The sequence below is a fragment of the Microcebus murinus genome, chromosome 22, assembly GCF_040939455.1.
Source record: "Microcebus murinus isolate Inina chromosome 22, M.murinus_Inina_mat1.0, whole genome shotgun sequence".
Lineage (NCBI taxonomy): Eukaryota > Metazoa > Chordata > Mammalia > Primates > Cheirogaleidae > Microcebus > Microcebus murinus.
In genome coordinates, this window is record NC_134125.1 from 25,391,420 (window position 1) to 25,635,212 (window position 243,793).

The following is a 243,793-nucleotide window of genomic DNA, read 5'->3' on the forward strand; positions in this document are numbered from 1 at the left end:
AGCCACCACGCCCGGCTGATATTTTAAATCAACTAAATATTTTTAAAATTTATCCTCTCTTCTCCCCTCCCCTCCCCTCCCCTCCCCTCCCCTCCCCTCCTCTCCCCTCCTCTCCCCTCCCCTCCCCTCCTCTCCCCTCCTCTCCCCTCCTTCTTTTCTTTTCTTTCTTTTTGTCTGGCTTTGTTGCCCAGGCTAGAGGTGTTGTCAGCCCAGCTCACAGCAACCTCAAACTCCTGGACTCAAGCGATCCTCCTGCCTCAGCCTCCCGAGTAGCTGGGACTACAGGCATGTGCCACCATGCCCGGCTAATTTTTTCTATATATATTAGTTGGCCAATTAATTTCTTTCTGTTTATAGTAGAGACGGGGTCTCGCTCTTGCTCAGGCTGGTTTTGAACTCCTGACCTCGAGCAATCCGCCCGCCACGGCCTCCCAGAGTGCTAGGATTACAGGCGTGAGCCACCGCGCCCGGCCTCTCTGTTTTTCTAATCTAGAGCAGTAACATATGCAGTAGTCCCCACTTATTTAAGGGGTGCCAAGACCCACAGTGGATGCCTGAAGCCACGGTAGTACTGAGCCAAACATGCACTGTTTCGTCTGTACGTACATCCCTGTTGAGGTTTAATTAATACATCAGGCACAATAAGAGATTAACAATGATAATAAAATGGAACAGTTACAACAATATACTGTAATAAAAGTTGTGTGAATGTGGTGTCTTTGTCTTAAAATATTTGCTCACCTGTCTTTGGACCATGATTGACTGGATAACTGAGGCAGAAGAAATGGGAAGCAGATTAAGGGTACTGCTGTCATCATGTAATAACATCAAATACAATAATACAGGGGACACATAAGCAAGCTTTTGGGAGTCCTAATTTTTAAAGCTGTAAACAACACTTTTTTAGAACAGGTGACAAGGGAGGGCTCTGGGCATTTCCAACTTCCACTGTGTGCCACCGTTCATAAACTGTTTCCCCTGTCTCTTCCCAGTGTTTGTTCTTTCTGACTAACGTTTGCTCACCTAACAAACACTTAGGAGCGCCCTGCCTGGTGCTCTGGCTGGGGACACAGGGTCCCTCACTTTGGGTGCTACTGGTGGGGTAAGCAGCTTGGCAGCTGGTCCTGTTCTGACATTGGGTGCTGTGCCGGGAGGCAGGGCCAGCTTCGAGAGGAGGGAGCCATGTAGGATAGATCTTCCCAGCAGAGGGACCTGCCTGCTGGGGCTCTTAGAAGTGTCTCTGTGGACGGGGAAGGGGGCCTGAGTAGAACTTTATCCCAAGCTTCGGGAATCCATTGAAAGCTTTAAGCAGGGGAGTGGCTCAGTGAGCTGGGTGTTAGAGAAAGATAACTAGGGTGATTGGACTCTGAAGGGAGGGGACAGGGACTGGCCAAGGACTTGGCTGGAGGGGCTCAAGAGGGCAATTGTGTTTGGGGCTTTGATGTTTTCGCTTAGAGTGGCTCTAACTCAGCCCTTCTTGTCCCTTCAGTGCTTGGGGGAGGGTTCCTAGGCTTCCCTCTCCTGGGCAACTCCTGTTGAGCTGGGCATGCTTGTTTTCCCAGGTGCAGAGGCCCTGGCTTCTGCTGCTTTGAATTTATGACGACAGGCTGACATTTTCTGGCTCATCTGCTATGAGAACTGAGTGCTCCAGAACCCTCATTTGTGCATTGTTGCCATAGTTTGCCCAACTCTGTGGCCCTGCTGCATTGCTAGACCTCTCGACCAGGTGACCTCTCAGGTGGTGTGAGAAGGCAGGTGCTTGAGCAACCCTCAACTTTAGCCTCACGGCCCCTTCCTGGATCAGAAAGTTCTCCTGCCCCTCCCCCTTTCTTTTGGCACTTTTGTGCAGAGCAGTCTCGGCTTTCTTGGTAAGCTTAGAGATTGTGCTCTAAGAGGTTATTTGCAAAGGTATTGACCAGAGGATGTAAATTGCATGTATAAACACACACACACACACATCTTAACATAGAGATAAATAGTGGAAAACCTATCATTTGATTAGCTGTGAACGCCGGACGAAGCGAGACAGCCCTGCTCCCCCAGTCTCTGTGGAAGAGGCAGCTTCTGCCTGCTCATCCCCGCCTCCCTCCAGAAGCCACCACTCCTCTGAGTTGCGGCTCCCCCGCTCCCTGGCTTTTCTTCATCAGTCCCGAGTTTGTCTGGATCCTTAAACAACTGCAGCTTGTTTTGGCGGAGTTGGCTTTCTGTGTACTCCTGACACTCCCTGGTAGCCACAGTTCCTTCATTCCCATCTCTCACTTCAAGTGTCCAAGGTGGTGCTGTTCCACACATTGTCACATGTCCTGCCGGCAGTGAACATTTGGGTGGTTTGCAGGTTTTTTGTTTCTGCTGCCTCCTAAGTAGCCCGCTTGTCAACCTTGAGCTTCTCTGCAGGTAGAGAACTGCCTGTTTATTTTGTTTTCTGTCCCTAAACCCAGTTCTTTCATGCCACACAATTCTTCCAGCACCCTGAGACTCAGTTTTAAAAGTACAGTGAAACTTGGTGAGTATTTTCCCCCCTAATTTGAATGGATCTGTCTGTCTGATTCCCTTTCTGAGTTCTTGGGCGTTCTCTGTTAGACCCTTTCAAGTCACCTGCTGGACAGGTGATATCACTTCTCTGTGAAGTGTCATACCTGGAGGCTTTTCAGGCATAGGGCCATAGATTGCAGTATTTTCCATAGCAGTTCCTTAATTTTATCATGAAAAATTGCATTTTAAAACTCCAGTGGAAGCTAGGCATGTTGGTGAACAGTCCCAGCTACTCAGAAGGCTGAGACAGGATCACTTGAGCCCAGAAGTTGGAGGCTGCAGTGAGCTACGATCACATCACTGTACTCCAGCCTGGCTGAGAGTGAAATCTTGTCTCCCCCCAAAATTTAAAAATACTAAGGTAAAGCTCCAGTGGAGGTCCAAGGTGTCTCTAGCTTGATTTTTTTGTTTCCTATTTGGAGTGAAACATGCCTGATCCTTGATCTTTGGCTCTAGCTCCTGGATTGTTTGTTTGAGGGAGGAGGCAGTCTGTGGCATTGATTATGCACACAGGAGCAAGTGGGCCATTTCTTTTTCCTCCCCAGCAGCTTCCTTCAACCCTAAATCCCTGAGGGCTTTGCCCTCCCCTCCCCCCTCCCATCCCCTCTTCTCTCCTCTCCTCTCTCCTTTCCTTTCCTTTTTTTTTTTTTTTGAGACAGAGTCTCACTCTGTTGCCTGGGCTAGAGTGCTGTGGCGTCAGCCTAGCTCACAGCAACCTCAAACTCCTGGGCTCAAGCGATCCTCCTGCCTCAGCCTCCCGAGTAGCTGGGACTACAGGCATGCACCACCATGCCCGGCTAATTTTTTCTATATATTTTTAGTTGGCCAATTAATTTCTTTCTATTTATAGTGGAGACGGGGTCTTGTTCTTGCTCAGGCTGGTTTTGAACTGACCTTGAGCCATCTTCCTGCCTCAGCCTCCCAGTATTACAGGTGTGAGCTACCGCTCCCGGCCTGCCGTTTTTCTTCTTGGCTTCCTCCCTTTGGTATGCATGGCTGGCTGCCACCGGCCCCTGCTGGAGGCCCTTGTTGGAAATTCTTTGGTGTCCAATTTGAACCTCGCCTGCACTACTCTGAATTTCCTATCTCTCCTTGGCTTGCCTTTCAGGATTTGAAGACCCCCTTTCCCTTGGATATGTCTGTTAGATCCTAGGACAATTAAAAAATATTATCAAGGCCGGGCGCAGTGGCTCACACCTGTAATCCCTAGCACTCTGGGAGGCCGAGGTGGGCGGATTGCTCAAGGTCAGGAGTTCAAAACCAGCCTGAGCAAGAGCAAGACCCGGTCTCTACTATAAATATAAACAAATTAATTGGCCAACTAATATATATAGAAAAAATTAGTCGGGCATGGTGGCGGATGCTTGTAGTCCCAGCTACTGGGGAGGCTAAGGCAGTAGGATTACTTGAGCCCAGGAGTTTGAGGTTGCTGTGAGCTAGGCTGACGCCACGGCACTCACTCTAGCCTGGACAACAAAGCAAGACTGTCTAAAAAAAAATATATATATATATATATATATATATATATATATATATATATATATAAAATCAAGTTGTTTTTAGATAGTGGACACAAATCTGCTCCTAATACAAAATTTTAAAGTAGTCTCTGGGTTTCCCCTGGCTGGCTTGTGTGAGTTGCCTCCTCCAGGATGGGCACTCTGTCATGGACTTTGAGGCTGCTCTGCCAATGTCCTGCTTCCCGGTTGTGATTGTTATTAGTTGGGGATTCCGGGAAGGTCACTGCCTGGACTGGGTCTTCTTCCAGATCAGGACCAGTCCCTCTCTGCTTCCCTTCCTGAACGTTTCTATGCCCTGTATTGAATGGAAGTAAATCTACTTGCGAGTTCTTCAAAAGTCAGAACGCTTGTGTAACCAGCATCCAGAATGAGAAACAGGGCCTGGTGTCCTGAAGTTTCCATTCATCCCCCCACCCCACCCCTGTGCTGGATTAGAGCCTAAGTGGGACATTTGCATAAACCTTACCCTGCTGGGTAGTCTCTTGGGCTCTGGCTATTTGCTCAGCGGTAGGTTTGGGAGACTCATCTGTGTTGTGTGTAAGTCATACCATGTGAAATTGTCAGCAGTGAACTGCTTTTGACCTCCAAAAGGCAAATTCATGTGGGTCATCCTAGGCGTTCAGTGCTGTTTGCCGCTGGGCCATAGTTCCGTTTAGTTGTCTCTTTGGGGAGTGGGCACCAGAGTTGCTTCCAGCATTGGGCCCTTGTGAGCAGGGCTGCCGAGAGCATGCCTGCCTGTGTTTTGGTGAGCTATGTGTGCATTCCTGTTGGCATATAGACCCACAGCTTTAGGAAGGTGCCATCTATGGGTTTTCTAAAGTGCATGAGACTTCAGTTGTCCTACTGCCTGGCCAACATTTGGTCTCGCCTGTCTTTTTCCTGATGGGGTTTTGAAGTTCTTACTCTTTCTGGAACAGTCCTGGTCTTATTTGAAAATGTCTCCTTTCTCTTTCACCCCTGGGAGATGTTCTTTTGGTTTTTGGCTAGGGTTTGGTGTTGTGTTTTTGTTTTTTCTGATTTCCCTTCAGCATGTTATCTCAGTCTCGTCCCAGCTGAGGGTCGTGTCATGCCGTGGGTAGGGCAGAGGCTCCTTAATGCCAGCTTGCCTTGGAGCTTTTGTCAGGCCAGGATGGCAGCATGGGTAGAGGACTGTTAGCCACGCTTACTTGGGAAGGTCTCTACTTGGAGAGGTGGTTCTTTCTGTTCTTTGGTCGTTGAAGTGTTTTCCTTTATGAAGTAATGATGATGGAAGATGATAGGGGTGTTTCTTTTTAAAATTCTTTTAGAGGCCGGGCACTGTGGCTCTCGACTGTAATCCTAGCACTCTGGGAGGTCAAGGTAGGCGGATTGCTCGAGGTTTGGAGTTCGAAACCAGCCTGAGCAAGAGCAAGACCCTACTATAAATAAAAAGAAATTAATTGGCCAACTAATATATATAGAAAAAATCAGCCAGGCATGGTGGTGCATGCCAGTAGTCCTAGCTACTCGGGAGGCTGAGGCAGGAGGATTGCTTGAGCCCAGGAGTTTGAGGTTGCTGTGAGCTAGGCTGACGCCACGGCACTCACTCTAGCCTGGGCAACAAAGCGAGACTCTGAGTCAAAAATAAAATAAAATAAAATTCTTTTAGAGTCTTGGCATAAGAAATTGTTAGCTGGAGGGTTGGTGTTGAAATTGTGAAGTTGGGGAGTCTCTCTCCCAGAGCCCTGGGCTGGGCAGCTGCATGCAGCTCTATGACTGAGCTATGAGGTGTGCCTCCCTTAGGGGCTCAGTTATCTCCTTTGAAGGTGTCCCTGGGCAAGTTAGATGATCATGATAGCCCCTTCCAGCTGGATGGCCCAGGCTTCCCGGGCCCTCTTGGCTCCTTGTGTGTGGAATTTCCACCTATTCACTGCTGTGCTGTTGCTGTGTGTCCTTCCTCCCTTCCCCGCCATGCTGCCACCTCTGACCAGGCCCATCTCAGAACCCAGCCAGACCATGCCAAGCTGGGCCCTCCTGTGTGCCAGCACTAACAGAGGACATCCAGTTGCAGGTCCCCAGGATCGCTCCTTTCTGGCTCCACAGCCAGGAGTGATGGGAGGAGGAGGGGACCAAGGTTATGCCTTCTGGGAAAGTCATTTGGGAGCTAGGGATCTGGTGTGGGGCAGCCCCTCCTGCCTGCTCCCCTGGCAGCTGTCTTTTCCAGCCTTTTCCTTATGCTGGTGTGTTACCCAGGAGCTTCCCCACCCCTCAGAAGGGAGAAGCACACATGCAGGTGGTCACAGGACCAGGCAGGGCTTGGCCCCGCTGTGGGCAGCAGCACAAGGTCTTCAGTAGGACCTGTGGACACTTGAGGAAGTCGTCAGGGCCTGGGTTGGGTGCCACTGTGGGCTGCAGGGCTGGCCCAAGGGTCAGAGAAGGAGGCGGCCAGCCCAGTTCCCCGTCGTAGCTTCACCAGCACGCTGAGTGGTACCCAGGTGTTTGTTCATAGAAGCTTTGCTGGAGAGAGGGCAGGCTCCTGGCATCTGTGGAGCCTGTTGCTTTCCAGGAGGACGGTCTGGGAGAAGAGCCAGGCACTGCTGGCCAGCATCCAGGTCTGGGCTGGATTACATGGCTGGGCTTGCCCAGAGCAGCGGGCCCCACCCACCACCAGCCCGTGCCTGAGGGACAGGGCAGGAGGTCATGGAGGACGGAGATGTTTCCAAAGGAGCAGCAGGCGCAGTAGCAGGCCCCAAAGCAGGCTGTGTGATGGGGGCCCCACCTCTTGCTGCTAGTGGAGGAGCTGGGCAGACCCTACGCCCGCACGCAGAGTTCAGGATGATGCAGCCCAGGTGAGGCCCAGCGGTGGACAGGCAGGTGGTGTGGGGGGCTGAGGGTGGACATGCCGCCCGAGGCTATCCTGGCACACTGGCTGCATGAGGGCAGCTGCTTGCACTGTCCGGACCGGCTCAGCAACTAGAGGCCGGGCAGGGGTGGCATCCCTGGCCGTGTGGAGCAGTGGGGTGGGGAAGACAGACCACAGCTCTGTAGTCTCACTCTCCTATCTACTTGCTCTTGTGCCCCTGGGCAAGTTGCTTAACCCCAAGAACTTTCACTGTTTTATCTGAAACTGGGTGGAGATAAGCTGCTCCAGGGCCCCTGGGAAGGTTCAGGGAGACCAGACCTGTTCAGTCCTCCCCTCGCGTGGGCTGTGGTGCCGGGCAGGAGGCAGCTGTGGCTGCATTGGGCCGTGCTTTATCCACTGAGTCTCCTTGGGGGATAGCTCAGGCCATGGGGACAGGATGGAGGGTGTCCTGGGCTTGTGGCTGTGTAGGGCTGGTTGGTGGGGCTGGGGGCTGTACCTTCGCATTCTTCTGGGTCCTGGGCTGCTTCCTAACTGGCTGCATCCTGCTTCCAGATGGTTTCTCTTGTGGATCAGGGGCCCTTCTTAGTGAGGCAGTGTTCACATGGGGCCACACCTGGAGCCTGAGGTGACTGTAGTGGGAGGCGGGTCTGGGACCAGGGCTAGTGCTGACCTCAGACTCAGGTTTAGGGGTAGCGGCAGCATGTCTGCCCTCTCTGACATTGGTCACATGTTTAACCCTTGGGTGTGGATATTGCCTGGTGGCCGTGCCCTGCCCAGCACAGCTGTCCCTCTTGCCTGGCAGTGGCACTCCGTGTGGGCCGTGGATGTCCCTGCTGGATGGTTCCCATTGCACTCCGTTACATCTGGCGAGGCATTCCTTTCTTGGTCAGGAGGCGGTTAAAGTGAAAGAAGCCATCTTCTGTTGGGTGCCTTGGGGCGGGCTGGGCAGGAGCTTCTCCCTGTCCCCAGCAGAGCTCCAGGCCTCCTGCAGGAAGCCCCTCCTGGGCAAGTGAGGGATGGCCGCCAGGGAGAGAGGTGGATGAGAAGGTTCTTAAGGCTGGCTGGGGAGGGCCCCCTTTGCTGGTCTTCACTTTTCTCTCTAGGCCTCTGTCTTGGCTGGGCCGGAAGGAGTTGCAGTCCAGTTGTAGTCCATGGTGGCGTGTAAGGAGGGCTGGTTCCTGCCCACAGGGGTCGGGAATGACATGTTGCCGGAAACCATGAGTTTGGCCTCCACCTGTGGGCCTGGGGGTGGGCATGGGCTGTGCTCCTGTCTGCTGGAGATAGGGCTGCCAGCCTGGCCCCAGAGGGAACCACACGGAGACCCAGTAACCACAACCTTTCTGAGTGCCCGGCCTCCTGGAGGCCAAGGCTCTGGGCAGCGTGGGTGTCCAGGCCAAGCTGGGCAGAGCCTGTCGGATGTCGGGTGTAGTTCTCGGCTTTCTGCCTCAGCGGAGATCACTTTCATCTTAAAACCTCCTCTCACGGCCTTCGAAAGATTCTGACCAAAGGTGCTCTCCTGCCCTTTGCATGGAGCTGGGAAGAGAGGCCTCGGTGACCCCGTCCCAGCTTTCCCCCATGAGCCCTCAAGTCTATGTGGGCTGACAAAGTGTTCACCCTGAGGCGAGTGGGGCTTCTGCACCCATGGCACCGTGGGCCAGTGGGCCCAGGGCGTCCTGCCCCAAGGTCAGGCAGCAGTGAGGGGTGCAATGGGTGCCATCCCCTTTGGCCATTTGGCGGGTGTGTGTTGGGGCCCACAGGTGGAGCGATTGAGGGTGCATGGGGAGGGGACCTGAAGGGAGTCCTTGGCCTGGGCTTTGACTACCCTCTGGAGATGTGCTCAGGGCCACCCCCCACGAGGAGGAGCAGGGAGAGTTGGGTTTGGTCTCACTGAGGCTGCTCTGCCCTTGGACTCAGTGCCAGCTGGGAAACTGAGGCTGAACCAGCACCCCTGGGTGATCTGTGGACCATCAGTGGGCAGGGGTTCCTGTGTCCACAGCCAAAGACGACTTCCCTCCACTCTTTGGGCCCCGGGTCTCCCTACCTTGAGGGGAAGTGGGGGTGAGTGCTGAGTAGAGGCTCAGCAATATTGTGTGAAGATGAGCACGTGGCTTCTGGGTGGTCCTGAGGGTCAAATGATGCAGCAAGGCCAGGCTCGAGTGGCTCACGCCTGGAATCCTAGCACTCTGGGAGGCTGAGGTGCGAGGATCGCTTGAGATCAGGAGTTTGAGACCGGCCTTAGCAAAAGCAAGACCCCATCTCTACTAAAAATAGAAAAAATTAGCAGGGTGTAGTGGTGTGCACCTATAGTCTCAGCTACTCAGGAGGCTGAGGCAAGAGGATCACTTTAGCCCTGGGGTTTGAGGTGGCGGTGAGCTCGGCTGACATCACGGTGATAGAGCTAACCCAGGTGACCGAGCAAGACTCTGTCTCAAAAAAAAAAAAAATGAGGCCGGGCGCGGTGGCTCACGCCTGTAATCCTAGCACTCTGGGAGGCCGAGGCGGGTGGATTGCTCAAGGTCAGGAGTTCAAAACCAGCCTGAGCGAGACCCCGTCTCTACCATAAAAATAGAAAGAAATTAATTGGCCAACTAATATATATATATATATAAATCAGCCGGGCATGGTGGCACATGCCTGTAGTCCCAGCTACTTGGGAGGCTGAGGCAGGAGGATTGCTTGAGCCCAGGTGCCACGGCACTCACTCTAGCCTTGGCAAGAAAGCTAGACTCTGTCTCAAAAAAAAAAAAAATGACAACGGGGCGTGGTGGCTAGGTGGTAGCTCACACCTGTAATTGTAGTACTCTGGGAGTCTGAGGAAAGTGGATCGCTCAAGGTCAGGAGTTGAAGACCAGCCTGAACAAGAATGAGACCCCGTCTTTACTAAAAATAGAAAAGAAATTAATTAGCCAACTAAAATTATATAGAAAAAATTAGCCGGGCATGGTGGCACATGCCTGTAGTCCCAGCTACTTGGGAGGCTGAGGCAGGAGGATTGCTTGAGCCCAGGAGTTTGAGGTTGCTGTGAGCTAGGCTGACGCCATGGCACTCACTCTATCTAGCCTGGGCAACGGAGTGAGACTCTGTCTCAAAAAAAATAAAAATAAAATTCTGAGTATTACAGAAATGAACCTACAGACATTGTGGTTTTCCTATAATCTCACCCCCACAAATAACCTCATTTAGCAGCTGAGTGTGCTGCCCCTGAGGAGTTTCTTTCCACAGGATGGACCTGCTGGGTTGGGAGGGGTCAGGGCTGCCTTGCGTTAGTGGCTAGTGGGATGTACAGGGAAGGTGAAGCTGGGTGTGGCGTGGGGCTCCGGCCAGCCCAGCTCTGGGGCCTGACCTTCCCGTGAAAGGCTGTGGTGTCTGAGTGCTGCTCCAGCCCTCGTCTGGCCTTGGGCCTGTCCTTAGTGGAGGGTGGGGGACATGCCTTTCTGGAACCAGGAGGGGCAAAAGGAAGGCAGGTGGGTGTTGACCATTCCGTAAACAAGGTTGTGTGTCTGAACGTCTCAGGCAGGGCCTGGGGAGGTAATCCAGAATCATCTTGTTCCTTCTGTCACATGTTATATATGCTGGCTATCCCCCCAGTGGCTGGTTCCTGCCTTACCCTTCTGGGGTCAACTGGTGGGAGCTCTCCCACCCACTGGGGAAGCCTGGGAAGCTGAGGGGTCCTAACTAGGGAGGCAGTTTCTGTGCCACCCTTCCTGTCCCTCCCCGAGCCCCTAAAGGCTCTGTCCCAGAGAGGGGCCAGGTCGCAGCCTTAGAGGAGGACCCAGATGGCCCTGCTAGCCCAGGACTGCTGCCCCACTGCCCCAGATCCTAGGCATCCTAGAAGCCAGCACTCTGGGCAGGGTAGGCCAGGGCCAGGCATGCTGTCCTTGGGGCTGATAGGCACGCCGCCTGGGCCTGTTGCCAGGGCCTGCTGGGTGCCAGGCAATGTCCTCATCCCAGCCTGCAATTAGCTCCTGCCAAGGCTGGGCACCAGCCCTTGGGCCCAGCTTTCTGGGCCAGCCCCAGAGCTATGTTTCTGGTTACTTGGCACTCCCCCAAGCTGGGGCCTCTCCAGGATAGGTGCTTGCTGTCCTGCCTGGCGGTGAGTGGGCAGTGCAGAGTTCTCTGATTGTCGTCATTTGGGTTGGGGAGAGAGAGCAGTGCTCCATAGGGGCCCTGCAGCAGGGTGGCGTGGGGACCCTCTCGAGGGGTGAGGATCCATCACCACTTGCAGACACAGTGGCAGCCCAGACTCAGCCCAGCCTGTGTGTGGCTGGCAGGCAGGGTTCAGGGAAGCCAGTCCTGTCCTGTTCTGCTGAATGTCACGTCTGACCCAACCTGGGACCCACCCCTCTTGGCTGGGAGACTTTGGTCCTCACCTGGGCTGGTGAAGTACCTGGCAGGGCTAGGCAGTGGGTACCCACAGAAGGTGTTCCCAGCCCTGTGGTGCTCAGGTGCCCCAGAGTTCTGCCACCTACTCCTTGCACTGTGTCCAGTGGCTGGCCTGACCTCTTGGACAGGGGCAGGTGACCCTCTGGCAGGTGCTCTGAGAGGCTCTGGTTGAAGAGTGGGTGGGGTGGCACAGGGCTTCATGGTGGGCGTCTGGTTAGTTCCAGTGTGCTGTGCCACTGTGACTTCCTGGCCAGTCTTCTGGCTGCTCTTACAAGTGTTTCAGTAGCCTCTGCTCCCCTTCTAAAGCTGACAGCCGTCCCTGGCCACAGTCTGACTTTACAGACCCGAGCGAGGGGCCTAGGCCCAGCCCGCACTAATGTGGACGCTCTTAGGCTTCTGTACCTACAGAGCTGGTTCTGCTGCCCTCTGGGCCTTTGGTGGGGTCCTGGGCCAACTGTCTGCCCCTCCCCTCGGTCCCCCCTAAGAGGCAAGCTGCTCTAGGGGCTGGAGAGACAGCTGGCAGGCTGAAGCTGAAGCCTGTGAGGCCTCCCAGCCACAGGCCACACCGGGTCTGGTCACATTCCTGAGGGACCTGCTGAGCCTCCCTGGCCCTGGGGTAGGGGGTGGGGTGGGGGAAGGGCAGGCAGGAATGGGCTCCCTGCTGCTACAGGCCCCTTCTGCACCCCTGGCTCCATTCCAGGGGAGCTCAGGCTGGCCCACGTTGGGTGCAGGGACCCCCATCCTGCAGGGCCCACGGCTGTGGGAGAGAAGGAGCCCGCCCTCATCTGGAGGCAGCTGCCAGTGGCTTTGGTGGGTTGGTACTGGAAGGCCAAGCCTGCAGCTTGGGCGATCCCTTAGGCAGTGAAACCTCCAGAGAGGGGAGGCCACGTGGTCAGGCCAGGGCTGGGCTGGAGGGGGCTGGGCACTCTAGGGTGGGAGAGGCCAGGGCAGATCCTAGAGGGACAGGGGCCGGGGAGCTAGAAGCGGTTGAGACTAGTTCTTATAAATAGCCCTTGCACAAGTGGCTCCAATTTTGACCTTTTGTTATGTAAATTTGGCAAGCCTGGGAAGGGCCTTGCCCAGGCCTCCTGCCTCCGCCTGCCTGCCAGGAATTGTGTGCCTGCCACTAGCGCCCCCAGGCATAGGTGGCCCCTAGGGTGTCCTAAATATCCTGTGTGTGTGTGTGTTGAGGGGGGAGGTTTAGTGCCCACCAAGTTCCCCAGAGCCGTTCCTGGGGTCCTCACTCTTCTTTCCCTTCCATCTCTGGGGCACTGTAGTCACTGTCTCTGCAGGGCTGTGCCTGGGTGTTCGGCCTTTCTGGGAATGAGGGCCCTAGGTCTTCCCCTGCCGTCCCTCGCCGAGGCCCGTCTGGGTGACCACGTCTGTCTTCTCCTCCTCAGGTGATCAGGCATTGATGCACCCCCAGGAAGGCCACGCGCTCAAGGAGGCCGCCCCCGCTGGCTGCTGCTCACATGGTGTCTGGGCCCCTGGCACTCCGGTAGGCCCAGGGGGAGGTGTGGGGGAGGGGGAACTGCCATCTGCGCCTTCTTCCCTGGGCTTCCTACGTGGTGCACACAGCCCCACTGCCCTTGTTCTGGCCTGTGGTCTTTTGTGTGCGCACTGCGCTGGGTGGTGTGGGGAGAGCCACTGCCCTTTGCCCGTCCCCTTGCCAGGCTCTGAGCACCAGGCGTACTGGGCTCTGGCAGAGCCGGCACTGGCATTTCCCTGGGGCTGGATGTCTGGAGCCCACTGTGGAAGCCACGCCTTAGACTCTTTGTCCCTGCCAGCCTGGCTATTGCAGGGGAGGGAGTGGAAGAAGATTGGTGCCCAAAGTCTCCAGCCTCTGAGCACCCCCACAGGTACAGAGAGCTTGCGTCCACAACCACGTGGCACCCTCATGTGTTCACAGTGAGCTCTGAAACCCTTGGGGTGCCTGTGGTCATTAGGGTTTCCCTCTGTCTTTGCAAGTGGAGGCAGGTGTGGTGCTGGGGAGAGTATTTCTGTCCTGGGAAGAGAGGGCAGGGTGGGTCCCCATGGGAGGCAGGGCTCGCTGCCCTGGGAGGGGCAGGAGACTCTGGTGGTGATGAGGCAAAGGGCAGCTGAGCTATTTACAGAGACCCTGAACTGTGTGGGGCAGAGCTGCCTGTGGTTCCCTCCTGCTTAGCGGCTGGCAGCCATGAGTCAGTGAAGATAGTTCCTGTCTCCACTGGTCTCCTGCCCTGTGGAATCCTGTGGGGCCAGACTAGGCACAGGTGGCCACCTGAACACCACCTGCTTTCCCTAGCCCTGGACTCAGTGCCCTCCCCTGCTGAGCCATTCTCTGAGGCTCTGGCAAGGGTGCAGGTGGAGGTGGATACTGTTTCCTGTGGGGAGCTAGGCTTGGCGCTGAGGCGGCTCTGGGCACCGCTGGCCACTGTCCTTGTCTTCCCTTGTGTTTCCCTCCTCCCCTGGGGTCCATCGGGCTGCCCTGCCCTTGCTCTCCCCACTGAGAATGAGGTTGCCCTGGTACTTGGCACGGGCTGCTGCTCAGTGGGGGTGTGGAGTTTGGTCAGGAGGAGCCAGCCCTTGGAGCCCACGTGCACTCTGTCGTGCCAGTGGGCTTGTAGGGCTCCTGCGGAGCCCAGCGCATTTGTGTGCTTATTACTTAATGACCTCAGTCAGTGTCTGTGCCAGTTGGTCTGGCAAGGCCAGCTGGCCATCTTTCCCAGGTGCAGGAAGGACGGTGTTGTCCTTCCTTGAAAGGACATAGGGCCCAGCTGGTGTCAGGGGCTTGGCCAGGCCACCTTCCCTGCTGGCACCTGGAGGCCCAGGCTAGAGAGGTGCTCAGTGCCGGCCCAAAGGTGGAGCCCTTGGGTTTGGGTGGGCATCGGTGAGGAGCAGGTGTGGGCAGGCGGCAGGCAGGCTGTGGAGTCTGCGAAGCAGCACAACTTCTAGAAAATGCTGAAGCTTAGGCAGCCCCTCAGGTTGTCTGTGCAGCCTGCCACCGCAGAGCAGAGGCTTGCAGATGTGATAGTTAGATTTGGGCCACACAGTGTTTTAAACAGGAGCCTTCATTTAGCTTTGGAGATTTCACATGGAAGTCTAGATTTCCAGCTTGTCTTGAGAGCTGGGGAGATTGGCCCTGTGGGGCTGTGCACCAGGCAGGAGTGGTCAGCTCACCGAGGGAGCTCCTGCTCCCTGGATTTTATAACCACCTATTGGTCATTTTTGGGTTCCCTGCTGGTCCCTGTGGGTGTGTGATCAATTTCCTTTAGTGTGAGACAGCAGCCTGGGCTGTGAGGTCAAGTGCAAATCCCAGTCTCTCTCCTTGGCGCCTTCCTGTCCTGGCCTCCGTCTTCTCATGAGCACGAGTGGGGCGCGAGGGCAGCTCGAGCCCTGGCGAGGTGAGGCACGCATCTGCGCACGGCGGGCAGTTTGGGTCCTCCCTGTGCGCCGTGCTGAGGGGGAGCTGTGTGAGGGTCAGGGCCGGGTCAGTGCGGAGGCCCCTCTGAGTGCCACGTTGAGCCCCATTGTGCTCGGTCATCTAATATGTGTGTGCCTGTTTGCCCACAGGTGGTGCGCGTGGGCAGGGCGCGGGGACATGGGGCCTGACATGGAGCTGCCCAGCCACTCGAAGCAGCTCCTGCTGCAGCTGAACCAGCAGAGGACCAAGGGCTTCCTGTGTGACGTCATCATCATGGTGGAAAACTCCATCTTCCGGGCCCACAAGAACGTCCTGGCCGCCAGCAGCATCTACTTCAAGTCCCTGGTCCTGCATGACAACCTCATCAACCTGGATACAGACATGGTCAGCTCCACGGTGTTCCAGCAGATCCTGGACTTCATCTACACGGGCAAGCTGCTGCCCAGCGACCAGCCGACCGAGCCCAACTTCAGCACCCTCCTCACTGCTGCCAGCTACCTCCAGCTGCCCGAGTTGGCAGCCCTCTGCCGCCGCAAACTCAAGCGGGCCGGTAAGCCCTTCGGCTCTGGGCGGGTCGGGGCCGCTGGCATGGGGCGGCCTCCCCGCAGCCAGCGGCTATCCACGGCCTCTGTCATCCAGGCTCGGTATCCCAGGCTCGTGGACGGGCGCAAGGGGGCCCACGCCTCCCAGGAGCTCCCCCAGGCCAAAGGTTCAGATGAGGAGTTCTTCCTGGGTGGCTCTAACCAGGAGAGCATGCACGGCCTGGGCCTGGCTGTCTGCCCAGCTGGCGGGGAAGCAGGCCTCGGGGGCTGCAGCAGCAGCACTAACGGGAGCAGTGGGGGCTGTGAGCAGGAGCTGGGCCTGGACCTGTCCAAGAAAAGCCCACCTCTGCCTCCCGCCACCCCTGGGCCCCACCTCACCCCTGATGACCTGGCCCAGCTGAGCGACAGTCAGCACAGCTCGCCCCCCTCAGCCTCTGCCCCTCCCGCTGCCAACAGTGCCTCTTATGCCGAGCTGGGGGGCACCCCCGATGAGCCCGTGGATCTGGAGGGGGCTGAGGACAGCCACCTCAGCCTGCCGGAGGGTCCTGGTGGGCAGCCTCGGAAGAGTCTCTGGCACTCGGCCCCCAAGAAGGAGTGGAGCAAGAAGGAGCCTGCGGCTGGCTCCCCCTTTGAGAGGAGAGAAGCGGGGCCCATGGGCCCCTGCCCAGGGGAGGAGGGTGAGGGGCTCGGGGACAGGGTTCCCAATGGCATCCTGGCCAGCGGGGGTGGCCCCAGTGGGCCCTATGGGGAGCCCCCATACCCCTGCAAGGAGGAGGAGGAGAACGGCAAGGATGGCAGCGAGGACAGTGGGCAGAGCGGGAACGAGGGAGGCAGCGGCCATGCTGGCGCCCACTACCTCTTCTGGCAGGAGGGCTACGAGACAGTGCCCTACGGGGACAACCTGTATGTCTGCATCCCCTGCGCCAAGGGCTTCCCTAGCTCTGAGCAGCTCAACGCGCACGTGGAGACGCACACGGAGGAGGAGCTGTTCATCAAGGAGGAGGGCGCCTACGAGACTGGCAGCGGGGGTGCCGAGGAGGAGGCGGAGGACCTGTCGGCACCCAGCGCGGCCGAGCCCCGGCCCTTCAAGTGCTCGGTCTGCGAGAAGACCTACAAGGACCCGGCCACGATGCGGCAGCACGAGAAGACACACTGGCTGATGCGGCCCTTCCCCTGCAACATCTGCGGCAAGATGTTCACGCAGCGAGGCACCATGACGCGCCACATGCGGAGCCACCTGGACCTGAAGCCCTTCGCCTGCGACGAGTGCGGCATGCGCTTCACACGACAGTACCGCCTCACCGAGCACATGCGTGTGCACTCGGGCGAGAAGCCCTATGAGTGCCACCTCTGCGGGGGCAAGTTCACCCAGCAGCGCAACCTCATCAGCCACCTGCGCATGCATACCTCCCCCTCCTAGAAGCCAAAGACCCGCGGCGCCCTCTGCAGACTCGTCCTCGGGAGCCCACGCACGGAGGCGCACGGAGGCGTGGCGCCAGGGGCCAGATGCCTGGGGCCAGCAGGGGCTTGCGGCCGCCCCTGTGGCCCGGCCTGCCCACACCCAGAGCTTTAATCGACAGTCTGTACCAAGTGAAGCCAAGAGGAGGGAAGCCAGCGGCCCGGCCGACTACCTCCCCATCCCACCCAGGGCCCCACCCCCTCGAGGGCAGCCGCAGGGCCCGGGGCGTGGGTCATGTGGGTCTCTGGGACCTGGTCCCTTTGCTGCAGGCCGGCTTGGAGAAGGCGTAGCGGGGCCGTCCGAGCTAGCTAGGGGCAGGGCTGCCCATGGCCGGGGCAGTGTCTGTGTGCGTGTGCGTGTGTTGTGTCTGTGTGCGGGCGTGTGTGACCCTGGCTTTGCGGGGAGCAGGTGCTGGGGGGCAAATCCTGCCCCCCTTGAGCCAGGGTGGCGCTGCTCACTGGCGCTGGGACAGTCAGGGTGACCCCACCGCCTACCTCTCTACAACTAAAGAGCCCTCCGGGCCTGTGTTGCTGTTATTCCTACTGATCTGTTCCTTTCTTTTATTTTTGATTTTTGTTTTTAAACCAAAACAAACAATAGTTTATTTTCTTTCCGGCTCCCCTGGGGCTGAGCCTGGGTCTGCAGACTGAATGTAGCGGGGGCGCCGTGCCTCCTGCCGGTCCTGGTGCCGCGGGGCACCCGGGAACTGCCTCTCCAGGCCCAGAGGCCCCTCTTGCCCAAAGGCCTCCCCGGTCCCCAGCCCTGCCTTGGCGCCTCAGGAGAAAGAGTGCTTTTCCTGTAGTTTCCAAGGAATATTCTTTGTTTAGAGGTACTTGTTTTTTATTAAGAGAAAAGCCAGTGCAACGTTTCTGTGACTGTGGGGGAGGCTGGCTCGGGCCCAGGGCCGAGGGTGCTGCCGGTTCCTTTCCGCGCGCGCACGCGCCGAGCGCACGGACAGATGTCTCGCTTCCCTCCTTCCTCACCCAACAAGGTGGAGAGACGCCTGACCTTTTTGCTACCTCTTGAATTCGTGACAACAATACATTGGTGACTGGCAGGTTTCCTCCCGTCCGCCTGCCCAGGAAGCCGGGCAGGGAGCGGGCCGGGCTCGGGCTGGCCCGGGTGGCCCCAGCACCCTGACGGGCTCCTGCAGCTCACATGGCCGCTTTCCCTGTGAGCGTCTGGGCACAGGTGAGGGGGGTGAGCCCCCGACGGGCAAGGTGCCAGGCATTGAGGACAGGGAGGGGGCAGCTGTTTGTTGCTCCCTGCCAGAGCCAGGATGAGGCGGAAGTGAGCCCCCCCCATCCTGCCCACCCCCCCATGCCTGCAAGAGGTTGAGCTTGGGAGGGCATCAGCCCCAGCCTGGCCAGTGAGAGGTGGGGAAGAGCCACCCAGGGCCACATACCATCTGGCGAACAGGGTTGGCACCTCTCTGAGCAGTCCTGACCTTTGCCCAGTCTGGCGAGAGGCTGGGCACCCCCTGTGGGCTCAGGGTCCCAGCCCTCGCGCCTCGCCTTGCACTCTCAGCCAGCCTCTCTCACCTCTGTGGGCCCTGATCCAGGCTCACCAGGCCAGACCCAAGTTGCCGTGCTCGGTCCTGCTGTTCTTGGCCAACTGGAGCCCCAGGGCTGGGCCAGCAGGCTGTGTCCTCTTCATTTTGCTTCATGTTTTGTTTTGTTTTTCATTCTATTTTAAGTTTAGACCAAAAAATTCCAGAGTCATCCCCTAAGAGACCCCTCCAAAAGACCCTCCAGCTGAAAACAGAGCCTGAGTTCAGGGACTCGAGTGGTGAGCGGCGTGTTTTGGGAGGGAGCTCAGGCCACACTAGGGCTCCTGGCTGAGCCCCCCCATGTGGTGACCCCAGCCCCGAGGTGGCCCCTCTTCCCTTTTGGTAGGAAACGGAGAGCTGGACCCTGGGTCTTGAGTTCCAGCAAGTCAGGCTGGCAACCTGGTGGAGGACACCCCGGGGCTGCACCCCCTCAGTGAGGGGGCAGGGTGCTCCAGGCCCCTGCTGTCCTGACCCCACCCCACTCCGTCAGCACTTAAGCCCACGACACAAAGTCTGTACCGCACGGGAACTGTACACACACCTGGCTGCATGCGTGGCCTCCCGGCCATGGGCAGCTGCATCCGTAAGGTGACTTGTGAAAGTAGGTGATTCCTTTGCAGAACTTCAGGGACTGGGAGCAAAGGCCCCCTCATTCAGCGACGTCTGTGCGACATAGTATTGTACCCACCTTAGTATTGTATCGAGCCTTTTCTGTATTTTAATGAGAAAGCAAAACACTAGTTTCTTATTTAAGATTTTAAGGGTTTGTGGGGTGGGGTAGGGTTAACACAACACTTCGTTTTGTTTTCTTTTCCTTTGATTCCATGTCAAGCGTGTGCTTGCGAGTGTGTGTGTGTGATGTTAAGAGCCTCACGAGAAAATTGGGCCCTCAGAGTCCAAGGCGGCTTACAGTTCTCTGCTTTAGTCACTTAATTCCTGAATGTTTCGGAGAAACAGGAAACAGAAAATAGCAGATGTCATGTAGGAAAGAGGATAAACAAAGAAAGAAAAAGAAAAAAAAGCTCATACCCAAATTCACAAAACCTATTTTTTAAACCAAAGCACATTTTGAATGAGTATGGAACCTCAGTGGGCTCAGAAAAAGATACTAATATATTTATCTCATTGTTTACATAAACTTTTACAGTCTCAGACCTCAGCAGCTGTGAGGCCAGTTCCAGGGAAGCCTCGCCTTCCGCCGGGCGCCCTTCCCCGCCACCCTGGAGCGGCTCTCGGCAGAGGCAGCCCTGGGGGCCAGGAAGGGGCTGGAAGCCTCCCTGGGTTCACCTGAGCCCTTGTCCCCATTCCCAGGGCCTCTCCAAGCCCAGCTGGCACCAAAGAGCGTGGGCCTGTGCTGACCAGCCACCAAGGCCTCCTGGCCGGACCGTGGAAGTCCTGGCCAGCTGGCGTTCCGGAGGTGGCCGTCAGTTCTGGCCACAGGACCTGAGTCTGGGCTTGGGTCCCCTGCTGCTCTGCCCATGACCCTCGGGGTGGGTTGATGTGAGGGTCCCACTCAAGCCAAAAAGCCGGGACCTTTGCACAGCTCAGGCAACTCTGGTGGGTCCCCACCCCCAGGGGACCCCCCATCCCAGACCCCACCCCAGGCAGCGGAAGGGGCTGACTGGGCCTGGTTCTTACCAACTCAGACGGTGCAAACACTCTTAACAGTGTTGTTTTTGTATCAATACGTTTGTGCAGTGATGAATGTATTTATTTCTCAGACTTGGGGCGGGCGAGCGAGCGGCAGGCCGGGCTCCGCCACCGCACGCTCCCACCCGACCGAGCCCTGGCAAGGGCTCCTCCAGGATTGCAAAAAAGGAAAAAAGAAAAGAACATTTAAACAAATAAGAATCTCAGAGACTCACAGCATAGCCATACACCTCAGCCTGTGAAAGGAACAATCCAGACCCACGCTGACCTCCCCGGCCTCACACAGCCGTGTGTGTTTCCCGTTCATCACCACTTGGGGGCGCCGGGGTACCCGCCTGCTCCCCCACCTGTCAGTATTCACTGGTCCCCCGCAGTGCAGGAGTGCAATCCAGGCTGGGCTGTGGGCAGGCAGACCCCACCTGCCCCCGCCCCACCCTGGGTGGGGTGGGGCCTGGGCAGCCTTGGGGCAGGGCTCAGGGAGTCGGGGCTGCATCCGTCCAGCCCCCAGCCTTGGGGGACAAAAGCCAAAGGTGCCAGGCCTTAGAAGAGTAGACAAGGGCTCTCTCTGCCATGCCATGCCCCCCAAAGGGACCAGGGTCCCCCTATTCCCCAGAATCATGTTGGGGAGAACTTGACCTGTGAAAAAGATGCCGGCAGTTAGGGGATGGGGGAACTTAACTGGAGCCTCAGTCTGACATTCCAAGCTGGGGGTGGGTGTGTGGGAATTGAGGCCACCCTGACCCCCTTCCTCGGAAGCCCCAGCTTCAGTTATCCCACTTTGATTTTATACTGGGAACCCCTCCCCCTACCTCACCTTGTTATTTATTGCTGTAATTCACTGACCTCAAAAATGCTGCATAACAGACCTCACTTGGGGCAGGGAGGATCCCCAGGGCTCCCCCCTCCACTTGGCGGGACCCCGTGGGGCCAGGTGCTGAAGGGAACCTCTCTGTCCCCAACCCACACTTGCTTCTCCCGCTCCCGGGGGCCCAGGCTGGGCACTGGCTCATTCTTGCAAATACCTCGAGGGGGAGGGGAGGGAGGGGTTATAACTGTTTTGTTTAATTGGAACTGGAAGAGGGATCATGTCCTATTTTATGCCCTTCCCAGAAAGAGGGAGGGATAGCAGGATCGCACTCCTGCACTGGCCACCGCCGCTGTCACTTGTCACACTGAGTTCACCTCCCTCGAGAGTTTGGGTAAATTCAGATCAGAGCTGCAGGCACACAGCCATCCAGTGTCAGAAAAGCGATTCACCAGTGACCGATCTCTCCATTCAGAAGCGTGCAGTCTTAATGTACAGTGATGAGAAACTGTTATTTTATGATCTTTTCATTAAAAGCTTGGTTGAAAACTATCAAGGCCTCAGTGTTCTGCTTCTGCTTTTCTCTAGCAAAGTGATAAATGGCTTCCAGGTCGTAGGAGGGTGGGACCCAGGTGGGGCACTTGGCTGCTATCTCCAAGCTGTGCTTGGTGGTAGTAGGTCCCAGGCCAGAAAGCCAGCACTTTGGTGTCAGCATCCTCTTGGGCAACAACCTGAGTTAGCTGAGGCCATCCAGGGAGCAATGATCTGTGGGCAGTCACGGTGGGCAAGGACTTGGTGACTGGGATGTTGGGGCGTCTGCCCGGTGCCCGCGACCCCTGTTGGAGCGGCAGGGCTGGGGCTGAGCAAAGGCTGGGCAAGGCAAGGGCCCACTGCTGCTTCCTGCTGCCTGGCCTGCTGGGGGACGGCCGGGGATGGGGTGACCTTGGGACTGCACATGTCCACAGTGGCTCCCAGGCAGCAGCAAGCCAGCCTGTGACCCTAGACTTGGGCATTGCTGCTCTAGTGGTGCATTCTACTGGATTTGTTTAAAAATTTTTTTTTTAATTTTGTGACTTTTATAATCTGATGACTTATGTAGTAAGAGCAGCTACTATCCAAATCAACTTTAGTGTCATAAGAATTGTTATACGAGGTTAAAACCCATTATCTGCAGAGTTCCTAATTCTTTTTCCACCTTACAACTATTCTCTAATACCTTACAACAATGCATTTGTAATGTCACCATAATTGTTTAAATTTCTGAATTACAAAATGTGTGAATACTCCCCCATCCCAACTTCTAGTTTTTGAGAATGACATTTCTCTTTCTGAAGATTACCTGGGTTGGCTTATCTTATATATGCGATTAGATACACTGAAAAGTACCTCAGGCTCAAATTTAAATCATTTTGTATTTAAATACTGATTTTATAAAATGTAGCATATAAAGGTGAACTCAATTTACAACTTAATTTGTTTAAGCAAATTGCCTTTCACAATACATTGCAGCTAAGATGTGTACAAGATTTTACATGCATTTGGGGAGAAATCACACAGAAGCAGCTGCTTTTTCAATAAACTTGGCCAACTTCACATCTTTTTTGGTCAATCCACCAAAGTCATGCGAGGTAAGAGTTATCTGGACCTTGTTGTACACATTGGACCATTCTGGGTGATGATTCATCTTCTCTGCTTGTAGGGCAACTCGGGATATAAAGCCAAATGCCTGATTAAAATTTTTGAAGGGGCTGGGCGCGGTGTCTCACGCCTGTAATCCTAGCTCTCTGGGAGGCCGAGGCGGGCGGATTGCTCGAGGTCAGGAGTTCAAAACCAGCCTGAGCAAGAGCGAGACCCCGTCTCTACTATAAATAGAAAGAAATTAATTGGCCAACTAATATATACAAAAAATTAGCCAGGCATGGTGGCGAATGCCTGTAGTCCCAGCTACTTGGGAGGCTGAGGCAGGAGGATTGCTTGAGCCAAGAGTTTGAGGTTGCTGTGAGCGAGGCTGACGCCACGGCACTCACTCTAGCCTGGGCAACAAAGTGAGACTCTGTCTCAAAAAAAAAAAAAAAAATTTTTTTTTGAAGGAGAACTCTTTGTGGAGGGCATCTCTCTCACTTGCTACTAACCACCCTGCTGCTTTGAGGTGGTCGTGTATAATCTGCTTCAGCTCCTCTGGTGTCAACTAGTGAACATCTGCCACCGTGGCCGCGAATGTTGGCCCGACAAGAAGCCCCGCGTCGCCCGGTGCGCCCAGACCGCCGCTGCCGTGGCCGCCCAAGGAGGGCTTAAAAAATTTTTTTTTTAAATTTTTTTTTTGAGACAGAGTCTCGCTTTGTTGCCCAGGCTAGAGCGAGTGCCATGGCATCAGCCTAGCTCACAGCAACCTCAAACTCTTAGGCTCAAGCGATCCTCCTGCCTCAGCCTCCCGAGTAGCTGGGACTACAGGCATGTGCCACCATGCCCGGCTAATTTTTTCTATATATATCTTAGTTGGCCAATTAATTTCTTTCTATTTATAGTAGAGACGGGGTCTCACTCTTGCTCAGGCTGGTTTCGAACTCCTGACCTTGAGCAATCCTCCCGCCTCGGCCTTCCAGAGAGCTAGGATTACAGGCGTGAGCCACCGCGCCTGGCCGCCCCATTATAGATCTCAATGCCACCAGCTATGTCCTCAAGCAGGTAGGCCTAATCAATTTGGACATCAACATCATTTTTAGCAGCAATTTTGTACATAGGGATCGCCTTTTGCACTGCACCCTTTACCAGAGGTAAATCTTGTTTCCTGCAACGAACAATCATTTGGAGTTCCAGCAACTGGTACAAACCCTGGAGGACCAGTCCATCCAGCAGCACCTGGTACCTTTTGTGTCTTTTACCACCTTGTTGAGTCTCTGTTTTGCTTCATCTAGTAGGTCTGTGATAAGGTCATCTCTTGCTTTGAGGACTCTGAGCCTTGCTTGATTCACCAAATTGAACATTTTCTTCTGCTGCTCAATCTGCTTCTCTTTCTTCTCATAGTATTCCATAATCTTCAGTCTTTGGGTTTGCACAAGCCGACCTTTCTCAATGGTGAATTCTTCTGCCTTTGCATCTATTTTTCTACTTTTTCACTGGCTTCTTGTTCAATGAAAGCCATCATATGCTTAATCTGCTTTTGCACATCAGCATCGCTGAGGGCCATGGTGAGAGCAATGCTAGACCGGTGGGCAACAGGATCGAGTAGAGGTTGAAGAGATCGGTGGGAGGGTTGAGAAGAAGAAAACTCCAGATGTAGCTCTTTTTAAGGAAATACTTTTTGGCATCTTCTTCTGTTCCTTGCACAATATCTACAGTAGTTCCCTTTTAGATCCCTCTTTTCAGTTTGCTTTTATCTTTTTCTATAACTTTAAAGTCTTTTCTTAAACACTGGGTGGTGGTGGCAAATTGTTCATATTTACGATCGAGACCCTACAAAGCTGCTCAGAACCAGACCAACGGCACCCAAGACGCGCCGTCCATCACACTTGTCCTTGCGCGGCCGAGAGGCGCGAGGCTTCCTCCGCGAGAGCAGCGCCTGCGCCCGCTCCTGGCCCGCCTGGCTGAGGGAGCGGGCGAGGGCGGCCCGCCTGGCACGCCCGGCTGAGGGAGCGGGCGAGGGCGGCCCGCCAGGCACAGGGAGCGGGCGAGGGCGGCCCGCCAGGCTGAGGGAGCGGGCGAGGGCGGCCCGCCAGGCTGAGGGAGCGGGCGAGGGCGGCCCGCCAGGCTGAGGGAGCGGGCGAGGGCGGCCCGCCCGGCTGAGGGAGCGGGCGAGGGCGGCCCGCCAGGCACAGGGAGCGGGCGAGGGCGGCCCGCCTGGCACAGGGAGCGGGCGAGGGCGGCCCGCCTGGCTGAGGGAGCGGGCGAGGGCGGCCCGCCTGGCTGAGGGAGCGGGCGAGGGCGGCCCGCCTGGCACAGGGAGCGGGCGAGGGCGGCCCGCCAGGCTGAGGGAGCGGGCGAGGGCGGCCCGCCTGGCTGAGGGAGCGGGCGAGGGCGGCCCGCCAGGCTGAGGGAGCGGGCGAGGGCGGCCCGCCTGGCACGCCAGGCCGAGGGAGCGGGCGAGGGCGGCCCGCCAGGCTGAGGGAGCGGGCGAGGGCGGCCCGCCAGGCTGAGGGAGCGGGCGAGGGCAGGCCTGGCCGGGCGGGGAAGGCGGCACCGCCTCGAGCCGCGTCCCGTGTCCCCCAAGAGGCGGTGTCGCTCCGTCGGCTGGCTCGGACAGGCCCTGCCCAGCCGGCGCCCGCTCCCAGCCGCGGGCGCTGCGGGTGGCCCGTGCCCTCCCGCCCGGCGACAGGAGAGCCCGCCTCCGAGACAAAACCGCCTCTCCCAGAGCCGCGGGAGGGCGTACGCCGCGGGCGTCTGCGTCTTGCGCGGGGCGCCGGCGTTCGAGGACTTCCGGCAGGGCCTGCGGAGGGCGGAGGGCGCCGCCGAGCGGCGGGCGTGTGCAAGGACGCCTTCCCCGCGGCCCTGGCCCAGCCCGACCGAGCCGTCGACGGTCCTAGGCGTTGTGCTGTGGGGCGTCGCTGCGGTGACTGCGGCCCGCGGAGGGGGCAGCGCCCGGCGCCTGCGCGGTCGCCTCTCTAGGAGCTGGATGGCTGTGGGCAGCGCGAGCCCTGGGTGCGTGGCCCTGCGGCCTCCGGCCTGGGCCTCCCCCAGCACAGGCGGCCCCTGGCCTTTCCGCGGATGTCACCGTGGGGAGGGCTGGTGGGTCCAGGGCTGGGAAGGCACAGGCAGGCGGGGCTGCAGGCTCCTGGGCAGGCAACAGCTGGGCCAGGGCGGCGGCCGGGGGCCTGTCCCTGCCACTCTGCTTTTCCAACTGAGACCCACAGGTGGGGAGGGGAGGTGTTTTTTTTGAGACAGAGTCTCGCTTTGTTGCCCAGGCTAGAGTGAGTGCCGTGGCGTCAGCCTCGCTCACAGCAACCTCACACTCCTGGGCTCAAGCAATCCTCCTGCCTCAGCCTCCCAAGTAGCTGGGACTACAGGCATGCGCCACCATGCCTGGCTAATTTTTTATATATATTTTAGTTGGCCAATTAATTTCTTTCTATTTTTTTATAGTAGAGACGGGGTCTCGCTCTTGCTCGGGCTGGTTTCGACTCCTGACCTCGAGCAATCCGCCCGTCACATCCCTAGCATCCCAGAGTGCCAGGGTGACAGGTGTGAGCCACCGCGCCCAGCTGGGAGGGGAGGTCTTGGCGCCAGGAGGCCCACCCACCCTCGGGGACTCACTGAGCAGCACCTCCCTCTGCTCCGGGTGGGTGGCCTCGGAGGGGACCTCACCCGTCCCCTGTGCCTGGCTGCCTGGTGGTACCTCCTGCTGTCGCTGAGCAGTGGGTCTAGGAAAATGCCTGCCGCCCGCCATTTGAGGATGAGCCTGTTTCATGTTCAGCTGATCTTGGCCACAGGTAACAGCCAGTCCCCACCTGCTGGCGTCCCCAGGGTGAGGCTGGAGCAGCATTCAGGGGATGGCATCGTTGGCTTCTGCCGGTCCACGAGTCCAGGTCCTCTGGAAGGAGCCCGGCATTCGAGTGAGTGCTGCGTGCGGAGCCCTGGGCTGCTTGGTGGAGGAAAACGGGGTGAGCCATGGTCCTGACCTCTGGGATGCTAGCGTGCTGCGGGAGAGACAGCAGATAACACTGACAACAGTGGTGACAAACAGCAGCAGCTGACATCGAGCCTTCCCACAGCCAGGCCGGGTTCCAGACTTGGCAGCCTCCGGCCTCCTTCCTCCCACGGTTGGGTCAGTGCTGCCTGGGGGTGGGCTCAGCGGCTGCTCGTCCCTGTCCCCAAGGCACTGGTGTGCAGGGATGGGCGGGGACAGTCTGGCCTGTTGGTGACACTGGGCACCTGGCCTGTGGTTGGAGAGGAGGGCTGGACCAGGCTCCAGCCACATCAGAGAGCTCGGCCTGAGCCCAGGGGAGCAGGCCGGATTTGCCGGCAGTGGGGGCGGCCAGGGCTGGGGCTGCCATGACAAAGTGCCACAGACTGGGCGGCTGGAGCCACAGAGTCCGTGGGCTCACAGCTCTGGGGCCCGAAGTCCCAGATCAGGCCTGAGCAGGCCCGACTCCCGAGGCCTCCCTCCTGGGCTCGCCCACGGCCCTCTCCTCCCCGAGTCCTCACTGCCTGTCTGCGTCCTCATCGCCTCTTACAAGGACACCAGTCCTTGTGGATCACGGCCCACCGCATGGCCTCATTTTACCTTATCCGCCTTTAAAGACCCTACATTCAAACACGGTCACACTGTGAGGTGCCGGGGTCAGGGCTTCCACATGGGCATTTGGGGGACACAGCCGGAAGGGGTGCACAGAGCAGCGTGCCACGTGCAGCCGCCGGTGCCTGCAGGGGTCCCGGCAGCCCTGTCCCGGGTCTGATGACTCGCCTGCAGCTGGCCTCGGCGGCACCCTCGTCCTGCCGTCCTTTAGCGCAGGCCGCGCTGTCCGCAGGTGCCGCCGGCAGATGCTGCCACGACAGCTTCCCCTCTCGTGCCACAGGCCACGGCAAAGGCACGTGGGGGCGCGTCACGCGTGGCTACCAGGAGCCTGCGGTGGCTGCTTCCATCCCAGGCGGCTGGAGACCCCAGGAGCCAGTGGGGGCCGGTCCCCAGAAGCACCACGTTGGGATGCCAGCGGCAGCGTGCTCAGCCTGGCGCGTGGCCTCTGGGAAGCCCGCCAGCGAGCCTCGACCGCCGCCCGTCCTGGCTCATGCCAGTGGACTGTCTGCTAAGCCCCCGTGACCTCACTTCCACGTGTCCCCACGGCCGTGGCTGCGGTGGGGCTTGCAGGGCCCAGCACCACAGAGCATCGAGGGAGGTGGCCCCGCCCCTCCTGTCCCCTGGGCAGGTGGAGGGAGGGGCCGCCCGGCCTGAGGAGCAGCCCATCCCAGGGGGAAGGCCATGGCCTTCACGCATGTCGGGCACAGGGGTCCAAGTGTGTCCCTGCCGGGCTGGGGCGGCCAGGGGCTGGGCTGGGGTGTGTGCTGAGAGGCTGAGGGCTGCCTGTGCGTGGGGCCCCGGTCCTGCTGGCAGTGGCCCGTGCCCTTGGCCGAGACGCCACGTCTCTGCAGCGGAGACAGGCTGTCCCTCCGTTAGCCCCACGCCCCACTGTGTGCCAGGTGCCATGCTGTGAGCTCTGTCCCAGCAGGGCAGGCAGGAAAGAAAGGCAGCAGGAAAACGCATGGCAGGGGGTGCCCAGCGAGTGGGTGCAGGGAGACAGCGCCAGGGGGACCAAGTTGCTGTTGGGAATCAGGGACCAGGTGACCAGAGAAGGCTTCCCCCAGAAGCTGGTCTTAGGGTGAGGAAGTGAAGGAGGGGACAGGTGGTGGGAGGAGCTGGTGCAAAGGCCCTGTGGCAGCAGGTGGGTCTGTCCAGGCTGCTGTGGGGAGAATGGTCAGCAGGCAGCTACCGCATAGGTTCTGGAACAATCCAGCCCAGAGGCATGCGCTGCAGGTGCTAAGAAGAGGTCAGAACAGGCCGGGTGCAGTGGTTCACGCCTGTCATCCTAGCACTCTGGGAGGCCGAGGTGGGTGGATTGCTCGAGGTCAGGAGTTCGATACCAGCCTGAGCAAGAGTGAGACCCCGTCTCTACTAAAAAAAATAGAAAGAAATTAATTGGCCAAGTAATATATATAGAAAAATATTAGCCGGGCATGGTGGCACATGCCTGTAGTCCCAGCTACTCGGGAGGCTGAGGCGGGAGGATCGCTTGAGCCCAGGAGTTTGAGGTTGCTGTGAGCTAGGCTGACGCCACGGCACTCACTCTAGCCTGGACAACAGAGTGAGACTCTGTCTCAAAAAAAAAAAAAAAAAAAAAAAAGGTCAGAACTGGGAGGCTGGGTTTTATTTGAACTTACTTAACAAGCACTTGCGTGTCGCCAACGCGACCAGCAATGGTCTGAGTGCTTTGCAGACATCAGCTCAATTAGGCAACCACTGCACTCACAGGTGGGCCAGCAGTCTGTGACAGAGGAGCCCTCAGGACTAGCGGACAGGTTGGAGGAAGGGCGTGTGACGGGGCGGGGCTGGGAGGAGCAGGGGGAGGCTGGAGGGGACCGTGCCAGGAGAGCCAGTCGCCTGGCGCGGTGTGGCGAGTGGGCCGGGGAGGCTGACAACTGGCCACTTCCCTGGGGGCTTCCATGAAGGGACATTGGTCTCCTCCCTCCTTCCCTCAGAGCGTAGAGACTGACCAGGTTCTAGGTGCCCAGTGCCGAGAGCAGCCGTGTCACGCGCAGGAAGCTCCTGTCTGCTTTTCTTGCCTTACAGTATCTCACATGTGTTGTGCGTGTGTCCGCCACACACACGGCTGGCTGTGGAAGGATGGGATGTAAACATAAATATAAATAGAACTGACCATTCTGGCAATTTCTTTTCTTTTTTTTTTTTTTTTTTGAGACAGAGTCTCGCTTTGTTGCCCAGGCTAGAGTGAGTGCCATGGCGTCAGCCTCGCTCACAGCAACCTCAAACTCCTGGGCTCAAGCAATCCTCCCGCCTCAGCCTCCCAAGTAGCTGGGACTACAGGCATGTGCCACCATGCCCGGCTAATTTTTTCTATATGTATTAGTTGGCCAATTGATTTCTTTCTATTTATAGTAAAGACGGGGGTCTCGCTCTTGCTCAGGCTGGTTTCGAACTCCTGACTTCAAGCAATCCACCCGCCTCGGCCTCCCAGAGTGCTAGGGTTAGAGGTGTGAGCCACCACGCCCGGCCAAATATTTAACAATTAAAGTAGGGGCCTTCAGGGTGTGGCAGCTCACCTGCAGTCGCTGCAGCTACGTGGAGGCTGAGATGGGAGGGTCGCTTGAGGCCAGGCCAAGCGTTCCAGACCAGCCTGAGCGACATACCGAGACCTCATGTCTATAAAGGTTTTAAAAATAGAATAATAGGGCCCTGTGTGGATAGGAAGGAATCATAGGAATTGGTCAGATAGTGGCACAGAAACCAGGGGGAGCGAGAAAGGCCTCACCGAAGAGGTGGCGGTCCGCGGTGCGGGTACAGGGCAGCACTGGACAAGAACCGAGGTGTGAAGCCGTGCTGGGTGTGGGCGCAGGCTGGGGTCGCCTCGCCTGCGGTGGGGGCGAGTGGCCCGGAGACCGCAGGACACCGCGAGTCCTGGGAAAGGGCTTGGGGTTTTGAATTTATTTTATCTTTCCTCCCACCAGACAGGTAACAAGGTTTGCAGGAGGCACAGCCAGGCCAGGACGCCTGCTCATCATGCTTTTGAGCCACAAAGGGATGTGGATTTGATTCTTTAAGAAGTTAATGTTTGGACTGGGCGCAGTGACTCACGCCTGTAATCCTAGCTCTCTGGGAGGCCGAGGCGGGAGGATTGCTCAAGGTCAGGAGTTCGAAACCAGCCTGAGCAAGAGCGAGACCCCGTCTCTACGAAAAATAGGAAGAAATTAATTGGCCACTAATATATATAGAAAAAATTAGCCGGGCATGGTGGCGCATGCCTGTAGCCCCAGCTACTTGGGAGGCTGAGGCAGAAGGATTGCTTGAGCCCAGGAGTTTGAGGTTGCTGTGAGCTAGGCTGACGCCACGGCACTCACTCTGGCCTGGGCAACAAAGAGAGATTCTGTCTCAAAAAAAAACCAACTATGAACAAATTCCTATGCACACTGCACATATCTTAATTTGAAGTAAAATAACAAACAGGCAAAAACACCTGCATGTGGCCCACGGGCTGTAGCTTGAGGACACCTGCTCTAGGGCGTACGGGTGGTCGTGCAGGGCGCCCTGTCCCTTCCTTCTCTGTGCCCTAGGCAGGCTGGTGCGCGGGAGGGGCGGAGGCCGCTGCTGCGCGGGAGGCTGCTGGCTGCTGGCGAGAGGAGGGCGCTGAATCCAAGCCCGAGCCTGGAAGGAAGAGCAGAAATCCGCCTCGGCTGCGCCAGGGAAGGCAGGCGTGGGGCAGGCACAGGGGCCAGGAAGGCTGCGGGACTCAGACACAGTGGGGGGCCCAAGGTGGGGGAGAGGGATTTCCTGGGATTGGGGGGGGGGCGGCCTGGAGTCACTGAGGCTGGGAGGCTTTCCGTTCCCAAAGCTCCTGCGGCCCACGCCTCTCCCGACTTCGCGACAGGCTCAGTTCCCCCAAGAGGCAGAATCAGCTCCCAGCTCCCCACAGAGCTGCCCCTGCGCAGAAATGGGCCGTTGGGAAAGGAGGGGACACCCGGGAGGCCTTGTGACAGCCCTCCCCACCCTGCAGCCACCCCACCTAGGTCTGTCCCATTGGCAGCTGCAGAAAAGTGAGTCCAGAGCTTGAGCAAGTGTCACCTCGCCTTCCGTCTAGACGCTCCCTTCCAGCGTCCTCTTCTGTAACTCAGCTGGGGACAGGTGGGCACCTGTCATGCTAAGCCTCAGTTGGTTTTCCTGTCTGTAAAATGGGGTCAGTGTCACAATGCCTAGCCGGTTGGGGGTGATGGAGTCTTGGGGACACTCCAAGGCCAGGGAGGAGGGGCACAGGCTGGAGCATGGAAGAAGGGACCACGTGGGACTCCAGTGGCACACCGCCAGTCCCGCAAACACTGTCCCAGGCCTGCTGAATGTGCCCCGGGCTCTCTCTGTTTCCCCAGCTCTGTGCCCACCGCAGTCCCTCTCTTGGTCCAGTCTAGGAGAACTGGCCTTCTTGAAGCCACCGACCCCACTGCGAGCTTCCGCATGCAAAGCCTTGGAGATGGCCCAGCCCCTTCCTGCCAAGTGCACGCCATGGCGGTGGCCATGCCAGCCTGCCCCCGTTGCTCATCCAGGGCCTCCTGCACAAGCCACCCTCTGGACCCCTGGGGACTTGGAGCATCCTGCCACAAGACCCAAGCCCAGGCGGACCCTCCGTTCTTGCCTGCACCTGTGGAGAGGGAGCCCCACTGGACCGAGACAGAGCAGCCAGGCCCCCACAGACGCCGAGCCATGGCAAGGGGGACTGGGCTCCGGGGCTGCCGGACAGAGCCGCACAGACAACAGACATCTACTGTCTCAGTTCTGGAGGCTGGAAGTCCAAGGTCCTGGCTCAAGGGATCCTCTCACCTCAGCCTCCCAAAGTGCTGGGGTTGATTCCAAGCCTGAGCCGCGGCACCCAGCCTCGGCCCTTTGAACGTGCGGGCTTCACATCCAGGCTGCTCTGCAACCCTGCCCAGCCCCAGGCCCAGGGCTGCAAACGGCACCTCTACAACCTTTGGGTTTGAATCCACATGCCATCTGTGTCCCTCCTCTATATCAATTGAGGGCCTAAGTACCATCTCTTTGGGGTTGTAAGGATTGAACGAGGTCACAGGAATCTGTGTCTACTGAGGTGTGTGCTGAAACTCAGCAGCTCCTTTCTCCTATTCTGTCCTTGCCCCTACCCCCACCCCACCTTTGACCTCTAGGGGATGGGTTTCCAACATAGGAGATGCCAAGAATGAGCCATGTAAAGCCATCCCAGTCACCTGGCTGCTGCATAGTGTCATTCACATGAGCGCATCTAGTAACCAGTAAGTAACCCTTTGCTAGTAATCTGAACAGCTAGTAATTCTTTGCTACATAACAGACCACCCCCATAACTTAGTGGCTTGAAACAAAAGCCATTTTATTTGCTCTTGATTCTTGTGGGTCGGCGGTGCCAGCTGGGCTCAACTGGGCTCTGCTGGGCGGTTGTGCAGGCCTTGCCGGGGCGCTCTTGTGAGGCTGTGGTTTTCGTGGGCTGGGAGGTTGGAGGTGGCTTCACTTGCATGCCTGCTGGCTGGTGCTGGCTGTAGCCTCTTCCTGTGGGTCTCAGAGGGTGACAAGGGTAACCTGCAAGGGTGACTGCAAGGGTCCTGAGGCCCAGGTTCATGGGCCAACAGGTCATTCCTGCCTCATCCTTTTGGTCAGAGAAAGACACAACGGTGAGCCCAGATTCATGGGCTGGGGACACAGAAACTGCACACAATTTGCACTTGTTGTTAGTCTGCTGTAAGTAACCCAAAGTAACTTGAGTCTTTTTTTTTTTTAATTGAGACAGAGTCTCAGTCTGTTGCCTGGGCTAGAGTGCCATGGCATCAGCCTAGCTCACAGCAACCTCAAACTCCTGGGCTCAAGCAATCCTCCTGCCTCAGCCTCCCGAGTAGCTGGGACTACAGGCATGCACCACCATGCCTGGCTCATTTTTTCTATATATGTTTAGTTGGCCAATTAATTTCTTTCTACTTTTAGTAGAGACGGGGTCTCGCTCTTGCTCAGGCTGGTCTCAAACTCCTGACCTTGAGCAATCCACCCACCTTTGTCTCCCAGAGTGCTAGGATTACAGGCGTGAGCCACCGCGCCTGGCCAGTAACTTCAGTCTTGCTTATATTTCTCAACATTAGTGAAAGGAGACTCAGGGCTTGCTTCTGTCAGTTTCCTGCACTCTCCTCTGCACCTGCAGAGTTCTTACCTGCAGAGTGCCCCTTCCTGGGGGCATGCGGGACCCTCAACCGTTCCAGCCCTTCCCCCTTGGTCCGGATGCAGTCCTCCTTCCTGTCCTCCCCTACCCCTTGGACTCACCCCTATGTATTTAGCTTGTATAAATGTCATCATGGGGCACATGTAATTTTTTTTCACTGTCATCATTATTTTTGGGTATCTTCATGTTGATTTGTGTAGATCCCAGCTTATTTTAAGTCTCTATGGGATTCTTTTGTTTTCATATATCACATTCCACTGGTCAGTCTCTCTGTACATTGGTGGAGTATTTAGGGTGTCCCCACTCAGTGCTTTGGTCTTATAAATTTGTTTTTTTGTGAACATGTAAGAAGCCTCCTTGGGGCATGTGCCCACAGTGGACTGCAGGTCACGGAGGGTGGCCATGCCCAGTCGCTGTTGCAGCCACCTGCTCCCCAAGTGGCCTGTGGACGGTGATGGTAGCAGCGTGCCAGAATCCCTGACCCCGATCATTGCTGGTATTTGATGTCCCCCAACATCTTCTGGCTGCTCTGGTAGATGAAAAATGCATCCAACAGAGTGGCCCAAGGTGCCCTTACTCTGGCTGGGCATTACAGGTCTACTCTGGGGACTGTCCCTGCAGGCCCTTTGCCCTCCCTCCCTCCCTATGGTGTTTGGTTTTTGTCATGGTGGCTTCAGGATTTCCCATGTATTCAAGTGTTTTTTTTTTTTTTTGTCTTTTTTAGAGGTGGGATTTTGCTACGTTGCCCAGGCTGGTCTTGAACTCTTGGGCCCAAGCAAACCCTGCACCTGAGCCTGCTGAGTAAGGTGGGACAATAGGTGTAAGCCATGAGCCAGTTTTCCCAGCACTATTTGTCACATGGTCATGGGGTGCCTCTCCCAAATCCGTCTTGCCCCATACCTGTCTTGGTTCCCTTCTCATGTGCTGGTGGCTGAATAGGGAAAAAGCATGCGCCCTAGTTCTGGCCCTTGAGAGTTGGGGTAAACCTATAAGAGGCATCTCCCCCCCCCACACAAAAGACACACAAAATAGAGAAGATTGCTCTTTTAGATTCCTCTTGGTTACAAGGTGGCTACAGCAGGTCCAGGCATCACAGACAGACACCCCTTGTAGGCAGCAAAGAGAATGTCCCTCCCAGTGTTTCCTTTTGCAGGGAGGCAAACCTCCCAGAAGTGCCCAGCCAACTTCCCCTCGTGTTTCACAGGTAGGATCCTACAACAGGAGAGCAACACAGCCGCGGATGGCTTAGACCTGTCCCCTTACGCCTGGAGCCAAGAGAGGGCGGGCCCAGCTCCCCAGAACAGGATCCTTGCAAAGGAGTGAGCTGAGGAGCTTGTACCGGCAAGGAGGAAGAAGGGGCCTCTGTAAGAGACTGGTGGGAGCCAACTGTGCGTGCCTGCTTGACGCTGCCCTGCATGTCGCTTCCTCGCGGCCCCTGGCACCCTCTTGGCCCTCAGTGGGAGCGTCGCTCGTCTCCAAAAATCTTAGCGTACTTACTCTTGTGTTTAGCACACCTTTATCAGGTGACACAGTCCTTTCCTATCCCTCTTTCATAAGAGCTTTTTAAAATTATCAATAGATATTGAACCTGATCATCCTGTCTGTGCCCACCAAAGGGCGTCCTCGAGATGGTGGTGTTCCCGCCCCTCTTTGCCCACGTGGTGAACAGCACTGATTTTTCTGATCTTTTTTTTTTTAAGACTAGTCAAGTGCAGTAGTGAGGAGGGGGGAAAGAATTTTTCTGATCTTGAACAAGCACTGTTTGGTTTCCATGTATCTTTTTTTTTTTTCTTGGTACCTCTTTGGATTTGGTTAGCTGATAATTTACTTTGGAGTTCTGCATCCAAGTTTTTAATTGAAACTGGCCAAATAAAGGCAGATTTTGAAAGGAGAGATTTAGGTAGTCTTACTAAACAGTGAGACAGCTTGTCTTTCCCCTATTTGCTTTTCAGATCTCCCCATGCGCCTTACAGTGGTAGTTGGCGTAAATGCTAAATCATATTGCGCTTTCCACCAGACACTATAGCTCTATGCAGGCCACATAATATTCAAATACATCATTTTATTTATTTATTCATTGTTTGAGACAGAGTCTCACTCTGTTGCCCAGGCTAGAGTGAGTGCCATGGCGTCAGCCTAGCTCACAGCAACCTCAAACTCCTGGGCTCAAGCAATCCTCCTGCCTCAGCCTCCCAAGTAGCTGGGACTACAGGCATGTGCCACCATGCCCGGCTAATTTTTTTCTATATATATTAGTTGGCCAATTAATTTCTTTCTATTTATAGTAGAGACGGGGTCTCGCTCTTGCTCAGGCTGGTCTCGAACTCCTGACCTCGAGCCTCCCAGAGGGATTACAGGCGTGAGCCACCGCGCAGGCCCAAATGCTTCATTAAGTTATCACACTTGACTCCTTTTTGTGGTTACTGTGACCACTTCAACGAACCATTCAATGCGTAGGGGGTTTAAGACGTTTCTTTCCTTCCTGGGATAAATTCCTGGGAGTGGGACAATTGGGTCAAAAGACAAGAACGTGTTCAGGGATCCCGGTCTTATTCCGAGTCTTCTCCACACGCGGCAGCGGCCAGTGCGCAGGCGCGGCGGCGGCGGGCGGCGCGGGCGTTCCCTCGGCCCGGCCCCGCGCGGCCGCGGCTCTCGGCCAGCCCCGTCAGCGCCGCCGCCCGCCATTGTGACGCGCGGCGGCGGCGGGCGGCGGGCGGCGCGGGCGTTCCCTCGGCCCGGCCCGGCGCGGCCGCGGCTCTCGGCCAGCCCCGTCAGCGCCGCCGCCCGCCATTGTGACGCGCGGCGGCGGCGGGCGGCGGGCGGCGCGGGCGTTCCCTCGGCCGGGCCCGGCGCGGCCGCGGCTCTCGGCCAGCCCCGTCAGCGCCGCCGCCCGCCACTGTGACGCGCGGCGGCGGCGGGCGGCGCGGGCGTTCCCTCGGCCCGGCGCGGCCGCGGCTCTCGGCCAGCCCCGTCAGCGCCGCCGCCCGCCATTGTGACGCGCGGCGGCGGCGGGCGGCGGCGGGAGCCATGGCCGAGGCGCGGGAGCTGCTGCTGCAGCTGCAGAAGGACAACCGCGACGGCCGCCTGCGCAAGCAGGAGCTGGAGGAGCTGGTGCGCGGGCTCGAGGCCGAGAGCGAGAGCCTCACCGGGCGCCTGCACGACCTGCGCGAGCGCGAGCGCAGGTGCGCGGGCGCCCTGACGGGCGGCGGGGGCTTCGCGGGTGTGCGGCCGCCCGTCCGGCCCGGCGAGGCTCCCACGGCCCGACCCCGGGGCGGCGGCGGGTCCCTGCGGGACCGCGGAAGCCCGTGCGCCCACCGCCCCGGCCGCGGCTTCCCCTGCAGCCTGCAGCGGAGGCGGGGCCAGGCAGCGCGGACTCTGCGCGGGGAGGCGTGCGCGGCGGCGCGGGAGCGCGCGGAGCGGGCGCGCGGACTGCTGGAGGCGGCGGAGCGGCACAAGTTGGACCTGGTGGGGCGGCGCGGCGCGGCGCGCGGCGGAGGCGGAGGCGGGGCGGGGCGGGGCGGGGCGGGGCGGGGCGCGGCCCGGGTGAGGCGGGGCCCAGGCGGGGTGGGGCCCGGGCGAGGTGGGACCCAGACGGAGGCAAGGCGGGGCGGGGCGCGGCCCGGGCGAGGTGGGACCCAGTCGGGGTGGGGCGGGGCGCGGCCCGTGGGGGGCGTGGCCCTGCAAGGTGGGGGCGGGGTGGGGCGTGGCTGGGGCGGAGGCGGGGTGCAGTGGGGCCCAGGCGAGGTGGGGCCCAGGTGGGGTGTGGCCCGGGAGAGGTGGGGCTGGGCGGGGCGGAGGCGGGGCATGGGGTGGGGCGGGGCCCAGGCTAGGTGGGGCTGGGCGGGCGGAGGCGGGGCACGGGGTGGGGCGGGGCCCAGGAGAGGTGGGGCGGGGCGGAGGCGGGGCACGGGGTGGGGCGGGGCCCAGGAGAGGTGGGGCTGGGCGGGCGGAGGCGGGGCACGGGGTGGGGCGGGGCCCAGGAGAGGTGGGGCTGGGCGGGCGGAGGCGGGGCAGGGGGTGGGGCGGGGCCCAGGAGAGGTGGGGCTGGGCGGGCGGAGGCGGGGCAGGGGGTGGGGCGGGGCCCAGGAGAGGTGGGGCTGGGCGGGCGGAGGCGGGGCAGGGGGTGGGGCGGGGCCCAGGAGAGGTGGGGCTGGGCGGGGCGGAGGCGGGGCATGGGGTGGGCGGGGCCCAGGCTAGGTGAGGCTAGGTGGGGCGGGGCGGGGCGGGGTGGGGCCGGCGGAGAGCCCGGACGTCCCCCTCGACCCTGCCCGCAGGAGCGGCACAACCAGCAGCTGCAGGAGCAGTGGGAGGAATTGTCGAGTCAGGTACGCGCAGGCACCGCACGGTCTCCGTCTCTGGGCTCCTCTGGGAAGTCCCGCTCTGGGCCCTGTCCCTGTCCGCCAGGACCACCCCTTGCCCCGTCCCTAGAAGTCCTGTAAGCCCCGCCCTCACAAGCCCCGCCCCCAGCTCTTCTACTACGGAGGGGAACAGCCGAGCCAGCAGAGCGTGGAGCAGCAACTCGGGACGCAGCTGCTGGCGCTGCAGGTGCCCGAGCGGGGCCCCGGGGGCGGGGCGGGGTGGGGCGGGGCGTGCCCGCCTCCTGACAGTTCCCTGGATCCTTCCAAAGAAACAGCTGGAGCTGGTGGAGGCCAAGTGCGCCCTGCAGACCGAGAGCCTGCGGCAGGTGCGGGCAGAACCGAGGCAACAGGGGGAGGGTCGGCTTACGGTGTGGGTGGGGAGGGACGTGCCCCCTGAACCTGCCCGGTTCTTCCCGCCCCAGGGCAAGCAGCGGACCGAGGAGGCCTGGGCCAGCTTTCAGGAGCAGAGCGGAGTCCTGCAGGTGCGGGCCCTCCGCCCTGAGACCCCCCACTGGCGGCAGCCAGACTCCCGCCCTGACTCCTCACTCCCACCCGCTCCAGGAGCTGCAGGGGAAGGTGATGGAGGCGGCGGCTGCACTGGACGCCTCACGGGGCGGCCTGGAAACGTAAGTCAGCTGGGACAGCTGGGTGCGGGGGGCCGGGGGGCCGGGCAGATCGCCCACCTGCGTGCGCGCCCCGCAGGTGTGACTCGCGGCCTCGCCCGGTGCAGGACTGCGCGGGCTCGCTCATGGAGGAGGTGGCCAGGGCGGACTGTGTGAGCACGGGCCCGGGTGGGCGGGCTGGGGCCGCGACCCATCCCCCAGGGGACCTGCCCCCTCAGGAGACCCGCCCCCGCGAGGGGCCGACGCTCCAGGGGACCTGCCCCCCCCCCAACCCGGCCCCTGCAAGGAGCCAATGCTCCAAGGGACCCGCCACCCGGAACCCAGCCCCTGCGAGGGGCCGACGCTCCAGGGGACCTGTCCCCCGGAACCAGTGCTCCAGGGGAGCTGGCCCCGGGACTCCCGCCCGCGCCCCTGGCCTGGCGCAGGGCTGGACGCCGCTCCCTCTGCCCGCAGGAGAAGCGGCTGTTCGGCGGCGCGGGCGCCGGGGGCTTCAGGTGAACGGACGGCGGGCGCGGGCTGCGGCTTCCCCGGTGCCGGCCCGCCGCCCACCGTCCGTCTGTCCGTCCGCAGGCTGTGGGCGCGGGGTGCGCTGCGGGCGCTGTTGCTGCTCCCGCTCGGCTTCCTGGCGCTGGCGCTGGTCTGCGTGCTGCTGCGGCGCCCCGACGCCGTCCGCCGGGAGCTGGCGCGCCTGGGCTCGGACGCTGCGCTGCGCCGCCTGCGCTACACGCTGTCCCCGCTGCTCGAGCTGCGCGCGCGGGGGCTGCTGCCCGCCTGAGCATCACGCCGGCCACGGCCGCCTGCACTCTGTCTCCGTGTGGTTTCTGCGCGCCGCGGGGGCGGGCGGGGGCGGGCGGGCGCGCTCGTGTGCCCCTCGGTGCCCAGCGATCGGCCCTCGGGCGCAAGGCCACGTTGGGGGCCGACCCGGCCCGCGACCGCGCGGAGGCCGGTCAGCGTCGGACTGCTGAACTTCCTTTCCCGGCAGGGGCTGTTGGCGGGCGGGTTTCCTCCGTGGGGGCCTGTGGCTCCTGTGGGCCCGCAGCGTCCTGACCTCCCTTTGGGTGGGTCACCGTCCCGACGCGGGCCGGGGACGTTCCTCCCTGTGGTCCGCTTGACTCTCTGTGCAGCTGGGCGCCAGATGCTGACATGGTGCATTTTATTTATGTGAAAAGTTCTGCTTCATGTAAATGAATTTTGGACAAGACTGTAGTTTTCTCTGCTACAAATACTGCTCTGCTGATTCTTTTTTTTTTTTTTGAGACAGAGTCTCCCTTTGTTGCCCAGGCTAGAGTGAGTGCCGTGGCGTCAGCCTAGCTCACAGCAACCTCAAACTCCTGGGCTCAAGTGATCCTACTTCCTCAGCCTCCCAAGTAGCTGGGACTACAGGCATGTGCCACCATGCCCAGCTAATTTTTTCTATATATACTAGTTGGCCAATTAATTTTCTATTTATAGTAGAGACAGGGTCTCACTCTTGCTCAGGCTGGTTTTGAACTCCCGACCTAGAGCAATCCGCCCGCCTTGGCCTTCAGAGTGCTAGGATTACAGGCGTGAGCCACCGTGCCCGGCCTGCTGATTCTTTAAGTAGTGAAATTGCTGGGTGTATTTCCTCGTGCCCATATACATGGGATTGCTATGGCCTTGAAACAATTATTTTCTTACCGATTCCTAGGCATTCTTTAAGTTTTTTGGTCTGGTTAAAATTGCGTATGAAATCCTGTGTATAAAAATTTCATCAAATTTAAGAAATGTGCTTTGTGTCCTAAAAAATCCATTCTTGGTATAATCCTAGCACTCTGGGAGGCCAAAGTGGGCGGATTGTTTGAGCTCAGGAGTTTGAGATCAGCCTGAGCAAGATCAAGACCCCAATCTCTACTAAAAACAGAAAGAAATTAATTGGCCAACTAAAAATATATAGAATCCGGGCATGGTGGCACATGCCTGTAGTCCCAGTTACTCAACGATGGCTGAGGCAGGAGGATTACTTGAGCGCAGGAGTGTGAGGTTGCTGTGAGTTAGGCTGACTCCACAGCACTCTAGCCCCGGCAACAGAGTGACACTCTGTCTCAAAAAAAAAAAAAAATCCATTCTTGCTTGAAATCATAACAACATTCTCATATTTTCTTTTAAATACTTTTTTAAAAATTTCAGCATATTATGGGGGTACAGATTTTAAGGTTTCAATAAATGCCCATTTCCCTCCCTCCCCCCACAAGTCTGAGTCTCCAGCATGACCATCCCCCAGATGGTGCACATCTCACTCATTATATATGCATATACCCGCCCCCCTTTTAAATACTTTTAACTGGTGTATTTTAGACATTTGATGTTTAAAGTGATTATTGGCTATAGTTGGATTTTATCATATTTGTTACTGTTTTCTATTTTTGCTTTTGTTCTTTGTATTTTTGTCCTCCACTTTTTTCTGCCTTTCATTCTTTAAATTGAACATTTTATAGTATTCCATCTTCTTTCTTTAGCATATCAGTTATACTTTTTTTTTTTTTTTTTGAGACAGAGTCTCGCTTGTTGCCCAGGCTAGAGTGAGTGCCATGGCGTCAGCCTAGCTCACAGCAACCTCAAACTCCTGGGCTCAAGCAATCCTTCTGCCTCAGCCTCCTGAGTAGCTGGGACTACAGGCATGCACCACCATGCCCGGCTAATATTTTTTTTATATATATATATTAGTTGGCCAATTAATTTCTTTCTATTTATAGTAGAGACGGGGTCTTGCTCTTGCTTAGGCTGGTTTCGAACTCCTGACCTCGAGCAATCCGCCTGCCTCGGCCTCCCAGAGTGCTAGGATTACAGGCTTGAGCCACCGCGGCTGGCCTCAGTTATACTTTTTAAAACCACTTTAAGTGATTGCCCTTGAGTTTGCAATACACACAGTGAATTCAAGTCCACTTTCAAATGACACTAGACCGCTTCACGAGTGTCAGGTGTCTGATAAAATAATTCTACTCCCTTCCTCCTGTCCCTTGTATCATTGCTGTCATTCATTTCACTTACAATCTATGCTTGAATACATTGTTGCTATTACTATTTTGATCAAACTGTTTTAGATTATTTAATAAGAAAAAAGTTTTTATATTACCTTCACTCATTTTCTAATGTTCCTTTTTTAATTTTAATTCTTTTTTTTTTTTTGAGCCAGAGTCTCACTTTGTTGCCCAGGCTAGAGTGCCGTGGCGTCAGCCTAGCTCACAGCAACCTCAAACTCCTGGGCTTAAGCAATCCTTCTGCCTCAGCCTCCCGAGTAGCTGGGACTACAGGCATGTGCCAACATGCCCCAATAATTTTTTCTATATATTTTTAGTTGGCCAATTAATTTCTTTTTATTTATAGTAGAGACGGGGTCTCGCTCTTGCTTAGGCTGGTTTTGAACTCCTGACCTTGAGCAATCTGCCCGCCTTGGCCTAGGATTACGAGACGTAAGCCACCGTGCTCGCCCGTACAGTAATTTCTTGCTGGTTGTTCCATGAACTGCCCAGAGAGGGGCGTTAAAACCTCCAGCTATGATTGCTGAAGACTCATACACACACACAAAAAAAAAAAAAAGAAAGAAAAAAAATACACATGATTATGGATGGTAAGTCTCGTCTCATTTGTTTACTGTCAACTTTGTTTATATTTAAGGTGCATTGCTTATAGTCAGCACAGAATTGGGTCTTGCTCTTTTAATCCATGCTTGTAATCCTGACTTTTAGTTGGAGTGGCGAGTCCACTGTTTAACATAACACTGGCATGTGTGGACAGATGTCTGTAATTGCACCATTTCTTTGTTCCACCTGTTGTTCTCTGTCCCTCCTTTCCTGACGTCTTTGGGATTAATTTAATACTTTTATAAAAACTGTTAACTCACACATTGGCCTATTTATATTTTCATTTATATTGCTCAGGACTTCCCTGTGCTTCCTAAAGCTGTGTGTTTTGCCCACTCTGGAGATCTCGTTAGGAGTTAGCTGGAGCTCATTTAACGTTCCCTTTCTTTCTGCTCCATTTTTGGTGATTTCATTGTTGTCTTTCCCGTGATTGGTTCTCTTACCTGCTGTTTAACTGATCCTTTGCACTCTTTTCTTGTTTGGGGTCTGTGTGCCTTATCTGCTTACGATAATTAGAAGGCCTTGGTGTGGGGGAGTAGGTGGCTGCAGGGACTAGTCACACACAAGGATTTTGGAGTCCAGAGCACAGCACCTTGCCGTGACTGAGAGGAGCCCAGCACTGAAGAGACTGGAGCATAGGCAAGGCACTGAGGACAGCGGGCAGCCCCAGGGAGTCAGCTTTGGAGAGGGCAGCGCGATCAGGGGAGACAGTGCTATTTCTGGCGCAACCTGCACCATGGTGTTTGCATGTTAAGCCCTAATCCGTGTGCCTGGCCCCAGCCCACGAGTGCAGGTAACACTAGGCCCCTCTCCAGGGGCACAGCCAGAAACTGCCCCTCAGCTGGCCCTAAACTTGGACACTAAACCTGACAGTCAAATTCCAACACAGCACTGTTTGGGGTTTTTATTTTGTCTATGTTGGTTAAACCTTAGATTGAATATAATTTTTTTAATACACAAGAAAATACTTCACGTACCTAGGAAATAAGATAGGTTGGGAATGTGTCCAGTGCAAACAGAGGATTCACACCTGTGCATAGACAGCACCATCGATGATTGTCGTCTCAGTCTGTGGCATCACTAAAGCCACCCCAGCGTGTGCTGCACCTGAGGAAGGAGCAGCTGCCCGGCTCTGAGGCTGCAGTTCTTTTCTCCTATAGAACAACTCTGCTGGGTGGAGTGGTGGGGCGGGTGGGCACGTGGCTCTGTGATTGCAGAGTGACTCGAGGGCACATGGAGTGGAAGGCTAGTCTAGGCTTTGGGCTGCCCTCCTCAGTAGGGTATGTCATTCTGATAGTACTGGATCATGTCGTAGGTCCGGCTCCTGGAGGGTGAGGGTGAGGGAGGCTGTGAGGAGCCAGCCTGCTGGGTCTGGGTCCCTCCCCACTGGCTTATCCCCCACCATGGCTGCCCAGAGACCACATCTCCTGCTCCAACTCTGAGGCCTGCTCCAACTCACAGTCCTCAGCCAAACTCCTTCTGGCTGCGGGAGCTACCACTCTACCAGGTGCGCGGGAGCTACCACTCTACCAGGTGCCCCTCTGGCCCCTCGGCCTGTCACATGTAGACACCCAGAGGGGGTGTGTGCAGCCATCCTTCCTCTCCACACTCCAGGCCCCTTGCCCTCAGCACACCTCCGTGGACACCCTCCTCCTGCCCCCCAAGCCTTCCTGAAGCCTTGCGCTTCTCTGTCGTTTGCCTGGGCTCTCTGTGCCTGGCCTCGCGGTTCCTGCCCTTTCTTTCTCCCACTGCCCATTAGGTCGCTAGACGTTTTGGGCACCTGCAGTGGGTTCTTGGGCTTCCTCTCAGGCTCATCCACCCGTTCCCAGAGCAGGTGGCCATGCCCCTGGCCCCTCCTGGTATGGATGTAGCACAGCCTGGGCTGCCCCTGCCCCCAGGCCTTGCCCAGCCCCATGTCTTCAGGTGCCCCTACGTGGCGGCTTCCAGACTCTCAGAGCTGTTCCCTCATGCACCTACTGGAATTACCGCCTCCCGTTGTTCAGGCTGGAAACCTCAAAGCTGCCTCTTAACTCTCACAGCCCATGGGAGCCCGCAGGCCTGGGGCTCCGCCTTCAGACCCTGAACCAGCTCTTCTCAGTCTCCCGCCTCCACCCTCTCTCCCTACCACAGGGAGACTGACTGGCTGCCCCCGGTTGCCCCCCACACCCTGCCCACACAGCAGCCCCAGGAAGGCACAGGGAGGAGGGGCGGGACAACTTCCTAAGCCCTCCCAAGGGAGCTCCCATCCCGAGCTCGAGCTTGGGGTCAGTGGCGGCCTGTGTCCCACCTCTCTCAGCCCCAGGCAGGTGCGCTTTCTAGCTCCAAGCCTCTGCCAGGTGTTCCCCTCTAAACAAGCACTCACTGTTCCTCCAGAATTCCCACCAGAGCTCAAGTGACCAAGAGTCTCCCATGAGAGGAACAGTTGGGGATGGCAGCATCCTGGTGACCTGGTCGGGGCAGGGGGTAGGGAGACTCGCCTGTTGCTGAGGAAGCAGCTCTGGATGACCTTCATGATGAAGTTCGCAGCCTCACGCTCGGTCATGTTGGGGCTAAACCTGTGCCTGGAGAGAGGCTGTGTCAGGGCTACTGCCATTCCCTGCTAGGCCCGTGGTCCCGCCCGAGGCTGCCCCTGCCCAGCCTGGCGGTGGTCTGTGGACTGGACCACCTGTCCAGCAGAGGGCCACCCCCTGGAAATGTACCCCCAGGACAATGTGTCGGAAGACAGGGACAGCGCTGGGAAGGTCAAGTCTGGCTGCCGTGAGCCTGTCCTCTTCCCAGCATCACCTGGGCCTGAGTGCCCCATGGCTGGGGCCAGGCTAAGCACTGGGGAGCTAAGCTGCTGCAGCTCAGGGGTCAGGGCCTGGAGGCAGGGACTGCGAGGCACCCTTGAAAAACCAGAGGGTGCATCCTCAGCATGGCTGGCAGAAGCCAGGATGCCTCACAGACCTGGTCTGATAGGAGTCTCACCAGGAACCCTGTCTGCTCTGGGGTTCCGAGGAGATGACAATCACAGTTACAACTGCACAGAAAGTTCCTATCTTGGTGGTGCCTCAGCTAATGAACACCTGTACCCCAAGTGGCCTGTGTGTCTGCCAAGGAACCTACTTTAAGAGCTTGATTGTCTGGCCGCGGAAACAGGGCAGGCCCGTGTCCAACATGAGAGTGACCAGAGAGACAACTGCATCCATGTAGGGCCTGGGGAGAGATGGGAGGGTTGGTGGACAGAGGCCAGCCTGGGTGGGTAGCCCTGGGCACAGTCATGTGGCCTGGCTGCTGCCCAACAGCCTCATGCTTGGGTTCCCAGCCACCACCCAGCCACACCTTCCATGTTCCCCCATGGCAGCCCCCTTCACACCACCTGCTGCCCCCTAGCTTCTGCACCCCCCAGGCCAGGGTCACTCAGATGAACCCTGCATGGGCGGAGTGGTCCTGCGCTGGTCCCTCCCCACAAGGCCGCCAGCCGTGGTTTCTGCACCAGGGTGGGGAAGCACAGGTGCCCTGATCCTCCTTCTCCCACAGGGCAGTGGGGGCAGTGGGGACTGAAGGGGTGGGGACTGATCTGGGTCAAGCATCTAGGAATCACCACAATGGTGTGTGGCCTAGGCCAAGGGACACTGTATGTGAAACTAGGACAACGCCAGTCTCCAGCGTGCAGCCCTGGGGGTGGTGGGTGCTCAGGCTTTGATGAAAGGGTGGACAGGTGCCCAGAAGGGGCAGCCCATGGCTGAGGGTGTCAGCAGGATGAGGCCTGCAGCACGTGGTGGCTGGGCTCGGACTCCCAGGGCAAGAATTCGCAGGCACAGGTGGGCAGAGAGGGGCAACCAGAAGGCCAGGCCTAGGCCACTGGTACCTCCCAGCCCGCAGGCACCTCCCTCACTCTCTCTGAATCTGGTTCTTTTCATCCTAAAAGGAGCCAGAGAACACACTCCCACCCCTGCCCTGGCTCACCGCACGGCCAGGTAGCCACGGACACACATTTCCATGAACCACTTGAAGGGAGTGGCCTCCATCTTGCCTCCCATTATCATCACCATCTCATCTGTCAGCTTGATGTCTGGTTCCCAGCCCAGGTTGCCACCTGGCGAACTTTCAAACATGAAGCCAAAGTCTGCAAAACCGCAAAGAGTCATTTGAGGCTGGGCAGGAACCCGGCTGGGTGGTCTTGTCTTGAGCAGTAGAAAAGGACTAGTGACACCAGCATCCTCCACACCCCACAGACAGGTCGGGTATCCGTGGGGACAGCAAGCAGAGGAAGGGGAGGCGGGAGCCAGGCTGGAGCAGAGTGAGGCTGGTACCCAGCCTGGCTGAGCCCAGCTCTGCCCAGCTCCAGCTTTGGACCCACAGCCCTGGCTGGCACTCTAACCCCCAGCTTTCTGGAGTCAGGCACCCTCCACAGCAGGATGGCTTGGTGGGGACAAACTGGGCCTCAGAGCTCGACTCAGATGCTCCCACTGACATTCCTGGCTGGGCAGCCCCATGTCTGCTCCCCTCTGCAGGGTAGGGACCCCTATCTTCCCCTGCATGCTGGCGGAGAAGGGAGGGGAGGGTGGTGCTGAGGCTGGCTGACCGATGTGGATGATGTGGCCCTTCTTGTCCAGCATGATGTTGCCGTTGTGTCTGTCCTTGATCTGCAGCAGGAACAGCAGGAGGCTGTAGGCGGCCATGCTGCGGATGAAGTTGTAGCGTGCCTGTGCAGAGAGGGCCCTGAGCTCACAACGGCTCCAGGCCTGTGGGCGCTCTCCCTAGCTCTGTGTCGCCCTTGAAGGCACAGCCCAAGCCAGCTAGCTCAGCCAGCCAGACCTGGACAGCAGCAGTGACAGGGCTGCATCTGGGGCTGTGGGGGCAGCAGGCCCTTTCTCCCACCCTAGGACTTAGCTTTCTCCTGGGGAGCCCAGCTCTAGGTTCCTTTGACTCCATAAGCAGCTTACGGGTGGACCTGGTTTTCTCCTCTAGCAAGGGAGGACTCAGAAGACCAGGGAAGGGATGGAGTAGGAGTGGGACAGAGTGCATACAACCCTGGGGCTACCTGCTGGAAGGCCAGGGTGGACTCGTCCCCGTATTGGCGTGTGAAGTAGTCGTACATGCCGAAGTCTGTCTGGCGGCCCAGCTGATCTCGAGAGGTGCAGTCAGGGATGCACTCGATCACCCCGCACTAGGGAGGAAGGGTGAGTCCCAGGCCTGCCAGGGAGGCATGGAGGGGTTCCTAGCCAGGCTCCTGCTCAGGGAACTTACCCCAGGGGCAGTGGCCACCACGCGATAGGGAAAAACAAAGAGGTCCAGGCCGACCAGCTGGAAGATGTTCTTGAAGAGGTCAATGATCTGCAGGGCCAGCATGTCCTATGAACCAAGGGGGCACAGGATGGGGTTGGCCAGCCGCCTCGTGCCCCCGGCCCACCTGACTCCCAGCGGCTCACATGGGGTAGAAGCTGAATGGCTGGTGACAGAGTAAGACAGGGAGGCCACAACTGAGCGGGAGTCTGGAGGGCCTCACCTCACCGACCACCTGGGGCTGGGCTCAGGCCCTTGGGACCACCAGGCCCCGGGCTGGGCATGAGGCTGTGCTTGCTACCTGGTGGGATGTGAGACTGGGCTCCCCCAACCCCAGCAGTGCCCTGTGGCAACAGCAGAGGGAACCAGGAGAAGCCTCTGGGTTTTGCAGAAGCTCTTGTTTACTCTGTGGCATCTGAACGAAACGGGGGGAGGCAAAGATCTGTGTTTCTGCACGTGAGGTTGGACTCTAGTGTGCCTGCAGCCTTCTGGAGAGGTGAGCCTGCCCCCCAGCCTGCCCTGGGCTGGCCACACTACCTGCCGGCAGTCGTCTCCCACTTTGAAGATGGCAGCCTGCCAGGAGATCTTCTGGCAGTCAGCCTCCTGCGCGCCACAGTCATCCTCAGAGTCCGAGCGGCACCGCAGACCTGTGCAGGGGAGAGGCCACCTACAGCCCCAGGGCAGGGAGAAGCCCTCTGAGGATGCTGGGGGTGAGCCCTGCTCATGTGCCTGGAAGGAGCCTTGGGAATCGCAAAGCCCCAAGGATGCCAACGAGGGGCCCGCCCAGCAGGGCCCAAGAAACACCCTGGGGCAGCAGGTGGAACCCCAGGGCCAGGGGTTTTTCCATAGAACGTTTAAGCTTAAATGCAAATAAAAACAGAGCCCCACATCATCTGCAGTGGGGACCCAGGTGTACCAGGGTCAGGGCTGGGCACTGTGAACTGTGGGTGAGGATGTCTGTACGCTGGAGGGCCCGAGGGGCTCAGGGGCCAGCATGTGGGCACAGCCACAGAAGGCATGTCCCTGCACGGGCCAGCAGCTCATCTGTGCAGTTGGCTACATTCTCTGTTCTGTGTTGGAGAATGTCCCCTCAAAATTCATGCTCTCCCAAAGCCTAGATGTGACCTTATTTGGAAATAGGGTCTTTACAGGTATAATCAACTCAAGATGAGGTCATACTAGCATGGGCCCTAAGCCAATGATGGTGTCTTTCTAAGAGGGGAATGTGGACACAGACACACGGGGGCAGAGATAAGAGTGATGCACCTACAAGCTAAGAGTTGCAGCAACACCACTGGATACTAGAAGAGGCAAGGAAGGATGGACCCCAGAGCCATCTGAAGTAGCGTGGCCCTGATGACACCTTGATGTCACACTCCAGCTTCTAGAACTGTGAGATAATATAGGTCTGCTGTTTAAGCTTCCCCCATCTGTGGTCATTTGTATGGCAGCCCAAGCCACTGACACATCTTGCAGAGGCTTGAAGCCACTTGGCCTCAAGATGGGGCCTCCTCCTGGAAGAGCCAGCTGACTGGGGTGGATAGGTCTCAAGGGTGGCCCAATTGTCACTGCACTTGAGCTCCATGTGGTCCCTGAATGAGGGCTCAGACGGGGTGGGGGTGGGGGCGGACAGATAGATACCATCTTTTACGGGGAGCTGGTGATAAACTAAATTGCCAAAAGAAACCGACATCGGCAAGGAGAAAGCACTGAGATCCCAAATGTAATCAGAATTCTCCACTGACCTTCTTTTTCAAGTTCACTAACTCCACAGCGCTTCACCTTAAATTTAGCCAGATATGGGGCTTTTGCAGCACTGAAAAACAAAAACAATGTGGCACCTGGGATGCAGCCTGATAAAACCTTCAGGTAAGGAAGCTGTGGGGTTGGGACAGGTGGGGTCTCACCTTTGCATCGGTGTCCCTGACTTGTAGTCAATGTCCAGCACAATGGCCTCAGGGTTGCTGGGCAGGTAGCAGCCTGTGCAGGGATGGGCAGAGTCACAAGGGGCCCATGTGGCCACAGGTTCCCAACACAGATGCCACAGGCATAGTCCACCTTGCAGTCATGCTCTGCCCCTGCACAGGGCCCTCGGGCCCACCTGTGGCACCATTAACTAGTCTGTGGCTGCTCAGGTGCATCCCTCTTGACTCTGCGATCCTTCCACACATCTGACAAAGGAGCCACCACCTCCCAGGAGACCCCCTCCAAGAGGAAGTGCTGAGTCTCAGCCCTGCTGCTCCACAGGTGGGTGTGGGGGCCTGTGTCGCCCTCAGGAGCTCCCTGCCCTGCACACCTGGGACAGCCCATTCGTGGCCAGGAACTGTCAGTCTCCAGGGGGACGTGTGCTCCCTGTTGAAGTGGTAGAGCCTCCTGACCCCCCTGGGGTTGGGTTTACTTATTTATTTTCAGACGGAGTCTCACCACATTGCCCAGGCTGGTCTCGAGCCCCTGGCTCCAGGAGCTCTTCCCACCTTGGACTCCCAAAGTGCTGGGATTATAGGTGTGAGTCACTGTGCCTTGCTGAGGGGGGGTAGGTTTTGAGGAGGGGCCCAGAACAAAAGGCACATGGTCTCCTGGGGCACCAAGCTGGGCCCTGCTGTGGGTGCCAGACAACTGCTCCACGGGGAAGGGGGTAACACTGTTGTGTCCTCCTCCCTCCTGCCCTTGCCTTGCCAGCTCCAGGCCTGTCTCACACAATGACTACCTCTGTTCTGCTCTAGAGCCCTGCTGGCTCCCCAGGGCCCCTGGGGTAAGACTCAGCCATATAGTCTGGAAGCAGAGGCTGGGGGCTCTTGCAATATAACAGCTTCTGGTTCTTTCCACCCCTCCCTGGCAGCTATGGCATTCCCCATGAGGGGAAACGGAGGCCCTGGTGTCCAGCCTTTTCTGAGAAGCTGAGCTGTTGTATGAGCTTAACATGATGGGCCTGAGGAAATGCTTGACTCAAAGCCCCCCCACAGGCAATCTATGGCTGAGGCCCGATGGTGTGAACGTCTGCATGGGATGGCCAGGGCTTGAGAAGATAAGTCTGCAGCAACAGTTAGAAATGGAGAGTGGCCCAGTGAGGTCTGGATTCCATCTTTTCTTGAAAAAAAGCTTGGCTCTAACCATACTGGGCTTGAATACCTACATGGCAATGGTTGGCAGGTGCCAAGGAGCAGCTTCCCACTGGGCTGGGCACCCTGTCTGACAAGTCCCAGCACACCGGGGCCGCCACTGCCCTGCCTCACCCAACCACCCCTTTAGCTGTTCGACCTGCGCTGCTCCCGCATGCTGGAATCCAGGAACCCTTTTCTAGGATAAAGCTGTGGAGGACAGCGTCTTGGCCTCCAGAAAAGCTACAGGCAGCAAGGAAGATGAAGAGTGCCCTCGGAGGAGCAGCTCCTGCTCACCAGGGGTGGATTCTGGGCTGGGCTGGTGGGCAAGGGTGTGTGTGTGGCCAGTGGAGCCGTCGTCTCCACGCCCTGCCTACCCTTGGGAACACACTGACTGCAGCCTCCTGAGGCCGCCTGCTTACCTGGCTGCACCTTCACTTCAGACAGCGCCGACAGACAAGCCTTCTTTCTCTCGTCACCTTTAGGGTAGGGCCTGAGAAACGAGACGGGAATGCTTTGCTGTATCCTGGAGGAACTGAACTCTGGACACCCAGGGGCCTCCTGTCTGGATTACCCTCTGTCCCTCTCTTCCTGGTTCTAGCTACTCCAAAAGGCCCAACCAGACCCAATTCCTCTAGGAAGCCACTTGCAGCAATTCCTGCCCTGGTCCCACGTGGCCCCTGGGGGCTGAGGCAGAGCTGTGTTCTGGCTGGCTGTGCTCCTCACATGTGGGGGCAGGGCAGGATGTGCTGCTGTCAGAGGTGCTCAGAGGCACAGGTGGCTGTGGGGTCAAATGGTTCTGGGCTCAAAGGCTGGCTGTCATGTACTTGGCCCATGACCTTGGGCCAGCCTGAGACCCGGCCTTAGGCTGAGTCCTGCCCCCCAGGGATGCCCTGGACATGCTCCCCTCACCCTATTATCTTTGTGGGCTAGGAGCTGCCAGGAGCGCTGCTCTACAAGGCGCCTAGCCCAGGAAAGGGCCTCAGGAGGCCTGAGATGGGCCTCATGGTGACCAAGGTCAGAACAGCATGAGCATGAGACAGCACAGGGCCTGGTGGAGGTCATGCCCCATGTTCCCTGTCCTGGGCCTGCTCCCAGGCACACAGCCAATGTCAATGACTCCAGGGTCTCGTCCCATACAAAGGGGCAAGGCCATGGACGTACAAGGATGTCGTCAGAGCAACACGAGTGGAAGGCTCAGGAGAACAACCACAGGAGCTAGAGGAGTCTGGCTTTCCTGACACCATGAGGATCCTTCAGCACCTGGACAGAATGGAATGACCTCGAACCACTCATGCATGAAACTAAGATGCTATCTTGAAATCAGTGTGGCTATGCATCTTGCCATTCTCTCAGGAGCCCTGACTCCCCCGAGGGTGTCATAGTCAGCAGTGGGCCCACTGGAGACTCGTCCGTCTAGCCGTGGCCCAGGCCGGGTGGGTGTTTAAGGTTCCCAGGCCTGGAGGCAGCTTCTGAAGCCCTGCACTTACTTGATGATGGCAGACACATTGGTAATCTTGTTGAAGAAATCGAATTCCCGTTGGTAGAAGTCCTTGGCTGGGCCCGACAAGGAGCCTGTGATTTCCTCTACCAACTGCTCCAGGAGGTCGCCGATGTCAGCTGAGGAGAAACACAGAGCCTGAGCCCCTTGGGAAAAGCCGCCGCTGCTTCTGGCCCCCAGCAGTGGTGCCCAGAGTGTGCCGCAGGCTCGTGGAAGGCCACGCCACATCACACACCACTCTGCCCCTCCCTGTGCTGACGCCAGCAATAGAGGTCACTGGTTCCTCACTGCTACACACTCACTCTAAGAAAAGAGCCTGTGTCACTTAATGAATGTCCCTGGTGAAGCAGTAAAATTTAATTTTATTAAACTCTATCCTGAATACATGTCTTTTATTTTTTTGAGATAGGGTCTCGTCATGCTGCCAGGCTGGGCACAGGCTGCTCTGGCTGCGTCTGAGCCACGTCGCCCTGAGAAGCACCTGGCGTTTGTCTAGCTTTGGAGTTGAACTGACCTCTCTTTTCACAGACCTTTGTTTTTACTTCAAAGAATGCCTAACACACAAAATATAGTTATTCAGACTTGGGTATGTGGCAGATATTTTTTTGAAAATAAATAAAAAAATGAACACGTCACTTAAAACAACTAAAACAACTGAGTATTTTTTTGGAAAATTTGCATCTGCTACCGTGAGCCCAACAGCTTCCTGACACTTAGAAATCTTTCTCATAGGATTGGTGGGGTGTTGGCCGGGCGTGGTGGCTCACACCTGTAATCCTAGCACTCTGGGAGGCCAAGGCGAGCGGATTGCTCGAGGTTAAGAGTTCCAAACCAGCCTGAGCAAGATCCCGTCTCTATTATAAATAGAAAGAAATTAATTGGCCAACTAATATATATAGAAAAAAATTAGCCACGCATGGTGGCGCATGCCTGTAGTCCCAGCTACTCGGGAGGCTAAGGCAGTAGGATTGCTTGAGCCCAGGAGTTTGAGGTTGCTGTGAGCTAGGATGACACCATGGCACTCACTCTAGCCTGAGCAACAAAGCAAGACTCTTGTCTCAAAAAAAAAAAAGATTGATGGGGTGTTAACAAATGTGACTTTTCTTTTTGTTCCATGTCAGATGGGTAATGTGTGTTGTAACAAGGTTTGAGGGAGGCACGGCTCACGAACATGACCATGAAAACACAATCACCGTGTTCATGAACTGCAAGAGGATTGCAGATATGAATTTTCAATATGACAATGAAATGTGTCAACATTTAGAAGGTCTGCATCACTCACTGACCTATACTTGTAAGTGGCCACTGTTTGATGTTACAGAAGCCACATGGGTCCAGGTTCAAGCTAGACCAGCAGACTTGAATGCAACAGACCAGGAGAAGTTCACTGACAGGTTTCAGATGCCACATTGCAATTAACCTTTAAGAAACTACTGCTTGTCAAGTCTGGTGTGGGATCGGTCAAGAATATCCCCAGTGACCTGAAAGACTAAAATACTTCCCCCTTTCCAATTCCATGTCTGTGTGAGGCTAAATTTCCCACATTTACTTCAACCATAACAGCATATTGCAATAGATCAAATGCAGAAGCAGAAAGAGAATGAGAACTGTCTTCTACTAAGTCAGATAAAAATAAGTTGATAAAAATGTAAAGCAATGCCACTTTTCTTGCTCTTTTTATGTGTGTGTGTGGGGGTGAGGGTGGGGAGAAGGAAAGAGAAGTTTATTAATTTTCTGACAAATGAAGAGTTGGCAGACTCCTCTCTCAAAGTAGTAATGTCCTGCCTCTGAGCAGAAGTACAGAGCTTTTAACATTTTTTTTAGACAGAGTCTCTCTCACTCTGTTGCCCAGGCTAGAGTGCTGTGACATCAGCCTAGCTCACAGCAACCGCAAACTCCTGGGCTCATGAGGGCACTCCGTTTGGGAAGTGCTCCCTAGATTGGCCACCCTGTGCTCAGATGGGGTCATAGCCATGTGGAACAGGGGACTCTGATGGAGAAGCAGCTCCCAGAGCTGGAGCATCTCACATATGCCTGGGTAGCTGCAGGAGGGTGCCCAGATGGCAAGTTAGCAAGGGTGCCATGAAGAATAGGTCCTGCTCCTCTGCATGCTGACAGGTGAGAGTGCCTTGCCAAACAGAGGGAAGTGGAGGGGTCTATAGGCTGGGGCAGTGAGGCCAGGGAGGGCCCTGGAGGATGCGGAAGGCTCTGGGCAGTGCTAAAAGCACTGAAGATGAGGAGTGAGGCCTGTAGGAGAACAAGAAGATACTCACGGTCTTTCTGGTGGCCCTCTTCGTCTAGATAGATGTTAGTCTTCATGTTCCAGATGAACTGGTGTGCCAGAAGCTGGGATTTGGATGCTGCCCACAGAATATACTCCCGCACGTAACCCATCTGTAGGAGAGCAAGGGCCCTGTCAGCCAGGTTTGGAGGGCCCTCTCCCCCAGGAGAGACTCGTCTTAACCCAGGGCAGGCGCTGACTCTCAGCGCTTGGCAGACCTGCAAGAGTGAGGCTGAGGCCGGGCGTGGTGGCTCACGCTTGTAATCCTAGCACTCTGGGAGGCCGAGGCGGGCGGATTGCTCAAGGTCAGGAGTTCAAAACCAGCCTGAGCAAGACCCCGTCTCTACTATAAAAATAGAAAGAAATTAATTGGCCAACTAATATATATATATATATATAAAAATTAGCCGGGCATGGTGGCTCGTGCCTGTAGTCCCAGCTACTTGGGAGGCTGAGGCAGGAGGATCACTTGAGCCCAGGAGTTTGAGGTTGCTGTGAGCTAGGCTGACGCCACAGCACTCACTCTAGCCTAGGCAAGAAAGCGAGACTCTGTCTCAAAAAAAAAAAAAAACAAAAAGAGTGAGGCTGAGTGGTTTCTGGTGGTGTGGTGAGCTCTCCAGGTCAGCAATGAGTTCAGCCAGGGGCTGGGACCCAGCAGGTGGGGTACGTAATATAGGTGTGCATCAGCGTTTGTCTCCTTGGTTTCTTCCTCTGGATTTAAGAATCATGACTCTCAAACCAATTTCTGGGGTTGTCAAGTACAAGAAATGAGTAGGCTGGGTACTAAAAACTCATTTGTAAGCTGGTTGTTTAGAACAATGTTCCAAAGTGATGGACAGGGTTCCAGAAAACTCTATTTAATGCAAAAGTACCTCCCTTCATGAGTTGATGCATCTATGGTCACCATCCTAAGGACCTCTCCTCCTTTTCCTTCTTGGTCATTTTCTGCCACTCATATGAATAACTCCAGTTTTATTTTAATTTTTATTTTCTGAGACAGAGTCTCACTTTATTGCCTGGGCTAGAGTGCCATGGCGTTAGCCTAGCTCACAGCAACGTCACACTCCTGGGCTCAAGCAATCCTCCTGCCTCAGCCTCCCGAGTAGCTGGGACTACAGTTGCACACCATGTCGCCCAGCTAATTTTTTCAATATTTTGTAGAGAAGGGGTCTTACTTTTGCTCAGGCTGGTCTTGAACTCCTGGGCTCAAGCAATCATCTTGCCTCAGCCTCCCATACTGCTAGGATTACAGGTTTGAGCCACTAGACCCCGCCACGATGTATTTATTAAAATAAAAAACTTTAAGCTCTACTACCAGAAAGACCTAGAAACAATGACAAGTCAATGGCAATTAGCACTCTCAGCATTCAGATTAGGGTGTCTCAATACTATTTCCCAGTGAGATGAACCAGGGTTGTTTGGAAACTTGGTTGATCCCAGGTCTGAGGCAGGAATACAGGAAGAGCCTAGAAGATCCTGTCATTCTGTTAGGCAAGGAGGTTTCAAGGACTAAAGATCAAAGAACAGAGTAGACAACTTGAGTGGGTTTCTCAGCAATTGGAAAGACGGGCAAACAAAGTAACAGCAGTGGACTGGCACACATCAGATCTGTCCAGGCCGGGCTCAGTGGCTTACCCTGTAATCCTAGCACTCTGGGAGGCCGAGGCGGGTGGATTGCTCAAAACCAGCCTGAGCAAGAGCAAGACCCCTTCTCTACTATAAATAGAAAGAATTTAATTGGCCAACTAATATATATAGAAAAAATTAGCCGGGCATGGTGGTGCATGCCTGTAGTCCCAGCTACTCGGAAGGCTGAGGCAGGAGGATTGCTTGAGCCCAGGAGTTTGAGGTTGCTGTGAGCTAGGCTGAGGCCACAGCACACACTCTAGCCTGGGCAACAAAGCGAGACTCTATCTTAAAAAAAAAAGATCTGTCCAAATCCATGAGTTTATAATATTTAGGTAAAAAAAAAAAACACCCAAAATTCATTGGTCACTTTTGGGTAATTCTGAGGAGTTAACTCAAGTATTTAGAAAACCAGAAAATAAAGGAATAAAATAAAATAAATAATACAAAAAATTAAAGAGCAGCTTATATAAAATACCAGCCAAATAAAGAAACTAGCCTATTAGCATCCCCCGATGCTAACCATGGCCCCTACCTATGCCTTTACACCATGTGCCTTACACACGCTACATGCCTGGGTCTCTGTGTGCTAAGTGCAGCCCACTGAGCATAAGGCCCAGGAAGTGCAGGTCATTCTCTGGAGGCCACCACTGAGAGTCCACACGGACAGCCTGGGCACCTCTGGATTTGGTCCTTCTGCTATGCCCACATGAATGCTGAGAGCCAAGCAGTCAAGGGAGAAAAACATGGGAGGGAAGTAGAGAGGAAAGGGAAATGATTTCCTGGAGAGAAGGCACCTGTGACAGTCCCACAAGCGTGGGCTCCAGAGCTGAGGCCCCTCCTCAGTGAATGTAGCTTTACACAGGATCACCACTCAGACTCCGAGAGTTTGGCACTACCTAGGTAGAATAGCGAATTGTTCCACAGGACTCAATGTTTCAGAAGAGGTTGGCTGCTGTTCTAGAAGCACTTTGGTCCTCAGACTCTAGATGGAGCATCATGCCAATCTGAAGGGAAGAAGCCAGCTCCAGTGACAGCCAGCCACAGTGCTCACAGTTACTGCAGCTAATGGGAGCCCGAGAGCCAGGCCCTAGTAGCCAAGGCTTGGCCAGAACCTAAGAAGTCTGGTACCAGTGGCAGCTGTGAAAATAAGGCTGGCCCTTGGCTGGAGGACAGGGTAGATGTGTGGCTGTGCAGATACTGGGGGCACCGGCACGAGGCCATGGGAAGCTCTGCCTCCAGGCATGGGTAGTGTGAGCTCCTGGCTGCGCTCACTCCCAGGGTTTTTTTCTGTTCCACACTCTGTGCTGAGCACTTTATGTGCATGTACATTGTTAGGGGCTGAATGATGTCCCCCAAATTCATGTTAAAGTGCCTCAGAATGTGACTGTATTTGGAGATAGAGTCTTTAAAGAGTAATTAAGTTAGGATGAGGTCATTAGGGTGGTTCCTAAGCCAGTCTGAATGGTGTCCTTATAAGAAAAGGCGATTAGGATACATTACATACAGGATGACGACCACGTGAACACAAGGGAGAAGGTGGTCATCGACAAGCAAGGAGAGAGGCCTCACAAGGAACCAACCCTGCCCACACCTTGTTCTCAGACTTTTGACCTTTATGGCTGTGAGAAAATAAATTTCTATTGTGTAAGCCACTTCATCTGTGGTACTTTCCTGTGGCCAGCTAATAATACACACATTACCTTGTACAAGCCTCCTTGCCACTTCCCACTGAAGTGAGCCAGAGTCAAGGAGTTGAGGTGACCCACCAAGACCACACCCATCCAGTAAGACGGGGAGCCCAGCCTAGCCTGGCTGGCAACAGCCCAAGAGCCCACTCACGATGTAGAGCAGGCCTGGGCCTCAGGGAGGCAGTGGTGAGCAGGGTCAACCACGGGGGGTGGGGGGGGGTGGGGGGGGTGGAGCGGGGTGAGGGGAGCCTGAGGACTGCAGTCACAGCTGAGCAGCCCTGCTCCCAAGGAGGCTCCGCAGAGCCTGGCAGGGCTGCGGACAGCTGGGCAAGTGGGTGGGTGGCGTGCAGCTCTGGAGTGAAGAGGACAGCTGGTGTGGGCATACCCTTACCTTGTCATACCTGAGCGCTTGCACGATCTGGGGGATATAGAAGAGTATGGCGTCCTGTGGAGGAAGAGGAGAGGTGGCTATGACCAACTGATGCCCCAGGGCTCTGCCTGAGGCACAGTGAGGGACACTTGGACCACCCCTGCTTCTGCTGTGCCCACAGCACACTGTCCTCCCAGAGCACCACAGCAGGTTAAGGATGCCCAGAGGACAGCAAGCAAAGTGACCAATGGCTTGAAACACATGATTGATGAAAAGAGGTGAATGGAGCAAGGCTTCCACCTTTACAAGGGGAGACGAGGGCCCCTCTCAGTTCTCACTGGGGAGCCTGTCTTGGGAAGATGGGCTGCCGTGGGTCAGACTCTAGAAGACCTCACAGACCCTCCCCACCTGTCATTATGGCTGTCTCGTGGGCTCCCTGGATCCTGTGAGATCGATCGGGGTTCTAAGGCCCAGGTGTGCTGCTGGGTGGGCTCTGTTCACGGCCTGCTCGGGCTGGCCAACAAGCCACCTCCACAATCAAACTCAAGTAAGCTTTCTTTTTAACTCAAACAGCTAATTAAAGTTAAAAAGCAAATATAATTAGAAAATACATTTCAATCAGAACTAAATCCATCTTGTACAATCACTAGATCAAAAATGGGGACTGAAGATATGTTCTGAGATGGACTGATGTTTACTCAGGCGACGACCTCCAGGCTGATGATGGAGCCCTCCCTGTCTCTTGGCTCTCCACGCACCAGCCCCACAGTCCCACCCAAGGCCAGCTCGGCAGGACCCTGGCTCACCGGGGGGAAGGACCGCAGGACTTTCACCCCGTACTGCGCCGTGAGAGGGTGCGGCGGGTACATGCTGGAGAAATAGGAGAGGCCTGTGGGCGGGTCCGTGGGTGCCCAGCACAGCACGTGGCTGAGCTCCGGAGCGTCGGCGTCGATGGTGTGCCAAGTGACAAGGAACTAGGGAGAAAGTGGGGAGATGGCGTGCCTCGGGCAGTCTCTGGGTCCCTCTGGAAATACCTGGCCCATGGCCCACACCACAAAGATGGCCAGGAAAAGTTATGATTATAAGACATTTGTAATAATGTGAAAAATGCTTCTGATATGTTACATTAAAAGGCACAATTGAAATTAGGCTTAAGTACATTAAATTTTTTTCTACCGTAAACATAATAAATGTTCTATACTAGGAGTAGTGGAAAACACAGGAAACTGGAAAAATCATGAATACTCCTGAGGTTGCCAGGTCACCGTTTTTGTCTAGAGTCTAGTTATGACATTTTGGGACAGTTCTGTTTCTGTGCAGGGCTAACCCAGGCCCTCGTGTGTGGGTTATGCTACCTTGATGGCTTCAGGGACGTCGCTAACAGCTCCTGGGTCCAACCGAACCAGACGGGTCACTTCATTCCCGATGGCTTCTGTGTTCTTAAACCTATGGTGCATAGAGGATGTGGATGGGGCGGCCTCACCAGCAGACATGCTTTTTCCACCACCACAATGCTGACTGGAGGGATCTGGGTCAATACCAAGTGCCAGCTGAGTGTTCTACACCACTAATGCATTCGTAAGTCTCAATGCAAGTATTTAAAAAACAGCACTATGACTGGCTATGATGAAATGCCAGAACTTTCTCTAACAGGAATTATCCCACATTTACTGTTCAAAGGGCCTCCTTTCACAGTCCTTAGCACACCCCCCTTTTATTTCTTTTCCTCACCATAGCCCCTGCTCTGGCCCTGAACAGCCACCTGTCCAGCAAGTCAGCATCTCAGTCTATAGGAGAGGAGGACACAAAGTGCCTTGGCTATGAGGGTTTAAAGGTGCTACTGCCCCAGACTACTGCAAGGTAGACTTTCCATAAACACTGTGCTTTGGAACAACGCAGAACTAGCCCGTGGTCCTGCTCCAGGGGGACAAAGGAGGAGCAGGAGGAGGAAGCAGTAAGCAGGCAAGTTTGGGTTCACAGTGAAGAAACACCCACCCTGGATGCATTCATGGAAGGGTGGGGCTGTGCAGTGGGACTGCTACATGGGGGCCTCTGCGGTCCCTCTCAGCTACCATTAGTCTAAGGTTATGTCCCTGTCAGAGCTGCCATGAGAAACTTCACAGGGCACTCTGCTGCCAGCAGCAGCACATGCCTCCTGCTGCTGAAAGATGACACCTGGGACGAACCCAAACCCTCCCTCCCCAAGCTTGTTTTTGCAGCCCATTTTCTGGGAGTGACAGCCTTGCCGTGCTTTCTCTTCTCCATGAATCAGAGCATGGCCCTGGATTCACCCTGATACTACCTCCTTGGGCTCTGGGTGTACCCCAGGTTCAAGTCTGACAAGATCTCACGGGTCACTGTGTAACTTCTGCACAGAAAGGCTGGGGGAGTGTTCTGGGGCTCAAGGACTGTCCACTAGATGGCTTCCTGACTGTCCTCAGGAGGGACTGCATCTTGCTCCTGAGCGCTCATGACCCACCCAGCAGGCACCCTGCACTGGACCTCTGGCAAGGTTCTCATCGTGCCGGATGCTGGGCCCACCTGGCTGGCAGCTGCACGGCCAGGTAGGGAGAGATGCTCCAGGCGAGGTTCACGTTGTCTTTCCACTGCTTCTCGCTCAGGCTGATGTACTTGGACCTCCAGTTGGCCACGCTGTTCTCTCCAGCCTGGTCCAGCTCCAGCTCTGGGGCCGACAGTGGGTTGTACCATGTGATGAGACGCTCGATCTCAGTAGCCTGGCAAGAACAGACACAGCGCCCGCAGGCCTGCTGTGAGTACCCATGCATGGCTTCCGCCCCGGGTGCTGTGCTGGCAGGTGGTGTGTGGTTGGCACTGGCTGCACCCATGGCCTTACCAGGAGAGACAGCAACAGTGTCCTGCGCTTCATGTAGTACTTGTGCAGCTGGGAGCCCCGGTTGGTTTTCTTAGACATGCCTGGGGGAAAGACAAAGCACAGGTATAGTCCTCAGATGCCAACTGCCCACCCTGAGTTTCTAGAACCCAGATGAAGCTGTCTTTCAGCGCTCTGTTACGCTGTCTGACCAAGCATCCATTAGGCTGCCAGGACGGCAACTTGGCTGCGGTGCACACAGGAGCAAACCTCCCACCAACCTGACTTCTTGGAGATGGTGGACATGCCGCTGGACAGGGGGTAGGTGTTGATCCAGCCCTGCGTGGCCTGCTGCCGAGAGCCCACAGTTATGTCCAGGTTGCTCCGGGTGTCTTGGTTATCTGAGGGCCAACACATCTTTAATTCCAGAATCATGTGGCTCAAGACAAGGCATCACAAAAAGTAAACAACTTTCACCAGAAATAAGGCATTCAGTGGTGGAGCATGCCTCCCTGGGGCACTGGATCCGATTTGAGGAACAAACCCACCTGGATGGCAAGTTTTCCAAACACCCAAGAAGTTCTTTATTTTAATCATTCCAAGTAGAAAACTTTTTTTTTTTTTTGAGACAGAGTCTCGCTTTGTTGCCCAGGCTAGAGTGAGTGCCGTGGCGTCAGCCTAGCTCACAGCAACCTCAATCTCCTGGGCTCAAGCAATCCTGCTGCCTCAGCCTCCCGAGTAGCTGGGACTACAGGCATGCGCCACCATGCCCGGCTAATTTTTTCTATATGTATTAGTTGGCCAATTAATTTCTATTTATAGTACAGACGGGGTCTCGCTCTTGCTCAGGCTGGTTTAGAACTCCTGACCTCGAGCGATCCACCCGCCTCAGCCTCCCAGAAAGCTAGGATTATAGGCGTGAGCCACCGCGCCCGACCCTTTTTTTTGAGACAGGGTCTCACTCTGTTGCCTAGGCTGGAGCGCAGTGGCGTGATCATAGCTCACTGTAGCCTCAAACTCCCAAGCTCAAGGGATCCTTCTGTCTCAGCATCTCAAGTAGCTGGGATTACAGGTGTGTGCCATAATGCCTGGCTAATTTTTTTTTGAGACAGAGTCTCATTCTGTTGCCCGGGCTAGAGTGCCATGGCGTCAACCTAGCTCACAGCAACCTCAAACTCCTCTTGCTCAGTGCTAGGATTACAGGTGTGAGCCACCACGCCCGGTCGTAATTTTTTATATTTTTTGGAGAAGCGGGGTCTTGCTATTGCCCAGGCTGGTAAAGTTTACTATATCCTCCTAGCCTTTAAAATAGAATAAAACAAATGTCGCCATTTTCTTAATAAATTCTGGCAATTATCTGATCATCAGTGTTGTACTGTTTAATAGAGTTGTAACTCAAGGACCTGTGGGGGCAGATTATAAGGGCTCTCTGTCAGGTTCTAAGTAGAGCTAGAAAAGTACCTTAGAAAATCACTGTGTCTGCTTTTTTCTTTCCTTTTTCTGCTAGTCATGTCGTCAGCTATGGTTCCGCCTGAAGAAACCCCTCTCCTCATCTCTCAGTCTGTGGTTAGTAATCACCATGTGCTCAGAGAAATGAGGATGTGGCTTCCTGATGGAGGTTTACGGCTTGTTCACCAAACAGTGTTTTCCCTGGGCATTCTCTTTCCCTGGAATGCTCTTTGTCTCTGTCCACCCTGCTAACTCCTAGGCAGCCTTTCACACTCAGCTCAGATGTCATCTCTTCCAGAAAACCATCTCTGACTCCCCACCTCTGGCTGGGCCAAGTGCCTGTTCTTGAGGGGTGGCCAGATGGTCCCCTCATGTCCACTTGACTGTCTCCTATCAGATGACAACAGACCATGCCTTAGTCATCTGGGCACACTGGCCTTAGCTGGATACCGGGCCATTGGACACTCAGGAGGGGCCTGTGAACTGAGCCAGAGCTTGCACAGGGAGAAGCTACAGTGTGGGGTTACTCAGAGGCCTCCTGTGCTCGTTCACACCTCTCAGCTCAGGTCGGAGAAGCAGTAGCCAGGCAGATGCTGGGCCTCCAAGGACCATGTGGCATGGACAAGGCCAGGGTTTAGCGGGGCTCCGCTGCTCTTCTGTCCCGGCTCCTTAAGGGCTGTCCACGTGGTGGCCCCTGTCCTGCCCATGAGCAGCCGCACTGCTGAGGGCAATGCTTACCTGGGGGAACAAGCTGGCTGGCGGTCAGGTACTTCTTATCTGAGAACATGGCAGTCCAAAACTTGATCATTATGCTTATGTCTTCACGCAGCCTCTTTTCTCCTTGAGTAGGGAACTTTGGGGGACAGCTTCAAACAACCACAAGAGGACAAGAGCTGAGTATCTGGAGTCAGGGACTAGAAGCCAGTCACATAAAGTGGTGAGAGGTGACATACATCGTCAGCGTTGTGTGGTCGATTTGCACGGGAAGCTGTGGTGGTTTTAGAGCCTGCAGTGCCCTCTCCCTTACTGCCTCAGTGACTTGCGCAGCTTTCCACTGAATGCTGTGCTGTCCACTACAGCAATAAAGCCTACGTTTGCAAAGCCCAAGGCAGTAGGTATTTGTGATTCTTTGTGCAATAAGCATTCACATTAACAGGGAAGTTAAATGACACATACTTAAACTCTGAACTCATTTGACCTCAGGGAAATCTGCCTATATTTTGGGGTAGGCTAGCTCTCAGTACACATGGACACATAGCACAGGGCTGCTGACCAAGGCTGGTGAGCATACGCTAGGGAACCAGGTCCCCCTGTGAGTGACTTCCTGGGGGGTCTGGGACAACAGCACAGCAGCTGGGTCTAGGCCGTCCCTGGCACTGCACAGCACAAATGGGGGACAGTACCTGAAGTAGTCAAAGGCGGTGGAGTAGATCTTCTCTCGAAGCACGTTGCGGATGGTTGCGTTTGGAACCACATCGGCGTGCAGGAGGGACAGCCCCAGGGTCAGCAGTCTGAGAGAGCCCCCAGGACCGAGTCAGGGCGGGAACCCTGGCCAAGCCTGAGAGGGGCCCGGGCAAGGCTCCAGAGGCAGAACCTGGTCTGGGGCATTGGGCAGGGGATTACCAGGCACAGATTTCTTCTACCCAAAAGGTCCCAGGAAAGGTTTTTTAAATCCTTCACTTTTATTGAGAGAAAAGTGAACAATCTGTATTAACCTGCTTGGGCCAGAAAAATTCAGTCTCATGAACTATCTGCACACTATTCCCTGAGGAAGTTACCTGTAGGTGCGATGAACACAGAGCATTTAAGTTTAGAAATTTAACAAGCACCTGGTTTCTGCCCTGAGCAGGGTGTGGGGACAGCTAGGAAGCCAGATCTACACAGGAGATCGGCAGCGGGGGAGGCACAGCTATTAGTGGAGTAAAATGTCACATACACCCCACACCAGAGGGATCCAGTTCCAATGGGGGCCCTTCCTGAGGGACAGGCACTAGCGGCTGAGAGGTCTGGAAAGGCCTGGCAGTGAGATGGGCCCTAGAGGAGAAGTAGCTTCTTGTCTGGCAGAAACATGGTGACGAGGTCCAGAGGGAAGTGGCTGCAGGAGCCAAGGTAGGGGGTTGGAGTGTGGGGGCCGAGTGGACAGTCAGGCCGGGCCTGGGAATAGCACAGGAGGAGAGCAGAGTGTAACGACGCCACACCACAGAGGGCCTTCCACGCCAGCCAGAGGCACAGGTGCCATCCTGCATGATTGCACCTGAGCTGGGGGACAGATCGCAGCTGGGAGTGGGTGCCACAGCTAGGCAGCTGGCCAGTCCCAGTGAGGGCAGCAAGGGAGAACTGAGGCTGTGGGCACGAAAGGAAGCGACAGGCCAGACAATACTGGGAGGAGAACCACAGGTATCTGTGTCCAGCAACAAATGCTCCAGGGCAGACGGCAGGGGTCGCCCAGAGGACAGGAGGGAGGTGAGAGGAGGGCGGGCTGCAGCAAGGCAGCACCTCTGCATGCACTGGCGAGGCCCTCAGCCCTTGGGTCAGGGCTGCCCTCTGCACACATGCAGACCATATCACAGCCTGTCTGAGTAAGCACGGGAACCGAGAGGGGCACCGCTCATCTCTGGCAGCTGCACACAGCTGTGGCCCTCCAGAGAGGGCTGTTTCCTGGCAATTCATTTCTACTGCATTTTATAAAACTATAGGCCTGTGACTGGTTAGAAATTAAGGAAAAAGAGAACTGGCCCATCCCTGGTTTGAGAAGTGCAGGTCCATGTGGCGGCCAGTGGGCCTGGGATGGGAGAGGCAGGCAGAGTAGGCGTAGGCACGAGGGCCTATTGGGTGGGGGACTGGGCCCTGTACAGTAGACGGCAGAGGCCGGGTCCTAAGAAGTGCTGGATTACAGAAGCTGTGGGGCGGAGGAGTTCGAGGCCTTGATTTGAATAGGAAAGACACCTCTGATAAGCTCTTCCCTGTTGTTACAGGATCCAATAGCTCACTGAAGTTTGTTCCACACTTTACAGAAGCACTGTGACACCCCCCCACACCCAGGGACCTTGGTACCCTAGAGGAGGGGAGCCCTCACTTGAATCGGGGCCCGATGGCTGCCACATGCCGGTTCATACTCCCCTTGGCCCCACCAATGTTCAGGGACATGGAGCGCTGCAGCAGGCTGGAGAAGATCTCCACTTGGTCAGAGCTGCAGTACTTGGCGATCTCAAACCGCTGCACCAGGAACTGAATAAGAAGGAAAATGTGCTGAGGTCAAGCAGCCAGGCCTGCCTAGCCCAAGGCCAATGGGGCCAGCTGAGGAGGGGCTCCGGGCTGACCAGAGTGGGCTGGGGATGGGCTGGAATAATCACCCCCCTCTCTCAGGTCAGGCAGTCTGAAAACCTGGAGCCCCCCTCTGCCCTTCCTCAGGCTTGGTAGCCCACAGCACCCCAGGAGGAGCCCTGGCCCCCCAGGTTGAGTGGGCAGAGCACTGCAGAGCCTTGGCACGTACGTCAATCCAGATGTAGTGGGGGGTCACTTCAGGAGGACACGGTTTGGGCTGACTTGCTTCTGACGCGGCCAGGGGGTCTGCCTCCTTTATCTCAGCAGAAAACAGGCCAAACTTCTGCTCCACTGTCATGTGCCAGGCCCCTGCCATCTCCCGCATAAACTGCAAGTACAGAATGAACGTTGGCTATTCTGTGAAGCGCAAAAAGGGGATTACTGGTTTTTGCTTTTATTTTTTTTTTGAGATAGGGTCTTACTCTGTTTCCCAGGTTGGAGTACAGTACAGTCATCAAGTTCACTGCAACCTTAACCTCCTGGCCTCAAGCAATCTTTACACCTCAGTCTCCCAAATTGCTGGTGTGAGCCATCTTGACTAGTCTTTTTTTTTTTTTTTTCATTTTGTTTTTGAGGCAGGGTCTGGCTGCTGCCCAGGCTGTAGTGCAGTGGCATCATCATAGCTCACTGCAACCTCAGACTCCTGTGCTCAAGAAATCCTCCTTCCTCAGCCTCCCAAATAGCTGGGACTACAGGCACATGCTGCCCAGCTAATTTTCTTATTTTTTTGTAAAGACGGGTCTCACTATTGCCCAGGCTATTCTTAGACTTCTGGCCTCAAGTGATCCTCCAACCTTAGCCTCCAAAGTGCTATGATTGGCTGGGTGTGGTGGCTCACGCCTGTAATCCTAGCACTCTGGGAGGCCGAGGCGGGCGGATTGCTCGAGGTCAGGAGTTCCAAACCAGCCTGAGCAAGAATGAGACCTTGTCTCTACTATAAATAGAAAAGAAATTAATTGGCCAACTTATATAGAAAAAATTAGCCGGGCATGGTGGCACATGCCTGTAATCCCAGCTCCTTGGAAGGCTGAGGCAGGAGGATTGCTTGAGCCTAGGAGTTGGAGGTTGCCGTGAGCTAGGCTGACGCCACGACACTCACTCTAGCTTGGGCAACAAAGTGAGACTCTGTCTCAAAAAAACAAAAAACAAAAAAACCCCAAAAATGCTATGATTACAGGTGTGAACCACCACACCCAGCTCAACAACAGAAAAAAAAAGCCCTCTATTCCTGGGCGTTGCTGGGCCTGGACAGGTCAGGTCTTTGTGGGGCAGAGATGGGGAGTGAGGACACAGACGACCATGAGCTGCTAGGGCCAGCACAAGGTCTGGGTGTGAGTGGGTGGGTAAGTCTGCCACAGGCCAAGGGAACTGAGCCCACAGCCAAGCCACTGGTGATGGCAAAGGCAGGCCATCACCTGCTTTTGTATATGTTTGGAATTTTTCATAATAAATTTTTTTTTTTTTTCTGAGACAGAGTCTCACTCTGTTGCCTGGGCTAGAGTGCTGTGGCGTCAGCCTAGCTCACAGCAACCTCAAACTCCTGGCCTCAAGTGATACTCCTGCCTCAGCCTCCTGAGTAGCGCCACCATGCCTGGCTTTTTTTGGTATATATTTTTAGTTGTCCAGCTAATTGCTTTCTATTTTTTTAGTAGAGACGGGATCTTGCTCTTGCTCAGGCTGGTCTTGAACTCCTGACCTCAAGCGATGATCTGGCCTTGGCCTCCCAGAGTGCTAGGATTATAGGCGTGAGCCACTGCGCCAGGCCCATAATAAAAAATTTTAAAAAGTCCAAGTGTGGTGGCTCACACCTGTAATCCCAGCCCTTTGGGAGGCTGAGGTGGGAAGATCACTTGAGCCCAGGAGTTTGAGACCCTGTTTCTACAAAAACTAAGAAAAATTAGCCAGGCATGGTGGCTCTTGCTTGTAGTCCCAGGTGCTTATACAGCATAACACACATAGTAGTAAAACAGACGAAAACAACCGGAAAGGATAGGAGGGAGGAAGTGGGTGCACGTAATGACAATGGGTGTATCTGTCGGCCACCGTGTACAGCGGCGTCTATAGATCCTGTCCTTGCAGCAACAGTAACCACTGGGACAGCAGCAGTCAGCATCTCCCCAGAGCTCACCCAGCCGCAGGTGCCCACGTTACATTCCTCCACGCAGATGGGGAGTGCTGCTCTGGAGGCGGAGCCCTGTGGGCTGAAGTGTGGCTTCTGCGGGCCCTTCTGCACACTCGTGATGAGAGTAGGCTGAGAAGCCAATGTCCCCTTTGGTTCCAGAGAAAAAGGGCCCAGGAACCACTGGCTGAGCCCAGGGCCTCAGGTGCCTTCCTCTCTGAGAGACAGGGGTGGGCGTCCCTTCCTGACAAGATAATCTCCCACATAAGCCCATTGGACAAAATGTTTCCTCAGAACCCTGAATGGTGTGACTGACACAAACCCCATGCAGTTATAAAATACCAGCAAATGGGAGGTATTACCATTACTGTCACCACCACCCACCCAGAACATTCTATCTCTGAAGCATTCCAATTTCCCTGCGGGAAAAATAAAAACAAAACACCCCTTATGACTTCTTATCTCAAGTGATCCTAAGAAACACAGGAAAAAAAAGTATGTCAAATTCCCTGTTACCCTGAAAGTTAATAGGATCTTTGAAAAATGAGACTGTTCTTAGGTGTTCATCCTATTAGCCTGATTGTTCTCAGGTTCTTAGATGTTCATCCGGTCAACTGAAAGGTAAGTGTAACCCTTCCCGTGGACTCCCTGCAGTAACAACTCCAGAAATACGGATGCAGGTAAAGGGGCTGATCCCAAAGTTAGCAGGTCAAGAAAAATGCCCTGTGGACAAACACAAGGGCTCCCAATCAGATCCAGTGTCAACAGGTGTTCAAAAGGCAGGGTCTTCCAATTTCAGTAGGGAAATGGCTCCCCCTACCGAGCTTTTGAAAAATAACAAAAAATAACAGCTTCCGGGAACCCCTAGGACACTGTTCACATACACTCTTTTTTCTGCGACTGTAAGGCATCAATAACACAATCTAAAAGGAGCCTGAGGCTTGAGAGGATGGGGGGCCTTGCCCGGGTCTCCATGCTCTCAGCAGCAGCACCAAGGCAGCTTCTTCCCGTTTCTTATCCCATCCCACCCTCAAGCCGACCTGAGGTCAGTGTCCTACCGGCACTTCCACTCCGTTCTTGCCGGCCAGCAGCCACTCCCAGCAGGCCAGGGCTGTCTCCATACCGTGTTCGTTGAACATCCGGAGGGGACCCCAACATAGATGATGGAGGAGCTGCGGGTCACAATCTGGAACCAAACACACATTCGGAGGCCTCCAACACTTACTGATCTAGTTTTGCCAGGTTGACGAGAGTCCAAACCAGCTGGAGCCAATGATGGCCTTTTATTTACTTTTTACTCATGAGAGATGCCACAGAGATCTCTACTGGGGGATCTCAGAACTCCAGCTGACTACAGATCATTGCGGCAAACATTTGTTTAGAGACGACCCAGAATTCCACACTGCCTCAGTGCGTTACCTTTGCTGCTGATGAGCATCGCAGTCAGCTTGAACATGGCCTGTGTGTAGAGCTGAGGACTGCTGCGGTCTAAAGCCGAATTCAGGTCCTGGACCATCATTTTGTTCAGATCAGACATCTGGCCTGTGGCACCTGAGAACCGAATCATCCCACACACCTGCAAGGAGTATGCACATTAGCAACTACACATATGATCCCAGCAACGTGGGAGAGGGCTTGGCAGCCACCTGACCACACCTGCGGTAGGCCCGACAGGTGCTTACTGTCCCAAATTAGAGCTCACTCGTGCAGAGAGGCAGGATCATTTCAAAATGGACTACTGCTCACAGCTTTTATCTAAAAGAACTTCTCTTCTAGAAATGCATGTTGGCGCTGCCACCATTATAGACATTCCTTGAGGGTGGAGACCTGGTCTCTCATCTTTGCACCCAGCACTGAGGCCAGGGTCTGACCCCCAGCCAAAGTGTATGAACAGGTGGATGAATACATTTCCTTTCAGATTCAGTTAATGACTCGAACAACAAGATTAGCCTAGTTTTTTTTTTTTTTAGACAGTCTTGCTCTGTTGCCCAGGCTAGAGTGCAGTGGTGTTAGGCTAGCTCACAGAAATCTCAAACTCCTGAAGCTCAAGCAATCCTTCTGCCTCAGCCTTCCAAGTAGCTGGGACTATAGGCATGCACCACCAGGCCCAGCTAATTTTTTCTGTATTTTTTGTTATCCGGCTAATTTCTTTCTATTTTTAGTAGAGAAGGGGTCTCACTCTTGCCCAGGTTGGTCTTGAACTCCTGACCTCAAGCGATCATCCTGCCTTAGCCTCCCAGAGTGCTAGGATTACAGGCGTGAGCCACCGCACCCAGCCCAGCCTCACTATGTTTTTTATTTTATTTTTTTTTGTTTTATTAAATCTCATTCTCAGGCTAGAACAGCCTCACTATTTTTAAAGTCAGATTTTTTTCCCCCCAAGAACTGTTGCTTTCTTATTCACAAGACTTGCTTGTAAAGGAGATATGACTCCTTCCAAACAATAGAGCATATCCCCACAGACAGACTTCCCAATGCCACTGGGTATTAAAAACAATGTGAAACAGACTCTGAGGGCGACTCCCAGTGACTGAGCCTGTGTGGTCCGTGGCTGCTGTGCAGAGCACAGGCACCTTGCTGAGGCTCCCAGGGAAAGCAGCCACTGGAATAAGCAAGTGGCAGAGTGCTCGAGGGGGAGGTGAGCCCCCTCAGTTCAGCACCGACAGACTTGCAGAATTGGCAGGGACCTTAGGAATGGTGCAGACTAGCGTCAGAGTTTATGGACGGAGGAAATGGAGGCCCAGAGAGGTGCAGCAACTGGTCAGGCTGGAATAAACTGTGGTGTGGTGGATGAGAGCCCTCAACGTGGAGATGTGGCTCCTAACCCTGCTCTGCCTGTATGACTTGGGCAAGTTATTTAATCTCAGGCGCCTCAGTGTCTACCTGTAAAACTGGAATAATAGCACATACCTCTCACTGAATGCCCAGGATAATGCATGACATTCAATACATGTCTGCTACCATTTAATATCATAAATCACCCAGAATGTACCAGTGAGTTCCAGGGCCTCATGCCCTTCAAGTCCACCTAAAATGAGTGAACCCCCCATCGCCCAGATGCCTCATTCATTTTCCACTGGGAAAGAGCCAACTGGCATCAAAACAAGAGGACACTTTGAAGGGCCTCGAACAGGAGGCCAAGGGAAGTACCTCGCCTGCATAGCGATTGCGCAAATTGAGGGATGCCATGAAGTTGGAGTAATCTTTCTTCACACAGGCCGGGCGCTCGGTTAGCTGAGTTGCCTATGGACAAGTAAAGACAATTATTTCAGACTGTTGCAACACAATCCTTTTTTCACATTTACCATGGCTAAACCTAAGTCTAATTGAGAAGTCAAGTTCAGATCTGGAGGTTATTAAAAATCTTCAGTGCTGCCAAGTTAATAAAACAAAATATTTTATTCATTTTTATTTTAATTTTTTTGAGACAGAGTCTCATGCTGTTGCCCATGCTAGAGTGCCATGGCGTCAGCCTAGCTCACAGCAACCTCAAACTCCTGGGCTCAAGCGATCCTGCTGCCTCAGCCTCCCGAGTAGCTGGGACTACAGGCATGTGCCATCATGCCTGGTTAATTTTTTCTATATATTTTTAGTTGGCCAATTAATTTCTTTCTTTTTTTTTGAGACAGAGTCTCACTTTGTTGCCTAGGCTAGAGTGAGTGCCGTGGCGTCAGCCTAGCTCACAGCAACCTCAAACTCCTGGGCTCAAGCAATCCTTCTGCCTCAGCCTCCCAAGTGGCTGGGACTACAGGCATGTGCCACCATGCCCAGCTAATTTTTTCTATATATATTATCTGGCCAATTAATTTCTTTCTATTTATAGTAGAGACGGGGTCTCGCTCTTGCTCAGGCTGGTTTTGAACTCCTGACCTCGAGCAATCCGCCCACCTCGGCCTCCCAGAGAGCTAGGATTACAGGCGTGAGCCACCGCGCCCAGCCCAAACAAAATATTTTATTATTTTTTTTTGTTGTTTTGAGAGAGTCTCACTTTGTTGCCCAGGCTGGAGTGAGTGCCATGGCGTCAGCCTAGCTCACAGCAACCTCAAACTCCTGGGCTCAAGCAATCCTACTGCCTCAGCCTCCCAAGTAGCTGGGACTACAGGCATGTGCCACCATGCGCAGCTAATTTTTTCTATATATATTAGTTGGCCAATTAATTTGTTCCTATTTATAGTAGAGACGGGGTCTCGCTCTTGCTCAGGCTGGTTTTGAACTCCTGACCTCGAGCAATCCGCCCGCCTTGGCCTCCCAGAGTGCTAGGATTACAGGCGTGAGCCACCGCACCCGGCCTCAAACAAAATATTTTAAATACCCTCTGGTCTGATTATGTCCCAGAAGAGGATTTTTAGAAAAATTTTGGCAGAAGAAGTATTTCTGGAAGACAGTATGTACTGTAAGTGAACAGGCCTTTGCAAGACAAAGAATCACTAAATTGCGGTGAGAACAATTGCAATCTGTGATAGAAATGCTGGGAAAGTTGGTGCTCATGGCCATCTCCTCTGTGGGTAAATGTCACTTACAGATGGTAAAGGGTGGCTGAAGGTGACAGCCAAAGCCAGTGGGCTCTTAAGCATTCGCTAGTTGCTCCTCAGTCTAAGGTTTGAGACAGAAAAGGGCATGCCACGAGTACAAAGGCAACCCGCAGAATGGGAGAAAGTATTTTGCAAATCATACCCCTGACTTCCTCTGCTTGAGCCTCAGCCTTCCAGCTCTGCTACCTGCTCTTGGGGACCCAGGGCCTCAATGACTCCCCTTCCCAGCCCAGGCTGGCCACTGCTGCCAGACCCTCCAGCCCCTGGACTGCTGCTTTACAGTCTAAGGGGGTCACTGCTCTGCTGGAGGCTTGGACATACCCCAAGTGTGGTGTTCTGCTTGTTGTAGCCGGCGAAGTGAAGAATGCTCTCAGTGGCCATGGCCAGCCCCGTGTGCTGGGATAGTCCCGACACCCAGTTTTGATGTTTGTTCAGATATTCCTGAAACAGGATAAAAACATGCTATTTCTCTTAAAGGAGAAAATAAAACTATAATTAATTTAAGTTTAAATTAAACTATAATTAACTTAGTTGAGCAAACACTGGGTTTCTGTCCTGGGTCTGCTCCTCACTGACTAGCTGGGGAACCACCAGTAAGTTAAAGCCTATCTCTCTGACTGGCTACTGCTCATCTGCAAATGAGGACAAGGTTTGATTCTCTGAGTGGCTGTCGGGGAGTCGGTGTGGTTTTGCATCAATGTGGGAGGCCCCTTTATTGCTTTAGCACCTCCTTGCAAAGCATCTGCCATTTGCTGAGAGCTGTACAAGCGCAGCTGGGGAAATGCATTCTGCAAAGCCTTGGCCCTGCTGCCAACAGGCAGGCAGCGTGATGTGGGGCCTCCACTCTCCTACTGTAGCACCCTTGCTGCCCAGCATGGGTGAGACAGCAGGAGCACAGAATAATACCTGCATCCACCTGGCTGCCCAGTGGGAAAAGGGCATTTGGGCAAAGGGACATCTGGCCGAGCCCGAGGTGTGAGGAAAACCTCCTGCTCTGGGGACCCTAGGGGGCTCAGCACTGCAGAAGCACTGAGTACAGAGCTGAGAGGGGCGGGAGTAAGGCTGGGCCAGAGACAGGCAAAGTGAGAAAGGCCTCCCGGGCCAGACAAAAGCATTAGAGTGAGCTACATAACTCCCTGCAGAAAAATACACACAGACACGTAAACTCAAAACTGCACTAATGCAATTGGTTTCTGGGGGGACTCACTGGAGCCCCCAGAAGCCCATCCATAGACCCCATGGTGATGGGCAGTTGCAGTAGTTTAAATGGAAGTACTGACCAGATTTGGTATTAAAACTGGGCTACTCAATGTGTGGTGTGGAGGGAAGATTCGGGGAAGGCTGAGGCTAGAGGCAGGATGGGGAGGTGGGGCTGGGCAAGGAGAACTGTGTAGAGGTCTGGTGGGGGTTCAGAATGAGTGGGCTGCAGAGGGAGGGAAAGGGTGGGCCTGGGGGGGGGTGCCAAGGGGACACCTGGTGGAAATATCAAGGTAATTTCAAGCCTTTTCATTTTCTACTTCCTCCTCAGGCCAGGCCTGCCTGAAAAAGTTAGAGAGAATAAAAAGCTCTATTGGCCCCATATTTGTCCACTGAAACTTTGTAGGCATTGAAGGGGGCCTCCCCTCTTATGCCATGGACTTTTTCTCTACCTCAACCAAAGGAAATTAGGTGATTCTAAGTATTAATAGTTTGAGAAACTACCACAGTCTGAAGAATTCTCGTGTACCAGTGAGAAAGCTACAGTCATCAAATAACAAGTATGGCTTAGTTACAAGGCCCTACTCTGTCCTCCTCACTGCTCAGCCTCTCTGGGGAAGGAGGAACTTTACAGCGATCCTCGGCATGACCCACGGGTTCCTGCCAAATGCATTTCCACACAGCGTCTGGGGCTCCTGGAGCCAGCTGTTCTATCCTCCTGGATTTCCAATCCAGAAATGTGTGTGATCTGGGTTCATCTTAACAAGTGTTGCCGAGGCCCACTTCACAAGCTCCTCCTAATACACCTGCCCTCTGTTAACCCAGATTTCTTCTAGTGGCATTTGTCTTGTCTTTGACCCGTTTTCTTTTTTTCCAACTCATCACTGACTTGAACTTTGACTCCTGTTAAGGTGATTTTGTCCTCTTATACACTTCCATCTGCTTGACTGACTTTCAACAGAACAATAACTCACCTTGCAGTCACTGGCATTTACAGTGACTCCCAGGCACCTACTTGTGCTGCCTAGACAGAACTTCAACGGGACACAAGTGCCCGATTCTGCCTCTGCTCCACCAGCCTCGGTCAAGCCCTGCCCTCGGGTGCAGGTGGAGACAACACATACTTGGCCCTTGGAGCTGCCACAGCCTGACAACCCCTGTGCCCACTAGGTCACCCTTACCTTCTCGAGGGCCAGCCCCCAAGTCCTGCCACAGAGCTACACCTTACCTGGTATGGGTTCCTGAGCTACCACTCTCCCCATGCCCTGATCAGCACCCTCCCCAAAGGGGCTTCTGAACTCATCTGAGGCATCTATTATAGTCTCAGGCACTGGACTGACATTTCTCTATTTATTCACACTAGTGCTGTTGTATTTTGAGTTGCCTGTGTCTGTGTAAAGCTCTTTGGACAGCTCAAAGGAGCTTACTGAGATTGCTTTTTGATGTCTTCAAGAAAGTACCTGCAGGTGGGACTTGGTAACCGTGGGCGCCCACTTCATGGCCTCCTGCAGGATCATCCCACAGCGTGCAGCAAAGTCCTTCACAATGCTCTGGAAGAGGGTGAAATCATTTCTCAACAATCTGAGGTCAGTTCATCTGGGCTGAACTGTGCCCCCCCCCAAATCCTTATGTTGAGCTCTGTCCAGTAGCAGTGCCTTAGAGTAGGACTGCACCTGAAAGATGGGCCTTCATAGAGGTAATTAAATAAAAAGGCAGATAGGGGCTGGGTGTGGTGGCTCACGCCTATAATCTTAGCACTTTGGGAGGCCGAGGCAAGAGGACTGCTTGAGGTCTGGAGTTCGAGACTAGCCTAAGCAACAGCGAGACCCTGACTCTACTAAAAAGAAAAATGAGCTGGGCCTGGTGGCATGAGCCTGTAGTCCCAGCTACCTGGGAGGCTGACACAGGAGGATCGCTTGAGCCCAGGAGTTTGAGGTTGCTGTGAGCTAGGCTGATGCCACGGCACTCACTCTAGCCTGGGCAACAGAGTGAGACTCTGTCTCAAAATAAATAAATAAATAAATAAATAAAATAAAAAAGGCAGTTAAGGTGGGTCCTGATCCAATCTGGCCAATGTCCTCATGAGAGGAGGGGATCTGGACACACAGAGGGAAGAGCACGTGGGGACATGTGGAAGGAGGTGGTCACCAACAAGCCAAGGATAGAGGCTTCAGGAGAAACTAGCCCTGCTGACACCTTGCCCTTGGACCTCAGCTCTCAGAACTAGACATATAATGTCTGTTCCTTAAGCCACCTATCTGTGGTGCTTAGCTACAGCAGCCCAGCAGGCTAGCACAATGGTCAGGTTCTAACCCAATCCCAGGGACAGGGAACTCACACACACCATAGTCTGTAGTTCCTGAACAAGGCTGTATGGCAGAACCTACATGAATAGCAGGTCACAGGGCCACTGTGCACCTGTCCTGGGTCAGTGATGGGAGGGTAGGGCAGTTTCAGGGTGGCAAAAATCCTCCCTGGGCTACATCACTGCTTGCGGAAACTCCCCTCTGACCACTGGTCTGACTGGGAGATCCTGAGTTAGGACATGATCTAGCCCCAGACTGGTGGAGCTCTGAGTGGACTCAAGCTTTGGTCCTGCCAGAGTAATGCCTCTGAGTCAGACCAAGTTGGGGATAAACGATGCCCAGGACATTGTCTTCATTTGGAGTGAGTTACTCCACTCATTTTCCCATGGGATAGCACAGTAACCAAGAGTCAGTACACCTCAAGAGAAGTGAAGTCCGCCTGCAATCATGTGAGCTAAGTGCAGACAGGAGGGGCTATACACTGACTGGTAGCTGTAAACCTCTTTGGCAGCTAAACCAAGAACACAGTTGAGAGTCACCATGGCTGAGTGGCCAGAGCATTGGCTTGGAAGGCAGAAGAGCCTGGGGGCAGTCAGCTGCTCTCACACACGGCAGGGCCTGGCAAGCACTCAGCCTCCTGGCTGCAGGGTGGGGCCAACACTACTCATACCTCAAATCCCTGGGGACTGGGTCACCTCATGGAGGTAGAGCACCTGCCTGGACATACTCAAGGGCTGGTGGTGAAGATGGCCCCCTATGCAGGGGACCACATCAGGCCTACCTCTCGGGCTTCATACGTGTCAGGAACTGTGATCCGGTAGGGGGCATCAGGAATGTCATAGTAAGGCTGGTCCTTGTGAATATCCTGCAAGCACAGAGAGACTCGCTTTTCCAAACTGCCTTCTCCAAGATGCCATTCCCAAGCCTTTCAGACGGGACAGCAGAATGTTGGCCACCCCTTCCCACCACCTGTCCCATCTATGATGGGCTTCCAGAGTTACTGCAGCTTCCTGGGAAACACCAGGGTAGGATATGGGTCCCCAATACACCTCTTGTAGCATGAATCAGGATAGAGGAGCATGCCATAACACGGAGTGGGCAGTGGGAGTGGACAGTGGACACTCACAGCACTCAGCGACAGCGACAGGGTCTGCAGGATGTCTAGCATGGTCTTCAGCACGGTCCCGCTCCAGAGCAGGTGGGGAAACCTGTGCCAAGAACCAGCTCTCAGGGCCAGGGGCCAAACCTCGAGGAAGACTGGCCTCAGTGGGTGGGGCCCCACCTCAGCTGCCTCCCCTGCACCAGCACAAGCCCACACCTGCTGCTGGCCAGCTGAAGGTGGGAAGTCAGGAGATCTCTGAGGTAGAGAGCCCAGCCTCCTCAGGCTCTCTGCAGGGAAATGGGTAGTGCCCAGTCAGAAACGCTCCCTAGGCCCTGCCATTCCCATTCCTCAGGGTCAGACATGCCCCAGCTGACCTTCTCTGAACCCAATACCAACTGTCCTGGTGACGCACTGGCCAAGCTGCACCCTCTCACTCCCCAAAGCAATTCTCCTAGTTTTCAAGCTCCCCAGTATTTCTCACTTCATGGCACAGAAACTGACATTATCTGCATGACACCTGAGGTAAAGAGAAGGTGCCTGCTCTTGAAAGCAACAGGCCATGAGCTCTGATGGCTCCAGGGCTGAAGGGGCAGTGTCTCTGCACAGCTGTGACACATGTGAGGTCCCCTGCTCAGGAGGTCCAGCTCAGACACATGCCACATGTGTGTTGGACTTACTTTCGTGGCCTCTGGCTGGCTCCTGACCCGCCCTCAGATGGCGCTGCTGCCTGTGCTAGGCACACAGCATCTGTGACAGGCTCCAGATCCCTGGACACCTTCGGAGAGAGCTGCAGGTAGACTCCATTTGGGTGTCTGCTGCCTCTGGCCTTCACACCTCAGAGAGGCTAGCCAGCCCACCTTTGAGTGTTCTCATCTGTGTGGGGACATGTCCCAAGAGGGCCTGCTTTGGCTCCCAGCCAGGGAGTGTACATGGAAAAGGGCCAGTGTGGGCTTTTGTTCTTGAGAAGCCTCCGGAACAAAAAAGACACCAATTCAATGAGGGGACCTCTGGATGGGCCTTGGGCTAGAAGATGGTGGGATGGGTCTTGGCAGGGTGGGTGGGGCTCAGAGACACAAGGACATTACACCAGTAAGAGTAATGCAGTGACTACAGTAACCACTCTAAGTAACATTGATAGCTCAGATGAATGGACATTTCTGGACCCAAATTCAGACTCTGTGGCAAACTCACTGACATTTGGTGGGAGGCTGCAACATCCCTGAGAATTTTTACTATGACTCCATTTTTTTCTGGACTGATAATGTGAGGATGATTTTTTTCCTGTATTCCATATCACAAAAGTTTATATATATACACATAAGGCATTAGCAGGAAAATGAACTTACTTATCCACCAGACCAGACAGATACTTGTCCGCCACCCTCCGAATCCTCTTGTGGATGTGGTTGAAGTTCACCAGCAGGAACTGGGCATGCCGCTCCAGCTCCTCCTCGTTCTCCTTGGTCTTGGCCTAGAGATTCAGAAGAGACAGGTACAGCAGTGCCCTCGTGTGCCTGCAGCAGACATGCGCTCACACTCTGACAAGACTTACTTTATCTGCCATCATATTCAGGAAGGCATCAAAGACTTTGTCTGCAACAGCAATCACACACTGCATCATCCCTGAAACGAGAAGGTTTCCACAGATCAGGTGCAGCAACAAACAGAGATCAATCCTGGATATTTCTAAAGTTTTTCTTTTAAAATGACTGTAGACTTACAGAGAATTGCAGGGGCAGCTCAGAGTTCCCATATACCCTTGACCCAGCTTCCCCGGACACTAACATCTGCAATAATCAGGCTGATTTGTTGAAACTGAGAGTCAGACACTAATGTAATATTAATACTGTCACCTGAACTTCAGACTTTGCTGGATTTCCCAAATTCTCCCGTTCACATTCCTCTTCTGTTCCAGCAGCCAACCCAGGACGCCAGATGGCATTTAATCATCATGTATCCTGGTCTCTAATCTGTGTTGACTCCTTAGTCTGTCTTTGTCTTTCATGACTTTGATGCCTTTGAAGAATGCAGGTATAATATTTTGTAGAATGTCCCTCAATGTAGGTTTGTCTGATGCTCACACACGATTAGACTAGGTTATAGGATTTTGGAGAGAACACGACACAGGGAATGTGCTCTTATTGTCACATTGTATCTTGGGTATGTGATGTCATTATGTCTTATCACTGGCGAAGTTGATATTGATCATTTGGTTTGAGTTACTAGTTTTCCCTTTCCATATTCTTTAGAAGCGAGTCACTAAATCCAGCCCACACTTAGGCCAAGGAAACACTGAAGATAATTTGTGGATGATAGTTAAAACCACTACAGCAATTGATAAATATTTTGGAGAAGATACTCTGAGGTTATATAGCTAACTCATTTCTCTTTAAAATTTTACCCACTAATTTTAGCATCCATGAGTGGATTCTGCCTACAGTAGCTACTGTGGAGAGATTTTCTGTCTCCCTCATGCCTTCTACTTTTAGTAACTGGAATTCTGTAAGGAAGGCTTGCCCCTCCTTCCCCATATTTTATTTATTCAATAATCGAATCACTTTTGGCTCATAGGTATTTATTTTATTCACTGGGTTATAATCCAATACTATCACTATTGTGTTGCTCAAATCGCTCCAACTTTGGCCACTGGAAGCTCTTTTGGCTTGGGTGTTGTGTTCTTCTGACATGCCCCAATGCCTTTTATTTTTCTTCCTCTTCTTAATCAACCCTTTCTCCATGAAGCCCTGTTTTCTTTTATTGAAGAATGGTATTCAGAAACCAAGATCTAAGTACTGGATGTGCTCGTTATTGCAGGCATGCATAGTAGGTTGTAAAAAGCAACAGAACACAGTGAGAATCACAATGCAGATAAAAGAACTGCAATAAAATGCCAATTCATACTCCACAGTGCTGTTCCTCTATCTACTATCTTTTTTTTTTTTTTTTGATTTAATAAAGTTTTATTTTTCCAAATATACAGTTGGTTTGACCTGTTCACGCATCTTCACCAGCAGGTGGGGCATCTCCACCCTTAGTATTTCTGGTGTAAATTACTTGAGCTCTGTGGTTTGAAACCAGCTTCATAAGTCCTTTACTAAGGAGCTCCTGAAGGGCTGCCCTGGCCAGGGAACCTTGAATCTTCAGTCTCTCAGAGACCACAGCTGGGGTTATAAGCTTATAGTTGGGAACTTCCTTACAGAGTTTGTCATGTGTAGCTTTGTCAAACAAGACTAAGTTGTTGAGCTTGTCCCGAACTCTGCCTTTCGACCACTTCTTCTTTTTGGCCTTGCCCCCAGATTTGTTCACTGGGTCTTTGTCTTTCTTGGCCGCCGACTTTCCCGCATCTTTCTTCTTCTTCTTGTCCTTGGGCGGCACTGCAAAGCTTGGAGAAGTGCTGCAGCTACCACAGCCTCGTTAAGATGTCCCACTATCTTTTTTTTTTTTTTTTTTTTGAGACTGAGTTTCACTTTGTTGCCAGGGCTAGAGTGCCGTGGTGTCAGCCTAGCTCATAGCAACCTCAAACTCCTGGGCTCAAACGATCCTCCTGCCTCAGCCTCCCGAGTAGCTGGGACTACAGGCATGTGCCACCATGCCCAGCTGATTTTTTCTATGTATTTTTAGTTGGCCAATTAATTTCTTTGTATTTATAGTAAAGACGGGGTCTCGCTCTTGCTCAGGCTGGTTTTGAACTCCTGACCTTCAGTGATCCACCTGCCTCAGCCTCTCAGAGTGCTAGGATTACAGGCGTGAGCCACCGCACCTGGCCCTCTATCCACTATCTTTAACCTGCATGGTTAAATAACAAAACCACTCTCTGGAACTGGGTAGAGAGACTAGGCAGGCGCTATCAACTTTGTATCCTGGGCCCACCATGGAGCCTGAGACATAAAGAGGCCTCTTATAGCTATTTGTTACTGGGAAAAGTGGGCACCAACATGGCTCTCAGCAATATGAAAAGTGATCAGTGTGACCTGGACAGCTGCCCAACAGTGGAGAAAGGTTGCTTTCTTGAAACGCTGTGTTGGGTGGGTAAAATCTTATTTTGGAGGTATGTGTTAGTGTTGTACTTTTTTCATATAGCTATTAGGAAACTGAAACTGTAAGTTCCTAATGAATAATCAGATAATTGTCAGATGCCAATCAATATCATGTAACAGCATTTAGGGGATTTTTACTTAAAGAAAAGCCTCTTTTTTTGCACCTAAAGTTAACACTGAATTACTAGTGTATTGACTAGCTAGGTAGCTGGCAGGTGAGCAGCAGACTCTTGCCCTTATGTTCCTGCACAGCCAGGAACAGGGAGGCTCGGCTCACAGAGACCCTTCCCTGTAGTGGAGCTGCTAGATGTTTCATATACCCTCTTCTCTCCTGGTTGTTCTAAAAATTCATGAATAATATATGTCTCCAAAGACACTTCCTTCCCATCTCTCATGTTTTAGAAGAGAAAAGGAAGAGAGAAATCAACTCAATAGCTACACATTTACTGCTTAACCTAGTAGGTACTATGCTCAGAACAAAAACAACCATTTTGAAATTGTGGAAGAATATAATATCATTTCATTTTGTTTGAATCATTTGGAGAACAAATTAAATTTCCTCTGCTGACACAAGAACAGAAGAACAGAGCTCAGAGCAAAGGGAGAGTGAATCATCTAGCTTCAGAAAGGGTGCTGATTCCATCTATAGATATTCTCTAGGAGGCTGGCAAAATGTGCTAGATTTTTAAGTCTCTTAGAGGTTGATAGTTTCAAATTTTTTGTTACTTATTCTCCGCACAGAACTTAGCACAAAATAGCTGCTGCACTAACCAATGCTGGGTGGATGAAGGGACTGAATCAATGAACAACATCTCTGCTACACCTCCAAGTGGTCACGTGAGACCCTCTGAGCATTCCCCCCTATATGTGGACTGCTCTAGAAAGAGGTTTCCTTCTGTAGAAACTGTCTGCTTGCACCTCCTACTCCTGGCCTCCACCAGGCTCCCTGCTCATTCTAATTCTTCCCTGACTGCCAGCAGAGAGAGCTTCCAGAACCTCATGTTGTCCTTCTTTGCCAACCCCACTGACTCCTAGCTGCAAAAATACATTCATGTAGCTAATTTCCTGACTCTGTTGTATAGCAGTATGAGGTATTCTGCAATGACTTACTGGATGAAAGTCTTATATAAACCAGCATCTCAGAATCTCTGGGGTCATTTTTAAAAACGTTTCTTCTAGTGTTAATTTTTCAACAAAGAAAAAAACGGTACCAGAAGTATCTGGAAATAATTTCTCTACTGGCAAGAACAAGTTGATATTACAGAGTCATCAATGTGCCAATAGCTTCTGGCATGGAAAGGACTACTCACTACTAGTTGCACTTTATTAATGCTAACTTTGTTAATCCTAAGAATTCATCAATATGCATTCCTCAAAAAATTTACTCACACAGTTAATACAAGTTTGTAGATTCTACTAAATGCCCTTGCATATTTAAACATGGTTATAAAATTATCAAATTATTGTAAGCATTTAATTAAAACATAGGTCTATTATTTCAGTATCTTTTAAATTTTTAAACACCTTATAAATCAGACTTATCAAAAAGTGCTTATACTATGCATTTAACTTTCTCCTTTGCTGTCTTCATTTTAATCTCACTCTCTTTTTTTGGCAAAGTAGACTTTTGCAAAACTCTAATGTTAGCCATTTGTAATTTTTAAAAATTGAGGTATAATTTGCATATAATAAAATCCAAAGACTTTATGTGCTCAATTTGATGATTTTAACAATTGCGTACACTCATGAAACTACCACCCAAACAAAACAAACATTTCCATCAGTCCAGAAAGTTTCTTTGTGCTCCTTTCCAGTTTTCCACCTCTTCTTCTTAGTACTATATTTACCTTAGGTTTCCCTTATGGAGTTTTGGTAAGTAATATTTTTATGCCTTCCTGGAGTTTCTACTATTTTTCTGTCTTCCTAGTCCTCTTGGCTAAGACTGGTGACAGCTAAGGCCCTCTGTACACTTGGCCCGAGAACATGCTGCACTGTGAGACTTGTGTTTCATATGGATTTTCACATTCTGAAATGTTCCCAGAAATGATACAGGCCTTGATGTGACTGTGGCCCACAGAACCTGGCCTGCCAGTGGTCCACCTGGGTCCCTGCATAATGGGCAGGGCTACTGAGGCATGGAAACCCTCATGACAAAAGCCGTGCTTGCAGCCAGCTCCCACTGGTGGCCTTGGCTAATGGAGCATCTTTAACTGGTTCCTCTGTGGGCCAACTCTGTCCATCACCCACTGGAAGGACACTGGTCACTTTCTGGGACCAGGCCTGATCAGTCCCCCTATTGCTGGTGCTCTGTCCTGGATTGTGTGGTTTTATCCTGGTGTTTCCTCTTTCCTGCTTACACACAAAGAGACACAACTACATGTCCCACTTCACAAATACTTAATGGAAGAAATAAACATTATATGTCTATATCTATATCTACCTGTCTCCCAGTGTACTCCCCCTGCTTTTGTAATTACAACCATCTTCTTGCGCATTTTGCATTAAACATTGTTTTTTTCAGAGTATTGTTATGAACTCATACCTTTCATGGTCAATCTAAACTTGTTTTAATTAAATAAAAATATTGTATTTATGTTCAGATTATAATAATTTCTCCACTGAGACTCTCTTTAAATGGATTCCTTGGTCTTCTTAGCCTGCTCTCTGGCAACAGCAAGATGCTGCAGGTCCACCAGTGACTGTCCAAGGAGCCCTGGACCCTTCAGATGAGCACAGGCCAGCAGTGGGCAGAGCAACCCTCCTGTTTGGGGCCCTTGCACCAGCAGCAGAGAAAGTAAGATGTATATTTTAAGGTTATGTGTTTTACACTGATCTTTCCAATGTGGTAGGTCACTTTATAAAACTATTTTCTACATGTAGGCAAAAAACAGGAAGGAAGTAGTATTCCTTTTATCCTATTAAAGCTTAATTCATCATGAAAGTATCACAATAATAAGCTTACCGGATTTGTCTTTCTGAATAGCTTTATCCTCAAAGTAGCAGAACATTACCTGGAAGCGATCAGGATCTGTTGAGCGCAGTACCCTAACAGGGAGAACACCGTAAATAAATTTTGAAAATGCCAGACCTCCCTATCACAGGTTTGACGCTGCTCAGAACTGGTGAGGCTGTGAGGAACAGACACCCTCTGCTGTTTATAGGGACGCACACTGACATGGGTACCATCTGTTATTAAACATTCCCATATTTTTCAACCCAGCAACCCCACCACTAGGGTGTATCTTAAGGATTACCTGCATAAGGATTTTCATGACAACACTGACTTCATTACCAAACTAGAAACAATCTACCCATCAATAGGAGACTGGTCAGATTAGCCTAAGTGCACCCATCTGATGACACATCATGCAGCCACCAAAATGAGACGTAGCTCTATACCTGCACTGTTACAGAAAAACATTCGAGACATACTAAATGAAAAAACCAAGGTGCAGGGAAAACACATACAGTGTGATCCCACTAACAGGTTTCCTAAAGGCCTGTGTGTGTATGTGTAGGGTATATATGCTTGCTTCTGCATAGAAAATTTCTAGAGAGAAAAATAAGACACTATTAACAGTGGGTATCTCTATATAGTAAGAATGAGATATTCAGGGCTAGGAAAGTAAGATCTGTGTTTTTTTATCTTTAGCATCTTCTGTACTATTCTACTGTTTTTAATTATCTTATTTGTTTTATGTACCATGTACATTTTTACTTTTTTTTTTTTAAGACATGGGTTTTCGCTATGTTGCTCAGGCTGGTCTTGAACTCCTGGCCTCAAATGATCATCCTGCCTCAGCCTCCCAAGTAGCTGGGACTACAGGCATGTGCCACCATGCCTGGCTAATTTTTTCTATATATTTTTAGTTGGCCAATTAATTTATTTCTATTTTTAGTAGAGACAGGGTCTCGCTCTTGCTCAGACTGGTTTCGAACTCCTGACCTTGAGCGATCCACCAGCCTTGGGCTTCCAGAGTGCTAGGTAGGTGTGAGCCACCGGGCTGGCCAGTTCATGCATTCTTGAGTATATACATGCACACAGCTTTCACTTGATTTCTCACATTTTCTACTTTGTAGTTTTAAAGTTTTTCCAATATCCAGTGGCTGGGCATCTAAGCCAGGTTCTTGAATAAAGAATAATGGCTTTGGGGCTGTCTCTCTCTGCTAGCAGAGTGCTCTCAGGGACCTGGCAGGTAGCCTGGCTGGGAGCTGGGCTCATGGAAGTTGCCTGTGTCTCTTAGAATCTTCCCCTGCCAGTTCACTAAAGAAGCTGTCCCTAGGCTGGGTGCAGTAACTCGACCTGTGATCCCAGCAGGAAGGTGGGGAGTGTTCTCTGTAACCAAAGCAGCCTTCATCTATTTTATACATTACACTTTCAGGTATGATTTCTTTTTCTGCCCCACCAACCCTGACAGGGTCTTGCTCTGTTGCTCAGTCTGGACAGTGGTATCATCATAGCTCACTGCAGCCTTGAACTCCTGGACTCAAATGATCCTCCTGCCTCAGCATTCCGAGTAGTTGGGACTATAGGTGCCACCATCATGCCTGGCTAGGTTTTGTATTTTCTGTAGAGCCAGGGGTTTTGCTATGTTACCCAGGCTTGTCTAGAACTCCTTGAGCCTCATGAGCCATCATGAGCCACCATGTCCAGCCTCAAGTATGATTTCTTTTACAAGAGGGTCTGGTGGCACCAAAAAAAGGTTAAAATAGTGTTGTTTTTCAAATATCCTTCCTTTTAAGAACACTTTCTTTTCAAGTCATTTGGAAAGGAAATGATTCTATAACTTACTGCACCCCTCCTGTGACTTAAATAAGTTAAGCATAACTTGACCTTTTCCTGATGACAGGGAATCATCGTTTTGTAGCTAGTGTGTCTGGCTGCAGTCCCAGGGTGCTTGGGCCTCACCATAGTGGGGCTATAGAACCACACTGGTTGGCCACAGGCGGCTGGGCTCTGTGCGCCCTGGCTACTGTTTCCAGCCTTTGCTTATGAAAGGCGGCACAGCACAGTGCTTAGGAGACTGGGTTTCAATCCACATCAGGGATCACTACCTTGGGCAACTGCCTAACTGCTCAGTGGCTTGCTTGGTTTCCTCATCTGTACAATGGGCACACAACAGTACCCATCTTATCAGCATGTTAGAGAGCGTGTCAATACACGTAAACAGCACAGTCCTGGCACATGTGAGCACTCAATCATGTCAGTGGCTGATGTCAACATGGTGACAATTACAGACCATAACAGGCACTACAGTCGCTAGGACTGCTGTGGATACAGGCAAATACTCATCATCAGGCCACCTGTAGGATTTTGTTGGAGCCGGCCCCATCCCATGTTGCATTTACTCTTCATACTCAACTCTGGTTCTGGAAACCAGCTCAGTGAATGTCTCAGAACCATGCTCAGTAAAGGCTGGCCCCTGAGAGAGGCCCCTGTCCACTTAAGAGCTGAGTTTGGAACAGCGATAGTGACTGTGCAGAAGTCTGTTCCCTGTGAGAGCAGGGATGATAATAGAGTTTAGATACCAGGAGGTGTTATTAGGCTTGGAGTTTGGTGCTCATGAAGGAAGGCACACAAGAAAAGCAGAGAATGTTTTTGTTTGTTTTTTTAGAAAACTTGCATGTCTTGGGAGGAACTGAACAGAGTCCCATGCCTAGAAGGGAACAAAATTTAAAAATGTGCTCAAATGTGGATGTGCGTGGAGGTGGAGTATCGTGTACCTCATGTACTCCAGCCGGTACACAGACAGGAGATATGTAGACATGGCAAAGTCCAGCTTGTTGATGAGGGCGGACACTTCAGGAGGGGGATCCAGCAGGTTGATGATGGTGCTGCGAAGATCGTTCAGTTCAGCCTGGAGGGAAAGAAACACTCGAGGGCTCATGGACACCTCCCCAGGAGAAACAGGTCACGGCGGCGGCCAGCAACATGCGTTGGAAAGGACAATGAAAGAATCTGCCCCAATAATCCCAGGAAGCTTAGCAAAAATGAGATGAGAATCCTTACAGGGGTGACTGTGTCATTTTTCATGGCTGAGTTATACTGGAGGACGGATCGCAGTGGTTCTTTGCTGGGGAAGGTGAGCAGGGGAGACTTGGTGGCTATTTCACAGACCCCCTCATACCACTCTTCTGGCCAGAGTCCTGCAAGAGAGTGAATGTAAGTGAGACACCTGCCACAGTCTGGAAGCACTGCAGTGGGGGCGACTCTGACAACTCCTAGAGTCAAGGGTCCTTTGTTTGAGACAATTATCCCAAAAATGGGCCATAGAAATGAATCTGTTACCTAACTTGGGCAGATTTTTCCCTGACGAAAAATGACATTCTCAGTACCCCCAAACTACACCTGGGAAGGGTAACATTTGCAAATACTAGTAGGAAGAAGCAGCTGCATTTGGACGCATTTGCAATGTACTCACATTCATAATTAGGTTGAGTCACCTCATCTTTGTTTCCACTTTGCACTCTCTCCCTGGGAAAGAAAGCTCCCCCTACCTGAGCCCTCCACAGCGAATCCCATGAGAACGGAATAGAGCCAGAAGTCCCGGAAGAGCTTCTGTAACCGAGGCTTAGCTTCTTTGATGGGTGGCAATCGTCGGGTGAGCTGATGTGCCAAGGAAAGAGGGAGAAAGGAGGTTATTTGCTCATGAAACCCTAACATCTGTGGGTATAAAATCAACCACTGCTTCTTTCTCCAAGAGCATTCTCAGTGACTCATCCAGTCCGACTGGGTAGGAAAAGGCTTACTGAGCAGTGACTGATACATCTCAAAAATTCTGCCAATAAATATTCATTCATTCACTGAGTACCTAATGTGCACCAGGCACTGTGCCTGGGGGCTCTAATGCCACACTCCTGCACTTGAAGAGCTGTCTGGTTTGGAGGCAGGCGGGCAAACAATCATGGTGGGGCAGAGTTCCCAGAAAAGGTGCTGTGGTCTCAAAGTTAACGTGTGAGGAAAGCCTAGCCAGGCAGAGAGAGTCAGCAGCCTGTCCAGCCAGAGGGAGAGCATCCAGTCCAAAGCCTGGCACATGGAGGGCACAGAGCACATAGGGAAAGGCAACCCATGCATGAAGGCTGACGTTCAGAGGAAGGGATGCAATTGAAGAGGCAGGGAGATCATGAGAAATCTTGTGGGCCAGCCAGAAGAACTGGCTTTCTTTTTTAGCAGTACAACTTCTCCAAACAGCAATCTTGGGCAGAAGCCCCATATGTGAAACAGGTAAAGCAGAGTAGCTCGGGTGCAGGTAAGGGGCTGAAGCCCCTGTATCCCTGCTCCAGATGGTGGCCCACCTGGTGTGAAGCAGGAAGCAGTTTGCCAGTTATGTAAAATTGTTAAATTTATGCTCACACCCAGCTGGAAAGGCTGATCCCCACGGAACTGCTGTGGATGCCAAGCCCTCATGTAGTGGTGATGAACATGCAGCGAGGGCGGCTTTGCTGCCCAAACACTTATGAGTGCCAAGGACAGGTCAGGCCCTGGGTGAGGCCACGGAAGCAGCACAGATGACACCCAACACTCGAAGATGAGAGGCACAGTGAGATAAGCACACTCATACACAGCCAGTGGAACTACAAACTAGCACAACATTCCCAGGAAAGTAATTTGGTAATATGCATCAAAAATTTTAAATATCCCAACACCCAGTCACACAAAATAAATCTCATCTCTAGGAAATCTATCCCCCCAAAAAACAAGCTGATCTAGGCACACAAATATTGTAACATTTATTATAGCAGCAAAATAAATAGAAAAACATTAAATGTCTACCCAAAAGCAGAATTTAAATAAGCAATAGTATATTGGTCGGGCATGGTGGCTCACGCCTGTAATCCTAGCACTCTGGGGAGGCCGAGGCAGGAGGATTGCTCAAGGTCAGGAGTTCGAAACCAGCCTGAGCAAGAGTAAGACCCCATCTCTACCAAAAAAAAAAAAATAGAAAGAAATTAATTGGCCAACTAAAAATATTTAGAAAAAATTAGCTGGGCATGGTGGCACATGCCTGTAGTCCCAGCTACTTGGGAGGCTGAGGCAGAAGGATTGCTTAAGCCCAAGAGTTTGAGGTTGCTGTGAGATAGGCTGATACCACGGCACTCTAGTCCAGGCAACAGAGTGAGACTCTGTCCCAAAATAAATAAATAAATATGCAATAGTATATTAAGAATAATATTTTCGAAGACTATTTGGTGACACAGAAAGAACTCACAATATGTCAAGTGAAGAAATTATCAATGATTAGATTTAAAAAAATTATATATCTAAATATATTATACATGCATAGAACAAAGGCAGAAAAACCAGTTACATATTAATAAGATTATTTCTGAGTGGCTGGCTTGCCAGGGATTTTTCTTTTCTTCTTTATATTTTTATTATTACATTATTTTATTATTTGAGACAGGGTCTTGCTTTACTGTATGGGCTAGAATGCAGGTGTTATCATAGCTCACTGTAAACTCAAACTCCTGGGCTCAAGCAATCCTCCTGCCTCAGCTCTTGAGTAGCTGGGACTACAGGCATGTGTCAATAAGCCTGGCTAATTTTTCTGTTTTTTTTTTTTTTGTAAACATGGGGTCTCACTATGTTGCTCAGGCTGGTCTTGAACTCCTGGGCTCAAGCGATCCTCCTGCCTTTGCCTCCCAAAGTGCTGGGATTACAGGTTTGAGCCACTGTGCATAGCTTCATTTTTTATATTTTAGAGACAGGGTCTCATTCTGTTGGCCCAGGCTGGAAAACAACAGCACAATTCTAACTCACTGCACCCTTGAACACCTGGGCTCAAGTGATCCTCCTGACTCAGCCCTCTAAGAAACTGGGACTACAGATGTGCACTGCCACACCCAGCTAATTTAAAAAAAAATGTTTTGTGGGGATGAGGTCTCACTGTGTTGCTCAGGCTGGTCTTGAACTCCTGGCCTCAAGCAATCCTCCACCTTGGCCTCCCAAAGTGCTAGGATTATAGGCGTGAGCCACTGTGCCCAGCCTCTCTCCTTCTTTAATGCTATCTATATTTCCTGGAGTTCTTCCATGAACAAGTGTTCCTTTTACAATCAAAGGGAGGGTGCAGGCACCAATCCAGGGCTCAGCAACCTGGGTGGGAGGAGGCTCGACCTCCCCTCGAGAGCCGTGTCCTTGGGGAGAGTCAACCTAGACCTGGGGGCGTAGGAGGGACTCTGGAAAGGCTTACGAGGTGGGAGCCACTGGGGAGGGCTGTCAGGAGGGCAGCAGCAGATGAAATTATCACAGGGCAGAAAGCCCAGAGCCACAAAGGACACTGGCCACAAAAGGACAGTTGATAGGGGCTTCCAGTATGGCTCATGGCCAAAGAGGGCAGTTGTAAGAATAACCAGCTGTGGGACTGTCTTTGAGGTGACGGGCTTGGTTAGGATAAGGTCCCAAGTGATAGTGGAGGCATGATGGAGTTTCCAGACCATAGAAGTCAAGGTCTGTGTGATTAAGAGGTTCTGGTATCTTATAAAGAGAACTTGCCTTTGTTGGGTATAGAAAAGGTCAGGCTTCCAGAATGCTTTACTCTTAATGGGGTCAGAGACTCCAAGTGGCTGGGAAGCCCAAAGTAGTTTTGACACAGGAAAGAAAAGGTGACTCAAATCTATCTTTGGTTTGGGATCCTGCTCCTGACCTGTGCACTTCTTGGCTCCCTCCTAAGGAAAATGGCCTCAGGGGCTCTCCCAACTCTTGGACTTCTCATGGCCCATCGGCCATCATCTCAGCTTGGACTGCCCTAGTCCCCAGAGAGAGAACACCAGGGTGATAACAGAAAGGCCCTGGAAGAACTTAGAGGTATCCTGAGATAAAGACATGACACAGCCATGACTGTTCGGGACCAATGCAGGGAACTATTCCTATGCTTCAAGAGAGACAGAAAGGAGCTGGGACATTTTGGAGAAGGGACATTCTGAAGAAGGGCTCTATGATGACAAAGTGTCTTGTCTGGTTCCCTAAGATAGGTAGGGCAAAGGCTATAAGACAACAGACCTGCTTGCTCCTAAAAAAATTGAGGTCAGGGGAAAAATGGGAAGACTAAATAGGTAAGAGTCCAAAGAGATATGACAGCCAGATGTAACACACGAACCCTGACTGCATTCACAAAAAAGCAGCTCTAAAAGACATTTTTAAGTCGCTTCTGAAATCTGACTTGCACAGGACATGTGACTGGACTATGTCTTTTTTCCAGGCATGTGGTGGTGCAGCATGGGGCAGAGGCCCTTTCATTGAAGACACACAGGCTCCAGTGCTCAGGGCTGAAGTGTCTCCATGTCCTCTCCCTTCCAAATATCCCACGAAATATCCCCCTCATGTGCAATTAAGCAGATACAGCAAAATATTCACTGTTCAATTCTTCCAATTTCTCTATATATTTTTAAAATTTTATATTAAAAAGTTGAAAAAATTTCTATCCATGAGGCAAGCCTTGAAACTGAAACAAAAACAAAGGAGTATGTGTGACAGGAGGTACCGCTTTGCAGTGGGGGCTGAAACCGCACACAATCTGTTACCTTTAAATAGGGAACACATTGAAAAATGTCAAAGTGTCAAGGGTTGAAATCCAGTTTTTTCAATAGTGGCTTACATGATCAGAAATCTGGATGTGCAGGAAACATTACTAGTTACTAACTTTAAAAAATAACAAAAGTAGGTTGGGTATTCATGCCTGTAATCCTAGAACTTTGGGAGTCCAAGGCGGGAGGATTGCTTGAGGCCAGGAGTTTGAGACCAGCCTGGGAAATAGGAAGACCCTATCTTTACAGAAAAAAAAAAAAATTAGCTAGGCATAGTCGTGTGTGCCTGTAGTCCCAGCTACTTGGGAGGCTGAGGCAAGAGGATCCCTTGAGTCCAGGAGTTTGAGGTTGCTGTGAGCAATGATGATACCACTACACTCTAGCCTGGGTGACACAGCGAGACCCTGTCTCAAACAAACAAACAAACAAACAAACAAACAAAACCAAAAGTAATATGTACTCATAGAAAAAAATTCCAACAAAGAAGTTTACAGAGTAGAAAACGGACGCTATGTGTCCTCCCAGACTGCTGCTGTGAATGAGCATGTGCGCTGAGTGGTGAGGGCTCACGTTTCCTGAGCATCTTCCACGTGCTCGGCACCACTCCATGTGCTTCCCATGAATTCATCATCTCATTTACTTTTCACAACAATCTTACACAGTAGATGTAATCATCACCCTCATCTCGAAGGGGAGAACACTGAGAGCCACAGGTGGGAGGTGCAATTTTGGCCAGGGTGGCCAGTGCAGCCTCACTGGAGCTGATGGCAACAGCGAGAGCAGCGGCCACATGCTGGTCTGGAGGAAGGTGCCTCAAGCAGGAAGAACGGCAAGCGCCAAGGCTCTGCCAGGAGCCAGGCTGAGCACATGTGAGAACAAGACAGAGAATGAGGGAGCTGGCCAGAAGCAGTTCTCGTGGGGCTCAGCAGGCCCTGAGGAGGAGCCCAGATGCAGGTAATAACCTCTGTAAGCCAGCATGGTGGTGCCATGCTGAAGACTTGGTGTTGAGCAGGACAGATGAAGGCTCTGAGAAAACAGCTCTGACCAAAGCTACAACCCGGCTCAAACTGGACCACAGTCCCTGTCTTGAAGACAATGGCCCTTTACACACCATACTTTCTCAGAGAGATGCACAGACACCTCCCAGAAGCCCCTCACACTCTTGCAGATTCTCCCATCTGAACTGCGCTCTCCCTTCAGATGGGCTCTGGGGGCGACACTCCCAAACATACTCTCAGGCACCAAAATCATCAGAGAGCAGTGCTCTGTGATAAGCTCATCTTCTAGACAATCCAAAATAGTCTTATAATAACTTTTTAGATCACTAAATTAAAGATACAAATTTAAGAAAAATTGTCATAGCCCCACAGATCTCCATGACTGCCTAGGTGGCCTTCAGTTTGGCAAGCACTGCTCAGTAATACCCCATTTGTAGTGGATGGCGGAGCTGGGCTGCACATTCTGACAACAAACACAGCGACCCTTGACTGAAGAAAGGGTCTCCATGATCCTTATTCTATAAGCCTCTAATCTCATTCTTTTCCCTCCACTTTTGACTGAGGAAAAAGCTCATGGAAGGATGGGGACACCTGCCTAGCCCCCAAACCAGCCATGTCAGCCCTGCAGATCAGGGCAAGGTCACATGCTGCAAATCATCCCAGAAGGAGATGACGGTGGGAGGCAGATGTGTGACCTCTACTTCCAGAGGAACACTGGAGCCACCCTGAGGAACCTGGCCCCCAGAACTCTCAAGAGAGCCTCGGTCACGCAGCGACTTCAGCAAGGGCGGCTCCTGCACCAAGGCTGTGCATGCACATCAGCATGGCACGTTGGCACAGTGACCGCCATGCATTTAAAAAAACGTCAGCTACATGGAGCCGAGCAGTTGCGAGTCACTCAGCAGTGATCACAGACACAGCTGAGGGGGTTTGTGCTGACCAAGCTAATTGCCTGATGTTTGTGTTGGGACATATTTACTTTGGAAAATCCGCAACAACAGCCCAGCACCAAAGTTCAAATCAAAACCCGACTAGTGACCTTGGCTGATTTCATCTCTGTAATACCACTTCTCAGAAGCACAGAGGTAAGTTTGGTTTCTACTATTTCTGCTGATTATAAATTCTTATTTGTGGTGTTTAGAGATGGCCAACTAGTTCATTTCTCTATTGAACCTCAAATTCAGAAGCTTTTTACACTCTTACAAGTAGAAAAATATTTTTACTTTTCAACATGCCTATTGTAAAATTCTGTTAGTTACATTACTGGGACAATTGGCAAAACTGGAACAGAACTATGGAACAGACAAAAGTATTATACCTATGTTAAATTATTCAAATTGGATAACTGTCCTGTGATTATGTATGAGAAGATCTTTGCTCTTAGGCATTTTTCCTTGAAGTATTAAAGGTTTGGGACATGATATAAGAGACCTGTTCTCAAATGGTCCAGAAAAAAAATAGTATGTGCTTGCCTGTGTGTACATACATACATGTATGTACACAAACATGTATATATACATACACACATATATGGAGATATAGAAAATTATAAGGTAAAATGTTCTAAAACGTAAATATCTGGTGAATCTGGGTTAAGGGTATATAGAAGTTGTTCTACTACATTATTCGTTCAATTTTCTGTAAGTTTGAAGTTATTTCAAAATATAAACTTTTCCAAACTTCAGGTAGTCCCTTCTCTTTCATTCCGCCTACTCTGTTTGGGCCTGAAGATGATGTGACAGGATTTCAGTGTTATTCTCCGAGGCACAACTGAGAATGCCAACCTGGTTCTGTGCAATTAACAAAAAAGTGCCATATGAAGTTCCTAGAGAAAACAAACTTTTGAATGATTTACCTTTTGTTATAATTTTAAAAAATTATTTAAACAAGCCTGTGTTCTTCCTTGGATTGAATGATTTATCTTTAAAAAATATTGCTTCTGGCTGGGCGCTGTGGCTCACGCCTGTAATCCTAGCTCTTGGGAGGCCGAGGCGGGCGGATTGCTCAAGGTCAGGAGTTCAAAACCAGCCTGAGCAAGAGCGAGACCCCGTCTCTACTATAAATAGAAAGAAATTAATTGGCCAACTGATATATATATATAAAATTAGCCGGGCATGGTGGCGCATGCCTGTAGTCCCAGCTACTCGGGAGGCTGAGGCAGAAGGATCACTGGAGCCCAGGAGTTTGAGGTTGCTGTGAGCTAGGCTGACGCCACGGCACTCACTCTAGCCTGGACAACAAAGCGAGACTCTGTCTCAAAAAAAAAAAAAAAAAAAATATATATATATATATATTGCTTCTCTTGGCCGGGTGCGGTGGCTCACACCTGTAATCCTAGCACTCTGGGAGGCCGAGGCGGGAAGATCGCTCAAGGTCAGGAGTTCGAAACCAGCCTGAGCAAGAGCAAGACCCCGTCTCTACCATAAATAGAAAGAAATTAATTGGCCAACTAAAAATATATAGAAAAAATTAGCCGGGCATGGTGGCGCATGCCTGTAGTCCCAGTTACTTGGGAGGCTGAGGCAGGAGGATCGCTTGAGCTCAGGACTTTGAGGTTGCTGTAAGCTAGGTCGGCGCCATGGCACTCTAGCCCTGGCAACAGAGAGAGACTCTGTCTAAAAAAAAAAAATTGCTTCTCTTCAAAGATAGTAATCTGGATTTAATCATAACCTAGTGATAGTTTTAAAATGTCATAATAAGAAGATTTACCTTTTAGATTCATAATTTCAATCCATAGAAAATAAATATATTTTCTCCTTCCTCTGGTAAAAACTACTTTTGGCTTTTCATCATGTAATGTAGGAATAGAGTGTAAGAGGCTACCAAATATTCTTTCTTGATACCAGGATAAAAACATGAATGCCTTCACCTTGCCTTCCTATCTGGCCTCAGATTCGTCTTCCTGAATGCTTATTTATTTGAGCTGGGTTTTGTTTTGTTCTTTAACCTTATTTTTATCTGAGAAAGGACACTTTTAAGTGTAGCCATGCAAGGAGCAAGTTGCCCACTTTCTTCTCTTGTAACCTTTTAAAGTGTATTGCCATTGACACCCATGCCTGATTCTATTTGGAATCTAGGCCCAGCTCTATTTGCAGCCACACACATTAGAAATTGTTTCTAGAAACTGCTTTCCACTGGCAGACTCCGTGTGGCACTGCAGCCTCTGCCAGGTGCTGAGAGGGAGGGTCAGAAAAGTTAACAAATTTCTTCAAAGTCAGTCTTTCCCTCTCCAAAATGTATAATTCAAAAGTCTTTCAGTTGTGACTGAAACAATGTTCCAGCTGATTATTTTAACAGTACTGGAGGGGAAGATCCCAGGAGGGAGGCTGGCAGCAGGGAGTCTAGCTAGGAAGCTACTCCCCAAGCCCAGGCAGTATGGGAGTATCCTGGTGCTCCTGAGCAAACAATGGGGGGCTGGGAGGCTCATCCAACTTGGTATGAATCTAGCCACTGCCCCTCATTAGAGACAGGGATGTTATTTTGAGAGCCCTTACTTTATCACACGTCTGTCCCGACTGGCCTGTGCCCCTGGCTCCATGGGGAGGCCCTTGCAACTCCAGTGTCTGATATGCTGTCTGGAGGTGGGAGACAAGGGTTAGTGAGTAACTTAGAAAGAGACTTCCCCAGGACCCCTGAACTGCCAGGATTCCAGAAGGTTAGTTTTGTAAACCTTTAAAGCCCACACAAAATGTTAGGTGTCTGTTTATCTTCATTGGATGATCCTAAAGTCCATAATCGTAAAACAGCTAAGAACTGGTGCTGCGAGGGCACCTTCCTGGGCCAAAGCCACAGGGAACTTGCTATGTGGATGCTGCAGGGAGGTGGGGCCTGCCAGGCCGCCTCTCACCGTGTTGTCTGTTTGCCCTCCCAGCTTTAGCTCTGCCAAAATGAAACACCTGTTCCACCCACTTCTGGTTTCCTTGATCATAACATCTGTGTGTGTGGGCAACAAAGGTCCACTGGACCAGCTCAAGAAGGGAGGAGAAACTGCTAAGTCCGTGGATCCCCTGGGGGAGCAGTTAAATAACAAAAACCTGAGCACACTCGTTCTCCCTGCCGACTTCCACAAGGAAAACACAGTCACCAACGACTGGATTCCTGAGGGCGAGGAGGACGACGACTATCTGGACCTAGACAAGATACTCAGCGAAGACGACGACTATATCGACATCATCGACAGCCTGCCAGTTTCCCCAACAGACTCGGAAGCAAGTGCTGGCAACATCCTCCAGCTTTTCCAGGGCAAGAGCCGGATCCAGCGCCTTAACATCCTAAATGCCAAGTTCGCTTTCAACCTTTACCGAGCACTGAAGGACCAGGCCAACACGTTTGATAACATCTTCATGGCGCCCGTTGGCATTTCTACCGCAATGGGCATGATCTCCCTGGGCCTACAGGGAGAGACCCATGAACAAGTGCACTCGATTTTGCATTTTAAGGACTTTGTTAACGCCAGCAGCAAGTACGAGATCACGACCATTCATAATCTCTTCCGCAAGTTGACTCATCGCCTTTTCAGGAGGAACTTTGGGTACACGCTGCGGTCAGTCAATGACCTTTATGTCCAGAAGCAGTTTCCAATCCTGGATGACTTCAGAACTAAAGTAAAAGAGTACTACTTCGCAGAGGCCCAGGCAGCGGACTTCTCAGATCCTGCCTTCATATCAAAAACCAACAACCACATCCTGAAGCTCACCAAGGGCCTCATAAAAGACGCTCTGGAGAATATAGACCCCGTTACCCAGATGATGATTCTAAACTGCATCTACTTCAAAGGTAAGAAATAGGCTTTTGCATCTCAGAGCAAACTCGCAACATGCGCTCATTTAGTACATGGGTGTGCTGAATGCCAAGACCTGTATTCTAGCTGTAATTTATTCAGGAGAACAAGACACAAGGTGGAATCACGGACAGGGAAGGCCATGCTGAGGTGGCAGTAGCAGCTGGCACTCACGAGCCCTAACCCTGTGCTTTACGCTCACTGAATCTTCACCACAACTGTGTGAGGTCATCAGTTGTAAGTGTTCCTATTTTATAGATGAAGCTGCCAGGCAGAGAAGTGAAAACATGCTCCAAGGGCATACACAGCTAGTAAGGAGCAGAGTCAATGCTGCACCTAGGCCAGCCGTCACTCGTGATTTGTTAAATTGGAAGGAATAATGTAAAAACCTTTTTAATATTTGGCCAGTGTGGCTCTGAGTTTTTTCATTTCCTTTCCCAATTATTAATAAGCAGGAATATGGCCAAGAGGCTGAAGAAATGCATCTGATAAATACTCAGCTTGAGCGCCTGATATTAACACCTATGACTGCTTTCCAGGATATTTTTGCACTCATGGGCAGGTGGGCATGGGGAAATACACCACTGTTTCTTCTGGGCGAGGCACTAGGGTACTTTTTAAGGAGGCTACTACCCTGCCCCCCACATACACAGAGGACCCCTGGAAGCCTAGAAATAAATGAGCATGGATTTATAAAATCCAGACCTTTCTTTTCAAATGTCTTCACTGGGACCTGCAGAAGAAACCTCTACTTCAGTCTCTGAGTGTTCTGAGGTGCAGGCATAAGGAATGGTTCAGCTTTAGCACTAACTGCCACAACATACAACCACTTTTCTTTGCCACCAAGGGCTGTCAGCTACCAGTGAGGGCCACTCCCTGAGGCCTGGGAGGCCAGCACCTCCTATTAGTTAGCCTCAGCACGGATTTACAGCAGCCCAGACATACCAAAGTCAGAGGCCCTCTTCTGGCTTCTGCTTGAGGAAGGGTGGCCAAAGCACCCCCCACCCCTTGTCAGTACACCTACTCTGTGCCTCAGCTAAGACCCCTTCCACTCCACAAGGCAGCCCCCCCAGGGGGGCTGAAGAGGCCAGGCCCGTAGGGATGAACTGGAGTGCTGAGGTTTGACACCAGAACTTCCACCACAAAGCCAGGCATGAGGCTGGGTTCTCATGGGAATCGAAGGCTGAGTTCCAACAGGCTGTGACATTCACACACACAAACATGATATATATATGATGAACATACACATATTCTTTCATTAGTGGTTATAAGTAAGAATTTTGGAATTGAACAAACAGGAGTCTGAGTTCTGGCTTCACCACTTCTCATCTGTGTGACCTCAGGCAAGTCATTCGATGGCTCTGTGACTCAGTTTCCTTATCTTAATCTGGGAGAGAACACCTACTTCAACATGGCTGTGGGGAGAACTGTAAGAGATAGTGACACAGCACTTAATGTGGCAATATTTTGGAAGCCCTCAGTCCTGGCAGGCTGTCAGTGCCCCCAGGTACACCGGAGAGCCTCTTCATTAGCCCTGGCCAGGTGTGCAGGGACAGGCAGAGAAACACGGCAAGCCATCCTTGCGGCATGAGGGTGGAGGAACAGCTGGGCACAGCCAGTTTACAATCTCCTGAACACAGCAACCCGAGTGCAGTGGGAAAGGGGCAAACATGTGCTTCCTTTCCCTGTCACTTAATTTAATGCTGGGAATCAGAAGGGATTGAATGCTAAAAGCACCCAGTCCTTCACCAATACTCAAAGGAGAGGTTTGTTTAGAAGTGTAATTTCAATTTCTAGCTCCCAAATCTTCATTACTAATTTGATTTCAATTTTTTTTTTTTGAGATAGAATCTCGCTCTATCACCCAGGTACAGTGCAGTGGCATCATAATAGCTCACGGTAACCTCAAACTCCTGGGCTCAAGTGATCCTCTTGCCTCAGCCTCCCGAGTAGCTGGGGCTACAGGCACATACCACCATGTCTGGCTAACTTTTCTATTTTTTGTAGAGACAGTATCTCACTCTTGCTTAGGCTGGTCTCAAACCCCTGGCATCAAGCGATCCTCCCGCCTCAGCCTCCCAAGAGTGCTAGGATTACAGGTGTGAGCCACAGCACCTGGTTTCAATTTTGAATATTACAATCACTTTGTAAAGCACAATAAAAATAGAGGCTGAAATTCAGTAGGAAGTAAGAAGGAAAGAATCCCAGGAGATATGTGACAGCTCCATCAGAACCAGGAAGAGCAATGATTCCTGATGGGGCATGCTTGCCCCCAAGGGCAAAGGTCTGAGATACTTATGGTTGTCACAACTGGTGGGGGGAGTACCACTGCTATAGGGTGGGAAGAGGCCAGGGGTATTGCTAAACGCCCTACAATGCCCAGGAAAGTCCCTCCACCAGAGAGAATTATCTGGCCCAGATGTCGATAGTGCTGCAGTTGAGAAGTCCTGGGCAAGGCAGACTCAGGGAGAAGGGAGTTGAGCTACATTCCGAGGTAGGTGGGAGCTGTCTGGGATTTAAACCTCCACCCAAGACACTTCTTGCTCTGCTCATCATAGCTGCTTTATCCACCAGCTGGAAACATGGAACACATTACTTCACTTCTTTGTGCCTCTGTTTCCTCATCTGTAAAATGGGGATAATAACAAAAAGCACACACATCATGTTGCTAGGAGCAGAACTGAGATAATGGGAAAAGTGCTCAGAAGAATGCCCAGCACACAGCCAGTTCTCAACTGCTGGTCACCCATCGCTACTAGTTACCGGTATCTTAGAGATAAAATAGACATGGACTTATTCCTGGATACATGGTGCTGAGCCCAATCCACAGCAAAGATCCTGAGGGTGACACATCCATCACCTACGTGTCTTGCTGGTCTCTAAGAATTACAGTGTGAAGGACAAAGGCCATCAAAACAGCTAAAAGGAGCTCAAAGCTTCTCCTTTGACAGATGAAGAAGCAGAGGCCCAGGCAAGTTAGGTGTCTTGCAAGGGTCAAACAACTCGTTAGTGTCAGACCACAGTCCTCTCCAGTCCACTTAACCTCTCTTGTTAACCTCTCATTAGAAATGCAAATTCTGGCCAGGCACAGTGGCTCACACCTGTAATCCTAGCACTCCGGGAGGCCAAGGCGGGTGGATTGCTCAAGGTCAGGAGTTCAAAACCAGCCTGAGCAAAAGCGAGACCGTCTCTACTATAAATAGAAAGAAATTAATTGGCCAACTAATATATACAGAAAAAAATTAGCTGGGCATGGTGGTGCAAGTCTGTAGTCCCAGCTACTCGGGAGGCTGAGGCAGCAGGATTGCTTGAGCCCAGGAGTTTGAGGTTGCTGTGAGCTAGGCTGATGCCACGGCACTCACTCTAGCCTGGACAACAAAGCGAGACTCTGTCTCAAAAAAAAAAAAAAAGAAATGCAAATTCTCAGCCCAAGCCAGACTCTGAATCAGAGATGGTGGGGTGGGCCTTGTGGGCTGTTGGATGAGCCCTCCAACACAGATTCAGATGCACTTTCAAGGGTGAGGACCACACCCCGAAGGAACATGCTAATAACAGCCTGTCCCTGTTGACGTTACAGGATCCTGGGTGAATAAATTCCCAGTGGAAATGACACACAACCACAACTTCCGTTTGAATGAGCGAGCAGTGGTTAAGGTTCCCATGATGCAGACCAAAGGGAACTTCCTTGCAGCAAATGACCAGGAGCTTGACTGTGACATCCTCCAGCTGGAGTATGTGGGGGGCATCAGCATGCTCATTGTGGTCCCACACAAGCTGTCTGGGATGAAGACCCTCGAAGCACAGCTGACGCCCCAGGTGGTGGAGAGATGGCAAAAAAGCATGACAAACAGGTACTTCAGGGTCTGTGTTTGTCATTCTGGTCTCCTGGAGGCTGGGGATGTCCAGGAATATTAGAACTCTGGTCATTTTAAGAGAAAGGGAGAAGTATGCATAAACTACCCAAGAACTGCCATACAAGGCCACTCTCTGTTAATTCAGCCCAAATTACTTGCTTGCTGAGAGATGACTGGAGAACATTTGGGAAGACACATCTGCTGTCCAGAGGGCAGTTTCAGAAGTTAGGGGCAGGTGACTTGGAATCAGCTTGGCAACGATCCCCACTCTGCTATGTACTTGCTCTGTGGCTTTGAGTGACAGCTTCATTATACCTGCAACGGGGATAATTCCATCACTTGCCAGAGTTGCTGTGAGGAATTAATAGAACAAGCAACACTGAGCCCTGAGCCTCCCAGTGCCTGGACCCTTGGGAGGCATCCAACAAAGACTGGCTGTCCCCTGCCCTACCCAGGGAATTCCAAGGTTCTCTTAGCCCAAGGTTCTCTTAGCAGATTCGTCATTCATAATTTTACTCTATTATTATTCACTACTCCCTAGTTAAAACTGCAGGTTTTAAATATTTACCAAGATTATTTTTGGATTATGACAGAAAGAATGGAGACATTTTATTTCTATTTTATTGGATATGGGTTAGGCCCATAATGAAAAAGTGAATCTGGTTTGGGTCTCCTTACAGTACAAGAGCACAAATGCAACAAAACTGAAAGAGAGAAGAAGGGTCCTAGAGGAAGGCTATCTGCCTAGGTAGCCAGTTGTCATGCCTGTAGATTTTTCCTTAACAATGTTCTTTCTGTAGCTGCCTCCTTCTGAACCTCCCTGCCCATGACCTCCACCTAATTTACCCTAGGGAGGCCTAGCCAGCCTGCATGTTCCACTCCTTAGCCCACCTGAGCACCAGCCCAAATCAGTGTTCCTGAGACACCATGTCTAATCCCTCTTCTCACCAGCTCTTCAGCTTGGCCTGCAGATCCCTCTGGCAAGCCCCACTGAGTGCCTCAAGGCAAAGCTTGAGGATGTTTAGTGCTGTCTGCTATAGATCCAATGGGTTCTTTTACTAAGTTCACTGACTAGATAGTCAACTCCTTAATTAACAAAACAAGAAATGCCTGAAATCAGGAATGAAACATGGGAATTATTTCAGATACCTTCTCAAACCATAAACCACTAAAAGTTCTGCCGCTAACCTTGAAAACAGGAAATGAATCACACAGTGTCGAGGAAAAGACCACACAACAATTAAAATGCCTCAATTTTCAGTAACCGGAACTACAATGGGATGGGCTTTCCAAAATCATCAACAGACAGTCCTGGGAGATAAACTTTAGTAAGTGCGGTGTCACTTCTGTGGCAAATGCAACCTGGGGGGCTAGGCTATGGATCTTTAAAAGAAAAATCATGATTCTTTTGTAACTTGTGGTTCAATAAAACTGGACTTTCTTTCCTTCTCCAACTAGAACTCGAGAGGTGCTTCTGCCAAAGTTCAAGCTGGAGAAGAACTATAACCTGGTGGAGCCCCTGAAGTCAATGGGGGTCACAGCACTGTTTGACAAAAATGGCAACATGGCAGGCATCTCAGACGAAAAGATCACCATAGACCTGGTAACTGCTCCCGCGTCTTCCCCTGTACCCATCCTGGGGTCTCCCTTAGAGGAGGTCTCCCCTGCTTCCATCTGTCCTTCCCACCCTTCAATCTGACCTCCTGGGTGGGGGTGCTGCATCTGCTCTCCTGGGTCTGGGTAGGGTAGTACTGCATCTGGCAGGAGCTTAGCGGGCAGGATCCACAGGGTGTGGCCTTGGAGTAAGACCCGCTCCTGCTGACACCAGAGAGAGGGGAGATGCATGCTCTAGTCAGATCAATCCCTAGGCAGATCATGAAAGACCCATTAAAAACACAGAAGAACTGCACTACCCGCACATTTAAGTTAACACACCAACAATAGACACTCAGCAAAGAAGACAGAACACTGGGTCAAAAGGTGCAGCAGACCCAGGCCCCCCTTTCCCATGAAAGTACACCCCATGGGCAGGAAGAGCTGGGGCTGCGCCAGCTATCCTGGTCCACCAGGCCCTCAGACCATGGCCACTGCCAAGAGGAAACAGAACCCTAGAGTAATACCACACAGCCTCTAAGCACAACTAGTGCACTTGACAGGTGATAAAAGCTATTTTCAAGGGTAATTCCGGGCAGATATGATTTCTGCTTTGTATGTGGTCTTTGGACCCTTTTCCTGAGTGAGCTGAGACTGCGCTAGATGCTCTAGCCCTCTGTGTGCCAACCTATGGAATCTGATTAACTTTCCTTTCCAAACAGTTCAAGCACCAAGGCACCATCACAGTGAATGAGGAGGGCACCCAAGCCGCCGCTGTGACCACGGTTGGGTTCATGCCGCTGTCCACCCAAGTCCGTTTCACTGTCGACCGCCCCTTTCTGTTCCTCGTCTATGAACACCGCACCAGCTGCCTGCTCTTCATGGGGAGAGTGGCCAACCCCAGCAGGTCTTAGAGGTGGAGGCCTGGGTGTCTGAGTGTTTTGGGGCACTCTTGTCATTTTGTTCCCATTCTAAGGAGAACATCATGACCTCTGTGGTTTATGCTACCAATCTCAATTCGGGGTCCATATGAGAGAAGGCACTTACAAACGACTGAGAAGTTCAATTCTGAACTTAGAATCAAATCTGCACAGTAACTGATGCCATAAGTTTGTAGAAAAGTTAATGTAACTGTAGCATGCCAGCTGCTAGCTAGAGGGTCTCAGCAACAGGCAGACCTCACCCCTCCTGCCTCCTCACAGCAAACCTGGCTCTATTACTCAGAGCCTTTCTCAACCAGGCCCCTCATCTGAACACTAAACACAGAAATAGGTCACATGACTAATTTCTCACCTCTCCCAAGGAGGGTACATACTAGCACCCTTCCTGATGCTCAGGGGAGAAGCATCCTCTAGACATATGAGGGGTGCCCTGGGCTAATGTTAGGGTTTAATTCTCTCAAGGCCTGACCTTTCAAATCCATGCCAAATGCCATCTGTCATCTCACCTACCTGGAGAACAGTATGTACACATAGCCATGTCTTCCTTCCTAAAGATAAATAAACATAGCTACTTTTCCATGTTTATCTGCTATAATTCTATTTTTATTTTTTATTTATTTATTTTTTTTGAGACAGAGTCTCACTCTGTTGCCTGGGCTAGAGTGCCGTGGCATCAGCCTAGCTCACAGCAACCTCAACTTCTGGGCTCAAGCCATCCTTCTGCCTCAGCCTCCCAAGTAGCTGGGACTACAGGCATGCGCCACCATGCCCGGCTAATTTTTTCTATATATTTTTAGTTGGCCAATTAATTTCTTTCTATTTATAGCAGAGACGGGGTCTCGCTTTTGCTCAGGCTGGTTTCGAACTCCTGACCTTGAGTGATCCTCCCGCCTCGGCCTCCCAGAGTGTTAGGATTACAGGCATGAACCACCATATAATTCTATTTTTTGAGGCTCAAATAATTAATAAAGGTAAAGTCAAAGAGCTGATATCTCCAGGAATGACAAAGGCTGACAGAAAATCACTCTAGTGGTACACGGCTCCTGATATGCCATAGCAGGGCAGGCTCTCAGGACAGGACATGTGTGCTGCTGAGTCCTGGGGAGGGTCTGCATGGTTCCCCTGAAATGCGGTGCTCTAAGTGGCACCAAGCCTAGGGGCTTCCACCCTCTTTAAACAGGTGTGCATCTCAGCTTCATCCTGCAAATCTGGGCCTGCAGTGGGTCTGGTTTGAGAGCAGGTGACATCTGAGGAAATGTTTCTGTATTCTTCACTACCTGGGTAAGACAAGAGGAATCCAAAGAGGCTGTTCAGAATCCAACAGTGCTAGCGCTCCTTCAGTGAGAAGGACAATTGACAACCACAGGAACAACAGTCACTAGTGTGTGTATGCCACTGTCTAACTGTAACCCCAGAGGCCGGCAGGGGAGGAAGACAAGGGTTAGAAGGTTTCCAAAAACTGGCCAAGAGATGCTGCTACAGTACATGGTAGGCTGGGATCCAAGTGCAGGGTCACACAGGGAGTCCTGTCCTATAAGGCTTCTGACTCCATGAGACCAATACCAGTAATGGGAGCAGCAAAAGGGGAATCCTGACAGGGACACCATTGCCTTGGGTGGGCAAGACTGCAGGTAATCCCACTGAGCTCTCACACCAACCCTAGGAGGCTGGCACTGTTGTCACCTGCTTTCTACAACTGCAGAAGCAGTTACAACTCACAGAAGGGAAGGGATGTGCTTGATCCACACCTAGGCAGGGGTCCCAGGAAGCCTGCTTTTCCCTGATCACCCCCTTTACCCACTCCCTTCCTGACTTCTTGCACCAGGGCCTGCCTCCAGCACTTTGCTTGGGGTGGACAATACAGAGTTAAGGCCAAATCTCCCTGTCATAACCTCTTGGCATCTGCATGAAATCTGATACTAATGATGACCCACTCCTCGCTTCAATTCTGCATTTTTTTTTTTGAAAAAGAGTCTCTCTCAAATGCAGTGATGTGATCATTGCTCACTGTAACCTCAAACTCCCAGGTTCAAGTGACCCTCCTGCCTCAGCCTCCAGATTACCTAGGACTACAGGCATGCACCACCACAACCGGCTAATTTAACATTTTTTTTTTAGAGACAGGGTCTATGTTATCCAGGCTGATCTTGAACTCCTGGTCTCAAGTGATCCTTCCACTTCAGCCTCCCAAAGTGGTGCGATTATAGGTATGGTCCCCCACCCCATTAATATTTTAATTTAAGACAGCATCTAGCCCTGGGCTGCCTAACTGGGGGGCCCTCATGGGCTTCTCCCATTTAACATCGTGAAGTTACACGCAAAATCCTGAGAATAAGATGCATTTCTATGGCAAGAAAGTGCACAGCTTTCAAAAGGGTCATCCATGACCTAAAAAATGCTAATCCATTAGCCTCATTTTACAAGCACTGAGAGAATAAGTAACCTGTTCAAGGCCACAAAAGTGACACATGTAACCTTGCTCTAAGTACATGAATGTTTTTTGAGCAGAAGGCACATCTTATTAAATCACTACTTTATGACAGTGGAACAACCATAGGTCTCTAAGCATTAGATAACTTTCAGAATGCTTAATTAATGGGCTAGATACCAATAGACACAATTTAATCAATGATATTTCTGAATAAATATTGTTCACAAAGTTGCAGAACAAAGACTGTCAAACCTAGGCAGGAAGAAGCCTCAGAGATCACATGTCCCACCCTCTCAGCAACTCCCTAAAGGTCACTGAGAAGTGAACAGCTTCATTAGGACCCAAACTCAGGCTTCCTGGTAGTAATTCGAGACACTGTGTCATCAAAGGTCCAAAACAGACTACATCTTTCTTTTAAAAAAGAAAAAAAGTGTAAAACACAAAATAAAACAAAACAAACCCTCTGGAAATTAGTTTCTCCCAGAAGGTCCAAGGGGTAACCATGAAGTAAATGTAAGTACGCATGACCCCTGTGCTCTATGTTGAGCAATAAAATCAAATATTTGCTTCCTCTCCCATAATCTAATCATTAACTTTTGTTAAAAATACAATACTTACTCTATTTATGCAAAAGGTCACATCAGGGGAGTACTTAAGTCAGTCTGTGCTAAACTGTCATAGGTAACAGTTAGGTCTATGCTGACCACCCAGCAGCAGAGAGAGGCTAAGGCTCACACAGGGTCCCACACATAGGACAGGAGTCCAACCTGGGCCCTTGTAACCCTAAAACTCATGTGTTCCCAACTAAATTTCACCAGTCACCACTCCTTAAAAGTACAAAGTGCCCCAAAAGATTTCTATGTGTTTATTAAACTCTAAGTGACAATCGATAAATTGGTCATAGAATTCGGATATTCAGAGATCCTGGAACTCACTGATTTTAATGACACCCCAAGCATCCTGCCTGTCTCCCTAAAACCTACTTTCCCAGGGAGCCTGCAGCCAGCCTGTCTCCCCTCCAACAGGCCGAGAGAGTGCCTCAGACTCCATGCCCCTACCCTTCCCTCCAGGCCACACAAAAGGCACACGTACAGTGGCACTTCTAAAACACAACTGTATACTAGTTAATGCTAACTACAAAGTAGGAAAATTTATGTTTAAAAAAATTAAATAGTGGGAGTGTCAATGAAAAATACCATGGCAGAGTGAGTCCCAGCAATACTGAAATTCTCAGAGGGCTGTGGGAGAACACCTGATCACAGGGAGGAAGGTGGTATGGCTCCCAGGGGAACCTACAAAGCCTCTGGGTGGACAGCTACCGTTCACTGCATTGCAGGCCAGCCCCCTTGCCCCCTTAAGCACACTCACAAAAATGATGCAGACCCCACTCCCCCTCCTGAATCACCACTTACTAGGGGAGGGACAGGAGAGAAAAGGACAGCGTACAGGCAGAAGGACAGTGACCTAGTGGAATATTCCACAAAATGCAATACATGACATTTTACTATTAAAGATAAATAATAGTAAACCAGTCAATTAATATTTTTGTCCAACTTGGCCAGCCAAAATTGAAACCCCTAAAGTCCCTAGGTTCAGCATGAACATGTAGACTGGTGTGCGCACAGGAAGTACCTCACCGAGATTGGGAGAGGTGCCTCTCTGTGCCCACCTGCCTGCCCGACCTCCATGCCCCTAGGTTGCCCCAGCAGCTCTGCCACCAGATCAACAGCTCTGGTGCACAAAGTGAAGGGGACACATAAAAGTGCTCAAGACTTGACCTACTGGGGGTAGGCTAAGGTGGGAAGGCATTGGGAAGCAGGCACAAGGATGAACTAGAAGCTGGGTCAAGTGGAAGGTAAAGAGTAAGAGTTGAAAACAAATGCTGGAATGCAGAGCTTGGACTTAGCACTGGCAGCTGGGAATGACTAAGAAAGGGAAAACCCACTTCTACAAAGGTCATTTGGGAGGAGGCGGACACAGGCTGAGAGGACAAGATGGAAACTGGGCTGGACCATGCCAGTGACACAGCAGGAGGCAGGGCCTGTACCTGCTGTGCCAACAACGCCACCTGGAGGAGACTGAGGGCCACAGCTCCAAGGCCAGAGCTCCAACAAAAGGCCTCCAGGCCACCTCGCAAGAAGAGGTCAAGGAAGGATGGGAGCAGGCGGCCTGCCCAGCATTAGTGTAAGACGCCAACGAGGGCAAGGGTGTGAGAGACAGAGGATGAAAGTGGAGTCAGACCTGGGACCTCAGAGTCATGAAGAAGGGAGGTGAATCGAGTTCCCCGGTCAGTTGACCAAAAAGGTTCGGGCACAGGACAAAGAAAGGGAGTGAAGGGTATGGCCACAGCGGGCACACACCTATGGGGCCCTCACAGAATTGCTGGTGGTGGCTGAAGCAGCCACATCTACAGAATCACTGGGGTCTCAAAGCTCCCTTTTTCTAAGGAGTTTGCTGTGTATCACTAGGGAACAGTCAAAACATGAGCATGGCATCTGGAGTTTTAACACATTCGATTAATGAACACTCACCACAGCTATCACAGGAATGAGTACTCCCAAGTTCCCTGCGCTGCTAGAAGCCTAGAAAAGAACAGAATTGTCATCATTGACAATTTTAATTTTTTTAAAATTTATTTATTTATTTAGAGACAGAGTCTTGTTCTGTTGCCTGGGCTAGAGTGCTGTGGCATCAGTCTAGCTCACAGCAACCTCACACTCCTGGGCTCAAGCAATCCTTCTGCCTCAGCCTCCCTAGTAGCTGGGACTACAGGCATGTGCCACCGTGCCCAGCTAAATTTTTCTATATATTTTTAGTTGTCCAGATAATTTCTTTCTATTTATAGTAGAGACGGGGTCTCGCTCTTGCTCAGGCTGGTCTCAAACTCCTGACCTTGAGTGATCCTACCACCTCGGTCTTCCAGAGTGCTAGGATTACAGGCGTGAGCCACTATGCCTGGCCTTAATTTTTTTTAATTAAAAAAAACCCAGTAAATAGTAAACCTGGAATTTCTTAATCTATGAGACATGATGAGAGAGATATATAGGAAGAGGTATAAAGATACTCATCTAGCATAATTTTAATAGCAAAATGAAGGAAACATGTCAAAAGTAAATCACGATTACATAAATGAATACATAAATCCTAGTATGTCTGCATGATTAGGTATGACACAGCTATTAAAAAGGTAACCTTTTGAAAAACATTTAGTCACCTTGGAAGGAGCCCACAGCACATGTTAAATGAAAAAAGAAATCAGAATTTAAGACCATGCTATGATTCAATCCCAAGTATGTAAAATAAATACATATGCTAAAAAAGTGAGGAGGAAATCTGTCAAATCTTAATGGTAACTATATCTGTGTAGAGGGATCATGGGTGCTTTTTACTTTATTATTTATAGTTTTCTCTATCTTTTCTACAATAAACACATATTCTTTTCAAGTTGGGGGAATGTAAGGGTTACTTAACAGTAAGTAAATAAAAGGTAAGTTCCTGGCTAGAGACACAAACGCAGCTACTCTCCAGTGCACGCTGATTAGTTGAGGTTCCGGAAGCATGCGCCCAAGCACCCTCAATTTCTGTTCTAGATTTACAATAAGACAATAGCCAAGGGCCTTGCGTACCCACTGAACCGGGCGCCATGCTAAGTGTTTCACATGCATTAACTTCTGGGGAGATTTAGAGGGGCTCAATGGCTTGCCAAGGCCACATAGCCGCTCAGTGGCAAGGACAGAATGCTAACCCAGTTTCCCTGCACTAGGCCCACAAAAGCAGTGGCCCTGCCTGCTTCGCTCTGCAAAACTGACAGTAGTGTCTTAGTTTAGTTTATAATCACCGCTGCCAGCATCCTGCATCCCCATCACTGCTCCTCTAGGCTCCCCTTATTCCAGAAGGTGCTATCTCAGGGGGAAAGTGCAGCAGCTGCTCAATACACACTTGCTTATTCACTGCTTGGATGATCAACAGAAATTACTCTGCAAAGAACAAAATTCACAGCTTCTATGGCGGGGGGCGGGGACAGGTATAGAAAAGGGAATCCCTGCGTTACTTCTCATGGCACAAACCCCATCCTTGGATGAAGCATTAAATCTGAGAGTCTTGAGACTTTGTAAACGTGTGGTAAAGGGCAGGTGGGGGGCGGAAGGTGACCCACGGGGCCCAGAAGGTGCCGCTCTGAGCTCTGAGGCCCAATTTCCAGGGGAGAGAAGGCTCCTTAAACACCCCTTGGAGAAGTTATAGCCTCTGCTTTCTTGGGTGCTCAGCACCTTCCTGTATCATCAGCACTCTCCTTCTGATGCTTAAGGCCCCCTGGGCTTGAGGGACTCTCTTCCCTCCTGTGTATCGGGATGGTGCTAGCTGTGCACTGCCCTGGGAGACGTGAGAGGTCAGTCACTGGCATCAATGTCAGAGGGCTGGGCAGAGCAAGGCTGAATTAGGGCCAAGGATATTAGGATCCTTCTGTGCACCAGCTACTCCCTCTTAGTCAAGACTTTTGCACGGAGGCTCCTTCATGCAACTGTCAGCTCAGATGTCACCTCCTTGGAGAGGCCTTCTCCACCAGGACAATCTAAAGTGCCCCTCACCATACTGCCTGCTTTACTCTCCCACTAAGCTCCACAGGGGTACAGATATTTCCTCACCTAGAACAAGGGCCAGTAACTGTGCCCAAAGGCCAAATCTGACCCACCACCTGTTCTAGTAAATAAAGTTTTATAGGAGTATGGCCATGCCTGTTTGTTCACAGACTGGCCACCACAGCAGCATTGGGCAACTGCAATAGAGACAGTGTGGCCTGTGAAGTCTAAAATATTTACAGTCTGGCCCTTTACAGAAGAAGTGGGCTGCCCCCAGACCTAGGAAAGTACATGGCACAGAGCAGATGAACAGCAACTGTCTGGGAGGGGAAGCAGGGACAGGGGTAGAGGATGTGACAAAGGAGGATGGAAGTGGAGATCTGGTAGAGGGACTGACACCTATGTGACATGTTAAAGGGGAGATGATGTGGTAAAAGGCCTCACCTGCCTCAATGTACCCCTCAAACATATCTGGGCATTCAAGATGTGATGCTCTGTCTGTCCCTGTGGACCTGAGTTCCTTGGACAGCCTGAGATTAGGTCAAATCGGGCCCTTCTCATGTCGTCACTGTGTTCTGACGATGGGCCCTTAAAGTCCTCCTAGGACCAGCCACTGACCCCAGCTTCAGAAGGGAGGAGAGAAGGGAGACAGGGGTCTGGGAGGAACCCACCCTGGGCTGCTGTCAAGTTTCCACCCTGGGCTGGGGGAGGCATCTGCCATGAGCCAGATGCAATCCAGTGAGGAAGCTGCTCTTTCCCCGACCCCTGCCAACGTCCCTGAGGAAGAACCTGCCCCCTTCTATCTTGCACTCTACCAGATGCATTTAAATCACTCAATAGAGAAAACACCATATTCTGACCAAGATGGTGCCTGGAGACTCAGCGCTAGCCAGCAGGGATGGACACACTGGCAGAGCAGGCAGCACAGCCGTCCTCCTTCCTACCTTCAGGGCCGGCCCCTTCTCGCTGGCCCTCTCGCTGGCTCGCTTCCCTTCCAGCCCCAGCTGCACAAACAACTCCAGCAGGTTCATGAGCAGCTCGTCCACCAGATGCTCATCCTGGATGTTGGCCGCGATGTTGGCCAGGGCATTAATCACCGCCAGGGAGCAGTGCCTGAGGGGGAAAGAGCAAAATAACAGTCACTGCCAGGCCCTCAACTGTGTCTGGGGGACACCACTACAGGGGCAAGGCAAGCTGCTGCGGGCCAGGCCCAGCCTGCCTCACCATACTCCTCCCAGCGTCTATAAATGAAAGAACTCTCAAGAGGTGACAAACATGCCATCCCCATGACTGCTGCAGAAATGACTGCAATCCTCCCTTCTGAGATGCAGTAAGGATCTCCAGCGGACTGTTTTAAGTTCCTGGAATCTGCACATTGGGCACCTGTGATGGTCCCAGGACACTTCCCTCTGTGTGGCCAAAAATGGAAGTGCCCATGCGCAGGCATGCCTGCTTGGACCTGCTTTTCTCCACAAATCCCAGAGATACCACCCATGGAACTTACACCTTGTGATCAGCTTCCCCTTAATACTCCCTCCACCTGGAGCTGATGACAGTTTGAGTTCACATCAAGTACTCAGGAAGGGCTCCAGGGTCCTGGGACAACCTGCCCCAGGTAAGCCCCTGTGTAAAGCTGTTGCTGCCCCATTAGCCATGAACTGGTGAGATGGGCCAGAGAAGTCAGACCCTGCCACTCCCAAGCTGCATGACCCTGCGTAAGCTGCTTATGTCTCTGAGCCTCAGTTTTTTTCCTACATAAAACAAGGGTAATAATTCTCTCTTAATAGGATTGCAGGAGGGGTTAAACACCATGAGAAGCACTGAGCACATTCTCTGGCTCCCAGAAATCACAGAACAAGTGGCAGCTATGAAAAAAGGCACTCCCTCACAGTTAGGTAAATACCTCGTAGGTCAAGGGCAAACACACGGCAGCAGATGCTTCCACTGGGGAGGAAGAGGACAAATCATGGTGGGTGGCAAGGAGGAAAGGCTTTGAGGAAAAAGGAAGTTGAGCCAGGAGGTGAAGAGCTGGAAGGATGGAGCACGGCACACATTGGGCAGCAGGGTAAGGCCAGTGAGACACTTGGGAGGGGCAGAGCACAGGCAGGGGGCAGGGAGCCTGGGGTGAGGAGGCCCAGCAGCCATGTTGGGAGTAGGGAAACAACGCAAGCCAAGAGGTGTTCTGGCCTGTGTGTCGGTTCCATTGCAGAGACCAGGATGGAGGGAAGAAGGAGAGGTAAGCCTAGCTCTGTCTCCAACCCAGTCCTCTGGCTGTGCTAATTGCCTGGGCTCATGGTGGTGGTAACAATAAGGTAATAACAATGTAATAACAACATTTAAGTAATAACAATGCTGAAAGCATGCATAGCTTGAGAACTTTCACATACATGACCTCATTTACGGGCAAAACGAGACATGGGCTCATCTGACAGATGAGGAAACTGAGGCACAGAGAGCCTTTTCACAGCATTTTCTGAGGTCGTGCAGTGCAGCCACACGGGATGGCTCCACAGCTGCACTCCTGCCCACTAAAATGATTTGGGGAGACCTCAGAGTGAAGCCTGAATTTGACAGTCAGAAGAGGAGCCCTGTGATTGGCAAGAGGAACCGACAAAGGGGCTCTCTTCTTCCCTCCCCAACCTTGTGTCCTCATCTGACTTCACTTCTCTCCTTTCCTCTCTTCCACTGATCTGCCAAACGCTTGTGGGACCCCCCAACCTGGACACACATGTCGCTGTCTTCAAGGCACTCCCAGGTAAGGGAGAGGAACAGATAGGAAGCATCTCTGTCTATCAGGAAAGAGTGGCCAGACTTTATCAAATGTTCAACAATATAAAACACCTACTCTCTTGGGCCCTCTACATGCTCCTTTGCTGAATCTAACCTGAGAAAAGAATCAAAGATGTACACAGATATTTCGCTAGTAGGTTGTCAATACAGCACTTACCAGCAAGAAAACTGAAAAACTACTTAACACCCAAGCTAAGGACTGGTAGAATAATCTTGGTACTGCTATACAGCGGGATGCTACACAACCATTAAAGGCAGTGTGCAGAGGAACATATATGGCATATAGTTGAAGTGCTATCTTATAAAACAAGTCACCTGGGTGTGCAGCCTGGGCTCGGTCGGAGGAAGGGGTGGGGCTGGGACCACGTGCACTGAGATGCTTGTGGTCAGCTCCAGATGGGGGCCGTGTGTGGGTTTTCATTTCCCACCGTATGTGTGTGTTGATTTGTATCACATAGTGCTTCTGTAAGAAGAGTTTAAGAGACAAATTCCCAAACCTCACATTTTCAAAGGGAGTTAAATACTGTTGAGATCAAAAAGGACAATGAGGTCCAGTTACCTGTAGCCGTGGTCCTTGTAATCTTTGGTGGCAGAGTACACGACAGAGCTGGCCTTCACGCTGATCTGCTGGAAGAGATTCCACACTTCCTGATAGATGTATTGCTGGAAGAGAGTGAGGAGCACCATCACCATACTGTGACTCCTTCACAAAACCCCTCTTTAGAACACAGTGAAGCCCCTTCCTGTCATCATTCAGAGGGAAAGTTCTGGAATCATGGGACCATAACAGCCCCTGAAAAACCACCCAGGGCATCCATTTCTAAAGCTTTAAGCAAACCTCAAATTAAAAGCTCAAAGAGAAGTAGCTTAAATTCAAATCCTATTTTATGTTACTGACAAGAAATTAAACCTTTTTCCCCAGCACTCATGGAACCTTATGCTATTATACTATTCAACTGTTGACAGTTGTGAACATTTAGCTTAATTAACTGCAAGGTAAATTTATCTGTATTTTTACATCACTTATAGTCAAAAGAGTTTAACGAGGGTTGGGTGGGGTCAGCAGGCTTTCTGGCTGTGACTCCTCGCAGGGCCTTCCTTACGTTTCCGGTGATAACCAGGCAGCCCAGCTGGTCGATGATGAGCACGTCAAGTGGGGAGGGAGGCTGGCAGAATTTCTGCTGCAGGATCTGCAGAATTGGCTCCATGACCTTTGGAGTGTCCCTCAGGGCCACTGCGATGTGTCCTAAGGCTCGGATTGTGTGGTCAGGAATCAAGTGAGCGTCCCTACAGGAGGGAAGAACAGAAGCACTCTAGCAACAGTTCTCTGGCATGCAGCGGTGAAATAAAACCTGGAGGCTATGATCTAGACCTCAATTTCATCACAGTCTTGATGAAGCATTCATGTGAAAACGACAGCCTGGGATTTTAACAACCAGCAGAAACACAAGGCACTAGGCAACAGGCTGGAGGACAAAGATCTTTCTCTATTCCCACATAGTGGTCCAAGATGTACATTCCGAGATAAGCTTCACCTTAAATCTGTGACAAACCCAGTGCATGCTTATGCTATGAGACAAGGAGAGACTTCAAGCCTACTGAGAACCATGGGGCTGCCCGTGAGGAATGGGGACTGGGACATACTTGTCATTCTCCTGGGAGATATAGAGCCGGTTGGAAAGGCTGGCCAGGAAGGCCTCCACAATCACGGGATCCACTGTCAATCCAGCCTTCAGGCACCTTAGCAGTGAGGAAACCAACATGGCATTAGGCATTAAAACAAGATGGGGGTTTTTTGTTTTTTAATTTTTCCTTTCTCAGGTCTACAAAGTTCAAAGAGCTGCTCTGAACTGTTTTCCCAGAAATCTGAGAACTGCTGCAGATTTTGCCTACTCCATAAATATCTTAGTTAGAAACAATAACTTCATTATTTTGCCCAGAACACTTTCCTTCAGAATATCATACTCACCCCAACTCCAGTTTTAAATCTCCTATACTGTTCCTTAACAAAAGTCACAGTAACTGATTCCAAAGACAAAGGGTCCCAAGATAGTTGAGGGCACGTTACAATTATGTATCAAGGTTGTTGCAATACGGAGAAATGCTTATGTTATATAAAAGGTGAAATTTCGAAAGTCCTGAAGAACATAAAATCTTACAAGGTGTCTCTCTTACTCTCTACATCTGTTTGGTTCCTGAACCAGTGTGTCAGAGAAGAGCGGGAGTCTGATAGATGGGGGCCAAGTTCTTGATTTGGCTTCTGACAGTGGGGAGAAGAAGTCAGAGAGGGAGGGAGTCATTTTCATGGGAATCATGATGCATTTAGCCCCTGAGTTGGGAGAGCGAGAGTTCACATGGCAGGAGTCTGGGAAGCCAGGGTATCCAGCCAGACTTAAAATCCTCTCATTTATATTAGATATTACACAGAAAAAAAAGATAAAGAAAACATGATAACATGTTACTCTGGATTCTTCTCTTTCTACTTTTCTATACATTACAAATTTTCTCTAATAAGCATTTCTTATTATGTTTATAATCAGAAAAAGAAAGAAATTTCATTTTTTAAAAGTACATAATAATTCCTCTCTATAGATCCAGTGTAGGTTTAGAATAATCAGAAACAATCTATAAAAGTTGCAAACGTTTCTTGTTTTATATCAATAATAAGCCACTGTGGGACACTGCTTTCTACCTCCCTCTCGCCCAGTGTCCACCTCCCCACCTGCAGATGTTGTCGATGGCGATGTCCCGCAGCTGTTCGTACATGGAAGGCTGACTCTTCTTGCCAGACATGACATTCAGGGTCGACTCGGAATGCTCATTGGTCACACTGATTTTTATATCATTGCCAGCAACTAAATGTAAAAATTCAAATATGCATCTGGTTGAGCCTGTTACTTTCCATCCCTTTCTTTGTAATTCAAAAACCAATATAATATGCTGATCATTTTTAGTTTATAAAAGCAATCACTAAGCCGGGTGCAGTGGCTCAAGCCTGTAATCCTAGCACTCTGGGAGGCCGAAGCGGGTGGATTGCTCGAGGTCAGGAGTTTGAAACCAGCCTGAGCAAGAGTGAGACCCTGTCTCTACTATAAATAGAAAGAAATTAATTGGCCAACTAATATATATAGAAAAAGTCAGCCGGGCATGGTGGCGCATGCCTGTAGTCCCAGCTACTTGGGAGGCTGAGGCAGAAAGATTGCTTGAGCCCAGGAGTTTGAGGTTGCTGTGAGCTAGGCTGACGCTACGGTACTCAGTCTAGCCTGGGCAACAAAGTGAGACTCTGTATGTATGTATGTATCTATGTATGTATGTATAAATAAATGCAATCACTATAAAAACATTTGACCAAAACAAAAGAGCTGAGACCAACAGAAAGGAACATGCTTAAATCAAAAGGAATAATATATAGGTTACAAAGTGATAAACATGGGAGATCAGCAACTTCTCAATAAACCATTCAAAAGCACTGACAAGCAGCCACAGGAATGCAGCTCTGAGGGTGAGTGAGGCACAGTCCTGCCCCCGGGTTATCTCACTAACGGGCACAGAGCCCGTCCACCCAGTAAGGGTGGGTGGCGAGCATGAAAGCAGAGGCCTTAGAGCATGAGAGGTCTCTCCCTGCCACAGGGTTGGGGAAGGTATTTCAGCTGCTGTGAGTTTGCATTTCTTCATCTGAAGAAAGACGATAAAAATGGCACCTCCAGAGGACTGTGGGTAGGATGGTGATATTACGTTAGGGCCTCTAGCACACAGCAGGTATTTAATCAACATTAATTATTGTTATGTTATCTGTAGAAACATCATAATGCACTTTCACAGGGGCAGGAAGGACTAGATGAGGTTGTGCACACAAAGCTCTGGCTAAGTGAGTGGGGCACGCAGGACTCACATTTTAGACTCCTGCAGTGAGAGGAGACTCCAAAAAGAAAATGAGACTAGATAGGGCGATCAGTGGTGGCAAGAGTACAGAATGGGGAAGGCGGGAGAAGAAAAGGCCTGGAGCTGGGGAAGGGGTGTGTAGGGAAAGACAGGACAGGCGTGGCAGAGCAATGAGCCCAGGGACGGTCAGGAACCTGTTGGGGGCTCACACACAGTCACCTGGCCCCTTTCTCAGGGCCTCAAGGGTACTCAGTCTATTACCTGTGTGGTACTGACTGTGGTACTTGTAGAGCTTCACCAGCACCGGGGACGGGATGACTAGGAAGTCTCGCAAGGACGGCATCACCGAGTGCACCACCACTGGGAACCTCTCACACAGGCGGCCCAAACCCTGCAACACACCATCACCTGTTAGCTGGCCTGAGCAGTGAGATGCTCAACACTTCAGATACCTAGCGTTTGACTACAAACTTCCAAGATCAAAGCTCCCCAAGGTCACCTGCCCAGGAGGCAAAAAGACAGGGAAGGGGGACAGTGCTAACTCTCCTCCACCTAGAGGGGATATATAATACATTCTTTTTTTTTTTTTTTGAGACAGAGTCTCACTTTGTTGCCCAAGCTATAGTGAGTGCTGTGGCGTCAGCCTAGCTCACAGCAACCTCAAACTCCTGGGTTCAAGCAATCCTTCTGCCTCAGCCTCCCAAGTAGCTGGGACTACAGGCATGCACCATCATGCCAGGCTAATTTTTTCTATATATTTTTAGAATATATTATTTAGAATACATTATTAATTGGCCAATTAATTTCTTTCTATTTTTAGTAGAGAAGAGGTTTCACTCTTGCTCAGGCTGGTTTCGAACTCCTGACCTTGAGTGATTCACCCGCCTCGGCCTCCCAGAGTGCTAGGATTACAGGTGTGAGCCACTATGCCTGGCCAATACATTCTTAAAGTGTGCTCATTTCTTCTTGAAGCAAGCTAAGGGAGAAAAGGTACACAATAGGATTTTTAAACAATGGCAGGCATGGAGTCAGTGGGATTTGCGACAAGGTAAGAGTCTCAGCAGAGCAGAGCTACTGCTGGGGGCATCAGAAGATGTCTCCTCTTGTGGCCCCACGACCTTTTACCTGCTGGCCTTGGGCACCGCCCAGCAAATCCAGGACAACCTCACAAAGGAGGACTGGAGTCCAGCTGTACTTAGATGCCACCTGCAGAAACCCCTGGAATCCTGTAGGTGGAAGCCCATACTCACTCAGCAGCGGACTGTCCACAGCAGGCTCTAGTTAAAGCTCCTAAAGACAATCGCTCACACCACACCATCTCCAATGCTGGTGCACCCACCACAGCCTGAACACTATTACGAGAAGGATACTCTATCAATAGGGTTTAAGCCTCTCAGGTGTCAGGGAGACTGACCTGCAGACAGCAGATAAGCAAGGGCAAGTGAGCAATGATGACTTTGCTGGACGTCTTGGACTGTAGCTTCTCAGACAGCTTGATGCAAAGATTTTCTGCACCTTAATTCAAAATCAGAGGAGTGTACGAGTGATCAGCAAAGTCCAACATTTATAACACACTTGTTTACCGAGTAAGCACAAAATTTAATTAAACTCCAGAGACCTACTTTTTGATTTATTAATAGAGAGGTCATATTGCATGTGACTACACTCTCCTCTCTGCTGGCCCTAAGCCCCCTTATTCCTGTAGTGTTTTCCTCAGGAAAACTTCCCATTCTCTGCTACTCTAGATGATCACCTCACACTTTGGCACTGACCTCCCACATCGCCACAGAAAAGCCTAATGACCCAGCAAGAAGCAGCAGAGAGAACACACAGGCTCTGTGGACGTAGGCTTCCCCATGCTCCCAGGACCAGTTCCCTCCACACAGGACAGGACACCAAATGTCCAGGCCACAGCGGGGGCTGATGCTCAGTGTTGCATGCACCCAGGCGGCAGCTGCTCCTACCACAAATGCATGCTAGTAACAGAGCCAAGTGCTGCAGAAGTGGTTTGAGGAACTTGCAGGAAGAAAGCCTTTGAGGCATGCCGGGCACAGGAGGTGAGGCAGTCTGTCTGCCTGAGGTGCCAGGCAGGCAGCTCGGGCTCACCCTGCTCGTCCTTCACGGCCCACACCATGAGGTCCACGCAGGCAGCGTTAGCCTGGCAGCGCAGTTTGAGGGGACTCAGCTCATTGTGGATCCGGTCTGCATCATGGAGGATTTTCTGGAGCTCCCCTTGGCTCGTGTTGAACTGCTCCAGCACAAAATCATGGATCTCCTTCACAAAGAAGGTCGGGAGGTCTGTGGGATAGAGGGCAGGCATCACAGCTGGAAAGAAAGCTGCACCAGAACACAGGCAGCAGCTGTCAATGGCTATGGTCTCTTTCCCTCTCTAATAAAAACCCGGGAAGAGCAGTGTTTGCTACTGGCTACTGTGGTTCCAAGAACACTCACTGGGAAGAATTTGGCTAGAATGTGCACAATTGTCCTTCACATGCATACAACCAAGCAATCAGAGAAAATGATAATTTCCCAGGGAAGTCAGAGCTATGCTTTGTTTTAAGCAGTCAATACGCTAAAACCTGAATATATGAAACACATAAATTGGAATGTATCATCACTGGGACTGGTTCCACAGACAATAGCAAATACCTCAGTGATGTTTACAGAAAAGAAAAGCTTGTCATTTATTAGATAAGCTCAAACACTGGTTGTAGCCCAAAGGAGGGAATTCTCTGGATCTTCAGAGCACCAATGTCAGATAATTCAAACTGTCATCTTTGGGGCCTAGAGAGTTCAGGAGAACCAGTGTAGCAAACACATGTCAGACCAGGTGAGGAAGTGAGCAACATATAGCATGGTGGAAAAGCAGGGCTTACAGGCTCCTGGAGGTCAGATACGGCTGGGCCATCCCTGACACCCCTTCTTAGAGAACGTAAACCCTTGCTGTGGCTCCAGCAGACTCAGCTTCCCAGGAACTCTTGGAATCAGATCAGGAAAATGGTTAACTAAATTATGGTATCTATGTGACAGAATAGCATGTGGTCATCAAAGCTTATGTTGATGAAGAATATTCCATAGTATGAGGGAAAAGTGCAGGAAAAGTGTTTTGAAAAATGCATGAAACATGGACTGGAAAAGGAAATGCTAAATTTTTATATGTGCATGCTAGTTTATTATCTCAGAGTTGGCCAAGGCAGGAGGATGGCTTGAGCCCAGAAGTTCAAGATCAGCCTGAGTAAGAGTGAGACCCCACTCTCCAAAAAAACAGAAAAGTTAGCTGGCCATGGTGGCGTGCACCCAGCTATTTGAGAGGCTGAGGCAGGAGGACCACTTGAGCCCAGGAGTTTGAGGTTGCAATGAGCTGTGATGAGGCTACTGCACTCCAGCCTGGGTGACAGAGCAAGACTTTGTCTCAAAAAAAGAAAAAAAGAAAAAGAAATTACCTCAGAGGTAAAAGATTATGAGTGACTCTTTTTTTCTCTCTAAAATGCTTAAACAGACATGAATGTGTGCTTATTTGGACAATATATTAATAACATGTAGAAAGGTATTAGAAAAACACCCTAAGAAATAAACCCACCAAAGAAGCCATCATTGATAGTACTAGAGTTGCAGGATGGATCATGGACAGATTTTTTTTCTAATTTGCTTTTTCCCCAAAGTTTCAGTAATGTAACCATGTTGCTCATACGTATTTTTTTTTTTTTTTTTTTTGAGACAGAGTCTCACTTTTTGTTGCCCAGGCTAGAGTGAGTGCCATGGCGTCAGCCTAGCTCACAGCAACCTCAAACTCCTGGGCTCAAGCGATCCTCCTGCCTCAGCCTCCCAAGTAGCTGGGACTACAGGCATGTGCCACCATGCCCGGCTAATTTTTTGTATATAGATTTTTAGTTGGTCAATTAATTTCTTTCTATTTTTAGTAGAGACGGGGTCTCGCTCAGGATGGTTTCGAACTCCCAACCTCGAGCAATCCACCCGCCTCGGCCTCCCAGAGTGCTAGGATTACAGGCGTGAGCCACCGCGCCCAGCCTCATACATATTTTTTAAGTGGCCCCAAAGGATAGTGAGCACCAGCCTACAACCACTAGCCAGGGACAGCAGCCCAGGAGCCAGTCTCACTGCACTCCTGAGCAGTCCTCACCCTTCATGTAGTATAGAGTGTCACGCAGCATCTTGAACATGGTCAGGTAGAGAGGGTCGCTGAAGGACGTGTAGTAGAGATCAGCGCTGGAGTTGGCCTGCATGGGAGGGAGGAAATGCATGTGACCACAGAACAGAAACTGCTCTGCCCAGCCTTTGCCTTGCACATTGATTGAGGCCTGGCTGAGCAGTGATTCGTGACTTAGCATTCAAAATGGAGAAACCATTTATCACAATTCATCACTTGGACACTTCAACTGCTCTCTTCCCCCCTTTCAGCATCAGGCCAAGGAAAACAGGAGGCTCATGCAGTCCAGAGATGCCTGTGGGGGCGCCACCATCTCTACCCTAGAAGAAGAACTACCTTCCTGTGGCTGAAGCTCATCATCTTTGGCACACAGAGGGACACAGGAAGTAGAGGAAGAGGAGGAAGATAGCCAAGTGACTACCAGAGTAAGGGATCTACCCTGTCCCTACTCCAAACACAGACACTACAGCCAGGGCACCTTCATATTCAGCTCATGTTTTGTAATTAAAACACATTTTAAATTATTCTTTAACAATCTAATCTGAAATGTACCACCATTTTTCTTCTTGGGCAAAAAAGTCACATAAGGTGTAATGAGTTAAATAAGATACAGTCCTTAACTTCTATATATTCCCAGTTTAGTAGGACAGAAAGATCTGGTTTGTTATAGTTCTTGAGGAGTATAAAAGTGCTCTACAAATACAGACAAGGGAGATGAGGAAGCAAATCTGCAGAGGGATCAGGTGGAACAGGGAGGGCACGTGGTGTGGGGATGGCAGAGGGCAGGGCTAGGGAGTCACACGGAGGAAACGAGAATCACTCAGAGGGTGTGTGAGTCATGCCAGGTCTCAGGAGGGCACTGACAGTAAGAGCTGCCACAAACTGGGTGCCATTGATGGGCACCGCCACAACTGTTTCACAGACATGGTCTCACATAGTCCTCACAACACCTCTGCAGGGCGGAGGTGAAGAGACGAGACTGGGAGAGCAGCACAGGGCTCTGCCTCTGGAGCCTTAGCCCAAGTGCTAAGCTGGCTGCTTTGGCGTCTGACTGCCCAAGGTACGCAGCCAGGCTCCATCACTCGCTAGATATATAAGTGAAATGCCTTAGTCCTTAAGCCTCAGTTTCCCCATCTATAATCCCAGGATTGTTGTAGGTTTCGAGAAGTGAGTAAGTGAAGTCCTACGCAGTGTCTGGCATGTAATGAACGTGCCATAATTGCTTGATTACACGGAATATGGATGATGATTAATATATTGCAATAACTCCAAGTCAGGATAGTAAGCATCTTTTTTTTTTAGTCATGAAACCATTTATCCAAATGGACGTTTATACTAAAAGTTCAAATTACAAAACAAAAATACCAAAAACTTCTCTGGTTCAGAGGGGATGAGGGTCCAGAGGTAGAGTACAGGCCCAAGAAGTCTCCAGGTGTCTGACTGTCCAGCCCCTCTCTCAGCCCTGGTCCTCCTGGTCTGCCCTGGGCCACACATGACACATTGACAATGGAAACCAAGAGACCTCTGAGACTGTAAGTTGCAGTGAAAGAGCAAGAGAGCTAAAGCTCAGGCCAACAGGAAGAACAACCTGCAAAAGGGCTGAAGACAAGGTAGGAAGTGCCCAACTACAACCTGGAGAGTTATAGGAAGCATGTTCCTTAGCCAAGAATCAACCCACAGCAAACCACACCCAGCATATCCACATCACATCTGCCAGCAGCTCACTGGCAGCCAAATGCAGCACAGGAAGGCTCTGGTGGTTCCCACCTGCTTCATACCTGGGCCACAGGTACTACTACCAGGTAGTTATCAGGCATTGTGTGTCTTATCATCCAGTGAGAGGAAGAAGACCAGGTTAAAGGACTTGGGTCCAGCACACACCCACAGACATAATCAGCCCAGCAAAAGGCAATCTCTCTGATCCTAACACTCAAATGGGGCCTGACCCAGATGTCCCCTGAGATTTTGAGACCTCCCAGCACCAATGTCATAAATATCATATCATAAATAATGCTGTAGGCCTTGGTTCCAAATACATTAAAGACAAAAGTTCCCTAGGTGCATACCCGTTACACTTAAAAGCCAGGGCTTGCGCGTGCCTAGAAAAGTGTAGCTCTGAACCCCAAGAAGCAGCCTGAAGCACAAAGGAGCCAGGAAGATGAAAGAGTCAGACAGACCCAGGCCAGACTCTAGATCCCGCAGTGACTGTGTGACATGGCACGTTAGCTAGTTCCCTTGTGCCTTTATCTTCCATTGGTGAAATGGAGACACTAGCCACCAGTCGGGGCTACTGGAGGTGACTGTGTTTAAGAGCTTGGCACAGCACCTGGCACAGAGCAAGCACTCACACAGGTGAGCTGTTATTTTGTGGCATGAGGGAAGTTAAGCAGAAAACTCACAACCAAACCCCTTCCATTCTAGCCCACACATGAACTCCTTCTGCTTTCTCCATGCAGATGTTTAAATCAGGCTTATCTCACAGTAATGCTCTCATAAGGGATGTACCTCTATCACGCTGGCTACAACTGCATCCAAGGATTTGAGAACAGGCTCTTCAACGATCTTCTTCACCTATCAGGGAAACAAAACCTCATGAAGCAACTGACACAGTGAGAGAGACAGGCACACTAGCTTCTTCTATCAAACCCCCACAACAAATCCATGTTCAAACACACTGAAAAATGTGACCAAGGCAATAGACCAACAATATATTAACACAAGGTATGGCTATATAACAAACTATATGCATACACCCTCAATTCTGCCACCCTTTGGGGCTTCTTTTCCTATCCTAGATAAAAATGATACAAAAACAAAGAAAAAGAGCCCACTCCCTCAAATTTGCTAACATTACATTTCCATGTTTAGGATGTGAAAGCATCCAGACTCCAGGCATTGCTGCCATTTCACCAACTCATAGTTTATAAGTACAGCTGTGTGACATACTTTCACAGTCCCCTCCCAGACAGCCAGGACATCCTCACAACCAGTCCTCGGTGCTACAAGTGCCTCCCTTCTCCCAAAACCAGGTACACTGGCTCTTCTACAACTGCCCAGGTACTCAAACTAGAACAAACATTTCAAATTTCTAGTAGAAGCAATTATTTTTACCTCTCCTCTGTACAGCATTTACCAAGGGAAAGAACTGCTCTGGCCTGTCAACTGCAGAATCATCTGAAAAAATCGCCCCACGCCTGCAATTATAGTACTTGACAAAGGTCATTTCCAAAATGTACAGATAACTAACCCTAATGATGAATACCACACCAGGAAAAGAAACGAAAAATTGTCTAAAAGAAAACCTAAACTTGGCTGGGCGCAGTGGCTCACGCTTGTAATCCCAGCACTCTGGGAGGCCAATGCGGGTGGATTGCTCAAGGTCAGGAGTTTGAAACCAGCCTGAGCAAGAGCGAGACCCTGTCTGTACCATAAATAGAAAGAAATTAATTGGCCAACTAATATATATATATACACATATATATATATGTATGTATATATATATATATAGAAAAAAAATTAGCCGGGCATGCCTGTAGTCCCAGCTACTCAGGAGGCTGAGGCAGTAGGATCGCTTGAGGCCAGGAGTTTGAGGTTGCTGTGAGCTAGGCTGACACCATGGCACTCACTCTAGCTGGGCAACAAAGTGAGACTCTGTCTCAAAAAAAAAAAAAAAGAAAAAAGAAAACCTAAAATTGAAATGTTAAAATATATTGGAAAAAATAGTTCCTCAAGAAAGAATGTAAAACTCTAGTCTTCAATTAGGATTTCCGACACGGTATTAGGAAGAGCCATCTGCAGAGGTCACAGCCCTCCTAGACCACCATTCTGTCTGAGGCATCGACTATGAGAAGCCGGAACGTTGCCCTTCCTGATGGCAACTTGAAAAACATCCTAAACTCCTTAGTAGTTCATCACACCCTTGCTAATTATCACCTATGTTTTAATGTCTTCTTACACCTTCAGCCTAAAGCCATTCTCTGAGTGACTTCTACTCACACTCTACACAGCAGGGAGATGGCTACTCTCTCCAGCGCAGCCTCCAGGCTTTTGAAGGTGTCCCTCTCGTTTCCAAAACAGAAAGCCTGATATGTAGAGTGTGCCCTTGATAATGTCATCCCCCTACCCATCAAATCTGTCCTGAACTACCCCAGCACCACCCTAACAACTCCAGGGCCCCTGCATCTGACCACAGATCCCTCCATTTCAGGGCAAGGACAATGGCACCAATATCTTCTCTGGTGTACCTCAAAGGTGATCCAAAGAAACCCAAATATGAAAATGTTAGGTTTTATATTAATCCAAATAGAACAATCCCTGAGAGGGAGTCAGGGAGATAGAAAAGCACTGGCCTTGGAGTCAGAATCCCCAGACTGAGCCAGCCCTGCCCCTGGCCTACATGTCCTTAACATTGATTTCCTTCCCTCCCAACGGGGCCAATGGGGATGTATGGGTGCCTCCTGCACGGCTGCTGTAAGGGTTAAATGAGAAAGTGTCATACAATGGCTCCATGAATGTTATTCTTCTCCTTCCTTCTTTAATCTGGAAATTTATGACTACTAAATTATACTTTGAAATACCGGTATGCTGAGGTTTTCTTTTAAAAACTTCAAGTTTTGGGCCGGGCGCGGTGGCTCACGCCTGTAATCCTAGCACTTTGGGAGGCCGAGGCGGGCGGATTGCTCAAGGTCAGGAGTTCGAAACCACCCTGAGCGAGACCCCGTCTCTACCAAAAATAGAAAGATATTAATTGACCAACTAAAAATATATATACAAAAAAAAATTGGCCGGGCATGGTGGCACATGCCTGTAGTCCCAGCTACTCGGGAGGCTGAGGCAGGAGGATCGCTTGAGCCCAGGAGATTGAGGTTGCTGTGAGTGAGGCTGACGCCATGGCACTCACTCTAGTCTGGGCAAGAAAGTGAGACTCTGTCTCAAAAAAAAAAAAAAAAAAAAAAAAACCAAAACTTCAAGTTTTCACCACTAGCACTTTTAGTGACTCCCTCCCTGTCTCAATCACCATGGTCTGTTTATCCACCAATGCTCCTCTCCTTACCAAGTTCAAGAGTTCCCGAAGCATTTCTAGTGGAATGTTGAATTCCTTATAGGTGATGCCATTGAAAAGGGGAGAGACTGAGAAGCTGGAACTGATGGTAGAGAAGTAGTACTCGGGCTCCAGGGCGGTCCCATCAGGCAAGCAAGACGCTGGCAGGAGACAAAATCAGAAAGTTAGCCATGGTCACATGTGACCAAAACACTTCCCCAAGCTGATTCCCTCAATAACCAACAAAGGTATAGGTTTTGCTTTTGTTTATACCCCAGCTCCTTGCTTGTTTTTAAAGTAAGAACTAAAGCCTGGATGGCAAATCCTTGGGAAGTGATGCCCCCCACTTGGGTGTTTCAAGTCAAAGGCTCAAACATGATTGTGTCCTAATATTTCCAACCCAAACAATATAACTTAACATGTGGGACAGGAAAAGAATTACTCTTTTTTTAAAGGTTGAGGGATGTAAAAGTTTGAGGTCTATAGGGCTCCAAAAATATTTTATCACCAAAAATTTTCTTAAAAAATTAGCCAGGTGTGGTGTTATGTGCCTGTAGTCCCAGCTACTCAGCAAGCTGAGGCAAGAGGATTGCTTAAGCCCAGGAGTTTGAGGCTGCAGTGAACCATGATGATGCCACTGTACTCTGGCCTGGGTAACAGAGCAAGACTCTATCTCTAGAAAAACAAAAAGAACAAAAACGCACACTACTAGAAGTTTCTAAATCTGAATGACTAAATGAAATAAACCAGTCACAAAAAAGACAAACACTATATGATCCCACTTCCATGAGGTACTTAAGAGTAGGCAAAATCAGACAGAAAGTAGAGCAGTGGCTGCGGGAGGCTGGGAAGAGGGAGGAAGGGGGAGTTACTGTTTAATGTGAACAGGTGCAGTTTCACAAGGTGAAAAGAGTTCTCAGGATGGATGGTGGTGATAGTTGTACAATATTTTAAATGTATTTAATACCACTGTACTGTACATCTAAAAATGATTTAAGATGGCAAATTTTATGTTATGTGTATTTTATCATAATAAAAAACTGCAGGAAAAGAATTACAAAACTAGTCATTCAGTCATTGATGCTTAATATGTATGCAAAAGTGTGCAACTGTTTGAAAATTCATTATTAAAAACTGTAACAGGGCCGGGCGCGGTGGCTCATGCCTGTAATCCTAGCACTTTGGGAGGCCGAGGCGGGCGGATTGCTCAAGGTCAGGAGTTCAAAACCAGCCTGAGCAAGACCCCGTCTCTACCAAAAATAGAAAGAAATTAATTGACCAACTAAAAATATATATACAAAAAATTAGCCGGGCATGGCAGCGCATGCCTGTAGTCCCAGCTACTCGGGAGACTGAGGCAGTAGGATCGCTGAGCCCAGGAGATTGAGGTTGCTGTGATCCAGGCTGACCCCACGGCACTCACTCTAGCCGGGGCAACAAAGTGAGACTCTGTCTCAAATAAATAAACAAACAAACAAACAAACAAACAAACAAACTGTAACAGAAAGCTATGATTGGAAAATACATTTATAATATTTTCATATTAAATAATGACAGACAATATCTATAAAGAACTAAATAGTAATAATAAATTTTATGACTTCCCCAAGCATTAGAGAGCACAAAAAAAGCAAAGAGTTTAACCAAAGCTGGGGTTGAGTGCTGTGATGCTGGTAATACACTGCCAGTCTGCCTGAAAACAGATGCAATCTGGGAACTTACAACAGAAGGCGGCAAGAATAATGCCGCAGGGAGCTAAGAAACTGGAGGGACAATGTGAGAAATGGCCACGGAAAGAGGGATGAAATGAGGAAAGAAGGGAGGGAGAGAGCAGATGGTTTAATAGGAGCAGCTGGGGAGGAAGGGGAGAAGGCTGTAATCAAAGGGCACTTCTTGGACAGAAACCACGAAGCAGGGGTGGTGTCACAGATGAGGCAAAAGACAGGAACTGCAAGGACCTAAGATTTGGGATTTATGCAGATGATATCACTGAAAGTTTTTAAGCAGGAAAGTAAATGATCAGACTTGTACTTTTATTTTTTTATTTTTTTTTTTTTTATAGTACTACGTATCAGTGTAACTTTTTTTTTTTTTTTTATAGTACAAGACTTGTACTTTTAAAAAACAATTCTTCCGAGGCAGGCAGATCACTCAAGGTCAGGAGTTTGAAACCAGCCTGAGCAAGAGGGAGACCCCGTCTCTACTAAAAACAGAAAGAAATTAATTGGCCAACTAAAAATATATAGAAAAAAATTAGCCGGGCATGGTGGTGCATGCCTGTAGTCCCAGCTACTTGGGAGGCTGAGGCAGGAGGATTGCTTGAGCCCAGGAGTTTGAGGTTGCTGTGAGCTAGGCTGACACCATGGCACTCTAGTCTGGGCAACAGAGTGAGACTCTGACTCAAAAAAAAATTCTTAAAAAAAATCCTGGCACCGAGGGCAGTGGGCGGCCACACCGGGGAACCCCGCATGCGCATTTTCCTAGTTCGTGCATGATCAGCAAAGAAATATGGAGTATCTTGGCTGAATCGTCACACAGACAAGAACATTATGGTCCTGGTTGAAAAAGTAACATGGTAGTGAGGAAACAAGGGAGAAAACCCAGAAGCAAAAGAAAAAATGCCACTGTAGGTGTGTGTGCAAGATTGTTGCTGCATCAAAAGCCTAAACCCAACCACATCTTGGGAAAAGAATGGCTACTTCCTGGAGTGCAATCTTTTTCATGCTGGTGGTATCCTGTGTTTGCAGCACTGTCTTCCACAGGTACCAGCAGACTTGGTTTGAGGGTGTCTTCCTGTCTTCCATGTGCCCCATCAATGTCAGTGCCAGCACCTTGTATGGAATTATGTGTGATGCAGTGAGCACTGGAACTCGAATTCATGTTTACACCTTTGTGCAGAAAACACTAGGACAGTTTCCAATTCTAGAAGGGGAAATTTTTGATTCTGTGAAGCCAGGACTTTCTGCTTTTGTAGATCAACCTAAGCAGGGTGCTGAGACTGTTCAAGGACTCTTAGAGGTGGCCAAAGACTCAATCCCCCCAAGTCACTGGAAGACGACCCCAGTGGTCCTCAAGGCAACAGCAGGACTGTCTTATTGCCAGAACGGAAAGCCCAGGCTCTACTCTTTGAGGTAAAGGAGATCTTCAGGAAGTCACCTTTCCTGGTACCAAAGGACAGTGTCAGCATCATGGACAGATCCTATGAAGGCATATTAGCTTGGGTTACTGTGAATTTTCTGACAGGTCAGCTGCATGGCCACAGCCAAGAGACCGTGGGGACCCTGGACCTGGGGGGGCCTCCACCCAAATCACGTTTCTGCCCCATTTTGAGAAAACCCTGGAACAAACACCTAGGGGCTATCTCACTTCCTCTGAGATGTTTAACAGCACTTATAAGCTCTACACACACAGTTACTTGGGATTTGGATTGAAAGCTGCAAGACTAGCAACTCTGGGAGCCCTGGAGACATAAGGGATTGATGGACACACTTTCCAAAGTGCTTGTCTACCGAGATGGTTGGAAGCAGAGTGGATCTTTGGAGGTGCGAAATACCAGTATGGTGGCAACCAAGAAGGGGAGATGGGCTTTGAGCCCTGCTATGCCAAAGTCCTGAGGGTGGTACAAGGAAAACTTCACCAGCCAGAAGAGATCCAGGGAAGCTCCTTCTATGCTTTCTCTTACTATTATGATTGAGCTGTTGACACAGACATGATTGATTATGAAAAGGGGGGTGTTTTAAAAGTTGAAGATTTTGAAAGAAAGGCCAGAGAAGTGTGTGATAACTTGGAAAACTTCACCTCTGGCAGTCCTTTTCTGTGCATGGACCTAGCCTATATCATAGCCCTGTTAAAGGATGGCTCTGGCTTTGCAAACAGCACCATCTTACAGCTCACAAAGAAAGTGAACAACATAGAAACAGGCTGGGCCTTGGGGGCCACCTTTCACCTGTTGCAGTCTCTGGGCATTTCCCACTGAGGACACGCACTTCCTCTGAGGCCTCCATTCGCCAACAACCTTTTTAAAGGGAGAAGGAGAGTCATTTTCTGAGCTAGTCTGGGGGACAACCTGGACTGAAGCCCAGCAGCTGGCTTTATCAGGAGAAAAGGAGCTTTTGTAGATGGATCTTGTCCTTGAGTCTAGAAATTTGAGTTTAATTAGTTTTACACATTTAATGTGAACTGCTACCTAAACACTCAGCATGCACAGTTGGCACCAGAAGAGTCTAAATCTTTTGAGATTCTTTGTGTGTCACAGAGAGCCCTGTGAGCCAAAAAGTATAGCTTTGGAACTCAATCTTGGAGAGCCCAGGGAACCAAAGAAAAATCTCATTTCAACCCTTTGAGTGCCTCATACCTTAAACATTTTAATTTTCCTCTTACATGCTATGTTAAGCTGATTTATTGCAATCCCATGACCTAGCAATACCAGTATTTTTCTCCTCCCTATACACTGCCTACCCTTATCTGCATATACCTCTCCCCAAAAGAGAAAAAAATACCTGTTTTTGCTTTCCATGTATAATTCCCACCCCCCAAAAAATGGTACCATGTCAGAATTTGTGACCCTGTTCTGTGCTAGCTCCAATCAGCCAGTGGAGAGCCATCCTAAATGGTAATAGGATGGAGAGTAGCTTCTAACTGTGCATAGCTCGCAGCCTTAAGAAAGGAGGACATCCAGTGTCTGGAGACATGTCGTGGGAGGGTATAGCTGCCTCATGTAGCCTATCTCCTGTAATCAACTTTTTATCATTCAACTCTGGGATTAATGAACATATCCAATCTTATGTGTGTATTCAGTGTCAGTACCACCTCCTAGGCTAATGTGTTTATAGTATTTTCCATGAACTAAACTTGTTTTCTTTGTATTGCTAAGAATAGAACTATAGTAACTATTAAAAAAAAAAATCCTTACAGCAGCATGGAAGAGGGCCTGGAAAAGGAGAAGGAGAGACTGGCTGTAAGAAAGCCTGAGTGCGAAGGGAGGCGTGGGAGCACACACAGGAGGAGCAAGGTCTGCTGCTGTCTGCCCTACAGTGAGGGTGCTTCAGAGAGTAGGGCTTGTCCATCTGTGGGTCTGTCCCTCCGCTCACCACTGCAGGCACAGAGAAGGTGGCAGCCAGGTCCACTGGAAGGACTAACAGGCTCGACCAGTCAGCCATATCTGGCCCTCCCCCATCTACCACCTACTGGGTGGGCTTAAAGGAGGGTGCCACTATGGAGGGAACTTTCACCACAGAAGGTGGATGAAGAGCTGTTTACCTTAGAAAGGGAAGCCTTTAAGGGGATGTCACTGCTGTACTCGGATGGCCCCAGGGAAGGAAGGGGGCAAAGGGATTTTAGAGCCTGGAGGAATATATTCTACATTTGGACAAGGGGTTCTCTCTGATAGGTGGGATTTTCAGTGGGTGAATTTAGCCTTTACATTTTAACATACACACAAAATGTAATTTGTTACATTCTCAGATCCAAGAGATACTACGCAAAGCTGCCCACATTAACCTGTGTTCAGATATTCCTCCTACCTTTTTATTCCCAAATTCTCCTCATATTTCTCAAGACCACCTTGAGCCACCGTCTCTTAGCAATCAACATCCTCCAAAAACAGAGAGACTGCATTTTGAGGCAGGCCATTTCCTATTACTTAATCTGGTCTCACTTCCCTCAGGGATAAGGTAGAGGTGATTTTAACATGCTTCTGGTACATGAATGAAATTCAGTAAATTGTGTAGACGTACTTTGAGAACAGCAAAGCTCTATAAAAGCAGCAGTGTGGGGCGCGGTGTTAACGCCATTGCAAGATGGCGCCGGCTTCCTGGTCACGCCGATACTACAGGACTGATAAACAGGGTGAACCGCGCAGGTGTAGGGGCTTTTCCTGTCTCATCAAGTATGCATATGAAGGATCTTAGCTTGGCCTATCAGTAATAACCCTCGCGCGCTTTTAACCTATCCCCATCACTTCCCCCCTTCCTTAGAGTATATAAGTGTGTGAGAGCTTGTGCTCAGGGTCTTCCGCATCATGTAAGTCTAAAGGGAACCCCATTAAAGCACTGTCAGAAGAACTCCAGTTGCCGCGTCTTCCTTGCTGGCGAGGCGGGCGCGACACAGCAGTAGTGTTACATTCTTTAATATCATCTACATATTTACTGAAATTTTTAAAAAAGTACACACTATTAGCACTTCTGCCTGAGAATCAACTGTCACAGGTTAATGTAAAAAATCCTGATGACAAGCATATGGGGGTCCGTAAATTATTTTCTATACTTTTCTCTGTATAGAAAATATTTGAAAATTTTAGGAAGTTTTTTTTTTTTTTTTGAGACAGAGTCTCTCTTTGTTGCCCAGGCTAGAGTGAGTGCCATGGCGTCAGCCTAGCTCATAGCAACCTCAAACGACTGGGCTCAAGCGATCCTACTGCCTCAGCCTCTCGAGTAGCTGGAACTACAGGCATGCGTCACCATGCCCGGCTAATTTTTTCTATATATATTAGTTGGCCAATTAATTTATTTCTATTTATAGTACAGACGGGGTCTCACTCTTGCTCAGACTGGTTTCGAACTCCTGACCTCGAGCAATCTGCCCGCCTCGGCCTCCCAGAATGCTACGATTACAGGTGTGGGCCACTGCGCCCAGCCAATTTTAAGAAGTTTAAATGAAAACAGAAAATAAATGCTTTCTATAAGCTTGCCACTCTAGATCCGTAACAGTGTCGGCATTCTTAACATCACAAGAAGTCACTGAGTCAACTCTCCGAGTACTGGGTCAATACTCTTGGTAGAGGGACGAAGCCCACCTTCAAAGTAGTGAAAAGCGGATCCTCCAGGGGAGCTGGGAGGGGGCATGCCGCGCTCAGGGCTGACCTGAAACACAATCACAGTTACGGATCAGAAAAGGCCAGTGACACCTCAGTCAGATTTGTCCTAGACAAGGTTCCCTCTGCCAGTCTGATGTCTGTACTCAAAGTCCTGGTTCAAGCCTCACCTTCTCCCTAAAACCCACTGTAGCTAGAGAATTTTCTACTATACATTGTATCATTAAACTCTGTGTCTAGCCATATATTTTATACTTGATTACTGAGCTGCATTGTTCTTAGTGTTTTGTGTTTTTATCTTTTCTCCATGGGTCAATTATGTACTTCTTCAAGGCACCTACTGTCTCCCATGCAGAACAGAGTTTGGGCACCAACTGCTGTGAAACATACGCTTTATGACTATGAAATCACTTATAAATCGTAAGAGGCAAGTCTTTGTACTAAAGAGAAGTCTTTCATGTTTCTTAAGTTCCCTAGAACTACACACAAAAGGGATTTTCTTTGCATTGCTCCTTAACGAGATCTTCTCTTCTGCTGTTTCCCCAGGAGCCCAGCCCTACCTGAGAGATGCTAGACACACTGCTGGTTTTCCTCTTGAGGGTGCCCTCCTGACAGACAGTCAGCAGATTGCTGGGGAGGATGGAGCGGAAGTCATTGAAGGAACGCCGTCGAACACCTTCCAGCTCTTCCGGGACTCGGAGGGAATGAGGAGCAACTTTGGGAAAGAGCTTTGAGAGGAGAGACTCTTCCGTGTTGCTGTAACGCCCAAATGCTCGTGAGATTCCTATCAGGCATGGGATTGTGTACTTGCAAAGGTATTCTAGAAAACCAAGTGAGAACATTACAATAAGAGAAAGTACCTATGAGAGAACCATACTGTACCAACTCGTAACACTGGCTAACATTTCACCACCCACCCGCTAAATGTGGAGGTATAAGCCACAGTAACAGCGTCAAACCCAAGAGAAGACTGGTGATATGAATATTTTCAATCTGTCATTAATAATTTCAGACTATGTCTCCACCACACTCAGGTGCTCTCCTTGGGAGGGCTTCGTCTATTCGTGGTACATCCAAATCAATACTATAGCTAGGTCATGTTATCAGTTACCTTGATTTGTTAACATATTTATACCTGTTAGAACCACGTTGGTACCTTAAATTAAGGGAAAAATGACCTTTTAGAAGCCAACTAATCTATCTACACAAGTTATTGGTGAAGACACTGAGGCCCAGAAGGGTACAGTTATTTGTCCAAGGCATTTATACAGCAAAGCTGTGCTCATGACCCCATGTGGCCTCTGAGCATACTAACACACAACTAACACAGCCTAATATAGGAAGGTTTTTTCCATCGGGTACACGTTAGGCACCAAAAACCAGAAAAGACAACTGGGGAAAAGGAAGGGAAGGAGGAAACACAAAACCATTTTAAGAAAAGCCTTAAAGATCTACAACTGTACCTTTTTCTTGAATCTCCAAGGCCTGGCACATTCCCAAGAGGACATGCAAAACCTGCAAAAGTGCCTCTAAAATCTACAATAATCAAGGAAACAAAACAAACTTATAAACAAAGTCAGATAAATAACACAAAATTAATTCAGAATTAGAAGGAGCTTTAGACATCACCTTGACCAACCCTGTATCTGATCCATCTCTCCAAAGCAGCTGTGCCAAGTGGCCAACCAGCTGACCTTCCAGGGACAGAAATCCTCACTCTCCGGGCTAGTACACAGTCCTCCATCCTCCTAACACTGGGCCAACACTATCGTCCTGGGGCTGTACCCACTGGCCCTTAAGGCTACTTTTCCCTCCATATTCTATAAACAGGTCACAGGCCCACAAATCTTATCTTTTCACAGCTAAATACCCCTAGTTCTTTTCAACCTTATTCCTTATGTCGTGATCACGAGTCCTTTAGGATGCTGATTGCCTGCTTCTGATTTCACTGTAGTTCAGCCTGTCTATATCTGTCTGGAAGCGTACTGCTCAGAATAAAGTACATTAACATTAGAGGGATGCTGGAACTCACCCAGAGTAATCACCAAACATCGCAGATTCTATACTTCTAAGTATGTGCCATTAGCTTTCAGCAGCTACTTCACGCTGCTGGCTCAATGAGCTTACAAATAAATACCTAAATCTTCTTCACACATGCTGTTCCTAAGCCATGCAACCTCTACATATGTAGTTGGTGTTTTTTACTTTTCATTTCTCCCCTGAAATTCATGGAATTAGCTTTAGCTCTTTGTACTGGTCTTCAGTTCCCAGTTTTGAGCCTTCTACACATGAGATCATCCTACTTTCTCAGATTATCTTCATTCACAGTACTGGCTTGCTTTGTTCCTGCCACAGGAGGCCGCCAGAGGCTCACCAGTGCCCCTCTGGGGGGTGGGTCTTTGATGCAGTTCTGCAGACCCTCCAAAACATTTTGGCGCTCAGCCCTCAGAATTGGTCCAGAATGTCAGGAGAGGTGCTTGTCCAAAGCCTTTGTGGAGATTAACTAGACTGCATCCACCTCATTTCTCTCAGCTACCTGCCTCCGAAACCCCAGGCAAACAAGAAAATGAAGTCGGTCTAACATGACTTGTTCATAACCAAGTCAATTTCTTACATTTTCCTAATGTTAAATAATGCTGAATAATCTGAAAGGGCATGAAAAGCAATACTTTTTCCATTTCATATAATAAAATCATTTTTATCATCTTCAGTGCTTTCCTCTTTATTTTGGTAAGTTTTATTCACAGAAAAGGCCTTAACTTAATGTCTTTTTAAAAATATAAAAACATATAATCCTAACATATCTAGTCATCTCTTTAGCCAACCTACAAATAAATGAGAACCTAAATTAGAAAGAACTCAAAAAGCATCACTAGCTGGGAATATTTAGCGTGCAGAAAAGCAACTAGGCCCTCCTTGGCGGAACCTAAGAATAGCAGCATATAAAAAATTACTTTCTAGGCCGGGCGCGGTGGCTCACGCCTGTAATCCTAGCACTTTGGGAGGCCGAGGCGGGCAGATTGCTCAAGGTCAGGAGTTCGAAACCAGCCTGAGCGAGACCCCGTCTCTACCAAAAATAGAAATAAATTAATTGACCAACTAAAAATATATATACAAAAAATTAGCCGGGCATGGTGGCGCATGCTTGTAGTCCCAGCTACTCAGGAGGCTGAGGCAGTAGGATCGCTGAGCCCCGGAGATTGAGGTTGCTGTGAGCCAGGCTGACGCCACGGCACTCACTCTAGCCTGGGCAACAAAGTGAGACTCTGTCTCAAAAAAAAAAAAAAAAAAAAAAAAAAATTACTTTCTAAATGATAAATCTGATTAGAAAATTTTTCTTTTCTTTTTTTTTCTTTTGAGACAGAGTCTCACTTTGTTGCCCAGGCTAGAGTGAGTGCCATGGCGTCAGTCTAGCTCACAGCAACCTCAAACTCCTGGGCTCAAGCAATCCTGCTGTCTCAGCCTCCCAAGTAGCTGGGACTACAGGCATGCGCCACCATGCCCGGCTAATTTTTTTCTATATGTATTAGTTGGCCAATTAATTTCTTTCTATTTATAGTAGAGATGGGGGTCTCGCTCTTGCTCAGGCTGGTTTCGAACTCCTGACCTCGAGCAATCCTCCCGCCTCGGCCTCCCAGAGTGCTAGGATTACAGGCCACCGCACCCGGCCTAGAAAAAATTTTGAATCATGATAGTATTCTTTGTTTAAAAAAGACGGAAGTATGAAATACATGTTAGTAATATTTCCAATGAAATTAAAAATAATTACTGAAATCTAAAAAAGTCTGGGCACTTAAAGGTAAAAGCTTTAGCTACCTAGAAAATTCTCTTAAGCTAATGACTTCCACCCCCAACCTAGAGTAAGGAAAATGAGCCTCTGCCTTTTTCTACCTATGTCACAGGACTTTTGGAAAAGTAAATGATATAAGACTCATTAGATCCTGAAAAATACGATAAGCTGAAAAGTTCTGTAAGCAATACTGCTATTAATAGTATGAAATAAAACAACAAAAACAATCCAATCACACTTTGATTTTTTTTTTTTTACTCTTTTCATCGCTTTGGGACTCCTTTCATCTAATAGAAATACACACCAAGTCACCGCACGCTTACCTCATCCCTAATTGAAGGGTCTCTATAAGCCACATCAGACAGCAAAGTTACCAAGCAGAAGCTGAAGCTCTCTGCAACTGGGAGGGCACCTAAAAGACATGAAGACACAAATCAGATCATCGGAAACAAGACGCTGGGCCACACCTCTTGGACATCCAATACAGGATGCTCCCTCTCTCACATGGCCGCCAAGGACCAGTGTATAGAGGCTGCCCTCATGTAGATGAGCCTCAAAAGAACAGAGAGGGGCGCAATGTGTTTGCTGAGAAATACCCCCCTACCTTTCTTTCAAGTAAATGTTTTGGTTCAACAAACTTAAATGTTTAACTGTTTGTTGTTTTTTTTTGAGACAGAGTCTCACTCTGTTGCCCGGACTAGAGTGCCGTGGCGTCAGCCTAGCTCACAGCAACCTCAAACTCCTGGGCTCAAGCCATCCTCCTGCCTCAGCCTCCCGAGTAGCTGGGATTACAGGCATGTGCCATCATGCCCAGCTAATTTTTTCTATATATTTTTAGTTGTCCAGTGAATTTCTTTCTATTTTTAGTAGAGACGAGGTCTTGCTCTTGCTCAGGCTTGTCTCAAACTCCTGAGCTCAAATGACCCACCTGCCTCAGCCTCCCAGAGTGCTAGGATTACAAGCGTGAGCCACCATGCCAGGCCTAACTGTTGTTATCTTAAATGTTTCCTGGGACAATTTATAGTTTGAGATTATAGAGCCTCTCAATATGAAAGATTTCATTTTTTATTCCCTGACTAAATAAAAGTGAGAAATCAATTTTGATGAGTGTAACAAGATGGTACATGTGGGGGCTGTCAAGTACTTATTACTACAACTTTACTTGTTGTTTTTTTCCTCAGTCCCTTTCTGTCTGAACTACTACTTTAAATGGAATAAAATAGGTTTTTTCCTGCTTTGTTTTGGCAAATGGGAAGAATTCTATTAAGAGCTTCCAAGGATTTGTTCTATTCCCCACAACATTTTCAAGTCCTTACACTGCTAAGCCTCCTAGCAGGGAGGTTCTTGGGCGCATGGCCCTCAAGTCTGGGAGGAAATGCTATACTTAAAGACCAAAACCTACACAGCACTTCTTTCAGGCACACCTTTAATGTTAGAACCACTGCTATTTGGTTCCATCCCAATTAAATATGTACTCAATTTTGAATACTGAATGTTGAATCGAGGACATAAGAATATGTACTATTTTGGGGACATAGTCATAGTGCATGGCAGAAGATCATTACATTTCTACTATTGGGTTTATAATTTTAAAATGCAGTTCTAGGTTGTTCTCAAACTTGAGTGTACATCAGAATGCCTGTTAAAACACAGATTTTCCAGTTTAGTAGTTCTGATGTGTGAACTGATAATTTGCATTTCTGACAAGTTCTCAGATGACACTAATGCTGCTAGTGAAGGGATTGCACTTTAAGAACTGCTTCTCTAGAGTTTAAAAGCATAAGTGATACTGCCTTAATTTAAAAAAGTGAACTGTTACCCAATAACTGAAAATGTATCTCTAACGATGTTTCAAATAATGCTGAAACTTTCATTTTAATATGAATCCATATATATAGAAATGATCTTTGTTTGGAAATTAAAAAAAAAAAAAGAAAACAGCATCAACGTCGACTAATATACTTCTCCCCAAAGATAGATAACATAGTGGTGGACACAGACATTTGACTTTCTACTAACAATGGTCTATTTAATTTATACTCCTTTAAATTGCAGGATACAGGTATAAAGTTGGATCTCTGAGGCATGGTACGTCACACGAAGATCAAGAGTAACACAAGCACAAGCAGAATGTTAGTGAGAACGACAAAGCCTATCTTTAGCAGACTGATTCCACCTAACAAATTAGGGCCATGCTATTGACAAAAAAAAGGGTCTTCTTTACACGCACCAACCCCCAGCTATATCCAAAGGTGGACCTCAGGCCTCACAGATGTAAATTACTAAATTACATAGATTACTAAATTATATCAACTACAGAAACTTCAGTCTCATGGGTCACAAACTCTAAAACTGTTGGATGTCTTCTGAGCTGATTTTGGAGCCCTGGCAAATCGATATACAAGAACATCAGCATTGTAAGTGTTCAGGACAATGCTTGGCACATAGCAGACCTATGTAAATATTTTGGAAGGGAGAGAAAGAAGAAGGCAAACAGGGAAACAGGGAAAGAAGGGCAGTGGAGGGAAGGAGAGGAAAACACTAACTTTTCTTTGACACTAAAGAGAGATCAAAATAAAATACACAGCCTGGGCAACACAGCAAGAGTTTTACCTCTAAAAACATTAATTAAATTTAATTACATACAAGGTAAAAAGAAATACACATGAGGTTATTCCATTTCTAAAGGAGCAAAGTTTAACTGAAACTTAGCAACAACAACAAAGTGATGAAACTTTTTACAGTGAACCTCATTGCTGAGTCTCCATCATCCACCTCACCTTTTTTGAGCAGCAGCAATGCAATCTGGAACAATGACCTCAATCCAGGAGTGAGCCTATTAATCTAAGGGTAATAGTGACTGATTCAGGGATGGGCAGGTGACCCAATTCTGGCCAAGGAGACAGGAAAAAGGCTCCTGAAGGCCTCAAAGTTCTTGCTCACTCTCAGCAGAGTGCAATGGAAGGTAGGCCGAAGGCCCACCTCCTCCCAGCTTCACCCTCGTCTCTGACAACACTAGTGGCTGCAGGCAGTTAGTTGTTCCATGGCCAGAAATGGGACCAGCTAGAATCATCCTAAATTACACATCAGTATGAATAAACACTTGATCCTTACAGACGCTGAACACACATGTACATGTTTTTCTTTGCATTTAGGGAAAACATTATGCAAAATTACCTCTGCCTTTCCGAGCTGTGCTTTCTTCTACCCAATACACTTTTGGAAGACCTTTGAGAAGTCGAAGAAGGTAAGGAACCACACAATCTTTGTGCTAAAAAAAATATATACATTTAGTAAGATAAGTGACTGGTAGCTTTTTAGCCCAGAATAAACCCAAAGCAAAGTATATCCTGATCATCTCAAAGCTTCTTCAGGGATAATGTAAAGTGCATGTAAGTTCACATGACATCACTCCCTTCCTGTTTCCACATGGTGGAGTCCAGAGACTGTCACATCAGCCTACACCACGGGGGCCAAAGCGAAGGGCTAAAGCCCACCCTCTGATGAGTGTCCAGCCTGCTCAGGCCTCCTCTGGGGGCTGCATCCCTGTGAGGGCCTCTCCAGAAGGTACATGTATGCACACGCTCAAAGCTTCTTTCAGTGAGAAGGGTTCAGAGAGCCCAAAAACTCATCCATGGGCCCAAGGATAAGCTCTTGGGGAAAATGGAGAGAAGCTTGCTGTGTAAGCTTCTCAACTTGGTAATACTTTTTCTTACTCATGTTTCTTGTCCTCATTCCTTCCTTTTTTAATTTTATTTATTTATTTTTTTGATACAGTATCTTGCTTTGTCACCCTGGCTGGAGTGCAGTGGCCTGATCATAGCCATGCAAATTCAATCTCCTGGGCTCAAGTGATCCTCCCACCTCAGCCTCCCCAGTAGCTGGGACTACAGGCGTGTGCCACCACACCCAGCTAATTTATTTTATTTTTTTAGAGATGGGGTCTTACAATGTTGCCCAGGCGGTCCTCAAACACCAGACCTCAAATGATCCTCCCACCTCAGCCTCCCAAAGTGCTGGGATTATAGGTGTCAGCCACTTTGCCAGGCAAGATTAGCTTTTAAATTGCTATTAAAGGGCCAGGTGCGGTGGCTCACTCCTGTAATCCTACCACTCTGGGAGGCCGAGGCGGGAGGATTGCCCAAGGTCAGGAGTTTGAAACCAGCCTGAGCAAGAGCAAGACCCTGTCTCTACTAAAAATAGAAAGAAATTAATTGGCCAACTAATATATATATAGAAAAAATTAGCCGGGCATGGTGGCGCATGCCTGTAGTCCCAGCTACTTGGGAGGCTGAGGCAGGAGGATCGCTTGAGCCCAGGAGTTTGAGGTTGCTGTGAGCTAGGCTGACGCCACGCCACACACTCTAGCCTGGGCAACAAAGTGAGACTCTGTCTCAAAATAAATAAATAAATAAATAGAAATTGCTATTAAAATGTACATTTAAATAAATAAATAAATAAGTGGTACACTAACATGTACTCTAAAACTTAATTTTTATATATCGCAGTTTTGAAAATATGATATTAAAATCACCTCAAATGATTTTATCCTTCTGGAAGGAAAAAAATGGTAACCTTGAGTTTGACTGATGAACATTTTACCTGAGACTGAAAGCCAAACCTTCTCTGCAGGGTACACAATTACTTCTCAAAGCATTTTAACTTACTTTTTGGCAAAAGAAGACAAGATCAAACCCAATTTATTATTATTTTTTTTTTACAACATATTCACATGGTTCAAAAAAGCCCCAATCACATTAAGAGGTCTCATTCTCACCTGTTCCATTTACCCTACCTCACCCTCCTCCTTCACCACTTTAATTAGATTCAAATTCATTCTTTCTACTATTGCTTTAGGTAACTATAAGCTGACACATATTTAAATTCTCACTGTACCCCCTTTTACACTGCAGAAACTTTTAATTTTGTGAAGGCTTACCTGAAGATCAGATTCAATGAGGAAAATGCCCAACGCAATTACTGCATCTCTCCGTCTTTCATCTAACTGGAAGATCCCATGGAAATCTACTGGGCACATGCAAAGCAGCTTTTGGACCTAGAAAGTGAGATTTAAAAAAACGCACATAGCTTCAAAATTAGAAAGCCAGATTTGAAATAAACCAGTACCACAAAAGCCTATTGAGTCCATATAATCAGGAAGTCACTATTTTTTTTAGCTCAAAGATCATAAAAATGATATGTCCAGCTGCTGAAATGATCGTACACATGCTCCTCAAACATATACACGCAGGAACGTGAGCTGAGGGTTAAAATGATGTAAACAGAGGGGGTAAGGCACAATGGCTAAGCAGGGGTCCTCAAACTTTTTAAACTACTTAAACACTGTCCCTCAGACCACTGAAGAGTGCAGCGTACATTCCACACATGCGCACTATGGACCTGGGATGAGTGGGCAGTGGTGGCAAAAACACCTGGCGGGCCAGATAAATGTCCTCGATGGGTGGCCTTTGGGCCGTAGTTTGAGGACCCCTGGAAAGTATGCACTTTGGTGTCAGGACAGTGGAGGGGGCACCCCCTGGTGGTGCCTTGAGCAGGTTACCCAAACCAACCTGCAGTAACAATTTCTCCCGAGGGCGCTTTTAAAAATCAAGGTGTGTAAAGCAGTTGAGAGTTAGCACAGTACACAAGGCTCAATAAACAATATCTAGTGTTACTGGATACACTATAACAGTGGCTAGCAGAAGGCAAAGCAGGCAGTAAGTCAGCACTTTACTGAATAAATGGAAAAATTAGGATTATCTTCAAAACAAACCAACAGCAAATATCTGCCTTAAAGGAACTGAAAATCTGGATTTATTAAGAACAGAGACACAGGTGATGCCAATCTTGAAACTCTTTGCCACAAGAGCACTGAGCAAAGCAACCAGAAACACCAGCACACCCTCACCTGGCTGCTCTGCTGTGGACCAATGACAAGTCACATATTGACGTTTACATGGTCCTGGTGGGATGTTTGAACAGATATGGAAATCAAGTGTATTGCTTGAAATTTGCCCTGAAAATGCATTAACGAATTACCATTGTAAATTTTTTTTTTTTTTTTGAGACAGAGTCTCACTTTGTTACCCAGGCTAGAGTGAGTGCTGTGGTGTCAGCCTAGCTCACAGCAACCTCAAACTCCTGGGCTCAAGCAATCCTTCTGCCTCAGCCTCCCGAGTAGCTGGGACTACAGGCATGTGCCACCATGCCCGGCTAATTTTTTTTTTCTATATATATTAGTTGTCCAATTAAATTATTTCTATTTATAGTAGAAACGGGGTCTGGCTCTTGCTCAGGCTGCTTTCGAACTCCTGACCTCGAGCAATCCACCCGCCTGGGCCTCCCAGAGTGCTAGGATTACAGGCGTGAGCCATCACCCCCAGCCTACCATTATACATTCTTTAAAGAAAGCAAATTGCTTTTGTTTGCATTCATTTTAAAAGGCCAAACAAAGGGACAGCACAGCTGTGAAAGAGAAGCCCCTTCTAACCTGAAGAGAGGTGACATTCTTTGTCCTAGCAATCTGTCTTCTAGCAATAACTGTAGACAAATAATTAGAACTCAGGCAAAGATTATGTAGAAATACATTCATCACCATGTTGCATACATAAATTAAAAATTAGAAACAATCTAGATATTCAGTATTAGGAACATAAATTATTCAGCCACTTGGTGAAATATTAGGTTGAACCATATGAAACTGCTGATAGTCAACCATTTTTTACCTACAAGAACAAATGCTTTCACAAAGTTCAACCTAATATTATAGACATGTGTTACTTTTTACAAAATGCTTTCCAAAATATGTTCCATAGGAAGACATTAGTTTTGTAATCAGGAAAAAAATTAATAAGGTAAAATTAAGTGTGTATATATCTATATACGGATATATCTATCCATACTTTTATGATTAAGTGCTTAGACAAAAGAGAATAAGGTAACAGACAAGAGAAGAACAGAAATGCTAGATTCCCACTTTTCTTCAGTGTTCCTCCATAAGGAGAATGTGCTTCACATCAGAAGGGAAAAGAAAATACAAAGAGATCTGGAGACCAATCACCACAGAGTGGTAGTTTCAAAGACTCTAGCTACATTAAAGACGTTCACCAGTATGTCACACTCAGATCTTGATAAAAAGGGTAAAGTCTCTCAAAAAAAAAAAATAATAACCTACCTGCAAATAACAAATTGAAAGATGGTGGAATCATAACAGAATGAGTCAATGAGATTCAAAGAACACTGATTAATGAGTCAACATCAAAGCAGTGGGAAGAATGTGGGGCCCTATCAAAGTCTATTTACTTTGCCCTGTTCTGTGTGATATTTTATCAATACCCAGTTCTAACACGAAGATACACTACGCCACGCACCTGGCAGGCAAAGTTAACATGCTAGAAGACAACACGGAGACTCAGAAGCCCACCAAAAGTAGCACAACATCATTATTAAATATAGAAAGGAAATAATTGTACAAAAAAAGATAATTCATCAATATTCCCACATGACAAAGAAGCCAATCGGCTTCTTTAGAATATTCATCATTGGGGTCAGGCACAGTGGCTCACGCCTGGAATCCTAGCACTTTGGGAGGCTGAGGTGGGAGGATCGCTTGACCTCAGGAGTTCAAGACCAGCCTGAGACCCCATCTCTACTATAAATAGAAAGAAATTAGCCAAACAACTAAAAATAGAAAACCGCATGCCTGTAGTCCCAGCTACTCAGGAGGCTGAGGCAGGAGGATGGCTTGAGCCCAGGAGTTTGAGGTTGCTGTGAGCTGGGCTGACGCCATGGCACTCTAGCCTGGGCAACAGAGTGAGACTCTGTCTCAAAAAAAAAAAAGAAAAAAGGAAATTTGTAATTGTAAGTATTTTCTCCTTCTTTGAAATGTATACAGCCCTTTTGAAGATTAGATAGGCCTTTTGTCAGCTTTAAGATCTAGGATTGTCTTTCTCAACGACCTGGAAGCCATCTCTTTGGAATGTAAACAAGGGAAATGCACATTCAAACATTCAAGGGAAATGCACCCCTATCTCCCAGTTTCTGTGGGAGAGGTAGGAGCCTAACTTCCACAGGTGCCTTGCTCCAAGGTGCAAAACAACCTCCCGACATAAAGATAAGTTTGTTTATGCTCTGGACAAAGCCAATTCCATAGTACAGATGGTCACCCCAATTACCAGGTAAAGTTAGCATGAACTATGTGTGACAAATGGTGCCATCAAGTCCTCTGGGAATCAGGACTAATTATTGTTTATGTTGAAAACATGTGTGTAATGGGTTGTACCTGCTTCACTATCTAAAAGGGTGAGATTTCCCCGGGCATGGTGGCTCACACCTGTAATCCTAGCACTCTGGTAGGCTGAGGCAGGTGGATTGCTCAAGGTCAGGAGTTGTTTTTTTTTTTGAGACAGAGTCTCACTGTGTTGCGCAGGCTAGAGTGCCGTGGCGTCAGCCTAGCTCACAACAACCTCAAACTCCTAGGCTCAAGCGATCCTCCTGCCTCAGCCTCCCAAGTAGCTGGGACTACAGGCATGTGCCACCATGCCAGGCTGATTTTTTTCTATATATATATCAGTTGGCCAATTAATTTCTTTCTATTTATAGTAGAGATGGGGTCTCGCTCTTGCTCAGGCTGGTTTCGAACTCCTGACCTCGAGCATTCTGCCCGCCTCAGCCTCCCAGAGTGCTAGGGTTACAGGCGTGAGCCACCGCGCCTGGCCAAGGTCAGGAATTTGAAACCAGCTCTGGGCAAGAGCGAGACCCTGTCTCTACTATAAATAGAAAGAAATTAATTGGTCAACTAATATATATATATAGAAAAAATTAGCCAGGCATGGTGACACATGCCTGTAGTCCCAGCTACTTGGGAGGCTGAGGCAGGAGAATCGCTTGAGCCCAGGAGTTTGAGGTTGCTGCGAGCTAGGCTGACGTCACAGCACTCATCTCTAGCCTGGGCAACAAAGCCAGACTCTTGTCTCAAAAAATAAATAAATAAATAATTAATTAATTAAAAGGGTGAGATTTCTTTCTGTCTTTGCAATCTCTCAGCAGATTGCCTGTGATACACATCAGATTCTGGCTTAACACTCATTCAGTAATAAAGTGTTTTATTTCTCTACTACCTTTGTGGAGAGTGTTTCTGGGTTTGGAGATTTTGTTTCTAATTATATTTCTCCAACAACAGTGCCTGAATGACTACTTTCGATGAGGTCATCAGGGAGGGCCTCTATAAGAAGGTGCCCATTGAAGTGGGATCTAATTAAGAAGGAAGCAGACAGGACAAATTAGGAAAGAAGGTTCCTGGCAGAGGCTGCTGCAGTGACAGCACAGTGGAAAAGAGAGAGCCAGGAGGCCCAGAGGTCTAGGTAGAAGCAGAGGAGGTTCCCCCAGGACCCTTTAGACCAGGTCAGGAGCCAAGATTGTATTTTAACGGCAAAGGAAAGCCAGAGTCGCTGGGAGCACACAGAGGCCTTAGTGACTTGAGTTTAGAATTGAGGTTTAGAAGAATCCCTCTGGCTGATGCATAAAGAATGCATTTTGAAGGACAAGAGTTAAAGCAGAAAGATGAGTCAGGAGATCCCTGCAGTAGTCCAGGCAAAGATAGTAGTGATCAATGAGCAAAGACAGAAACAGATCAGCTCAGGATATGCTTTGGAGGAAGATATTAGAGTACTTGAAAATGGATGTGGAAGTGAGGGAAAGATGATGATGATGATGATTTTTGAGACAGAGTCTCACTCTCTTACCTAGGCTACAGTGCTGTGGCATCAGCCTAGCTCACAGCAACCTCAAACTACTGGGCTCAAGGGCTCCTTCTGCCTCAGCCTCCCCAGTAGCTGAGACTACAAGCATGTGCCGCCGTGCCCGGCTAATATTTTCTATTCTTTTAGTTGTTTGGCTAATTTCTATTTATAGTAGAGACGAGGTCTCGCTCTTGTTCAGGCTGGTCTTGAACTCCTGAGCTCAAACAATCCTCCTGCCCTGGCCTCCCAGAGTGCTAGGATTACAGGCATGAGCACCGCACCTGGCCCTGTAGTCTATTCTTAACTTGTGCTCAGACTTCACCCAGACCACTGTGGCACGTCCTCCTCTCAATCCTGGTCCTATTAGAGGGGGCTGCTACCAGCCCCTCTGGCATTTGCCCCAGAGACCAAAGGCTAACTCCCAAGGCTTCCTTTTTTATATAAAGTGTAAGAATAGATTTCTCCTCTCTGGTTAGGTGTTCTGGGTTGGGTATGGTTTTCTGTTTGTTTGTTCCTTTGTTTTTTAGGTATTAGATTCTTATCTAGAAACTAATACATACTCAGAATATGCACAGACATGAGCTCTAACAATACCCAGGATCAGAATTCAGCATCATCAACATGTGTAAGCTTTCCTGCCCATACAGCTGTCACCCCACACGGCAGAGAGACTGAAGACAGCACAGTTTTTAGCACCCTCTGGACTGCCAGGTTCTCTGCTACCCCAAATGTTTAGAGAGGCTCTGGGCTACTCTGACTTCAGACTTTCTTCCCCCATCCCGACTCAACTAAAAACATTTAAATAAAAATCATTCATGACCACAGTTTTAAATGTAAAGGGAAGACACAAAAAAGAATTAAATGACTTACAGATCTATATAGTGATTCAGAGATTTATAAACTACATTGGGGTGATAGGCAGAATAACGGCCCCTAAAAGGCATCCAAGCCCTAATCCCCCTCAACCTTTGAATGTGCTACTTTCATGGCAAAAGGCACTTTGCAGATATGATTAAGTTAAGAATCCTGAAATGAAGAGAATATCCTGGGTTTAGATGTAATCACAAAGGTCCTTTTTTTTTTTTTTTGAGACAGAGTCTCTCTTTGTTGCCCAGGCTAGAGTGAGTTGCCAGGCTAGAGTGACTACAGGCATGCGCCACCATGCCCGGCTAATTTTTTTCTATATATATATTAGTTGTCCAATTAATTTCTTTCTATTTATAGTAGAGACAGGGTCTCGCTCTTGCTCAGGCTGGTTTCGAACTCCTGACCTCGAGCAATCTGCCCGCCTTGGCCTCCCAGAGTGCTAGGATTATAGGAGTGAGCCACCACGCCAGGCCCACAAAGGTCTTTTAAGCAGAAGAGGGAGGCAGAAGAGGGGGTCAAAGTGATGTGAGGTGAGGACTCAGCCCGCCACTGCTGCCTCTGATGATGGAGGAAGGGTTTGTGATACAAGGAATGTAGGCAGCTGCTAGAAGCTGTAAAAGGCCTAGAAATGAGTTCTCCCCTAGATAACCCTCTTATGTCCTAAGGGGCTCTTAAAAAAAACAATCTAAAGAAAGGTATACAGCCCTGCCATCACCTTGATTTTAGTCCAGTGAGGCTCGTGTTGGGCTTCTAATCTACACAATTGTAAAATAATAAATGTGTTATTCTAAGCCACTAAGTTTGTGGTAATTTGTTAGAGCAGCAATAGGAAACTAATATAACTGTCACAGAGAATTAAATAAAACTCAAAGCCTGGACTGCCTATCAAGAAAAATACCAAAATGAGAAATCAGATTACAGGCAATATTTATTTCCTTCTTTATCCTTTTCTATATTTTCCATATTTCCTATAAAGAACATTGATAATTCAGAATCAGAAAAAAAGGCCAGGCACAGTGGCTCATGCCTGTAATCCTAGCACTTTGGGAGGCTGAAACAGGAGGATCGCTTGAGGTCAGGAGTTTGAGACCAGCCTAAGCAAGAGCAAGACCCCACCTCTACAAAAAATAGGAAAATTAGCCTGGTATAATGGCATGTGCACCTGCAGTTCAGCTACTTGCGAGGCTGAGGTAGGAGGATCATTTGAGCCCAGGAGTTTGAGGCTGCTGTGAGCTATGATAACACTACTGCATTCTAGCCTGGGCAACAGAGCCAAACCCTATCTCAAAAAACAAAACAAAATAAAAATCAGAAGAATATACAGACATACTTTGTATAATGACATTTCAGTCAATGACAGCCCACATGTATGATGGTAATCCCATGAGTGTAATACTGTATTTTTACGTACCTTTTCTATATTTAGATATGTTTCTATACACAAATCCTTACCATTGTGTTACAAGTGCCCACAGTTTTCAGTACAGTAACATGCTTCACAGGTTTGTAGCCTAGAAGCAACAGGCTATACCATATAGTCTAGCTGTGTAGTGCAAATACACTCTATGATATTTCTACAATGACAAAATTGCCTAACAATGCATTTCTCAGAATGCATCCCTGTCATTAATGACTGCATTTTAAAATAGCAGGAACTTTGCTATTAATGCAAATCTTAATTTTAAAAGGACAATAACATTTACAGTCTTAGAGCACACAAAATAATACAAAAGTATATAATATTTCAAAAAACTGAATCTGGGTAATCCAAGAACAAAGAAGTAATATAAAAGTGAGAGGCCGGGCGCTGTGGCTCACGCCTGTAATCCTAGCTCTTGGGAGGCCGAGGCGGGCGGATTGCTCAAGGTCAGGAGTTCAAAACCAGCCTGAGCAAGAGCGAGACCCTGTCTCTACTATAAATAGAAAGAAATTAATTGACCAACTGATATATATATAAAAAAATTAGCCGGGCATGGTGGCGCATGCCTGTAGTCCCAGCTACTCGGGAGGCTGAGGCAGAAGGATCACTCAAGCCCAGGAGATTGAGGTTGCTGTGAGCTAGGCTGACGCCACGGCACTCACTCTAGCCTGGACAACAAAGTGAGACTCTGTCTCAAAAAAAAAAAAAAAAAAAAAAGTGAGAGAAGATCTGGGTCAAATAAGCAAAACAGATGTTTTCTATATACGCTGGTTTTACATGTTAATTTCAACATCTTAATATCAGTAAAACAACTCCTACTTAAACATAACTTCCCCAAGAATCTCAATCTAAACAGAAAAGCTTTTTCTTTTTAATTGAGTAAGTGATGCAGATATTCTAGCCCTGACTAAGATCCCTGCAGCTACCACAGGCACAGAGACACCACCTGAAACAAGAGACCTGGTGCATAAAGCTTAATCTCACAAAACTATCTTGAAAATATTTCATAGCTCTGTGTAGTTAAAAACAAATTTATTAAAGTAATTCATTAAAAAAAATTACAAAAAATGCAATGTGACACTGAGCTTTTCTTGGTATAATTTTTATAAAGGAAAACAAAATACATGAGAGTTCAACTGCTACACTGAAATGATGCTCCCTGAACTGCAGGCCTGAGGCCCACTGACAATATATGATGAAGCGCAGATGTAGGGCTGGAAGAGGTTGTACAGTCTTAACCACCAAACATGTACTTTCAGGCAGGCCATGTGTATTCTATCCTTGTTTTGCAGGTTAGGCACATCTGGGGCAATAGGCTCTCAACTAGACTCCCCCTCTGACTTGTTCTCTCCCTACTCAAATATTATCACTTACAGTTCATACACCTTCAATGGCTCCCCATTATCTAATGAACACTCCACACGCACTCCCAGCCTGGCAACTTCTCCAGTACACCTAGGCCCCTTAGGTCTCAACTCTCACTTCTTCCTGTCTGGCCTTTTTCATGGTTTTCACCCATCTGCAGCAGTTCATGCAACCTGCCCTATCCCCCATAAACACTCTACCTATCCCTTCAAGATCCATCTCAACTGTCTTCTGCCTCTCGAACACTTTCTAGATCCCAGCAGCTTGATGTGACCTCTTCCATCACAGCTCTCAACAGCTTGCATAGACATCTATATTTCTCTTGAGATCCTTGGCTCATTGCAGACAAGGCTGTGTCCTCCTCATCACTGTATCCACTGCACCCTACGACTTTTAGAACTTTAACAACTACTTAGTGGAACTACCTAAGGGGCCAATGTCACAGACATTTGATGAGGTGAGGAGGAATGAGAAGAAGGACAGGACCACTGGAACCCAGGCTTCTTAGCACAGGGCTTAACATAGTGCTGGCATGCAGTTCACTCTGCATCACTGAGTGAATGGAGAAATGGAGGGAAGAACCTTCAAATGATGAGATGATAACATACAGTCACTCCCTCACAGTACTACAATCCAGTGGGAGTTATAGAACTAATAAAAATGACACAACAACTAGCAAATAACACAAGTCAGAAACCAAATAATGGAGGGCCCTGAAGGACTGGCACAACGTCTAGGCTTTGATGCAAAATGCTCTTGAAAACTGGGACTCTGATGAGAAAGACATCTGAAGACCTGAACATGGGTCCTACAGAAGTCGTCACACATCAGATAAGGGAAACCAGTTCTGGTGGGTGCCATTCTCCAAATAATGATAGCAAACACTCACTGGGCATTTATCATGTGCCTGGAGCTGGTCTGTATTATCTCATTTAATTCTCACAATAACTCATTAAGTAGATATTAGTAAAAATTCCCATTCTATGAATGACAAAACAGAGAGAGGTCAAAGTCCTAATGCAGAATAAATCTTTAACACTATAATCTTTTAAAAAATGAAAAAAAAAAATAACATCAAATGATTTTTCAGGATTTTACAACAAACTAGGAAGTTGTTTGTCTTCCGGGGTTTTAGGGGAAAATGGGTCATTATAAAAGGTTTAAGCTTAAAATCTGACCAAGATGGCCAGGGTTATTCCTACTTACAAAGAGGATCCAGCGGGCTCTACCTGTCACTTGGATAAGGCCAATAAGCCAATGAACCAGAGGGAGGCAATGAATGTAACTTAGACTTTGATAAGCACTATTGACAGTGCTTTAACCCAAGGATATTAAAAGACAATATATCTTGATGATGTGAATTTCAACTGCCAAGGTAAGGAAAATGCCAAACCAAGGAGAAAATAAGATGCCCTCACAAGTCTGGATGACTGGGCAGAAAACAGAGGGTGTTCTAAGGTATTTAGGTCAAATAAAGCTACAATAATAGCATTACAAAAAGCTGGATAAGTAAACAATTTTTTAAAAGAGTACAACTTTTGTTATTTGAAACCTCTGAGAACAGTCTTTCTGGAGAAAAAAAATCTCCCGAGAACTAAAGACTAAGCTTTAAGTATTAGTGATAGGCTTTTCTGTTAAAATCATTTTCTGTCTTTCTCAAATGTACTGTCCCCTTAGATAAAGATCAATGAACGTGTTAACATTTCTGAGTTGACTCAGAGCTATCATGATGAACAAAGGTGATTGTAACACGATACCCATGGAGCTACAGATGTAAGTGTACAGCACCTGCTCCTACAAGCAGCCCTGGGTCAGGGTTTCACTAAAGATGCTCTTTTGGTCACCTGTAGATAGATGCATGACCTTCTGAACGATTAACATGGCTTTCTACAATATTCCACACAGGCAGCGTTACACATGCCTTTACACACAATTAATGAGTCAAAAGCTGGAGAACATTCACACAAGCCCTCACTTCCTGAGCCCTGCTCATGCACAGTCAATGATGAGCCCTGCTCATCCAAGTGCACACATCTGATTCCTGGTACATCTGTTTCAATGGGCAATGAATACTCCAATAATTGGGGGGGAGGGGTTCATGGAGTCAGGAGGCTTTGATTTCCAGCTCTGCCTCTTCTTACCTAGGTGACCCTAGATAAGTGACAAAATCTACCTGAACATCTCTGTGTTTGGTTTTCTCTTTCTGTAAAAGTGAATAACACAAATAGTGTTTATAGACAGAAATAGATGGAATCTTATTTGTATCGTAAAACTATATAAATATTGGAAAGTTATTTCCCCCAAGCCTCAATTTTATCATGTATAAAAGGATGACCAGATAGATTTTTTTGCACTATCTATTCTAGTAATAAAATCCTGTGATCCAAGAACTTCTACCTGCAGCTGAGGGAGTAACAGAATCTGGACTTATCTTCCTGCCAGAAAACCAACTAGAAAAATAGACAAATACATGAAACCACTGGTTTCACACATTGGTCAAGTAGCATACAACTGTAATATGCTAAAGACAGGAAACAAAATGAGCTCCATCGCTGCCCTGGTTTTCTGCAAGACACATCCCACACCACAAAACAGGGAAAACCACCAAGCAAATCATAGTGGTCTCACTAAGTTGATAAGACAGAAATGGCTGCATAGGATGTCTAAAACAAGTAGAAATTGTGAAAAGGAGACAGCTAAACAAAAAAGCCCCAGAAATCTGCGACAGTTTCCTTGAGTCTTTGATGAATACTAAAACACATTAGTATAGGGTGGTAGTCCATGAAGTTAGGTAAAGAAGAACCAGGGAACTGTGAGCTGAATGGTTCTCAAGAGTTCACAAAGAGCTGAGAGGAGCTGGAATTACTCCCAGCTAGAGTGAAAAGCCCTCAAAACATTCATTTGAAACTTCAGAAGGGCTGCACCTCAGCAGTGAAGCTAAAATATCCCTATAGCAAAAGCTACTTAAGGTCTGCCCTAAAGTTTAAAAATTAGCTTCGCAATAGACATAGAAAGAGCATTTAGGCCCGCCCGGTGGCTCACGCCTGTAATCCTAGCACTCTGAGAGACTGAGGCGGGCGGATTGCTCGAGGCCAGGAGTTTGAAACCAGCCTGGGCAAGAGTGAAACCCCTTTTCTACTAAAAATAGAAAGAAATTAATGGCCAACTAAAATATATATATAAAAAATTAGCCTGGCATGGTGGCGCATGCCTGTAGTCCCAGCTACTCGGGAGGCTGAGGCAGGAGGATGGCTTGAGCCCAGGAGACTGAGGTTGCTATGAGCTAGGCTGACACCACAGCACTCTTGCCTAAGCAACACAGCGAGACTCTGTCTCAAAAAAAAAAAGAGCATTTAAAAAAATTCTTTGTGACAAAAACACTCAACAAACTAAACACAGGGAATTTCCTCAACCTAATAAAGGCCACCTGTGAAAAACTCACAGCTACCAGCATACTTAATGAAAGACTAAAAGCTTTCTCAAAATCAGAAACAAGACAAGGATGTCCAATCTCGCCACTTCTATTCAACACTGTGGTAGAGGATCTAGCCAGGGCAATTAGTCAAGAAAATGAAATGAAAGATATCCACATTAAAAAGGAAGTAAAACGATCTCTGTTTGCAGATAATGCGATTTTTTATATACATGAAAACCTAAGAAATCCACTAAAAAAGGATTAGATCTAATAAACAAGTTCAGCAAGGTTGCAGGATACAAGATTAATATAAAAAAATCAATTGTATTTCTACACAGCAGCAATGAGCAAATTAAGAAAACCATTCCATAGTTTATTTTCTGTTATATGAATTTTATTTTAAAGAAAGAACAATTCCATTTCTAATGGCATCAAAAAGAACAATATACTTAGGAATAAACTTAATAAAAGAAATGCAAAACATACCCTCTAAAAACTATCAAACAGGCCAGGTGCGGTGGCTCATGCCTGTAATCCTAGCACTCTGGGAGGCCGAGGCGGGAGGATTGCTCGAGGTCAGGAGTTCGAAACCAGCCTGAGCAAGAGCGAGACCCCCATCTCTACTATAAATAGAAATAAATTAATTGGCCATCTAATATATATATAGAAAAAATTAGCCGGGCATGGTGGCACATGCCTGTAGTCCCAGCTACTTGGGAGGCTGAGGCAGCAGGATTGCTTGAGCCCAGGAGTTTGAGGTTGCTGTGAGCCAGGCTGACACCACAGCACTCACTCTAACCTGGGCAACAAAGTGAGACTCTGTCTCAAAAAATAAAAATAAACGGCTGGGGCCGGGCGCTGTGGCTCACGCCTGTAATCCTAGCTCTTGGGAGGCCGAGGCGGGCGGATTGCTCAAGGTCAGGAGTTCGAAACCAGCCTGAGCAAGAGCGAGACCCCGTCTCTACTATAAATAGAAAGAAATTAATTGGCCAACTGATATATATATAAAAAATTAGCCGGGCATGGTGGCGCATGCCTGTAGTCCCAGCTACCCGGGAGGCTGAGGCAGAAGGATCACTCGAGCCCAGGAGTTTGAGGTTGCTGTGAGCTAGGCTGACGCCACGGCACTCACTCTAGCCTGGGCAACAAAGCGAGACTCTGTCTCAAAAAAAAAAAAAAATAAACGGCTGGGCGCGGTGGCTCACGCCTGTAATCCTAGCAGTCTGGGAGGCCGAGGCGGGTGGATTGCTGGAGGTCAGGAGTTCGAAACTAGCCTGAGCAAGAGCGAGACCCTGTCTCTACTAAAAATAGAACGAAATTAATTGGCCAACTAATATATATAGAAAAAATTAGCCGGGCATGGTGGCGCATGCTACTTGGGAGGCTGAGGCAGAAAGATTGCTTGAGCCAGGAGTTTGAGGTTGCTGTGAGCTAGGCTGACGCCACTGGCACTCACTCTAGCCTAGGCAACAAAGTGAGACTCTGTCTCAAAAAAAATAATAATAATAAAAATAAAAATTATCAAACATTGCTGAAAGTAAGGACCTAAATAAATGGAAAGACATCCCATGTTTACAGATCAGAAGATTTACTATTGTTAAGATGGTATAACACATTCCAAATTGACTTACAGATTCAACACAATCCTCATCAAACTCCCAGGTGAGTTCTTTGCAGAAACTAACAAGCTGACCCTAAATTCACATGGAAATTCAAGGGACCCAGAATGGCAAAATGATCTTGAAAAGGAAGAACTTGTTCCCAGATGCCAGCCAAGGGCCAACACTGTAAGCAGGCCTTTGTAAAGACAACAGCCGCAGACCTGCTCTGTTAACTCTTCTGCACAGAAGCCATTGGTAAATGTTGCCAATGACACTGATGTACCTCCCAAAGTAAGTGGCACTAGGGAGCTGCCAACTGAGGCTGTGTTAATTGTAAAATATATTGTAATCTTGACAACTGAAGCAGTTATGACAAAATAAAAAGCTAACAGTGTTGTAATTACATAAAGTTCTTATGACTAGTGAACAGAGTTGAAGCCAAGTTGAGCTCAAGGTGCTCTTTTCAGTTACTGAATGGGAAGAGGTGCTACCACTGCTATGGCTGCAGGACCATCTTCTTTTTTTTTTTCTCCCTTCCCTTACATGTTCCTATTGATTCTGAGCATCTTCTTAAAGATCATCCAATTCCCTGTACTCTCTTCTTTCTTTTCCCTGAATCCAACAAACTTCTGATATGCTTTTGGTCCTCCTACTAATAAAAGAATGTGTTGACTAGTTGGCATGCATTTGATTTAATAAACTAGCACTACAGTCCGTTAGGCTGTAGTGATCATTCCTTAGGTACCCATGTGCCTTTTTGTTGATCTTTTCATAATCCTATCAAGAACTGTCTTGTTTTTGACAGGAAAAAACAGAGGATCAGAATGGGGAACTGACCTACTCAGAGTCACACTAGTTTAAGCAAGTGATAAGGGATTTGAATTCAGATGGTCCTATCTCCCTCTTTAACCAGAAGTCAGGTTAACATCAATCTGCAGGACCTGCTCACCCAACAGGTGAGTGATAAAATTAAATTTGAGAACCTACAAAGCCAAAGACTAGGTCACTCCGTCAAAGTGCCTAGAACAGTCTTTCAGCTTCACCCATTGCCAGAGCCACAAAACCAAATTTAGTCGTGGCTTTAAAATCTGTGTTGTTTCCACCATCCCAGACACACATCTTCTCCCAAGATAAGGATTCCTCTGGCAGGAGTTTTCCCTTCTCTTATGAAGCAATCCTGAGTTCAGTTCTCTGCCCAGTGACAGTTCACTCCCTCTTCCCTGCCACTGTCCCCTCCCCAAACGCACAATATTTTACCCAGTCTAACGCCCCCAGCCTTGTAAAATAAACAATGCGCAGTAGATTTTCAGTTCAGAAAGTACTTTCGACACAGTGTTTCCTGAGCCCACCAGCACAACCTGGTCAAGGGGGCAAAGCAGGAAAAAGCATCCCCGTTTTAAGAGCGAGGCATCTCCCCAAGGTCATGCAATAAAAAACAAGGGAAATCGCGACCAGAGCCGCAGGTTTTGACCTCTGGTCCTCGGCTCATCCCACTGCTCCTCATCGACGCCCAAGTTCCAGCCCCTGCGATGTCACAAGATGCCCCCTGGGCCTGTAGCTCCTGTCCCTCCCACGCCCACCCACCTGCAGCGTCCCAGCTTCCCCTGTCGACCCCTCCCCACGGCCCCCTCTCTTCACTAGCCCCATCCCCCCACGAATCTCCTCACCTCACCAGATCCCACTCCCGAGGAGCCCCCTCCCGTCACAGGCAGCTCGCGACCCCCGACTCAGCCTCCCACAGACCCTCGCCCCGCGTCCCGCTTCACCGCCCCAGGCCCCTCCTCCTGTCAGCCGCTGCCGAGGCCGCCGAGGTTACCTTCTCCAAGGATGCTGGTCTCTGCACTGCCAGGGAGCGGGCCAGTGACAGGACCGTATTGAAATAGAAACCCCGCGAGGCGCTGGGGTTGGAGTTGGAGCCGGAGCCGGAGCCGGAGCCGGAGCCGGAGCCGGAGCCGCCGCCGCCGCTGCCTCCCCAGGCCGCAGCCGCCGCCATCATCGCGCGCTCCGCGGCGCTGCCCGCCGGCTCCCCGCACTCGGCTCGCGAGCGCCCAAGCCCACGGCGCAGGCGCGGCCGCATCCGGCTTCCCCACCACGTGACCTTTCTGTTGGCGACGCGAGGCGGGGCGGGGCCACGGGGCGGGGCCACGGGGCGGGGCGGGCCCACGCGGCGGAGGCTGGAGAGGCTGTGCGCGCCGGAAGTATTCCCCCAGCAGTCTGCGCGACCGTCGGCTCCGGGGGCCGGGCGGCCCGCGCACGTCTGACGCAGGCAGCTCGCGCGGCAACCGCGGGGTCGACGGGCGGGGCGAGACGCTGGACGGCCGGCTGCTGCGCTCCTCCTCCTCCTTCCGAGACCGAGCCGCGCTCCGGCACCATGTCGGCATACCCCAAGAGCTACAACCCATTCGACGACGATGCGGAGGACGAGGGCGCCCCGCCGGCGCCCTGGAGAGACGCCCGCGACCTCCCCGACGCGCCCGCGGACAGGCAACAGTATCTGCGGCAGGAGGTGCTGCGCAGGGCCGAGGCCACAGCCGCCAGCACCGGCAGGTCCCTGTCGCTCATGTACGAATCCGAGAAGGTCGGGGTCGCCACTTCAGAGGTGAGCCTGGGGCCGGACTGGTCTGAACCGACCAGCCTCTGCATGGTCAAACCGGAGCAAGAAATGTTTTGTTCACGGTCTTTCGAAAAGTCTCGAATTGCCTAGAATGGGTTCTTGTACTTTAGTGACTTGATGGCTTGTGATAATATGTTAACTGTGTAAAGAGATGCACATCTGGAGTACTTGAAGGAGGCAGTTTACCCCAGGAATCTAACTTAGCTATTAGTCTGCTTAGTTGATTTTTTTTTTTCTTTCCTTACGCTTAGTTCAGAGGTAAATTCTAGACTATATTCTGTCCAGGTGAGAAAAATTCTGGGCCTGGGCTAGGGAAATGGAGGATCTGTTCTGGCCATTCCTCCCTGAGTGACGCAGAGTGAGGACTTTGTGTGTGCAGGTGTCAGGTGATGTCCTGAAGCATCAGAGCAAATGGTCTTCCAGTTCTTCCTACATGACTAGCCACTTCTGCGCTTCACTAGTAAGGGTACTGAAGTCCTGTCTGCCTGGACAGCTGCTCAGTTAGCCAGGGCCTGGGTTTGGTTGAGTCTAGGGCCTTACCTTTACCTCCCAAGTCCTAGATAGGGTGTGGATGTAGATAGTCTATCGCCCCAATTCATTTTTGTCCGTTCTTTCCATCTCTAGAAGATTTCAGAGAGTCGGACCTTCGGTGAGAATTATTCTCCCTTGTACGCCACATTCTCTCCTCAGCCTACTAATGAAACAGTTTTGTTTGGGCAGAGAAAAAAAGGTTTAAAAAATGTAATAGGTTACTGATATTATCAGCTAAAGATAATTATTTTAAGCATTTTGTAGCTTTGAAATGTAATGTTTGAAGCTAAAGAATTGTTCTCCTCCCTGGGTCTCTTCATTACTCAAAGTTTATTCTGACCCGATCACCTTGGACAGTCCTGAGATATATTTGATTAACTTCTCAAATAATCATCTCCGTCATTTCCCCATTGCTGCTTTCTTGGGTTATTTTCCTTCCCCACGTTTTCCTGTTTGTGTATCCCTCGTTGACCCACCTTCCTCTCTGTAGCCTCATTAAGGAAGCTTTGCATCTCCTATCTACTGGATTCCTGTGTTTCAGTCTAAATGGAAAGTCTTGACTTGGATTTGGGAGGATTGCCTAAGGTCTTAAGGCCCTGATGAGTGAGTCGCTTGATTGAGGGTCCCAAGCACAAGGAAGCCAACTAAGAAGTGTTTGAACATACATCTTTGGAAACTGTGAGAACAAATGAAGTAGGAAATAAGAGTGATACAAAGTAGGGCATTATGGCGGGGGATAAACTTCAATCTGGCTTTTAAGGCTGAGGTGTAGACAAGAGGCGTGAGAGTGAGGGATGGCTAGGCGCTGGCCCAGCAATGGAATTCTTGGGCTCATGAGTAGGGAAGTGATGGACCAGTATTTTAGAGGAAAGTGGCTAGGGTAGGTAGCTTAGCAGGCTTTGGAGTTCAGAGGGAAAGGTCTGGTCTCCTAACTCAGGAGAGGCCAAAACAATAGATGTGAGTTGTTTGATATAGATTGTGGTGACACGCCCCATGCTGCCCCCAGAGGTCTTTCTGTGCAACAGGTTCTGTGACAGCAGAGGCAGAGTAGCACCTCAGGCATGTGAGGCTTGGCCAGGCCAAGCCAGGTGTTGCTCTGACAGGTGCAGTATGACTATGACTAGACAGGTGACAGGCTCTCATCAGTGGGATTACATGTTGAATTTTTCCAGGACTGAATCAGTTCTCAATTATTAGAGGCCCTGGGAATCAGGAATGATCAGCACCCCCACCCACCCCACCCCATATTCTCCCAGCTATCTTGGAAGCCTCCGATCACTCTTGCATTCCTTTCGGTGTTGGAGTGGAGATGGGGGTAAGTGAGCTCCTCCTGCCCTCAGTGTGCAGTGTGGCTCCCAGCAGGCCTGCTAACCATGCAGCTTACATACTTCCTGCTGGATATCTAGCACTGTGAAACATGCCAAAACATGAGAGGTTCATATTAACAATTAGGCGTTTACAAATAATATTAGGCTGGAGAAGATCATAATTTAGTCCCAGCATGACAGAAGTAGGAAAATTACTTAGTCAAGTCACCTCTAGTGAAGGAGAACTGCCCTTCTCCTACTGTGAATCCTGGCAAGATTTGTTTCTCACAAAGGCTGGGACCACAGATCGTGACCAACAAAGAACACAAGAGAAATGGTCAGGATAGGGCAGGTCCTGCCCAGCTGACCTGGTAAGTGCTTTACAGAAGTATAAAGAGAATTGTAGGCCACTCATCAATGCTTCTATTTGGTATGTGTGACTTCTTTTCTTTTCCTAAGGTTTAATTTTTGTTAAGAGCTATTCCAGTCCCATGGTTCAAAATTCCAAACTTACAAAAAGGGCTGAGTGCAGTGGCTCACACCTGTAATCCCAACACTTTGGGAGGCTGAGGCAGAAGGATCGCTTGAGGCCAGGAGTTAGAGACCAGCCTGAGCAACATAGCAAGACCTGTCTCTACAAAAAATAAAATAAGAAAATTAGCCAGGCATGGTGGTGTGTGCATGTAGTCCTAGCTACTTAGGTTGATACGGGAGGATCACTGGATCCCTGGAGTTTGATGTTATAGTGAGCTATGATCGTGCGACTACACTACAGGCTGGGTGACAGAGTGAGACCCTGTCTCTAAGAAAATAAATAAATAAATAGAATTTTAAAACAGAAGAATACAGACTGTGTTCTGCTCTACGCCCCGTCTATCCCACACCCCACGCATGGTTTCTGTACACCTTTTAACCACCCTGGCCAAGGAGACCCATCTGCGTAGGACATACGACTCCCCTCCAGCAGCCAAGCATGCTCCAGTAAAGTTTTTTTAGGGCCTAGGGTCTCAGTTCAGGAGGGGGTCCAGCAACAAACATTAGACCATTGCCTGAATGGCTGGCACAGTAACATCCATGGAAAGCGACTGGTGTTCAGCAGAGATCAAACATGATACGATCAGCAACCCCATCTGGCACATCCTCCACACTGTCTTGTGTGGGGGCCCACTCACCTACTCTGTGTCTTTCCAGCATTTAACAGTCACCGAAGCCACCCCGAGTATTCAGTTAAAAGAGGACAATAGAGGAAGACATCCTTTGTAGCCCAGGAGCAGAGGCCATTGAGGTGATCTATTTAGGGTTCCCCCATAACTGAGAATAGACACGTTGCCATGGCATGGTAATTCTCTGGGAAGCTGGTGGTGAGGCAGCCCTCTCCAAATGAGGGGCTATTCTGACCATAGCCACCCTTGAGGCAGCCTGTGGTGATTCTGCTGCACCCAGAGTCCTTAGCAAAAGCTGACAGAGGGGAACGATACCTGCTAGATTAAGTAATTCCTCAGATTTGTAAATGTCAGCAGTGGAAAAGGAACAGTCTATTTATTACCCATCTCTTACTCAGCTGTCTACCCTCAAACTGCCCAGAACAGCATCTTTTACATAATAGGTGCTCCCTAAGTAGTTGCCAAGTGAATAAATGCCCTGGGGAAGGAAAGGATGAAGAAGTGGAGGGAACAGAAGATTGCTTGGAAGTGGAGGAGAGATTGCAGCTGGAAGAATTCATTGCACTGGGCCGGGTGTGGCTCATGCCTGTAATTCTAGCACTGTGGGAGGCTGAGGCAGGAGGATTGCTCAAGGTCAGGAGCGAGACCCCATCTCTACTATAAATAGAAAGAAATTAATTGGCCAACTAATATATATACACAAAAAATTAGCTGAGTGTGGTGGCACATGCCTGTAGTCCCAGCTACTTGGGAGGCTGAGGCAGAAGGATTGCTTGAGCCCAGGAGTTGGAGGTCGTTGTGAGCTAGGCTGACACCATGGCACTCTAGCCAGGGCTACAGAGTGAGACTCCATCTCAAAAAAAAAAAAAAAAAAAAAGAATACATTACACTGTGCACCTTGGCTGAAATGCCCCTCCGCCACCCGCCATCCCCCTCCCCCACCAATGCATGTGTCCTGACACAGCTCAGGCTGCTTCTGTCAGGTGGGAGGGATTGTGCTAGAGAAGTGGTATTGGATCACATCTTTACCACTAGGTATATTCTGGATTTATTTTTATTTTATTTTATTGAAGACAGAGTCTTGCTCTGTTGCCCCAGCTTGAGTGTAGTGTCATCATCATCGTAGCTCACTGCAACCTCGAGCTCCTGGGCTCAAATGATCCTTCTGCTGGGACTACAGTCTCATACCACCATGCCTGGATAATTTTTTATTTTTGGTAGAGATGGGGTCTCACTCTTGTTCAGGCTGGTCTTGAACTTTTTTTTTTTTTTTTTTTTTTTTTTTTTTTTTTTTTTTGAGACAGAGTCTCACTCTGTTGCCCGGGCTAGAGTGCTGTATCGTCAGCCTAGCTCCTGGCAACCTCAAACACCTGGGCTCAAGCAATCCTCCTGCCTCAGCCTCCCGAGTAGCTGGGACTATAGGCATGTGCCACCATGCCCAGCTTATCTTTTCTATTTTTGGTAGAGATGGGGTCTCACTCTTGCTCAGGCTGGTCTCAAACTCCTGAGCTCAAATGATCTGCCCACTTTGGCCTCCCAGAGTGCTAGGATTATAGGCAAGGGTGACTGTGCCTGGCCTGGATTTATTTTTTTAATTAATTTTTAGTAAGCTATCAATGATTAAATTAAACCATTGATCCCAGGCAAACTTGCTGGCTCCTTGGCTGTAGTAGGGCACCTTGTGAGGATGGGTTGTTACTGTTGAGGCGGATGTGGCATCTAGCTATACCTGCTGCCCCTTCTCGAATATGCCACAGTATTGTCCCGAGGGACTTGCTTTGCCAACCGGATAACATGCTGTGGGAAGCTGGGAGGCTGTCTGTTCTCCAGCCTTCTACCTCTGAGTGGTGGTTCTGAGAGTGGGAAATGTTATTGGGAGGTGTTAGGGGGTCCACAGGACCGCCCTCAGGTTCAATGGTTGACTAGAAGTCCTCCCAGAACTGTTCCACTTCTGATGATGGTTTATTATAGTGAAAGGATACAGATTAAAACCATCAAAGGAAAAAGGTTCAGAGGGCACAGTCCAGGGGAGACCAGGCACGAGCTTGCAGTTGTGTCTTCCCAGTGGGGTCATGTGGACAGCACTTAACTTCCAGCAGTGATGTGTGACAACACACACAATATTGTCAACCAAGGAAGCTTACTCAAGCCTAGTGTCTGGAGTTTTTATTGTGGTTCTGTCACAGGCATGGCTAGGTTTTGTCTTCAACTCCTCCAGAGGTCAAGCTCATACCATGTAGCCCAAGTCCCCCATCATAAACTATCTGGCCTGGCCTAGGGCTCATGGAAGCAAGGACACTCTTACCAGGCAGGATATTCCAAAGGCGAGGGCCAGGCCTTTCTGGGGAATGTGGCATGTGTGAACAACCCAGCCCTGCTGAGTAGGTCTTTTTCTCGGCCCCAGGTCAGCCTGCATACAGACAGTGAGGGCACTAGTGCTACCACTATAGCCCTCAGTGGTTTTTTTGTGGATCTTAAGACCCAATTTGGCAGGGCCACCTGCCCACCGGGGGAGCCACCTGCAGTGGCTGAGCAGGCAGCCCAGCAATCTGCACTGTGGCCTGGGGGACCACACCATGATCGCCCTGGCCGGCTCTAAGGAGCACTTGCCACTGTGCATGGAACAAGGAGATGTGGGACATGTGGATTTGGGATATGAGTTAATTTGAAAAACCACTTTGGGGATATGAATGTGATTTCTGATGAAACTGGATCAGAATAACTTTCATGATCTTTGTATATTTATATGTATATATTTTTAAATTTTGCATTTGGCTTAAAGTGCCATGAGAAAATTTGCATATTGCAAGGTGGTCCTAGCCACCTCCTTGATTTGGGTACTCTTGAGTGTATTCCTGCTGCTTTACTTCGGTGAATGCAACAAATGTGATGAAGAAAAGTAGAGAGGACTCCTGCTGGGGATGTTCTAGAGCCAGTACAAAAGCCTCATGAAGGTCCTAGAGAGATGGAGAAACCAGCTGTCATTCCTAAAGAGGATCAGGAAAAGATGAAAGAGATGTTTAAAATCAATCAGTTCAGTCAGGTGCGGTGGCTCACGCCTGTAATCCTAGCACTCTGGGAGGCCAAGGTGAGTGGATTGCTCGAGGTCAGGAGTTCGAAACCAGCCGGAGTGAGACCCCGTCTTTACTAAAAATAGAAAGAAATTAATTGACCAACTAAAAATATATATACAAAAAATTAGCCAGGCATGATGCAACATGCCTGTAGTCCCAGCTACTCATGAGACTGAGGCAGGAGGATTACTTGAGTCCAGGAGTTTGAGGTTGCTGTCAGCTAGGCTGATGCCATGGCACTCACTCTAGCCTGGGCAACAAAGTGAGACTCTGTCTCAAAAAAATAAAATAAAGTAAAATCAATAAAATCAATCAGTTCAATTTAATGGTGAGTGAGATGATTGCCCTCGACAGGTCTTTGCCAGGTGTTAGTTTAGAAGGGTGTAAAACAAAGGTGTATCCAGATAGATAATCTTCCTACAAGTGTGGTCATTGTTTTCCACAATGAGGCTTGGTGCACACTTCTGCAAACTGTCCATAGTGTCATTAATTGCTCTCCAAGACACATGATAGAAAAAATTGTTCTAGTAGATGATGCCAGTGAAAGAGACTTTTTGAAAAGACCTCTAGAGAGTTATGTGAAAAAACCGAAAGTAGCAGTTAATGTAATAAGAATGGAACAATGTTCTGGGTTGATCAGAGCTATATTAAAAGGAGCTGCTGTGTCGAAAGGCCAAGCGATCACCTTCCTGAACACTTGTTGTGAGTGCACAGTAGGGTAGCTGGAGCCTCTCTTAGCCAGGATCAAACATGACAGGAGAACAGTGGTATATCCTATCATGGATGTGATTAGCGATGATACTTTTGAGTACATGGCAGGCTCTGATATGACCTATGGTGAATTCAACTGGAAGCTTAGTTTTTGCTGGTATCCTGTTCCCCAAGACAAATGAACAGAAGAAAAGGTGATAGAACTCTTCCTGTCAGAACACCTACAATGGTAGGAGGCCTTTTTTCTATAGACAGAGATTACTTTCAGGAAATTGGAACATATGAAGCTGGAATGGGCATTTTGGGAGGAGAAAACCTAGAATTTCTTTTAGGATTTGGCAACATGGAGGAACTTTGGAAATTGTTACGCACTCACACATGGGACACGTGTTTCGAAAGCTATACCTTACACGTTTCCAGGAGGTACACAGCAGATTATCAATAAAAATAAAAGACGACTTGCAGAAGTGTGGATGGATGAATTCAAGAATTTCTTGTATATAATTTTTCTAGGTGTTACAAAGGTAGATTATGGAGATATATCATTGAGACTTGGTCTAAGACAGAAACTACAATGTAAACCTTCTCTTAATACCTAGAGAATATTTATCCTGATTGTCAAATTCCACGTCACTATTTCTCATTGGGAGAGATACGAAATGTGGAAACAAATTGATGTCTGTATAACATTGCTAGAAAAGAGAATGAAAAAGTTGGAATTTTTAATTGTCACAGTATGGGAGGAAATCAGGTTTTCTCTTATACTGCCAACAAAGAAATTAGAACAGATGACCTTTGCTTGAATGTTTCCAAACTTAATGGCCCAGTCACAATGCTCAAATGCCACCACCTAAAAGGCAACCAGCTTGGGCGTATGACCCAGTGAAATTAACCCTGCAGCATGTGAATAGTAATCAGTGCCTGGATAAAGCCACGGAAGAGGATAGCCAGGCGCCCAGTGTTAGAGACTGCAGTGGAAGCCAGTCCCAGCAGTGGCTTCTTCAAAATGTAACCCTTCCAGAATATTCTAAGACCAAATTTACAAAAAAAGAAAAAAATAAGGATTTACTGGACTACCTCAGCATACATTTCTGCCACATTCTTAAGTAGCAAAAAAGGAAAAGTGCTTTCCTCTTCTGCAGGATGTAAGGCTTATCAACCATTAAAACTTAGACTCCTCTAGCTTTTCACTAGCTGTGAACCAGCCTTCCTGTCCCTGAACATGAAACTGTATAGTGGTGAGACTGTGCACACTGATATTTATAAGATTGAGAGTCTATCATCAAGAATCATGGTAGAGATCACGCCTGTAATCCTAGCACTCTGGGAGGCCGAGGCGGGAGGATCACTCAAGGTCAGGAGTTCAAAACCAGCCTGAGTGAGATCCCATCTCTACTAAAAATAGAAAGAAATTAATTGACCAACTAAAAATATATATACAAAAAATTAGCCGGGCATGGTGGGGCATGCCTGTAGTCCCAGCTACTCAGGAGACTGAGGTAGGAGGATCACTTGAGCCCAGGAGTTTGAGGTTGCTGTGAGCTAGGCTGACGCCATGGCACTCTAGCCTGGGCAACAGAGTGAGACTCTGTCTCAAAAAAAAAAAAAGAATCATGGTAGAGAATACTTAGACAGTGAAACAATCAACAAAATGTGCTTTCTGGAGAGCTGCATCTTTTATGGTTTGCTTGCACATCTGTAATTTCTACTGAATGTGCTGTCATAAATAAGAGATTTCCAAGATTTTTTTTCCTGATTAGAACTGGTAACCAGCATATTAAATATTGATTTAAAAATAAATGAAAAAAACTGCAACCAGATTCAGAATCATGAAAACATTTTTATAACAAAAAAATATTAAACAGGGTTTAAAGAAAATTAAAACAGAACTATGAGAAGTATAATTTGTTATAATATCAAATTTCTATATAGATTTTATACCTCAGTGGGGAAAAAATAACTGATTCCAGTGACATTCATTTTATTTTCATCTGTGATAGTTATGGATGCTTTTATTTTCCTTGGGGTGCTGAAATTGAGCTGAAACACAAAAGGCTCTTTGAACATAGTTTTAATTTCTTTCTACAGTTTTTTTATTTGGTTTGTGGGCTGTTGGAATTGTAATTTTTAATTGCCTTCTAAAAATTGGAGATTAAAAAAAAAAGACCCAATTTGTGTTTCTGACGCACTCAGTGCTCCAGCTGCTACAGTCAGACAGCCCCGGGTCTGAGTATGCTCGAGTATCCCCAGCAGTGCCTCTGTGTGTGTGTGTGTGTGTGTGTGTGTGTGTGTGTGTGTGTGTGTGTGTGCGCGCGCGCGCGCACTTCCTTGGGAGGGGAGAGATGACATGGAGAGAGATTTTAGATTTCTAGATTCAGCTTGGCAACTTCAGATTGACCCCCATCTACTTATTAATTTGTACCTGAGTTAATTACAAACTCAGGAACCTAAGGGATACTCATCAGGGAAACCTCAAGCCTGTGTGACGTTATAAAATTTGTTGGGATCTACCACCCCTTGAAGGCCTAGGCGTCATCCTCTGGGTGTTTCCCTCTGAGTTAGTATTGCTACTCCTCACCCCCAGCCACCCCTTCAGCACATGATTCCACTTCCCCTCTCAGTTCCTGCAGCTGCCCCAAGCCTCGTGACCTCCTGACTTCTCAGCCTTGCACTCTCCTCAGACTTCATTCATCAGGGGACCTCCCTGACCCGCTTTAAACCAGGCCAGGAATCTCTGCAGGGTGGAGGGCTCGCTCATCTGGCAGAGTAGTGACCGCCTGTGATGCTTTCTTTTCTGCCTCCCCCATCAGACTGTAAGCTCAACGAAGCAAGGACCCATCTGCCCTCCTCAGATTGCCAGCCCCGCAGTGTTGTCAACAAATTAAAAAAAACCCTGCCCTCCGTTAGACTGTAAGCAACATCAGGACAGAGATTTTAGGTGTTTAATTCACCCTTGATTGACTAGCACCTGGAACGTACCCAACAGAGAGTGGGTCCTCAGTGGCATCTGTGGGCAGAGATCTTGCTGCCCCCCCCCCCCCCGTCGATGTGGGTGTGTTTTCAGAGAGCACTGTGCCAGCAGGGACGCCTGGCCTCTGCAAGTCCTGCAGGGCCCCGGATGTGATCCGTGTGGTGTGTGCCCTCACAGGGTCTTTGTCTGTCTCCTGCTTCCCCTTCCCACTATCAGGGGATCCTTCTACTTGATGAAAAGCCACAAGCCACAAAGGAATTGAAAACTCTCTATTGCTGCGAAGTCCCCAGCAGTGTGCCCCAGCCTAGCCAGATGCCTTCTCTGACCATCTTCTTTTTCCAGTGCAACTTTTTTTTTCCCCTTCCCACTCCACTCTCCAGTTCAACTTTTGAAAACTCCTTTTGGGGCTCAGTGGAGTAGGGGGGAATCACCCATAATGCTTAGTAATCACCTGAGCCAGGTGAGCACTTTTATGTGAGTGTCCTTTATACTGAGGGCACTTTACAGAGCTTGCGACCCTTGCAGCCAACCCCGTCCCTTCAGGGACCTCGTTCTGCCAGAGACAGATGAAGGCATGCCATAGCTGCGCTTCTAGGGCATGGCGACACACCTTGGGACCTGGAGCGTTTGAAGCCTGTCTTCATGGTGGCTGAGGTGCAGGTGCCTGCCCAGCCTGTCCTTAGAGGCCGTCGGTGCTCCCTTTCCTGGTACTCCTGGAGTGTGCTCAGCCAAGCTGCCTCGCCTCCTTCCTCCTTGGTTAGAACTAGGTCATGAGCACATTGAGTCCAGTCATCTCCTCTGCCTCCTAGGGGTAGAGTTTAGCAGAAGAAACTCCTCTTCCTTTGCTGGCCTCATGACGTCCAGTGAACACTAGCTTCTAGCACACAGAAACTTTCAGAGGCCAGAGCAGCACTCACTTCCCTGGCCTTCCACCCTCACACACAGGACAAGCCACCCTCACGTATTTCTGTGAGCTTCCATTGGAACATCTCAGTCAGATATCTGGTTTCCTACCAAGCGGGCATAGTGACACAGACTCTTTGAGAGTTGCAGAATGTGTCACTTGTGAATACAAGAAAATAAGGTCTCACTTCAAACTGGGGAAGGTTTGGTCAAGTTCCCCTCCCGTGCAGCTCTCCAAATTGAGATGGGGAGGCCGAGGTGAGAGGCAGTGTGGTTGATGAGGTTATCCATGGTGGGAACAGCTGGCTGTGAGGGAAGCCAAAGACCACCCTCCTGGTGTGACGGCATAGTGTCCATCACACCCAGACCCCAACCCTGGCTGCTTTGGATGTCTTTCCAGCTTCAGACTCCATTGTCACCCACCTACTGGGACTGGACTGATTTTTTCTGAGTTTTATGAAGTCAAAAAATGTGGATGCTGGAGAAAATCATTTGAATCCCAATTTATAGCTCTGTCTGGTTCCAGAAAAGATGACAGTATGGACATGGAGATGATAAACCTGAGGTGTTGAATGAAGTGGAAACTCCGAGTATATTACTGGCTCTTTTTTTTTCCTTTCTGAAAACTAGCCCTTGCAAGATTTATATGACATATTGAAGAATGCAGTCCAGAAAACATTTTACTTGAAAAGCCCGATGATTTGTTCAGACATGTCTCCTAAGCTTGTGAAAAACAAATGTTCAGGCCGTGTCCAGTGGCTCACGCCTGTAATCCTAGCACTCTGGGAGGCCGAGGCGGGAGGACTGCTCAAGGTCAGGAGTTCGAAACCCGCCTGAGCAAGAGCGAGACCCCGTCTCTACTAAAAATAGAAAGAAATGAGCTGGTGAACTAAAAATATGTAAAAAAAAAAAAAAATTAGCCAGGCATGGTGGCGCATGCCTGTTGTAGTCCCAGCTACTCGGGAGACTGAGGCAGGATGATGGCTTGAGCCCAGGAGTTTGAGGTTGCTGTGAGCTAGGCTGACGCCACGGCACTCTAGCCCGGGCAACAGAGTGAGACTGTGTCTCAAAAAAAAAGAAAAGTTCAAAACTATAAAGTTGAACAGTTCTAAGTTTATTTCTAACAAATGTTAAGCAAAGTTTAACAGTAAATTTAACCAGTATTACAGCTTTTTGCCTCTATGTTTTATTTTTAAATTTCACCCACTGCACAAGAACTCAGTTTCCACGTTGAGTCCCCGTAGGCTCTAAAGACCTACTGACACCGTTTATGTCTAACATTTGTATCTAAAATGGGCTCCAACAACCATCTACAGTTTCATTTCTGCCCTTCCCATTTCTAGGTGTGTGTTTAAGTTTTTTCATGACTTTGTTTTTAGGTATCAAGAGAGAACATCTCTAAAGAATGTTTGCATAGTTAAGGTAATTGCTAGCCACAGGGAGAGGCAGGGAAGGAAGGTTCAGAGGAAGGCAGCCAAGTGCAGAGGCTGCCTCATGATGTCAAGCTGGAGAGGCTCTTCATGGCCAGGGGACACAGCTGGAGTGGCTGTTGATAAATCCTGAGATAGGGCCTGAGGGGAGCTTGTCACAGGTAAAGGAAGGTCGTGGTGTTGCTGTTGTGGTGACTTCACATCCGCAGCCAGAACCATCTGCTCTGGAGCAGGGAGGTCCAGGCTGGCGCCCTCAAAGCATCACTCACGCGTCCGCTGGATAGATGTGCTGTGAGCACCTGCTGAGTGAGGCCCTGGAGACTGAGCAGTGAGCAAAGCAGGTCTCTGCCTAGAAAACAAAAGCAGGTGCAGGGTGGAGTGCCACAGGCTATTGGAAGGTGAGTCTTACTTTAGAGAAGCTGTTCAGGCTACGCTTCTATGAGGAAGTGGTCTTGCAGTGGAGACTTTAATTGAATGAGCCATACAAGTGTCTGTCTGAGGAGCATTACAGACAGAGAAAGTGGCACATGCAAAGGCCCTGTGACAGGGCCACCCTTGTGATGGGTTCTGAAGCTGAAATTGTGGCTGGGCTAGAGTCAGACACTAATAGTCCCAGAGGGGATGCCAGTCCATGAAATAGAACTTGAAGATTTGACCAGGGCCAGGAGGCTCAGGTGGCCCAGTAGGAACTCCGATATCTGAACAAAAAGAGTAGAGAATCAGAGTCCAGGGGACAGTGCCAGGTCCATGCCTGTGAGGGTTACCAGGGCTGGGAGGCTAGAGAGAGTTTCCACATGGGCACACGTTCATCCATCTTAACATGGTTCTGTGAGCCAACTTCTCAGGAAAAGTGGCTCAAGAGCAAGTAAATCAAGAAGAGATAGGGCAGGGAGGGAGAAACAAAGGAATGTATTGTCAGAAAGGATAGTATGCCCTTCACAGATGGTAGCATCTATCCCTGTTTTGTACTCACTGAGGGTTTATGAAGTGCCCGCTGTGCGTGCTCGGTTCTCTACTGGGTTGGAGGTGAATTACAAAAAGATCTAATGCCGCAGCCTCTTGATTTCTCCAGGAACTCGTCCGTCAGCGAGGAGTCTTAACACGCACGGAGAAGATGGTGGACAAGATGGACCAGGATCTGAAGACCAGCCAGAAGCACATCAACAGCATTAAGAGTGTATTCGGGGGGCTCGTCAATTACTTCAAATCCAAACCAGCAGAGACCCCACCTGAACAGAATGGCACCTTCACCCCCCAGCCCAACAGCAGGTGAGTGTGGATGTGAAGGAGCAGAAGGGGGTTTAGTGCAAACGGCCGAGGCTTTCAGTCTGTGTCTGTGCCTTGAAGGAAGCCAGAAACCTCCTGAGTTATGCATCAGAAGGGATTTGTCTTCAAACATTTTGAAACAAGAAACTTGTCTGCCCTGCTCCTGACTACATTCATTGGATTGACGTCTAGTCTGTAAATTCTGCATAAATTGGGTCTCCACGAAATTACTACTCCAATAATTGGGACCCCTATATTTTGAAAGAGAGGATGTTCACCTCAGACAGCTTAAACACTACAGATGTGACAGAATTTTTGCTTTAAAAACTCTTCACGAGGAAGGACGTGTTGAGGTAGGCATACCGGTCAAGGACAGTCACTACCATGACTTCCGGCACTTTGGCGAAACCTCAGATGCGTGGCCTCCTGGCCAGGCGTCTACGGATTCATATTGTTGGGGCATTCATAGTATCCCTGGGAGTTGCAACCTTGTATAAGTTTGGTGTGGCTGAACCAAGGAAGAAGGCATATGCAGATTTCTACAGAAATTATGATTCTATGAAAGATTTTGAGGAGATGAGGAAGGCTGGCATCTTTCAGAGTGCAAAGTGATTTTGGAACATAAAAGAATTTCTTGACCTGTGTTCCTGAGCTATGAATATGTGGGCTGATGAATAGTTTCTCTTGATAAATAAACCATTAATAAATACTGTGGAAAAAAAAAAAAAAAAAACTCTTCACATACAAATGTTCAGGTTACGCAAAAAAAAAACAAAAAAAAACTCTTCATATCTTTTTTCTATCTAATTCAGTTTTCCCATTGATTTTCTTTTTTTTTTTATTTCAGCATATTATGGGGGTACAGATTTTAAAGTTTCAATAAATGCCCTTTCCCCTTCCCCCCACAAGTCTGAGTATCCAGCATGACCATCCCCCAGATGGTGCACATCTCACTCATTATGTATGTATATACCCGCCCCCCTCCCACCTGCCCAATACCCTATTACTGTAGTACTTATGTGTCCACTTAGGTGCTGCTCAGTTAATACCAGTTTGCTGGTGAGTATATGTGGTGCTTGTTTTTCCATTCTTGGGATACTTAACTTAGTAATATGGGTTCCAGCTCTAACCAGGAAAATATAAGATGTGCTTTATCACCGTTGTTTGTTAGAGCTGAATAGTACTCCATGGTATACATATACCACATTTTATTAATCCATTCTTGGATTGATGGGCACTTGGGCTGTTTCCACAGCCTTGCAGTTATGAATTGTGCTGCTATAAACATTTGAGTGCAGGTGTCTTTTTTTGTGGAGTGTCATTGGATCTTTTGGGTACATGCCCAGTAACGGGATTGCTATATGAAATGGTAGATTCACTTGTATCGCTTTAAAGTATCTCCATATTGCTTTCCACAGAGGTTGAACTAGTTTGCAGTCCTACCAGCAGTGTAGCAGCGTTCCTGTCTCTCCGCTTCCACGCCAGCATTTATTGTTTGGAGACTTTTTGATAAAGGCTATTCTCACTGGAGTTAAGTGATATCTCATTGTGGTTTTGATTTGCATTTCCCTGATTATTAGAGATGTTGAGCAGTTTTTCATGTTTGTTGGCCATTCTTCTGTCTTCTTTAGAAAAGTTTCTGTTCAAGTCCTTTGCCCACTTTTTAATAGGGTTATTTGATTTTTTTCTTGCTGATTTTCGTGAGTTCTAATTATATTCTAGTTATCAGCCCCTTATCAGATGTGTAGGATGCAAAAATTTTCTCCCATTCTGTAGGTTGTCTGTTTACTTTCATGACTATTTCTTTGGCTGTGCATAAGCTTTGTAGTTTGATCATGTCCCATTTATTTATTTTTGTTGCTGCTGTGATTGCCTTTGGGGACTTCTTCATAAACTCGTTGCCTAGGCAGATGTCTAGGAGAGTGTTTCCAACATTTCCTCTAGAATTCTAATAGTTTCATACCTTAGGTTTAAGTCTGTTATCCAGCGTGAGTTGATTTTTGTGAGAGGTGAAAGGTGTGGGTCCTGCTTTAGCCTTCTACAAGTGGCTATCCAGTTTTCCCAGCACCATTTATTGAAAAGGGATTCTTTTCCCCAGTGTATGTTTTTGTCTGCTTTGTCAAAGATTAGATGGCTATATGAGGATGGTTTTATATCTGGATTCTCAGATCTGTTCCACTGGTCAATATTCCTATTTTTGTGCCAATACCAGATTGATTTAATTACTACAGCTTTGTAGTATAGTTTGCTATCTGGCATTTTTTTTTTTTTTTTGAGACAGAGTCTCGCTTTGTTGCCTAGGCTAGAGTGAGTGCCATGGCGTCAGCCTGGCTCACAGCAACCTCAATCTCCGGGGCTCAGCGATCCTTCTGCCTCAGCCTCCCAAGTAGCTGGGACTACAGGCATGCGCCACCATGCCCGGCTAATTTTTTGTATATATATTTTTAGTTGGTCAATTAATTTATTTCTATTTTTGGTAGAGACGGGGTCTCGCTCAGGCTGGTTTTGAACTCCTGACCTTGAGCAATCCGCCCGCCTCGGCCTCCCAAAGTGCTAGGATTACAGGCGTGAGCCACCACGCCCGGCCTGATATCTGGCATATTGATACCTCCCATTTTGTTTTTGTTGCCTAGAATTGCTTTTGATATTTGGGGTCTTTGGTTCCATACAAAGCGTAAAATTATTTTTTCTATATCTGTGAAGAATGCTGCTGGGATTTTAATAGGTATTGCAGTGAATCTGTAGATCAGTTTGGGTAGTATAGACATTTTAATGATGTTGAGTCTGCCTATCCACGAGCATGGTATGGATTTCCATCTGTTTACATCCTCTGCTATTTCCTTCCTCAGTGTTTCATAGTTCTCCCTGTAGAGGTCTTTTACCTCCTTGGTTAAGTATATTCCTAGGTACTTTAATTTCTTTGTTGCTATTGTGAAGGGAATTGAGTCTTTGATTTGGTTCTCAATTAGATTGTTGTTGGCGTATATGAATGCCTCTAATTTCTGTGTATTGATTTTGTATCCTGAGACTTTACTAAATTCATTTATCAGTTCCAGGAGTTTCTTGGTTGAATCTTTGGGGTTTTCTAAATATAATATCATATCATCAGCAAACAGTGAAAGTTTGATCTCTTCTGCCCCTATTTGGATACCTTTAATTCCACTTCCCTGTTTGATTGCCATAGCCAAGACTTCCAGCGCTATGTTGAATAGAAGTGGAGAGAGTGGGCAGCCTTGTCTGGTTCCAGTTCTAAGTGGAAATGTTTTCAATTTTTCCCCATTCAGTATGATGTTGGCTATGGGTCTGTCATATATGGCTTGTATCATTTTTAGGTACGTTCCTTCTATGCCTATTTTATTAAGTGTTTGTATCATGAAAGGGTGTTGAATTTTGTCAAAAGCTTTTTCTGCATCTATGGAAAGAATCATGTGGTCTTTGTTTTTGCTTCTGTTTATGTGGTGAATTGCATTTATAGATTTACATATGTTGAACCATCCCTGCATCCCTGGGATGAAGCCCACTTGGTCGTGATGGATTATTTTTTTGATAAGCGTCTGGATTCGGTTAGCTAAGATTTTGTTGAAAATTTTTGCATCTATATTCATTAGGGATATTGGTCCGTAGTTTTCTTTTTTTGTTGCATCCTTTCCTGGTTTTGGTATCAGAGTAATATTCGCTTCATAAAAGGTGTCGGGGAGGTTTCCGTTCTTCTCGATGTTGTGGAATAGTTTCTGCAAGATAGGTACTAGTTCTTCTTTGTAAGTGTGGTAAAAATTGGGTGTGAAACCATCTGGACCGGGACTTTTCTTTTTAGGGAGATTTTTAATTGCCGTTTCTATTTCAGCTCTTGAGATTGGTCTGTTCAGGAAATCTATTTCTTCCTGGTTGAGCCTAGGGAGGCTGTGTATTTCTGGAAATTTGTCCATTTCCTCCACATTTTCCAGTTTGTATGCATAAAGATTTTTGTAGCATTCATAAATTATATCTTGTATCTCTTTGGGATCAGTTGCGATAGCTTCTTTTTTGTTCCTGATGGAGCTTATTAGAGATTTCTCTTTTCTGCTTTTTGTTAGCTTAGCCAATGGCATGTCAATTTTGTTTATTTTTTCAAAGAAGCAACTTTTTGTTTTATTAATCTCCTGAATAGCTTCCCTGTTTTCAATTTCGTTTAGTTCTGATTTGATCTTGTTGATTTCACTTCTTCTGCTTGGTTTGGGGCTGGTCTGTTCTTCTTTTTCCAGCTCTTTGAGTCGTTTCATTAGATTGTCTATTTGTGATCTTTTTGACTTTTGGTTATAGGCATTTATGTAGATAAACTGTCCTCTCAGAACTGCTTTAGCTGTGTCCCAGAGGATTTGATAACTTGTCTCTCCATTCTCATTTTGTTCATAGAATTTTTTTATTTCCATCTTGATTTCTTCATTTATGAAGTAATCATTTAGTAGGAGGTTGTTTAATTTCCACGTTTTTGTGTAGAAATGTAAGTTTCTGTTACAGTTGATTTCTACATTTATTCCACTGTGATCTGAGAAGATACATGGTATGATTTCTATTTTTTTAAATTTCTTGAGGTTTACTTTGTGTCCTAGGATATGGTCAATCTTGGAGAATGTCCCGTGTGCTGGTGAGAAGAATGTATATTCAGTGAATTTTGGGTAGAATGTTCTGTAAATGTCAGTCAGACCCAATTGTTCTAGAGTTTTGTTTAAGTCCATTATTTCTTTATTAATTTTCTGTTTGGAGGATCCGTCTTGTGCCATCAGTGGGGTGTTGAAATCTCCGGTGATTATGGAGTTGCTATTAATCCATTTGCTTAGCTCCAGTAAGGTTTGCTTTATGAATCTAGGTGCACCTAAGTTGGGTGCATATATATTTAAAATTGTTATCTCTTCTTGTTGAAGTGTGCCCTTCACCATTATATAATGACCCTCTTTGTCTTTCACTACTTTGGTGGTTTAAAAACGAAATCGTCTGAAATTAGAACTGCCACACCAGCCTTCTTTTTGCTTCCACTTGTTTGGAATACTGATCTCCACCCTTTTACTTTTAGTCTATATACATCCTTGCAGGTTAGATGTGTTTCCTGAAGACAGCATATACTTGGCCTGTATTTTCTTATCCATTCAGCCAGCCTATGTCTCTTGAGTGGAGAGTTTAAGCCATTCACATTTATTGAGAGAACTGATAGGTAAGGTAGATTACTGTTCATTCTGTTGGGTTGGATGTTGTTGCTTTGATTTCGCTCTTGAGCCATTGTAATATCTGGCCTTTAATCTTTGGGTTTTGGTTGTTTTTATATTCGTGAGTTTTTATTATGGTTTTCCGTGTGTAACAGTGTTTTGAGTACTTCTCGTAGGGCTGGTCTTGTCTTGGTGAATTCTCTGAGACTTTGCTTATCTGAGAATGTCTTTATTTCTCCTGATATACGAAGGTTAGTTTTGCAGGGAATAAGATTCTAGGCTGAGCATTGTTTTGTTTCAGAAGAGTGAGAATGGGTCACCAGCCTCTCCTTGCTTATAAAGTCTCAGTAGAGAAGTCTGGTGCTATTCGAATTGGCTTTCCCTTGTATGTTACTTGCTTCTTTCATCTTACAGCTCTTAGAAGGGCCTCTTTAGTTGATATTTTGGTCAGTCTGATGACTGGATGTCATGACGTCTTCCTGTTTGCATTGAATCTCCCAGGGGTCCTCTGAGCTTCTTGAACTTGTATATCGAGATTTTGAGCAAGGCCTGGGAAATTTTCCTCTATTATATCTTCAAATAGCTTGTCCAACCCTTGAGTGTTGTCTTCTTCCCCTTCTGGTAACCCTATGACCATCACATTAGGTTTCTTCACTTAATCCGACATCTCTTGTAGGCTTTGCTCTTTTCTCTTGTTTCTCTGCTCTGTCTCTGCGACTGATTTATTTAATTGGAGGGTGTTACCTTCAATCACTGAGATTCTTTCTTCTGTTTGATCTACCCTGTTCTTGAGACTTTCCACTGTATTTTGCAGTTCCCGGAATTGATTCTTCATTTCCAGGAGTTCGGTTAAACTTTTCTTCATTGTGTCAATTTCTTTATTGAACTTTTGTTCCAGGTCCTGGAGGCTTTTTGTGGTTTCTTTTTGTTAGTTATTGAGTTGTTCTTGCAGGTCGTTGAATTTTCTTACAATCCACATTTGAAATTCCTCTTCTGTCATTTTGGTTGCCTGATTTTGGTTGGTGTCTGTTTCTAGGGGGCTAGTGCTACTCTTTGGGGGTGTGTTTTCCATTTGGTTCTTCATATTTCTGGAGTTCCTTCACTGATTTCTTCCCATGTCAATCAGTTATTGTTTCTTTCCTTTAGGTTTTCGTTTGGGTATTCACACGCCTTGTTTAGTTTCTGAGCAGGTAGGTGCTGTTTGTGGGTGATATTTGACCAGTCCCTGTATAATGAGTCAGTAGGTGCCGTGAAAAGGGTGTGCAGGATGTCCTCCCTGTCAGTAGGTGGCGCTTGCTTGGAGGAACAGGCTACACTGTTGTTTTTATGTCCTGTTATCAGCTCTTGTTCCTGTAGAGAGGCACTCTAGAGCCTCAGGTGGTCGATGGGGCCCTGGGACTTCCAGGTGTGTCCTTTTCTCCCCCTCAGTGAGGGCTGGTCTAGGAGAGAGTCTAGGCGGAGCTGGGTTGGGTAAGCCTGCCCTCAGGCACCACCAATGTCATTAGCAGAGGTCAAAGTTCTGTTCTCTGCTTCCAGGAAAAAAGCTGTCAGGGAGGGGCTGGAATGGCCCGGCTCAGTCATTAAGTCTGCGTGTCAGGTGGGGCTGTCTGAGACTCCTGAGACCTGCAGTCTGGAGCGGGCCTCGCTTCTTTCCACCCTCCCCAACTCTGCAGCTACTCCTGGGCCTCTGCCAACAGGCCAGACCACACGCCACCAGCCTTCCCTGACTGTGATGCCAGTGGGGAGGTTCCCTGCGCAGGAACGTCACCTGGGCTTATGGCTTCCCTTTGGGAGGAGGGTTGCCCTCTAGGACGCTGATCTGCCCCTGAAGGCACACACACCTCAGTAGGGAGGTTCCCTGCGTCACCTGGGCTTATGGCTTCCCTTTGGGAGGAGGGTTGCCCTCTAGGACGCTGATCTGCCCCTGAAGGCACATACACCTCAGTAGGCTGTTCTCGAATATCCCTTCTGTGCCCCAGGCAATGCGAGACCTCGGTGCACAGGATCTGGTCTGCAGGTCTGACCTCTGGGCCCCAGAGTTCAAACTATATCCCCACCAGGGAGATGAGTGCCAGTCCCAATTCGCCCACGGAGAGCCCAAGCTGGGTCGATGTCTCTCAGCCTCAGGGTCTGCCCTGTTCTCCTGGGATCACTGTGCCAGCAGCACCTGGGAGGGCTGGCGAGTAGGGAGCTCATGGTCTGAGTTCCCCTCAGTCAGCTGTAGGGCCCCAAATGGGAAGGTCCCGTTCCCTGGAGGTGCCTCCGGCTGGTGGCTATATTGTCTCTCTGGGCAGCTGTGGGTAGGGTCGGCGGAGGGGAGAATGAGGCAATGAGCCACCTGCCCCGTGGCTCGGGTCTGTGCACACAGAGGTGCCCCAAGGGATTTGGGAGCCTGGCGCCGTGTGCGCTAACTGCTCACTGGAGGCGGCCATCGCTGGGCTGGTGTCCGCAGGTCTTTCCACCCGCTGGGGAGGCCACCAGCAGTCCCAGATGCAGGGCAGGGGAAACTTGGCTGACTCACCTACCCTTCCCGCTGGTCTCCAGGCTGCTCCGGCGGTCTCAGCTTCCAGTTCTCCTCCGCAACCTCCTCCTGTGGAGTCTCCCGTGGTCTCAGGTGCCCCTCCTTCCGACCCTCATTTGCTGTATGCTCCTCTTCTTGCTTCTTTCTTCTAATTTCTACTAGAATCTGTCTTTTCTGCAGACACTCTGTCTGGCGGTGTTCTCGTCCACCATCTTGATTCTGGCCCTCCCTTGATTTTCATTTTAAAGTTAAACTATTTTCCTCAGAAGTTTTGGCTAGAAATATAGTAAATTCATACATGAGGTTTTGACAGGCATGAGTGTCACATGTTCAAGGATAAAAGAATTGAGTTTCTGTTAAAAGAAATTACTATTTATATCTCAGATCATTCTGTCTGTGTTTATTAGAAAAACAACATAGCCTATTATAGGAAATCTATACTTTCTTTTTTTACCTACCCTAGCACAAAAACTGAAAATTTAGATTTTCCCCTTATTCAGTATTTTCATAGTTTTTTTCTTTTTTTGAGAGAGAGTCTCACTCTGTTGCCCAGGCCAGAGTGCCATGGCGTCAGCCTAGCTCACAGCAACCTCAAACTCCTGGGCTCAGGCGATCCTCCTGCTACAGCCTTCCGAGTAGCTGGGACTACAGGCATTCGCCACCATGCCCGGCTAATTTTTTCTATATATTTTTAGTTAGACAGCTAATTTCTTTCTATTTTTAGTAGAGATGGGGTCTCACTCTTGCTCAGGCTGGTCTCAAACTCCTGATCTCGAGAGATCCTCCCGCCTCGGCCTCCCAGAGTGCTAGGATTACAGGCGTGAGCCACTACACCCAGCCCATAATTTTTGTTTTTGTGGTTTTTTCCTACCAAGTCTTACTCTTGTTGCCCAGGCTAGGGTGCAGTGGCATCATCATAGCTCATAGCTCACATAGCATCATAACTGCAGCCTGGAATCTCCGAGCTTAAGTGATCCTCCTGCCTTAGCCTCCCAAGGAGCTGGGACTACAGGCGCATTCCACCAAGGCTGGCTCGTTTTCTATTTTTAGTAGAGACAGCGTCTCCCTCTTGCTCAGGCTGGTCTTGAACTCCTGAGCTCAAGCAATTCTCCTGCCTCAGCCTCCCAAAGTGCTAGGATTACAGGCATGAGCCACCGCACCTAGCCTTGGGATTTTCATAGTTGTAATCAGTATTTCTTTGGTTTTGTAGCCTTTTGCTTCCATTTAACCCAGAAAAATGTTTGATATAATGTGATTGCACAGGTTTCATAGCCATTTCTCTCTTTTTGTTTTAATTCTGTAATACAGCACTACTTTAAAACAGTATCACTGAGGTACAGTAAAATGTTTCCATCTTAAGTGGAGGGTATTACTGGAAACAGTGTTCAGAAAAAAAAAAAAGTGGAGGGTGATGACTGTGTACCTGTCCTGGATTTTCCAGCTCAACCCTAATTTTAAATATCTGTCACTCTTTTATCCCCAATTTTAGTTGTTTTTTTTTTTCCCCAATGTATAAATCAGAAAGATGTTTTATATCCTAATTTTTGGTAACCTTTAATTAGTATAGGAGAAGGTAGGATATTCATTCACTGTGGACTAGGACATCCTCCTAGCACAAACTCAGGAGCATAGCAAGCCTGTAGAGTGGGAAGCTGGCGAGTTTGTGATTGGCGCCTTCTGTTTCCTGCATGCCTCTTTACCAAGGCTGCTTCCTGGCACTTTTGGAGGCCCCTACAGCCCTTAACATTGCTATAAAAGCCATTAAGGTCCTGTGGCTCCAAGGGCAGTTTTATGGGTTGGGCACAGTGGCTCACACCTGTAATCCTCCGGGAGGCCAAGACGGGAGGATCTCTTGAGGTCAGGAGTTTAAGACCAGCCTAAGCAAGAGTGAGACCCTGTCTCTACTAAGAATAGAAACAGAAGAAAGTCAGTTTTCTGGTTTTTTTGAAGCATCTTTAAAACTCAAAGCCTTCCCGACAAAGGCTTCCCATTAGTAGGCAGCCATAGTTATTTCAGTGAGGTTGGCTTCAAGGTACCCAACATCTGCCGTGCATGGTGGCTCACACTTGTAATCCTAGCGTGCTGGGAGGCCAAGGTGGGAGGATCGTTTGAGGTCAGGAGTTTGAAACCAGCCCAAGCACAAGCGAGACCCCATCTCTACTAAAAATAGAAAGAAATTAATTGGCCAACTAAAAATATATAGAAAAAATTATCCGGGCATGGTGGCGCATGCCTGTAGTCCCAACTACTCGGGAGGCTGAGGCAGAAGGATCACTTGAGCCCAGGAGATTGAGGTTGCTGTGAGCTAGGCTGATGCCACGGCACTCACTCTAGCCGGGGCAACAGCATGAGACTAACACCACATACGTGGCAGCACACGGAGGAAGGCCAGCTTTGAGATGTGTGGCTGGGAGGTGGCCAAGCAGACTCAAATCAAGCGTCTCTTCCTACGCCCAGCCTGGCTACGCACGGTTCCCAGTGCTCAGGGGACCAGCTGTATGTTCTGGACCTTCAGGCGCTGCTTCTGAGGAGTGAAACCCTCCAGTGGTAAACCCTTCCATGTCACGAGGCCGTGCTGTACTCTGGAGCACTGGAGGCTGCCGAGCGTTGGCCTGCAGGAGTCTGGACTTGCTCTTACGAGTGGGAAGTCATTAAAGGCTGGGCACAGTGATTTATGCCTATAATCCCAGCACTTTGGGAGGCCTAGGCAGGAGGATTGTTTGGGGCCAGGAATTCCAATACTAGCCTTGGCAATATAGTGAGACCACATATCTACAAAAAGTTTTTAAAGGCCGGGCACGGTGTGGCTCACGCCTGTAATCCTAGTACTCTGGGACGCTGAGGTGGGCGGATTGCTCGAGTTCAGGAGTTCGAGACCAGCTTGAGCAAGAGCGAGACCCCATCTCTACTAAAAAATAGAAAGAAATTAGCTGGACAACTAAAATATATATATATATATATATAAAACTAGCCACGCATAGTGGTGCATGCCTATAGTCAGAGCTACTTGGTAGGCTGAGGCAGGAGGATTGCTTGAGCCCAGGAGTCTGAGGTTGCTATGAGCTAGGCTGACCCCACAGCACTCTAGCCCAGGCAACAGAGTGAGACTCTGTCTCAAAAAAAAAAAAAAAAAAAAAAAAATCAGACGAGTGTGGGGTTGCACACCTGTAGTCCTAGCTACTCAGGAGGCTGAGGCAGGAAGATCGTTTGATACTCCAGCCTGGGCAACACAGCCAGACCCTATTCATTAAAAAGAGAGAGAGAGAGATGCGTGTCAGGATTACTTTAGAAAGATGTGCAACACCCATGGAGACTAAGGGTTTGAAGGAAGAGGGTCAAGTTGAGAGGCATTGCCGTAATCCACGTAAGGGTAAAGAGAGGAAACGCAGAAGAAGGAGCTGAGTTTCTGGGATACCTGAGTGGTCAGAGATCAGGGGGCATTTGTTTGCCGGGGTCGCTGGGTGTGGCACTGTGCAGAGGGCGGGCAGAAATCTCCAATAAGCATGGTTCCCAGCTTTGCCGGCAGAGTGACAAGGCTGAGCGGAGGTGGAAGAGAGCAGGCTGTCACGGAGGACAGCTCCCAGCTGCAAGCACCTGCGCTACCCGTGGGGGCCCAGTGAGGTGTCAGGCACAGTCTGACTGACTCTGAGCTATTCAGAGATGTCTCTGTCTACAGAAGAGTTAGCAAACTAGACTTGTGGGCCAGGAAGCAAAATCAAAGCTATTTTGTGGGCACCAGTGTGACAAGAGAAAAAAACAAATTTTTAATGGCAAAATTCAACATACAAAAACAGTAATAGTTGAACATAATTTTTTGGGAATACAGGCCAACTAATGAGAAGAATGAAATTCTTAATTGAGGTTTAGAGTTAATCATCTGAGGTCCAAATGGTTGTCTGCAAAGGCTGTCCTTTGCTCATGGCCACACAAAAACAGGTGGTGACATTTTGTTATGTGTGTTTACCAGAATAAATAAAGAGAACTGGGAAACAAAACAAAAACAGGGTGGGCTGGGTTTGGCCCACAGGTCATAGTTTGCTGACTCTGGCCTTCAGTGCCTACGTGGTGGTTTCATATACCTTTCATCTGCCCGGTCCTAAGGCACCGCGTTTCCCTGAGGGAGGGCCGCCTGCGTGGCCGCTGCACTTCTGAGGCAGGGGTCTTCATAAGCTTGCTGCGCAGCCAGCTTCACTCCCAGGGGCGGCTGTTGACATCCCTGCTTTGGTCAGAAGGGATTTTGCACAGAGGAGGCATTTGATTTTCAGCACATAGCCATTACTTGAAAGACCAGTGACACTGTCATAGTGATTTTCCTTTTTAAAAGTTTTTTTTTTGTGTGAACTTTTATCCAAAGATTAAAAGACGCTGTAAGTACAAGTAAGGAACAGGAGGCAAAGTACCAGGCCAGCCATCCAAACCTCAGAAAGCTGGATGATGTAGGTGAGTGGATACCTGTGTACACCCACACTTGCATGCTGGGGGGACTTCTAGGTTTGGTGTTGGCTGCGAGGGTATGGTGAATGGGGATGGCCTCTGGGCATGGTCAGCAAGGGCTGCAGCTGCTGACATCACACATGCTGGCTGATGGGTATTAGGGACCTTGCACACTCTTGGGGAAGCTGGAGGTGTGTGTTACAGTGGGGCTTCTTCCTCCCTCCTCCACGGAGGGTGGAATAAGGAAATGGAGGCTTGTGTTGCATTGAAAATAAGCTTGCAGGCCGGATGTGGTGTCTCACAACAGTAATCCCAGCTCTTTGGAAGGCTGAGGCGGGAGGATTGCACGAGGCCAGGAGTTCAATACCAGCTTGGGCAATGTAGCAAAACCTCATCTCTACAAAAAATTTTCTAAAAAATTATCCTGGGCCAGACACAGTGGCTCATGCCTATAATCCTAGCACTCTGGGAGGCTGAGGAGGGAGGATTGCTTGAGGCCAGGAGTTCAAGACCAGCCTGAGCAAGAAGAGCAGGAAGGAAGGAAGGAAGGGAGGGAGGGAGGAAGGGAGGGAGGGAGGGAGGGAGGGAGGGAGGGAGGGAAGGGAAGGAAGGAAGGAAGGGAAGGAAGGAGGGAAGGAAGGGGGGAAGGAAGGAAGGAGGGAGGACGGATGGACGGACCTGCCTGTCTTTGGTTCCTGCCCTGTGTAGCTCTGAGCTCTTCTGGCAGTGTAGGCCTAATGGCAGGAAAACTTCTTTGGTAAATAGAATAATGGGTCCCCAAGCTGCCCATGTCCTTATCCCCAGACCCCATGAATGTGTTAGGTTACATGGCAAGGGAAATAATGGTTGCAGGTGGAGTTCTAATTGCTAATCAGCTGACCTTGAGATGGGTAGATTATCCTGAGTTGTTCATTGGGGCCTAATGTCATCACAAAGGTCCCTTATAAGTAGAAAAGGGAGGCAGAAGAGAGAGAGTGTCAAAGTCAGAGATTTGAAGATGCTGCTGGCTTTGAAGATGGAGGAAGGATAAGTGCAGGTGAGCTCGGGAAGCAGGTAGAGGCTGGGAACTGGCTTCTTCCCTAGAGCTCCAGGAGAGTACAACCCTGGTAGTGCCTTAAACTTAGCCCAGTGAGACGCCCCGGGTTGGACTTCCAAGCTGCAGAACTAAAAGACAGGTTTGTAGTAGTCTGTCACAGCAGCAGCAGGAGGCTAATAATAATAATGCCACCCCCGGCCTGAGCAGGAGGAGCAGCAGCAGCAGGGCGGACAAAGCGTGCAAGACAGAATATGTGTTGAGTTAAATCACCCCACTAACTTCAAATGACAGGCCCAGAAACACCCCTTATCTGGAAAGGAATTTAGGCCTGCGGGGCTCTTTAGGCCCCTAGAGAGCCAGGCGCATCGAAATGGTGCTAGAAGCCAAATACTTACTGTGCTGCCTTTGAGTAAGGCAGGATGCATCCTGGAAGCGCTGGAACACCCACCCCCCACCCCCCCACCCCACCCCCCACCCCCCCGCAGTTGTGGTTGACACAGCTGAGTAGAGACCTGGTGGAGCAAGAGCCAGGGGGCAGGACAGACTGATACAGGTACAGTTCAGTCCAGAAAGTCAAGAACCACAGAAGGAAGTGAGTGTAAACTGAAACGCAGAGGGCCTGTTGTACCCTGGAGAAGTGGAGTAGGACCGTGTGCCCAGAAGACACAATTTTAAGGAGTTAAGGGGAGTTTTCATTGTGTGGTATAAATTAAATTAAGAGACTAAAAAGAAAAATCACCCCGTGCATAGAATGGCTTCAGCAGGCTGGTGTCAGGGAAGGTACGCTAAGGCTAGAGAGAGATGTTTCTCCAAAAGAGGTGAACTAGGGTGACAGGCTTTTCTGTGTGTGCCTAGAAACTGAGGTTCAAGGAAGATTTCTTGGGGCAAAATGTGCATTGTTTAATATTTATTTTTTGCTTGTTTAAGTGAAAAGATAGCATCGAAATAGATCTCAAAAAGAGAAAAGACCCATTCCATAATGTAACAAATTTTATTTAGACCTTGTCTGCCAGTGCAGTTTTGCACTGTTGCATTTCCACTGCCTTGTTCCTTGTGTGACTCTCTCTTGCAGAGCTTATGTACCAGGGTCTGAGCAGGTTACCCATAGGATGAAGGTCTTTGATCTCCCAAGGGCCGAGAGGGAGGCCGAGCCCTGACTGGCCCATGGAAGCGTCTCTCCCATGGGCCACGAGCCTGCCCGGTGCTCCTGTGTGCATTTCGTCCATGCCCACCCTCGGCCCTTTGGATGGTTTCAGAACCAACCCCCTCATTCCTTCCGCCCATTTTCCACATTAATTTTTTAAAGCAGCATTTCAAGGGACGTTAGTTAACGTGGTGTTTCTTTCTAAATTCAGACTCCATCCCTGGAGGGGCTAGTTCTGCCACGAGCACCGAAACTTACCCAAAGAACCCGCACCTTCGAGCCTATCACCAGAAGATCGACAGCAACCTGGGTAAGACCAAGAGCCACGTCAGCCTCCATAAGTCACCTGTGCTCCAGGTAGTTCATGCTGATCACAGCCTGAGCTCCAAGAGCCTCCCGTTAGTGCTGCCTGGCCACATGTCACACCCCACACTGAGTCGTGTCCACCTCGCCGGCCATCTCTGGATTCTGTCCACTTCTCTCCATCTCCTGCCTCTAGTCCGGCCAAGCTGTCCCCACCTCTCACTTGAATTGTGACAGCAACAGGGGCCCAGGAGTCCCTGAGAGGCCACACAGCGCACCCTGGATGTGCCCACTTGCTCCCTCTTTCCTCTCCTGTGGAACAGGCTGCCTTGGATTGGCGGGAGGGTTAGCTGACCTGGAAAGTGCCTGTCCTGGTAAGACAACGCTTGTATTACTGTTCGCATGTGGGCCACACAGCTGCCGAAGTGAGCTTTCAAAACATAAGTCAGGTGGCGCATTCTTCTGAAACGCTGGTGGCTACCCCGCACACTTAAAAACACTGCCAGGTTCCTTGCCCTTACCCCGCCTCCCTCCACCCTGTCCCCTCATCCCCTCCTTGCCTTGCAGGCTCACCGGGCCTTCTGATGCAAGTTCTTTCCTGCCCCAGGGCCCCCATCTACCCAGAGCGTTCTTCCTCCCCACTCTCTGCAGGTGGCTCTTCCCATGCCGCAGGTCTTGCATTAGCCTCTCCTGGCCTCTCGGGGCCTGCTGTTCCATAGCTCTGCCCGGCCATGTGTAATCATGTGTTTGCTGGTCTGTCCGCTCGTTCCTGACCAGGCTATAAATTCCAGGAGAAAGTGGGGATGTTTCCATTTTGTCACCACCTTTTACCTGGGACCCAAGAGGCAAGCACAAGTGATGATTTTTTGGATTGAGGGAGAAGTCAGCTATTTGAAAGTCAGACAAGAGTTGGCCTGTGGGCATTTCCGTGAGTTTGTTCCACATATGTCTCAGACTTGCTGCCTCCTCTCACCTGTATACCGTGCACAGAAATCTCTACGTGGGTGTGTCAGTCTCCTACCCCTGTTAGGAGCTGACAGAGTTGGCAAGTGCCCTAACGGTATCTAGTGGAGGGCAGACCTGAGACCCACAAAGATGCTTATTGGGTGTCCACGCACAGGCTTGTTCTTGCTTACCCCTCCCAGGAAGGGGAACACGGATGGGCTCCTTTCCCTGCTCGCCCAGAGTAGTCCCCATTCCAGCAGCCCTGAGCCCACGCACAGATGGCACCTTAGGCATACCCCTTTTCTTTTTAATAACATTTAGCCTTAGTTTCTGTGTATGTAGATGCATTGTAGGAAATAAACATCCATAATCCTGCTGCCCAGCAGTAACCCTTGATTTGGTGTGATTCCTTCTTTTTCATGTATGTATATACACAGGTATATACGATGTCAAGAATACTTGGGATCACTCAGTTATATGTATGTTTTTTTTTCTTGCTTTTTCACTTACATCTTGAACACTTTGCTAAACTACAATGTTTCTTTGAAAAGCACCACTTTTTTTTGAGACAGAGTCCCACTCTGTTCCCCAGGCTAGAGTGCCGTGACATCAGCCTAGCTCACAACAACCTCAAACTCCTAGGTTCAAGCAATCCTCCTGCCTTAGCCTCCCGAGTAGCTGGGACTGACTACAGGCATTCCCCACCATGCCCGGCTAATTATTTTATATATATTTTTTTAGTTGTCCAGATAATTTCTTTCTATTTCTAGTAGAGACGGGTTCTTGCTCTTGCTCAGGGTAGTCCCCAATTTCTGACCTTGAGCGATCCTCCCGCTCAGCCTCCCAGAGTGCTAGGATTACAGGCATGAGCTACTGTGCCCTGCTGTAAAACACCACTTTTAACAGCTCCATCCCCTGCTTGTGGACATTTAGGCTATTTCCATTGTTTGCTACTGCAAATAATCCTTTGGCCATTCCTGTGCAGAAATCTTTGGCCACATTTTGTAGCTCAATTACTAGAAATGGAATTGCAGAGTCAGTGAATAGAACCTTCTTTTGGGCATTAAAAGGAATCTTCACATAAATAAGACATTGATTTTAGAGACTAGACAAAAACAAGAACAAGTAAATAAAAAAACTGTTTCTACCACCCACAGCTCATCACTTTCACCCTGGGTGTGAATGTTGACGCTTCAGACCTGCATGGCCAGTGCCGCTGGGGGGCTGTGCCAGGCCACCTGCAGCAGCGAAGGCCCATCCCAGCACTCTGCAGGCTCCAGGCTTCTGCCCAAGCCTTGCCTGCCCTTCACCCTCAGAGCTCAGGAAGCCCTGGACAGCTGCCTCCTGCTTCTGTCCCTTGGACTCTGCCCTCTAGAGCCAGAGACTTTTCCCAGGCAGAAGGCGTGTCTGCCCAGATCTGACCACTCCAGAGAAAGCCAGAGGGGCTTGAAAGCCCTCTGTCCTTTACGAGGAGGAGGGGAGTGGCTAGGGCTGGTGGTATCACAGGTACCTGCTGGTTGGGGAGGCAAGGGGGGAACCCAGTAAGGATACTGAATTCAAGGAGTGAGGCAGGATGGACTGAGCTCTGCCCACCAATAGAGCCTGAGGGTGCGCGGTTGGCACTGAGGACTTGCAGGTCCCTGCAGGACACAGCGTAGGGTAGGAGGGCCAGGGTAGAAGGCAGGCGACTGGTTCAGAGCCTCAGAGCTGGGCCCTCCTCCTGTTGACACAGGCTAGCCCAGCTGCCTGCGGTTGAGGTTGTGGTTGGGTTGCGGAGCCGCCTTTGTTCACACTCTGCTCTTCTTAACGCACCCTCCCCCATTTCAGGGACTTGTGCAAGCCCCCAAGGACTCCAGCGCCCTTGCCTGGTGGCTTCATTTTCTCATACTTTTTATCTCAGCCTGGCCATTTGCTATCCTTTGCTGTCACGGCTGCCCATAAGCTTCCTGAGGCCTGGGGCAACTCCCAGTTTCTACTCCCCATGGAACACAACAAGGTCATGGCTTTCAACAAACTCAAGAAGCAGAGAGCTGAAAACTAATTAAAAAAAAAAAAGTAACTGACTTTGCTTTGTGGTGCCAGTGCTGAGTAATTGTGTATTCTAACCTTTTCTCGCTCAATGTTTTATATTTAATTTCTCAAGTAAGAAGGCCTGTGAAGCACCACCTCTTTCCTCTCCCCTCTGGCTCTTTCTGGGCCTTCTGTTCTTAGTAAAAAGGCTCTGGGCATGCCCTCCACCCCCGTCTGCATGCGCACGCGCACACACAGAAAAAGACGTCGCCATTCACCCTGGCAGAACCACTTAAGCCAAGACTCCTCTGCGGTTGGTGCAGCCTCACCAGGGGACCCCAGAGTCCCTGGGCATGTCTCTTCCCCTTACCCCCACCCTCAGTTCTCTATACACCATCGGTGCCAAGCAGGTCTTCCACAAACTCCTGAGGCTGGCCACGTCCTTGTAGACATTATCTCTCTTTTTTTTTTTTTTTTTTTTTGAGACAGAGTCTCGCTTTCTTGCCCAGGCTAGAGTGAGTGCCGTGGCGTCAGCCTAGCTCACAGCAACCTCAAACTCCTGGGCTCAAGCGATCCTCCTGCCTCAGCCTCCCGAGTAGCTGGGACTACAGGCACGAGCCACCATGCCCGGCATTATATATATTAGTTGGCCAATTAATTTCTTTCTATTTTTATGGTAGAGACGGGGTCTCGCTCTTGCTCAGGCTGGTTTCGAACTTCTGACCTTGAGCAATCCGCCCGCCTCGGCCTCCCAGAGTGCTAGGATTACAGGCGTGAGCCACCGCGCCCGGCCTGACATTATCTCTCTTAAAACCAAATGTTAGATTGATTTCTACAACTTTGTGAAAGATAAGGCAAATACTGTACATACTGGAAAAATCTAAAGAGGGAAATAGAATAACTAACTCAAGGATTCTAGCCCCTAGAATTGTGGCCAGGTCACTCCTGGCTGCCTTCCTCTTGCAGAACTCACCTGAGCCAGAGCACACCTAAGGAGCAGGGTCAGGGTTTGTGCTCAGACCTGGTGGAATGTACCCAAATCCTCCCTCCACCATGTGGAAGTGAGGCTCTCACTTGTCATATTCAGACTTGAATTTCAGCGATAACGATATAGCCGATGGCAAGAGCTAAGCCTCTGCCAAAAGTCCCGTGCTCCACAGTTAACTGGAGCTCAGCCTGATGGCATCTTTAAAGGAGCCGGGCACCTCAGCACTTCTTCCTTTGATATCGGGACCCTGGGTTGCAGGGCTCTGTGCACAGACTACTCAGCTTGTGACAAACCACTGTCTTTTTCCTGACTACAAAGTGAGCAAAGGAAATAGTGCCAGCCCATTTCTGGGAAATGTGATCTGACTGTCATAACCCAGCATATCCTTAGCAGCCATGTGGTAGCAATGAATGAACAAATGAGGGAAAGTATGAAGTTAGTAACAAAAGTAAAGGGTTTTCACAGCATGTGGGTCCAGTGGGAACATCTGTAGTTGATGTGTTTTCTGGCAGACCACCCCAGGGGGCAAGGCAGGGAGAGAGGTCCCCTTCTCCTGCCACCCACCGAGCAGACTGGGGGATGTAGCCTTCTTTGGAGGGGAGCTCCCTTCTTTGGAGAGGTGCAGCCTGGTGACAGGGCTTCCACGTCTGTCTCTCAGAGGTGTTTCCAGTGGTGATCCCATTATTTGACACTCCGAATCTGGGCTTGATCTAGCCTTTAGGGAGCTGGAGATGGAAGGACGGAAAGCAGCACTGCTGAGTTCTGTCCACTGATATGGGTTTTTGCTCCTAAAGATGAGGCCAGGGGTCTGGCTGATAGGGGCCAGTGTAGCCCTCCCAGGTATCCACTGTGGGGTCTAGGAAGGGAATGTGTTCCCCAGGCCCTTCTGAGCTTAAAAATATTGAAAGACAAACACCGTCATATTTAACATTGGTTATCTTGGGGGGCAGGGAATGGCCTCCACATTAAGCACATATTACTTTTTATGGAGTAAACAGATTTTCTTTTTACTTGCACACAATTTGGAAACCGTAACCAAAGCCCTGGAGTTTAGCCTGCCTTATGAGGAAGAAGACTCAGTAACGCAGAAGTTGCTGAGCCCCTGAGAGAGAGGAAGCAGCATTTCCAGTGCTGTGACTGTTTGCTCAGGCCTCCGTCTCATTTCCTCTCCCACAGATGAGCTGTCCATGGGCCTGGGCCGTCTGAAGGACATAGCCCTGGGGATGCAAACAGAAATTGAGGAGCAAGACGACATTCTTGACCGACTGACAACCAAAGTGGACAAGTTAGATGTCAATATAAAAAGCACAGAAAGAAAAGTTCGACAACTCTAAAGACAGAGAATGATTTCCACTCCATTGCGACAGAAAGATTCTAAAGATCTTTTGTTATTGTAGTATGTAATTTAAAGTGTTGCAAATGTGATAATAGAGTGGGTCTGTAAGAGATTTTTGTTATTATGAGGAAGTGTGTGTCCTGCTTTTTCCTAGGGCTGACACCTAAGTTCTGTCAGCACAATGCTTAGAGTTTTAGTCTGAGCACAGTAGCCTGGCCCTGAATATCTTGGGCCCTGAGTACCATGCTGGAATGAGAAGGAAAAGTTGGATTTCTCACTTTAATGAATGTATGGAAAGATGTGGGCAGAGTTTGAATCTTGCAGCCACCAACCTTTATTTCTCTATTTGCTGTATTTTTCATTCCTACTGTGAGTCAGCACGTTAAGGGTCAGCATGAGCCACTAAAGGACCACATGAGCCAGTCGTTTGTGCAGGGAGGGACCTCCCCAGACCTTTGGTTAGGAGTCATCACACACATACACACACAGCATTTTTTGTGATTCTCTTGTCCCCTGAAAAAGGATCAGTGTTAGATTTGGAAATGGAGTGTTGCATTCTTTGCTCTTTTGTTGACAGGTGTCTCCTCTTTCCCTCCTGCCCCTCCTGCCCCTCCATCCTTGGCACGTATTTTAGTAGCAGGTTCCAGACCAGCGCTGCTCACTGTGGTGTCTGGAAATGTGCAGGAATTGAGTGAGGTCTTCTTCTCCACCTGCTCTCATCTTGAACTCTCCATCTGTGGTTGGGAACAGGTTCTCCACTAGCTCCAGGCCACCCACTGACAGACTGGGGGGCCTTGTAGAATTTGTGAGAGTGGAATATCACAACAGATATGGCTAACAGTGATCTTCCACTCACCCCTCTGGGAATCACCATTAGCCAGGCCTTGGTGTGGCAGAAGTTTATGGGGCACCTGGGGCCTCCTGACCTGTCCAGGACGCCCACCCCCTCCTCTGCATTTCTTACAAGATGACTTGAATCCTCGCTTGGTTCTCTGTCACCCAGTTTTAGGATTAGAACTCCACAAATGATGCTCACTGTATAGAAGGATTTGGCTAAGGAGGGAAAAAGCCCAGATATTATAATTTTAAGTGGCCCAGCTTGTTCTCTCCTTTCATTTTACGAAAGGAATCATTTAGGAACATTAATTAAAACCAACTTCTGTAATAAAACTGATTTCTTTGTGTTGGTAACTCCAACAAAATATTTGAAGCCACATGGCCCTTGTCTTTTTTTAAAACAAATTAAGATATTTTGAAGATGGTGAAAGGGACTGATTTTAATAGTAACATAGGTCAGAAATTTTAAAATAACAGAGTCTTTTACCTTAAAACACAGCACTGGTCTTTAGAATTTGCAGCCTATAAATAATAGTCCCTGAAAGCAAAGAAAGTCACTAGTAATGCTGCAATTGTGCACTAGTATTTATGTAGCAATTTGTTTATAAATCTTCCCATCCCATAATGCATTACCTTCCTAAAAATACAGCCTCATAGGCAAACACAACTTTTTGTGCACACTGGTCACAAAAAGCCACCTCAGGGATTCTAATCCATGTTGTTTACAGCCGTCCCAGGGTGGGAAGACTTGATTAAAGGTGATCAGATTAGACATTTGTTTATCAATAGGCTCAGCATTATTATTCTCTTGATAACTGGTAAAAGGAAAACGTAACACCCAGCCCAAACAAAATTAGTTCATGGGGCTTGCAGCAAAAAGGCTGCTCAAAAGCATGAAACCAGCATGCAGAGCAGCCTTCTCACACGTCCCTACTCACGATTGTTCCTTCCATGTGTGTCATAATAACTTTCTCTTTGTCATCACAGACATAATAGACTCGTGGAGGTTAGTCATCATACTTCAGACCTAAAGGAATTTTTTCAAATAAATACATGTAAAGGCCATTGCCAAACATTCTCTGAGGCATTATGTGCATAATGAGATTAGTGATTTGACTGACTTGAAAGAAAGTAGCATTTTTTTGTACCTTCCCTGTCATTATTTGGATTGAGGAAGCCAACCATACCCTCTTCCTTGTTTTTGATTTTCTACTCCACATAGATAGTTGCCCTGACTTTTCTAGAAATTTGTCTTTCTCCAACACTTTAGAGGGCAACATGTATTTTATTCTATTCTTGTTTAGACCCTGTCATTCTAAGGCCTTTGCTGAGGGTCTATCCCTAGTCTGTGTGCTGGCCAGCTGCTGCTTTCTGCCGGGCTTCCCCTCTCCTGTGCCCATGAAAGACCTGTTGCAGGTGCTGCTTTATGTAGCAGAGTTGCTTGCATTTTCACACAGAACGAAGGAAAACCTGAGACAGCTCCAGAATCTTCACGATTGTGATCCAAAAGAAAATATGCCACTCTCTAGACTAGACACACCTCATGGAGACCCGCAAAGGTGCCAGGGCTGGGGGTGGCTGTGAGATGGCTTTGGTACCACAGAAAATACCAGTGAACTCATCCTTCTTGCCAGATGGAGTCCCTTAGACAGATTTTGATTTCCAGAGTTCAGCTGGGAACAAACTGTGCCTTCAAAAAAGTGGCTTTTCTAACTTAAGGTTGGTTATGTGTTAAGTGTGCTACTAACTTAAAAAATAAGTGCATTCTCCTTTGAGGAAACTATTTCTAACATCTGGTAATGTGTAACATAGCAGTGGAATTGCCTTGTGAATGTCTTTTTTATATTCTATAGGAAAGGAAACCTGAATTTAACTCAATTACAAGAAAAAAATACGTCAGTGCATTTTAATCTCTCTTTAACTTCTTTTTGTGAATATGTAATTTAAGTGTACACTACACCAATTTAATATTAATCTTATGCTTTGCCCACATAGGCCTTTTCTGCAAAATTTTTAATGTTCTCAATGTTGTTAAGCACCTTCAGCTCTGAAAGTGCTCAATACATGCCAGTGGGGTGGGGTCTTTTGCTCAGTCTTATCTTCCATGCCTTCAACTCAGCGAATGACCATATTCCATAAAATAAAATGTGAAGTTGTTTTTTAATCAAATTCTGTCTCCTACATAGTTATTTTCAACAGGTTGGTGGAGGGGATCCTCTTTGTTGAATCTTCGTATTTGGTTGTCAATGCCACCTTTAAGCCCCATAAACAGCCTTCCTTCTTTCTTTCTTTCTTTATTTATTTATTTTGAGACAGAGTCTCACTTTGTTGCCCAGGCTAGAGTGAGTGCCGAGGCATCAGCCTAGCTCACAGCAACCTCAATCTCCTGGGCTCAAGCGATCCTGCTGCCTCAGCTTCCCGAGTAGCTGGAACTACAGGCATGTGCCATCATGCCAGGCTAATTTTTTTTCTATATAAGTTGGCCAATTAATTTCTTTCTATTTATAGTAGAGATGGGGTCTTGCTCTTGCTCAGGCTGGTTTCGAACTCCTGACCTCGAGCAATCTGCCCACCTCAGCCTCCCAGAGTGCTAGGTTTACAGGCGTGAGCTTGGCCTGTTCTTTCTTTTTTTTATTTTATTTTATAATTAATAAATTATTTACATTTTCTATTCTTTTGTGCAAATCTAAGTATTATCATACCCATATGTTCTTTCATTTTTTTTTTCACCCACTTAAAAATATAAAAACCGCTTAGTTCACAAGAGGTACAAAATAGGTGGCAGGCCACATTTGGCCCATGGGCCACAGTTTGCCACCCCTGTTCAGACGGTGGGAAGGTATTCCTGTGGGTTGGGGAGGAAGGATGACTGGCCACTGTACTCTGCAAGTGAGTTCCCCATTAGGGCTCCCAGGCCCTGGACTGTGCAACATTGCAGCCCACCAAGAAAGGGAGAGCAGGCCAGGTCTCGCCCTGGCTCCATTATTCTGCCTCCATCTTTGCGTGTGACCACAGGCCAGGAATTAACTTTGAGATCCAAAAACTCTGAGGAAGCCCCTGTAGGCTAGGCTAGGCCATCTTCAGTTTTTAATCTGTCAGTGGACTAGCTGCCCATGTCCCAAAGACCACTAGGTTTTAGTGGAGATCATCCTTGGGCATCATTATAATAAGGGATGTTGAGGGTTTGAACATGGGCAGTGGACTTTTCCGAAGAGAAAAAAGGAGAGAACATTACAGAGGAAAAAGCAGGAATGAAAAAATCAAAGTGGTTCACATTTAGAGCTTCGAGTGGAGGAAAGGCTGGAGTTTGGGTGGTGGGTGGGAGATGACATGAGCAAGGTAGGCAGGTCCCAGTATGAGAGGCCTTACACACCACACTGTGGAATAGAACATTGACCTTCAATGACAGGGAAGCATTGATGGCCTCTAAGCAAGAGAGAGACATGACCAGATTTTGAAAGGATCATAAAGATGCATCACAGCATTATTTATAAAAGAAAAACAAAAGAAGCATCTAGAAACAACCTGACTAGGGAGATGATGGAGTAAACTATGGTCCACTCATAGACAGCTGCAGCTATAAAAAGTTTTCAAACAGCATATAGGATAGTGCTTGTAAGATTAACATGGGAAAAGAACAGACATAAAGCTGATTATATGGTATGGTCCCGATTTTGTGGAAAAGCAAACCAATAAGTAAATTTCGGGGGAAAAATCCTCACCCTTACATGGGTGAGGACAAGATGGGAACAAGCTACAGAGAAGACTTTTGTCATGGTCCAGGAAGAATTGAAGAGAGGCCCAAACTAGAGTGGGAGGCAGGGGCGGGCTTCAGAACACCTGGTGAGACAGGATTTATTAGGTCATTAAATCTGAAATGTCCGATTTCAAATTAAAAGTTTAGTATATCTCAAACAAGAAGCAATCAAATTAATCACAGTATGCGCCTAAACTATTGACACACTTTTGCCATCTTAACGGTAGCTTGTGTGTGCCAGCAGTGAAGAAGCCTGGAGAGTGAGTGGCAATGAACGTGTGAAAAGCTTGTCGAGAATTGAATATTTTTCTTTACAAGAAGTGGTCCAAAGCCTGGAAGAAGTGGTAGTCAGTTGGTGCAAGGTCTGGTGAATACAGTGGATGACAGAGTTTCTAAGTCCAGATTCTGTAGTTTGAGCAGCGTTGTTTGTGTGACATGTGGTTGAGCGTTGTCTTGCAAGAGGATTGGACTGTCTCTATTGACCAATCTTGGCTGCTTAATCACAAGCGTCCTCATCATTTTGTCCAGCTGGTTGCAGTAGACATCCGCTGTAATCCATTGACCAGCTTTCATGAAGCCGTAGTGGATAATGCCAGCACTGGACCATCACACAGACACCATTAGCTTTTTTTGATGAATATTTGGTTTTGGACTGTGTTACAGCCCTTCATCTTTATCCCACTATTGTGCCAAATGCTTGTGGTTGTCAAAAAATTCCATTTTTCATCACACATAACAATACAGTGTAGAAATGGTTCACCTTTATGTTGTGACAGCAAAGAAAAGCAAGCTTTAGGACGATTTCTCTTCTAATGCTCGTTTAATTCATGCAGAACCCAACTATCCAACTTCTTTACCTTGCCCATTTGTTTCAAATGGTCCAATATTGTTGGAATAGTGATGTCAAATCTTGCTAATTCACACATAGGTTGAGATGGATTCACGTCCACTACAGTTTTCAGCTCATCATCATCTACCTTGGTTTTGGGTCGCCCATGTGGCTCATTTTCAAGATTAAAATCGCCATAATGGAACTTCTCAAACCACCAATGTACTGTGCATGCATTAGCCACATTCTTCCCAAATGCTTTGTTTATATTTCAAACTGTCTGCACTGCATTGGTTCCACAGTGGAACTCATATTCAATAATAACATGAATTTTTGACTTATCCATGATTTCACAAAAAATGCTCTTAAAAGAAAAACAATTTGAAAGATAATCACAAGCCAAAACATGCATTTGAAAGACTAAGGAGGTACCTTTACAATTAAAAAAAAAAAAAACAAGAAGTATCAAAGTGAAATGTCAGAGATATTAACTGTCAAACTTAGTACTTAAGGAAATTAGACATTTCATACTTAATAACCTAATAGTGACTGAATTGCCAAAAAGGGATGACAGAAGTGGGAGGAACTGAAGATAGCACTGGCCAAAGGAATCAATAGACAGTGTTTTATTTTACTAAAGGAATACAAAAACAAGTGTGGGGTTTGGAGCAGAGGAAAATGATTAGTTAAGTAAGCCGGGCGCGGTGGCTCACGCCTGTAATCCTAGCTCTCTGGGAGGCTGAGGCGGGCGGATTGCTCGAGGTCAGGAGTTTGAAACCAGCCTGAGCAAGAGTGAGACCCCGTCTCTACTATAAATAGAAAGAAATTAATTGGCCAACTAATATATATATACAAAAAATTAGCCGGGCATGGTGGCGCATGCCTGTAGTCCCAGCTACTTGGGAGGCTGAGGCAGGAGGATCGCTTGAGCCAGGAGATTGAGGTTGCTGTGAGCTAGGCTGACGCCACGGCACTCACTCTAGCCTGGGCAACAAAGCGAGACTCTGTCTCAAAAAAAAAAAAAAATGATTAGTTAAGTATTGCACATGTTGAATTTGAAGAGTTTTGAGACGGCCAGATGGATTCCAGGATTCTGCTGCCTCAGAAAGGGGAAAGACCAGCCACACACCCAGGAAGAGAGACTTCCTTAGCACTCTGGGAAGCCAAGGCAGGCGGATTGCTCGAGGTCAGGAGTTCGAAACCAGCCTGAACAAGAGCGAGACCCCGTCTCTACTAAAAAAATAGAAAGAAATTAATTGACCAACTAAAAATATATATACAAAAAATTAGCCGGGCATGGTGGCGCATGCCTGTAATCCCAGCTACTCGGGTGGCTGAGGCAGGAGGATCGCTTGAGCCCAGGAGTGTGAGGTTGCTGTGAGCTAGGCTGACGCCACGGCACTCACTCTAGCCTGGGCAACAGAGTGAGACTCTGTCTCAAAAAAAAAAAGGGAAGAGAGATTTCTTCCTCAGAGACAAAAGTGAAGAAGGAATGTGGACATAGATGCCATCTACTATCTGCACTCTCCAATTCAATCAGCTACAGACTGAAAATATTCTTAAATAAATAAACAGATTTTTAAAATATAGTGTAACATTTATATAGCATTTACATTGTATTAGGTATTATAAGCAACCTAGAGATGATTTAAAGTACACAGGGAGGCCGGGCGCTGTGGCTCACGCCTGTAATCCTAGCTCTTGGGAGGCCGAGGCGGGCGGATTGCTCAAGGTCAGGAGTTCAAAACCAGCCTGAGCAAGAGCGAGACCCCGTCTCTACTATAAATAGAAAGAAATTAATTGGCCAACTGATATATATATAAAAAAAAATTAGCCGGGCATGGTGGCGCATGCCTGTAGTCCCAGCTACTCGGGAGGCTGAGGCAGAAGGATCACTCGAGCCCAGGAGTTTGAGGTTGCTGTGAGCTAGGCTGACGCCACGGCACTCACTCTAGCCTGGACAACAAAGTGAGACTCTGTCTCAAAAAAAAAAAAAAAAAGTACACAGGGAGATGTAAATAGGTTATATGCAAATAATACACCACTTTACATAAAGGACTTGAGCATTCATGGCTTTTGATATCCACAAGGGCCCTATAACCAATCCCCCGCCTCAGACACTGGGGGATGACTGTGTTATATATATTATTAATATATTCCTGGGCTGCCATAACAAGGTACCACAAACTAGGTGGCTTATGCAACAGAAATTTATTTTCTCACAGTTCTGGAGGCTGAATGTCTGAAATCAAGGTGTTGGTTCCTTCTGAGAGTGATAAGAGAAAGATCTGTTCTGGGTCATTCTCCTTGGCTTGCACAGGGCAGCCTTCAGGTTCACACGGTGTCATCCCTGCATCTTCACATCACCACCCCTCTGCCCACCTCTCTGCATCCAGATGTCCCCTTTGTAGGACGCCAATCACACCAGATCAGGGCTGACCCACCCTAACAATCTAGCTTTCAGTTGATCACCTCTGTAAAGACCCTATCTCCAAATAGCGTCACTTTCTGAGGTGCCTTCAGGAGTTAAGACATGAACATATTCATTTGGTGGGCAGTGGCAAGGAAGAGAATAAAACAGTTCCACCCATAACATACAAATACATTTGTAGCTGGAAGGAGCTGACATCTGACGGACTTTATTTTCTTTTTGAGGCTGAAAATTGTGGGAGGTAAGATAGAGGATGGAAGAGATAGATCACCAAGAAAAGGGCTGTTGCAGATCCAGATGAGATAGGGGACTCAGAAAGACCCTGTTCTTTAACACGTATCATGGATTTTAAGAAACAGAGTAGCAGGATTTTTAGCCCTGGAATCACCAGTTTCATGGCCGGTTGGCAGCAGGTAGGAGGGGAGTTCAAAAGTAGGCCTCCTGTCCCTAGGCCGGCCAGCAAAGCCAAGAAAAGCAAGTTAGAAATCAGAACTCTGGCCGGGCGTGGTGGCTCACACCTGTAATCCCTGTAATCCTAGCACTCTGGGAGGCTGAGGCGCTCGGATTGCTTGAGGTCAGGAGTTCAAAACTAGCCTGAGCGAGACCCCATCTCTACTAAAAATAGAAAGAAATTAATTGACCAACTAAAAAATATATATACAAAAAATTAGCCGGGCATGTGGCGCATGCCTGTAGTCCCAGCTACTCGGGAGGCTGAGGCAGGAGGATCACTTGAGCCCAGGAGTTTGAGGTTGCTGTGAGCTAGGCTGACGCCACAGCACTCTTGCCTAGGCAACAGAGCAAGACTCTGTCTCAAAAAAAAATTAAAAACCTTTCTTGGCTCCTATCGTGGTTATGATATGACAGAAGTGTCCCTTAGGGAAGCCAGTTGGCCAGCTTAGGCAGCACATGATGCAGTCTCTGTGGATGACCCTCAATGTAGTATCTTGCAGATACTAACCAAAGTCACAATAAATTTTAAAATGAGACCGTGATTATTCATTTACAACAAGAAATATAATTGTCAAACAAATTAAGCTGGAATGCAAGTTCTCTGAAGACGGGACTCCTGAGCATTCAGTACCTGGAGTAGGCATTCAGTAAGTTTGTTTGTTTTTTTCCTAAGAGAGTTTCACTCTGTCACCCAGGCTAGAATGTAGTGGTGCAATCATAGCTCACTGTAACCTTAAATTCCTCAGCTCAAGTGATCCTCCTGCCTCAGCCTTCCAAGTAGCTAGGACTACAGGTGTGTGCCACCATGCCCGGCTGATTTTTTTGTAGAGATGGGGTCTCAAATGCTGTCTGGGGTGGTCTTGAACTCACGAAATCCTCCAGCCTTGGCCTCCCAAAGTGCTGGGATTACAGGCATGAGCCACCATGCAGAGCCAGTAAGTTTTTGTTAAATGGATAGTAATAAAAGGAAGAGGGGAAAGGTGGGGTGGGGACTAAGGGAATGAGTGAGAGGGGAAAAAAGATCATTTTCTCTCTGAAGGAAGGCTATTTGAGAAGCCAAGTTAAAGCCAGAAGACTGATTAGTGCTTATTCCTCCACTCGGCTGAGCTCCAGCAGACAGGGCTGTAGCATACTCACCTTTGCATCCCCAAGCCCAGCTCCCAGAAGATGCTCCACACAGGTGAGCTGTGTTTAGTCATCACTTAAACATTCACTATTTCAGGATCTTATAAAGGGCTTCTTTTCCTGAAATCCAGCAAGGGAGAGTCTTAGTCCACATTTGCTTGATTGTCTACCCAAAATAAATATTTCCTTCTTCCTTGAAGGCAAAGCCACAGTCTTGTTGGGTCTAAGTCAAGTACAGGTAACTCCATTCTGTCTGGTACTTGTCTTAGGAATCAGGGTGGAATGGGGATGTGAAGGGAGATCTTCTAGAAGGTTTCTGGAGGAAGTGCTCTTTGCTCTTAAAAAGGGACACAAGGCTGGGCGTGGTGGTGTGTGCACCTATAGTCTCAGCTACTCAGGAGGCTGAGGGAGGAGGATCCCAGGTGTTCAAGGCTGCAGTGAGCTATGACGGTGCTTGTGAATAGCCACTGCACTCCAGCCTGGGTAACAGCAAGACTCCTATCTCTTTAGAAAAAAAAAAAAAAGACAAAAGGAAATGATAGTCCTTCTTCTTCCACTGGATTGTCATGGGCATTGACATGCCTGGATGTCTAGATGTGAGGCCAGAATGACGGTAGACATCTCACTACCAGCCAGAGGATAAAGCCAAAATCGAAAGAAAGAACCAAGGAAAGCACACAGAAGCAGACCCAGGGCCTTGACGCCCTGTATCTTGAGCTGCCCTGCTATAGACTTCATGTAATAGGAAATAATAAACGCCCTCACTGCTTAAACTATCTTGAATTGGGGCTTCTAATATTGCAGCCAGAGGCTGCGTCTGGCTCCGGCTCTCACAGCCATTGCAGCACATTGAGCTCCAGAGACAGCGCCGGGCGAGCGAGAGCCGGGCGGGCACTGGGCGACTCTGTGCCTCGCTGAGGAAAAATAACTAAACATGGGCAAAGGAGATCCTAAGAAGCCGAGAGGCAAAATGTCATCGTACGCATTCTTTGTGCAAACCTGCCAGGAGGAGCACGAGAAGCAGCACCCAGATGCTTCAGTGAACTTCTCAGAGTTTTCTAAGAAGTGCTCAGAGAGGTGGAAGACCATGTCTGCTAAAGAGAAAGGAAAGTTTGAAGATGTGGCAAAGGCGGACAAGGCCCGTTATGAAAGAGAAATGAAAACCTATATCCCTCCTAAAGGGGAAACAAAAAAGAAGTTCAAGGATCCCGATGCACCCAAGAGGCCTCCTTCGGCCTTTTTTTGTTCTGTTCTGAGTATCGCCCTAAAATCAAAGGAGAACATCCTGGCCTTTCCATTGGTGATGTTGCAAAGAAACTGGGAGAGATGCGGAATGACACTGCTGCAGGTGACGAGCAGCCTATGGAAAGAAGGCCGCGAAGCTGAAGGGAAAGTACGAAAAGGACATCGCTGCACACCGAGCTAAAGGAATGCCTGCTGCAGCAAAAAAGGGAGTCGTCAAGGCTGAAAAAAGCAAGAAAAAGAAGGAAGAGGAGGAAGATGAGGAAGATGAAGATGAAGATGATGATGAATAAGTTGGTTCTAGTGCAGTTTTTTTTCTTGTCTATAAAGCATTTAACCCCCCAGTACACAACTCACTCCTTTTAAAGAAAAAAATTGAAATGGAAGGCTGTGTAAGATTTGTTTTTAAACTGTACAGTGTCTTTTTTTGTATAGTTAACACACTACCGAATGTGTCTTTAGCTGGCCCTGTCCTGGTGGCATTTTCAGTAGCCACTAACCTTGCCTGGTACAGTATGGGGGTTGTACATTGGCATGGAAATGTAAAGCAGGTTCTTGTTGGTGCACAGCGCAAATTAGTTATATATGGGGATGGTAGTTTTTTCATCTTCAGTTGTCTCTGATGCAGCTTATACGAAATAATTGTTGTTCTGTTAACTGAATACCACTCTGTAATTGCAAAAAAAAGTTGTAGCCGTTTAGTTGACATTCTGAATGCTTCTAAGTAAATGCAATTTATTAAAAAAATATATATATATTGCAGCCAAGAGCCTGCTAATACAGCTTGGCTGGTTAAGATCCTTATATTATGAATCCATGGTGAGTAAACTTTTGTAAGAACATTGTGTCATACTGGTATTGCAGGTATAGACTGATCTCACTGCTTAATCCCAGGAGGGTTAGACCCTGAACTTAGTCATGACTACTTTTTGAATAGGGTTGGGACTAGGAGTTGAGGGGGAGGACCCTTGGTGATCTGAGGGTTTAAACAAAAACAAAGTCTTCGGTTTCAGAAGGAAAGATGTCCAGAGTAACAGCTCTATCTATGCTGGGTAGGAGACATAAATGTGGAAAAAGGAAACTGAGTGGGAAAAAAATATGGTCATGATTTGAGGTTTTAGTCCTGTGTTAGGAAAGGTAGATTTCAGATTGAAATCTTCTGTCCATATACTCTCTACATCATTAAAAGTTTGTCCTGTTAGAGAGAAGCGTACAGTGATGATCAATTATAAAATACTTCCTTCAAATAGCGATGGTGATAATAGGCATTGGTGCAATACTCAGTAAGCATTGAGTCTTGGTTGTTTTTAGGCAAGGATTTCTAGTTCTGGCTCTGTTACAGAATGTCTGGCTACCAGTTATGGCACATGAATGCTATGGTTATTGACTGAAAGGCGTGTTATAATGAGACTCAAACTATTGCTATTACATAAAAGGCAGGGCCTCAGGTCCAGGACAACTTCTCCCTGGGTCAGTCACAACTAATCATGAGGGTGAAAAGATGTTTCTTTCAGATGGAAAATCTACACTGCATAGGAAAGCCTCAGAAGGTACAAGCCTGGTTGTACATTAGAATTGGTTGGGAGCTTGAAAAAATATTCATCCTTAAACATATGAAAAGATGCCGAACCTCACTCCTAGTAAGAGAAATGCAAAATTAAACTACTCTGAACATTTTTTCACCTATCAGATTGGCAAGAATCTAAAAGTTGAACATAAAATTTTACCAGTATCCAGTTCTCCTCTACTTCTGAGAATATGAACTGTACAATTCCTTGCTCTCCCTGAATTTAGGCTCGCCATGTGACTCATTCAGGCCCATAAAATGAGAGCAGAATTAACATATTTCCTCTGGGCTGAAGGATTTAATAGCTGGTGCTATTAAACTATATAAAGTTTCCAGTTCTGGTACCCAATTCAACTACTAGAGGAGAATGTGAGGTTCCATTTGGTATAGCCTCAGGATGTTGGAGCTTCCACCAGCCTGGATCTCTTAGTTGTTGCACAGAGGAACGTTGCCCTGTCTGTGCCAGAAATAAACCTTTGTTGTGTGAAGCCTCTGCTGCATAAGCCCAGCCCATTCTGACACACACCACTGATGAGGCTGTGGGGAAACAGGCTTCTTCTATACTGCTGCTACAGTACAAAATGCCATAACCACTATGGAGGGCGATTTGACCAAATCTATAGATATGTGCATTTTTACTTTAATCTGCAATTCCACTTCTGGGAATTCATCCTACAGAAATACCCACATATACATGAAATGGTATATTTACAAAGTTATACATTGTGGCATTGTTTGTAACAAGAATTTGGAAATTATTTAAATACCAAGTAGGGAGACTAGTTAAACTATGGTATATCTATCTTCCCAATGGAATAGCATGCAATATGTAAAAATAAACTAACAACAAGGAAACTCCATAAATCCTGATATGGAAACAGTTCCAGAATATATTATTAGGTTTTCTGGTTTTGTTTTTTGAGACAAGGTCTCTCTCTTTAGCCCAGGCTAGAGTGCAGTGACATCACTAAAGCTCACTGAACCTCAAACTACCGGGCTAACCCGATCCTCCTGCCTCTGCCCCCTAAGTAGCTGGGACTACAGGCACACACCACCACACCCAGCTAATTTTTTGTAGACACGAGGTCTTGCTAGTGCCCAGGCTGATCTTAAACTCCTGAGCTCAAGCAATCCTCCCACCTCAGCCTCCAGAAGTGCTAGGATTACTGGTGTCAGCCACTACACTTTTAAGAAGCAAGCTGCAGAAGAGTGGATATGTTTTCTTTAGTGTAAGAAAGGGGGAAAGTAAATATATTTTTATTCTTACTTGCACAAAGAAACATTTGTGTAGTAATACAAGAGGTCAATAAAAGTGGATGGGGTGGGAGCAAGACTTCTCAATGAATACCATTTGTATTGTTTTTTACAGTTCAATGTTATGAACGCATGACCTATTTTTTAAAAATATAGTACTAGCCGGGCGCAATGGTTCACGCCTGTAATCCTAGCACTCTGGGAGGCTGAGGCGGGTGGATTGCTCAAGGTCAGGAGTTCGAAACCAGCCTGAGCAAGAGCGAGACCCCGTCTCTACTATAAATAGAAAGAAATTAATTGGCCAACTAATATATATAGAAAAAATTAGCTGGGCATGGTGGCGCATGCCTGTAGTCCCAGCTACTCGGGAGGCTGAGGCAGGAGGATTGCTTGAGCCCAGGAGATTGAGGTTGCTGTGAGCTAGGCTGATGCCATGGCACTCACTCTAGCCTGGGCAACAGAGTGAGACTCTGTCTCAAAAAAAATATATATATATACATAGTACTTAGGTCTTCTCAGGCCAATTTCTTTTCTTTTTTTCTTTCGAGGCAGAGTCTCACTCTGTTGCCCTGGCTCTAGAGTGCCATGGTGTCAGCCTAGCTCACAGCAACCTCCAACTCCTGGGCTCAAGCGATCCTCCTGCCTCAGCCTCCCAAGTAGCTGGGACTATAGGCATGCGCCACTATGCCCGGCTAATTTTTTCTATGTATTTTTAGCTGGCCAATTAATGTCTTTCTATCTTTAGTAGAGATGGGGTCTCACTCTTGCTCAGCCTGGTTTCCAACTCCTGACCTTGAGCGATCCACCCACCTGGCCTCCCAGAGTGCTAGGGTTATAGGCGTGAGCCACCGCGCCCGGCCTTCCCAGGCCAATTAAATGAGTTTTCTGGGATCAGATCTGGGCTTTCTTTGGTTTTGTTTTTAATGCTACCAAGGTGATCAAATGTTCAGTCTCAGATGAAACAAGAGATCAGAGAGGTAGCTGTGTTGCGGGTAGTATTTGGCCTTTGATCTGTGTTCTGGAACCTATCTCTGATGGCTCAAGTCCTCCCTTATGGATGGAATACTATAACCAGATGAGGCAACTCCATCTGGAATAGATGTTGACAATACTGTGGGATGTTATTACCACAGATCACAGCCAGGCTGTCTGGGGCTAAATACTGTGAAACAGAGAACTGAGCCAGACACAGACAGAATAAGATGTAAACCAATACTGAATTTATCAGGGTTGTGTGTTATAATCAAGGGCCTCTTTCAGGGAAGAGGTCTATTAGAAATTGTGGTAGTGACCCTAAAAAATTCTGGGTCACACTGGGAACAGCACAAAAGGCACATTCAATACAGAAGATTTTTGGTCTAAAGTTGGCAAATAATGGCCTGTGGGCCAAATCTAGCCCACCACCTCTTTTTGTGTGGCTTTTGAGCAAAGAGTGTTTTGTTTTGTTTTTTCAGACAGAGTCTCACTCTGTTGCCCAGGCTAGAGTGCCGTGACATCAGCCCGGCTCACAGCAACCTCAAACTCCTGGGCTCAAGCAATCCTCCTATCTCAGCCTCCCGAGTAGCTGGGACTACAGGCATGCGTCACCATGCCCGGCTAATTTCTTCTACATATTTTTAGTTGGCCAATTAATTTCTTTCTATTTTTAGGAGAGATGGGGGTCTTGCTCTTGCTCAGGCTGGTTTTGAACTCCTGACCTTGAGTAATCCGCCCGCCTTGGCCTCCCAGAGTGCTAGGATTACAGGCATGAGCCACCACGCCTGGCCCAAAGAATGGTTTATATCTTTAAATGGTTGGGGGAAAAAAATCAAGAGAAGAATGTTTCATGATGCCTGATGATTATGTGAAATTCAAATTTCAGGGTTCATAAATAAAGTTTTATTGGAATAAAGCCAATATTCCAAACAAAAGAATTCCTTTCTTCTCATTAGTAAAACCTAAACCCAGGCCGGGCGCGGTGGCTCACGCCTGTAATCCTAGCACTCTGGGAGGCTGAGGCGGGCAGATTGCTCGAGGTCAGGAGTTTGAAACCAGCCTGAGCAAGAGCAAGACCCCATCTCTACTATAAATAGAAAGAAATTAATTAAAGATTTTGAGCCTGTGAATTAGGATAACAGTGATGCTACTGAAAGGAGAAGCTGAAAGGCAAAGTTCAATCCAAAGGAAAGATTAAGCAGAAACAGATGGAGCTAATAAAGTTTAGTTTCAAATATATATATTTTAATAACATTTATTATGCTAATAACAGAAAACAATTACACAGACTCCTTATCTTTTTTTTTTATTTTTTTATTTTAGCATATTATAGGGGTACAAGTGTTAAGGTTACTTATATTGCCCATGCCCTCCTCCCCCCACCTTATCTTTGCTAAAATAAATTTTTACTTTTCTCTGGCTTCTTCCTATCTTTATTCATCTACATTCAAAAACCATTTATTAAGTATGTATTATATGTGCTGGGCACTGTGATAGGCACTGAGAATACAAAAAATAACACTATAAGCCAGGCGTGGTAGCACACACCTGTAGTCCCAGCTACTCAGAAGGCTGAAGTGGGAGGATCACTTGAGCCCAGGAGTTTGAGGTTACAGTCAGCTATGATCGCACTACTGCACCCTAGTTCAGGCAACAAAGCGAGACTTTGTCTCTAAACAAATAAATAACACTACAGCCTGCCCCCAAGATGCTCAGATTGGGATGGAAAAGATATTTATATACAATTACAATAGACTGTGATAACAAATTTAGGCCGTGACCACAATGTTTGCACAGTAGTCATGTAGTCAGTTTTTGTTCTATTTTTAGAAGATACATGTTTGGAGTCACCAGAGAAGTGACCCCTAACTCCTTCATAATTATTAGCCAACCAAAGGAAAAACTAAAGAGGTGAAGGACTGAGTTTCTACATTTAGAGACCAGAGACAAGTGCTACAGAAAGAAACGGAGAAAGTACATTTGGAGAGGTAGAAGGTAGAAGAAAATTATGTTAGTGTCACAGGAGCTAAGAAAGAAAAGTCTTTCCAGAAAGAGGAGATTTTCAATATAAACACAATGGCCAGGTAGATCAAGGAGGATAGTAGTTTCAACGGGGATCACTGACAACCTTCAAAAGCCTAGTTCAGTCAAAGCAAGGATAGAAGCCAGATCTGGAGAAGGGCAGGCAAGGACTGGGTGATGACAAAATGGCAAATCCAGAAGTGAAAAGTAGTTAGAAAACCAAGTGGAGATTTTTGATTCCACCCTCACCAACCCACTGCTCACAGTTTTAGGCTATGGAGGCAGAGGCCCGGGAAGGAGTGAATAATAATGGAAAACTCATACATGATGCTTACTAAGTGCCAGCTACTATTCTAAGCACTTTACATGTATTAGCTTGTTTAATACATTTACTTCAACCTAGGAGGTAAATGCTATTATTATCCCCATTTTACAGATGAGGCAGAAATGATCAAGGAACTGGCCCAAGTTCCTTGGCCCAACTGACTGAGCCAATATTCAAACACAAGCAGTCAGCTTCAAATTCTATGCTATTCGAGTTGCACCTGAGACTAATATTAATACAATATGAAAGCATCTTTGGGGAAGATGAAAACTTGCTTATGCTGAGTCACAAAAGGCACTAGACCTTGATATTTCCCCTTTAGCTTACCCTAGGATAGACATCACTTATCACCCTACAATCTAGGATATGTTTAACTTAGGGGTACAAATGGCCAAAATGAAATTCCACTGTCAGAGGGGTCTATATATGTTTTGCTTCTTCTGCCTGCTTCTCCCCTTTTGGACATGTTGTCCGTCCAGTTCCAGGGGTATTGCTACCGGTAATCCGACACCAACAGCCCGGTGATTTTTCTCAGTAGTCATTCATTCAACAAATATTTGAGCATCAACTCATAGCCAGACATTGTGCAAGGCAGGCAAGACAAAGATGAGCAAGGCAGACAAGATCCCTACTCTTTTAAAATTTCCATTTTGGTTTGGGGTAGCAAAGTTTACACTCTAGTGAGAGGGAATTAGGCTAGGAGGTCACGGCTGGAGCTGGGTAAGCAAGGGAGAATGAGAGATTAACTCAGAGAAGCAGGCAGAATCGGGAGTGTACAAGCCTTCGGGCCACGCCCGAGAGGCGTTTGCATTTTACTTGCAGCAATTCGGACCCGCAAATGGCCACATTACTCCAGGCTGTAGACTTCCTTGACTAGTTGATCCTGTCAATCTAACCTTCAATGCGCACACACACACCTATTTGTCGGGTCATGTAGCTACTCGAGGTCCCTTAGCCTATCAAGCTACCTCGGGCCTACGTCACCCAGTCAGTCACCTAACTGGGGGTCACCTCAGCCCCGGGGTCATCCCCTTCCTGAGCCACTTCGGCCTATCGGGGCCTGTCCGCCTTTGAGTATCCCTTGGGCCCCTCGGCCGGCCAGGTCACCTCAGTGCCACGCCTCCTCGGCCTGCGATTCGGCCTGCCTGTTACGCTTTGTTCCCAGAAGCAGATTTTCGAAAAGCCGCTCCTTTTCGGCTCCAGCTGTCTTCCTGCCAGCGCAGGCAGACCCGACACCGGCAGCGCCCCAGGCGGCGCACCGCGGCCCAGGAAGGGAGTGCCCGCCGCGGCCTCTTCACCCGCCTCCCGGAACGCGGGAGCGGGCGCGGGCCGCGCAAGCCTGGACAGCCTCGATCGTGCTCCTGATTGGCTACACTGTGTGACGTCTCGCCGGGAGGGCCCCGGCGGCCGCTGGGAGCCGGGGCCCTGCGCGTGCGCGGACGGAGCGCGCTGAGCGGAGGGGGAGGTGGCCGGGAGCTTCTCCCGCGTCCGCCATTTTGTTGCTGTGGCTATTGGGAACGGGTTGGGCAGAACCACTCCGGAGGCGCGACGCTCCTACGAGTTCGGTGCTTCGCGCGACTGCGGGGGTCAGTGAAGACCCGTGGGACTGCCGACCCGGCGCGTTCCAGGCCGAGAGTCACTGGAGGCATCCACGGTACGCCGGGCAGCCCGAGAATCCCCAGGCGGCCTCCGCTGCGGCTCAGCTTTGCCCGCCCGGAGCCCCAGGCGCTACCCGCATTCCTCGGCCCGGCTCTCTCCGTGAGGCGGCCCCGGAGCAGGCGGGCGGCGGCGGAGGATGTTGCGGGCCCGGAGCCGTGAGGAAGGTGCTGGCCCAACCCTCTAAGCGTGCTTCGAGGTGTGCTGAGAGGCCCTTCCTCGGCCTCAAAGCCGTCTGCCGGGCAAAGACTTCCAGAGCAGGCGCGAGCTGCCGCCGCCCTGACCCGCTGCAGAGCCCCCGGCCCGACACCATGTCTTCCGCCAGGTTCGACTCCTCAGATCGCTCCGCCTGGTACATGGGGCCGGTCTCTCGCCAGGAGGCGCAGACCCGGCTCCAGGGCCAGCGCCACGGCATGTTCCTAGTCCGCGACTCCTCCACCTGCCCCGGGGACTATGTGCTGTCGGTTTCCGAGAACTCACGGGTCTCCCACTACATCATCAACTCGCTGCCCAACCGCCGATTTAAGATCGGGGATCAGGAGTTCGACCATTTGCCGGCCCTGCTGGAGTTTTACAAGATCCACTACCTGGACACCACCACCCTCATCGAGCCTGCGCCCAGGTACGCGAGTGCCCGCCCTTGTCGGGCTTGCAGCCACCCTGAGAACATCGAGAATGGGGATCGGTCGAAGAGTGTGTATGAGTGGGAGGTTTGAACCCATTCCCCCCCACTCTGAATCAGATTATTTTCCAGAAGGCATTCCGAAGGGAAGGCCAGTGCCAGGATCTGGGTCACAGGATGAGAGGATGCGTTTTAAATGTGTTTAACGGTGATTGCATGGTTAAATGCGTGCTTCTTGCCTTTTCTTGCTTTACCTATCTAGCTATAATACTAATGCGGTGTGGTGGTGGTGGTTAAAAAACCTTTCTTGGATCATGGACTTCTTTGAGAATCTGAAGATAGCGAGGGAATCCCCCCACCCTCGTCCTCCGCCCCAGAATGTACATACACACGTTTCCACACCGTTCAAGCAAGGTCCTTGGAACTACAGGTTAAGAGCTCCCGGGTTGCAATCTTTGGAACAGTCGCCAAATGAAAGTGCTTTTAGCCCTTAGAAACAAAAACCTTTAGCTGAAATTTTTTCTGAACTGTATATTGATACTCTGGTGCCAAGTTTGAAGCAGGCCAGACACCACCTCTTTTATAATAATTACAATGAAAAGAGAAGGTGCATTGGCTTCAGCAAGCACAGTTTTTGAATTTTTAAAAAAATATTTCCCTCCACAAGGTGGACCATTAATAGACTAGAGATCAATTTGGTTAATTTCCAAGAAAGAATAAGGCTAGAATATTAAGAGAGAAGTTTGAATGGTGCTCGCCTTAATCCTAGTTCAGTTTTATATGTGCATTTTGTAGTAAGCCTAATGATTTAATATCTATTTTAAAGTTAACACAAAGTGACTCTGGTCATCAAGCCTTCTCTTTTCTAAGTAAAATGGTTTTTTGTTTTGTTTTGTTTTGTTTTTTTGAGACAGAATCTAACTTTGTTGCCCAGGCTAGAGTGAGTGCCGTGGCGTCAGCCTAGCTCACAGCAACCTCAAACTCCTGGGCTCAAGCAATCCTCCTGCCTCAGCGTCCGGAGTAGCTGGGACTACAGGCATGTGCCACCATGCCCGGCTAACTTTTTGTATATATATATTTTAATTGGTCAATTAATTTCTATTTTTAGTAGAGACGGGTCTTGCTCAGGCTGGTTTCGAACTCCTGACCTCAAGCCCACCTCGGCCTCCCAGAGTGCTAGGATTACAGGCGTGAGCTGCCACGCCCGGCCAAAATGTATTCTTTTATTTATTTGCTTTAATCTGCCTTAAGTATTTTATCAGAGGTTTCTTTTATTAAATTATGTCAAATATGAGTTGAAAAATTGCCTAGAATTTTTCAAGTAAAAAGGTATTTCACTGCCTAGTTTGTTTCTTAAACATCTAATTTAAAAGGACAGAGTGTTCATGTAGATTTTTCAGGATGAGATGTTGCTTACTTTATAGATTTACTGACAAAGTATTAACTCCAAATTTTAAACATTAAAAGCCATTGTAATTAATTAAGGATACCAACTAGATCATGAGTGTTGCTTCTGTAGGATAATGATAGAAAAGAAACAAAGCCATGGCAATATAATGACTATAAGCTTAGCTACTGAACTAAATGCACTTTAAAAACAGGGAGAAAGCGATTATAAATTAAGTACTGTATAACAAAGACCAGGACGGCCAAGAATCTGATTGGTGAAACCTGTAGTTTCTAGCAGGTGGTGGGAGTTGCAGTCACCTTTGAGCACAATTTAATTCTGGTATAAGGAATTGAACCCACTGTAATGAGATTTGTAATATGTTTAAGTAAATTCTCTAATTCGGGAAAGTGAATTATATAATTAATATCAGGCCTTTATTGAGCCGTGATGTGTGCAAGGCATGAGCTTACATTGAGGTGACAGGCACAAATAATACAGCTGTTTCAAAAAATGTGAGTTAATTGCTCAATCCCCATTTAGAGGGAGGAAAAGGAATATGCTGCTTCCCATTAGCCACAAAATCGACTCCAGATTTTCCATACATGTGTCTTTTCAGACACCAAATGTAATTTTCTGTCTTTGCCCTCTCTTGCCTTTCCATCACTGCAGCTCCGGAAGGCTGCTCGCTTTTCCCTGGTACCCGTCCTTACCTATTCACACTTTGTACCTTTGCTCCAGCTGTTGGCTCTTCAGTGACTGTATAACTATACCTCACTCTCCATCTGTTGAAAGCCTACCTGTTGTTCTAGTCCCCTCACAAATAATAGGTCTTTTCCCTGACCCTGCCCCATGCATCCAGTTTTGTTACTGCTCTGCCCTCTTCCTCCACCCCCATGTTGCTGTAATTTAGTGTTTCATTTTCCTTGGTATCTCTGAAAGAGATCGCAGTGCTGCTTGAATTAGATCCTGACTGGATTTACTTTGTTAAACTGAGTCTTTGAATTGCCACTCCAAAACCTGACTTTCATTGATTAGGTTTGACGTGGGTTTTTTTTTTTTTTTTCCTTTTTCATGAGAAATTGGTTTGAGATTAGATTTGACATGTTACTAGTCTTTAAAGCTTATGGCTACTAGAACCTTGGCCAAGTAGAAAACATAATGTAATGCTTCTTCATGTAGGATAAATTAAGTGGTTTAACTTTTCAGACATCAAAACTGAGCTTTTAAAGTCAGAGTTTCATGCCTCTTACCTAATAGTTCATTTTTTAACTTTTGCATAGCTAAAGTTGATAACTATAGTGTCTTCCTCTGAATGTAAGGACTAGTGCTTGTTTTATTCTAGTTTTATCCTTTTTATTGGAATGGTTTATGATTTTTAATTTTACATTTTCAGTCAGATACTTAGAATTGTAACCCAGTGTAGATATTGGGAAAGATGTACTTTCTCGATCATGGGACTTACATTTTAGTGGAGAAGCAGACTAAAAAGTAGAAAAAAATAAGCCTGGGCAACAGGGATACCCCCATCACTACAGTTAGAAAAATTAGGTGGTCGTGTTGTTGCATGCCTATAGTCCCAGGTACTTAGAAGGCTGAGACAGAAGGATCCCTTGAGCCCAGGAGTTCAAAGCTGCAGTGAGCTATGATCACGTCACTTCACTCCAGCCTGGGCGACAGTGATACTCTGTCTCAAATAAAAACACAAACATTTTTTTTTTTTTTTTTTTTTGAGACAGAGTCTCACTTTGTTGCCCAGGCTAGAGTGAGTGCCCTGGCGTCAGCCTAGCTCACAGCAATCTCAATCTCTTGGGCTCAAGCGATCCTCCTGCCTCAGCCTCCCGAGTAGCTGGGACTACAGGCATGCCCGGCTAATTTTTTTGTGTATATATTTTTTAGTTGGTCAATTAGTTTCTTTCTATTTTTTTTTAGTAAAGATGGGGTCTCGCTCTTGCTCAGGCTGGTCTGGAACTCCTGACCTAAAGCGATCTGCCCGCCTCGGCCTCCCTGAGTGTTAGGATTACAGGCGTTAGCTACTGTGCCCGGCCCACAAACTCTTGTAATAAATGCTATGAAGGAAATAATCCTAGGCTGAGAGAATGTAACTGAAGGTACCTACCTAAAGTAGTGTGGTCAGAGAATACGCAAAGCTAAGACATGGGGTAGAGAATAAATCAGCTTTGAGGTTGGTCCGATGGGTAGAGAAGAGCCTTCCAGGCCTAGGGAAAAACTTATGCAAATGTCCCGAGGTGAGAAAGACCATTGCTGGGAGTGTGGTTCTTAAAGGGAGAAAGGGGGTCATAAGAACAGTTTGGAGGCCAGGTGCAAAATCATGGTGACTGATAGTGACTGTGGAGCTGTGACTAGGGGATGCTTATTGTGGAGATAAAATTGATGTTGCTGGTGGATAGAGGGTGGAAGGGAAAGGGAAGATACAAGGAGGATTGGTATATTTGTAACTTTGTGTCCTCTGGGTTTATCTTATTAATTGCTTTTTGTATTTGTCTATGATATTCCTGTGGTTGATTTTAAATGTAACTCACAAAAAAATATATAACTCACAAAAGGTGTCTTGACCAGCCTGAGCAAGAGCGAGACCCTGTCCCTACTAAAAATAGAAAGAAATTAATTGGCCAACTAATATATATAGAAAAAATTAGCCGGGCATGGTGGCACATGCCTGTAGTCCCAGCTACTAGGGAGGCTGAGGCAGGAGGATTGCTTGAGCCCAGGAGTTTGAGGTTGCTGTGAGCTAGGCTGATGCCACAGCACTCACTCTAGCCTGGGCAACAAAGTGAGACTCTGTCTCAAAAAAAGAAAAAAAAAAAAAGGTATCTTGCTGGGTAGCTTTATTTTGAAGGACTCTAAAGGATTCTCTTTCTGCACATGGGTCTAATTTTTATATTGCAAATCGTTTCATACACAGAAATCCTATTGGTGGTTTTGCCTCCATTTTATATGAGTATAAACATAAGATATTATATTGTTTGTAATATTATTATTTATTTTTTGAGACAGAGTCTCGCTTTGTTGCCCAGGCTAGAGTGAGTGCCGTGGCATCAGCCTAGCTCACAGCAACCTCAAACTCCTGGGCACAAGCAATCCTTCTGCCTCAGCCTCCCAAGTAGCTGGGACTACAGGCATGCACCACCATGCCTGGCTAATTTTTTCTATATATTTTTAGTTGGCCAGTTAATTTCTTTCTATATTTTTAGTAGAGACTGGGCTCGGCCAAGGGATCCTGTTTGTGAGTGGGAGTTCAGATTATCCTGAACTAGGATCATAACAAGTAAGGTGGGGCTGCCATGTGTGGGGCAGCTCACCTGGAATGACCATGGAAAGAGTGGGGAGATGAAGAGGCTTCAACAGCTCACCAAGTGACAAGCAGATCTCTCCAGATCTGTATGACAGAGTTAAACCAGGGTTAGATAATTGGAATGCCTGGGCTTTTGTGCTTTCACAAGCAAAATAGAATAGAAATAGGCATGGGAAATGCTTCAATATATTGAGGCCTATTGTATACTAAAGCCCAATACTAGACTATGGGTATATAATATAATGGGAATAAATCATAGTTTTTGTCTTTGAGAACCTCGGGCTATTGAAAAATTAAAATAGAATACCATGGGACCTTTAAAACAAGGATAATCAACTGTGCTTAAGGGATGGGGGAAGGCTTGAAAGAGGAGGTGCTCTTTCAACTTAGTCTTGAAGGATGAGAACAGTTATATGAGGTAGAAGAGGTAGTGGCAGTGCCTGCTGGGAAAGGCACAGAGTTGTAATTAATGTGAGTGTTGGGCGGGAAGCTAGGAAGGAAGGGTAAAGCTAACATATAAAGGGCCTCCTGTGCCTTGTAAATGAGCTTAACAGTGGGAGCCATCTAAGGTTTTAAAAAGAGAATTGTTGTGATCAGTTTTACTTCTTAGAAAATGCTCTGGTGTGGAACAGGATGGAGGTCTAGAGGATGGGACTAATTAAGGGCCATTACAGGAGAGGGACCATGAGAAGCTGAACTAAGATCAAATGCAGTAGGAATATAAAGTGGAGATTGGCAGTGTTTGCAGGGCAGTTGTACGTAGAAGATGGGAGAAGGACTATAGAGAGGATTGAGTGGTACCTTTGAGAGGAGAGAAAGGATTAGGGTTGAGGGCATGATTGTTTTCAATCTGGAGAATCTTTGAGGAGCTTTCTGGAATCCAGGTGATGGTTAGCAATCTGATGGGTTTGTTATTGAGAAGAGAGATGGGGGCTGAGTACTTAGAGTCTTAGCTTAGACAGAATCACCCAGAATAAGCAGGCAGAAGAGGAATGAGCTGTGGAAAGAAATGGAGAGACAGCTACAGACATAGTAGAGCCATTAGTGGTGACCTGAATGCCCAGGGGTGGATGGGAGGGGACCTTGGTATCAGATACAACTGAGTGGTTGGTTACCTGAAGCAGTTTCACTAGAGAGATACTTAGCAAGTATTCTTGGAATTGATTCTTCTGCCAATGATATATTTACTTTTTACTGTGATATATTTCATACATACAAAATGAGTTTATATATATACACATACATGTATGAAATAAAAATCTTAAATATTCATGTACCTTCTTAAAAAAAAATAGAACGTTACCAGTTCCCTTGGAACTCCATTTCTCCAGAAGGTGATTGTATTGGTGCTTCAGCATGAATAAGCAGATTTTTAGCTTAGAAGATAGTAACACTCCTGGTTTAAAAAGAAGATGTTTTAGGCTGGGCGAGGTGGCTCACACCTGTAATCCTAGCATTCTGGGAGGCCGAGGCCGGTGGATCACTTGAGGTCAGGAGTTCGAAACCAGCCTGAGCAAGAGTGAGACCCCATCTCTACTATAAAAAAAATAGAAACAAATTAATTGGCCAACTAATATATATAGAAAAAATTAGCCGGGCATGGAGGCGGCGCATGCCTGTAGTCTCAGCTACTCGGGAGGCTGAGGCAGGAGGATTGCTTGAGCCCAGGAGTTTGAGGTTGCTGTGAGCTAGGCTGACGCCACGGCACTCACTCTAGCCTGGGCAACAAAGCAAGACTCTGTCTCAAAAAAAAAAAAAAAAAGATGTTTTATATATGGTTTATACATGAAGCTGAGAATGCTTTTAACCAAAAGAAAGAGGAGAGAGGTTTATATTATTAAATAAGAAAAACCAATTACCAGTTAGTTAATCAGGGCCTTGCTGCTCAAAATGTGCCATGGACCATAGGCACAAGAGAGTGAGACACATGAGTCTAGGGTGTTTGAATGGGCTTGGAAAACCCTTTATTTGTAAACTTTATTTTTTTTTCTTTGCTTCCTTGTACTGTCTTATTTGGATAGACTTTAAAGGGAAGCTGGGGAGGGCACTATTTTTAGTCTTGCTCAAGGAACAAATTGAAATAATTGAGAAGCAATTCTTTAGGCAGTGGGTTCTAATTGAAAGGGCAGGATATTTGACATGGCAGCATCCTGTATTTATCTCTTCAGTGAAACCAATGTGTAATTTGCAGAGGATTTTAATTAGCAAAGGAGTTTGAGAATATGGGGTAGAGGGCTTTAAATTTATGTCTGGGTGTGGCTGTGAGACTGATTTGGTGTCAGATTTAGGGATATGTATTCAAATGATAAATCAGGAAATGCAAGGTCACTGTAGCAGTAGTAGTGGAGAAAGTATAAACATCTTCCATCTTTATCAAATTTGTACACATATCCCCCTGGCTGGGGTAGCAGAGAAGTTGAAAAGCACCCTCTGCTTCTTTGACCCAGGGATTTAAACCAAGGGCCAGCAAACTTTTTAATGAAGGAACAGATAGTAAATAGTTTAAGCTTTGTGGCCATAGAGTCTCTAACTACTCAACTATGCTCTTGTAGCAAAGAATAGTCGTAGACAATACATAAATGAGAGGGATCAGCTGTGTTTTTTGGGGGGGTTACATAGCGGGTTTCTCTGTGTCACCCAGGTTAGAGTACAGTGACCTCATCATAGTTCACTGTAGCCTCTAATTCCTGGGCTCAAGTGATACTTCTGTCTGCCTCCAAGTAGCTAGGACTACAGGTGTGCATCACCATGCCTTGCTAGTTTTTACATTTTTTGTAGAGATGGGGATCTCACTACGTTGCCCAGGCTAGTCTTGAACTCCCGGCCTCAAACAATCCTCCCACCTCAGCCTCCTAAAGTGCTGGGAATACAGGTGTGAGCCACCATGCCCAGCCTTAGCTATGTTCTAAAAAAAAACTTTATATTTGGGAGGCTGAAGCAGGAGGATCGCCTGAGTCCAGGAGTTTGAGGTTGCTGTGAGCTAGGCTGATGCTATGGCATTCACTCTAGCCTGGGCAACAAAGTGAGACTCTGTCTCAAAAAAAAAAAAAAAGGAAAAGAAAAAAACTTTATATTTACAAAAGCATGCAATGGACCAAATGGCCCACAGGCTATAGTTTTCAGACCCCTGGGCCGGACTCAGATAGTTTTTGTGTGGTGTATTGGAGCTATGAATGGTTATATTGCATTTTTAAAGGGTTGTTAAAAAAAAAAAAAATATGTAACAAAGACCATATGTATCCTGCAAAGCCTAAAGTCCATACCACCTGCCCCTTTACAGAAGTTTGCTGACCTCTAGAAGGCCTTGGCCAACAGAGCTCCTGGTCTGTGCCTCTGGGAACCAGCACTGAGGGCTGTGGGGAGGCTGGGAAAGAGAGCATTTGAATCTTAGGGGCTCTAGTCAGTTTCTAATGTAGCACCAAATATATAAACCCACCCTCAACAATATCTTTCCACTTCAAAGGGGGCTGCCTTTAAGTCTTTTAAGAGAGGAAACTTTGTTTTATTCAATTTTTTTGTCCCCTAGTTCTTAGTTACATAGTAGGGCCAATGGATACCTGGGTAAATGGATTTCATCAGCGTTAATCTGCACTAAAGCTGTGCCAGTTGTGTCCTCATGATCTGTGTTGTAAAACTGTTTTTTTTTTTTTTAAAGGTTTATTCTGAGCCAAATATGTGTGACGGCCTGGAACACATGGCTTTAAGAGGTCCTGAGAAAATGTGCCCCCAAACTGTTTTTAACTTCTAACTATACAAAAAATAAAATACCCTTGAATAGGATCTGAGATGGAACTGATTGTGCTCTTAATAAATGGATATTTATATGGGTACTCACCATACTTTTCACAGAATCTCTGTGGCTCTTGAAATAAAAACAGGTGTGTACTTGAAGGGTGTATATGTGTTTTCATGCTCGCCAGTTGGATGCTCAGGGCTGTCAGGAATTGTGAATGTTTCACATGCATTTTGACATTAATTCTCATATACCAGAAAGATGCAGCGTTTGTCGCTGAGGCTGGTTAGCTTAAAGGTTAGGAGTGAGGCCTCTAGAATCAGGCAACCTAAGTGCAAATCTAACCTCTTCTTTGGCTCCTCATCTGTAAAATGGGGATAATAACAGCATCTACCTCGTCTTCAGAGACTGCAAACAGTGCCTGGCATAACTAATAAATACTAACTCATTGTTACTATTGCTGCTCTTACTACTTCTGTATCCATTTTTTTTTTTTTTTTTTTTTTTTTTGAGACAGAGTCTCGCTTTGTTGTCCAGGCTAGAGTGTTGTTGTCCAGGCTAGAGTGAGTGTCGTGGCGTCAGCCTAGCTCACAGCAACCTCAAACTCCTGGGCTCCAGTGATCCTTCTGCCTCAGCCTCCCGAGTAGCAGGGACTACAGGCATGCGCCACCATGCCCAGCTAATTTTTTATATATATATCAGTTGGCCAATTAATTTCTTTCTATTTATAGTAGAGACGGGGTCTCGCTCTTGCTCAGGCTGGTTTTGAACTCCTGACCTTGAGCAGTCCGCCCGCCTCGTCCTCCCAAGAGCTAGGATTACAGGCGTGAGCCACAGCGCCCGGCCTTGTATCCATTTTTTAGGTACTGATATTAAGCAGTTTGTTCTTGGTTATACAGTTGTTAATAAATAAGGCCTTTTGAGTTTTTAAATCATGCTCCTAATAACTATGGTATTCTGACTATTATGAAATTAGTTATTTGTATTTAAAAAGATGTAAGTTTTTGCCACATTGTGAAGGCTGCCTTTTAGAAAGCAGTGTGGCAGTGTGTACCAAGGACCATAAAAAGTTCATGTTCTTTAATCTGGTAATTCCGGTTCTGGAAGTCTGGGTTTTATTAAAAGTCTAATATAGGGAAAATATGCTCAAAAGCATTTGTAATATTGATGATTGAATAGAAAGAAATGGAAAAAAATAATATCCAGGGCATTAATTGCAGGAGGCTCACAGAATGAAATGTGACTCTGCCATAAAAGTGATCATGAGAATGTGTGGAAACACCTGTGATGTGATAGCAGGCAGAAAAATACAGGTACCTATAAGACTATGTTTTAAGAAAGCCATAGGCCGGGTGCGGTGGCTCACGCCTGTAATCCCAGCACTCTGGGAGGCCGAGGCGGAGGCGGGCGGATTGCTCAAGGTCAGGAGTTCAAAACCAGCCCGAGCAAGAGCGAGACCCCGTCTCTACTATAAAAAAATAGAAAGAAATTAATTGGCCAACTAAAATATATATAAAAAATTAGCCAGGCATGGTGGCGCATGCCTGTAGTCCCAGCTACTCGGGAGGCTGAGGCAGGAGGATCACTCAAGCCCAGGAGATTGAGGTTGCTGTGAGCTAGGCTGACGCCACGGCACTCACTCTAGCTTGGGCAACAAAGTGAGACTCTGTCTCAAAAAAAAAAAAAAAACAGTCTGAGCAAGAGCGAAACCCCATCTCTACTATAAATAGAAAGAAATTAATTGGCCAACTAATATATATAGAAAAAATTAGCTGGGCATAGTGGCGCATGCCTGTAGTCCCAGCTACTCGGGAGGCTGAGGCAGCAGGATTGCTAGAGCCCAGGAGATTGAGGTTGCTGTGAGCTAGGCTGACACCACTGCACTCACTCTAGTCTGGGCAACAAAGCAAGACTGTGTCTCTAAAAGAAAAAAAAATAAATAAAGCCATAAACTGAGATAGTGGGGGGGGAGCGGAAGGAAGGAAGGATAATTATAATTTCTTTAGGGCAGGAACTATGGGATTTTTATTCTTTTGTTTCCTTTTTTTTAACTGAATACTGTAATATGGTGAAAAATTTTATAAATGAAATTTTTTTAATTAAAATGCTTCAACATAGGAGATCACCTTGTAATATAAATTACTTTTTAGATCACTATTTGGGGGAAAGAAAGAAAAAGGAGGAACAAGGAAAATGACCATGAGCTAATTGAATATAAAAGAAATTGAAATCATAGGTCAGTGGTTGAACAGGCAAATCCTATCCTAGTATACTTCTCGGGGCTGTTTGAGAACCTGGCTCTGGTGTTGGTCCTGCAAGTGAAGCCACCTCCTAAGCAGGTGCAGAATTTTTGGATGAAGCCCAGGACTTGTTAATACAGTGTAGATTCTGTACTTCAGAAAAACCAATCGTTTTTTTCCAAACCTTGCTGTATTTTGTATTTGCAGCTTTTGTGAACATTTCTTAGGTGAAGAGAGACTTCTGTACTTCTTTTACAGATGAGTTGTTGCTGGAGAGCAGGAACTGTGCTTTTGTAGCTTACTCTTGGAGTACGTTCTACAAGGCACTTGACAAATCCACATTGAATCTGTAGGCACAGCAAAGGTGATGGTGGTGCCTGTGGACTGATGCTTAGATGAGAGCTCTTGCCTGTGAGTTTTGCATTGAAACTTTTAACGGGCATTCATTTTGATAGTTAGATGGTAATTCCTATATGAGATGAAATGTGGGAGTAATATTTTTAATTTGGCAAGCATATAAGTCCTCTTTTCTTTTTCTTTTTCTTTCTTTCCTTTCTTTTTTTTGGAGACAGAGTCTCACTCTGTTGCCCAGGCTAGAGGTGTCGTGATGTCAGCCTAGCTCACAGCAACCTCAAACTCCCAGACTCAAGCAGTCCTCCTGCCTCAGCCTCCCGAGTAGCTAGGACATGCCCACCATGCCTGGCTAATTATTTCTATATATTTTTAGTTGGCCAATTAATTTCTTTCTATTTTTAGTAGAGATGGGGGTCTCACTCTTGCTCAGGCTGGTTTTGAACTCCTGACCTTGAACCATCCGACCGCCTTGTCCTCCCAGAGTGCTAGGATTACAGGCGTGAGCCACCATGCCCAGCCTAGACTTCTCGTTTTTATATTTTGAGGGACCAGAGACAGAGGCCTTAGTCATCTTGTGTGTGTGTGTCCAGGGAAGTGTGCAGGGGTGTGAGCCATAGATTAGGACTGGGAGGAAGAGTATGTGATGGTTGTGACAAGAGTCCAAAGAAAGCAGCTACTGAACTTGAGATTTTAAAAATAAATTCAGAGCAAGTATCTCTGCATAAACAAAAGGCTCCTGTAAAACAGAAATGGGATGTGTTTTGTGTGTATACGCTTGACATGTAATGTAAAAAGGTATATTCTGGATAGCAACTTTTGTTACAATACAGACTACAGAAACTACAAATGACAGAACCTTCTTAACTACTGAGACTATAGAAAGGAAAATTTATTATAGAGCAGAGTGGTTAATTAAGAACTTTGACAGACACTGGCATCGAGTAAGATTTTTCTCTTAGAGTAATTTTCTTTCTCTCTTAAGGTATCCAAGCCCACCAATGGGATCTGTCTCAGCACCTAACCTGCCTACAGCAGAAGAAAATCTGGAATATGTACGGACTCTATATGATTTTCCTGGGAATGATGCCGAAGACCTGCCCTTTAAAAAGGGTGAGATCCTAGTGATAATTGAGAAGCCTGAAGAACAGTGGTGGAGTGCCCGGAACAAGGATGGCCGGGTTGGGATGATTCCTGTCCCTTATGTTGAAAAGCTTGTTAGGTCCTCACCACACGGAAAGCATGGAAATAGGAATTCCAACAGTTATGGGATCCCGGAACCTGCTCATGCATATGCTCAACCTCAGACCACAACTCCTCTACCTGCAGTCTCCAGTACTCCTGGAGCAGCGATCAACCCTTTGCCATCCACACAGAACGGACCTGTCTTTGCGAAAGCAATCCAGAAAAGAGTACCCTGTGCTTACGACAAGACTGCCTTGGCATTAGAGGTAAAATCTGTTAAGATGGTTTTGGGGGTCCTTTGACATTTGGTTTTCATTTTTAGTTTTAATTTCGTTTCTGCTCATTTAAGATTATATTCAAGGGAATTAGAGAGCTAGGTGATTTTGGCAGATGCTCTAGTTAGTGTTTCACATGATTCATTTGCCGTTTCTTATTTATTTCTCCCAAGTTCTCAGCCTGTTCCCAGAGTCTCATAGATTTAGTCTCATAGTAGTTGGTTTTCTTTCCAGTAAATAAAGATGATAGTTAAGGAAGACCCATGACCTTGAAATAGGCAGAGGAATGACTTTAAAATATGTCAGCCCTTACCTAAAAAATAGATTTTTTAAATGAAAATAGCATGAAAGAGAACTTTCATGGGTGTTTTAATTACCAAGTCATTTTCTTCTAACTAAACTAACTAAACATTAACTGCCTTTTATGGCCAGGCACAGTAGCTTATTCCTGTAATCCTAGCACTTTGGGAGGCCAAGGTGGGAGAATTGCTTGAGCCCAGGAGTTTGAGACCAGCCTGAGCAAGAGTAAGACCCCTGTCTCTACCAAAAAAAATAGAAAAATTAGTCAGGCATGGTGTCATGTGCCTATAGTCCCAGGTACTTGGGAGGCTGAGGCAGGAGGATCTCACTTGATCCCAGGAGTTTGAGGTTGCAGTGAGCTATGATTGTGCTGCTGTACTCTGTCCTGGGTAAAAATGTGAGACTCTGTCTCTAAAAAATATATAAGAAAAAATTTTAAAAATGTGTACAGTGCGGTGGGTCCTGAATGTTTTTGTATCAGAACATGGAATTTGGTGCTAGGAATTTTAGCTCTTTCATTTATTGTTTAACCTAAGAGAGATCACTTCATTTCTGAGCTTCTCCACCCTCACCTATAGAGTGCACATTACTCTGTTATGCTTTCCTCAGGAGGCTATTGTGATGATCAAACACAATGCTTGTGAAAATATTTTGTAAGCTACAAACTGCTATGTAAGTATCATAATATGATTACACAGTAGGATAATCTTCCTTAGCATTATCAAATTGCATATATGTCAGAGAAACAGAGATTAAGTTAGTGATTGATCTCTGTGTATTCACCCAAAGGTCAAAATAGAGGAGGATTGAGAGACAGCCCAAGTACATCACAGAAGGATGAAGTAAAGAAGTCTCCTGCTTCAAAAAAGCAAAACTTAACCCACAGAACAGCCTGCCCACAGATGAAAGTTAGCTATAATTTGTTTTATGTATATTTTTCCAGTTGTCCTCAGTTTTCTTGGACCAGGAGTAGTATCTGAGTGAACTACACCGGCAGGTTTGTTTCAGAGTCCATGACTTTGTCTCCCTCTCATATTGGCTGTAAGGAAAGAATGAGCACCTGAGGCTTATGGCAGGCACCAGAGCCTGGGGAGGGCTCCAGTACTTTTATACTTCTCCCCAGAACAGTAAAGAAACCAGAGGAAGCTGCCTCCACAGATAAAAGAGTCCTGGCAGCGCAGGCCTTCCAGCTTTCTCAGCACTACACAGACCTGCCCTTGCACGAGTACACACCGCTGACCTGGTCCACACTTCAGTGCCTTAGGATAACACAGAGTACTCTGGGCTCTTAATACCCTCCCATTTGCATCATGATTTCAGCCTTTTGAGGCATTTTCACATCTGTCATCTCAGCATAAGAGTAGGGAGCTAGGTTTTAGAGAGTGAGTAGGACTCGTGTGTTAGGCAGCTGATTGTTGGCACACCAAGGTGAGAACCTTGGGGGTTGAGGCACCATTGAGAATATCAGGTACCTTCCTCTTGACCTCTGGCTGTGAGGTGTGTGTTTCCTTTGGGGAATGCACAGGGGTTTTGTAGGGAAGAATACCAGGTGTCGTAGAGGGGGATCACTTAGAGCTCGATGAGTGAATAGGTACGTAGGTGTCCAGGAGAGGCCAGGAGTGGGAGGAAGCCTGGTTCATGGTGTATATTTTAAGATAACCCACATACTTGCCTATTACACAGCTCTCCTAGCCTCTCAGGCCCCACAGCGAGGTCTCCACACCTGAGCCTCATGATGCTAACCTAGCCATATAAGCTTCATCAAAGGTTTTGTTTGGTGCTTCACTGCAAGACTATAAATAGAACCTGAGAAATAGACCTTTGCCAAATTCCACTTTATGGTATTTCTCTTTCTGTATATTTAAATGAGATTTTTGGCTATAGTAAGTAAATATTTCTATGATTGTGTTGTCTTCCAAAGATGTTAGGATAGTTATGCTTTTCTGATCTTGTTAAAAACAACTCTTGGGACTTTTGCAATTAGGTTACCAGGAAAAGTCTTAAAATTAAAATGAGAAACAGTAAGACAAGTAGGACAAAATGTGCCAATAATTGAAGCTTTCTTATTTCCCTTGATAGTATTACAGAGAATGATGAAGGCTTACATGAACTTTATTCCTTGAATTATTTCATAAGATTTTTTCATAAAACTTGATTTTTGAAAGAATATTCCTGCAAGTAAATAGATACTTTTAAACCAGTCTGTGGGCCGGGCGTGGTGGCTCACACCTGTAATCCTAGCACTCTAGTAGGCCGAGGTGGGCAGATTGCTCGAGGTCAGGAGTTCAAAACCAGCTTGAGCAAGAGCGAGACCCCATCTCTACTATAAAGAGAAAGAAATTAATTGGCCAACTAATATATAGAGAAAAAATTAGCTGGGCATGGTGGCACATACCTGTAGTCCCAGCTACTTGGGAGGCTGAGGCAGGAGGATTGCTTGAGCCCAGGAGTTTGAGGTTGCTGTGAGCTAGGCTGATGCCATGGCACTCGCTCTAGCCTGGGCAACAAAGCAAGACTCTGTCTCAAAAAAAAAAAAAAAAAGTCTGTGTTTGGCCATTTTTCTTTCTTGCTCACTTCTTTTTAAGAAGTTAGTTGATCCTGGGGTTTGATTTGCAAGGGGGAACACTTGGTATCCATGTGAGTTGAATCTGTGTTGGTGTCCCCAGTCCTTGAAAACAGCAGAGCTCTCTGGTACAGTTGGTGTAGTGGGACTGGAAAGGCTCTTTTAAGTAGGTCACAAACTTACAAGAATGTTCTCAAGTTGAGTTTTAGGCAGTATAGCCCTTTCCAAAAGATCATTGACCAGAAGAGAATTAAGAGTGCTGTAATAAAATACCTGTACTCAACGTTGCATTCTCTGACACTGTGAAGAAGGAAGTTGTTTAAGGACATAGCACAGACCTGCATTCAAGTCCTGGCTATTACTGGTGTGATCTTGGGCAAGTTACTTAAGTTATCTGATTCTAACTTAAAAGGCAACCTGGCTCTTAAGCGTTTATATTTTCCATTAGTCATCCATTCATGTAGTCAACCTATGGGTGCCTGCTAGGGTCCTGCCACCAAGGAGCTTACCACCTAATGAAAGAATAGACACAGAAACCAGTAATGTGAGTAGGAGGGAAGGTGGAGATGGTGATAAGAGATGGGAGAGTAGGTGGGTACTGATCAAGAACTGCTTCCTGGAGGAGATGACCAACATCAGTAGCTATAGAAAGGCAGGCACGCTGAGCATGTTGAGCAAAAGTGGCAAAAGACAAAGCCAGGGAAGTTGAGAAGATTAACACATATCACAAAGGACAAAGCTGAGGAAATTAACAATTTCTTGCATTGCCTTCATTTGAGGCATGAAATAGCCTGTTTCTCACAACTGATGGAAGTTCTGAAGCTTTTAGGCATTTTACCTTTTCATTATTTTTTTCAATATCCCTATGATGGCATATTGACTTTGAAATTTAGAATAAGCACTTGATTTCCCTGTCATAATATTCTTACTTGTGTTCCAGTATGCTTTCCTGACTAGAAAAGAAAGGGAAGAATTTTCTTAGCATCTTTAGTATTGTACTTAACCCTGGGTACGCACACCCATGAGTGTTTGCTTTATGAAAATTTGTATCCAGTTGTCTAAATGAAGCTTTAATTGAACATTCCCCTAAGGTGTGGATTAAGAAAACAATTGGAGGCCGGCATGGTAGCACTCTGGAGGCCGAGGTGGGTCGATCACTTGAGGTCAGGAGTTTGAAACCAGCCTGAGCAAGAGCGAGACCCCGTCTCTACAGTAAAAAAAAAATAGAAAGATATTAATTGGCCAACTAATATATAGAGAAAAAATTAGCTGGGCATGGTGGCACATGCCTGTAGTCCCAGCTACTTAGGAGACTAAGGCAGCAGGATCACTTGAGCCCAGGAGATTGAGGTTGCTGTGAGCTAGGCTGACGCCACGGCACTCACTCTAGCTTGGGCAACAAAGTGAGATTCAGTCTCAAAAAAAAACAAACAGAATATTCATCCAAAAAAAGCTAATGGTGTCTGGTGGTCCAGTGCTAGTATTATCCACTATAGCTTCATGAAACCTGGTTGATCAATTATAGCAGTTGTCTCCTGCAACCACTTGGTTAAAACGATGAGGATTCTTCAATTAGAGATTGGTCAACAGAGACGGGCCAATCCTCTTACAAGACAGTGCTCAACCACATGTCACACAAACAGGCTGCTCAAACTACAGAGGCTGGACTTGGAAACTCTCTTGTCATCTATTGTATTCACCAGACCTTGCACCAACTGACTACCACTGACTTCCAGGCTTTGGACCACTTCTTGAGAGGAAAAATATTTAATTCTTAGGCCAGGCGCAGTGGCTCATGCCTGTAATCCTAGCATTCTGGGAGGCCAAAGTGGGCAGATCATTTGAGCTCAGGAGTTCGAGACCAGCCTGAGCAAGAGAGAGATCCCATCTCTACTAAAAATAGAAAGAAATTAATTGGCCAACTGCAAATATACATAGAAAAAAAATTAGCTGGGCATGGTGGTATGTGCCTGTAGTCCCAGCTACTCGGGAGGCTGAGGCCCGAGGATCGCTTGAGCCCAGGAGTTTGAGGTTGCTGTGAGCCTGGCTGACTCCACGGCACTCTAGCCTGGGCAACAGAGTGAGACTCTGTCTCAAAAATAAAAAGATGTAATTCTCAACAAGCTGTGGAAAATTCCTTTCTTGATTTCACAGCCACTCTGTCAATAGGCTCTTCACTGTTGACATAAACAAGCTACCATTAACGTGGCAAAACTGTGTTAATAGTTTGGGCAAGTACTGGGATTAATTGTACTGCTTCTTGTTTGAGATGCAGTAAACTCTACTCCCCCCCCCCTTTTTTTTGCTCACTGGTTTTTGCTTATAAACTACACTTTTGATTTGAATTTGGACATTTCATATTTAGTGACTTTAAAATCCTCCTATGCAGCCCATCCTGATCTATGTTTCAGTTATCCATTAAAAGACAGGGAGGTTAGTCTGGCATGACTTGTTCTTGGTGTGTCCATGCTGCTTCCAGATGCTCTGCTTCCCATTTAAATCCTCACAAACCATCTGTTGCTAATTGTATCTAGAATTTTGTCCAGGTTTGATTTCAAGTCACAGTTTTACGGTTTGTAGAATTTGCCATCTTCCCCAATTTGACAGAACCCAAGAGGCTTGACCCTCATTCTTCCAGTGTCCTGTGGTGTAATTTCTGTACAGCAAGAGATCAGTCTTGGACTCTTTACTCCTGTTTGCCTAAGTGTGTTTGGTGAACACTTAGGTATCCTTATCAGCATAAAAGTATCCTTTCATCCTTTTATCTTTGGTGCATGTTCTTCTTTTGAGGGTTTGTTGTGGGGTTTTTGTTTGTTTTGAAAGAGTAATTTATTAATTTGCCAGCAGATGAGCAGATTGGCACACTGCCGTCTCAAAGTACCAATGTCCCTTTGAGGGAGTATTTTTTTTTTAAATGATATTCAGAGTTCTTTGAGCTAACCAGCACCCTCAACATACTTGCTGTTTGTTCCATTGGTGTCAGCTGTGATTGTGTTGTTGGAATTTCTTGGATTGTCTTTGCCTCATTTTGAAACCGCTAGTCCTTGGATTACATCTCTGGTTTTGTGTCTTTTTTTTTTTTTTTTTAAAGATGGTCCCCACTCTGTTGCCCAGGCTGGAGTGCAGTGGCATCATCATACCTCACAGCAACCTCAAACTCCTCGGCTCAAGCCATCCTCCTATCTCAGCCTTTTTTTTTTTTTTTTGAGACATAGTCTCACTGTGTTGCCCAGGCTAGAGTGAGTACCGTGGCGTCAGCCTCGCTCACAGCAACCTCAAACTCCTGGGCTCAAGCAGTCCTGCTGCCATGCCCGGCTAATTTTTTTCTATGTGTATTAGTTAGCCAATTAATTTCTTTCTATTTATAGTAGAGACGGGGTTTCGCTCTTGCGAGAGCTGGTTTTAAACTCCTGACCTCGAGCAATTTGCCTGCTTCAGCCTGTTGAGTAGCTGGGACTACAGATGCCTGCCAGCCATGACACCTGGCTAATTTTTCTATTTTTTGCAGAGATGGGGTCTCACTCATGCTCAGGCTGGTAAAGTCTTTCTTTTGCATGTGGAAATCCAGTTGTCCCAGCACTGTTCATTGATAAGAATAGTCTTTCTCCATTGAATGGACTTGGTACCCTATTTAAAAATCAGTTGGGCTGGGCTTGGTGGCTCACACCTCTAATCCCAGCAATTTGGGAGGCTGAGGCGGGAATATTGCTTGAGGTCAGGAGTTTGAGACCAGCCTGGACAACATAGCAAGACGCTGCATAGAAGACCCTGTCTCAGGCCGGGCGCTGTGGCTCACGCCTGTAATCCTAGCTCTTGGGAGGCCGAGGCGGGCGGATTGCTCGAGGTCAGGAGTTCAAAACCAGCCTGAGCAAGAGCGAGACCCCGTCTCTACTATAAACAGAAAGAAATTAATTGGCCAACTGATATATATATATAAAAAAAAAAATTAGCCGGGCATAGTGGCGCATGCCTGTAGTCCCAGCTACCCGGGAGGCTTAGGCAGAAGGATCACTCGAGCCCAGGAGTTTGAGGTTGCTGTGAGCTAGGCTGACGCCACGGCACTCACTCTAGCCTGGGCAACAAAGTGAGACTCTGTCTCAAAAAAAAAAAAAAAGAAGAAGACCCTGTCTCCACAAAAAATGTTTTTAAATTAGCTGAGCACGGTGGCGTGTACCTGCAGTCCTAGCTACTCAGGAGGCTGAGAGGCAGAAGGATGGCTTGAGCCCTAGGACTTGGAGGTTACAGTGAGCTATGATTACACCACTGCACTCCAGCCTGGCCAACAGAGCAAGACTCTGCCTCAAAAAAAAAAAAAAAAAATCAATTGACCATAGATATGTGGGCTTATTTTTGAATTCTCAACTCTTATTCCATTGTTTTATATTTTTCCCCATATGCCAGTACTACAGTTTTGATTACTGTGGCTTTGTGTAGTAACTTTGAAGTCAGGAAGTATGAGTCCTCCAACTTGTTCTTTTTCTTGATTTTTTTTTTGGCTATTTCAGGGTGCCTTGAAATTCTGTATGAATTTGAGGGTCAGCTTTTCCATTTTCTGCAAAAAAGCCTGTTAGAATTTTGAAAGGGATTGCACTGAATTTTGTAGATTACTTTGAGTAGTATTGACATCTTAGTAATATCTCGAACTCCTGGCCTTAAGTGATCCTCCTGCCTCAGCCTCCCAAAGTGCTAGGATTACAGTTGTGAGCCACCACACCTGGCCAACATCTTAATAATATTAAGTCTTCCTGTCCATGATCACAGATGTCATCCATTTATTTAGGACTTTAAGTAATACTTTATAATTTTTGGTTTGCAAGTCTTAAACCATGATTAAATTTATTCCCAGGTATTTTTGTTATTTTAGATGCTATTGTAAATGGAATTACTTTCTTAATTGTTCAGTATTGGTGTAAAGAAATACAACTGACATTTGTGTATTGATCTTATATCCTACAACTTTGCTGAATTCGTTTATTAGCTCTAATGTCTTTCTTGTGGAAACTTTGGAAATTTATATATATCATCTGCAAATAGAAATACTTCTTCCTTTCTATAAACCCACATTCTCTTGCATCACAGCATACTGGCCTGTGATACCTTGGACCACTGGCCCATCCTAAAATAAAATTCCTGTATTTTCACAAGAAGTGTTAACCAGTAAGCAGTCCTCTTGAACCAAGTAACTGCTCTGAAGGATAATGGGAATTTTAAAGAAGATACGAAGTCTTCAGTATTAAAAACCATTAGATAGCATTCGGTTGTGGGTGAGAATGCATGAGAATGCTTGGCTGCTACCCAGGGCACATGGACAAGGGGCGTCACCTTCTAAAGCCTCTCTGGCTCTGGCAGCTTTGATTCAGGTACAGGAATACAGAGAATATAGGGGCAGGTGGTAAAACAGGTGAAGGATCCAGGCAGCTCTTGAGGGCCAGGGTTGTGTTTGCCTTACTCTCTATGGTATCCCTCTGGGGTAGGGGTCCTCAAACTTTTTAAACAGAGCCAGTTCACTGTCCCTCAGACCGTTGGAGGGCCATTGGAGAGTGCGGCACACATTCCACACATGCGCACTGGGGCCCGGGATTAGTCAGCTGCTAAGCAGGACAGACGACGACGCAGAAACACCCAGCAGGCTGGATAAATGTCCCTGGCGGGCCGCAGTTTAAAGATGCCTGCTCTGGGGCCTAGCACATAGATATTCGTATTTGTTTAATGACTAAATGAAGGGTGAAACCTGCCCGGTGATTATAGTACATGGATCTTTGTTTTGTTTTATTTATTTTTTATTTATTTATTTATTTTTTTTTGAGACAGAGTCTCGCTTTGTTGTCCAGGCTAGAGTGAGTGCCGTGGTGTCAGCCTAGCTCACAGCAACCTCAAACTCCTGGGCTCAAGGGATCCTCCTGCCTCAGCCTCCCAAGTAGCTGGGACTACAGGCATGTGCCACCATGCCCGGCTAATTTTTTGTATTTATAGTAGAGACGGGGTCTCGCTCTTGCTCAGGCTGGTTTCGAACTCCTGACCTCTAGCAATCCACCCGCCTCGGCCTCCCAGAGAGCTAGGATTACAGGCGTGAGCCACCGCGCCCGGCCCCTTTGTTTTGTTTTAGATCTTTTTGGAGTTATAAACCCCTTTGAGAATCCAGGGAAAACTATGAAATTCTCCAGAAAACCTACGTACATTAATGCATTTGCATACAATTCTGCGTATACTTTTAGCATGTTGTTTGATCACTGAGACCCATTCACCTTCGCCCAAGTTAGAACTTCTGATTCCAGTTAACCATTGTATTCTTTTTTTTTTTTTTTTTTTTTTGAGACAGAGTCTCACTTTGTTGCGCAGGCTAGAGTGAGTGCCATGGCGTCAGCCTAGCTCACAGCAACCTCAAACTCCTGGGCTCAAGCAATCCTTCTGCCTCAGCCTCCCGAGTAGCTGGGACTACAGGCATGCGCCACCATGCCCAGCTAATTTTATATATATATATATTAGTTGGCCAATTAATTTATTTCTATTTATAGTGGAGACGGGGTCTTGCTCTTGCTCAGGCTGTCCTGACCTAGAGCAATCCGCCCGCCTCGGCCTCCCAGAGTGCTAGGATTACAGGCTTGAGCCACCGCGCCCGGCCAACCATTGTATTCTTGATCCTACTTTTATGTAGCCTGAGAGCATACAATCTTGGATCAGTATAGGGAGTGGAGACTGATTGTAGAAGCAAAAAACTGCTTTGACAGCCAGTACTTAGGCCCTCTGGGGCCTTGTGTGTTCTATGCATCAAATGCCAGAGGTTAGGCAGTAGAGTTATTTCCTATACACACTCAGGACAAGTAGGGCTGTAGGAAACTCTACATCAGCCAGAGGTGCCTTCTTACCTTCTCCATGCACAATCTTCACTAGACATAAAGGGGCTGACCAGTATCACTAGCATATGCCTAATTTTAGGGTTAGTGTTTGCACTCCCCAAGTGCTAAGTGCAGCCATGAACAAAGTTGGTATTTTGACAGTTTTAATAATGATTAGGATTGTCCTAGTACATAGGAAATTAATAAAGATGGTGAAGTATGTGCCGCCTTTTTTTTTTTTTTTTTTTTTTTTGAGACAGAGTCTTGCTTTGATGCCCAGGCTAGGGTGAGTGCCGTGGCGGCAGCCTAACTCACAGCAACCTCAAACTCCTGGGCTCAAGTGATCCTGCTGCCTCAGCCTCCTGATTAGCTGGGACTACAGGCATGTGCCACCATGCCCGGCTAACTTTTTTTCTATATATATCAGTTGGCCAGTTAATTTCTTTGTATTTATAGTAGAGATGGGGTCTCGCTCTTGCTCAGGCCGGTTTCGAACTCCTGACCTCGAGCAATATCGTCTGCCTCGGCCTCCCAGAGTGCTAGTATTACAGGCGTGAGCCACCGCGCCCGGCCTGTGCCTCCTCTTGATTTATTGATAGAGTCAGCTACCTCTTCTAGCTTAGCTCCTTGAACCAAGTTGATATTCATCCACCTTGAGATTGATCTGCCCTCCAGAATGAGTGCTGCTTTGGGCTGAGTCCTTCCCAGAGGAAGGGCCCTGCACCAGCACAGTGAGTGCGGAGAGGAGCCATGAGATGGCTGCCAGGCTACCAACCATTTTAGGATCTGAGCCTGAGCACTGGTCAGTAGAGCCGTGAAAGAAGCTGGTCCACAGCCAGGCCTGTGACCGTGGGCAGCAGGCTGTGTAACACAGCCAGGACATCTTTTGTGTGTTGGTGTTCTAGGGCTTGGACTGAAGTAAAAAACAGCATTGTCTATCACACACCAAAGATAGGTTCCTTGAGAATAGGACCGACCCACCCATTTTCTGTGCAATAGATGTTCAGTAAATCTCATTGTGTTGCTTAGGTAGGATCATGTGGAAAGTATGTTGTAAAGACTGCCAGAATTACAAGTTCATTGGGAGGCATGAAGTGTATGTAATTCTTGGCAGTTTCAGCACCTACCTCACTTTCTTCTCCATCTTCCCATTGTGTTCCTCAGCTGCTCAGTATCTGTCATTGGAACCCCTGTTTTCAGGCCTCGTCTCTCGTTGTATTAAGCCATTCTTCATGCCTCCTCTTTGGGTTTTTTTGTTTGTTTGTTTGTTTGTTTGTTTGTTTGTTTGTTTGTTTGTTTGTTTGTTTGTTTTGAGACAGGGTCTTACTCTCTTGCCTAGGCCAGAGTGCCCTGGCGTCAGCCTAGCTCACAGCAACCTCAGCCTCCCAGGTAGCTGGGACTACAGGCATGTGCCACCAATGCCTGGCTAATGTTTTCTGTTTTTTGTTGTTTTGGCTAATTTCTTTCTGTTTATATAGTAGAGACTCTTGCTCAGGCTGGTCTCAAACTCCCGAGCTCAAGCAATCCTCCCACCTTGGCCTCCCAGGGTGCTAGGATTACAGGAGTGAGCCACCATGCCCAGCCCTCTCTTTGATTTTGAGAGGACCCTTGTTACTGACAGTTGAAAACTAACCAATTTATACTGAGATATAAATGGCTGTGCTTCTCGATGCTGTTTCCACCTATTCCCTGGGTGCTTCCAAAGGGCATGGCCAGTAGAAGCTAGCTGGGGGCTTGGGGATGCAGGCTGTGTTCTGCTCAGGAATCTCCACTCTCTTGATAGCTACCTTTTACTTAACTGGGTGATCTAGTTAATGATTCCCATGTAGTACTTCATTTTAATTATTGCAAGAGACTTCCAAAGTCAAAAGAAAACTGAGACTTGGAAAACTTGAGCAATTTGCCATGGTCATGTAGCCACTAAAAGTGGCAGAATCGGGACATTTATTCAATCCTGCCATGCTCCAAAGTTCATGTGGACTACTGCACTGTGCCATCTTCTGCCTGTTTTTATTTGAGATAGGGTTTCACTGTGTTGTCCAGGCTGGCCTCAAACTCATGAGCTCAAGCCATCCTCCTGCCTTAGCCTCCAGAGCAGCTGGAACTATAGGTGTGCACCATTGTGCCCAGCTCTATGTCTGCTTTTGGCAGAAACACTTACATCCTGTTGTAGATCTTAGTTTTAAGTAGTTCTGATACTCAAGTTGTGTCTTTATGCATCTCCAGTATACAGTATAGAACCTGGTTCAGTACTCTGAGCAGAATAAGCACCCGGTCGGTGTATGATGGCTACAGCCATTGCTTTCTTCTCTCATTGAGACTCCTTCATGCGGTCACTATCTGCATGTGAGGCTTGATAAGGTGGCTTAGGTGGTCCTTAGGACTTGTTTGACACTAGTCAGGTTTGCTTATGTTTCTTCACCTGTGAAAGAAGAGCAGTGGTCCAAGGTGTCTTAGTACCAGCTTGGCAATTCTGGGCAAAAGCCTGGAGTGTTGAAAGCGTACTGGCATCCCCAGCACACCCTATCCTCACATCTGTCATGTAGTCCATATCTGGGAAAGAGCTTAGCAAGTTTGAGAAATGAAAAGGAAGCCAGTGTGAGTAGAACAGGGAGGAGCAGAGTGGAATGAAATGAGGTCAGAGAGGGGAAGATGCAGGAGCCAATCAGGCAGAACCTTCAAGGTTAGAGTTTGGATGTTAACTCCTGTGCAGAGAAGAGGTGGCGGTTAAAAAGCAGAGTGGTGGCCTGGTTCTGTTGACCTTTCAAAGGTCAGTCTTCTACTGTCCTTAGGCTCTTGTGCCTGCCACTGCTGCTTTGCTCCGCCATCTAGCCTGGCATCTTAGGGATATCAGCCTAGAGTTTCTCTATTCTCTTTTGCCCGATTCTGTGGACTTCTCCAGAAAGTAGTTTATAAGAGACCCATACCATGCAGGGAGTATGGGTTCCCTCCTTCAGAGAGTGCTCAGTGGGAGTGTGGTGTGTGATCGGGGGTGGGGAAGTACCTGCTGGGGGAGCAGAGAAATGGGGCCTCCTGAGGTGTCTGCCAGAGTCCTGGAGGACCAGGCACCTGACCTCACAGAGGCTTGCTCTCCACAAATAAGAAATGGGAAGTACCATCTGGCAGGGTTATTTTACAGAATACCACAAAAAAGAGCAGGGCAGGGGGAAAGGATGGGTGAGATCCCATCCCAAAGGATGGGTGGGTGAGATCTCCAAGTTCAAGTGCTACAAGATGTCAGAGGTAGAGAACTGGAATTGGGCTATCAGGAGGCGGTTGGTGAAATTGTGGGAGCAGTAGCCAGAGTATGGTGGGGGGCGGGGTCTGGCTGTAGGAATGAGGGGATTGGGATGTGGTGACATAGATGGTGGCAGATGGCTCAGGGGAAGATGGCAGGGCTGGAAGAGCCAGATAGTGAGAGACTGGGGGAACTAGAGCTGGGAGTAGTGAGAGCACATTCACAGCCTCAGGCTAGAGGGATGAGCTCACCCAAGAAACTGGAAAGGGCTGCCTGGAGCAAGATTTTCAGGAAGGTGAGATTGTATTCTTCCACACTTATCAAGCATCAGTTAAGGCAGGCTAAGATTACAAACTTTAGGCAAAATATGTGCTATCTGGGCACCTGGAGTCCAGTCTTCAGAGTATAGTGACCCACCTGGTAACCAGGAAAGGTAGGTGCGGCTCCACTGGAGGGCTGGCTTTCGGCACAGCACACCGTGATGTAGGTGGGGGAAGGGGGCATTCTAAAGCTCCCTGGCCTGGTGACTTCAGGCAAGCAGTCAGCTTGCTAGTCCAGTAGCTTTAGCAGAAGACACCTATTTTCAAAATGAAATATTGTGTGGGACCTCAATATTTGACAGATGCAAAGTTTTATAAGTATGAGATTGATAAGAATTACTATAAAAAGTGATTGCAGGCCGGGCGCTGTGGCTCACGCCTGTAATCCTAGCTCTTGGGAGGCCGAGGCGGGCGGATTGCTCAAGGTCAGGAGTTCAAAACCAGCCTGAGCAAGAGTGAGACCCCGTCTCTACTATAAATAGAAAGAAATTAATTGGCCAACTGATATATATATAAAAAATTAGCCGGGCATGGTGGCACATGCCTGTAGTCCCAGCTACTCGGGAGGCTGAGGCAGGAGGATCGCTTGAGCCCAGGAGTTTGAGGTTGCTGTGAGCTAGGCTGACGCCACGGCACTCACTCTAGCCTGGACAACAAAGCGAAACTCTGTCTCAAAAAAAAAAAAAAGTGATTGCAGAAATAGTTAACTGCTACAATGAGCAGGGAACATTGTGAATGACAGATGTGGGCTTAACCCCAGCGTCCAGTTTATTTCTGATTTTATTTTGTTGCAAGTAGTGATGATTTTTAGCCCTTATCTTGCCATTTTGGGGATAGTCTTTGATCAGACACATGGCAAAAGAAGCTTCATTCTAAGGCAGGTCTGTATAAAAAGCAGCTTACCAGGGCAGCACAGGTTAATGTGTCAGGGGCACATTAATGTGCTTTTGAATGTATTTGGAGGGTTTTTTGGTTTGGGGTTGGTTGGTTGGTTGTTTGTTTGTTTGTTTGTTTGTTTGTTTTGACAGGGTCTTGCTCTGTTGCTCAGGCTAGAGAGCAGTAGCTTCATTATAGCTCACTGCAGCCTCAAACTCCTAGGCTCAAGCAATCCTTCTGCCTCAGTCTCCCGAGTAACTGGGTCTACAGGCACTTGTGCCACCATGCCTAGCTGATTTTTTTTCTTGTTGTTGTTGAGATGAGGGCTAGACTCTATATAGCACCTAGAGCTCTGTGGATCTCCAGAACAATTTGAAAACCACTTCCAAAATAAAATTCCTGCCTTCCCCTTGATGAGAGCAGAACATCCCCTAACTGGTGGCCTGTCCCCTGCAAGCAGATAGAATGCCTGTTACCTGCAATTTTAAGATGTTCAGAGCTGGGCTTCCTTCCCCAAGGACTGCACCACAGAGGGGGCTGGGAATGGATATCTCAGACATCATTGCTGTTCAGGGGAGGTGACATGGTGAGGTGTGGTGACATAATTCCATCCTGTGTAAATTTGGCTGGAAACAGATTTTATTTCTTTTTTTTTAGACAGAGTCTCACTCTGTTGCCTGGGCTAGAGTGCCGTGGCGTCAGCCTCGCTCACAGCAACCTCAAATTCTTGGGCTCAAGTGATCCTCCTGCCTCAGCTTCCCAAGTAGCTGGGACTATAGGCATTCACCACCATGCCCAGCTAATTTTTTCTATATATTTTTTAGTTCCCCAATTAATTTCTTTCTATTTTTAGTATAGATGGAGTCTCGCTCTTGCTCAGGCTGGTTTCGAACTCCTGACTGAGTGATCCGCCTGCCTCAGCCTCCTAGAGTGCTAAGGATTACAGGCGCGAGCTACAGTCCCTGGCCTCGAAACAGATTTTTTTTTTTTTTGAGACAAAATCTCACTTTGTTGCCCAGGCTAGAGTGAGTGCTGTGGCGTCAGCCTAGCTCACAGCAACCTCAAACTCCTGAGCTCAAGCAATCCTCCTGCCTCAGCCTCCCGAGCAGCTGGGACTACAGGCATGCGCCACCATGCCTGGCTCATTTTTTCTATATATGTATTAGTTGCCCAATTAATTTCTTTCTATTTTTAGTATAGACGGAGTCTCGCTCTTGCTCAGGCTGGTTTCGAACTCCTGACTGAGTGAACTCCGCCTGCCTCGGCCTCCCAGAGTGCTAGGATTACAGGCGTGAGCCACTGTGCCCGGCCAGAAACAGATTTTTAATACGCTGTTTCATATGACACTTTAACCATTGTCAGAGAGTCACGTGTTCATTCTGGGGGGAGGGGAGGCTGCTTTATGCTGAAAAGCTGCTTCTCTTAACTTGCATTCTTGCCAGCTGAGAGGTGGACCAGGCAATTGCTAGTGCCTTGTTTTTTTGGTACTGCCTGATTTTTGGTTCTAAGCACTGAGGAAAAAAGAAAATAGATTAGTTCTTTAAAAAAATTAATAGGTTCCCCTGGATATGATAGTGTTTGTGATTTAATGTACACTGTCTTTTTCTTGTCACAGAGAAATACTAACTTTTTCTTCTTTCTTCATCCCTACAGGTTGGTGACATTGTGAAAGTCATAAGGATGAACATAAATGGCCAGTGGGAAGGCGAGGTGAATGGGCGCAAAGGGCTTTTTCCCTTTACACACGTCAAAATCATTGACCCTCAAAACCCAGATGAAAATGAGTGATTGCTGTTGCCCTGTTTCCTGCTGCTTCCTTGTTCTGCCTGTCATAGTCTCCTTTGAAGTGGGAAAGCATTCTCTCTCATAGGGAAGTCACACTGCATTGCCAACGTCCAGCATTCTGCTGACTGGGGCGGTCTCTCATACACATTTGGAATGCACACAGCGGCTGCCTCCTGGTGTTTGTATCATAGTCGTATTGTCAGAGAGTTAGCTGATTTTTAGAGTTCTTTGGATCATAAACTGGAAATACCGGTAGAAGCATACAAGTGGAGAGGGATTGATGAGGAAAGGGTCTTCCTCCTCATCGCTGCCCTGTTTGTACCTGGGACTAATTCTGTCATGTTTGTCAGAGAAAGCTCAAGGCCATTGGGAGGTACTGCATGTTGCTGTTCCACAAAGCAGTGGCTGAGCTACCATCGTGTTTTTCTTTGGACAAAGAGGAAATGAACCTTAATGAAGACAGACTTTTGTCCTAAACCCCTGAAATCTGGCCTTTCTTTTGGTTTGGTTTTGAAAGACTAATTAATTAGACTTGTGTGTTCTGGACAGGTTTTTAAGTAACAGGTTGGATTTTTCTGATAGTCCAAGGAATGCCACGTGCCTCTGAGTTTCTAAACTGAAGCTGCAGTAACTAAAGGAGTATGAAAAGAACAACCCTGAAGCAGAGCCCTTTATTGTTTTGGCTGCCAGTAGTGCCCTGTTTCACCATATTGCAAACAACACACACAAAAATAAGCAGTTGTGGAGCGCCAAGCTATATGCACAGCCTCTTAGATTACTTTGTCCCCAAAAGCATGGGAGGGGGGTGCTTTGGGGAAATCTTTACTCACTTTGTTTGCCAGTGATAAGAGCATTGGGCAGGGTCTGGGAGTCCTGGGCTATTTTTCTGTTAGCTTTTCAATGAATGCATCCCTTTAAGGTTAGGAGTTAATTTTTTTTTAATTTAAAGTGTGGTTGTTCATAGAATCTTTGCATTCATTAATGAATCATTAAATGTCACTCACTGTCCTCCCTGCTCTAGCTTCACCAAGCTGCCAGAGTAAGATGGTGCTGCAAATACTGGTTTCACCATCTAGCATCTGTGGTGCTCCCAAGTAAAGGAAATGCAAGCTCTGGAAACTGGTTAATGTATTTGATGTCTAGCATTTTAGGAACTAGGGAGAACCATTATTCCATTAACTGTGTATCAATATGTTGATGTTGAAGCGTTTCCCTATTGGTTAAAAGAAGCTTGTTCATACAAGCCAGCTGGTACTATTGTGTGACTGATCTGTCATCTGCTGCAAATACCCGATGAGAATTCTGGAACCTTTATGCAGTTCAGTCTGCTCTACCCTTGGACCCTGGTAAAGACAAGCCTCAGCTCGTAGGGAATACTGCAGGCCTAGAAATGTAGCAACACCCTAGTGAGGTCATTTACTGAGCATCTGCTGTAGCTATAACCCTGTCTCTGGGAGTTCTTAGGTTTTGAGGGTTAGAGCAATATATTCTGATGACAGAACCAGCAACACGACCATTTTTCCATGTCTTTTTCAATTTCTCTTTAAATCAGTATTCCATCAGACAGCTGCCATATTAAAGAATCTTGAGAGTGTTCTGGTGACAAAATTAATGATCAGTTGGGAAAAGTTAACACCATGGCTGCCTATCTGTGGTTTTCCTCAGAAAGACTTCGAAAATGAGCTCTCCTAAGCAGTGAGAATTGTGTCCACCTCCTAGTTAGGTCTGTTGGGTAGTCTTGCTCTGAGTTCAGGCCCACCAGAGTACTCACAAGTGGCAGGGGTGTGTGACTGAGTCCCCAAACTCTGCCTTGAGACAACCCTTGCCATTCTGCCAGTGACCTGGTTTAGCCCCACCCTTGTTGGCACCTGAGTGGAGTATCTAGCAGAAGGTAGAATGTAATGTGTGCCTTGTTCAAAGAAGGCATAAACCCTTAAGGCCTTTTTCAACCAGATTTAGCTGAAGGGCTTGACACTTTCTGATTATAGCAATTGACTCAGAGCATAAGAAATATGTGGGCATTTTGGAAAGCAAGGTTTCCTTTCAGCCATGTCTACTGACCAACAGCAAGACCCATGTTCTGTGGAGCACTTGAGAATCCAAACACCCCGTGAACCTAGAGTTTGATTTTATAATGAATCTAGCTCATTATTTCAGCCCATGAAAATATCTCCAGGGCTGCCAGAAGATTAAGAGCTTAAAGTAAGGTGAGCCTTGAGTTCTGAACTCTCAAGATACGTGCCAAAAGTAGTGACTTTTTGACTTAGAACGTTATCCATTTTTTAATGTGGCAGGGAAATTCACTTTTTCACACTAAGTTTATGAGATACACCCCTGCCTCAGCTTGGTGTCTGGATTCCCCACCGGTCCAGGAAGACACGTGCTTTGTAGAGCAATGTGAACCTGACCCAGCGAGTGAGTTTTGGTTGTGATTGTTCATTATTGCTACTTGCCCTGCTCTACTGTATTGGGTGTTAAATTAACTATGGTTTTTCACCTGGGAAGGAAACAGATTATGTTTTAGAGGGCACTGACTGCTTGATTAAAAATTAGTTTATCCTGGGAAGGACCACAGGAGTCATCCTTGTCATGTCTGTGCTGTGTGGAGCCACCGATGCCATAGTCAACGAAGAGGAGGATTAGTTGACCAGCTGCCATTTGACAACTTTGGTCGCCCAGACTAGACACCTTCTGTGCTCATAGTTGGAAAACTAAAAGGGGGAAACGACAGCGGTGCCCTCCTTGGAGCCCACGAGGATTCCCTGGCACTGTGCTAGCTTTCCTTTACAGCTGTTTACAGACAAGGCGGGCCTGAGACAGACAGCCTCTGCTCTTGTAATGTTTGCTCAGAGAAGTATGAACATTTTATTTTTGAAAAGGGATGATACAGTTTTCTGCCAGGTGTTTATAATTTAATCCTTTAATATTATGATTATTAACCTCTTAAAATGAATGAGTTCTTGATTGTTTTAACACAGTATCTAAGACTAATGATTTCTTGGACACCACTGAGCTCTGCCTCAACTCCACCCTCTGGGACCGGGAGAACTATGTCCATGGTAACTGCTGTCAGTGTTGACACTGAACTGGTCGTATATTCTAAAGGAGTAGAAGGACAGTTCTCTGAAACAGGATCGTTGTCCCTACAGGAGGAACAGTGGCCTTGCTTCTTAGACGGTCTTCACTGTGTGTTTTAAAACAACAACATAAAACTCTTTTGACCTGTAACTTAAAGATCATAGACTTCAGGCAATAATATTTTCTGTGTAAGCTTTTAAAATTATTTTTGGGGATCATAGCTTGTTTTATTTTGTGCTATAAAATTAACAGTATTAAATGACTTATATTCTTAGAATACATTGAGTGTCTTTTCTTAACAGATTAGTGCCTTTTTATTTTTGTATTCCATTTTACGTTACTGGTCCCAGCATCAAAACCCTTGTGTCCATGGCCTGTTTGTACATTGTCTCAATAAAACTTGCATCAGCTGGTGGTGGCGGCAGCTTCGGTGTTTCAGTGTCTCCTCAGTCAGCCCCAGAGCTGGTGAGCAGTGGGGAATGAATCTCTGATGCTCCTCAGAGATCCAGCAAGAGCTAGAGTGGGGTCTTGCCTTGGCCCTTTCCCACACTCTGGCACCTGGAGGGGAACATGGGGTGCAAGCACAGTGGGTGCTCTATAGGAGCCTGGTGCGTGGCCTCAGCCTTCTGAGTGTGAGGCAATGGTTCTTACATGTTGCGACACCATAGAGAACTTGGATATTTTTCCTCCTTCTAGACATCTGTATCTGAAAGCTGCTATTAAATATTTATTCAGCATGAGCTAACCAGAAAAGAATGGGTGCAAGCAGAAGTCATGGAAAGAGGACATGAGCAGCTCATCCAGGTTAGGGCATGACATCTCTCAGGCTTTCTTAACTCCTTTTCTGTTGCTCTCTGTATATGGCCCTCCTGCTGAACTTTGGAGACTTTTAAGTGGACAGCTTGAAGTGTCGGGGACCCACCAGCACCCTGTCAGCCAGAACCCTGCCCCCAGCTCTCAGCATTTTTATTTTTGACTCCACTTGTACCCTATTCCTGTGCCTATTTGTATATTGAGAGGTCCAAGTTTTCCTGTGGTAAAGCCTCAGGAAATAACCTATATTTATATAGAAAGAATTATGCTGTTAAGATGTAGTCCCTGGCTCCTACTTTCAGGCCTCTGCTGAATTTGAGAGAAAAAGTCAGTCTTGAATGGAATTATCAAAACTGTTGATATTTCATTCTGGAAGAAACAATACTCCAGAGACACCTTTGAAGAATACTTTCTGGCCTGAGCAAGGCGGGCGTATTGCTCGAAGTCAGGAGTTCAAAACCAGCCTGAGCAAGAGCGAGGCCAGTTTCTACTATAAATAGAAAGAAATTAATTGGCCAACTAAAAATATATAGAAAAAATTAGCCGGGCATGGTGGCGCATGCCTGTACTCCCAGCAGCAGGATCACTTGAGCCCACGAGTTTGAGGTTGCTGTGAGCTAGGCTGACGCCACGGCACTCACTCTAGCCTGGGCAACAAAGCGAGACTCTGTCTCAAAAAAAAAAAAAGAATACCTTCAGTTTGCAGTGGTGAATCTTGGTCAGCTCTGGCAAGGGAAGCCCTTGCTTGGCGTTCCCCTGGGTGGGGGCCGCCCCTCTGCCCGCCTCCCTGCTAGGTTAGCGGCGGAGCTCACCGAGCACCCGGGTCTTGAAACTTATCCTATAGCAAGAACTTGACACCACCAGGCTTTTCCTGCGTGCAGCTCGTCATTCTGTGCCATGTCGGTGACCCCCAGCCCACTATTACGACCTCAGCCTGCCCTTCCTTAGAGGGCAGCAGGCGGGAGCGCCCTGGCAGGCCCGGCCTTGCTCTCACACCGCGCGGTAAGAGGCGGCCGCAGCCCCTTGGCTGGGGCTTCCGGGAGCTGGAGCCGCAGAGCGAAGGGTCACAGGCACAGAGGTTCTCAAACTTTGCCGCCTGTTCACCCCCTCGGAGAACCTAAACTCTAGCGCGCGGACCCATGAAACCCAACCTTCGGGTGGGGCGGGCGGCGCTGAGGTCGCCGTCTCAGCGGGCAGGGGACCGCGCTACGACCGAGGCCGGCGCGCCCCCAGCCGCAGCCGGAGCTGCTCCTCGGGCCGCACCACCTGTATTTCCCTCCCGCAGCCGGGCCCCGCCTGGGCGTCAGGGCGCTCAGCCTGCGTCTGGGGCCCGATCCCCTGCGCTCCAGGCTGCGGTTGCACCGCCGCCACCGAGGTGGCTCCGGCGCGGTCTGGGAGAGGTGGACGTCGCACCTGGGGAGGCGGGAGGGGGAAGCACTCGGCTGGGATGGGGGCGGAGAGGGTGACCGGGCCCGCGCGGGGTAGGCGTGGGGGCGGCGCAGCTCTGCGCCCCCGGTGCTTCCGGGGGCTCCGGCCCTGCCCTCAGACCCCAGAAAGGAGGGACT

The 243,793-nt window shown here is 48.3% G+C and overlaps 8 protein-coding genes, 1 non-coding gene and 4 pseudogenes across 11 annotated transcripts; 9 read left to right on the forward strand and 4 right to left on the reverse strand.

The window, feature by feature from the left end:
• Positions 1-12,261: 12,261 nt before the first annotated feature.
• HIC2 (HIC ZBTB transcriptional repressor 2) lies at positions 12,262-22,407 on the forward strand. The gene is made up of 2 exons (XM_012776686.3): positions 12,262-12,754; positions 14,809-22,407. The coding sequence occupies exons 1-2, from the start codon at positions 12,729-12,731 to the stop codon at positions 16,619-16,621; spliced, it is 1,839 nt and encodes a 612-aa protein (XP_012632140.1). The 5' UTR covers positions 12,262-12,728; the 3' UTR covers positions 16,622-22,407.
• Positions 22,408-23,277: 870 nt separating this feature from the next.
• On the reverse strand, positions 23,278-23,851 carry LOC105877785 (V-type proton ATPase subunit E 1 pseudogene; annotated as a pseudogene).
• A 12,104-nt stretch (positions 23,852-35,955) lies between these two features.
• TMEM191C (transmembrane protein 191C) lies at positions 35,956-39,250 on the forward strand. 2 transcript variants are annotated; one of them, XM_075996761.1, is made up of 10 exons: positions 35,956-36,250; positions 36,410-36,533; positions 37,343-37,393; positions 37,497-37,613; positions 37,696-37,752; positions 37,849-37,908; positions 37,988-38,052; positions 38,129-38,201; positions 38,503-38,543; positions 38,620-39,250. In XM_075996761.1, the coding sequence occupies exons 1-10, from the start codon at positions 36,096-36,098 to the stop codon at positions 38,822-38,824; spliced, it is 948 nt and encodes a 315-aa protein (XP_075852876.1). In that variant the 5' UTR covers positions 35,956-36,095; the 3' UTR covers positions 38,825-39,250. The 2 variants fall into 2 exon arrangements, with proteins under 2 accessions (XP_075852876.1, XP_075852878.1); XM_075996763.1 differs by having other exon boundaries at positions 37,536-37,613.
• Positions 39,251-42,524: 3,274 nt separating this feature from the next.
• On the reverse strand, positions 42,525-157,022 carry PI4KA (phosphatidylinositol 4-kinase alpha). The gene is made up of 55 exons (XM_012776680.3): positions 156,787-157,022; positions 141,502-141,618; positions 139,740-139,833; positions 136,886-136,974; positions 134,236-134,308; positions 133,333-133,592; positions 132,755-132,821; positions 125,974-126,122; positions 123,426-123,491; positions 120,894-120,990; positions 118,859-119,050; positions 118,167-118,267; positions 117,014-117,143; positions 115,593-115,725; positions 114,515-114,610; positions 113,974-114,157; positions 113,430-113,533; positions 111,025-111,193; positions 108,035-108,085; positions 86,881-86,989; positions 86,393-86,529; positions 86,107-86,240; positions 83,345-83,427; positions 77,898-77,968; positions 77,692-77,816; positions 76,370-76,451; positions 76,025-76,108; positions 74,398-74,487; positions 72,062-72,181; positions 70,359-70,451; positions 68,628-68,784; positions 68,267-68,394; positions 65,259-65,417; positions 64,842-64,993; positions 63,169-63,276; positions 62,504-62,631; positions 60,598-60,717; positions 60,341-60,420; positions 60,028-60,221; positions 58,842-58,932; positions 58,293-58,460; positions 57,508-57,561; positions 53,792-53,912; positions 51,508-51,637; positions 50,440-50,510; positions 48,827-48,899; positions 48,665-48,735; positions 47,457-47,566; positions 46,884-46,988; positions 46,678-46,803; positions 46,219-46,339; positions 45,600-45,759; positions 44,757-44,846; positions 44,129-44,212; positions 42,525-42,975 (listed from the first exon to the last, which is right to left on the reverse strand). Exons 1-55 carry the CDS (start codon positions 156,964-156,966, stop codon positions 42,924-42,926), a joined length of 6,333 nt encoding a protein of 2,110 aa, XP_012632134.1. The 5' UTR covers positions 156,967-157,022; the 3' UTR covers positions 42,525-42,923.
• On the reverse strand, positions 52,634-52,735 carry LOC142863814 (small nucleolar RNA U13). The gene has a single exon (XR_012914449.1). It is a non-coding gene; the product is annotated as a small nucleolar RNA U13 (small nucleolar RNA).
• Positions 79,276-79,759, reverse strand: LOC142863501 (small ribosomal subunit protein eS25-like; the record flags this gene model as incomplete). The annotated part of the gene is made up of 1 exon (XM_075996764.1): positions 79,276-79,759. A coding segment is annotated over one exon (420 nt), but the record flags the coding sequence as incomplete, so codon positions are not given.
• SERPIND1 (serpin family D member 1) lies at positions 92,884-103,655 on the forward strand. The gene is made up of 5 exons (XM_012776683.3): positions 92,884-92,989; positions 95,776-96,680; positions 100,262-100,535; positions 101,997-102,141; positions 102,854-103,655. The coding sequence occupies exons 2-5, from the start codon at positions 95,792-95,794 to the stop codon at positions 103,043-103,045; spliced, it is 1,500 nt and encodes a 499-aa protein (XP_012632137.1). The 5' UTR covers positions 92,884-92,989; positions 95,776-95,791; the 3' UTR covers positions 103,046-103,655.
• LOC105877782 (nucleoside diphosphate phosphatase ENTPD5 pseudogene) lies at positions 128,638-130,097 on the forward strand (annotated as a pseudogene).
• A 133-nt stretch (positions 157,023-157,155) lies between the features above and the next one.
• SNAP29 (synaptosome associated protein 29) lies at positions 157,156-191,379 on the forward strand. Of its 2 annotated transcripts, none has more exons than XM_012776679.2 (5): positions 157,156-157,569; positions 170,747-170,943; positions 182,996-183,081; positions 185,467-185,565; positions 190,678-191,379. In XM_012776679.2, exons 1-5 carry the CDS (start codon positions 157,342-157,344, stop codon positions 190,833-190,835), a joined length of 768 nt encoding a protein of 255 aa, XP_012632133.1. In that variant the 5' UTR covers positions 157,156-157,341; the 3' UTR covers positions 190,836-191,379. The 2 variants fall into 2 exon arrangements, with proteins under 2 accessions (XP_012632133.1, XP_075852874.1); XM_075996759.1 differs by lacking the exon at positions 190,678-191,379 and adding an exon at positions 186,210-188,941.
• LOC142863499 (polypeptide N-acetylgalactosaminyltransferase 1 pseudogene) lies at positions 163,768-169,138 on the forward strand (annotated as a pseudogene).
• On the forward strand, positions 171,216-171,673 carry LOC142863500 (cytochrome c oxidase subunit 6C). The gene has a single exon (XM_075996760.1). The coding sequence runs from the start codon at positions 171,325-171,327 to the stop codon at positions 171,550-171,552; it is 228 nt and encodes a 75-aa protein (XP_075852875.1). The 5' UTR covers positions 171,216-171,324; the 3' UTR covers positions 171,553-171,673.
• Positions 191,380-197,149: 5,770 nt separating the features above from the next.
• Positions 197,150-204,778, forward strand: LOC105877777 (high mobility group protein B1 pseudogene; annotated as a pseudogene).
• Positions 204,779-209,086: 4,308 nt separating this feature from the next.
• Positions 209,087-241,839, forward strand: CRKL (CRK like proto-oncogene, adaptor protein). Its single transcript, XM_012776677.2, has 3 exons — positions 209,087-209,932; positions 221,945-222,410; positions 238,206-241,839. The coding sequence occupies exons 1-3, from the start codon at positions 209,622-209,624 to the stop codon at positions 238,338-238,340; spliced, it is 912 nt and encodes a 303-aa protein (XP_012632131.1). The 5' UTR covers positions 209,087-209,621; the 3' UTR covers positions 238,341-241,839.
• The last annotated feature ends 1,954 nt before the right edge of the window (positions 241,840-243,793 follow it).

Bases quoted from the DNA above. Each gene is read 5' to 3' on its own strand.
- HIC2 (XM_012776686.3), top strand. From the start codon at position 12,729: ATGGTGTCTGGGCCCCTGGCACTCCG. The intron at 12,755-14,808 runs GTAGGCCCAGGG...GTTTGCCCACAG, and splicing joins TCTGGGCCCCTGGCACTCCG to GTGGTGCGCGTGGGCAGGGC.
- TMEM191C (XM_075996761.1), top strand. From the start codon at position 36,096: ATGGCCGAGGCGCGGGAGCTGCTGCTGCAGCTGCAGAAGGACAACCGC. The intron at 37,394-37,496 runs GTACGCGCAGGC...CCCCGTCCCTAG, and splicing joins GGGAGGAATTGTCGAGTCAG to AAGTCCTGTAAGCCCCGCCC. The intron at 38,202-38,502 runs GTGAGCACGGGC...CTCTGCCCGCAG, and splicing joins AGGTGGCCAGGGCGGACTGT to GAGAAGCGGCTGTTCGGCGG.
- SERPIND1 (XM_012776683.3), top strand. From the start codon at position 95,792: ATGAAACACCTGTTCCACCCACTTCTGGTTTCCTTGATCATAACATCT. The intron at 96,681-100,261 runs GTAAGAAATAGG...TTGACGTTACAG, and splicing joins AAACTGCATCTACTTCAAAG to GATCCTGGGTGAATAAATTC. The intron at 100,536-101,996 runs GTACTTCAGGGT...TTCTCCAACTAG, and splicing joins CAAAAAAGCATGACAAACAG to AACTCGAGAGGTGCTTCTGC.
- PI4KA (XM_012776680.3), bottom strand. From the start codon at position 156,966: ATGATGGCGGCGGCTGCGGCCTGGGGAGGCAGCGGCGGCGGCGGCTCC. The intron at 132,822-133,332 runs GTAGGGCTGGGC...ATTGTGTTTCAG, and splicing joins GTGTGTCTAGCATCTCTCAG to GTCAGCCCTGAGCGCGGCAT. The intron at 86,530-86,880 runs GTAGGGGGAGCT...ACTCTCTTGCAG, and splicing joins ATTCGCTGTGGAGGGCTCAG to GACTCTGGCCAGAAGAGTGG.
- SNAP29 (XM_012776679.2), top strand. From the start codon at position 157,342: ATGTCGGCATACCCCAAGAGCTACAACCCATTCGACGACGATGCGGAG. The intron at 157,570-170,746 runs GTGAGCCTGGGG...TGATTTCTCCAG, and splicing joins TCGGGGTCGCCACTTCAGAG to GAACTCGTCCGTCAGCGAGG. The intron at 170,944-182,995 runs GTGAGTGTGGAT...TTTTATCCAAAG, and splicing joins ACCCCCCAGCCCAACAGCAG to ATTAAAAGACGCTGTAAGTA.
- LOC142863500 (XM_075996760.1), top strand. From the start codon at position 171,325: ATGACTTCCGGCACTTTGGCGAAACCTCAGATGCGTGGCCTCCTGGCC.
- CRKL (XM_012776677.2), top strand. From the start codon at position 209,622: ATGTCTTCCGCCAGGTTCGACTCCTCAGATCGCTCCGCCTGGTACATG. The intron at 209,933-221,944 runs GTACGCGAGTGC...TTCTCTCTTAAG, and splicing joins CTCATCGAGCCTGCGCCCAG to GTATCCAAGCCCACCAATGG. The intron at 222,411-238,205 runs GTAAAATCTGTT...TCATCCCTACAG, and splicing joins AGACTGCCTTGGCATTAGAG to GTTGGTGACATTGTGAAAGT.